The sequence below is a fragment of the Haliotis asinina genome, chromosome 1 (assembly GCF_037392515.1).
Source record: "Haliotis asinina isolate JCU_RB_2024 chromosome 1, JCU_Hal_asi_v2, whole genome shotgun sequence".
Classification (NCBI taxonomy): domain Eukaryota; kingdom Metazoa; phylum Mollusca; class Gastropoda; order Lepetellida; family Haliotidae; genus Haliotis; species Haliotis asinina.
Genome location: NC_090280.1, coordinates 63,571,893 through 63,846,655, shown reverse-complemented (window position 1 = coordinate 63,846,655; position 274,763 = coordinate 63,571,893). Strand labels below are relative to the sequence as shown.

General features: G+C 38.7%; 6 protein-coding genes and 3 pseudogenes across 7 annotated transcripts; 3 read left to right on the top strand and 6 right to left on the bottom strand.

Annotated features, from left to right (window-relative positions):
• Positions 1 to 9,278: 9,278 nt before the first annotated feature.
• On the bottom strand, positions 9,279 to 17,011 carry LOC137274456 (probable glutamate receptor). Its single transcript, XM_067807651.1, has 9 exons — positions 16,871 to 17,011; positions 16,460 to 16,594; positions 16,139 to 16,327; positions 15,718 to 15,821; positions 15,217 to 15,301; positions 14,798 to 15,122; positions 13,348 to 13,562; positions 11,674 to 11,939; positions 9,279 to 9,480 (listed from the first exon to the last, which is right to left on the bottom strand). The coding sequence occupies exons 1-9, from the start codon at positions 17,009 to 17,011 to the stop codon at positions 9,279 to 9,281; spliced, it is 1,662 nt and encodes a 553-aa protein (XP_067663752.1).
• A 9,896-nt stretch (positions 17,012 to 26,907) lies between these two features.
• Positions 26,908 to 28,293, bottom strand: LOC137281900 (uncharacterized). Its single transcript, XM_067813614.1, has one exon. The coding sequence runs from the start codon at positions 28,291 to 28,293 to the stop codon at positions 26,908 to 26,910; it is 1,386 nt and encodes a 461-aa protein (XP_067669715.1).
• An 8,825-nt stretch (positions 28,294 to 37,118) lies between these two features.
• LOC137281893 (probable glutamate receptor) lies at positions 37,119 to 43,796 on the bottom strand. Its single transcript, XM_067813601.1, has 9 exons — positions 43,594 to 43,796; positions 41,956 to 42,090; positions 41,647 to 41,835; positions 41,252 to 41,355; positions 40,692 to 40,776; positions 40,279 to 40,603; positions 39,621 to 39,838; positions 38,918 to 39,183; positions 37,119 to 38,558 (listed from the first exon to the last, which is right to left on the bottom strand). The coding sequence occupies exons 1-9, from the start codon at positions 43,744 to 43,746 to the stop codon at positions 38,351 to 38,353; spliced, it is 1,683 nt and encodes a 560-aa protein (XP_067669702.1). The 5' UTR covers positions 43,747 to 43,796; the 3' UTR covers positions 37,119 to 38,350.
• A 5,498-nt stretch (positions 43,797 to 49,294) lies between these two features.
• LOC137274451 (uncharacterized) lies at positions 49,295 to 50,083 on the top strand (annotated as a pseudogene).
• Positions 50,084 to 59,816: 9,733 nt separating this feature from the next.
• On the bottom strand, positions 59,817 to 65,916 carry LOC137274442 (probable glutamate receptor). Its single transcript, XM_067807624.1, has 9 exons — positions 65,764 to 65,916; positions 65,408 to 65,542; positions 65,091 to 65,279; positions 64,731 to 64,834; positions 64,069 to 64,153; positions 63,651 to 63,975; positions 60,748 to 60,965; positions 60,278 to 60,543; positions 59,817 to 60,021 (listed from the first exon to the last, which is right to left on the bottom strand). Exons 1-9 carry the CDS (start codon positions 65,914 to 65,916, stop codon positions 59,817 to 59,819), a joined length of 1,680 nt encoding a protein of 559 aa, XP_067663725.1.
• Positions 65,917 to 82,789: 16,873 nt separating this feature from the next.
• LOC137281881 (protein MTO1 homolog, mitochondrial-like) lies at positions 82,790 to 225,136 on the bottom strand. Its single transcript, XM_067813562.1, has 17 exons — positions 225,061 to 225,136; positions 221,951 to 222,159; positions 221,103 to 221,198; positions 220,125 to 220,180; positions 219,485 to 219,647; positions 218,311 to 218,487; positions 217,700 to 217,812; positions 215,289 to 215,401; positions 90,236 to 90,309; positions 88,634 to 88,750; positions 88,038 to 88,168; positions 87,098 to 87,302; positions 86,468 to 86,630; positions 85,274 to 85,392; positions 84,552 to 84,648; positions 83,557 to 83,611; positions 82,790 to 83,198 (listed from the first exon to the last, which is right to left on the bottom strand). The coding sequence occupies exons 2-17, from the start codon at positions 222,150 to 222,152 to the stop codon at positions 83,064 to 83,066; spliced, it is 2,016 nt and encodes a 671-aa protein (XP_067669663.1). The 5' UTR covers positions 222,153 to 222,159; positions 225,061 to 225,136; the 3' UTR covers positions 82,790 to 83,063.
• On the top strand, positions 127,748 to 180,504 carry LOC137281885 (5-hydroxytryptamine receptor 4-like). 2 transcript variants are annotated; one of them, XM_067813576.1, is made up of 2 exons: positions 127,748 to 127,837; positions 177,254 to 178,756. In XM_067813576.1, exon 2 carries the CDS (start codon positions 177,302 to 177,304, stop codon positions 178,754 to 178,756), a length of 1,455 nt encoding a protein of 484 aa, XP_067669677.1. In that variant the 5' UTR covers positions 127,748 to 127,837; positions 177,254 to 177,301. The 2 variants fall into 2 exon arrangements, with proteins under 2 accessions (XP_067669677.1, XP_067669688.1); XM_067813587.1 differs by lacking the exon at positions 127,748 to 127,837 and adding an exon at positions 162,576 to 162,638 and having other exon boundaries at positions 177,254 to 180,504.
• A 23,008-nt stretch (positions 225,137 to 248,144) lies between the features above and the next one.
• On the bottom strand, positions 248,145 to 253,976 carry LOC137274416 (mannan endo-1,4-beta-mannosidase-like; annotated as a pseudogene).
• A 2,737-nt stretch (positions 253,977 to 256,713) lies between these two features.
• On the top strand, positions 256,714 to 260,831 carry LOC137274406 (uncharacterized; annotated as a pseudogene).
• Positions 260,832 to 274,763: the final 13,932 nt, after the last annotated feature.

Sequence of the window (274,763 nt, the reverse complement as noted above, 5' to 3'; positions counted from 1 at the left end):
CTTAGACAAACAGGTAGACACGTGTTAAATCTGGATAACTACTGGCATGTCAAACTGATTACTTCTTTTAATGACTGGACACATATGGTCGTGATCATGCACTGCTTAAAGAAACATTTTCATTGAATAACACACGACTTTAACCTTTCTTAGACAAAAGCATCAGTAGAAACTGTTAAAATGCTCGTTCATGTGGCGGTATTTTTATTGCCACCTGTTATTACCAGACAACCACAGTATCAGCCTACAAGGAAAACACTCTAGGATAGTGTCAGCTTTTTGTTGTCATAAACCTAATCTCAAAATCGTATAAAGGGAGCAGAACAGAGATACTGGTTTATGCTGCTGTTGCAATGAAGTGTCCCTAATTTAATGATGATGATCACTGAAGAAAGAATCCACTGGTCGATCTTGATTGCACACATACACACACACACACACACACACACACACATACACATACACATACACACAAAGAGAGAGAGAAATAGATTATATATAGATTATATATATATATATATATATATATATATATATAGAGAGAGAGAGAGAGAGAGAGAGAGAGGGGGGGGGGGGACAATTCTATAAGAAAGTGATACTATCAGACATTCATGAACATTAGGCGTGTTTGTTCCTACACATGGCCCATGTCACAAACACATGTATGAAAATGTCCACAGTTCACCTAAAAACGTATACGGTGTTGCGTTACTCAAATCATTAATTGATAGTGCTCAAGAAGTTAGTTCTACTGAGAATCACTGAGGATAACACATGTTGACCTTTCACGCTCATGTGCCTACGTTTTGTTAAACGTAAAACTCACATTCTCTTCCAAGATCACTAATACGCTGGGATTGTGACATATATTCATTATCACAACGCTATATGTATACTGCAAAATTTGTCCTACTGCGTACTGAAATGGCAAAAACAAACAAATGGAATCGTCTACATCTCTAGAAATGCTATGTGTGTGTTAATATTTTATCAACCATCGTTTGTAGCAGATCTGTAATTTTGAATACACCACCAACACCGATGTGCTCAGAGAATAGCCGGTCATTGTTGATACGATAGTTGAGGAAACGTAATAAAAGTTGCCGCAATTCCTGACTGACACAGATGACACAGCTGGTGTTTGCTGTTTGACCCTTTTGTGTGGGTGTAACGATGGTACATGTTTCCAACACTTTAAACATTATGATGACACTCTTAGTTCTAATGTTCCTGTTGTTCGACGTGTTCTGTATATCGTGGGACCCCTTCATACTGACGCCCAGTGTATTTAATATTTGTTACATTAGTAGTTCTTGCCCGAAAATAGATCCACGTGGGTAAAATGAGAGAAAAGAGTAGACTCAATACCATCTATGTTGGTTAATCACTTTAGCTAATCGCAGTAGCCAGACTGTAGGAGCATCCTATAGCGACGATCCCCATTCAGAGAGTTTGGATGTTGCCAGATAGAGTCCTACGTACTTATTTGTTTCTATTAACTCAGTTAAACGCTGTTCAAAGACTTACATTTGAAGGAACACAACAGTCACGCCATGCCGTGTCGTCCATCCTTCAATAAAGTCATGCATGTCTCTTCCTTTTAGGAAATGGAAACGTGGTTTAATAACAGGAACACTTCTTACGTACTCTGTTAGCAAACTATTGTATTGGGCATCAGCTGATAGAAGTAGAAGTAGGGACATTGATACCATGCCGAATTATATTCGTCTCATCAAAATCTTTTTATACAATGTGTAGAAAGATTTTCTGTGAATTGTTTGGATCCTTCAAAAGACAAACGTGACCATCCATGTCCTGCCCTTTTCTGGAATAAGTCATGGGGGGCTCGTAGTAAGTGTAGACTTAAAGAATAACCTTAGAGGTACGACTGATAATGTTGAATATGTCTCGAGTGAAATTAATGTTCACTATCCCAAGATTTATCGAGGGTCTCGAACATTATATTAATTCGAGGAGGGACATATTTCCCGTAACCAGTCTTAACTCGTGGGTTATTCTATACATTACTTATTATGTAATTATACCCTGAAACCAGAGCATTATGACCTCAATGTCGCCAATTGTTTTGTAAGTGTTTGCAACTACAACAACAGATCTATATTAATGTTCGGATGAAAAAAAAAACTGCTCATGTCTATTGGAATCCCACACGAACTTCACTGCAATATTGTAGAAAATGGTATGAAAAACAAAACAATTCAAAAGTTTTCAGATTCGTTTGATGGTTAATGTTTTACCATACCCACTTGTAAATATTAATTTCAACGAGTACAAACAAACATTCACTGTTTAATCGAATCGAAAATGTGTCGATCTGGCCGTTGTTGTATACAAACAGCAAAACGCTGCCAGCACTTTTGACGCATTTTCATGCATTTTAGACATCCTCATGAGATGGTCCTTTGGTAACCACTAGAAACATCAGAAATCATTTTCTGCATTTGTGGTTTAACTCCGCAGCAATATTAAACCGTTTTGAAGGCGTTCTATATCATCTGCACCAGACAATCCAGTGACACACCATGTACTGACATTCATCGCCACTCCATACAGCTGGCAGTCTCTTAGGCTTGGCTTTTTGAAGATCTTAACGGTAAGAAACATCAAATGTGGTGTGATTAGGCGCTGTTCTGTGTCCAGTTATGCCTTGTTATTTCTACTGAAGCTTGTCGGTCTCGTTACCTGTGCTGAGACCCGAGATTAGTTGCATTGAATTTATACATATCTTGACTATTCCCATTAGGAGTTGAATTGCAAAATTAAGTAGCCAGTACAGGACCGTCCTAATGCTAGGGTCTATACTCTACATTATCTCACTAATTCACTCACTCTTCTCATGTAGATAGAAAGAGTTTTGTAGTGGGAGCATTACTATAAAGGTAACGCTATTTTTCAGGGCATTATCATTTTCAGAAGCCCGAGGTCTTTCATTAACTGCCCGACGTCGATCCCAGGCCAATCCAATTCTCTCATATTACTAGGCACCCGTGGCGAGCCACCTCCTCGTGGTGGGTGCTGGGTAATGCCAAGAGCTCGCCGACACCCCCGTAGTGGACCCGGGGGGATATTTGGTCCACCAACCCGTTTGCCGTGGGTTGCGGCCCTGTGTCGGCGGAGAAAGGGATCCTGGTGGTTGAGGGCAATAGGGGCCTGTAACCATGTTCCTGTTGCTCAATACACCACTTTGGCCCTGACTTCGCCTAGACGGGTGGTTGAATGGGCCCGGTTCAACCAATCGGCTGGTCATGCCGAGCCCTGAGCACTAAATTTCATTGCTCGATCATTGTTTGGCTTGGTGTTAATTTCAACACAATATTTAAATATACATATATACATATCCTATGATACATGTGGGTTTTTTTGTTTTGTTTTTAAATTGAGAAAATTTGCCTAGATGCCAGTGTCAGAAGGCGGTGGCTCATGGGCCAATCTGGTAGAATTATTAATTATTGATTTTTCTGCTGGAGTATATCATCCGGGTATCCTTGGTGCTGCAAGTAGGAAACCCACTTGCAATTAGCATTGTCCTTGTGATACTCCGTGGTGGGTGGGGAGCCCGGATGATGAATCAAAATAATCTTACCATGGACTACCAAACCCCTACAAAACAAAACAAACGTCAGCTCGACAATGATAATGAACAGAGGTCATCCAACTCAACAGACAATTGGCCTGTTTCCTGGTTCTCAGTACTGTAGACAAGACACCACTTAAACTAAACCCTTTTGTAATCTCTAAGGGCATATATGGCATTGCAGGTGAGGTGAAGAATATAAAACGTTTGCGTTCAGGATCTTTTCTGATTGAATGCAGCAGGAAACAACAAGCCACTAACTTGATGAATACAGAAACGTTTGCTGGAATCCAGGTTTCAGTTACTGAACACAGAACACTGAACAGCAGCAAAGGTATCATTAGAGACAGGGATCGTTTGTTGGCCGAAATGTCAGAACTGGACATCGTTTCTGAAATGAAGGATCAGGGAGCCACATATGTCAAGCGATTCACCACCCGGAAAAATAATGATGTCATTCCAACAAATACGTACCTCTTTTCCTTCTCTTCACCAAATCCTCCTACGTGTGTCAAGGTTGGTTACTGCACTATGTCAGTTGATGTTTACATTCCAAATCCTTTGCGATGTTTCAGATGCCAAAAATATGGTCATGGTGTCAACACGTGCACAAAGCCGATAACATGTGCTCACTGTAGCGAGACTTCACACGTAACTGAAGATTGTGAAAGTACGTTCCAAAAATACACAAACTGTTCCGGTAATCATTCATCCTTTTCCAAAGACTGTACAGTATGGAAGAAACAAATGGAAATCAACAAAGTTAAATTTACTCAAAATATTAGCTTCGCTGATGCTAAAAAGATTGTTGAATCAACAGTACCCAATGTTTCATATGCATCAGTCATTAAGACACCGTCTGAAAGTTTGTCAAGAGTAAATTCGGCAGTCACTAGTTTTTCCATAGAGTGTCAAACAGATTTGACTTGGGTAACAGCTGACACCCCTCACCTTCTTATACCTGAAGAACAGTCTATTCAGACTTCGGAACCATGTATAAACAGTCAGATCCAAGTTCAGGATCAATCACAGTCATTGCCTCAGTCCACTCAGAAGACTCGTCCAGAAACAAGTTCAAAGAAAACAGTTAAAAATACAGTCAAGACTAGGGCAGAAACAGTGACAAAAGGTGTCAAAGCTTCAAAGGGTTCGGAGAACCATCTTCAATTATTTAACAAATATGGTTCATTGGAGGACATGGATGTGTCAGAAAACATCCATCCCAGGGCACATAGCTTGTCGCCCTCAAAAAAGCAAGGGGTAGATCCCCTATCCATCCACCTAAAAGATAGGTCATTTAACTAATATCGTACAGTGGAATTGTAGAGGTCTAAGAACTAATTTCAATGAACTACAGCTTTTAGTCCAGGATCTCACACCATCCGCATTCTGTCTGAATGAAACACATCTGAAACAAACAGATAATTTTAACTTACGCCAGTTTAACGCCTATCATTCTCTTTCCCCTCCGGGTGATAGGGCCACTGGGGGTTCTACTATTCTTATACGGCAAGATGTTATTCATAGCCCTGTTATACTAAACACTAATCTCCAAGCTGTTGCAGTGCGACTGACTCTGGGTGTAGCATTTACACTATGTTCTCTGTATATTCCGCCTTCTTCAACACTTCAACATACTGACCTTCAATCACTCTCTGACCAACTCCCAAAACCATGTGTTATTATGGGTGACCTAAACGGTCACAACCCACTCTGGGGCAGTACTAACACTAACACTAAAGGCAAAATAATTGAAGATTTCATTTCAAATAATGACCTGTGCATAGTTAATGATGATTCAAGCACCTATCTGCATCCTGAAACTGGCACTTATTCTTCTCTGGATTTATCTCTTGCTGATTCTAACCTCATCAATGAATTTGATTGGTCAGTTCATAATGACCTTTGTGGAAGTGACCACTTCCCAACTATCCTCTCAGAAATTACTCCATCCGATTCTCCATCGTTTACAAGATGGAACTTTTCGAAGGCTAACTGGTCTTTATATCAAACTATGTGTCAATCAAAACTGCGACCTGAATGTTTCAGTGATGTAACTGATCCAATTCACACTTTTGCTGACATTCTAAATATAATAGCTGATGAGTGTATACCACAGTCCTCTACGACTCCACATGTACGAAAACCGTGGTTCAATGCAGATTGTAGACAGGCCAGAAAAGCGAGGAAAAAGGTAGAACATTATTTTCGCCGTCATCCAACTGTCCATAACCTAGACAAACTCAAAATACTGAATGCAAAGGCGCGTCGTACCTTTAAACAAAACAAACGACAATCGTGGAGAAATTATGTCTCCAAACTTAATTCACGTACGCCAGTGTCCAAAGTAAGGAACATGGTTCAAAGAATTAAAGGTAAAGGTTCAAAATCTGCCGTACGCCATCTCAAAGATGGTGATAATTTAATTACTGGCAAATGTCAAATAAAATTGGCGAAACTCTTGCCAAAAATTCTTCATCAGCAAATTATGTCCCTGAGTTTCAGAGATATCAGAAACAACAGGAGAAGACAAGCATTCATTTTGAATCGGATAACGGTGAAGACTATAATGAAATGTTTTCATTACATGAGCTATATACTGCTCTTGAACAAGCTCATGACACAGCAGCAGGTGATGACAATATTCACTATCAGCTGCTGAAACATTTGCCTGAACCATGTCTGGTCACACTTTTAGATATCTTTGACAAAATATGGACATCTGGAAACTTTCCTCCTTCTTGGCGTAATGCCATTGTAATCCCTATACCCAAACCTGGTAAGGATCATACTGATCCTTCCAGTTACAGACCGATCTCTTTAACCAGCTGTGTCTGCAAAACCATGGAACGAATGGTAAATAACAGATTAATTTGGTATCTGGAAACCAATAACCTCATTACAAATATTCAGTGTGGTTTTCGGAAGAATAGAAGTACCATTGATCATTTGGTACGTTTAGAATCCTTTGTCAAAAATGCTATAGTAAATAAACAACATGCTGTATCGATATTCTTTGATCTCGAGAAAGCGTATGATACCACCTGGAAGCATGGCATTTTAAAGGATTTACATGATTTTGGGTTGAGAGGTCGTTTACCTCATTTTATATCACAGTTTTTAAAAGACAGACAGTTTCACGTCCGAGTGGGTTCAACCCTGTCTGACCATTATAATCAGGATCAGGGTGTTCCACAAGGCAGTATTTTGTCTGTCACATTATTTAGTATTAAGATAAACAGTTTATCCAAGGTTTTAAACGATTCCATTGATGGATCACTTTTTGTGGATGATTTTAATATTTCTTGTCGCGGTAAAAATATGCATACTATTGAAAGACAATTGCAGTTGTGTTTAAACAAAATAAATAAATGGTGTCTTGAAAACGGCTTTAAATTTTCTCAGTCTAAAACTAATTGTATACACTTTTGTAGAAAATATAAGCCACATAAGGACCCTGAACTATCTCTAAATGGCACTCCCATCAAAGTTGTAAAGGAGGCCAAGTTCTTGGGACTTATTTTCGATTCTCATTTAACCTTCTTACCGCACATTAAATCCCTTAAAGCTAAATGCCTGAAGGCACTTGATTTGTTGAAAGTTGTTTCCAACTCAAAGTGGGGAGGGGATCAAACTACCCTCTTACACTTATATCGATCACTCGTCCGTTCAAAACTTGATTATGGCTCCATCGTATATGGTGGAACCTGCAAAAGCAAGCTTAAACTTCTTGATTCTGTCCACCATCAAGGTTTAAGACTTTGTCTTGGATCTTTTCGAACTTCGCCTATTGACAGTCTTTATGTTGAGGCCGATGAACCATCTCTGACACAACGTCGTATAAAATTGTCTTTACAATACATTACTAAATTATACTCTAATAAATCTAACCCTGCCTATAATTGTGTGTTCAATCCCCTTCATGAGGATTTGTACGGCAAGAAGTCTTCTCTGGTTCCACCTCTAGGGCTCAGAATTAAACCCTTTCTTTCTTCTGCCGGCATTGAGCTGGAAAACGTAGCTCCTTTCCGTCTTCTTTCTTCTCCTCCTTGGCAGTTGGTTAGGCCCCAAGTCGACCTAACATTAACTTCATTTAAAAAATCAGAAACTAATGATTTACAAAATAAACAAGAATATAATCAATTAAAAAGTACATATAGCAAGTACAAACCCTTATTTACAGATGGTTCCAAGGACGGTGCCACTATCATTGGATCCAGAACAATATCTTCTAGAATTCCAGATAACAGCTCCATTTTTACTGCCGAGGCAAATGCAATATTAACAGCTCTTAAATATATTCAAAGACACCCCAAACGTAAACAATGTATAATCTTTTCTGACTCTCTTTCTTGCCTTCAGGCTATTAAAAATATTTCTTGTAAACATCCACTTTTAATAGATATTATTATATTGTATAATGATCTTGCTATCGGCCAATGCGACATCGTCTTTTGTTGGTTACCCAGCCATGCTGGCATTTCTGGGAACACACTCGCTGACCTTGCTGCTAAAGCAGCACTCAACAAATCTGTGACACCAATTCTCATTCCACACACTGATTATAAAGCTACCATTAGGTCTTACATTCGTGATCTGATGCAGAAAAGGTGGGACACTCAAGTCGGTATCAACAAATTACATGAAATACAACCCTACATTGGTTACACCTACTTGGGTTGTCAGTCCAGATTTGAAGAGGTCATCATGCGACGATGTCGCATTGGCCACACAAGATATACGCATGAATATTTGCTTAAAGGTGAAGATCCTCCGTTCTGTATCCCTTGTGATGAAAGAATCACAGTCAAGCACGTTTTGCTTGACTGTGTTGAATATTCGATCACAAGGGATAACTATTTTAAATCGGGAACTATGAAGGATCTTTTTAGTAACGTTAGTAATCATTTAATCATTGCGTTTTTAAAAGAATTAGATTTATTACATGACTTGTAAATAGATAAATACTTTAAGATTGGAAGTCGAATCAGGGACTACGATTGTTAGTGGCTGTATCCTCGAAGGGGGTTGAAGTACCGTAAAAATATTGTCCTCCTGAGAGGGTACGTAAGTCCAAAAACTGTTGAAGTCAGATTTATTCTTCCACTTTTTTAGCCGTAGAATATGTGTCATTTTAATTTGTGGCTAATCTTGCATACAATCGCTAGCAGCTGAGGGGATGGTGTAAATCCAGCTAGGGACCATGCAGGTAGCAGAGGTATTGTAAGTCCCCATGGTCCCTAGTATGGTGATCTACCCTCTGTTGGCGATCTATGGCCTGTTTTTATATTGTATTGTCCAAATAATGATACTGTTATATTTTTATAAGTTTCCACACTAGTTTTAATATCAACTGTGATAGTCTAGTGGTTTTACTGTCCTTCGTCGACAGGTTCTACATAATATGCACACATATATATTTTTTATGTCACGTATGTTCTCGTCACGATATGGCTGCAACATTGCCGATGTGACGTTAAATCTTAACTCACTCACTCACTCTCATATTACTATACCTGGTGTGAGGGGTCATTGTTACTAAGTTCTTATACGAGAGTACAGTAATGTATACTTGTGGTATACAGCGACATATTAATTAACTTCCATTGCTTTTATATTCAAACTGGATTGTTTGGTTAGAATAACAGTGATTTGCTTTCGTTTACACAGGATATTGAATCAGCTATTTAATACAGTAGTTGAGGAAACATTCGACTCCTAATATAACAAAGGCTACTGTAATTCCTGATGCACACGTGACCCATACAGTCCGCAAGGTACTGATGTCAGCCTTCGTCCGTGCAGGAATATATTCCTTAAGTTTTGAGCTGTACCATTTTCGTGTCAAGGCTTCCAATAAACCGTTATCATACAGACGCATGAGTCTGAAAATAAAAAAAACAACACTTGCATTCGTTAGATTGTTCAGTATCTGATTTAATAAGTTTTAGCCTGTATGAGTGTATGAAACTTACTATTTTGCAATTCATTGCACGTCGGTTTTTCCGTTTACATAATTTCTTTGACCATCAACACAACACAATGAGGATCAAATGTAACCAGCCCCTCACAGCGACTGACGCGTTTACGGGGCAGGTAATTCGCAGTTTCTCACAGCGAGAGGCAATGCAAAGAATTTATAGTCAAAGGAATAGTTTGAATTTACTCTTAGATATTACGACGTTGTCAGGTTTCATATAATGAAACACAATGCATAAACACACATAATTATGCATCCAACTTCGAATAGATTAGCCATAAATGAACTCATTTAAAGTTTACTGAATTGTAACTAAAGCTAATGTTACCTAATCGAATATAACGTCGCGCCTTTGTATCGAACATATGAATATACATCTCAGTGTTATTACAACAATGAAACCTTTACTATGGTTGTTTCAAAACACAGAAAGTTGTTAATTCTTCAAATTCTTCGGCATTGACCTCGCACTATCATGTAAAACAAACAGGGGTATTTCAAGCATTTTTGTTAAAGCTTTTGATAGTTTCATGTTGATTTGAATTGTCAGTTTTCGGTGGAGTTTGCATGGGCAGTGTGTACTTGATCTCTGTAATTATCAAATCCGGTGTAATTACTCAGTCTCTGCTGATCAATCATCCGTAAAAGATGGATAGTATACCAATTACAGTCTTGATACACATGCGTGTAATCACTCAATGAGATTACAGTGACGAGATAACTCAACACCTCTTTCGACAGCCTCCGGTAGAATGCATGTGTAGGTATGTCCTTGTTGAAGGGTGTGCACCTTGACACGTGTAAAATAAACAGATGCGCGCGCGCTGTTATATCATTGGACAACTTGCTTTATGGAGTCACGCTCCTCTGTGTAATGTTTGTGCATACATGCACATCTCTAATCATATGAACCTCTTTTGCATTCAGTATAAATATAAGCAGACCCATCTTCATAAATATTTGGGGGGATTCAACTTCGAGTTAATACAATATAGAAATTCAGTATAGAGTCTCTTCGTGAATTCTGCCATGCGTACGCGTGTACTTTAGTTTGGATGTTCATTTGTATTAAGGGGAAGATTATATTTACATCTGTAGAAAACCATTATGTTTTATGTACCAGCTGTATGCGCAAAATGTACATGAAAATAAATACTATCTCTGCTCAATGATTGGATTTCAGTTGCTTCGTTTTACTCATCGAAAAACACTAAAAGTGTTTACCATTACTGAGAACAAATAAACTAAATGTCTATCAACTCCTATTTTCTACTGTGTATATTTCCTACATCGTGACCAGTGTGTATGTTGACAATAGACAACTGTAACGTGATAGCTTGGGTTGATAAAAACAAAACGCAGCATACCGACTGGTCAAAGATGTAACCAATAATCAATCTCAATCTAAACTGCTGAGTGACGAAACGTGTTCTTCAGAAATTTCGCCCACGCCGAAACACTTGTCCTTTCCTCTGTGACACTTATCTCATGATACAATTGGTCATAGATAACAAATGAGCAGTCACTACATTGAACAGCTGATATGCCGAACCTTCTATTCGGGGAATTTGACGAAGCACTATCACGTGACTCTTTGTTTTATGTCCATGCAAAGCAAATGTGGTATACATTTTCTATATATATCTTTGTATGTTCATGTATGTTTTCTGCATGAAATCTATATGAAACAAAAAAGCCAAGCCATGAATGTGCTCTATGTTAGTCACATACTGGCGTAATAATACTTTCCTTAGTAAAATTACATAAACGCCGTAACACATGATATGTATTCATCTGTTTTCTTTCAACATATATCAATACGACATATTTAAACAATCAGGACTTGTTTGTACGACTAGGCAGTTTTGTGTCATCCCCAAAACCTGACAGGGAAAAGAGGTGTGGTTAGAACTAATTAGTCTCGACCGAACGAGTCGGGCAATCAGCGTGGGGATCCAGGTGTTGAGTAGTGAAGTGGTTCTCGGGCTAAATGAGAAAAGTTACGACACAATTCACAAATCGAAGCAAATTGTACAAACGGACCGGATATACCAATGGACTGGCATAAGATATAACCATTAACGTCATCAATACTTACTTGTCTGAAAATATTTCTGCAAGAGGTGAATTGAAACCAAAGGGCAGGCTCAGATAAAAAGGACCAAGACCACATTTCATCCTTCGTAGGTTATTTACTGTAGTTTCCATGCTATCAACAGTGATAGAACCAGCTACCAATGCGTAGTAGCCAGTCTGTAGGAGCATCTTGTAGTGACGATCTGCCTTCAGAGATTGTCCGATGTTTGAAGATCGGGTGGTCAAAATCTTTTTCCAGATTCTCTTACTTACACTATCATTAGAATGCTGAAACAAGTTCAGAAAGTACAGTTAATGGATGTCAGCCAATATAAGTTGGTTGCTGTTGTGGGGCTTGAGGAGATTAGAATTTCATTCGTGACATCAAATATATTTCACTGAATGTGTTCAATAGATATATAAATTGATAAGCATTTTGTTAAGTAAATAAATGACCTTGACGAAACTTATACGAAATCCCCTTAAACCAGAAAACTATATATAAAAATATTCAATAATACACTGAGCAAACAATGAGCAACGTACAATGAATCACAATACAGAATTCTAGTTCAATGCACAAGTCTAATGTAATGGGTCACAAATATCAAATATTAACTCACTAGAATCTTGGTATCAGAGAGAGATAAAAAAATTCTAATTTAAGCTTGTTTACACAGAGCACTCAGGCATGGAATGTCAATCTTGGATGTAGGTTCTAGGTTGTTGACAAACAGTCGACGATAAGCAGAGGTACACAACTCCAGTAATTCCGAGTGTAAGTCCGAGTGTGTCCCTCAACACAAGAACCAGGCTTTTGCGTACACTGACACACTGAGTCAGGAACATTCGAGTAAAGAGTGGATGTCGCCATTTAGTCAGAACATTCGCAAACAGGAAACAATATATTGCCAAAGGCAGGTAACTGCCCCTACTATTGTAACTGTAGAGCTATCACGAAGACCTGCCCCTGAAAATACTATTGTCATTACACATACATGATACGAAATGTGACCCATAATAACTATCACCTAATCAATCATAATACACAGCTCACACGCTTGTGACAGTCTGGATTGTGTTGGCCTTCAACACACAGATGTTCTTGTTCAACATCCACAATTCATACGGCTTTCCACATAAACCTATAGTCTTTACACACAACGGCATTAGACCACTGTCATGTTAAAGTATTTTTTTCATTGACTAATAGCTGTTTTTTCTTATGGAAAAATTATAAAATAGAAAATGCTGATTGTGTTTTCATTGCCTCTAAGTATATATTCCTGGCAACAAAGTTCATTCACATAGTGAGAAAAACAGAACATAACGTACAGCTATGGATATTTGGACTGATAATCAGCAGACGAAGGTCCACTTACACTACTGACTTTCATGTGTACCTTTCCCCACAGCGTGCGATGCATATTTGGATTGTAATTGGCTTTTAGGAGAAAAACAATTCCACCTAACTGTCATGGTGTGTAAGCAGGTTTGTATTATATTCCTAGCAACAAAATTCATTCACGCACCACCACCACCCCCTTCTCCAAAGTACAACTGTTTAGGCTGGTAATTACCTTTAGCAAGACAAAAGCCTCCATTCATGACTTACCTCCACGTGGAACTTTACAAACAGAATGGCAAAGAGGATCAATGCAATTACATGTAGACAGTTTACAGTTTCACTACTTACCTTGTAAAAATCTTCAAAGAATGATGCTGTAGTGATTATTTTGAAGTCTTCATTTTCTGCAAGTTCTTTCATCGTATTAAAAGGTCTTCTTTCTTTCACCACTGATATAATTGCAACCAGGTTACCCGTGTAAACTGCAAGAATGGTGATACAAAACATCCACCAGCTGGTGTAGAGTATGCGTCCAGATCTGCTCTGTGGGAGATGCAGGGAACCTGTTAAGGTATTGTTTCGTACTGTTACATTTACTACTGAAAAAGAGTTAAAACATCTGAAACTTACTTAACGCTGTAGATTAACTGTTGTCATAAGAAAGAACCGAACGTTATTTGACTTTTATGCGTAGACGTTGGGTGATTTGAGAAATGCAACCGATATTTGACAATCTGTGGAGCATATATTACACACACACACACGCGCGCGCGCACACACACACACACACATATATATATAGATATAGATATATACACACACACGCGCGCATAGTTATATATATATATATATATATATATGCGCGCGTGTATGTGTGTGCATGTATGTATGCATGCTGCATAAATGCACATACTAGTTTCTTAATAAACCTTTCCTCTTATTTTCCTCACTACATAATGTTTGCCTTATAACTGTAGACATTCATGAATGTGTGACTATACTTTTCGTTCAGTGATTTAATATGGCACTCCCCAACTTGTGTTAAATAACGATATTTACATGAGAAAAGGATAAGCAGAGACGGTTAAATATGAAGATAATTCTGAAGCATCATTTGAAAGAATACAGGACTCATATAAATTTTTTTCATTTCGCTGTTATATTCCCCTGGATTTTACACATGCAGATAATGGCAGAAGCTGCATCCGATGCGCACATAGCCTACTGATCCTTCATAAGGTCGAAATCTGGTCTCATTGTGGTTTACAGTCCAATTTTACATTGAGAAATGAAACTCCAAAGAGCATCGTACAAATATTGCTTGTATGGTTCTTGATCAAAATTACAACATTCAAGACTTCATTAATGGTTTTGTGAGGAAATATATTTCTTTGTCAAATTTGACACATCAGCGGCTAAAAGTATAGCGGGAACAAATCATATATATTTTATGCGTTCTCGACATATTCTCTGGTGGACTAGCAATGGATTTCTTAATGCGAAGTGCCCTGTTCGAGAATGGTAGAGCACCTTTTCTGGAATACGTTTTAGATTTTAGCATTAGTGAACAAATCACTACAAAAGTGTGAATCGCTAGTACTGAGTGACTCGACGTAGCCGTTAGCAAAGATATTTGTTATGTATGTGGAATGAGTTTTCCGCCTATTATTACCAAATTTGTAAATCGAATGATTACAGTCTGCACAATTTAATTTATCAATTTCGAACACGTAACCAACGATTGCATGAATTCTTTGAAAAAACCTTGAAAGTCAACCCTGTCCCCAAATTGGAATACCTTGAAGGAGCGGTACACGAACCACCGTCATGACATGCTCCGTTATTGATGGTGGCCACGCAGGAAACTCCTCAGTGTCAACATGCTCTTCAAACCTGCATCGTTCCAACAATGTGTACAGTCCTATGCACCATGTCATTGTCAGCAGTCCGCATACAAACACTTCCCACTTAAATACAGACACCAACAACATCCAGTGGTTGTCATTAACTGACAGTTTCTTATAGACGACTTCACATTCTGAATTGTACAGTATAGAAGAAAATGCAAAGGACTTGCTTCTCTTGAGATTTATTCCGTAAGGTATACCAGAAAAGTCAATCTCCTAGAAAAGAAACAAGGTGAACATGACTGAATGTGTAGTGTTTGTAATGGATCTACAAATGCAACCAGATTGCTTCAATAGATTCAATCCTTACATTTCGTTTTATCATACCAAGAAGACCGCTCCATGTTTCTTTCAATTCACCCCAAGATCCGTCAGGTGGCTCGATGAATTCGTATCTGAAGTGAAATTGAAACACTGAAGATAACAAGTAATTGATGCAAGTGAACTGGCGTGACAGTGAAAGGGGACGAACAATGTATTAATGTGATTACATCTAATACTAATCTGGATTTTCAACTGCATACATTTGTACTTCATTAGCATACTTGTTCAGGATGTATGGTGAAATCAGCAAAAATGACAAGATACTCCGGTTTAGAATTAGCCCATGTTTCCAAAAGAAGCCATTATCTGCATTAGGTGGTTGGACTCGCCGACTTCATGTACGTGATGTTGATCACTGGATTGTCTAGATCTGATTATTTACAGCTGTAATATGTAGTGTGACGTTAAACAATGAACAGACAAAAGAATAGCAAATAAAAGACTGATACAGATACGTGCAATAGAAATGGTTTTTAATAGGACGTACGTGAAGTTGAGATAGTCACCAAGGCTGTCAAATAGATCCTTGCAGACTTGAGTGTACACAATGGACCCATTTGCTGAAGCTGTTTTCGTGCAAAATTGTTCCCACTGCAGACAAGCATACATTAAGATTAAGTGTATCTTAAAACCAGTTCGTTTCCGGTTTAGCCACATGCACGCGCGAGTTTTGAAAGCTTGCTGTTTTATTTATTTTTTTTTCACTCTCGAAGAAGTTATTTTTGATTAGAATCAGTTTCAATGAAAGTTTTCATTTGAATTCCTTAATATGTAATGATACAATACGGTGACCACGTTGCTATTTCATATTTCTGAAATGTCATATAAATATACCCTGAGGTTTGTGACAACGCTTTCACGTCATGCGAATTATCTATAGCCACTTAACTGTGCCTGCATATGTTTACCTCCAAGATGCCAATTTTCAGTTTTCTTCCATTCAACATGTATTTTGTATTGGGGAACAGGGGAGCTACAAGGGCGGCGTATATTTTCCTGTTATTCGTGAAGTTGCCTACTGGTGACCACTGTCGACCGTTGGGCTTCCACAGGAGAGTACTGACTTTCACAATGGAGCTACCAGATACACACTTTTCCTGAAAGGAAAAGGGAAACATTTGTCAGGGAATAAAATAATATTCAACACAATAATATTTATCGTCTGTCAGTGGTGTTTAGCGTGATTGGTCAGTGTCAGTTTCATGTCAGATTATATTATGATGTAATACCTTGACAGTTATCGCTATGTTGTCCAGATCAGCATGTACGTCTGATAACAATGGCGGATCCACAGTGAGAAAAAGCCATTTGGAAAAATGACGTAGCACTGTTCCTTGTCCGTGTTCCTCGTCTTTCCTGGAGGACTGAGGCAGAAAGAACAAACCATAAACGTATACTAGAGAATAACAAAATTCTGTTCATAGGAACTTAGAAGCACACGTGGACACAAGTACATATGTAAGCAAATATGCATGTGTTCAGTTGATGCATCAGTGCAACATATGTCATATTTGGGATTTCACTTTCTTACTGATGCATCAGTGGTTTCAGTATGGGCCTTTTGGTAAACTGTAAAGTCAAAAACTGGCGTTGATTTAGGAAGTCTATTTTTTAACATACGTGTAATTCGTTAGACTTACGATGTATGTTATTCGTGACAAGCAGTTGTTAATGCCGTCACAGAAGATGACAAAGTTGAACAATTTGCGATAAATGTTGATTTGGTTCTCCTGGAGAGTTTTTTCCAGTAAGCCAGTCAGACTCAGCTCAAAGGTAGGCATATGGAGGAGCATAACAGCTACCCCATACTGTGTTGTCCACTCCTCAATACTTTCATAAGTATCCGTCCCTGTTAAATAATATACGATATCATAACAGGAATAATATTAACATGTAGGAAGATTTGCCTTTGATGTAATCAGAGATCAAGATTACATGATGCTTTGTTTTGCTAAGAAATAGTTCTTCAGTTACTAGGATCAATGGTAGATTCACTTACTCATCGATGTATTGCTAACAAAAATCAAAGATGAGCCCGCATTGAGAAACATCATGTTTAATAGCTGATGCAGTTCATTTTCTCCAAATTTTAGTCCGGAAGGTACTGTAAATATATAACAAAATGAAATATCGTGTACAGTGGTACCTTGAAAAAGAAAATCGCACTTTATGTGTTCCGTTTGTAGAACCACTGTAACTGAAATAATCCTAAAATATCCTGGAGGATACAAACATTATTAAAATATTAAAATGTAAATGTGATAATGTATACATATTCATATTGATACAATTAGAGGCGACATTTGTACCATCTTATGCACATTTACAAGTCATATTAATATGAATTATAATGATATGGATACGTATCAGATATTATAGGTATGTGTGTAAGATTTCAGTTTCATGAAGCTCGACTTAATGATGTGTAAGAAGATGCACATTACATGTCTGCTCTAAACAACATTCGCACGATGGCGATGATGTATTATATTACGGAATTTACATTGCACCCAACATTTTGACAATATCTAACAGAAACAATAATAAAATAATTGAGTTTTTACGAACCTGTCAAGTTCTCGGAACGAGTGCAGGAGCATCCCACAAAAAGCAAATGACCAGTAACATACAGATACAAGGATACACCGCCCATGGCTCTGGACGTTATGACAAACATGCAACAGAAATGTCCTGACCAGCCTCTCATTGTCGATTTACTGCGGGAAATACAAAAATAGCTAGATTAATTAGACGCTGTTGTCATTTAGTGGCTACGTTTCTTCTGTATGAATTGTTGTGTAAATACGCATTCGTAAGGAAAACTACACGATCCGAGATAGAAGTCAGTAAACATTGCGTTCAATACTCTATCATGGTGTTTTGTTGGGGGATTCCTTCGTCAAAGTTGGCATGACATACTTTGTCAATTTCAAAAGCGCATGGTAAAGCAGATTAAGGGAGAACGTTTGCAACACTGGATTGAAAGTACTGACACAGTAGTTCACACGAGGACCACCGAGAAAGTAAATTTTGTATACTGAGCCACAAAAGAAGTATTTTTTTGCAAAACCAAATGCAAGATTTTGTTGTAACAAAATCGTGTTTATATTTTAATTGTACTGTTTTGTGAACATGCTTTTCATTCCAGATTGATAGTTAATACCAAGAATAGTGTGTTTTCTGTTGTAAAAGGCACCCAAAAGGCACACATGCTAAAACGTTATGTATGACATATAAAAGCGAATCCCAAACTCACCTAAATCATTTTTGTTGGGACGACTGCATGTTGGCCAGATTGCACGGAGGGTTGCCAAAAATTTTAATGTTAATGTTATGGCAATCTAGCGACTATAGGAGCAGTATCAGGCCACCATGTCAAACCATTCACAACAATCTCGTTCCTGTTATCTTGCTTCCGTCCTTCTGCGCAACATAGTACCAAAACCAGCCGAGACTTTGTAGACTAATTCATGTAACTGGATACGTAAATGTAAATGTCAAGCAGGAGTGAGTGAGTGAGTTTGGTTTTAATAGATAGTTATATATAGATAGCTCATCAACAGCAGGAGCATCGATCTGCGCTATTGGGAACCGATGGCATGTGTCAACCAAGTGAGCGACCACCCGATCACCTCTTATGACATCTCGCCATAAAATATTGAAAGAAGGTGTTCTTACGGTTTACAATTAAAGTTCATCTGTAAATACCATCTTCACAGACGTAGTCATGTCCTCACAGTTTGTCACCGCCAAAGGCGACTGCAATGGACAAGTCAGCATCGAACTTGCCCTTATCGACAATTGAGAACTGTGATATTGTGTTTCGATAGTCGATGACAGTGAGGGTATGGTGAAGGCGTAGGTATCTGTTTTCAATGGGCACTGTTGAAAGAGAATCGTGGGTCGGTCAAAGCATCATGTTGTTGAGTGCAATCGGTCTGAACCAGATAGGTGACCCAAGTCATTGTACCACATGTTGTATCACATGAAATCATATCTTCCAGCACGACACTGCCAGAGCAACATTGGACTCCCCAAGACAACAAGGCATCCAAACTCTGCTGTAGCCTGCAGTCAGTCTTGTTTTGATATAGAACACCTTTGGGACGAGATTCAAAGAAGACTGGTTAACCTTCACCCAAAGCCAGCACCTGCACTATGGACCTTAGTGCCAACCACCAACCAGCTAATTCCTTCCATGTACAAACGATGCAACGCGATCGTTGGCGTTCAATGCTTCACCGTATGTTTTGGGTGTGTATTTTTTCAAAGGAAACAAAAATGGCATTTCCTGAAGTCAAGTATTATCGGTTATCATGTAACTCTGATATGAATATCTAAATATTGTTTTTGGCTCACCATGGTAAGCGACATTGTTTTTCACATCTGGGTCATGTGTGAAATAGTGCTGTTTTAAATTACGTCTTCATTCCAAATGCATGTAATTGTAACGTATTTCATATGCTTCCATGATATCCCAGAGGATACAGGCATAATATGAATATCTTGCATAAACCATCTCCCAGAGGATACAGGCATAATATTAATATCTTGCATAAACCATCTTCCACTTGTTGACTTACTGGTGTTGTCATTTAATAGATGTGCACCATACGTGGACATAATGCACCAAACTAATTCAGCATTATATTAGTGGCAATACCAAAGAGAACCACTCATTATAAATTGAGTTTCTAGAAACCTGCCAAGCTCTCAAAACGAGTACAGGTAAAACCGACGATAATCACCACATGATCAGCTACGTATACGCACATACGTAAAATATCATGACTGTGGGTTTCAAAATGGTATTTAGCAAAAATCCATAGACCAACCACCAGTTGTTAACTGACTTTGGAAAACGAACTAATTATGTTGTCATTTAGTCGATGTGCTTGCTGTGCATGTATTGGTAAATATGCATTAGTAAGAAATACTAACAGACCTGAGGTACAAGTCACCAGATAATGTACAGCCGTGACAAGGTGCTTAGGATATTCTGTTATCTTACTTGTTGGCTGTGTTTCAGTCAAGACAAAGACAAATCACATACTGAACGTGAGCATGGCCTCCTTACTATGTTGTCTATTTCAAAAGCAAATAGAGGAATTGTTTTCAAGGGAACTGAGTGAAAGTATTGAAACCGCCAAGAAAACAAAGGCCACTCATGTGCGAATGGGTATCTTACATAGCACATAATGGAAACCATTTCGTGTTCCGTCGTTAATTGTTTTGTAATTATTGGATATGACACGACACACACGTTTTCGATTTTTTAACTGTATGTGCACACATTTATACTTAGCGCCCGAATCCACATTAGTGCAGTCTATGGTTTAATAAAAGACTATTGCAGACGCTATTTACAAATTAAAAATTGTTAAACCAGGGGATATGGTAGCTGTTGACACCACTAATATATGGAGAGGCTCATGATGCGTCATGTCATATGTCTGTCATACCTCTATGTTGTAAGTAGTTCCACGCTATTAGTTCTTTGCTTACGACTTTTCTTGCACAATTTGTCCATTAAGGAACACTTGACGGTCGACATTATAATCCATCTTTACATAGTCAACATATCTATTGTACCTGCATTAGTATAACGGTGAGTGTAGCGTTGGAATGGTATGGGGAAGTTCAAATATATTTGAAATCCTAGGATTACGTGTATATTTCAAAAGGGACCAATATTGTGCTTTCTGATAAGATCAGCATGTTAAATCCAAATGCATGCTGACTGTATTGCTTATGTCATGAACAGGGACATGTCAAGTGAAAATTGTTTTATGAAATTCCAGTGGTATGACATGGTATTCTAACTGTCTTAAAGTCTGAAAATAGTCAGTGGAGAATGTTAAAATACTTTGACTTTTGACAGGATATGTTTTTTGTGTTTTTGATGGTAACATCGTGGTGCAGGACACGCTCATATGTTTGCGCACACCCATATTTCATCATGATTGAGAATAGTATTGGTGAGAGGTTCTCACCTTGTCTTACACCTTTATGGCTAAAGAAAAAATCAGAACTTGACTTATTTACAAGAAGAGGTGATTTAAATTTTTGTACGTATTTTTAACTAAGTTTAGAAATTTACCATCTGTTGTGTACGATAACAGTTTATGCCATAGTCCAATTCTCTAGTCAACGGCTTCCGACAAAATCGTCACATGTACGATAAAATTTGTTTTTACTAGTTGTAAGCATATGGCACAGTATATGAAGTACAAAAATATTGTCTATTGTCGACAATCATTGTCGAAAACCGCGTGTGCACTTGATAAAGTGCTGTTTGATTCCAAAAATATATCCAAAATGTTTTTTAAGAATGCATGTAAATAATTTACTGAAGCAGCTACGTTTGGTAAGAGGACGGTATGACTCGGGAATAACTCCTGAAGACAGGATCATACTGAAATAAGATACATAAAATCCTTTCATAACATAAAACGTGTTCAGTAAGTAGTCATTTTCAATGAAATCTATTCCACTACTTTTATGCCGTTTAAGGCTTTTAATGGCATGGCTAGTTTCCTCAAGGGTTATTCGTATGCACGTGCACGTTTGTACTTGCGGGTGTGTCCGTGTGTATATGTGTCTCTGTTCATGTATGTATCTCGTTGTGGTGGTGATTGTATCTGTGTGACTGTGTCCGTGTTTCTATGTATAGCTGTGTTATTCACATGAAGGTATCCCTGAGCTGACCAGGTCTATTTTAATACCTTTAAATACTGACTGTACAACCAGCATCGTCGTATTGGTTCTTAGCTATTCACCAATCAAACAACTGCATAGAATATGGAAGAATGCATCTGTTTTATACAATATGTTCTCCCGGTATAGTGAGGATACAACGGTCTGTTTTGTTCTGACTGACTTCGTAGTATAAGTTCATCCTTTGGAATAACTATTCGGTTCCTGGCTTGATTATTGATACTCTTTTCCATGCAATAATGGTGCATGCTTTGAGGAACTGGTCATTAAACTGAGTGTGATAAACCCCCACCCTGCTTGGAGTCACAATGGTTTAACTTAGTTTATTGCATTATATCTCTCTCTCTCTCTCTCTCTGCGTGTGTCGCAATATCTTTCTATCTGTCCGTGTGTGACTGTCACACACGCTTTTCCCCTCTCACACACACAGTCTCTCACTCACACATTCTCTCACACACACAGTCTCTCACACACACAGTCTCTCACACACAGTCTCTCACACACACAGTCTCTCACTCACACAGTCTCTCACACACACAGTCTCTCACACACACAGTCTCTCACACACACAGTCTCTCACACACACAGTCTCTCACACACACAGTCTCTCACACACACAGTCTCTCACACACACAGTCTCTCACACACACAGTCTCTCACTCACACATTCTCAACGTTTGATGATGAATATAAAGCATCTCTAGATAACAAACTAGCAGATATAATTTCACAACCTAAAGATTCTACTCATGCTGACGCTGCACTATATGCCGATATCCAGTGCTCAGATCCCCTAGACCAGGTCATGTAAACAATGAACACCTTATCTATGGAGGTGACGCGCTAGTCGAAAAGCTTTGCGTCTTATATAACGCAATTATGAAAGCTGTCTACTTTCCCAGTACCTTTAGATTGGCTATGATTGTTCCACTTTATAAAGGAAAAGGTTCAAAATGCGATCCCAAAAACTACAGAGGTATCACCCTTACCTCCTGTATAGGAAAACTATTTGAAAAACTATTACTCTCACGTCTACAATGTTACATAAGCCATATTAATCCTTACTTTCCAGATTATCTTTCCAGATCTACAGATCTGTCTTGTAAAGACAGAGTTCTCGCTAACTCTCGAAAGGCCAGGCAGACCATAAATTCTTTACGCTCTTTGGGTCTTAACAATACTGATTTACATCCTCTTACATGTGTTAATATATGGAAAAGAATGATTTTACCTACAAGTTTCTATGGCTGTGAAACCATGCCTCCTCAATATGGGAAACCATTGATTTGTTGGAAAATACCCAACGACATTTCGCTAAATGTATTCAAGGGTTCAACAGACCTATGTCAACAGATTATGTGTGTGCCAACCTTGGTCTCTGGACAATGGTTAGATTCACCGATAAGTGTAGATTGTTATTCCTAGGAAGATTATGTAACAACGCTTGTCTCTCATCAACGAAAACGCTGTTCTCTGCATTCTTATCACTCACTGTTAACTTATATATTAACTCACGCAGTATTTGCAACACTTTGTTATGTACTGTACGGAGGTATAATTTACTGAAATATGTAGTAACATGTGCAAACTGGTATTTTCCCGTCAAAGACAGCTTGGAGAAGAACAGCTTTATCTTCTCTTATGGAAGCTCAATGGAAATTGAGACTCTCCATAAGAGAAGATATGTCCGGATATGCTGTAATACACCAAACACTGAGTCTACACAGACTTTACACTCTACTATATTTGTACCCAGACTATAAAGCCCATATACAACTTACTGTACTAGTCGACCCAAATTCTCAAAGCCAAATTCTCAAAGGAATGTATGCTTTGTAAGAAGTACTGCGATGACCACGATGCCAACCTTATTTTACATTGTGAATCTGTAATCTGTAATTTGTATATGACACTACTTGACATACTGGATATAGATGTAAATGTATTAATTGAAAGGCTGGATGTTGAAGATGAACTTGTACTCCTTTGTGGTGATAAACTTCAGATCCCTGGCCTTGACGAAGCAGCATGGCAAACCATCACATTACACTTTTCAAACTATATCTATTCCTTAAAAGACTCTTACTTTCTAAACTACCACTCATGCAAATATCCATCTGTTGTAAATATCCGTGCTTTGTTAATATCATGTGTATATATGTAACTGACTGACATCATAAATGCTTAATCTTCCAATGTATTTAGGAAGAAATAAAGACATTCATTCATTCATTCATTCATTCTCTCTCCGCGTGACCCTCTCACACACGTTCTCTCCCTCTCTCTCACATCTCTCTGTCTCTCTCTGGCTGTGGCTGTGGCTGCAGTGTGTAATATAACCTAAAATGCACATCAGGTAGCAATCAAGCAATATTTACACCGACGTTGTCATAACACAGTAAATATGAAAAACCTGTAGCTCACGTCAGCAAATCGCTCGCAGCTAAACGTCGACCCATACCGTGTGTCTCATGTGTGCATAATTAGTAGGACCTCTCACAGGTTCTTATACAGTTCAGAAGATGGCCTAGTTCAAATGCTTGTCATGGTTGCTGACATCGATAAGCATCTGCTTGGTCATGAGACGAGTATGCAGGCTATGGAGGAAATTGCACTGAATACCAAAGATTCTCTTCAAGACATGTTGCAAAATTAAGTTGTGTCTGACTTGCGGCAACTAAAACATGGTTACCATCAGCTGAAGAGGCAGCTGGAGCATGTCGTTAGATCAAACAAAGATTTCAAAGACGAGAAGACCGTATTTCAGAAATCTTTTCTGAAGAAGGTAGGAGTGCGGAATCAGTGGAAATCCACTGATTTCTGTGTCAGCGAGAAGCATAGACTGTCAATAGACCTACAGAGATTTAATGTTGAACCACTGCCAGGTTGAAAGCTGAAATCGATGGGAACGTGCCAGTCACAAATGTCAAGCTGAAAACAAATGTCACTGTGTCTCCTTCTGTCCCCTTTCCTATAAATGTTACATCAACCTCCAGGACATTTGTGTCAACAACGACACCCCGACCAGACGAGAAAAGTAGGATTTTGATAGCTCCACTCTGGTCGGGATTCCATGCCACACATTCATGATCACAGCCGTGTCACAGAGCCTTCTCATGGATTTCTCGAAGCAAACAGCTATAAAACTGCAGTCTTCACTCCATCTATTACATTTCCCACGAACCATACTAAACGACCAACTTCATGCGTTCGGTGAAGGAACTAGTTTCTGTTATCAAACAAGTATTGCAATAGGAATTGAAACATGGAGAATACATGCACAGCTGCAAATTGAGTTTATACAAGTGACACGGCTGGTGTACATTGGACATCTAATTAATGGGCTGACGTACAGAGTGACTACTTGTGGTTACAGGCTGAGTGTTTACAACAATGTACAATGAGATGGTAATTACTAAATAGGTTGAAGTACACTGTGATTACAATGCACAAAGGGAAGATCGCAAGCCAGATAGACAAGGGAGATACCGGTGGATTACAGGTGGTTGTCGTTGATCTGGTGGTGGTAGGTCAAAAGTTGAATAAGCTTATCACGATTCATGTTTGGGTTAAAGCGTTGAATTTTTGTGGCTTCAAGGAGGTTCATAATCCTGTAGTCTACTTGGTTGATTTCCAGGCTTTCGATGTTGTTCCATAGGATGGTATGGTCAGGGTTGGCTTGAATGTTGTTGGCTTTTGCGGATTTGGAGCCTTTTCCTGTACTGAAGTTTTGTGTTCTTTCATTCGTAGTGAAAGCCCTGTTACAAAATGCTCTTAGGAGATTAATCGTCAGGTATCTACGTATCAGCAGAATCATTCTGTAAAGCAGCATTTTCTAAGTGAGTTGTTAACAAAGATGATAGCGATCGAACTGTAAAGAAAACATGTATTGATGGCATCAAATCGAGTCCATATTGTACATGTATTACGTAAGACAAGATCTTGGTTAGATGACGTTTAGTATTTTAAGCACAAGCACAGAGTATACATCTTTCTCTGGAGTGATGCGATGAGTAAAGCATCGTCGATGAGTAAATCACGTTTGATACATTACACACATCCTTTCGTAAATGAATCATGCATCGAAGGGTGTACTGTGAAACAGAGGCCAAACAAACCTCAAATGATACGAGCCAGTATATTTAAGACATGATGGACAAGCATGGCAGATCAAGTATACGTGTGCGAGAAAATATTGAACAGCGTGGTTACACAAAGTACGGTGGTTAAATATAGAGGTAACCTAACATTACATTGAAAACACAGAATGCTAATATCCCCTATCATGTTTAATTAAAATTTTGAAGGGACAGACATTGGTTGAGTACAGTGTTTTGAATGAGGTTTCTATCTGAATTAAAGACACGGTACAAGCCTACAAATAGAATATGCAGGCGTGCATAATAAAGCGATGTTTGTCATCATTTTACAATTTCTGCCACACATTTCTGGCATTGAAGCTAGTGAGTTAGCATTAAGCTGGCACCTAAATATACTACTTCAGGGCATGAAAAGTAACCAGTTTTGACTATTCTCAGAAACAGATTCCATTTTGGCGAAAGGCAAAACAGCGGGAACCTTATACCAGTGGATCACTGAATCTCACTAATATCTGCTTTAGTTCGCGAGGATGGTAAGCGTGTAATGTCAGACAAAAAAACCCCGCTGTTTACAAAATGATATACAAAATATCAATTGCCTCACGTCGTATTGACTAGGAAATCGCGTAGAATAGAATTAGCCTTGCTGTTCTGCTGTATACTTTTGTTAATCAACCTTTGCACGGGATAACGTATAATTGTGCAATAACTGAACAGAAATTCCCTCTAAATATTCACCTCCGTGATAAAGGGGTCGTCAACTAAACTGCTTCTGTCAGAGATTGTTATTGTGATTTCATACCTGTGATTGAATGAGTCAGGCGTTCCTTTAATTAATGGTAACATACGGATCGTAGAGTTCAAGGAATCAAGCACATGAGCAAAGCAGACTCCTTCTTCATATTGACAGACTGGAGAGTATACGGCACAGTGTTATTTGTCACATCAACTGCACCTACAATAAGAGTAAGAAAGCCACTGTAGTAGATAGTGCCTCTATATAGTCCAACATTCATAGGAATGGTGTTCAGAGTGGTGACCTCTGTACTCTCAGAATTGGACACAGTCATCTTCATCAGTTTCTCCTCCTTACCATAATACAGCACACCTGCAGTCTGATCCAGGGTTATGGCGTACATTCGATTTCCCCTGTCTAGTGTTATCGGACCTTGACCATCATACGTCACAGTGAACACCTTTTCTACATCACTTACATATATCCTCTTCCGCCTGGTATCAAGAGTTATTTGCCTAGGATGACTTGCGTACCTTGTTAAGTCAATGATGGAAGCGAGGTCTTCCCCCTGGGTAGACATGCAGCTGATTGTGAATCGTGGTTCAGTGGTGGACATGAATATGATGTCCCGGTCTTCATCCACTGCCATGCCATATGTTTCTACACCTTCTCTTAATACCGTCACGTTACGTGTATCTAGGGTAGATGACACTATCTTATAAGGGCTGTGTGACCCTATGAGAAGTTTCCTTGTCTTTGATATATATGCAATACACGTGACATGCGTCATGGTGTGGTACTGATATATGCTCAGGGAGTTATTGTGAATGTTGAGTTGACGGAACGGATGTGGGGTATATGACCATCCTGGAGCAATCAGGATCCTTCTTTTCTCCTCTTCTGGTCTTGGTGTAGAAGCAACAACGGTTTTGTTCAGTCGCGATAACTGTATTTGACACGTCTCATTTAAATCTTCCAACTGTTCATTCCGAGTCTTGAGATCAGCTACATTAACAGCACACGTCAGTAGCTCTTTTTCTAGTCTAATATTATCTCTGACACAGATGTCATGCAAATTCTCTCGATATGTCGTCTTCAGGAGAGATTCCTGAAATACGGCCGTTTCTCCCTGGAAGTCTCTGAGCGATTTTGAGACTTGATGAAACTGCCTCCTCATCTGGTGGTAGCCTTGTTTCAGATGCCGCAATTCAGACACAACCTGACTTTTCACCATGTCTTGTAGAGACTCCCCTTGTAGAATCTCGGCCATGGCTTCTTTCACTTCATCCCGTATGTTTTCCTTCAACTCAGCTCTCAATGATGTCCCTGTGACATCTATGGTGTCAAGTACCTTCTTCTCCATACGAAGTATATTCATCTTATTATCCATCAGGTCCGCTTCAAACTGTTTCAGCTTGTTCAGTACCGACACCATACCACCCTGGCCACAACAAGAACAGATGAGGGAGGCACATGTCAACAACCATGGTAGATGCATAAAATCGACCATCTTTAAGACTGTCAGTATCTGAGGTGTCCTCGTCCGTTAGAGAGAGGTAAACGTGTCCCCCTGGGTATGGTTCGAATATTTTCCAGCGAGTGACTGGTACAGGTATATACTGACTGTGCTATCACACAGTAATTAGGGTTGAAGGTCGTTTGGCTACCCGCGTTATGTGTCTCGTAATATGAGAACGCTCACGTATCACTATATACATAACAGCTCTATGTACTGTATATAACATAACAGCTGAATACAGGTCTATCGCTTGTGGTCTATGCATGTCACGTTGCTTTGCAAAAGTACCCACGTAGGCGAAAACAACCATACAGGGTTACTCCTCAGGAACATAAGACGGGGGCGGGGGGGGGGGGGGGGAGGGGAGTAGTCCATGCCAGACCAAACGGAAACACAACCACAAACGCAGAGACTCACATACAAAAATACAGAAGAAAACAAATAGAACTGAACTTTTAGTTTCACTCAGGCTACAAAACTGCAGCATAAGAGATACACGAATAGTGTTTACATATGTGAACAACACATGTACATACGAACACACAGACACACACAAAGAAACACACGCACGCATTCAAACACACACGATCACACTCAGACACACATAAACACATGGACACAGACACACTCACATGCACGCACATTTCACGTGATATGAGCGCACCCATCTTGACAGAAAACATTCAATACAAATACATGTCATTCCTCCCTAACGTTAAACCTACTTCGGCCTTGCGAGCCTGTCAACATCGGTGTTTACGAAGAGACTAGGCGATAAACAAACATTGACATGAAGATTACAGAGTCCAGCGCAGCAGGGTCGCGTTAGACCCGGAGACTCCAGATGACATCGTGCATATTTTACAACTCATGACCAGACTGTTTGGAGGTACGTCAGATGGAGCTAATACCCAATTACCTGAACATTCATACGAGATGTTTGTTGGTTTGCACCACGATTTGAATATTTTGGACAGCTGTTGAAAGTATAGACGAGGCCAGTTGAAAGTACATCTTCATAACAAACAGTGTGAGCGGCAATCTGCCTTACTGGCAGAAAACAAACCTGGTGTCGTCTTGTCGACTCAATGACATTGTGATATCAGTTCGACTCCGGGTGCCCCACATTCTCCGGAACCTCAATGTACCATCCGAATGGTCATCACCTTCCGAAATCTTATATCACAGACACAGCAACATGTAGCACGTACGGTCTACAAGCGGAAGGACTCACCATTTTGTAGAGTTGACTACACAAGGAGTATAAGACCGTAGGTTCGAACCCCGGTTTGCATCAGTTATGTTTCTACGTTTGCCATCACCGTATCAGTGGTCCTTTTGTGTTTAACGTCTATACGTCTGAGGCCGTCTCTCCCCACATTGTCGCCGCGATTAACTGCATAAATTGCCGATGCGCCGTTAAGTAATATGTATTCACTTGAAGTTTAAGACATGCCCTTCTCAGCAGACTTTAGTGGACCTTCATCGGATATTTGCAGATATAAAAAATATTTGTGAGTTCAACCCCAAGTTCACCTTGATGATATTTGTATGTTTGTCAGTCCCAAGTTCACCTTGATAATATTTGTATGTTTGTCAGTCCCAAGTTCACCGTGATAATATTTGTATGTTTGTCAGTCCCAAGTTCACCTTGATGATATTTGTATGTTTGTCAGTCCCAAGTTCACCTTGATAATATTTGTATGTTTGTCAGTCCCAAGTTCACCTTGATAATATTTGTATGTTTGTCAGTCCCAAGTTCACCTTGATGATATTTGTATGTTTGTCAGTCCCAAGTTCACCTTGATGATATTTGTATGTTTCTCAGTCCCAAGTTCACCTTGATAATATTTGTATGTTTCTCAGTCCCAAGTTCAAAGTGGTTACTGCCAGAGCTGTATGACTGCAGATTTAATCACATCTAAAGTTGAGTCTCTGCGTTTCCAGATCCCAGTTGAACACACTTACTATAAAAGCAAATGACAGGCCATTGCGACTTTGCCACGTGAAACATCATAACTATCAGTGTTTTCCACTAAGTACAGACATAATGGATATAATGGACTATATTTCGTCTCTGGGACGCACAATAAAAATGACTAAACTAACTTCTCGGCGATCAGGATATAAACTCACGTGGAAAAGAAACGTCCCCAAAATATCTTTGATTGTCATTTTCTTTTAAAACTCTCGCCTATCGCCTGAACACTCAATGTGATGATATGTCAAAATAATGCATGGGTTGCACGTGCATTGCGAGAAAAATGACTAAAATCAGTAAAATTACCCGTATGTACAGAAAACTACCCGTGTGATCGTGGGGTATAAAATGCACCCCAAAATGTTGGGGGGATTTGTGGGGACAGGAACACTGATCTGATTACTATAGCCGGTAATCTGATGAGATTCTGCAACCCGTCGTTGTTCCTTTCCTTCGACAGAATCCGAGAACGATGTTTCAACAAGACAACGCCACCCCTAACACTGAGGTCATAACCAGGAACTTTCTACACGTCTTCGACAACGTCAACAGCCTCCATTGACGATGCAGGACTTGAGTCTTGCTTTGCAGGAAGAATGGCGCCAGATCCCTATTCATGTGATTAGGAGACTTACAACCTCTGTCCAACGTCGTGTTAGGTCCCTTGTTGCATCATGAGGTGGGCACACCCGATATTAGGTCGTTTCTTTTGCACGTGAGTTTATTTCCTGATGTAAACATAAAGATTACATGTATCGGAACACTATTACACCTGATAACTTTCTATGGCCCTTATATGTCTTGCGAGGACCATTCAACTTTGTTGTCCTTGTCCTGGACGACCCTGATACATGCTCCTTCACGTGAGTTCTCCTATAGAATTCAACATGTCACTGCGATATACACTGACAAAATGAGAAGCATGACCGTGCATGTGCTGTTCGTCCATGACCACACTTGTGACATTCGCGTACTAAATCTGATATTTGCACTGACAGAGTATCTCGTCACAATTAAGCGGACAATATAGGCAATTGCTTAAGGGTGGTACCAGGTGTGCTCAAACAAAAGAGCGTATGCTGTCCCACTATTGTCACAAACGTATGTATGTTACAGTCACATTGTGAAATCAGTCTAAATATGCCTAAATATTTCACCTCCTAGACGATATGTCCGAGCTTGATATAATTTGTAAGTTAAAAGATCACGGTGTGACAAATTGAAAGATTGTTCCATATGGAAAAGTGAAATGCCGATTAAAAAGTCAAAACTACTCAGAACATTCGTTACAATGCAGCTTGTACTTGTACGTTCCTGTATTCCTAATGGTTCCTATGTCCCTGTAACTAAAAGATCAGCAGTGTTAACATCATCTATTTCCTGTCAAACAAATTCGACATGGATAAATGTCATCAATCCTGAACCCTCCAGCAAACTACTGCTGAGCTGTCTTCAGCTAAACAGATTCCCGTGTCATTCCCTTTTTATGTACCTTGAAATGAACGAATAGGGACACGGAATGATTCAGCGCCAAATTCACAATCCATAAATGGAAAAAATGCGTTATCCACAATTATATAAAACTGACTCTTCTCAAAGCAGTTAAACGGGTAGAGTATCCAAAGGTTCTGATGATCCCATCAAGCTGTATAACAAGTTTGGATCATTTGAAGGGATAGATGTTTCAGAGAGAATCCCCGAGAGAACAGCATGTTTGTCGCCTAAACGTAATGGGCGAGCGAGATCTCCAACTAATCCTCCTAAGAGACGAATAGTTCCCAACCTCTGATTCAGTGAAACCGCAGGGGATTGAGGAATGACTTCAGTGAAATACAGGAGCTCATACAAGATCTTAACCCGTCAGCATAACGTCTCCTAGAGACATACCTAAATAAATACATATAATTTTAATTGGAGACACTATAGTGATTATCACTCTTTTTCTCCTGCTCGAGATATAGCTACCGGGGCCGGGGCACTTCTATTTTTGTTATCAGGGCGTCATACATAGCCTTGCTACTCTAAGTACATATTTGCAAAATGTTGCTGATCGTCTGACTCTGCACATGGCGCTGACATTGTGCAGCTTATATATACCCCCCCCCCCCCCCCCCCCCCCCCCCACTTCAAACATTCAACAGCGAGATCGTCAAAATCCATATGATCAACTTCCGAAGCCATGTCTCATCATGAGCGATCTTAACGGACGCAACCCACTTTGGGGAAGAGTCAACACAGGTAAAATCATCGAGGAATTCATAGCCCATAATAATTTATGTATTTTCAATGACGATTCAGCCACATATTTATATCATGCTAGAGGATCATATTCTATTGGAGACCCACTTGTTTTAAGCATTGACTTTGTGATACTGGTGGATGGAGAGCTCGGATGATGAACCATATTACACTAACCATGGCTTATGAACCAATTTGTATAAAGTAAAACTAAACCTAAGCCTGATGCTTCAAAACAACAAAGTGGGAGAGCCCCAAGAGGGTTACAAAATAGAATTCACTCGTTCAACAAATACTTGTTTGGTACTTGGAAACAAATGACCTTATAACAATGTCCAGTGTGGTCTCCGTAAAACAACAGAAGTATTGTCGACCATTTAGTGCCTTTGGAATCTTCTAATTAATAAACAACACGCTGTGTCTATCTTTTTTGATCTTGAAAAGGCATATGACACTACGTGGAAATATGGCATTTTAAGAGATTTACATGGCTTCGGACTGTGAGGCCGTTTGCCTCAATTTATTGCTAACTTTTCAACTGACAGACAATTTCAAGTCCGAGTGGGTAGTCCCTTAAAACTAAATGTCTGAAGGCACTTGTTGAAAGTGGTTTCAAATTCTAAATAGGGAGGTGATCAAGCTACCCTCCTCCGTCTATATCAATCACTGGTCCATTCTAAACTTGATTATGGCTTCGTCGTCTATGGTGGAGCCTGAAACAGCAACCTACAACTGTTAGATTTTGTCCACCACCAAGGTCTAATACATTGTCTTCGGTCCTTTAGAACCTCTCCTGGTGGCAGTCTCTACGTTTATCCCGACGAACCATCTCTTACAGAAAGCCGTATTTAATTTAGCTGTACAATACATTGCCAAATTACACTCTAATGACTCTAACCCTGCCTATAAATGTGTCTTCAGTCCTCTCTATGAAAATCTGTGCAACAAAAGTCTTTCTTGTTCCGCCTATTGGGTTCAAAATTAAGCTATTTATTGCTGTTGCTGGCAATGATCTGGAAAATGTAGCTCCTTCCCGACTTCTTTTTTCTCCTCCTTGGCAATTGGTCAGGTCATAAGTTGACCTACCATTAGCTAAGAAATCAGAAACTAATGAATAACAATATAAACAAGGATATCATAAATTAATATGTAAATATAACACATGCAAATCCTTTTAACAATAACTTCTAGAATACCGGACAACAGTTCTATTTTTAAGCAGGAACTAAGGCCATATTAACGGCTCTTAAATATATTCATAGACACCCAAAATTTACGAAACTACATATATTAATCCGACTCTCTTTCTTGCCTTCAGGCTATGTAAACATCCACTGTTAATAGAAAATTTCGAATTGTATAATGATCTTGTTACTGGCCAATGCGACCTCGCCTTTTGTTGGTTACCAAGACATGTTGATATTTCTGGGAATACAATGGCTGATACTGCTGCCCAGGCGGCACTCAACAAATCTATGACACCCCTATTCCAAAAGCCAGATTAGAAAGCTAGCATTAGAACTTACATCAGTGATCTGATTCAAAAGCAGTGGGACACTCAAGTAGGTGTCAATAAAACACATGAAATAAAACCTTATATTGGTTATATCTACCTGGGTTGTCTGCCCCGATTTGAGGAGGTCATTATGCGACGATGTCGCATTGGCCATACACCTTACACTCAAAATATCTGTTAAAAGATCCGCTTTTTTATCACTTGTGATGACAGAGTCATGGTCAAGCGTCTCCTGTTTGACTATGTTGACTTTTCCATCATACGGGATAAAATATTTCAGTGTCAAAACTGTGAATGATCTTTTTGCTACTGCTCACTTTCATTTCATTCTTGGCTTTCTAAAGGAAATTGGTTTAGTTAATGAATTTTGATCAATAGTTTCTGTAGACAGGTGGCTTTTTATGATTGGTAGTTTTTGACTAGTAACTTAGATTGTTAGTGGCTGTGCCCTCAAAGGGGGTGAAAGTATCGCAAAATTATTGTTCCCCTGCGAGTATACGCAAGACACAAAGAAGCCAGAAGAGTGTTGTTATAACAAAGTGGGTTTATGTACAGAATTATTTTAACAAGTGATATGCGTGTGGAATTTGATAGCCCTGATCTCCGTTTATCGCTGGTTTCATCTTCTTGATGTGGCCGCCGAAGACCCGGGTTCGATTCCCCACATGGGTACAATGTGTGAGGCCCATTTTCTGGTGTCCCCCGCCGTGATATCGCTGGAATATTGCTAAAAGCGGCGTAAAACCAAACTCACTGACTCGCTCACTCTTCATGTGGCGTGCCTCTTCTAGTTTGCGGATTTGTGTCTAGTTTGATTGGATCTTTTCTAAGATTTTCATTTTATCCACAAATCATAGTCCTCATTCTTCATCTACTCAACTTCTAAACTGCCTATCAAAGAAGCAAATACATACTTATTAGTTACATATAGTGGTTTTACTGTCCTTCGTTCACAGGGTTTTGTATATGACACGTATGTATTATAAATTTAGATCTAACCTTAGTAACGATATGATGTGACTTTAAATCTTAATTCACTCACTCACCAATTTACTCCTGGGTGAACAGTGGTTATTTTGAACAAAGTCACTAGTCGAAGGTGAGACCAAATGTATCTCGTGTGTTTCGTTGTGGGGCAAGACTGCTAAACTTGGTCACTCGTCCAAGGACTCTGTGTGGCGTTTTCGTGGTGTGAGCATGACCCACACAAACTTCATACCTACCTACTAAGTATATTCCAGCTTAAGCCTGAATAAGAAGGTATGTTTATATGACTTTGTAAGATATATGAGTATAGATATACCACTCGTCAACTAACTGAGAACTAGAATTTTCCTTTGACTTGCAATATAAACCTAAAGTGTGCTTCTCACAAAGTATATATTAGGTCATGTCGTGTTTTCCCCGCATAACCGCATTTGAGGATTTTGTTTTGGAGGGACAGAGTTTACTTTTCGTTAGTAAGACCGCTTCCCATGGCTTACTTTTCCTAACTTTATACGAACATCAACATTCAAATGATACACGAGTGTTTGAAATCAATTGAAAAATATCGTTCAAGATTAAATTGAATTTCACAATAGAAAGTTTTCCCGACGCGGGATTGGAACCGCAATTCTCTCATCCACTGGGAGACGCTCTAACGCACGGTCACCGGGCCGTCGAGGGTGTAGGGGTTAAATTATCTACTTATAGTTACTGTCATTAAATTGATTTTACGTGAGCACAGCCATATAATACATTAGACATATGTATCCAAGATGGAAGTGAGATGAAAGTAGGGGTGTGGCATGAATTTTAACATCGCCATTCAGATTGTTATACCTGCAGAGGAACGCATATATGTATGTCAGTATGCGTTCCTTTGTGCACACACGCACTCGTGTACAGACAAACACACGAGCACGTCACTGGGTAGATACCATGTTAAACATCGTCGGATAAGAAACATGGAGAACATACAAATATCTAAACATTCTTGCCCAGTCTAAAACAGAAGTTCTCGAATTTTTAGACATATGACTTTCTACGTGAATCAAGTCTTATTCATCATCATGTTCAGACACAGCTCTATTGCTAATGGATATTAAGTGCGAAGCAGAACTCGATCGGCGCCTAAAAGGAAAACGATGCCACAACCACATAGTTCTGTGTAAGGAAAGCTCTAAAAGATAGGATGTGAAAATACCATTATTTAATGATGGTGTAATAGGTCAAGCAGCTATGAAGATTATGTGAATTCTTGACTGATCAGAACTGATAAATGTAGCGTATGCATTACACATCAAGGCCTTGGCTGTACACTTACGTGTAACAGGAACTTCCCCATGTAAATTAATCTCTCCCAAACAACAGTGGCAAACAGAAAAAGTATGTTCAAGACTTTATAAACCCGCGAAGGTCCCAGGGTAGAATAGGCCTTCAGCAGCCCATGCTTCCATGAAAGGCGACTATGCTTGTTGTAAGAGGCGACTAGCGGGATCGGGTGGTCAGGCTCGCTGACTTGGTTGACAAATGTCATCGTTTCCCAATTGCGCAAATCGATCATCATGCTGTTAATCACTGGACTGGCTTTTTCCAGACTCACTTATTTACACGCCGCCGCCATATAGCTGAAATATTGCTGAATGCGGCGTAAAACTAAACTCACTCACTCAGTCATTCAAGGCTGTATTTCAGTAAAATATATATATTTTACAATTCGGTAGAGTATCATAGAGATCAGGCTTGATTCTACATGTTTATAGGCTAAGTTTACATACGATGGTTGGTCGCTCTCGTTTCGGGCACATTCCAACCTACACATCGCAGCATGAAAAGTTCTAAATGACAGGAAAATCTCTACTAACGCTTTTACCATCTCCTGCGTTAAGGCAATCCTCGACACGACGTTGCACACAGTTGAAAAGTCGTATGATCACGTGATGTGCTACCTTAACCATTGTCCCTGCAGGTCTGCGTACTTTCCAAGCACAGGAAGCGGAATACCAGCCCCAGTTTCGCATCAAATGTCACCTACTTGAAAATATCCTTAAACATATTAGTATACGTTATGGTGTTAAAAATGACAGCACTAAATACTTAAAGCTGAGGTCAGTTTAATTACTGAATTCAAGTGCTCTTCACATACGGGTACCTTTCTGCACGTGCGGGAAGTTTTGGCGCTCAAAGTAAATTTTACCGCAGAAGACATGTAGCAGGTGCATTTCCTTCACTACAATGTTAATGTGTGCTTGTCAGTTGTGCACCCAAATATTATTCACGTATATGGCCACTTGCACGACAATATATCAATAATATTTTATTTTAGCTCGTGAATGTATGTACTGGGACACAGAACGCTTTTCTTACAATAGGGACACAAGGTGTAACTAGATAAATGTCATAAAAATACCACATGATTACACAATGCCATTTTAGAAAGTGGTCAAATGCAACATATGTCATATTGGGATTTCACTTTCTTATTAAAGTACAAACTTCTAGTATTTATTTTGTTGAGTCCCATCCGGGATTCGAAACCGCACCCTCAGTCAGGCACCTAATCGCTAGCGCACCTTCCATGAAAAAATGGAATTTTGAGAACGAATAGTCTGGATCAAACACTTTTTAAACCTCTCTGGCTACTGTAACTTTGATCAAAAAAACCCCTGATCAACAGAGATCAAGGTTACTTCATCCCCTCTGCATACGATGAACTCAACCACTTGTTTACTTGTATAAACTCACGTACTTACGTACGTACCTACGCATGTATGTGTGCATGTATGTATGTATGTGTGTGCGTGTGCGTGCGTGTATGTATGAACGGGAAAGAAGGAGGGAGGGATGGGAGGGAGGGATGCATGCATGTGTAATTTTCTCACAATCTTTGCGCATACTTCAGAGACACTGTTGATCATTGACTTGAATCTGTGTCATCTGTACTAATAAACGCGCAATACCATGCTCATTAATAACACACCACCTGTGTCATAGAGCATGAAGGGATAAAATGTATTTCAGATTAGAAATGCTTTGAGTAGAGAGTCTTATATGGTGCAACACGTGGTATGGAGTAACTGAAATAGGCATACCTGTTTGCAAAAAATAATGAAATCCTTGTTTATAACATAGTTTAGTGGCTGATATTCTACCCAACAGAATCAAACAATACTCAATTCTTTTATAACACTCTCCGTACTGTACTTGTTGCTAAGTTCCTAAAGTTTATACATTGGTATGTGACGACACAAACGTCTATTGTGTCTAAACTGGATTTACCGCTATAGCAGTAATAGTGATGTACATATTCGTTTACAGAGGATATTCCATCAGTTTTTGTTAACACAGTAGTTGAAGAAACATTCGGCTCCTAATATTACAAAGCCTACCGTAATTCCAGAAGCACACATGACCCATACACTCCGAAGGGTACTGATATCTATCTCCGGCCTTGTTGGTACGTATTCCTCACGCTGTGTGTTGTACCACTTTCTTGACAAGGCTTCCAATACACCGTTATCATACAGACGAATGAGTCTGAAAATAGAAACAAAAACACTTAGATTTGTTTTACATAGCACAATATCGGAATGAATATATATATATATATATATATGTATATATATATATATATAGATAGATAGATAGATAGATAGATAGATAGATAGATAGATAGATAGATAGATAGATAGATAGAGTTATGGTTATAGGTATAGGAATGTAGCTAGTTTGTAAGTCAGTGCATATTCTGATTTCCTGTTTATATCTCCGTACATTACACACTTCATCGTCAACACATCTCAGTGAGGACTACAATTACAATCACAAGTGGAACCAAGGTGTGTATCAGTGGCTAATATCATTGAACTATAAATATAAACATAATTTGTACTTACTTGTCTGTGAATATCTCTGCAAGAGGTGAATTGAGAGGAAAGGGCAGGCTCATATCAATTGGACCAAGACCACATTTCATCCTTCGTAGGTTATTAATTGAAGCTTCCATACCATCAATGGTGACAGAATAGGTTATCAACGCGTAGTAGCCAGACTGTAGGAGCATCTTGTAGTGACGATCTTCATCCAGAGCGTTTCCCATGTTTGCAGATCGGGTGGCCAACACCTTTGTCCAGATTTTCTTACTCACACTATCATTGGAATTCTGGAAAGCGTCCAGAAAGTATAATTTGGATATCAGTTAATATAAGCTGGTTGTATATGTGGGGCTTGAGGAACTTCGTGTTAAATCCGTGACACCATATTACATTCACAAACTGTCATCAATAAATATTGAAAGCGATAAACATCTGGATATTAATTCGCCTTCACCAGATAAAATATCCCCTCCAATTTTCATGGTGCGTAATCAGAATAGTATAACATTCTTGGTAACAGATTTCATACACATGGTGTGAAAAGAGGGCAAAACGTACAGCTGTGAATATATGGACGAGAATCCACCTAAGAAGACAGGAGCCCCCATGTATGGTTTCCTTGCATGTGTATCTCTGCCTAAAGTATGACACGGAGGAGTCCATGCATGAGTCCATGCATGAGCCCATGCAGTTATACAGTTCACAAACAGTTGATGATACTGACCTTATACGTATCTTCAAAGGACGATCCTTTTCGAATTATTACTTTGAAGTCTTCACTTTCAGCAAGTTCTCCCATCGTATTAAACGGTGTTCTCTCTTTCACCACTGATATAATTGCAACCAGGTTACCTGTGTATACTGCAAGAATGGTGACACAAAACATCCACCAGCTGGCGTAAAGTATGCGGCCAGATCGGCTATGTGGGAGCTGCGGGGAACCTAGGAATGCAATGTTTCATGTTGTTAAAAATACTACTCAAACGGTGTTAACATATCTAATACTTTCATATGGCCTCAGATTAACCGTTGTCATAGGTGTTATTTAATATAAACCAGGGATGATGCTAGATCTCTGAAAATCAGCATTGTCCCTATGTTTGAATACCGTCATGTAGACCCGAGAAAATACGGGGTAGAACAGGCCTTCAGCAACCCATGCTTGCCATAAAAGGCGATGTTTGTCGTAAGAGGAGACTAACGGGATCGGGTGGTCAGGCTCCCTGACCTGGTTGACACATGTTATCGGTTCCCAATTGGGAAGATCACTGCTCATGTTGTTGATCAATGGATTGCATTTTCAAGACTCGATTATTTACAGACCGCCACCATATGGCTGGAATATTACTGAGTGCGGCGTAAAACTAAACTCACTCACTCACCTTCATGTAGAGTCACAAGTACCGCCGTCATGACATGGCCAGATGTTGATGGAGGACATGCAGCAGACTCCTTAGCCTCAGTATGCTCTCCAATCCTGTATCGTCCCAGCAATGTGTGCAGTCCTATGCACCATGCCATTGTCATCAGTCCGCATACATACACTTCCCATTTAAATACAGACACCAACAACATCCAGTGGTTGTCATTAGCTGACAGTTTCCTATGGACGACTTGACACTCGGATTTGTACAGAATAGAAGGAAATGCAAAGGACTTGCTTCTCTTAAGGTTTATTCCGTAAGGTATACCACAAAGGTCGACCTCCTGTAAAACAAGTAGGAAATGATTGAATGTGATATGCTCCATGGATCTACATATGCAATCCGACGGAGTCTAAATATTCCATCCTTACATTTCGTGCAACCATACCAAGGAGACCGCTCCATGTTCCATTTAATTCACCCCAAGACTGGTCAGCTGGTTCGATCAGTTGATATCTGAAGCCAAATAGGAAGATATTGGTCATTGTAAATAACACATACTTGACGGAAGACAATTCGCATGACAGTGAAAGGGGAACGGACTACATATTGACATAATTACATCTAATTCTTATGTTTATTTTTCAGTTGCACTTTTCATTACTCCAGTTGTTATGGATCTTTGGTGAAATTGACAATCAAACAATTACACGATCCTTGAAGATCCGGGTTGGAAATTGTCCATGTTTGTAGCAAGAAGCCACGATCGAGATTGAGTGGTCGGCCTCAATGACTTTGTTATCGTATCTCATTTACGTGGATCAAAACAATGACCACTGGATTGTTTTTTTTTCGGATTCAAGAATTTATAGACCAATACCAAGTAGCTGGAATATTGCGCTAAACAACAAGCAAACATACAAACAAACACAAAGGAATAACAAATAAAAGACTGATACAAATAACGGAAATTGTTATTTATAAAACGTACGTGAAATTGAGATATTCACCCAGACTGTCAAACAGATCCGTGCAGACATGAGTGTACACAATGGAATCATTTGATGATGCTGTCCTCATGCAAAACTGTTCCCACTGCAGACAAGAAGAGTATATATCAGGAAAACTGTATTCTAAACCCATTTCGTTATGGTCATCTTTGAGCCACTTACACGAGAAAAGTGTTTTTTATGTTGAAGAGGTTATAGTTTCTGTGAATCTGTTTCACAGAAAATTTTAACTTAGATTTCTTTAACATATAATGTTAAGATACAGGGATAGCGTGGTCAATCGAACATGTTGTCCCAGTAAGATGGTTCAGTTTCGTCTTTCTGAAATATCTTTTTTCATTATCAAAGCATTTAAACTGTGGTTGCATATATTTACCTCCATGATGCCAATTTTCAGTTTTCTTCCATTTAACATGTATTTTGTATTGGGAAAGAGAGGAGCTACAAAGGCGGCGTACATTCTCCTGTTATTCGTCACGTTGCCGACTTGAGACCATTGTCGACCGTTGGGCTTCCACAGGAGAGTACTGACTTTCAAAGTAGAGCTACCAGATACACACTTTTCCTGAAAAATAAGTAAAACACTTCTTACGAAACAAAATAGAGTTCAACCCAGTAATCTTTAAATTTCCTCATTCAATGGTGGTTGCCCTGACTGGTCAAAATATGTCTCATGATATAATACCTTGACTGCTATCGCTATGTTGTCCAGATCAGCATGTACTTCTGATGACAGTGGCGGGTCCACTGTGAGGAAAAGCCATTTCGAAAAATGACGCAGCAGCGTTCTTTGTCCGTGTTCCTTGTCTTTTCTGGAGGCCTGTTGAAGGTAGAAGAAATCATGAATGTATACTAGGCACAAGATGCAACTGTATTCATATGAATTAGCATGTATATTTAAAATACATGTGCACACAAATACCTTTACCATACCTGACATATAAATGATTGGCTGAGCATTCTTCTATTATTTCTGTGTACCAAACTATCAATGCAGGACTCATATGATACTTCGTGGTATTAATTCTTTATCGTGAATAACAGTGAATCTCGTTTAGTGTACGGAAAGTACCGATGTTTTCGATGGTAAATCGATGGAAGGGAGATAACTCTAAGTCTGTTTTTCTTGTCGATTGACGAGTTACACGCTCCTGCCATTTATATCATAGTAATCCATACCAAAACGTTTCAGAAATCAGTTCTAACCGGACAGATGATCGAACTACTCCCAGAATCGGGAGCTGGCTGGTAGGCCATGTTGGCAAGTATTCACATTCAGGCACAGCACAGTAGCAGTTTTTTACTACATGTGTAGACTGAGTGCTTGTGCGGTGTTTTTTCACCGTGTACTATACTGAGTCATAAAAAGAAACAAAATGTAATTTGTAAAAATAATGAATAATTTTTCTCTGATGATACATCTATGTGAAATGGGATCCCTATCTTTCGACTCTAGAAAAACGTTAGCAAAACCCCCTCGCACCCATCCATTCGTCGGGCAAATGACGCTAGTGAGAAATCAGGTTTTGCAAGTGCAGTCGATCACGTGATCCTCGCATCGAAGTGTTCTTCATTTGCACGTGTTTGCATTGGACTCAAGAATTGAAAAAAAAACACTTTTAAACCACAGTTCCAACGGTACTTTAAATGCCACGATTGTCGAATATGCAACGTGGACGTGCCGTTGGCATGTTGCAAGCGGGAAGATCAGTTATTGACGTCGCAAGAGCAATGGGATGCAGCCGTCGTACTGTGTATGACTTCCGAGGTCGTCGACAACAAGCTGGCACCACTTCTGATCGCCAAAGGTCGGATCGTCCACGTGTGTCGTCACGAGCAGAAGACCGTCAAATCGTTCTGCGTCAACTACGTGACAGATTTCTGCCGGCTACACGAACCAGGGCTGAGATGTTTAGAGGTCGATTGGCCTCACAGACCATTCGAAATCGGTCGCGGGCTGCCAGTCTCCATTCTCGACGTCCATATTGTGGGCCAATATTGACGTCGTTTCATCAACGTCAACGTCTGCTGTGGGACCAACTTCACCTCCGATGGACCCAGAGAGACTGGAATCGAGTCGTCTTTAGCGATGAATGCAGGTTTACCCTCAGATTCGCGGACGGCAAGCATAGAGTTTGGAGACGACGTCGTGAACGGTACGCCCTATGTTGTGTACAGGAAGTCGACAGATTCGTGGACGGAAGTTGCATGGTCTCGGGTGCTGTAGGTATATGGGGTTTTTTTTCAGACGTGTGATCGTTCACACAATGTGACACCTTACCTGAATAATTTTGTAAACGTTCATGTAATACGTGAAACTTACGATGTCTGTTGTCCGTGTGAAGCAGTTGTTAATGCCGTCACAGAAGACGACAAAGTTGAATAATTTGCGATAAATGTTGATTTGGTTCTTCTTGAGAGTTTCCTCCATTAAGACAGTCAGACTCTCCTCAAAGGCTTGTATTTGGAAGAACATGACAGTCACACCATGCTGTGTTGTCCACTCCTCAATACTGTCATGTGTGTCTCTTCCTGTTAAACAATGGAAATGTGTGATAATAACAGGAGTAATATTTATATATACAGTAATAGAAGTTGCCTTTAATAATGAGCGTAATACAGATCAAAGAGTTGCTTTGATTAGAGAAGCAATAGGTCTCCAGTTTTAAAGAATAGTTGAGGATTCACTTACTCATAGATATACTATTATCACCCACAAAAATCAACGATGAGCCCGGGCTGAGAGACATCTTGCGTAGTAGGTGACGCACTTCATTACGTTCACATATCAATCCAAAAGGCACTGTACAATGCACAATAAGATGAGATATCAACAAGTAACTTGAGAAATGGCATTTTGCATTATATATGTAGCCCCCTGTCTTAAAGATATTCATATTAATATTCACACAGTTAGAGGAACCAAATTTATGATCATGAAGTGGACACTTTAAAGATATATTGATAGCCAAATATTACTGTAGACACATTGCAAATACGTTTTCCACATGTCAGACAGAATGATGGCAAGAGTATAAGATTTCACTCAAGTAATTAAAATCACATCTGTGATGTCATTCCATTGCCTGCTCGCTCCATGATTTTTCAAGAGTGGACCAATGTGTGCAGTGGTCAATTGTAAGACCTTGAAAGTTAGCAGTCTTTGCGATACATTTGGCTGACAAAATTACCAATACCTTGCATGTAATTTAAGCTGGGTAATATCCTCATGACTCTTCTCATCTCCATTGCTTTTCAGGAATGGAGGACATTACCCTCTACGTAATGAAGGGCGACCAAATTGTGTATTAGTAGAGGAAAATTATGTTTCTGCTCTGAGCAAGGTTCGCTAAAGGTGGACACAATGCAGCATACAGATCCAGTATAACAGCATACAAGTTACACTAAAAGTAGCATTATAGTTTAACAATCACAAACAGTCATAACATAATTGTGTTTCTACAAACCTGTCAAGCCCTCGGAACGAGTGCAGGGACATCCCACAATTAGCAAATGACCAGTAACATACAGATACAAGAATACACCGCCCATGTCTCTAGACGTTATGACAAACATGCAACAGAAATGTCCTGACCAGCCTCTCATTGTCGACTTACTGCAGGAAATACAAAAATAGCTAGGTTAATTAGACGCTGTTGTCATTTAGTGGTTGTGTTTCCTGTGCATGAATTGCTGGGTAAGTATGCGTTCATAACTACAGCAACCTAGAAAGAAGTCAGTAAACATTGTATTCAATACTGTCACATGTTTTTGCGGGGTGTTCCTTCGCCGGCAAAATCGATACTACAAAGTTATGAAATACAAAAGCAAATTTCAAAACACACTGATGTTTTAAATACCTTGCATTTTACCAGTGTTCGAGATTAACTTTGCTTTCTGAAGAAGCACGTACTTGGTACCTGGTTTTAAAATAGGTAGCCTTACCTTGTCGCAGCACTTTGGCTATTGCGTGAAATACATTATGTGATCAGTTTAAAGCGTGTTAAGTACCTCTGCATACTGGTACCTATCAAGACTCGCTGGTGTAGAGTACTTTGTCATCTTTCTCCTGGGCTGTTTTTCAATCAAGACAAAGAAAGAAATCACTTAATAAAAAGTAATCATGATCTCTTTCCAGTGTCGCTGATTTCAAAAGCATGTAGGTGGAACTATTTGCAACGACTTGATTGAAAGTATTGAAACCGCCATGAAAACAAAGGCCACACGTTTTCGAGTGCTTTGAGAATCTTACATAAGCATATACAGGAAGCGGTTTCGTGTTCCTTCGGAACTGGTTTTGTAAATAGAAGATCAGTAAATATGACGCACCAGTTTTTTTCGATTTGTAGTTTTAACTGTAGGTGCACACATATAAACATAGCGCCCGAATCCACACTAGTGCATTCTACAGAAACCGCAGATACAGTGTACTTGCATAATTATGAAAACATATGTTAAACCAATGAGTATCGTGGCTGGCGACACCAGTAATATATCCAATGACTCATACGTTCTGTTATACATTTACGTCACAAGTAGTTCCTCGCTAATGGTTGTTTGGTTAACACTCTTCTTGTATAATTGGCTCATTAAGGCAAGGTGATATTCCATCTTTACATTCGGGACATACTAAGTGTACCTGCATTTCTACAAATATCACAAGTATGTCGTTGGAATGGGGCAGTTCCAGTATATTGTCAGTTTCGTAGAATCAAACGTAGAATGAAAGACACATTTTCTAAAATAAGCATTGTGTGTTCTAATGCATACTGAAATCTAAAGAGTAAGTATTTCCAAAGGACCAAAATCGTGCTGTCGTATAAATGGCTGGAAACAAAACGCGTTGATTTGGCACTTGTAATAGGAAAGGTAACATCACATGGCATTCTAACTGTTCTAAAATCTGAGAACAGGCAGTCGTGAATGTTAGAATGCTTGTGATTTTGACTGCATGTGCATGTGATTATGGTAGGTAACACCAGTGGAACAGGGTATGCTCATTTGTTTACGCACACTCGGTACCATGCTTATATTAGGGGAAATAATTTAAATTATCCTACAGGTTACTGATAGACAGTGTTCTACCTGGAGACAACACTCTACCGCGCGCGCATACGCGTGCGGAAAGAACACACATGCGTGCACATCTGTCTCCGGAACCGAGAAGTCAGACCCTTGTCAGACACATTCTTGGCTGAGAATTGGGTTTAGTCATTTTTTATTGTGCGTAGTTGACACGAAATGCCTCTTCCTGCGTCCACCATGTGTATGTTTAAAATATTATCGTATAACAACAATGCTGACAGATTGTCAACCCGTGTATATAATGGTACCTTTATATTTTCAAGGAAAATGAGTGTCAGTGTAATGTGTTGTAATATCAACGTCGCATGTACCGGGGGATGGGTGGTTTAGCTAGTGAAAGTGAGACTTTAACGCCGCTTTGTACAGTATACTACTTTCCGGGGTGTCAGCGTCATATCAGTTGAAATCATGGTATAGTAATACAGATCTGAGGCGTTTTATTCTTTGAAACGAACGAGGATGGATTGGGATCTGGTTACATAAAGTGATACAGATCTCAGACGTTTAACACTTTAAAACCAGTGAGGATGAACATGCCACTGACAAGCCTGGAAACATTGTCAAGGTGAACTAAGATCTGGGCCCGCAATGAAAGGCATAATATTGCATATTAAGTACTTAATTTTGGATTGTGGGGCCCTTATGCACTGCGGTTCGGGAGTATGTGTGGCACCCGGTGTCGAAATGTTATCACAGTGACGGTAGCTTGACAAGACGACTTGCTTCTACACCAAGTTTGTTTTTTGCCAGTACGAGAGATTGTCGCTCACATCGTTTGTTACAAGGATATGTGTTTGTTAATTGTGTCACATTAATAAACGTTTATGTATAATGGGTTAAGAAACATTAAAGTGCTTCATGTGGATTTAAACTAACACATTGGACTCAGCGTTCGAAATAACCGCCGGCCTGGAGGCCCAGTGCCGGTTGTTATGATCGGCAGCTTCAAATATGTCCAGGTTCCTCCAGGCCCTCAGTAAATTATCTGTCAACTGTAATGTTTCTCCTTTGTCTCTTTATCTCCACGATCCAACACGTTACAATAACCTACAATTTCACTTGCTGGTATTACTTTGGCGTACAAATGTCAACGCCAGTCTAACAAATAAAAACTCTTCTGTGTGCATAGATACAATGTAGTCTATTTTGTTTTAATTCGACTGACTTTACCCAAATGGGCCTGCAGATTAAAAGCCTGCCAATAGCAGCGGGTCACGATGGCCAACTGGTGAATTGAAGTATTGCAAACACCGACAGGACTGTGTAATTTCACCTGTTGATAAACTTAGGTTAAAACAGGTACGCATGGGATTACCATCGCAAAAGTCTTGTTAGTCCCCTTAAACCAGGGAAATAGAACACAGATCTATGATATTCAATAATATATTGAATAAACAATAAATGTGGTTAAGAAAAGAAAGTGAGGTATTCTCGGGAATGACAAATCATGGTGTTGAGCGATATTCCGAACTCTTTTTGTTAAATGATTTTAATAACATCAAACTCAAATCTTGATTCTTTCACGAAAACTTTGCGTTCGATATTAAAACAATATTTTTTTCTTCTTTCTATTAGTCCATATATATGCTCCATTTTGACAGTTTGTAGGATAAGAAATTATTAAAGTTGGCATCATCCAGTTATTGAAACAAAGGTTTTCAAAAATAATGTCACGAAGTTCTGGTTTTGGGCGACAACAGACTAGTACTTCTGTCTCAGTAGCATTTGGCGTTTAGAAGTACGTCTGTGAGTCTGTGTGTATCTGTATTTCTGTGCATGTCTCCGTGTGTGTATATGTGTATCTTTATTTCTGCATATGTGTCTGTGTGCACCTGTATCTCTGCGCATGCATCTCTGTCCGTCTGGGTATATCTGTATCTCTGTACATGTCTCCGTGTGTGTATGTGTGTATCTGTATTTCTGCGTATGTGGCCGTGTCAGTCTGTGTGTATCTGTATTTCTGTGCATGTGTCTGTGTGTGCGCAATGTTGTTCACCGGAGTCTCCGTGTATGTCGTTGTGTGTATGTCGTTGTGTATCAGTATTTCAGTGAGTGCGCCTGTGCGTCTGCGTGTGTGTCTTTCTGGGCGCGGTGGGCAAGCTAAAGCAGCAGGATATGATCCAGCGAGGTTGCGGTGTCTGGGTTGAACCCATCTGTGATCGAGTATAAAAGCCTTGGAGTGTGTGCAGACGCTTTGCGTGCTGCCACAGCCTCTAGTGTACAGTACACAATCATGTGCACTTCAAACAACCCACGAATCCGTTGCTATATGACTAGGTGGTGGCCACATAAATACGTGGATACAACTAGTTGCGGGTACAGCAACGAGCAGTAAACTTGGACAAACTACTGTGACTATGTGTCGTAGTGCACCAGGCACTGAATTGGGTATCGTGTTAGGATGGGAGAGCCACGATAAATTCGGTGCGCCGAGTGGCAGCAAGAGCTGTATACTCCCCAGCTATTGATAATACAATGAGACGCTGAGACTGACATCCAATCATCGAGGGGAAACAAAAGCCAGCGCCTTGAGCAAGCACTAGTTGGATATGTGCGCTATATAAATATCCTTTCCTATCTTTCTGTGCGCCTGTGTGTTTGTATGTACATGTATCTGTATTTTCGTGACTCGGTGAGTGTGCGCTCTCCCTCGACTAACCCGTGCTGAAACCACGACATAAACAACCAATCACATAGATATACTTAGCGGCTGCTTGTTAAATCATATGGTGATAGCCAAATGCTCTTTGTACCTCGTAGATGGTGCTCTCAGATAGCTTGTAACGCTGGTTTCGTAGTGATAACACCATGCATGTACAATTGTACATGTACCTCATGTCAGCCAGTCAGAAGCAGTAAAGATCGAACCATACTGACAGATACATGTTCACATCACTCCAACGGACAAGCACATCTCAAACGACTGTACAGCTTTAGCGATGGCTGAGTTTAAGTATCTTTCGTGGCTGGTGACATGGACTTCCCTGATCTGTTCTTGAAGTGCCCAGGGCAGTATTGCGTCTATCATACAAACACTGGACAAGTTTCAGGAGGAAATGCTTGATAACAAGGTTGATATGATCTGCATGGAGAAAAGAATAGTAAATGCCACTGATGTCGCTAAAACATCCTTGAGAACTGAGTTAAAGGAAAACATACGTGGTGAAGTAGCAAGAGTCATGGCCGACATTCTACAAGGGGAATCTCTTCAAGATATGGTGAAAAGTCAGGTTGTCTCTGAAGTGCGGCAACTGAAACAGGGTTACCACCAGATGAAGAGGCAGTGGCATCATGTCTCAAGATCGCTCACAGACTTCTAGGTCAAGACGAACGTATTCCACGAATCTATTCTGAAGAAGGCAGACATGTGGAATCGTGAGAACTCCAGTGACATGTGTGTCACAGAAAAGCATAGACTGTCAACAGACCTGCGAAAGTCTGATGCCACCACTGCCAGTCTCAAAGTTGACATCAACAGCACGACTTTGAAGGAAACATGTCAATCACAAATGTCAAAGTTGATGACAAATCTGCCAGCTTCTATCCCCGCTTCTCTAAATGTTACATCAACCTCCAGCACATCTGTATCAACAACGACAACCCAGCCGGAGGAGGCAAAAAGCAGGATTTTGATAGCTCCAGTCCGATCAAGTTCCCCACATCACTTCCTTCAACTCAATATTCACAGTAACTCTTTGAGTGTTTACCAATATCTAAACATGAAGTAGGTGAGTGAGTGAGTGAGTGAGTTCATATTTAACGTCACATCGGCAATTGTGCAGCCACATCGTGACGAGAACATACATGACAAAAATGAAAAAATATGCATATTATGAAGACCCTGTCTACGAAGGACAGTAAAACCACTAGACTATCACAGTTAGTATTAAAACTAGCGTGGAAACTTTAAAAAAATTAAAAAAATGATAGTATCACTATTTGGACAGTACAATATAAAAAAAGGCCATGTATTGCCAACAACAGAGGGTAGATCACCATACCAGGGACCATGGGAACTTACAGTACCTCTGCTACCTGCATGGTCCCTGGCTGGATTTACACCATCACCTCAGCTGTTGGCGACTGTATGCAAGATTAGCCACAAATTAAAATGACACATATTCTACGATTAAAAAAGTGGAAGATTAAATCTGACTTAAATCGTTCTGGAACTTACGTACCCTCTCAGGAGGAGAATATAATTTTACGGTACTTCAACCCCCTTCGAGGATACAGCCACTAACAATCTTAGCTGCAAATTCAACTTCCAATCATAAAATACTTATTTATTTACATGTCAGTCAATAAATTCAATTCTTTTAAAAATGCAATAATTAAATGAGAGCTTGCTTTACTAAAAAGGTCCTTCATAGTTCTTGATTTAAAATAATTGTCCCTTGTGGTGGAATATTCAACACAGTCAAGCAAGACATGCTTGACCGTGATTATTTCATCACAAGGGATGCGGAACGGAGGATCTTCACCTGTCAAAAGATATTCATGCGTATACCTAGTGTGACCAATACGAAATCGTCGTATAATGACCTCTTCAAATCTGGACCGACAACCCAAGTAGGTGTAACCAACATATGGTTTCATTGCATGTAATTTATTGATACCTACCTGGGTGTCCCACTTCTTCTGCATCAGATCATGGATGTAAGATCTAATGGTAGCTTTATAATCAGTATAGGGAATATGAATTGGTGTCACAGATTTGTTCAGCGCTGCCTTAGCAGCAAGGTCAGCCAAAGTGTTACCAGAGATTCCAACATGGCTGGGTAACCAACAGAGGCCGATGTCGTATTGGCCAGTCGCAAGATATTTATAAAGTTCAATAATTTCTATTAAAAGTGGATGTTTACATGATAGGTTTTTAATAGCCTGAAGGCACGAAGAGAGTCTGAATAGATTATGTACTGTTTATGTCTAGGGTGTTTCTGAATATATTTAAGAGCTGTTAATATGGCGCTAGCTTCTGCTGTAAAAATAGAACTATTATCTGGTAATCTAGAAGATATTGTTCTGGATCCAATGACAGTGGCACAAGCCACTGCGCCACCGTCCTTGGACTCATCTGTAAATAAGGATTTATGTTTGCTATATTTATGTTTCAATTGATTATATTCTTGTTTGTATTGTAATTCATTAGTTTCTGATTTCTTTTAAATGTAGTTAATGTTAGGTCAACTTGTGGCCTAACCAACTGCCAAGGAGGAGAAGAAAGAAGACGGGAAGGAGCTATGTTTTCCAGCTCAGTGCCGGCCGAAGAAAGAAAGAGTTTAATTCTGTGCCCGAGCGGTGGAACAAGAGAAGGGTTTTTGTTGTACAAGTCCTCGTAGAGAGGATTGAAAACACAGTTATATGCAGGTTTAGTTTCGTTAGAGTATAGCTTTGTTATATATTGTAAAGATAATTTTATACGGCGTTGTGTAAGAGATGGTTCATCGGCCTCAACGTAGAGACTGCCACCAGGAGAGGTTCTAAAGTACCCAAGACAATATCTTAGACCTTGGTGGTGGACAAAATCTAATAGTTTTAGGTTGCTGTTGCAGGCTCCACAATAGACGACGAAGCCATAATCAAGTTTATAGAAACATATAGACTGTCAACAGGAGAGGTTCTAAAGGACCCAAGACAAAGTCTTAGACCTTGATGATGAACAGAATCTAATAATTTTAAGTTGCTTTTGCAGGCTCCACCACATACGATGGAGCCATAATCAAGTTTAGAACGGACAAGTGATCGATATAGATGGAGGAAGGTAGTCTGATCACCTCCCCACTTTGAATTAGACACGACTTTCAATAAATCAAGTGCTTTCAGGCATTTAGTCTTTAGGGATTTGATATGCGGAAGAAAAGTTAAATGCGAGTCGAAAACCAGACCTAAGAACCTGGCCTCCTTGACTACTTTGATGGGAGTGCCATTTAAGAACAGTTCAGGGTCCTTATGTGGTTTGTATTTACGACAAACATGTATGCAACTAGTTTTTGATTTAGAAAATTTAAAGCCGTTTTCAAGACACCATTTATCTACTTTGTTTAAACATAACTGCTGTTGACGTTCAATGGTATGCATATTTTTCCCACGACAAGAAATATTAAAATCATCCACAAAAAGTGATCCATCAATTGAATCATTTAAAACCTTTAATAAACTGTTGATTTTAATACTAAATAATGTGACAGACCTTGTGGGACACCCTGATCCTGATTGTAATGATCAGACAGGGTTGAACCTACTCTAACTTGAAATTGCCTGTCATTTAAAAAGTTGGATATGAATTGCTGCAAACGGCCTCGTAATCCAAAGTCATGTAATTCTTTCAAAATCCCATGTTTCCATGTCGTGTCATATGCTTTTTCTAAATCAAAAAAGATTGACACTGCATGTTGCTTATTAATTATGGCATTTTACCAAAAGATTCCAAACGCACTAGATGATCGATGGTACTTCTGTTTTTACGGAAACCACATTGTATATCTGTTATGAGGTTATTGGTTTCCAAGTACCAAACACGTTGACTATTTATCATGCGTTCCATGGTCTTGCAAACGCAGCTAGTTAGTGACATGGGCCTATAATTGGAAGGATCGGTATCCACGCCCAGGCTTGAGGACGGGAACAACTATAGCATCACGCCATGACGAAGGGAAAGTTCCAGTTGTCAAAATGTCATCAAAAATATGTAAGAGTGTCTCCAAAAATGATTCCGGTAAGTGTTTCAGGAGTTGATAATGGATGTTATCAGCTCCAGAAGCAGTGTCGTGAGCCTGATCAAGAGCAGTATAGAGCTCATCAATAGAAAATACCTCATTGTAATCTTGCCCATTATCTGAATTGAAATTAATAGATTTCTTTTCTTTCTGTTTTTGGTACTTTTGGAATTCAGAGTCATAATTGGACGAAGAAGAATGTTTTGCTAAAGTTTCACCAAGTTTATTTGCAATTTCGTTTCTACCAGTTAACAACTGGTTTCCGTCTTTAAGATGATGAATGCTACATTTGGAACCCTTCCCTGTGATTTTTTGGATCATATTCCAGACCTTAGATATTGGCGTACGCGAATTAATGTTTGATACATAATTTCGCCAAGATTGGCGTTTACTTTGTTTAGCATTTAAAATTTTAAATGTATTCAAATTATGCACCATGGGGTGAAATAGTGCTCTGCCTTTTCCCGTTCTCTTCTACCTTGTTTGCATGTATCGTTAAACCATGGTTTTCGAATATGTGGAATTGAAGAGGACCCTGGTATACACTTGTCAGCAATGAGAGTTACTTCATCAGAGAAACTTTTTATGGCATCAGGAACATTATTGAAAGTTTCCAGTGCACGTTTGTCAACACACAGCGTTTCGTATAAAGACCAGTTAGCCTTTTTGAAAATCCATCTCGATAATGGAGAAACATCAGATGGGGTTACAGGTGTCAGTAGTGTTGGGAAATGGTCACTACCACAGAGGTCATCATGGACTGACCATTCAAATTCGTTTAATAAGTGTGAATCAGTAATTGACATGTCAAGGGCTGAATATGTTCCTGTGCCAGGATGTAAGTATGTATTGGAACCATCATTAAAAATTCATAAATTGTTTTTTGAAATAAAATCCTCCAGTAACTTACCCTTGCATTGGTGTTTGTGGTTGAACCACCCCAGAGTGGGCTGTGGGCATTTAGATCACCCATTATAATACAGGGTTTAGGAAGTTCATTGTAGAGGGCTTGTATATCAGCTAGTCGAAGAGTTGAAGACGGTGGGATATACAGAGAGCATATTGTAAAAGCAACATGCAACGTAAGTCGCACTGCAACAGCCTGGAGATTAGTTTTGAGCATAACATGGCTGTGAATAACATTCTGTTTAACAAGGATGGAAGATCTTCCATTTGCCCTCACTCCCGGTGGTGAAAAAGTGTGATATGCATTGAATTGACGCAAGTCACAAATATCAGTTTCTTTTAGATAAGTCTCCTGTAAACATATAGCTGACGGTGTAAACTCTTGCTTGAGAAACTGATGAAGATGGCTGTGTCCAGCAATGTGAGTACAGAGGTAACCACACTGAATGCCGTCCCCTGGAACATGAGACTGTATAAAGGCACCATCTACTACAGTAGCTACAAATCACCTATTGTAGGTGCAGTTGATGTGACGTATAACACTGTGACATATACTCTCCAGTCAATTCCTGTGGTGACGGCTGATGGTGTTTCTATGTGTCTAATTCCCTAACTTCGGTAACTGACATTCAAACATGATTGAGGAAAAGAGTGAAGATTTTATGGATATCAACTTCTTTATATGAGAACACAACGTTTCGGAGTTAATGCTTACTCCTTCATCAGGTGATTGAGAATGGGGTACAGAGCTATATTTATATCAACGAAAGCTGGAAGCCAGTATAAACAAGCGCTGATTGGAACCCGACAGTTATGATAACAATGATAGAAGCCAATGGTAATACATTACAGATGATGGGATATGTTTACATAACACAGGTAGGGGGTAAGGACGATGTACCTGATTGGGGATAAGGATGGAAGCCAATGGTGGATGATGTTTACATAACACATGATTGGGGATTAAGGATGATGTACATGACTACATGAGGGTGTACACGGGTAGATTGGCTATACATGAATTACATAGATAGAATGTACACAGATAGATGAGATTAATTTATCAATAAGTCCCAGGCACTTGGTAGGTACACTCCTTGGTCACGGTTGATTGCTGGTTTCTGTCTCCGGATCTCGATGGCTTCTTGCAGTTTCCTTTGGCGCCAGTTGTTGTTGTTGGTAGATAGTATCCTAGTGTCCTCCCATCGGATTGAATGTCCAGGGTTCTTGAGAATGTGTTCAGAGATGGCCGATTTCTGGTCGAGTTTGCTGAAAGAGGTCTGGTGTTCCTTCATTCTGGTGTTGATTGGTCTCAGCGTTTCTCCAATGTATAGGTCGCCACAGTTGCAAGGGATCTGGTAGATGCATCCTCAACGGTAAAGGACCCAGCTGTGAACACCCTAACCCGAGACCTAGCAATTCCACGGATCTCATTACTTTACTTTACACTCCAAAATGTCTAGATTTACAAATTAGACATGGGCGAGTCGGGATTATGAAAGTAGCGACCTTATGTTGCCAACGAGTAAACTGTCACCAACTGAAATGTACAGAAAGACTTTGTATTTTTTCATCCCATACTAAATACACAGGAATATTGCTGTACCTTCGAAAAATGTATTTATGGGTACGTTTGCTTGTTGTTTAAAGCCGCACTTAGCAATATTCCACCTATATAACTGCGGTCTGTAAAGAATCGAGTCTATAACTAATCCAGTGATCAGCAGAATGAGCAGCGATGTACGGAGTTAAGATACGGCTGACCACCCGATTCCGTTCGTCGCCTCTTATGACAAGCACGGGTTGGTGAAGACTACCCGGATCTTCTGGTGTTGATTGGTCTTGATGTTTGACCGATATATGATTGTCCACAGTTGCAGTCAGTTTTGTAAACCACACCCTTTGGGTTTTGTTTTCCTTTGTTGGTGTGATTGCATCCGTTGGCCTGCAGTAGGCTGTTCAGAGAACGGGAACGTGATGTGTATATCCGCTTGTTGCTGGAAGAGTCGTTTGGTTTGGTGTGAGGTCTTGACAATGTAGGGGACAGATAGTTTGGTTCTGGTTCTGGCCTTGCATGCATGGTTAATGTTTTGAGGGCTGATACGATGGTCCCGTTGACTAATTGACGTAGGGAATCATTGAGGTTTATGAACACTGCTTTAAGATGTTGTAGTTCTTCTTCGCGATTTTGCTCTCCTGGTGAGTGTAGATATATATATTCATTCATTCTTCACCTTTGGTGGATGGTTGGACTGGTAGTGCACATACTGGTTAGTGTGTGTCGGCCGGCATGCGGTAAACTGTGGTCTGGTTGGTTTTTGTTCTTTATGTTGTGGTTAAGTTTTGTTTAAGTTTGGGGGATTATTTATTGGGGGAGGCTGCAATCGTCGTGTGTCAAGCCACAATATCCCTTGGTTTCCTCACATTCAGTTCACAGGGACTGGAATGTTTTGTTCGTAAGCTTGATATTTTATGATAAAGTATCAAACCGGTGATTGACAAAGATTAACGCAAGTGGGATAGGTGACAGGTGTGATCCAAGCCGGATAGCCTGACCACGTGAAACCGTTAACATAGGTTGCTGCCAGTTCGTACCCAGGTGAGTGGAATGCCATACAAACTTCTCCTGAAAGGTATGGTTCCTAGATACTGTTTTGCACAAGAAGATCGGCTCATATGATCGATGACACTTTTGGCAATATTCTAGTATGTAAAACGTCGGGGAACATCAGTGTGTTTCAGTGTATTTAAGCGATTTAGGCAATCGTTTCAAACATAGACAGAGTCGCATTACAGTGACATCGTTTCAAACATAGACAGAGTCGCATTACAGTGACATCGTTTCAAACATAGACAGAGTCGCATTACTGTGACATCGTTTCAAACATAGACAGAGTCGCATTACAGTGACATCGTTTCAAACATAGACAGAGTCGCATTACTGTGGCATCGTTCCAAACATAGACAGAGTCGCATTACTGAGACATCGTTCCAAACATAGACAGAGTCGCATTACTGTGACATCGTTTCAAACATAGACAGAGTCGCATTACTGTGACATCGTTCCAAACATAGACAGAGTCGCATTACTGTGACATCGTTTCAAACATAGACAGAGTCGCATTACTGTGACATCGTTCCAAACATAGACAGAGTCGCATTACTGTGACATCGTTTCAAACATAGACAGAGTCGCATTACAGTGACATCGTTCCAAACATAGACAGAGTCGCATTACTGTGACATCGTTTCAAACATAGACAGAGTCGCATTACAGTATGTTCTGTTTATATGTGTGCCACGTTTACATAGAAGTAGTAACTATTTAGAGTGACATGCGCACCGGAAATGTATCACATACAGTAAATTGGTGCATCACTGGGAGAATGTCGTCTTTAGATAATTATTGTTGTATGTAATTTAAATTTTGCACAAACATCAAAACGATCCACGAAGTTATCCACCGAATGTGTGTAAATGGTAAGATCAACTACAAACAATCGTCGTCTTGTCCTTTGACTTCATCCTGGGCACAGTAGGAGCAGAATGGTGAGTGGGTGTTTATGTTGCTTTTAGCAATATTTTAATGAAATAGAAACGGTGTCAACAGCAATGGGACTGACGTATTATAACCACGTGGAGAATGGAACCTGATTTTCTGTCGTGAAGGGCAAACTCTTTAACCACTAAGCTACCTAGCAGCTCCCATAAGGCGGGAAACAATTTGGTTGAAGCAAAGGTGTATACCATAGCCTTAGATGAGACAAGTAAACATGAGCTGCGATCAAAGCCTTCATATTAAGCTTTTAACAATAACACCATACATATACTGCCAGATGGCTGTGTACCTAGTACCTATTCAAGCTACTGCCTCATGGTCGGGAAGTCAGGTATCTGGTCAGCATTTTACCTACGATCCTACCCGAAACGCCAACAGATAAATTGTAGAATAATGCACACTGTCAGTAAGAGTAATGTACTCAAGATCAGTTTCACCTTCATTAATCGATTTATTTTATGTCGGACACATAGTTAAAATATGCGTATTGAATGTATATGTACATTTACAATGCAACGTTAATGCACTGACAAAAGCTCACGTCCATGGGATTACCTCTGTGTATAGTACATGATGTGAATCCTACAATCGTCTCTTTTGAGAGTGTTGTTGACATCTTGTTTTGTTTGCAATTCAGTTGGATCATCGTGCATTTCTCAAAGCAGTAATTATTGCAGAGATTTGCACTACTGTATTACATGGATGTTTTAAATATTTTTCTTACGAACATGAGGAGTGTTGTATAACTTTTATTCCATTCGCTGACCAAGATTCTGTCCGAGACAACCAGTTGGTTTTGTACGTTTTAACAATTACCCTGACCTCATCCACCCTTTCGGAAACAGTTTTTCGTAGTGATGTAAAGCTTAAACATGAAACTTAAACCTGAACACAGAAAGGGCGTTGGTATAACTCTAATAAATAAGTATTAATATTAATATCCCACTCTTGACCAAACTGAGAACATAATTATATTTTGATGTAATCTGTAATCTGAATCAGAATGAGGATTCATTCAACAGTCTGGTTTGTTTAATCCAATTACTCACGTCGTGATAAAGGTTATAGTGCACTTGGGAGTAAATTTCCCCACTGGAATGACTGTGTTCTTAAATGAAACCATAGAAACGCGGAGTGAGTGAGTTGAAAGTCACTTCGTCAATACTTCAGCCATACCCTGACTAAAACAAGTTATAATTTGACCATAAATACATGTAAATTATAAAAACCTGTCCACGAAGGACAGTTAAGCTAGCTATATAATTCGCAGCTGAAGATAGATCACCGTTCTAGGGACCATGAGGAATTACAGTAACTTTGCTACCTGCATGGACCCTAACTGGATTTACGCCAGATGTTAACGATTGTAGACAAATCTAGTGTTAGGTTAAAATAGCATATGTCCAACTAATGTGGTAGGTTTAAATTGTCCTTGAATGTTTTGCGGAGTTTGGCAAATATGCAGCTATTTATTTTTCACTGAGAAGGCCACCCGGATCTGCTAAGAATAACGTACATTTATCAAAGAGGAAGTGGTGGTAATATGAAATTTCTCTCTGTATTAGCACGCATGGACACACAGATACGCGGGTGCACAACAAGTGCGGAAACACGTCGCTGTACAGCAACCTCAAATTCCACATTAAACATCATTGGATAAGAACCAGTAAGACCGTAAGGTATACTAAGTGCAATGAAGAATAAAATGTGCAAAGATATATGCACGATCTAAACTAGAACTTCCTACTTTGTAAGTGAATCTTGTCTCATTATGAATCGTCATCATTATGCCTAGGTTGTGCGAAGCAGGAATCGAGGAATGAGTGACTTTGATTTTAAGCCGCGTTTGGCAACATTCCACTATCATTACGGCTGGTCGCCTACAACGAAACAATATGAGACAAGCTGTAGTTCTGTAGACGGCAATTGTCTTTAGGGAGTATAAAAGGGAGATATGGTTGCCGAGGCAAAGTATCAGTTAATAAATGTATACAGATTAGAAGGTGGTTGATTGTACATCGTGTTAGAAAATGCATACAGATTAAAAGGGCGTTAATGTGCAATATGTTGCAGATTACACATGCATATCTATAGTCTCAGAATCTTTGCCTATTTAACTGAAAATAGTCAGTGGTTAGATTAACACTCTCGGATACCCTTTAGCATGTCACCGAAGACCTGGTATTGACGCAATGTCTACTTTGGTATGCTCCGACGGATAACTTCTAATATGTCTATGTTCAACAGTAACAGTAGTGACTACGGCCGATTTTACAATCAGCTTTTGATGCAGTAGTTGCGGAAACATTCCAGTCCTAATATTACACAAGCGAACGTAATTCCTGACACACACATGACCCATACACTCCGCAAGTTACTTATGTCTATCTTCGTCCTTGCTGGTACGTATTCCTCACGCTGTGTGTTGTACCACTTTTGTGTCAATGCTTCCAATACACCGTTATCATACAGACGAATGAGTCTGAAAACAGAGACACTTAAATTTGTCATAGTGTTGATTCATATCAGATTCAATATGTGTTTGCGTTTACGGGAGTATGAATCTTACTATTTTGTAATTTTGTTTATGTCAATTTGTCCGTGTTCATAATTTCATAATCATTGACAGAACACAATGAAGAACACAATTAGTATGACAAATGGAAACTATCTGCACGTGCCTATATATCGGTGGGTAATAACATTACACCAATAGAACTTATATCATTAGAACTTACTTGTCTGAAAATAGTTCTGCAAGAGGTGAATTGAGTGGAAACGGGAGACTGAGATAATTCGGACCAGTCCTACATTTCATCCTTCGTAAGTTATTAATTGAAGTTTCCATGTTATCAATAGTGACTGAACCGGTTATCAATGCGTAGTAGCCAGACTGTAGGAGCATCTTGTAGTGACGATCTTCATCCAGAGAGTTTCGGATGTTTGCAGATCGCGTGGCCAACACCTTTGTCCAGATTTTCTTACCAACACTGTCATTAGCATTCTGAAAAGACGTCGGAAAATACATTTATTGGATACCAGCTCATATAAGTTGGTTGTGGATATAGGATCTTAGTGTTCCATCCGTGACATCAAATTACATTCACATAAAACCCCACTGCGAGTCTTACGCGCGTGTGTGCCTCTCCCATCTGTTTGACAAGGAGTCAACGTGGCCACATCGTTTACAACCATTGACGGTACTAACCTTGTACATTTCTTCATAAGATGATCCTTTACGAATGATTATCTTGAAGTCTTCATTTCCAGCAAGCTGGTCCATCGTAGTAAAAGGTATTTTTTCTTTCACCACTGATATAATTGCAACCAGGTTACCTGTATATACTGCAACAATGGTGATGCAAAATATCCACCAGCTGGCGTAGAGTATGCGGCCAGATATGTTCCGTGGGAGATGCAGGGAACCTGTGAAGGCAGTGTTTCTTTTGGTTAAATTTGCTGCTCAAACGGATTCAAAAGCATTTGACACTTTCATATTACTGCATATATTTCTTTTTAAAAAATCGTAAGTTATTTAACTGATTTTGAGTGGTGTATTTGTTAGTATTTTGGGAAATTCAACAGTTACTAATATTTGGCAACATGCATATGTATTTCGGCCGAGGTGGCTACATGAAATCAGGTTACAAGGTTACTGGATATCCTATCCTTTTTCCTGTCGTCTCACAAATATAAGAGGAGGGCAGTTTAAGAATGCCCGACATAAAACAAACTATCAATGCTGAAATAACTGCATGGTTTAAAAGAATATTTTTAACGATTCCAAATTGACTGCCAGTGTTCCTACAATTTTCACAGAACAAACAAGATATCCTGCTGAAGTAAGAAACATTTAGTGCTTTCGAAAGATGCACTTTTAGCCTGGGGTTTCTATACGTCAATGAAAAGTGAAAACGTTGTTCATTGCAATGATATTCTGTCGCAATGTTTATGTCACAATAAACATATTCTATTAAATAGATTAAATGTGTACCAACATTGAGCTAAAATAGGTATAATAAAAGTAAATCACTTGCTAGATACGGATGGAACAATCGCTACATAACAAAAAAAGATGAGCAAACTAGAAATCATTTAAAAACCAACTTCTTATAGTAGGCAAGTCCAGAAAGAGCAGTCAAACAATATTATAAAACAAACAACATACCATTTGGAGAAAAAACCCTTGAATTACCATTTATTCCATATTACATAGAAGACATCGTTAAAACTAAGAAAGGCTGGAGGCTATATATAGCTATAAAAAGAAATGGGAAGATGGACTTGAAACAAATATAAGTGAAAAAGAATGGAAATCACATCAAAAGAATATATTTCGAGCTCATACAAATTTAGATTTTAGATTCCTAATGTAGGTTCCCATATTCTTTAGTGCTTTGAATCTTGTCATTAAACCTACTTTTAAGATGGGTATGTAGAGAGTAGGTCATGCTCTTTATGTAAAAATGCATCAGAAAGCGGAATTCATCTCTTTTGCGACTGTCCAAAAATCTAAATTTCCTAACTGAATAAGAACAAAACAGATATGACATTGAATACCGATAAAAAGAAAATCATATTAGGATTCTCTGAAAAAGTAAACGATGTCCTTAATCTCCTGATAACAGTTGGTAAATTTACTCTTCTTAAAAGACAAACATATACTTGTACACCAAACTTAGATATGATCAGAAATGAAACATAAAAAGTGTTACAGTACAATATCAAGAGAACACATGCCATCTCTTCATGTAATTGTACCACATTTGTTGTAATATGTGTGCCAAACTATGTAGACAGATGTGTGGTAACATTTGAATGTTGTCTAATGTTATGTTTTTGTACCTAAAATAAGAGATAAATAAAAACATAAACATCTTTTGGCCGATGTGTGGCTACATGAAATCAGGTTACAAGGTTCTTGGATATTCTATCCGTTTTCCTGTCGTCTCTGCGTGTTTCAAATATACCAGTGCTAGAATGTGGCTTCTGTTGCAGTTTTATGCCAACAAAATGCTACGATGTATACTCCATAGTCTCGGCTTAAAATTGGACATTAATACCTGTTAAACATACCCATTTTATTTATCACACTAATATGGCATGTACCTACACTTCCAATATCTAATTAAACCCCTGAACTGTTATACATGGATGACGCATTGTGTTGCGTAAAATATCGCATCTAAAATAAATATACGGTATCATATTCAAGAAAATATATTTTAAGAATCAATAACATACATTTATGTTTCATTTTCCAGCTAAAAAGGCCTCAGGATCATATATCAGTTATTCAGAGATATGGTCGTATGTGGACTTTTCCCGTCATGCGTTGTATAGATGTCCTCTTAATAAGTAGATACTTTCTGGTAAACGACTTTGCGCTAATATTACATCAAAATAAACATCCCACGATACTACACTGGAAAAATTCAATCTTGTGGCTTACCGTAGTTATAAGAGATTGTTGCATGGTGTTCTCATGTTATATTTACATGTGCAAGTTTTCACTTCTGCGGCAGATACCCGGAGATAGTTAATGTTAAGACCATTCCAGGAAAAAGAAGCCTGTAACGTCATTTGAAGCAAACAAGACTCGTCTAAATGCATTTTGCTCTAGTATGCCAATCCATTTTACACATACAGGTAATAGAAGAAGCGATTCGAACACTTGTGATGATACTCTCTGAGACTGAATCCCAATCCAAAAGTCAATTACTTTCGAGGTGTGAGAGACGTTCCTTTGGTGCGTGGTAGGCTCGCTGACCTTTTCTCAAAGACTGTATGATTCAGTCACTAAAGGTAACGATACTATAAGAGAATGCATCAGTATTTGTGAGTTTATCATAAGCATATGCTAATGATGTGTATTTTTATCGATCTGTTTTAAAATCAGATTTTTGTCAGATGTGGACAGGGTTTTGCCGCATTTAAACGTATTAAGTAATTCTAAGGGCAGCAGTTTGCACAAATTTAGAAAAATCACCCAATTATTTAACCATACTACCCAGTACTTCAGAGTTATTAAAACTTTATATGTTTCCGAACATTAAACCAACGATAATTCCTCAAAGCTTGACTGCAAACACTGTCCCCAAATCTGATTACCTTGAAAAAGCGGAACACGAACAGCCGCCATGACATGGTTCGATGTTGATGGAGGACATGCAGGAAACTTGGCAGTCTCAGTGTGCTCTCCAATCCTGTATCGTTCCAGCAATATGTACAGTCCTATGCACCATGCCATTGTCAGCAGTCCGCATACATACACTTCCCACTTAAAGACAGACACCAACAACGTCCAGTGGTTGTCATTAGCTGACAGTTTCCTATGGACGACTTCACATTCGGATTTGTAGAGAACAGAAGAAAATGCGAAGGACTTGCTTCTCTTGAGATTTATTCCGAAAGGTATGCCAGAGAGGTCCACCTCCTGGAAAACAAACAAGGTGAAAATGACTGACTGGGTAACGTTCCAGTGGATCTACACATGCAATCTGATCGAGTCAGTACATTCCCTCCTTACATTTCGTTCTACCATACCAAGTAGACCGCTCCATGTTTCTTTCAATTCACCCCAAGACTGGTCAGGTGGTTCGATCAGTTCATATCTGAAGTTAAATAGAAAGATATCAGTTATCGAAAATAGCAGAAACTTGATGAAAGTGACTTGACGTGACAGTGAAAGGGGACTGGACAGTATTTAAGAAAATTGCTACTAATTCAAATGTTTATTTTTCGATGCACACGTCATTAGCCCAGTTGTTTTGAATCTATGGTGATATTGGCAATAAAACATTAACAAGATCCTTGGAGATTCAGGTTGGATTTGGCCCATGTTTGTCGTCAGAAGCTATGCTACTGAGACTGGGTGGTCGGATTCGATGACTTGGTTGATACATCGTATCTCAGTTACATGGATCGACGCTCACAATGTTGGTCACTGGATTGTCTGGTCCCGATTCGATTATTTACAGATCAATGCCATGTAGTTGCAATATTGTCGAGTGTAGCGTTAAACAACACATTGACATACGAATAGGAAATAAACGTTACGTGCATCATATTATTGACCACCGGATTCAGTTATTTACAGACCAATGTTATGTAACTGGAATATTGGGTTAAACAACAAACAAACACACAGACAAAAGAATAACAAATAAAATTGTTATTTATAAGACGTACGTAAAATTGAGATAGTCACCAAGGCTGTCAAATAGATCTTTGCAGACATGAGTGTACACAATGGACCCATTTGCTGAAGCTGTTTTCATGCAAAATTGTTCCCACTGCAGACAAGAAGAGTACATAACATGATAATTCAATTTGTATTCTAAAACCAGTTCGTTATGTTCATCTTTTAACCAAACACACGAGAAAATTTGCGGCTGCAGATTTGGATAGGTTTCTTCTTGGAGACATTGTTTCATGTGAATCCATTTGATTGAATTGTTCAGTATAATTATACAGGGTGTAACAACCCTGTAATGCTATACAAAATATCAGAAAGCATTTAAACACGTAGCTATGGTTGCAGTTATTCACCTCCAAGATACCAATTTTCAGTTTTCTTCCATTCAACATGTATGCAGTATTGGGAAAGAGTGGACCTTCAAATTCAGGCCATATGTCCCTGTTATTTGTTATGTGGCCAAGTGGTGACCATATTCGACCTTTTGGCTTCCATAAGAGGGTACTGATTTTCACAATGGAACTCCTGGGTATACACTTTTCCTGAAAACACAAGTAAAACACTTCTTATAGAAAACAAATAATGTTCAATGTTGTCATATCTGTCAATGGTGGTTGCTAAGATCGTTCAATGTCCGGTTCATATCAGATTACCTCTTATAGTATAATACCTTGACTGCTATCGCTATATTGTCCAGATCAGTATGTACTTCTGATAACAATGGCGGGTCCACTGTGAAGAAAAGCCATTTCGAAAAATGACGCAGCAGCATTCTTTGTCCGTGTTCCTTGTCTTTTCTGGAGGCCTGTGACAGATAGAAGAGATCATGAATGTATAATAACCACAAAACGAAACTGTATTCTGTGAATTAACATTAGAAGCACATGTGTACATATCTAAGCAATTGTATACAATTCTATACTTCAGTGGTTTGGGGGATATAGACGTGGAAGACGCTAGTGATGTCCATCTTATGAACCAGGTATTATAAAATATCTCAATAATATTGTAAGTCGTTAAACTTACGATGTCTGTTATGCTTGACAAGCAGTTGTCAATGCCGTCACAGAAGACGACAAAGTTGAACAATTTGCGAAGAATGTTGATTCGGTTCTTCTTGAGAGTTTCCTCCATTAAGGCAGTCAGACTCTGTTCAAAGGTGTGCCTTTGGAAGAACATGACAGTTACACCATGCTGTGCTGTCCACTCCTCAATAATGTCATACGTATCTCTTCCTCCTAGAAAATGGCAATGAGAGAAAAAAGAGGAAAATTATCTGCACATAGAGTGAACGAAATTGCCCCTGATAATGAACACAATGATATGCAATCAAAGATAACATAATGTTTTGTTTAGTCAAGAAATAAGTCTTCAGCTTTTTAAGGACCAAGAAACATTAACTTACTCATCAATGTATCTCCAACAAAACTTAAGGATGAGCCCGGATGGAGAGACATCATGTTTAATAGGTGATGCAATTCATTTTTTCCAAATACTAGTCCCGAAGACACTGTAAAGAAATAATTGATGAAATATCTTTTTCACTTGCAGCTGGAAAAAGGAAGTCTTTCATTATGTTTCAGTTTGTTTCAGTTATGTTCAGTTTGTATAACCACTGTACCTCCTTCAACAGTTCTTGAATATCATCGCGGATGTATTAAATGTGAGTATCTTAATATTCATACAATTTGAGGTGCTAAGGTTAGAAATTGTCATATGAACAATCAAAAATCATATTAGCATGTCTTTTAATAATGTAGATACATACCAAATAGTTTATACCCATAACTTAAAGTATAGTGGCAAGAGTATAAAATTTCAATCAAACGGAGCAATGTTATGAAACATTATCTAATTATGCACACTATATATCTTCGCTAGACAAGGGGCGAACAATAGACACATATAAGCGAATTATTCCAACATTACATCATGCAATATTATACTTTAACAATATCAAACAGGAAAGCGATTATTGAACCATTGTGTTTCTACAAACCTGTCAAGTTTTCGAAACGAGTCCACGAGCAGCCAACAAAAAGGACATGACCAGATACGTACAAGTAAACGTGAACAACGTCCATAGATCTGGGTGTCATTACAATATTCAGAAAAATGTCCAGATAAACAGGCGTACTGCAGGAAATAAACGAATAGTTCGGTTAATTAGACGCTTTTGTCATCTCGTGCGCCGTTTCTTGTTCTCAATTGCTGGGTAAATATGTATTCGAGTAAAACTACAGGAACAGAGATACAAGTCAGTAAACATTGTCCGTTCCTGCCAGGCCTGCAGCTGCGTTCAATACTTTATCATGGTGTTTTGTGAGGTATTCCTTATTCAGCAAAATCCATTATTCAAGGTTAGCATGATATACCATATCGGTTTTCGAAGGCAAAGTTCAAAACACACTAACCGATGTTTTCAACAACCCATTGGAATTGTTGGCACGACCAAACACACAAAGGACACCGGCAAAGAAGTAAGCATTGTACATTCTGCACGAGCTGTCGTGTGCCTTCATTGCCCATCATTCTGGGCATATTTTTCAAACAAAGTTCCAAAAGTCAAGCATAATTGTTTGAATATGGACCTCGATCTAACTATATCTTAATACTCTATTCTGCTTCAGACTGGTTCACTCAGCTTGCACCAGGACTATTAGAGACGACCGTCGTCATCACAAACGCATGCAATTGCAACTTTATGTCTGTACATGTCAGGGCTTGCAAAAATAATTCGAATGTTTTCAATATCAATGTATTATCAAGCTTCCAATTGTTGACTTTCTAGTCTTGCCGCCATTATTGAGTGAATATGTATTCGCAGGGAACGGAGTCTTCAAACAAGTGCAATCCTGGCGAGCTTCCGCATGTATAGAGTACCTTGTGTTTCTTTTGGGCTGTGTTCCACTCAGGACACAGAAGAATCAGTTATTAAACATAAGCATGATGTCCTTACTATTGTTCAGAAGCACAAAGAGCAGTTGTTTTCAAAGGCATCAACTGGAAGTATTGAAACCGCCATATAAACGTATTCGAAACGTATTCGAGTGTTTTGAAATTGAACATCTTCCGTAGCATATAGTGAAAAACATTTCGTGTCCCGTCGTAACTGATTTGGTAATTATTGATAAGAAGTCACGACACACCAGTTTTTCGAGTATTAATTTTAACAGTATGTGTACACATTTATATATTTACACAGCGCCCAAATCCACATTAGTGCATTCTACAGATAAATCGATAGACAGAGACTATATTGGCTGGCTACATCAGTAATATATCCAGGGGCTCAGGCGTTATGTTATTTGCCTGTTATAGATTTATGGCGTAAGTACTTCTACGCTAATGGTTCTTTGCTTAACACTCTTCTTGCATAATTAGTCCATCAAGGAACACTTGATAACTGAGATTATAATCCACCCATATTTAAATACGGAACATACCTATTGTACCTGCATATCACAGCGATGGAATGGTATTGAGACAGTTCCAATATCTGGCCAGCTGTGTACAATCGAAAGGAAGGCATGCACGTCTTCTTAAACAAGTATTCAGCGTTAAAATAACTATTGAAATCGTGATAGTAAGCGCAATGTATTTCAAAGGGGACAAAACGTGTGCTTTCTCATAAGAACAGGATGCAAGTGTAGATACATGCTTACTTGTCATCGATTCCATGTTTATGTGATGTACACTGACATGTTGAGTGAAACGTTGCGTCATGAAATGACTCGAAACAGATCACTGTTATCAGGCATTTTTGAAAGAAACAATGGCAGGAGGTGGCATTATAACTGTTCTAAAATCTGAAAACATCCAGTCAAAAATGTTAAAGTGTTCATGATAAGTAACACCAGTGGCACAGGATATGCGTATATGTTTCATTCACTTAGTACACCCTGTATTAAATTTTGACTGAAGTTATAACACATGCTTATAGTGTCCTCGGAATTATACGGTGGGTACTCTTTTTGTACAGATGTCGTCTTATCATAAGAATGGTGCTTCTATCTTCTGTTTTCGTCACTACATAGACACAATAGCACATCTCACAAACATAACGAGTGAGTGTGTTCAGTTTAACGCCGTTGTGTAAAGTATTCCACTCTCCAGGGTGTCAGCTTTATGTTGAGATGAAATCCCGTAGCGACACCCGCTGTTTGCAACCAACGAGGATGGACTGGGATCTGGTCCCCTCAGCTGATACAGATTTCAGATGTTTAACACTTTGATTCCAACGATGATGTATTGGGATCTGGTCCCATAAAGAGAGATACAGATCTTTGTCTTCATCACGAAATGGCTGAAACCTTGCCAATGTAAATATAAATATTAACTCATTCACTGAATAGAATATGAAATATTGTACCTATACGGCACAAAACGCACTCCTGTTGACACATAAATGAGGAATTCACAAACACCTTTAACACTATTGGACCCGTGCTGAGTTTGCACATCACATTAATATTCACTCCGGTTCTATAGCCAAAGGTGGATAACTCTAACCTGAGTCCCAAGATTTAAAATATAAAGTAGCTTCATTCTAGAAAACAATAAAGACACTAGAGTAATGCGATCTCATTCCAAAAACAAGGTAAAGAGGCTATTGACTGGTACCATGAATGGCGCTCGGGTTTAAGGGGATGGAACAGGAACTGGCCGGCTCGGGGTCAGTATACTGTGACTGTCTGAGGCTGTCTGAACTTGGGTCAAGACCTCACCAGTTACTTTAGAGTAATGAAAGTTTTGAGTAGCTATGGTTAGCTTATTTCACAACTCTGAACCCTGCATGGTCCGACAGTGAGTCGGGGAACCATTGACAGATGCATACCAGCATATCATTTATGTGGCCTTGACCAATATCAACACCAGTATCAACACAAGAAAAGGTTTGATGTTGATCACTGGATTGTCTGGTCCAGATTTATTTATTCACAGAAAATGGTCTTATGTCAGTGTGTTATTCTCTAAATCCCTCGTTATGTACACCGACACCTTTCAATCATGGGTCTGTATCATGAACCTGCAATGAGCGATTCTGTATAGCTGATATCTTGTATCTGATATTTGTATCATACAATCGTTGTTGTTTTTTCAATTTGCTGAAAAAGGACAGCGAACTTATCACAAACACATGCAAAGTCTAGTCAACAGTTCACCTAAAAACTGAACTTGGGTCAAAATATGTTATTGCTTCAGGCATCATTCGGGAACTTGTACATTTTGAAAACACTGAGCAAGAAACTTTCAGCAAGAGTCATGTGACATGAGTGAATGAGTGAGTGAAGTGAATGACTGGGTTTAGTTTTATGCTTACAGCAATATTCCAGCAATATCACGGCGTGGTGCCCCAGACTTATGTGACATAACTTGAAAGGAACCGAACCCGGAAGGCCGGTGTGACGGGTGGACACTTAGGACACATGGCCTCCATACGTCACTATTTTAGGACGGATGCATGAATAATAGAGACTTAGTGAGTGACTTTAGTTCAACGACACCTTTAGCAGTATCATGGTGTGAGACACCACAAAAGGGCTTTACACATTGTGCCCATGTGGGGAATCGAACCCGGATCTTTCGTGTGAGGAGCAAACGCCATAGCCACAGGTAACCCCACTGCCCCACATGAACTATACAATGATGTATCCTAACTACTGTATCATAAAGAGGACTAATAATCATTTCATTCGCTTTAAGAAAATGTTTCAGTGAGGGTGAGACTCAGTTTGACCATCACAGACGCATGAAATTATCTCCCTTAGACATTCTTCACCAACACTAATAAGTTTATGGTTGGTTGGTTCTCCACTTCTTTAATGTCGCAATATTCAGGCTTTATGGCGGCAGTCTATAAGTAATCGGTAAGGGTTTCTCCCATTCCACCATCTCAAATAATATTTATTAAGTGATACATAATAGAATTATTACAAAAACCTAAATCAACAATTACTAGAGAACTCACAATAATAACTGAAAGCCCCCAAAGTAAGTACAATAGATAGGGTTGAACTACTTCTGAGATTACATCTCAGGAAGGAAGAATATGGAGGGAGTGAAAGCAACTCTTAGCAAATAATCCCCTTGATCAGACAATCCAGTGAACAATAGCATGGAGATAGATATATGCAACTGGGATACGATGACATGTCAACTCTGTCAGCGCGTCTGCCCATAGATCCCGTTAGTCGCGATCACTTCCTATGATAAGCACGGCTTGCAGAAGACTAATTCTATCTTGGGTAGGAAACGTATGACTTCAAAGAGAACTGAAGAGCAAATTAATTCATTAAAAGTTTTCATAACATTTCATTTCATATTCGGGTTTCATTGCATGTTTGTATAGTTTGTTCAATGCTAAAAAGTAAGCGTTATCAAATGTGAAAATATATTATAATAGACACATAAAGAAACTGTGCATGCAAAAATTTAAAATCTAAATTTATCAAACCGGTGTAGACACACGAGCATTTAGTGACATGTATCCAATATGCATGCACGTGCCACGTTCCGTGACGTCATGCAATATGTTGTTGCACGTGCTTTCAGGAGAAAAGAAACAGAGCAAATGAATGCCACACAATACTGTTACTTAGGAAAGTTCAATCCCTGCTTTTGTGATCGTTGAAAAAATTAAACGACTTTAGAAACGCATAGCATCCCAAGGCTACCGTATGCACAACATCATGAGGATATTGGGATAGTCCGTGGGGGAATGTCTCAACGACAAGTGGCTGCACATTTCCACTGCTACCGGAACAACCATTTCTGCACTTGTGAAACACAAATGACGTCGCACTCTGAACGTCCACGTGTAACAACGTCAAGACAGCACAGCTGGATAAAGGTGACCCATCTTCGCCACAGGTTTCAGACTGCAGTGATGACTGCCCGGACCATTCCAGGACTTCGTCGTATTCACCCCAACACACCACGACGTCCCTCCATACGACCTATCCTGACACAACGTCATCGGCAAGTTCGCCGAATGTGGTGTCGAAATCATGTCTGTAAACATTTGGTGGCGAAGTGTTGTTTTTAGAAATCAGTCCAGGTTTAACATTTCCCATAGTGATGGACGTCAACGTGTCTATAGACACGTGGAAGAACATTGTGCACAGGCCTGTGCCTTGGAGAGAAATCGCTTTGGTGGTGATCCCGTGATGATTTGGGGGGTGCACGCCAAAGAACTCCTTTGGTGATTGTTTTGGGCAACTTAACTGGTTTGGGCTACAGGGATTAGATTCTTCGACATGTGGCAATCCCTGGGCTAATATTCCAACAGGAAAATGCCTGCCCTCATACGGCAAGGGTTACTATGGATTTCTTGCAACACCGCAACGTTGACTTACTGCCTTGACCTGCAGATCCACCGGATCTCTCCACTATACAGCATGTATGGGACGAGATGGATCAATGTCTACGCCGTCTTCGTCATCCGCCATATAACGTCCTTGACCTTGCAACAGAACTTGAGAGAATCTGGTTTGACATCCCACACGAAGGCCCAGGTTCGATTCCCCACATGGGTACAATGTGTGAATTCCATTTTCTGGTGTCCCTCGCCGTAATATTGCTGGAATATTGCTAAAAAAGCGGCGTGAAACCAAACCCACTTACTCACTCACTCACTTATATTTTCAAACAATACCTTTGAAAATCAATCAAATCCTCTGAAAGAATCGCAGGTAAAAGAACGTTTGTTTGCGGATTATCATCTCACTCAGCAATGTTCACGCTATATGGAAGGGGTTTGTAAATAATCAAGTCTGGACCAGACAATCCAGTGTTCCTGCAGTTACGCATTAGTTTCCCTATATAATCTTATGAAGAGTATCAAGTGACTTCTGTGACTTTATGAAAAAATTGAAAAGCTACACTGCCTCATTAACGTACTGAAACGAACCAACAATAAATGCACCTCGAATCCAGCACAGTCATGGCGAAAAGACCTGCTTTCTTCATGCTGAAACCTAATAACCTGTCTTGTTAACAATACAAACGGTACAATGACTAGAAAGTGAGTTTTACACTTCACTCATCAATATTCCAGCTATATCTGCGCAAATAGGAACCAATGACATGTGTCAACCAAGTCTACCAGCCTGACCAGACGATCCTGTATGTGGCCTCTTACGACAAGTAAAGTCGTCTTTATATGGCAAACACGGGTTGCTGAAGACCTTATTCTACCCGAATGTTCGGACGTGTGAAGTGCAACCTTATACCCCATTTCACCTCACCTCACATCTTGCCATTACAGGGAATAGGTCAATAATGAACGGAAGGTATGTAAGGTATAGCCAGAATGACATCATGAGCACCGATCTATACTAACATACTACCTATGGTGAGTGAGTGAGTTTAGTTTTACACCGCACTCAGCAATATTCCAGCTATATAGTAGTGGTCTGTAAATAGTCGAGTATGGACTAGACAATCCAGTGATAAACAGCATGAGCATCTACCTGCGGAATTGGAAACCGATGATGTGTGTCAACCCAGTCAGCGAGTCTGACTAGTTGCCTCTTACAACAAGCATAGTCACCTTTCGTGGCTAGCATGGGTTGCTGAAGACCTATTCTACCCCAGATCTTCACAGGTCAGCACAATCAATAAACAATAAATAGACAATATACTTCTGTGGACAATTCTTTTTTCCAGGTTGACGAACATTCAAAAGGGGAATATAACTCTCTGATGCAGTGCACAATTAAAACCTTGAACAAATTATTTATTTTGACATAGGAATCTCGAGGAAGTGAATCAAGTGGGTACAGATTGAATTTTGAGTTGTATGTGTAGGCTATATTGACTGTATATTTCATATGATGCCACATTCCACAGTATCCCAGCTATACATATTCAGTGACATTGGTCAAGACAAGCTACTGATAAATACTGTGAGTTTGGTTTTACACCAGTTTAAGCAATATTCCAGCAAGCTCGTGGTGGGGGACACCAGAAATAAGCTTCACACATTGTACCCATGTGATTAAAGTCACATGCATCAAAGTCACCTCCTTTGTTGCTATTACATAAACCTACTACAATCTGAACTCCCAAGACAAGGATATGTTGCTGGGAACTGCTTACCATCAGAATAGACCAGAATCTGTATATGTAGCTTCAGACCTATTCTAATCCAGAATGCCCAACATCAGGATGTGTCATAGGATGTGTCATTCTCCTACTCCTAGAATCAACACTTGGTTCAACATGGACAATTCGTAAGTGAATGTGTATCGTCTAAATAGGTTTTATTTACAAATTAATACAAAACACTGAATATATTCACACATTTATAGACAAGAATAAATCTGTACTTTTACAGTAGGCCAGACCAATGTTATTTCTTGTTTCACAGATTTTGGTCCTCAGAAAACATAAAGGCAGGGGAGAAAAAAAATAAAAATAAAATCACCAGACAAAGTAATATTCCTTCTAAATGCTAAATTTATGAAGTACAAAAAAAACTAAAAGAAGTTTTCTTGTAAGTTTACACTTTTGGCCAATGAAAATATTAGGATTTTATTTTTTGAGCAGGGAATATTTTTTTTACATAGTCTTGAAAAAATATGACCGGTGGATCCGTAAAACATGAAATAGAACTGGTCTGGCCTTATGCGTTAAAACATATCAACCTGATCAGGCACAAATACTTCTTTTGAGATCTCTATGGACGGTGTAGCTAAAGACTGTTGTTACTTCACATTGCAGTCAGGAATAATTTATAAAAGCAACAACAAAACCTTTTCCACATTCACAAAAAATCTATCCTATAACCATAGTTGACTGTTTTACAGGGGTTTGCAGAGTGGTGGGCATTTACTGCTCTCCAGTGGCACCTGTCATAAACCTGCATGGCAACTACATAATGTAATCTGTGCCAGACACACCAATGATTGACATCGTGAGGGCCATGCATTACAAACAGCTTCAATGGTCCAGTGGATAGACCATCTCCATCCAAAGAAGTCAGTTGTGGAAGCACTCGTAGTGGTGAGCATTAAGAAGAAGAAGCAATGACTGGTTGGCCAGGACTGAAAACTAGCAGTGGTTCTGACAAACAGCCACATACACACATACAGTCTTCAGGTACAATGACATGAGGGGCAGTGTGGTAGCCCAGATGTTAAAGCATTCACTTGATGTGCCAAAGACCTGGGTTCAATTCCCTGCAATGGATCCAATGTATGAACCCAATACTGGTGTCCTCCATAGTGACATTGCTGGTATATTGCTAAATGTGGCATAAACTTTTAACTCACTCACTCATTCACATGATCCAAATCAAGTATATTACGAGTATTTGAGACATGTTTGGAGACAGAATTCATTTTCATAAGTCATCATCCAGGACACTGAATAGGATTGGTGACACACAGACATGGACATGCTAGAGGAACCAGCCAAGGTTATAACTCTAGACACCACAATTCTTTGCTTAGTCTTTGTTGTTTGCATAAAGAAGGGTCATTCCTTTATAGATGGGCATATATACCATTTCCTAAAAGTGAGTGAGTTTTGTTTTATGCCGCATCTAGCAATATTCCACCAAGGCACTAGAGATAGACTTCACACACTGTACCCATGTGGGGAATCAAACTTTAGTCTTCCACGTGATGAACAAATGCCAAAGTAGACAAAATCCCAGTGATAAGTGGTGCAACCTGTTCTAAATTTGGAATTGTAAAATATGTTTAGATCCTGAAAGAGTGCATGCAGACAGATCAACTCATCAAAGAATAGAATCATGTATTTGAAGATCTTAGATTGTTACAATGAACTCACACAATCAAGTTGAAAGAAGATCATGAATTTGTCATCCATCCTCCAAGAAAGCCAGCGGTCGTTGTCAGTTGTCATCAAGTCCAACAAGACCAGGATATGCATGGATCCTACTGACCTTATCCAAGCTATCAAGAAATAAAATTTCCCAATGAAGACAACTACGGATGTCACAGCAAACATGCTGCAACCCTGAGTCATTTCAAAGCTTGATGCAGTCTCTGAATTTTAGTAAATCATACTCAATGACCAATCATCAAAGTTCCAAGCCCTGCACTTTCCAAGCTCCAGACACTAATGATTCATACCAGAAGTATTTCATCGAGTCATCTCTTACAGGGTGGAAGACCTAGAGGGAGTAGAAGCCATACTGGATGATATCCACCTGTGGGGAGATGAGACATCTCATGACAGGCTTCTGACAAAAATGCTACAAAGAGCCAAGGAATACAATCTCAAGCATAACAGAGGCAAATGCAAGTTCAAAGTGGACAAAATTTATGTGGGACATGAAATAACAAGTCAAAGAGTCAGACCTGATCCGGACACGATAGCTGCAGTGCTGGACACAGAGAGACCCAAAGAAACAGCTCGAGACATTCATTGCATATATTCAGTATCTAGGAAAATTATTGTGTGAACTCTCGGACATCAGCCTGCCACTAAGAATTCTCACCAACAAAGATGTTGAAAGGCACTGGAAAGAACATCCAGAAAGAAGTTTCCCGATGGTCACAGCAGCACCAGAGTGGGCATACTATGATCCTGGGCTGCCACAAACCTTATCAGTAGATGTGAGTGCAACCAGACTGGGTGCCACCATAATGTAGCAAGGAAAGCCAATTGTCTACGCTTCAAGAACTCTGACTGATGTGCAATCCTGCTATGAGAAGATAGAGAAGGATATGGTGGCCATGCATTTTGGATGTCCGAAGTTTCACCAGTATGTTTACATGAGACAGGTCACAAGCCTTTTCAAACCATCTTCAACAAAAACACTTCATGATGCACCACATCGACTACAGCAAGATGTTGATGAACCTACAGAGATATGTTCTCAAAGTACAGATCAGGAAAAAAACAGTTGATTGCAGATCACTTAAAGCAGAGACTGTCTAGAAGAGAGAGAAACAGATGGAAAGTTAAAGGATCTACAAAAGACAAAAAGCTACCTCAGAAGACTCAATATTAAAAAGTCAGAGAGTGCATGGTTGGCAAGAAGAGTTAACAAAGTAGACAATCAAGCGAGACAATAATGGACCAATTGAGAAGAGATCTTAAGTCAAGATGGATTGTTGTTCAAAAACTGATTGTGCCAAGAAGACTAAGGAAAGATATGATTTCAAGAATGCATGAATCCTATCTTCGGATTGTGAAGTGCAAAAGTAGAGCACAAGAGACATTGCCTTAGCCAGGGATGGTTACTGTTTGGAATCATTAGATGTCACCTATGGGCTAGGTTGCACCTGAATTATTCTGCTGTCACTATCTTTTGTGCAACAGTATAGCTTGTTTATTATTTACATAGGTATTATTATGTATTTGGTTAAGAGAAGAATATTTCATAACAGTATAACCATGATTACAGTTAGTTTAAGGGTTTGTGTTTATTTTCCTAATATAATCATAACATTGACAGAATTGGTTTTGGTCAGGAAATGTATAGCGTTATTTTCCATCATGTTTATTAGTTTGGAATAACATCTTTATTTGACCAGTAGTTTGAGTTCTCAGACTGTAGGTACATAGCAGTAGTGGTTTAAGTGCTTGACATTTTGATACAACAGTTGCTCCCTGGCTGTTGAGTTGAGTTGGGTGAGCGCTGCAAGCCAAGTGCATGAGTGACCCAAGATGGTCAAAGTTATCCGAGAGGGAATGTTGAGAAATACATGTATATTTCACACAATCAAGACGCACTCATCAGGTACAAATATCATTCTTACAATATATCCATGTGTGTGAGGGTGTGATATGCTATTTTCAGAGTATTTTAGTAAGTTTCAGGAATGTTCAGTTACTTGGTCACATGCAACAGTGTATCCTATTTTCGTGGTAATGATCTTCCTTTTAATGCACAGCAAGTTTGCATGTAGCAGTTTTAAGTCATGATAACAGAATTTTAGAGTGAGTTTATATTTTTGGAATCCAAATACAGTCAACATGCTCAGCGTAGATACATGGAATTTGATATGTGTAGTTTCCGTATACTTTTCAAAGTTGCCTGTACCAAGGGAGTAGTCATTATATAATCGTGTTAGGCATTGTGAACTGATTGCTTTGCAGTTGCATTATAACAAGGTATTCATGAATGTTTCATGACAGTAAGTGCAAGGTACAAGTATTTTCATTGCATATGTCCTGGAAGTAAACATCCTTGTTAGAAGAACCTCGACCAGAGTTTTATGGTTCTCTCTATAATAATTCCTACCAGTTAGGGATATTGAGAACATGATCTTCTGATGTGAAGTTTGTGCAAAACATCAGAATGCTAACCCACCTGAGCAGCTGATATCCATATCCTTGGTTCCAGACAGATCATGGGCTAAGTAGGGGCAGATTTGTTTGAATTTATCTTCATCCATATCTACTTACAGTGGACTAGTTTACAAAATGGCCAGAGATGTCTTTGTTAGAAGACAAAGCAAGCAAGAGAGTGATAAACCCCCTAAGAAGTCTGTCCTCAAAGTATGGAATTCTGCAAATGGTCATGAGTGACAAGGAAATGACTTCAACTTCAAGCATGTTATCTCAAGCCCAAAGTATCCACAATCTTACAGACAAGCAGAAAGAATGGTACATACAGTGAAATGCATACTAGAAAAAGCAAGAGACCCTTACAAAGGCTTACTGGAAAAATATACCCACCTCAACCATTTTCAGGATGAAGACTCTACACTGCCAGATGCAGTACCTGTACTCTATTTACAACTGAAACATCATTTGCAGATAGAAAGTCACTTCTCATCAGAAAAACAATCCAGCTGAAGTATCATGGTGGACAGAATGACTAACAACCACTAGAATCTGGAAATGAAATCATGGTGAGAGAAGAGAATACCTTGAAGAGGTCACATCCAAACATGAGCTCTCTGATCATGCAACATGAATACTGAGACAGGCCATATCTACAGAAGAAATCAACAAGACCAGGAGTGAAAGCAGGGAAGGTTAATTATGAAGAAGCCACAAAGAAACAATGCAGAGATGAACAAACCATGTATCCCAGGTGGATCTGTCCTACTCATTCTACAGGTACAGACTCAGCAAAGTACCTGTAACAGTTATGTCACATAATCCGTATTCCACATTCCGCTTTAACATGGTGTCAGAAGTGCGTCTGACCCACACAAATCATCCGATCAGAACATCTGACAAACCTGTGAATGTTTTGTGACAACTTCACCGTATTTCACGGCATATTTCCTGTGTAACGAAATCTGACAGTGAGTGACTGTTACTTCCCACGTTTCGTGGCTGACTGGAAATCAGACATTCTCACTGTAACAGACCATTCGCTATGGCATTCACGCAATTTGAACAACCAAACTTTGACTGGGAATCCAAGGATTTATTCCAAGAATTCCAGAGATTTAAGCAACATGCTGAATTTATCTTCAAGGGACCACTCGACATATCAACTGACAAGCATAAATCTGGATGGCTCGGTATGTGGATCTGTCGTCAAGGCCGAAAAGTCTACAAATCATTTGACTGGGATGGAGATGAAGAAGACAACCCTGAAAAGATATTAGAGAAATTTGAGAATTATGTTAGACCTAGGAATAACAAAAGAATTGCCAGGTTCAAACTAAAACAACGTAAACAGTTGCAAGGTGAGACATTTGACAATTTTGTGAAAGATCTGAAGCTTATCCTCATGGATTGTGAATTATGTGACCCAGATGACATTTTGCTCTGAAGACCCAAATAATCGACAAGTTGAAAGAAATGGAAGCAAGCGGCTACATCACACCTGTTGAAGAGCTGACAGCATGGGTGAGTTCTATGGTAATTGCCACCAAAAAGGACAAGATACGAATTTGTATCGACCCATCTGACCTGAATAAGGCAATCCTGAGGGAACATCACCCCATGAAGACGGTAGAAGAAGTTGTCTCCAACATCCCCGAAGCGAAAGTCTTCTGAACACTTGACGTAAAATCTGGTTTTCTACAGGCTTAGGCTCCCATTTGGCATAAAGTCGGCACCAAAAATCTACCAGAGGATAATGGACCAAATGCTTGAAGGTATCAACAGAGCTGCCGCAATCATGGGTGATGTCCTTATAGCAGGGAAGGGTACAGCTCATCATGATCAGATCCTCAGACAAGTCGTTGAACATGCCACAAAGTACAATCTGAAGCTGAACTTTGAAAAATGCTCTGTTCGACAGTCCAAAGTCAAGTATGTAGGACATGTTCTCACAGCTGATGGACTGCAGTCTGACCAGACCAAAGTATCTGCCATTGTGAACATGTCAGCCCCCTCCGACAAAGACGGAGTTCGGCGCCTGCTTGGTCTAGTACAGTACCTAGCCAAATTCATACCAGATCTGAGTCAAGTGGATGCACCAATTTGTTCACTTCTGAAATCTGACGTGGAATTTGTGTGGACTCATGAACACGAGGAAAGCTTCACTAAACTCAAGAAGTTGTGTAGCTCACCCCCAGTACTTGCAAATTGCTTACTACAATGTGAACAAGCCAGTAGAGATCCAGAGCGACGCATCAAAAGACAGTATTGGTGCTGTCCTCATTCAAGTAGGAAAACCCATTGCTTTCTCTTCAAGATCCCTGACGGAGACCGAACAACACTACGCGCAAATAGAGAAGGAGATGTTGTCAATCGTCCACGCCACCACCAACTTCCACTGCTATATCTTCGGCAAGGAAACCACAGTCTACAATGATCACAAACCCCTCGAAGATATGTGTAAGAAGCCTCTGATGAAACTACAGAGGTATGATCTGATTATCAAGTACCAGAAAGGGAAGGATATGACAGTTGCCGACGCACTATCCCGCTCATATATTCAAACATCAGAATCTGAAATTGATGGACTTGAACAGATCAACATGATCGATATGACCTCCGTATCTCCAGATCGGTATGCAGAAATACAGAAGTGCACTGCGGAAGAGCTGCTAACACTCCGAGACACTTCAAACCTTACTGAAACTGCCGAGACCAACTTGCCGTGTGCGACAGCGTAATCTACAAGGGACTGCGCCTGGTCGTACCACCCTCTCTCTGCAAACATATGCTGACCTTGATTCACAAGTCACACCTGGGAATGGTAAAATGTAAGCAAAGAGCACATGAAGTTATGTTCTGGCCCGGTATGAACACTGACATCGAAAATACCATTAGAGACTGTCACAAGTGCGCTCAGTATCAGAACAAACAACAAAGTGAACCTTTGCTGCCTACACCACCTCCTGATCGACCATACAGTGAAGTTGGGTGCGATCTGTTCGACTTTGAGAACAAGCAATATCTCATCATAGTCGACTACTACTCAAGATACTTCGACGTGGCAGAACTGAGATCTATGACCATCTCAGCGATAATCAGAGCCTTGAAATCAGTCTTCAGTTGCGATGGAAAACCACAGAAATTAAGCTCTGACAACAGACCACAGTTTACGTCAGAAGAGTTCAAACACTTCTGCAAGGCATGTGACATAAAGCACTCTTCGTCCAGCCCTCACTTCCAGAGTTCGAACGGTGAAGCTGAGAGAGCAATACAGACGATCAAGAGACTGTGGTGCAAAGCTGAAGATAAACACCTAGCTCTGCTCGATTATCGAACTACACCATGTGAAGATGTCAATCTCTTGCCTGCTCAACTCCTTAAGGGACGTCGACCTTGCAACACACTGCCAGCCTCTAGAGAACTGCTTGAACCTCAAGCTTACAACAACCAGGTAATTCAACATCTACTCGTCCAAGAAGGTACCTGGTATAGTCGAAGAACGTCACAAAAGCCCTCGACCTTACATCGTCAAAACTGATGACGGTGTGTACCGCCGAAATAGAAAACACTTGAGGAAAGCCACAGCTGCAGCGAACAACCAACCCCAGCAGGATAACCAGCCTCCTGATGTCCTGCCACCAACCAATCACCAGCTGGGTCCTACAGCTCCAGTTGTGACGAAATCAGGCTGCAGGGTAGAGCTGCCAAAGAGATTGAACTTGTAACTTTAATGTAAAGGTGTTGTGCCAAATTTCAAGTTGTGCCAAATCTTATAAAAGTTGTGATTTCTTCCCATTTAACAGTTAAATACACCCAGTTACCCTGAGAGACTTTAAAAAGTGACTGGATTTGTTTACAATACTTCAGTGAGTATCCAGTCATTTTCATGGACTCTAAATACATGACTGGATCGGTGTTAAGTGTTACCATTTACTAGTTATATATCCAGTTATTTTGATAATAGGACTCTAAATACATAACTGGATTAGGGCTATCAGTTCTTTAAATCAATCCAGTTGTTTCATGGGCAAACACAAACTGGATAATCTTTATTCACTAGTTTATAATCATACATTCTAGTCATATCTTGTTGAGCTATGCCAGTGTGTCAGTATTCACATTTATAGCGATAGGTTTCCAGAGTTAGTTTTACACTTAAGAGGGGAGATGTCACATAATCCGTATTCCACATTCCACTTTAGCAGCATTCCATATTTGTATCCGACCGGAAGTAAACAGTCGTCTGCTCCCTCAATGGCGTTTTTGTTTTCTGTTTATACTTGAAGACCGGAACATTAGACCTTAACACGTTACTCAGTAAAGACAGCACACTAAGCACAGACCGCACACTCTGACTCAGCAAAGACAACATCCTTGGCACAGACAACACCAGTTAAAGAGACTACTCCAGCCACCGGGACTGACCACTTTGCCGAAATCAGTGTTCCAACCATAAGCAGACCACCACCGAGCAGCATAACCAGAAGGGTCAGAGTTACTGTGAGACCAGAGAGACTATGTATAAGTGATAGGAAGAAATATCATTACTGACACTGCCATCAGTGTAATAGTGCACAGAAAATATAAAGTATTTATTTTTCAGCATTATAATTTCTAAGTCAGTGAAATCTAATATGCTTTTTGTTGAAGAATTCATCATGCACTTCACAGTCATCCAATAGTAGTATCAAGTGCAGATAGGTAAACTTTAGTAGAGAGCTACAGTTCAATGTTCTGTTATGTCTTATCTGAACCCTTCAACTCTAATAATAAAATGGTTGAGTTCATTAACACTTTATTATGTTTTTTTCAATTACATCATCTAATAATTTCAGTTTATTAAAAATGTTCCATAATTTGTTTTAATTAGAATGGAAAAGGGATGTCATGTATGGCCTGAATCGTTATATTATACGAGCGCTTCCACAACCATGAAAACCTGTAACCTGCATATATGTCATCAAAGAGTCTTTGTGAACCATCCTCTAGTCTTCTTGTCTGCTGAAATCAACCAATGGGCTATCATATGTCCACAAAGAACTGCTGACAGGTGTTTATGAAAGACTGTCTGTAGGTTGAGAGGCTACATTGCTGTCCTTGACCTTGCTCCTGGTTCTTCTTTTAACGTGTCGCAGGAGAATCAAGATGGCCGCAGGGGTCATTCCTGGTATTCGACTAGCAGCTGCAATCTGGAATAATTGTGATGGGCTGTTTAAAGGCCATTATGATTCCAAACAGACATTTTGTAGCAACTGATGGGTATGAATATTTAGGAATATTCCTGTTTATTGTCAGTCACCAAATGTTTGGTGAAATGATCAACTGGTCCCATGGTATAGTGAATAGGGCATCGGTTAAGAGGGTGGAAGGTAGTTTGAGCTACGGGTAAAACCTGGTACTTGTCAATACCCTGCCTGGAACTTACAGTAATGGGATAAAATAACTCTAGTCAGCTCCTCATTACATGATTAAAGGGTTCCTTTACAATTTAAATGGAAAGTGTTCCTGTCAAAATTAGGTATTTTCAAGGATTTGATATTGACTTACAGTAGCTGGTCGTGCTTCTGCTAGTTTGCTCTTGGCATCTGTTGACATGCACAAACTGAAACAAAAGGGGGAAACCATGTGATCACAGTTTCAATCAATCTTCTAAGGCCCATGTACAAAGTTAACATATGAAAAATACTTAACAGCTGCTACCAGTCAAACAAATGACATAGTTTTGCATCTTTTGAACAGACACACCATTGTTACATTGGATGAATTCTGATCACAAGAAATGTTTATCATTATTAAAATGCTAGCAATGTGACACACCCATCAAATTCAAAGTCAAACTTGTTGCCATGGGAACACAAAAAATACTTTATTCAGAATTCCAAAACTACCAAAAGTCAGCAGTACACCACCAAATCAATCTATGTGCCAAGATTGAGGAAGAAATATTGAAAGGTTTTACAGTTCTGTTCCGGAAAAGAGCACTACTACCAAATTCAGTCAAAATCAAACTTGTTGCCATGGAAAATACTTCATTCAGAATACTTTATCCAGCCATTCATTTCTGTCCCACTGTTGCAGCAGCCCATGCTTGTCAGGTGACTAATGGGATCAGTGGTTAGATTCGCTAACTCATATGCCACATGCCATCATATCTTAATTGCGTAGGTCGATGCTCGTGCTGTTGATCACTGGACTGTCTGATATAGGTTCTATTACCTACAGACCACACCAAATAACTGAGTCAACTTAGTCAGCGAGCCTGGCCACAGATCCCTTTGGTTGTCTCTTATGACAAGCATGGGTTTCTGAAGACCAGCTCTAACCCAGATCTGAATCACGGGTCTCTCATTATAGGTATTAGCATCAATTAGTGATTGAACTGAAATTAACCTTGACTCAAGACATTCCAATGACTTGGTTACAATGCAATCTCACATTTTACAAGATATTGGACAACAGTTGCCTTGACTTTGATATATTGATTATACAGTTAGGTTTTAGAAATAATTAGTCCAGCTGATATCCAAACAAAGGCAACTGACCTATCATAGTCGAGATCTTCTGGTAGCAGGAGTTCTTCATCCTGCCTCACCTCCTCCATCTCCTCCAGCTGGTCCTTCAGCTCATTCACATACATAGCTGGCAAATAAAGCATTAGGGATTAAAGGGTTAGATAGTGCCTTAGTGGTATTCATGGACAAATAACACACAAGGATAAAAAGGAATAATGACGATTACAGAGGCAGAGAGTGTACTGATGGTCCCTTGGCAAATACTGTCTCATAAATCACGATGGAAAATCTTGTGTCAGGGATCAGAGAACCAATAATTTTACACCAAGGATCAGAGAGCCAAGCATTATACCAGAGACTAGTGGGACATATAATGCACTGGGTATCAGAAGGGCAGATTTAGTATTGGGTATCAGAAGGATGAATTCAGCTTAGTTCATCAGAAGGGTACATTTAGCACAGGCAGAAAGGCAGATTCAGCATTTGGGATCAAAAGGATAGACTCAGCATTGGGGAGCAGAAAGGCAGATTCATCCTTAGTTATCAAAAGGCCAGTTTCAGCTTGGGGATCAGATGGGCAGATTCAGAATTGGGGATCAGAAGGACAGATTCAGCAATGGGGATCAGAAGGACAGATTTAGAATTGGGAATCAGGACAGATGCAGCATTGGGGATCAGAGAGGCAGATTTAGAATTGGGGATACAAAAGATATCATTGCTAGGAACCTTGCTAGTGTTCTGCTGTATACTACCTTCAGTCTTTAGCCTCTCTTTCAGCAGAGTGTCATCTTGCAGGAAGCCGAGGACCTCTGGGAACCCCTGGATTAGCTGCTCAATCGTGATGTATGGCAGACTCAAGACCTCCATACCACTGCACAGATATATAAATTGCTGGTTGGTTATGAGGTCAAATCAAATAGGGTTTGATATTGAAATTGTAATACTGCTTGCTGCTACGAGATCAGTTTTAATAGAGTTTAACTATGACATTATTGCACTTATGGTTTATGTGAACAGTTTGAGAGGTATGTCTCAAGGCTAAGGCCAAGCTGGGTGTTTCAGGCAATATTAAACTGTGGACATCAAATATACATATTTAATAATCCTTTGAAGTTTGTAATAAATGTATATCACTTTCACACATCCTTTAGGATCCCCCAAATATATAATGATACAACATTTATCTTCAGGCTCCTGAGCTTCCTGGACTTTGCGCTGTCACTGGCATGCAGGTGATGTAGTGTCTCTTTAACCAAGTTAGTTTGTTCCAAATTGACCTCATTTCACCTCACAGCTAATGGGTACCTGGTAACATCTAGAGCTCATCATACAGCTTTGGATGTATACTCCCCATGGTGATATGAAAGCAGCATGAACTGACAGTGTTTTCTTGACCGAAGTAACAGTTACCACCAACTATGAAGGAGTGTTTAAAAAAATTAGTGTGAATGTAGAATGGGTTTCATGACACTTCAAACAATATTTCAGTTATATCAGCTTGATGTTGGATGAATTACTGAGTAATATCACAAAACTTGGTTCCACACACTGTACCCATTCTGGGTAACTGATCCCAGGTCTTTGGTACAACATGTACTTTAATCACTGGGGTACCACACCACTCCTCATCTCATGGTGTCTGAAGACTCTGTAAGTGTGTATGTGACTGCTTGGCCTTGTCAAACCTGCTGCTGGTTTTAAGCCCAAACACAGAGTCCCAACCGACCAGTCATTGTACCTGATGGCTGATGAAACCCTGAACTGATGCAGATCTTAGATGCTTACAACTTGCAGACTGTGAGCACAGATATGATGCTAACCAACCCAGAAACATCATTAGGGCAAACTGGGATTTGAGCCCACGCTCAAAATAATCAATAACCTTTTCTTGAGACCAGGTTAAAACATTCCAATTGAATAAATATCATACTTTATATGTTACTTACTTTCTGTCATTCCTGTTGTTGGTTGCCGGCAGGTTGAGGAGCTTGAACCAGTGTGTCAAGGGCATTGTCAGGGACGACAAAGCTGATACTGCTTCCTCTAACTTGAGACGTGATGATTCTGATCTCCTGAACCTGATCTCTCTGACACAGCCAACCTTGTATCCTGTAGACACAAGACCAGGTCATGACAAACACAAGTGTTAATATATGTGCATTCATTCAGTCATTCATTCAGTCATTCATTCAGTCAGTCAGTCAGTCAGTCAGTCAATCAGTCATGAGTGAGTGAGTGAGTGAGGTTTTATGCCACTTTCAGCAATTTCCAGCAACATCACAACACCGACATGGCAGGAACAGAAACTGCTCATCATGCCAATGATCCATGTTCATTTCCCCGTATGGCTGTGTGAGAAGCCCATTTCTGGTGTTCCCTGCTATGATGTTGCTGGGATAATGGTTAAATGAAGCAAAACTATACTCACTCACTCAACAATCATCAACTAATGCAACAATACAGCCATCAAACAACTTACTCACCCATGGCTCTATCACTCCTCATAGAAACACAATTCTGTCACTCACCAATCCAATGACACTCATACATTCATTTAACAGAATTCAAAAGATCACCTTTTCTTGTGAGCCTGGTGTCAGCATTATCTGGTCTGAGAGCAAGGCGAAACTCAGCTCTGCTTGTGAACATTCGGTATGGTTCATTGGTTCCTAGTGTTGTCAAGTCATCGATCAGAACACCAATGTATGCTTCAGTCCTGTCCAGAGTGAAGGCAGACTTTTCTTGTGCCTTCAGTGCAGCGTTGATCCCTGCCATGATGCCCTTTAGAGAGACAGAGCATGGGATTGAATAATTGACAGAACAGTGTTGTAGAAATGACTGTTGTACAGTCAGGTATACGGGTATCATGGGTATTATGTACCCACTTAACACAAGGAAGCTAAATTCTCATTCTACGTTTGGGTTCACCTGTTGATATGACCCCACTTGATTGCAAACAGAACTCTAACTGGTGTTAAAACATTTTTACATTGAGACAGAACACTCACCTATGATACAGCCTCTAATTATCAGGACAGAACACTCACCTATGTTGCAGCCTCTCCTTATCAGGACAGAACACTCACCTATGTTGCAGCCTCTCCTTATCAGGACAGAACACTCACCTATGTTGCAGCCTCTCCTTATCAGGACAGAACACTCACCTATGTTGCAGCCTCTCCTTATCAGGACAGAACACTCACCTATGTTGCAGCCTCCCCTTATCAGGACAGAACACTCACCTATGTTGCAGCCTCTCCTTATCAGGACATAACACTCACCTGTGTTGCAGCCTCCCCTTATCAGGACAGAACACTCACCTATGTTGCAGCCTCTCCTTATCAGGACAGAACACTCACCTGTGTCCCAGCTTCTTCTTACCAAGACATAACACTCACCTGTGTTGCAGCATCTCCTTATCAGGACACAACACTCATCTGTATTGCAGCCTCTCCTCAACACGACACCACATTAACCTGTGCTGAAGCGTGATCTCATCAGGGACCAAACACTCACCTGAGCCGCAGCCTCTTCATATCCAGTTGTTCCATTGATCTGGCCGGCCAGGAAGAGGTTCTGGATGAGGAGGGTCTCAAGAGAGGGATTCAGCTGACGTGGGTCAATGTAATCATACTCCACACCATAGCCTGAAACATGGTAACAGGCTTGAATGAAACAGCATAACAAGCTGGACTGAAACATGGTAACAGGCTTGAATGAAACAGCGTAACAAGCTGGACTGAAACATGGTAACAGGCTTGAATGAAACAGCGTAACAAGCTGGATTGAAACATGGTAACAGGCTTGAATGAAACAGAGTAGCAAGCTGGACTGAAACATGGTAACAGGCTTGAAAGAAACAGTGTAACAACCTGGACTGAAAAGAATAAAAAGTTGGACAGAAACAGGGTAGCAAGCCGGACTGAGACAGGTTAGCAAAACACGGAGACATACAGAACTGTGAAACATGAAAACATATCATCATAGTGATTAGGTGACCTCAACCCCAATAATTTAACATACACCTGTGTTTATTGTAGCACTACTATTGCTTACTGGAATGGTGGCCTGAACTGTAACATAAAAACACACTGAAATGAATAACTACATACCTGGCTGAACTATGTCACATTTCTCCAATCCTGGGATAGATCGAACAAGTCGTAGTTGGTGTTCCTCGGGCATTGTGCAGGATATACCATTGGGGTACACCACGCTGCTGGAGAACCCTGAAACAACAGTAACAAAGTCAGGATATACCAGGTGATATATCCTAATTATCTAATGACATATTTCATGTCATATATTTTCCAATTCTTGAAAAGCATTTGTTGGTCATGTATGATGTTGGGTGGTGAAGAGATTGGTATAAGGGAGGTAACTCTAGTATGCTTCTACTCAGTGCTGAAGCTACATAAAATTCCTTCTGGGAGCAGTTCTACAAGGACAGTCATGATCTGCTTGACAGTGAGGAAATTGGTTCTTTACGGAACCAACTGGTTTTGTATTTGAGAAGTATGAATGCGATTAGTGAAAAAGAATGCTTTAACAAGGCAATTGTCTACTGCAAATACTGTTTCTTTGTTTATAAACTGTTGCATAGTTCATGGTGGATGTCAGTATGTTTTACACATGAACCAGCAATGTTCAACTTCACATGGCAAATACACTGTGTTAGAAGATGTTTAATGGAGTTTGGTGGGTTGGCTGGTTGGCTGGTTGAGTGAGTGGTTGGTTAGTTGGTTGGTTGGATGGTTGTCTGGCTGATTGAGTGGTTGGTTAGTTAGTTGGTTAGTTGGTTGGTTGGGTGAGTAGGGAGGTTGTGTTTTCCACACTCGGCAATAGTCCAGCTATATATACATGTGAAAAATTACATTGGACTAAACAAGCCAGTGATTGATATTATGAGTAACTCAACATGTTCCATTAACAGTCTGACATTTCATTCAATTTCACTACCTTGTAACAAGCATACATTGCTGGGAACACACCACAAGTGATTCTCAAACTATGTAAACTTATCATACAGTAATAACATGACAGCTGAATTCAAATACAAATAAGCATTCAATGTAGGGAAAATATTTGGATTGACGGTGTTTGTATGTTTACTTCATTAAATGGCATGAAGGAGAATCTTACATGTTGTATTTTAAACAAATCACTGAAGTTTAATTCACAAAATTTCACTGGGAACAGGCTACGTCAGTTTATACATAGAAGAAAATAATGAATGGGCAGTTCAAGAAGGTGACAAAACTGACTGGACTGAAGACCCAAGTTCAATACCTCACATGAGTGTAATGTGTGAAGCCCATTTCTGGTATCTCCTGCCATGATTTTACTGGAATATAGCTAGAAGCAGCGTAAAATCCAACTCACTTCATTCATTATCATACGTCTCTTCCTATCTGAGAAAATATGTCAATGCATAAAGCAATAACCTAATGTGTTCAATGCAAATTCAATCTGTCTTTCTAAGAATAAAATTAACTAAACACGTGACATTTAAACATTAATCAACAATAGGCAATAGAAATCAGGGGCAGTTCATTTGATACCTGACAATAGTTATTTGTTTCATCTATCTATCCTTTCACTCACTCACCTGTTGATCCACTCACTCACTCACTCACTCACTTTTGCTCTTGATACTTGTAACTCAATATTGGTGAGTGACTTTCCAATGATTCCACTATAAGTAACCATCATACCTTCAGGTTCTAGCCATACTTGGTGCTGTTTCCTTTTAAATCTCAAAATTTTGGACTCGATGGAAGGACAGTACCTGGAACAGAATATATATATGTCAATTTTTGTAGAATTTTAAAGTCCATATCTATCAAAGTAAGCACAACTGGTTGCCCCTCTGGTGAAAATAGATCTGAAAGTGAAAATATAGTTGAAATTCTAGAGAAAACAATTGTGAAAGTGAACATATTATCAATCGAATGACATCTTCCAACAGCATATATCAGCAAAATTCATCTCTTTGGTTTTAACAATCTCAAATGAACTACCCTTCATTTCAGTTTGCTAATTTCACTGGCTACCTCAGTAGGTCTAGTGTACCAAGCAGAAAGCTAGTTACAAACCAAGATGGGTTGGCAATGTCAGCACTACGATCATGATCAAGTTTGTGAGAAATTCAGCATTTGACAACCAAAGATAGCCCAGTTGAGGATACCATTGATGTCTTAGGGCCCATTAAAGCTGGCAGCAAATTTAGGTTTGTAGGTAATATGATCCCATAGTCTCTTTCCCATATGCTGTATTTTGATTGGTCACTGAAATATTGACAAAAATCAAGGGCAGATAATTTGTGACAGAGTGTGTGAGTGAGTTTAGTTTCAGCAATGTACCAATACTTTAGGCTATATCACTGAAACCAGAAATGGGCGTCACATGATGTATAAACATGGGGAATCGAATTCAGACATTCGGCCTGATGAGGGAAAGCTTTAACAGTGGACAACGACAGCACCACAGTTTGTGAGAGAAGTATCCACAGGAAGCAGTTGAAAGTAAGGCCCGGCAATAATACCAGTTAACCCATAAATTTCACAATACCATATACTGCGGTACATTTGTCTGTGTGAAAATGCTTTTTACTATCTTTGAACAGATATTTGTTGAATCAGATGTACTTTCAAATACATAGAATGTCATTATGAAAATGCATCCATAAGGTCTTCATTGGCAATGTTTCAAACTTTCCAAAAGAGGTCTAGTGCTTTATCAGTTCTACCTATGCCATATTTGGGTAATGCTGATGTATGGCAATCATATGGAAAATGATGTTTGTTAGGAAGATGTTTAGTATTGTGGGAAACTGTTTGGCATTATATTATATTATGGAAAAACTGGGTCCTGTCAGGGGAAACCGTGTGGCATTATTGGAAACTAAAATTATGCAAAACTGTGTGGCAATGTGGGAAACTAACATTATGGGAAACTGTGTGGCATTGTGGGAAACTGTGTGGCAATGTGGGAAACTAATATTTTGGGAAACTGTTTGGCATCATGGGAAAGTGTGGTATTAGGTGTAACTGGCTCAGACTCAAACTCTTTATTTCATAGATGATAGCCTGTGAGCTCTATAGTACAATTTACACCAATAAATAAAAACATAATAGGTTGTTATGCAAGCGCAAGGTTTCCATTGCGAATATGGAACATTTTAGTCACATACATTGCTAGATTGTTTGAAATAGTAGTATCCTGGCTGGAGAGTGGTTGAATGATTTTTTGTTTCGATGGATATTTATGGTATTACAGCAGTATATACTTATATTTCGGCTGTGTGCATAAAGGGCATGTTATACATACATAATAATTATTAAGGTATGGTTTTTGTCTTTAAGGCCATTCCCACAAACCAGGCACATTGCATCAATTTTCAACTTCAAACTGAACCATCTACATGATAGATTTTTTATTTCTGAAGCGGAACAATGAAGCTTTGTGAGAAAGCGATGCAGTTTAGATGAATTGATGTGATTGAAATATGGCTCCATTTGGAAGGTAGTCTTGAAGGTTCAATAGGATATTAACATTGAAGATTCGTGCACACGAGCAGACCAGTCCTGCAACCATACAATTCCTTGGATCTTAGAGTAAGTATGCCAATGAATTGATTCAACTTGCCAATCGTATGCAAAGCCATACGAAAATAATATGAATCGGATGCATGATGCCCTATTATTGTAGCCTTCACAATTGAACCTTTTTAACTTATTTAACACAGTACTGTGACATTGGGAGATTGAACTTATTTTCAACACATATTTACAAAACTTGTAAACATAGAGGTTTGTTAGTAAAACCACCACACAACTCTGAACCATGAAGGAGAATAGGCAGAATTTTACTGGACATTTTAAGGGAAACTGTTAGGTGGTTTGGAAAACTGTTGTTATGGAAACTGTGGCATTATGGGAACTGGTTGTTCTGAATAATGTGGCTTAATGGGAAACAGTGCCGCATTATAGTAAACTGTATGGCATGATTTGAAACTGTTTGGCATTATCGGAAACTGTTGTTATGGAAACCATTTGGTAAGGGTAATAATATGGCACCCAAAACTATGTGAGGCATTATGGTAAATCAATATTGACAGTGTATTTCATTCAACTAATTGAAATACTGGTAAGCCAATCTTACAACATTAAACCATTCCTTCCCAAAATTACCTTTAATATGCATTGTTAAATTCTGTTGTAGATGTGCAAGTAAAGTTTTCTTTCCATTTTGCATGAAAACATTTTGATACAATCATGTCTCATGCGTATCCGTGGGTGTGTTAATCATCTGAAAGGAACTTCACCTGATGCTAGTAACTTAGCTTCGTCTATACACTAACTGGCTAACTTCTCTTCCAAGGATGTTTCTGCGTCCTTTGCAAAACACACTACCACAGGTGTTTCCAGCTAGCTGTGTTTTGTTACTTAATGGCATGAAAACTCCACACACGAACTGTTCATAAGCTCTGGTGGCATGCCATGGCAAATATCAAGCTGGAGCATTTACTAATGCGAAGCATTTACTGAAATAGGATATTCCTGCACACTTCTTACAGCTCATCATGGGTTATGCTGCTTTCCTTCCACCCACTCTTCACTTCCGTGTAATCATTGTTATCTATGGCAAAATACAGTGAGAAGTCATGGGTTGGGAGCCACCTGATGTCTGAGACACCATGTCCACTAGAGGTAGGTTATAGGAAAATACTACCTGTGCATACATATTGTAATACTGTCTGACTATTTAAAGGTGACTGGATCCTAGGTTGGAGGATTTAAAAACCTATGGTAATAGTTACAGAATATTTCATCAGTTACAGATTAGAGCAAAATAAATTAATTACACTTTCAATGCATTGGGTGAAAACTAAGACTAAGGTTCTGTGTGGTGTTTGTCTTATATTACCTTTTTCATAAATTGTGAGAAACAGTTGTGTACATTTATCATAAATGCATCTACAGATTTATACTAATGTTTGTAAATGTATTTTGTGTTTTTGCCAAGTATTCAAAGAATACAACAATGATTTCAGTCATATTTAGGTATGTACTAATATAATGATCAACTGATAGGAAATTAATTTACTGCGCCCAAGCAATTATGATTTATGACTTAATGCTCTTTTACACTGATCTGAAAATTGATTAACTGTTTGTTTTGATCTTGAATACCTGTGAAGAATGCATCTTCAGAAACCTGTGCTTATCATAAGAGGTCACTAATGGGATCAGGTGGTCAGACTAGATGATGTGGTTGACACATGTCATCGTATTCAGAGTGCATTGATCGATTTTCATGCTGTTGATCACTGGGTTGCCTGGTTCATACTCAAGCATTTGCAGGCCACTGCACAAGCCAAACCACGGCATTGAACACTAAGTGCCAAACGCAACTTTCTTGTTTGAAAAATTAATTTGATGGCACATAAAATTTCACAAAATGTTCTTCTGATGTGAGATAAAGACTGATAACCCCACACCTTCAGTGTTCCAAATTAGGAACTCGGTTAACAGGTGAACTGATCAAATCTTTATATAAATAGGTCTGCTATGGGATCCCTTTGTCTCGATGGTTACTCTATCAAACTACGGATGTTCAAAACTGAAAATAACCACAGCACACTAACCCATTGACTATCCTCCGTGGACATTCCTGTGAGAACACACTCTTAGTATTATTTCTAGGAAACTGCTGGCTTTTTGTTAAACAAATCAAATAATCTACTACATTTCTTGAAACAGTACTTTATCAAAACATATTTTTATCTCTTGGAAGTCATTTGTCAAGGAAGTAGTTTTGCTAAAAGCAAATTATATAATTAACTACAGTGCTTAAAACATAAATATTATTATATCAAAACATATTTTTATCTCCATGAAGTAACTTCTAATGACATACAGAACAAGATCTAAAATGGTCAAATTAGATATGTTGTTCTTATCTATGTAAATATATACAGTCAAGTATCCAACATTGCCTGTTACATAGCAAATTGTCAGATTAACAAGGATGTTGGACTAAATAATTGAGATTGTATTATGTTTGTTCAATTTAGTACCAACAAAAGTGTCAGATAAAGCCAATTGTCATAAATGGAGGTCAGATTAATGAGACTTAACTGTACATTTGAATTATTAGACAGCTCTGTGTCTGAATTGTCAGGTCCAGATTCTGTCTACTGACTATTACCGTATAGCTTCAGTGCTGTTAGTGCAGTGTTAAACAACATAGTTCTGTGTATCATTTTATATCTACCAAGTTTTGTTGAAAGATATTGAACAGTTTTTGAGTTGAGCTCTGGAAATGAAACCAATCCCTCCCTTTTGAGTCCAAAATGTTTCCATGGAGACCAAGAACAATAAAAATGCCAAAATCTGCAAATAGCAAAAGGGCACCACTTACGGTTCTGTTTGGTATATCTACCAAGTCTAGTTGAAACATATTGAATGGTTTCTCAGTTGTGCTCCGTAAATGGTCCTCCCTTTTGAGACTTAGTTCAAATCATTTCCATGGAAACATAGAAAAATAACAATGACAACATTCTGTAAATAGCAAAAAGGTACTTCAGGTTCTCTTTGATATTTATACCAATTTTGGGACAGATGAGGTGTCGACTATACATTATGCGCCGAGGGGCTAGAAAACCAAGCGGTAAATTGTTCCATGTATTGGCAAGCACTTTCAGCCCCACTGCGCTTTTACCAAACTCAATGCAACCACAAATAGTAATTCATTATAGCCACAGTTAATCATACATATTCTGACTATAATACACAGCATGTTGCTGACACTAAAACAGTTTGTAACATATGATATTTTTTACAAGCATGTTGGTACAAGTATAACTGACCTTATATATATTTTTAAAACATCTGAGTGAGTGAGTGAGTTCAGTTTTAAGCTGCACTTAATTATTCCTGCTTTATGGCAGTGGCCTGATAATAAACAAGTCTGGACCAGGGAATCTTGTGATCAACAGCATGAGCATCGATCTATGGTAACAGATGACATACATCAACCATGTCAGCGAGTCTGACCACCCAGCCTCGATAGTTGCATCTTACGACAATCACAGCCCCTTTTGTGGCAAGCATGGGATGTTGAAGGCCTATTCCTCCCTGGATCTTCATGGGTCTTGAAGAATTTTATTACTATTACTATTTACTACTATATTACTATTTATAGTTATTAGCATATATCTTCAAGTTGACCATGATTTGAGAAGAATTTTGCATAGTTAGCTGACAAGGCCATCAACACAATCAATTAGTTTGTGATGAGTGTGACTTAGCCATGTGTTGTACATACTCCCACACAGTAATGGGTGACTCAGCACCAACACATTCTTGTTTACATCACATAGACTTAGCTATCATATATCACATTTCTTCAATGAGTTTCTTTATTGTAACTCTGGTTGTTTTACTTAAAGAGGACTTTGAGATGAAATCATCATTATTTAAAGTAAACAATGTCTTTTTGAAAGGGAACAAGTGATTATGCTCTAGCTATAGGGATGCCTGTAAGAGATGATTTGTGAAGATCTGGGTTTATAATAAGAGGCAACTACATGATCAGGTGGTCAGGCACACTGTCATGGTTGACACATGTTGTTGTATCCCAATTGTGTGTATTGATGTTCACACTCTTGATCATCATATTGTCTGGTCCAGACTTTATTATTAGCATACTGCCGCCATAAAGCTGGTATATTGCTGAGTGGGTGCTGAAAACTAAACTTACTCATGTCACTTACGTAAGTCTTACAGTGAGGGGACAAGCATGAAAGTTTTTAAGAGGACAGAAGTTAGGTTGCTTATTGGTATCTTGATTAAGAAAATGGCAATGTACTTAAAGGTCTCTGAGTGGGTAGATGTAATTATTCAAAGAAGATCTATGAGATGACAAACGAAAACCAAATTTGTTGGATGGGGATGAGGAGGATTTTAACAGATTTGCCTGAATAAACTGATGCAATCTATTCTTTTGACCTGTGCCAGGGTACCAGTATTTTTCAGGGGAACAGTGAATGTGAGTGAGTGAGTGAGTGAGTGAGTGAGAATGTGCTGCATTTACGCTGTAACAGCAACATTTCAGCAAAACAGGCTTCACAAATGACATCCATATGACAAATATGTGCTCTATGATATCCTCAGCATACTGTTCAACAAGTTTACAAAGGATTATCTTTGCATGAGTTGTTACTGTAACTGCCTCTACTGTACATCCCCACGAACATGGTAAGGCTAAGCCACATCAAGTAAAAGACAGGGCAAAGGTAAAACACAGCTAGGACAGGGCAAGCACAGGACAGGGCTAGGGTAAGCTACGGCAAGGCTAAAACACAGAAAAGGTAAAGCAGGTGAAGGGTAATGGTGACAGGGCAAGGGAAAGTCAGGGCAAGGATAAGACAAAACAATGCAAGCAGACTCACGGGACAGGGCAAAGGTTAGATGGGGCAAGGGTAAAACACAGAAAAGGTAGGACAGGTCAAGGATGAAGGTATGACAGTACAGGGGTAAGACATGGTAACAGTAAGTCAGGACAAGGGTAAGACATGGCAGGAGTAAGCCAGGGCAAGGGTAAGGCAGTCAAGGGTGAGGAAAGATGGTGCAAGGTTAAGATAGGCAAAAAAATTGCAAGGGCAAGATAGGGAAAGGGTAGAATGTGCAAGGGTGAGACAGAGTAAGTGTAAGACAAGGCAAGGGGTATGACAGTCAAGGGTTAGACAGGATAAAGGGAAAACAAGGCAAGCATATCAAGGGTTAGACAGGGCAAGGATAAGACAAGGCAAGAGTAAGAAAGTCAAGGGCTAGACATGGCAAGGGAAAGACAAGGCAAGAGCAAAGTCGAAGGTTAGACCAGGGTCACAGGGACAGTAGGCATCCAAGCCGTATCTGACAACTACCTCCAACAAGGCTGGGTTCACAGTGTCATTACTCATGCACTTCTGCACTGCAACAGCTGTGTGCAAGCTGGTGAAACACTTGTGCATGGCATGGTCCTTCATACATTCATTCACAAAACATTCCCCAAATTATTCACCCGGTATGTGGGTGCGATGCTGTGACCCCGATGACGAAACCAGATGGTGCAAGTGAGCACCCTTGGAAACACTCAGGCATTCAAAGTTAAATCTTGCATATATCTCACACCATGGGATGCTCACAACTGAAAATAGATAGGACCAATTTTTATGCCATGTTAAATGTAAATATCTGTACAGGAGTGTAATTATGTATAACCTTTAAGCCAGATTATGTTAGTTCACCTGAACTAAACTTTCAAGAGAGATAATGCTTTCATGTATCTGTCTGTCACAGTTCATCCATCACCAATTTACTGTAATTTTTCTCTAAATGTTTAAATTTTTCACATGAAAACTGAACTCATGTCTCTATGCATCCTCCCACTGATTTATTGGAGAGGTGGGGCAGCTAAAGCGTCCGTTCATCATGCTGAAGACTCTGGTTCGATTCCCCACATGTTTACAATGTGTGAGACCCATTTCTGGTGTCCCCTGCCATGATATTGCTGGAATATTGCTAAAAAGGAATAAAACCATAACCACATACTCACACCAATATATCTTACCATGACCGCCACCTTGGAATTTTCACACTGGCATGTTTCAACAAAACATTTCATACCACATGTGAATTCTGTATAGAATAACATATTTTTGCCTTTGAATTTCAGAATTTCACCTTTCCCAGTTTCTCTAGATTTACTACCTTCTTTTTATGACTGAAACTGATGGAATGATGAAGCTGAAATTTCATTTAATTGTCCCAGCGATGGTACATCTTGAGTACTGTCTGCAGAATTCTGACGATACAAACTTGTGAATAACTTCTTAACATTTCTGTTCAGATTCTTATACTTTATTGTAGCAGGAATCACAATAATAAAAGAAGTTGCTATAGATAATTTTGTCACCATAGTACTTCCCAACTTCTAAAATACCATTCAAAGAAGAATTCAAAGTCTGAAAGACTAATTCTGATGGCACTCCTAAGTGGATTTCTACATATATCATAACAAATTATTAAGGTTTTAGTCAACTTAAACCTTTGTTACATGTTTTGAATATAATTCTTTATGCTTTTATGACAACCTTTATAATCAGATATCATTAACTGATTATGGTTCATTACTAACTGATAATCAGGAGGAAACTTCAGAATCACATTTGGGATGTACAGTTTTGGGTGCTGGCACAAATGGACAGCTGATGTTGCCTTAAGCAAAATATCAATCAAACCAAACAAAAACTTTGAGGAAATAAATGAACACAGTTTCTAAAATAAATGATATATATACTGTTTTATGTGTTACCCTAATCGTGAGGTTATATAGAACCTCCTACAAAACAAATTTGGCCTGAATTACCGAAATTACTAACAGTGAAAAATGAAATCAAAACAAGTTGACAGGGGATAGGGTTGGATCAGAATACTTAATTAAAAACCAAGATTTTTGTTACTAAATAATCATCCATCCATAAAGGGCGGAAATGCAAATATAAAATTAATCGCATCAAAAGTGCACAGCACTGAGTTACTATTACAGTTTTGGGTAATATAAAAGCAAATCAGAAGAGAAAAAACAGCTCTAAACAGGTGGGATTGAATATAGCTTTCACAAACACAACAATCATATCAGTAAAAACATCAGTGCTATCTTTGACAAAAAAGTTCTAGCACTGATAGTGTCATGCTATCAAGCCAAATCAAGCTCAGAAGAAAAGTCATGACAACATTTTTTCTCCAGCACTCAGCAATACGGAGAAATATATGGCGTGAAAGATGATTTCTGTCTGCAAGAATTCCATAGACATTCCCTGCCAAGATTTACTGTGCATTTAGAGTGATCTCCCTTGCATATTACTTAGTTCCTGCAGAAAGTACATGTAGTCTGAGACTCTACAGGAGAGTGGCACCATGCCAAATCTCTGAGACTGGCATCGTTGTCATTTAGCTAACTCTGTAGGGGGGAATCCTGCTGTGCCAGGGGCATTTTGGAACTTATTCAACTTCCCATCTACCATCAGTGCAGAATCAGTAAATACAGATGACAAAGGACCGGAGGTTCAGATGGAAGGAAGCTGCTGGTTTCAGAAGCAGCTGGGGTTTCCTCGTCTTGGGAACATCTAAACCATTCAGGATTTGTACTCATTAAGTCCCTTCACCTCAAGTAACCTTGAATTTGAATGTGATTACACTGTCTGTGATGAGTTTAATGGGTAATTTAACACTCACAGAAGATTTAGCACGGAAGAAATGTACAGTTTTATCACTGAAAATCTTAGAACGTTAGTGTTAGAGGCAGAACTTTCATGACACCAAATGAGCTATTGACAGGGAGCACCTAGCATTAACTTTTTTGTTTAAGGAGTGTCTGCGATAAAAGTTGCTGAAGGCACAACAACGTGATATACAGTGAGATTCTACTTGTTAACCTTTTTCAGACTGAATGACTTTATTCAAAGATTCCATAAAATAGCCATAGCTTGAGGTGGCTTCTATAGAAGGAACAAGGCTCTGAGTGAGTGAGTGAGTGAGTGGATTGACAGGTGATTGAGTGGAAAGATAGAAAGATGAAACAAATATCAGTAGTGTGGTAAAACACCCTGGCTATTTCACTGCAACCTATTGTATATAGTTCGATCATGTTTAAGCATCATATATTTGGATTACTGTATTCATAGAAGAGCTATCAAAGAATTAGCATTGAACTAAAACAAAAGTCATAGCTCACTGCTTCAAGCCACATATTTTCTCAGATGGGACAAGAGGAACAGAAATGCTTGTCAAGATATCAAGCATGTCCATTAAGCAATTAACTTGTATTAGTAGTGGTATCATGTTTTCTCTGCAATGGAAAACAAGGTGGATATTCTATGCAATGTTGAAGCATTTCCACTACTTATTAGATACCAGGGGAAATAGCTTTTGGTAAATATGTTTATCTCCACAACCAATTAGATAACAGGGAAATAGATGTTTTTAAACACCCTTATCTCCACAACTAATTAAATAACTTGGGAAATACCTGTTTGTAAATATCCTAACCTCCACAAATGACTGGATAACAGCAGGAAAATATCTACTTGTAAATATGATTATCTCCACATCCCACTGGATAAATGGGGAAATATATGTTGGTAAATATCCTTATGTTCATAACTGATTAGATAACTGGGGAAATACCTGTTTGTAATATACTTATCACCACATCCCGTTGGATAACAGGAGAAATACCTGGCAGACGAAAAGGTATCACAATTTCCTATTGTATAACAGAGGGGAAATAGTTAAACCTGATGACATGCTTGGCAGACAAAGAGATATCACAATGTCTTATTGATAACAGAGGATATACATACATCATACAATTAAAAAAGACACAGGACAACACCCTGATTGGTTAGCAGTCAGGGAATACCTGATTGTTAAACTTGCGATTATAACATCCCGTTTAACAAGTGAGAGGATTCAGCTGGGATGAAACAGCGTGAATCACGTAGACCAGGGGATATGCATGCTTTGAAAAACATCCCCACAGACTATAGGGGGCAGAGTGGATAGGCACATCACTAAACAATAGCACGATTATCAGTCTATATTTCCTTAAGTCTGCTGTAAAAATCCTTGTCAATTCTGAGCTGCTGTGAGCTCAGCATGGTAATTCTATCAAATTAGCTGGATATTTGGAAATAAGGTTGTACGGGGAGGAACATTATATGGAGAGTGTCGTGGGAGGGAAAATATGAGAAATGGATTGCCCCCTTCCGTAGCATGTTGACCAGATTTCTCACATTCCAGTCTTACTTCTTTCTGAGCATCATGTCTACCTGGAATGTATATTCAAACAGGATGGACCCCATGGTGCTGAAGTACTGAGAGAAGTGAGGAATTTTCTGAAACTGTTTACAGTAAATAATGTTCTGAATGTGTTATTGAGGATGTTGGCGCCATATCTGTATGCTTCAGTGTTACTGTTGTTCAGTAGACAAGCTAGGTTAGTTCATTTCTTAATGCTGCACTCACCAGCATTATTCCAGTTATATGGTAGCAATCTCAAATTCACTGAGTCTACACCACTCAGACAATCCAGTGATCATCATCATTATTAGAGCATCGATCTACACAGGATCTTCATGGGTCTGTTGTAATGTTTTTACATTTTATTTGACTTGTAGGCAAGTCTGCATCAGGTGTGACTGAAGCATCTGGAGTGTGATTCTGATGTGTTGATGAAGTTGAAATATACACATCTAGATTAAGTTCACAACATGATGAACACCAACTGATGTTTTTCATCACTTAATATGATGAATGATCTGAAAATGCGAGTGCTGTTTTGTATGTATCAGCAATTTCACAGCTATTCACAGTGCCATAAATAATAAGTGTTATTGCTATATTAACACTGGCAGGTTGCAAGTGCATATCTACTGGGTTTTCTTTGGGGGATGGGGATGGGGGGAATAAGTTGGGACTCTAAAAAGCATATTGGCACTTACTAAGGACTTTTTGGTGGAAATGCAGATGTCATATGACAGCATGCTCAAGATAACAGTCCAACTTGTGACATTTTTGCATCCTTTTGGATGTAATGAAAGTGATGATGCCTCTTTTGCCATGGAGTGAGTGAGTGAGTGAGTGAGTGAGTGAGTGAGTGAGTGAGTGAGTGAGTGAGTGAGTGAGTGAGTGAGTGAGTGAGTGAGTGAGTGAGTGAGTGAGTGAGTGAGTGAGTGGTCGGTGTTCGGTCGGTCAGTGATATTACAGAGATTTGGCCAGGCACAGCCAAAATAATCATTTGTGGGAATGAAACCCAGACCTTAACTGTAATGAGGAAATGTTGTAGCCACTGGACTACCACCAACCTTAATCACTTTACTAATAACATCAGATGGAATATTTCTATAAAAACTATCTCAGCTTTATGATTGGTTTTGTGTGCCAAAGACCATAGTACATAAGGATCCTCACAGAAAATACCATACCACAAATTGGCGGATTTGACTGCAGGCCTTCATAAGCCATGTTGGTTGCAATTGTACTCTGAAGGAAAGGGATTTTTTTAACACAAAACAATTCTGGGATAACAGTTGGAGACCTACATAATGAAAAGAGTGTATGAATGTTTATAAAATCACTAAAAGCATTGTATGAGCACCATGTATCATCGTTGAAAGGAATCTGTTTCTGCAAGATCAATTCGTTCAATTACCTTTAATGAAAAATATTCATAGGATACAGTAATTGTTATTTTTATAACCATACCATTCATAAGAGATAAAATCAAAGCACTAACTGAAAGCATTATGCTGCAAAGGGGAATGGGGAACTTGAGGATGGGAATGCATGAAATTCTCATGTCACAAACTGTCTGGGTCAATGGTGCAGTTAACATTTGACGTGTCTGAAAAATAATGACTGCCTCCCCCTGGATTTGCTGGTGGTGCCGTAGCCTAGTGGTTAATGTGTTCGCTCATCACAATGAAGACCCAGGTTCAATTCTCAACATGGGTACCATGTGAGAAGCCCATTTCTGGTGTCCCCTACTTTGATACTGCTAAAATATTGCTAAATGTGGCATGAAACCATACTGACTCATTATAAATGAACAGAAGAAAAACAAAATGAAGCACAAAAAGATAAATTCCCCTACAGTCTGAAAATTTAAACATAAAAAAGCCAAATTGTTAAAAAAAATTAGAAATCGATTCAAACGAAACTCTAAAACACCAATCTGGACGTTTCTCTGAAACATATTGCATTGAAAGATTCAGACACTGGAGTATCACTTTTGATATGCCTCCAATAGCATCAATGACACTGCCCGATATCAATTTCTTGTTACAAAATGACTTAAACATGACAAAAAGAAGCACATAAACAACGCTTCCACTGAGACGTCAATTACAACTGCAACATATCACATCCTTCATCTACCAGCTGTCTCCTGATACAAGCGCTCGTCAATATCCTGGATTGACTTCCAGTAACGGCAGGACTGCATGGCCAGTGGTTTCACCATCAGCTGACACTGAGCTGCACTATGCTTTGTTATAAGCACAATAGTCGCCAAACAGTCGAGCCAATCTATTGCAAGCTTGCTGCCAAACAGTGGGATAACATTCGTAACATATCAGTAGCACATATCCACAATGCCTATATCACATGTGGTACAATCAGTTAGCTGCTGCAGCTATAAGCAGTCGCGTCATGTTTGTTGTTGATTTCGGATTCCTTTGAAATTGACGCTGTAAAATTGACATAAAACTTTGTGAGGTTGTACGTTTCACTTGGGATAATTTGTCATTGGATTTTACACACAGTTTAACTAAGGTAAGTGATTAACTTCCAAGTATGTTTGAGTATATTTTATAACTCTGTATTAACCTTATTACTTTGACATGTTCAAGGTTTTTAACAGATTAAAAAGTGCATTGGATTTGATTACACAAGACTCTGAGACAGTATTTGGATATGCAAGGTTTCTTACAGAATTTCTTGGAAAGACGCAGATGTGTACAGTAAACAATATTTTTTTAACAAACAGATAAAGACATTTTTACAGTTTTTTTTCTTCAGATGAAAGAGGGTTAGAATTTTTCAAAATTGTCTGTGGTAGAGTAGGGGGTGGGACTGGGGGGATGTATGTAAGCATGGGGAGGAAAGCTTGTGTTGTATGTTCCATTGTTATGTTGTACTGGTTGATTTAGGACGTCATTTGCACATCCTCTGTCATCCATCTTTCATGCTTAATGTTCACTGTTCTACATTGCATGAAAGAGAGCAGAGCAGTAGTACTTGAACAAATAAACAAGTGATAGCATATAAGACCATCAAATGATTAATCCAGCTACAACTGTGTGTCAGCTGATGTGGTATTTGTCCAAGTACACCTGCAATTTTTATCAGTCTCATTCGTTAATAACGATATCCACTTTACAAAACTAACTGCTATGCCTTTCAAATTTGATATTGTGATGAAAAAAAACTGTTCTAATCTAAAAGCGAACCGTCTACATTATTCCCATGCTTCAACTCTACCTTAATCAGCAAAGTCACCCCTCTTTTAAAGGGGTAACCCTCATCTATCTGTGGAGGAAATAAAACTAGAAAACACCATATGAAGATAACAATCAGGCCCACCAAGAGGCTAGATCCCAGGACTCTGTCAAGACTGGGATATGAAATCACTATCAGTAACCCACAATTTAGGTAAGAACAGGTGATGGGAACAAAAGCAGAGCATTTAGTTATATTCCAACTATACAGAATGATGTTCACGATGTCAATCATTGGACTGTCTGCTCAAGACTTTTCACAGACCACCATTACATACCTCAAATACTGATGAGAGCAGTGTTTAAAAAAATCATGAAAGACCTTGGGTATGTTTAGCAAAATGGGAGTGCTAGAGTAACACCAGTGCCAAGCTTAATTCTCACTGATAAAGCAATGTGATGAAAGCTTGTAAGTGAGGCTCTCCCTAGTGAGGCAATAACATGTTATCCATGTAGTTTCAGGACTAGGTTTGAACACAGTGACTTATTTCAGGTGTGTGTCTTTGGTGATACATTCTGAAATCAATATCTGTATATTACTGTTTGCCTTCTTTAGCAGAAGCCCAAAAATGCTGAACAAAGATACAGATGGTTGCACCACAATAACTACAAATTGTCATGATTTAGAATCACCACAAGAATCAGAGGGGTTAGAATAACAACTGTGTTAACTACACTTTTTGCATTTCTTCATAAATGGAAGGTTTCAAAATATTTTTGAATTATTAGTTTTCATTATGCACATAAGATCATTTTATTTTAAAATCTGTTGGTGAAACATTTACATACATTTCCTTCCCTTAATTAAAATACTAAAACAAAAAAACAATATTCAAAAAAAAATTGGGCTTAACATCCTTTTTATTCTAAACCCTTCAACTACCACTTGGCACCTAGCTAGGACCTTGAACTTTATTTCACTAATGAGAACCAAGTGGACAGTCATGGTCTGTCATGCCTACCAATGGACAGAAAATATTTCCTGTCGTTGGTATTATAAAAGTAATTACAATCAAATTTAAAACATATTAATTTGTTTATGAGGATTAAATTGCATGGTCATACTTAGACCTCACTCAATTGTCACTTGTATCTCCTCTATTCTGCAGGATCTTCTATTGAATGCAGATGTTTTAACAGAAAATTTGTTAATGCTGTTATGAACAGTTTCAAGAATCAGTATTTTTTCTACTCTTGAACTGACACTGGGCTAAAGAGTTTACTTCTTGTTGAACTAGCACTTTAAGAGAAGAGTAGAAACGTCATTTGTCACTACTATCATCCTGGTGTGCTTTTGTGCCAATATGTTTCTTTTGTCATCATGGAACTGGGATAATTTTAAGTGAAAGGAAATTTACTGTGGGCACATGCCTGTTGTAAATGGTGACTAATGGAATCGGGTGGTAAAGCTTGATTACTAGGTTGACGCATGTCACTGTATCCCAACAGCATTATAAGATAGGTGCTCCTGATGTTGATCACTGGATTGTCTGGTTGAGATTCAGTTATTTGTAGACCCCTGCCCTACAGCTGAAATATTTCTAAGTGTGATGTTTAACAAAGAGGCATAAACCACTATCTGCCCCACCCACCCGGCACTTATTGACTAAAATGGAGATTAGTAAGTCAGTTTTACACTGCCTTTAGCAATATTCCTGCAATATTATGGTGAGGGACACCAGAAATGGGCTTTACACACTGTGTCCATATGGGGAATCGAACCCAGGTCTTCAGTGTGACAAGCAAACACCTTGCTACCGGCTACCCTGGTGGATAATTAAGCCTGAGTACTATGGTATGCAAGAAACAGTCCTCTCCCACTGCTCTGGTACAGAATCCCCACGTTCCTTCATCTCTAGCAGTATCCGATGACACGGAGAGAAGCTACCTGTCACATCAATGCAGTCTTCCATCTTGTTTTCCTAGAAAGATTGGCAAGATAACATTAAATCTGTCAATCCTATATGCCACTCAAGACTCAAAACTCACAAAAAAAGACAAATATATATTCTAATTAGCACTTTCTATGTTCATTTGATCAATTCTTCAAGTATTTCCAAACCCCAAAAAGGCATTTGTACAATTTCTGCACATCTTAATTTTGATGGCTTTTTTAAACAACCCTTGGTGCTAAATATTCAGTAAGTAAGCAATGAGGCAGATGAAGACATGAGGTGTACCAAGATCAGACACTGCAGAATTAACCAGCAACCCTAACAAGAATTGCAACAACACTTTTGGAATTTTTTGTTTACATTTTTTAACCAAAATACTTGAAAGCAAAAGGATGCTTATGGAGGTGAAAAAGGTTCCAATGACACGTTCATGATTATTCCACCTACAGAGCAATCGGCATGCACAGCTGAGTGGGATGGTTGACTAATGCAGGCTGCATAGTGCTAGTCACCTTGAACACCTTGTGATGCCACAGCTTAACATGGATGCCCCATTATGGCAAAGTGCGCTGACTCCTAGCCTTGCTTCAAGGCTGTACAGAAGGCGTATTGGAATGAGGAGTGAAACAGTCAACCACAGAATTAGTTGAACCACAGCATTTTTCTTCGATTTGGCATACTGTACTGCAATAAAAACCTTTGGTGTTTTTGGTTTTTGTCATTTCGATCTAGTCATAAAAGTTTTGTTCCATCAAAATAACAAAGATAATTGTTATTTTTTTTCATTTTTTCAATGTAATTAAAAAATTAATGTTTGGCTGTTGTAATTTTCTGCAATTTGATCCCATCTCACATATCGAACCAAAGCGGACTAACTGGAAGGCCTTGTGCTGCAATACTGTACTACGGTAAGAGCATACCATTTCACCCCTAACAGGAATTCTATCCTTGTAACAGGGAAGTGATAAGATGGGCAGTGTGTGTCCAGTGTTGACAGTGTGGTGCTTGGTGGAAGTCTTTAAAACCTACCACAGAAAATTGAGGAAATTAATTAAGGAAATAGAAACATATACATAATACCTCACTACTGACAGCATAAACACAGCAACTTTGAAACGCTGCAAATGGATATAAATTTGAAAAGCCTTCAACTTTCAAGTTTCCACCCATGTTGCCATTAACACCCAAGTTAACAAAAGTTGCATTACCTTTTTAAAGTATTTCTGTTGCGGTAAGTCAGACTTTATCATCACCATACTTGTGTGCACTCTTGTTAAGTTTACTTTCCATTTATATGAAATGATAGATAGTAATTATTTGACATATACAACATTTTCTCTACAAGAGGTGATTCACGGTTGCTCAGAAATTTGAAAGAAGCGCAGTAGAGGTCAAAGTTCGCTGCTATAAAAATGTTGCCGTTTCATAGTCTATCATTGTTGTTTTTATTGTTTCTGTAGCAAGGTAAATGTCTATGTTGCTATTTCCAGGATTAATTTTGACTTTTCTTTATTGTTTCTGTGCAGTGGGACAGCTTCCTTTGGTAAGCCTTTATAAGGAACACCATATTTTTTATGCAATCTAGAAAACATGTTTTAAGCTAAGAATTATTGCGACATACATATGTGCAAGCATAATTGGCTCAAACCTAACCAATGGTTGTTTTGTTTCTGGAAGATTGCTAAAAGTGGTGTAAATCTCAATTCTTTCACTCTCTTATTCATTCAATGAAAAATATGGAAAAAATATTTTTAAGTCACACATTAGACGCTGCTTCCACCTTACCTCATTAAATCACTCATTCTTTCCTCCCATCCTGTTCTCTAAATCTCACAATTCAAATCCATGATTTGGTGTGAGGTCTAAATGTACATTAAGTGTGAACTTAAGTAATCAAAATCACCTGAAAAATATGTGTATTTCTTGTGAAGATCTTTTTGTTCTTCTCATCAACAACAGACTGACAATATAGATTTGGTTTCTCTAAACAGGCCTCTAGTTATTGATTTTAGACCTTGATGAACTCCTTCCAGTCAGTGCAGCAAGCACACATCCTGCTGACATCACCAACTGTCAAACTGCTTATTTGATGCCTCACATTAACTACAGAAGCTTTGTTGACAGGTCAATACATTTGCTGATAAGGCTGAAAACTGAACTTGGCTGAAACCATTCATTTTTCTTATTTAGAAAACATCACTATCAGACTGTTTGTATGATACCTCTCATTGACTACGGAAGCGTTGAAAACAGGTCAATAAAATTGTTCGGTTAGACCTAAAACTGAACTTGGGTGTAACGATACACTTTTTACAGTCCATGAACCATTCATGTTTCTCTTCTTGCCATGCAATTTCAGTAGTGAGTGAGTTGAGGTTTAGGCCATCTTCAGCAATAATCAAGCAATATCACAGTGGGGAAAACTAGAAAGGGTTCACACATTTTACCCATGTCAGGAATAAATCTGAGTCTTCAGTGTCCCTTTCTCAGAATATACCTGTGAAGATCATTAAAATTATTTGTCAAAAGAAGCAAATAACAAGAGTTGCTGACTTGGCTGACACAGGTAATCACATCCCAGTGCCATAGATCCATGCTCATTATGTCAATCACTGGACTGTCTTGTCCAGACTCGTTTAATTACAGACTGCCATCACATAGTTGGAAAATGTAGTGCTGTGCCACAAACACACTAACTGTAACATGAAAGACCTAAGTGAGGCAAGTCTAGATTACCACTGGTTTGGAATCTCCCTTCACACTGGCCCTACTGACAGAAAGCTATAAAGATCTCATTCATGAAAAGATACTGTGCCTTGTGGCTCTGAAGACACATTTGCCTCACAAGACAACATTTAAAGACCAGTAACTAAATGCTCCCATTTTGCAAACAACCAATAAATAGGAGACTTCATTGCCCATGCATGAAACCTGCAGTAGCGTGAAGCATTCAATAAAACAGAACATGATACCAGTTGTAGGTGATACCTACTTACCTATAGAGGGGAAACTTAATTGGCCATGATTAAAACCTGCAGTGTCGTGAAGTTTACAATAAAATAGAACATGATGCTAGTTGTAGGGATACCTAGTGCCCTTCCAGTACTGGTTCTTGCATGCCTGAACAGATATTATCTGTTACTTTGGTCATAAAATATTATCTCCTAAGTTTGCAAGTGCACAGGCTCAACTGTTGGAGGGATACCTATTGGTTTCATCAATAAGCTTTAGATGCTGATGTGAGAGGTCATTGAACTCTGATTAATTCAATAAGTGAACTGCCCTGTGAAGATGTGAGTTAGAATTGATCTTGATCATGTTTGTGGTAACCGGTGATCTGATCACTTGGGCAATGTACAGATTGAGACTGAGACTATTTTTACACAGCTGTCAGCCATATTCCAGCAAAATCATGGCAAGGGACACCAGAATTGTGCTTCACACATTGTACCCATGTAGGGTGTAAATAGAAGCTAATAATGTGAAAAGTATGGTCCAGTTTTGATAATTTGCAGACCACCAACAATTGTACAGGTATGAAATTAGGGACCTTTCATTATTTATGACTAGGGGAATAATGATGAGTTTTAAGGAGAAGCATGTACAATGAGCGTGACCCCCTAATGTTTATGTACAAAGTAAGTGAACATCCCTCAACCCCCCATCCCCGAATGTCAGATACAAAATCAGTTACCCATTACCATATTTTTAAGCACAATTTTTTAATATTTCAATGTACAAAATTGCTGACCCTCCCTTCCATAATGATTAAAACCAAATGAAAATAAAAGTAAAATTCATAAAACATTTGAGCTTTAAATGGTTGGTAAACCATACATCAGAGTTCAGGAAGAGCAAGAACTACGTTCTGTCAGCTACAGAATTACAGGAACTGATTGAAACAAATCTCATTGAATAAAACAACTGTAGGATGATTTACAGAAAAGGAGGCATGCTTGTTCATGCTTCTTTCTTAATGAGAGACAAACAGCAATCAGACGCAAAATGTTACAGACCAAAACATTTGGCTTCTGTTCTAATCTAAAACAAATGTTCCTTTCTTTTATTTCACATGTGAGTTTAACAAACAATGTGCATAAACAGTGAAAAATCTCTCAAATTATGTAGCATGCGATAAAAGCACAAAACATTTTGACAATTTATTGCAGAAAGGATGAGATTTATTGAGCAGATTCAGAGATAGAAATAAACAAATACTTTTGTGGTAAACATGGCATGGAAAAGAAAACAAGCATTTTGACACATTTTATTCCAGGGTCTACCAAACAAATGGGGAACTAGCAGAGTCACCTCCCTTTGGCATGCCAGGACCCAAAGAATGCTGTTTAAATCCTTGACTTGTTCTGTTGTGGTTTTAGGTTTGTCAGCATATTCCCTTTGGTTTTCACTTACACATCGGTGCAACAACTCCCTGAATTGCCTCTCTTAGATGCAGCAAGAATAAATGACTGGTTTGTAGAGTCACTCTTAGAGGTCAAAATAACACTAGTCATGGGCTACACTTGCATATCTCATGTGTCTAATTATCATGCAGGTGCACATAGCGCAACTAGTACATGCTCAAGGCACTGGTATTTTTCCCCTCGATCATTTGATGTCAGTCTTAACAGCACAACATATGATCAACCTAAAGTCCCTTGGTATCATACAATTCTTGCAGCCACTAGCAGCACTTGCTTTCTCATCCATAGAGAGTACCCACTCACAGCTGGGTGGACTAGTACATATAGTCACAGCACTTTGTCCAGGTTTAATGAACGTTGCTGCACCCACAACTAGGTGTATACACGTATTTCTGTGGCCACCATAGGGTCATATACCAATGGACTTGTGGGTTCTTTAGATGTACAAGGCTCTGTACTGTACACTTGAAGTTGTGACAACACTGAAAGAGTCTGCACACAAAGCTGATTCCAAGGTTTTTACACAGGTGGGTTTGATCCTCACATCTCAAGCTCACTGGTTTATTAGCCTGGCACCTTAGACAACTTGCCCAGCTGTCTCACAGTGTTAATTTGTAACAATTTCATGAGTAAAATTGCCTCCCTTTGTGCATCAGGAACCAGTGATTGTGGCTTGCAGAGTCACTCTGCTCTGATTTTATGTTTCATGGTTAACTAGCATAGCCTTAGTCATGAGTTTCATAAATTTGTCCCCACCATATAATATTTCCCTACAAACTGACCGTCATGGTATTACACAGGGTCAGATTCTGAGTCCATCTTCCAGAAAACATGTTGTTTGCTTTTCTCACAATTAAATGATTCAAGAGATTAAGTACCAGTCTACGTTTCACCCAAATGGTGAATGTTTAAGACATCCATCCTTTCTGACTATCCCCCCATCTAAAGCTATAAGAGGTACAGTGGAGTCACTGACTCCCTCACTCACAAACCAAATAATCCACACTTCTGAAACTGTTCCCAGATCTGTGGTGTGACAGTTGTACATGCAGCAGGTGTTTCACTGACAAAGCTGATACTAATCTGTCGGCATCATTATAGAGACACACCTAAACCTCGGTGGATTACTTAGTGTTGGGAAATTCAATAAAATCCTTGGTGTAACCAGACTTCACCACCACTGTCATGTTATCTGTTTCATTAAATGCAAACAAATGGATGAACCAACAAACAAATGTTGAAAAAATGCCTCTAAAGAGCCATTTCCAAAACGATGGTGAAACATCATACTGCCATATTCCTGTACATGCCCAAAATATTGCTTAAAACTTTGAACTTAATGAAGACATTAAAGAAGTAATGAAAGTGAAGGTCGTAATTTAAGATGAAGTTAAATGGCAACAAAAACATGACCAGTCAGCCTTTCCTGATATCTTGCTCTGTAGTTGTTCAAGCGCACAAATATTTTCTAGACTCACTTTGACCTTGACAAGAATGTCTCATGTGAAATGTGCAAAAATAGTAATAAAGAAACTGCTAATTGAAAACATTAATGGGAAGTCTTGAAAGTCTATGAAGAAAGTTCTGTGAATGGTTCTTGAGATATCTCGCTGACAATCCTGACATGCAGGTTAACAGACTGAAGTCTTCAAAGTATTGCCATGATCTTAAAAATTATGTGAAGGTCACCTAAATCGGCTGGGCCCTGCACCTATCAGTGATTGGTTCTTGAGGTACCTTGATGACAAACTTAACATGCAGCTTAACATGCTGAAATCTTCAAAGTGTTGCCATGACTTGAAAATTAAATGAAGGTAACCAAAATCAACTGGTCCATGTGCCTTCCCTAGATAAAGCACAGTGCTGAATATGAAGAAAAGCTAGTCAATGGTTCTTGAGATAGCTCGCTGACCCATAAAGACCCTTGTGACCTTGAAATGAAGATCAAGGTCACCAAACCCTCATAGGACCTTTCCTATACTGTGATGGAGCTTACTGAGGTACAAAATATGAAAAGAATCTAGATCAATCTTAAGAATCAACAGTTCTTAAGATATTCCAATTCGTACGGATGGACATATGGATGGACAGAGCCAAATACTATAAGTCCCCACTTCCTGCTAAATGCACGGCGGAAGATAGTCAAGATTAATAATAAAGATACCTTTGAACTGTGATAGACATAACACCGCTATTTCATGGAAGAATTGGTGAAGATACATACAGTTATACTGTGTCATGACCCCAAACCTGGACATGAAAAAGCTTGAATGTTGACCACGACCTTTACAAAGCTGGGCACCATTTTCTGGAAGGTATACCAAGATTGATGCATGATTCATATCATGTGAACAATATTATGCCAAGTCCATGTGATGTAAGTTGATTGTAGGATATCCCTTACTGTCAATAAAAGATTGAAACACATTCAGGAGAACGTATGATACCACTGCATTGAGCACATGACATTTGACAGAAATGCAGATGTGGTATGGCTTCTTAAAAAAGGTGTGAATATGAAGTTCCATGCTTGCAAAGGTCACCTTGCTAGAGAAACTGACGATCTGCCAAGCCAAAAACTTTACCTTTAACCTGAAAGTCTGAACACAGACAGAATGTACTCTGTCCTGTGACCTTGACCTGTAAAACAAGGTACTCAACAGAGCAATAATACCTAATGTCAATTTTTTGTATCAAAGGTCTCAGGCACATCATGGAAGCAGAGGTTAAATTAAAATAAAGCCTTCAAAGCTTCTGAATTAAAAGGACTGCTCATAACTGAATGAATGTGTATGTATAGCTATCAGTTTTCAATTTCATTTCATTATCAAAAAGAAGCACCCACAGTGGTACAAGGGAAAGGTTTCCTTAATATGAAAATGATTAGTACTTTACAAGATGTTGGTTGTAGAGCACACAAAATTGGTGAGAATAAGACATTTTACAGAAAGTCTCACATCTTCACACTCAAGATCTCCAATAAACTATTCCCTTAATTAATCAGCTCCCACCACCTACTGAGTGAGTTCAACACAAAAGTAGCACATCCGACACAAACAGAGTGATACCATCTCCTGAGTGTGTACACACATGTTGATACTTACAGGCACATGGTTGATGAACATCTTCAGATTTTTTGGCTTACTGCTTGACACACTGCACAGACAATATGCTGTTTTTCTGTAAATGATTTTCCCTCACATCTCTACCTTCTTACAAGGTATCATCTGTGACATCATTCACTTTTGAGATGTTTGTTTTTTTACTCTCACAAATTTGGTGGACTTGGTGCCTCACAGAATCACAGTTTGGTTATTTGTTTTATTTGTGCAACTGTTGGCATGGTTACGTTACTGATACATTGTTAACTTAAGTGTGTCTTAGTTAAAAAAAAATCATGAATGAAAGTCTCAAAGACAAACTCCTACACGACTTGATGGTTTAATTGCTGCTTCATGATAGGTTTGGTTTGGTTGTTGTTTAAAGCCACGCTCAGAAATATTGTAGCTATGTGGCATGGTCTGGACCAAACAATCCAGTGATCAACAGCATGAGTATTGATTTATGCATTTGGGTCATAATGACATTGTCAACCAATCAGAAAGCCTGACCACCAGTGTGTCCAAAGGCCTCTTCTGAGGGGTGAAAGCCTGACCAAAACATCTGTCCAAAGGCCTCTTTCCAGGCGTGAATGACTGGCTCAAAGGTATGGATGTCTGACACACAGATTTGTCCATAACCATCTTCCTAAGGATGAATGCCTCACCCAAAGGCCTCTTACAGGAAATCTGACCCACAAATCTGTTCGAAGGCCTCTTCCTCATGGTGAATACCTGACCCACAGACCTGTACTAAGACCTCTTCTCAGGGGTGAATGTCTTATCCACTGATCGGTCCAAAGGCCTCAGACCCACAGATCTCATCTATCAGCTGTGATGGCTGTCGTCACTACAGAGATAACACATGCCCCACTGTTCAAGTTGTGTGAGTGACTGATGCTGAGACCTTGGAACACTTTTTCCACTACATCATCAGAGAAATTCCACACCCCAAGACACATGCTCAAGACATTAGCAGCCAATGACACTGATCATAGTAGATGGTTTCAGTCACATATGTGAACAATCATTGTCAGCTCATATAACTGCCAGACATATTTAAGCTTTATCTTACTGGAGACTCTTTGTCTTAAGTTATGATTTTTCTCTGGGTGTGCATGTTGGATGTCAAGTGTGAATGGTGTGTGGTATAGCAGAAATGGTGGGTGGTAATGTGTGAATGGTGGGTGGTATGGTGGAAATGGTAGGTGGTAGGGTGTGAATGGTAGGTAATGGGGTTTGAATGATGGGTTATAGGGTGTGATTGGCAGTTGGTTGGATGTGGGTGGGTGGATGTGAATAATGGGTTGTTGGGCATGAAAGGTGGGTGGTGAAGAGTGAATGGTGAATGGTTGTGTGAATGGTTGTTGGGTGTAGATGTGAAAGTGTGAATGGGTGTGACTGGTGTGTGGTAAGGTGTGAATGACGGATTAATAGATAGGAATGGTGGGTGGTGAGGCATGGGTGATGGGTATTAGGGTGTGAATGGTAGTTGGTTGGATGTGAATAATAGGTTGTTGGTATGAATTGTGGGTGGTATGGTGTATGGTGGGTGGTATGGTGTGAATTGTGGGTGGTATGGTGTAATGTTGGACGGAGAGGTGTGAATGGTGGGTGATATGGTGTGAATAATGGATGGAGAGTAGTGAATAGTGGGTGGAGAGATGTAAACAGTGGGTGGTATGGTGTGAATAGTGGGTGATTTGGTGTGAATGGTGGGTGGTGAGGCATGGATGGTAGGGGCATGGTGTGAACGGCACAAGTGGTGGGGTGTGAACTGTAGCTGGTTAGGTGTGAATGGTGGATGGTGAGGTGTGAATGGAGGATGGTTAGGTGTGAATGGTGGATCGTGAGATATGGATGGTAGGGGCATTATAGGTGTGAATGGTGAGTGGTGGGTGTGAATGGTGGGTGGGGTGGTGTGAACTGTAGCTGGTTAGATGTGAATGGTGGATGGTGAGGTGTGAATGGTGGATGGTAAGGTGTTAGGATTCATCAGTTATCATGCATTCAACATTGCATAAGATGAAATAAACACAAAGACAGATTCTTTAACACAATTACTAAAAACAGCATGTTCTTCAAAGAAGTCATCTTCTCTCAGTCATCATGACAGCATCACAAAGTTTCATGAGCAATGCTTTTCAGTTTGATATCAACAGGCTAAAGTTCAGAAAACATTCTAAGACAAAAGGGGCAACTGGCACAGCCGTAGAGCATGGTGGCATTGATATGGTTATCAACATGGCTGTCTCACTGGGCATAGCACCAACGGACTCCAAGACCTGATGATCTCTGGAGAGATAGTGCCAATGCAACAGACAGTAGTACATCCATCAATAGGGAACACTGTCTCCTCTGTAAACAGCACAGGATCAGATGAGGTTTTGAATAATTTGCTTCAAGGATGTACAATTCACAAATGATAATGGATTGTACTCAAGGCTAAGTTTTAAAAAAATACTTTTTGTCGTCTTAGTAATGTGCATGGCCTTGTCAAATATAGAAATTCTTTAAAGGGTGTATAATTCACAAACGTTTTATGGAGAACATTTTTCAGACCACGTTTTTACAATCACAATAATGAGTAAGTGAGTGAGTTGGTAATATCAGGACAGGGGAATGCCAGAAATGGACTACACACATAATACCTATGTGGATATAATTGAAACTGGGCATTTGGTCTTACAAGCAAACACTTTAAGCACTAGGCTAACCCACTGCCCCTCTCACTAACGACAATATGTTTAATGCATGAATGTTAAGGGAATATAAAAAAACATGACAATTTTAGCAATGAGCATATCTTGATGATGTGTAAATACTCATTCTTGGATACATAGTGTATGTCATCAGTGTTAAAAGAAAATATGAATTTTTGGCAATCTTAGCAATGAGTGGATGAGTGAGTTTACACTTATGTCACATTCAGCAATATTCCGTCTGTATGGAAGTGGTCTGTAAATAATCAAGCCTGGACCAGACGATCAAAAGCAAGAGCATGAATGTGCACAATTGGGAACTGATGACATCTGTGTCAACCAAGTCAGCGAGCCAGGCCACCCGATCCTGTTAGTCACCTCTTACAACTAGCATGAGTTACAAAAAATCAATTCCAACCCCGATGATCATAGGGTACCTTAGCTATGAGAATAGCCTGATCAAGAGTAGAAACTCATTCAAGGTTGTATAGTGTGTGTGAAGAGTTCCCCAGAATAAAACAGTGATTGATAATCCCTCCCTACTGACAAGTCAGTGAACTTTCTGAGTAGTATTCTAAGAACCCAGTGGTCCTAACCTTAATGGTCAGTATATCTATCGAAATAAGATCAGCTTTTAATGTAGCTCTTAAACTACAGTCATGCCCTGTTATTGAAATTGTCCAGATAAGCGAATTTTCGGATGTCTGAACCATGGACCATACGTACAAAGAAATGATCACAGTAGGCATCAGACATTATCTTTATAGATTACACATTAACGAATATCGGTGCATACATAAAAAGTCTCATACCTGTTCATGCAGTTATGCTCATTTGAAGAAATCAGTCATAGCTTTTTGCAGTGGCTGTGTAGAAAAGCGAGAGGACTTTTGCCGGTCAGTTCGTCACTGTCGACATTCACAAGATCATCGGCAGTAACAGTCACAGTTGCAATAAGGATTATAAGGATCGTAGTGCATCACGAAGTTCCGACAAGGTCATGTCTTCTTGTGGGTATTCATTTGATTGGATAGTATCCACATGACGAAAGCAGTTAGCAATTGTCGTTTAGCTCATAGCTGTCCAGCCTTGCTTGATATTGCGCATTAATTAATTATAGTGACCCACAAATTGACACGCCTCAAAATTAACTCAATGTCACCTTGGTACTCAGAGGTAGTTAATCTTCTCACTCTTCAAAGACTGCTGAATTCTTTCATGTTACAACACGCGAGGCCCTCTGTAATAGGATGTGTAAACATACAGGTGCTCTGCCATCCGGGTATATATGAGACATAAACTGCACATAATCTAGTGTTTTGTATGCGAAAATGATCGTACGGTTACGGAAACTGGATTTCCGGATAGGTGAGTAATTTTGCAACGTTGTGAATTCGTTTCAAGGAATTTTTGTTCGGAGGGCAAGTTTTCTGGATATCTGAGGTTCGGATAAACAGGGGTGAGAGTGTGAGTGAGTGAGTTTAGTTTTACACTACACTCAGCAATATTCCAGTTATATGGCGGTGGTCTGTAAATAATCGAGTCTGGACTAGACAATACAGTGATCAATAACATGAGCAGCGATCTGTGCAATTGGGAACCGATTTCATGTGTCAACGAGTCAGCGAACCTGACCACCCGATCCTGTTAGTCGCCTCTTACAAGCATTATAAGTAGCCTTTTATGGCAAGCATGGGTTGCTGATGGCCTATTCTACCCCAGACCTTCACGGCTCCGGATAAACAGGACACAAATTTACTCTCTTAGCACTCTTATATGTTTGTAGTAAACATGCATCAACTAAGTTGCTGTTTACAACATTTCAATTGTAAATTACTGTATTTGAACGAAACATTAATATATGTTGCTTAATAGCCGGGATGACGAACACACTATAACAGACCAGATGAAACAACACTGACAAAATCATGTGATTCACTGTGAACGTGAAATGCAATTTTCTCAGGTGCACTCCAAATGGACATTGTTTTCTTTGCTCTGTTTTTTAGTTCTTTGTTGTTTTCCTGCCCATCCATACTCATGCTTTAGGTTTTCTTTAGCCAGTGTTACAGTCTGAATCTAAATTGTAAACAGATGCTATTGTGAAGTTAAAATGTATATATGAAAACTTGCTTTTCAGAACAAATTTGTGTAGTAATAGCTTTTAGTATGTGTAAACTTGCCCTCATCACTAAATGACTGAAAAAATGTGATGATAAATTTTACCTCACTTTTTTAGTCTTTTGCTGAGGCTGAATTCCCGAAAAGGAATTAAGTCAAATGCACAGGAAAACTGGCATCTGATAGGCTGAAAACCAACACATCCTTCATTTAGACTAGTCAGATAAAGTTCGATCAGGCTTCACCTGATGCAGACTTCTACTGGGGATTCCTGAGTGATCTACAAGCACAGAAGTATCGAACTGGAATAAACAATCTGATTTTAATGACATTGCATTAACACAAGCTTGAGTCAACTGATGACTGAAGGCTACAAGGAAAGAAATATTTCTTCAGAAGCTAGCCTCTCACTTTTCTAATTTCTCCCTGGAGACACGAAACCCATCTGCATCATTAGAGTGCATGTGAAACAAGGAAAGATAACCCTTTGTGAAAAGTCCACACAAATCTTGACTCTGATAAAAAAAGGTTAACCTATTTTGAGTGGTCACATTCACAGAGTAAACTAGGCTCAAGAATCTCCACAAGGGTACTGAGTAGCTTCAAGTCTTAATTGCAGTATTATCATGACTGACAAGGTGGTTTAGCAGACACAGCTTCTGCCAGGAAAGTCAAATGTTTGAGGCTTAATGCCAATACTGAGTGGGAGAGGATGTCTTTAGCTGCTTCTAGTACTATTCCAGAAAAATGGTGGGTTCATGAGAAATGGGCTTCACACACTGTACCCCTATGGGGAAAAAATTCCAGTGTTCCGGATGACAAGCAACCACCTTAACCAGTTGCCTAATCCATGATGGGATATACAAAAAGTGTTACCAGATGACTTAGGTGCTCATCTAAAACAAGGATCAGCTTGGAATCAGTACAGAGTTTTGGAGTGGGGTATCCATGCTATCATGGTATCTTGGTGGACCGGCATTCAAGAGGAGGGGGATGGGGAGGATGAGCAGAGGCAAACTAACATGGGGGATGGGAAATAGAGAGCTAGAGAAGAAGTTAGGGGAGGGAGAAATGGCCCAGGAGAGATCCCTATAAAACAGACACCATAACACGCACACACATGTAAGCATGTTGTATTAATCTTATACACAATGTTTAACTCCATTTAACTTCCATCTCACAGGAAATCACCTGACCACCTAGATGAACAGTTCCTCTATCTCTCACCCACCTCCCAGCTGCCTCTCCAGGCACACTGTTACACGCTTTGTTTCCTCAACAGTTGTCTTCAATTTCGACTTTAGGTTTAACACACGACATCCGTATCAGCTCTTCTGCCACTCCCCATCACTTCTACCAGATAGCTTCTTCTGGCTCGTTACCTTCATATAAACACACCATGCACACCTGCGGACAGTGAGACCTCATGAAGCTACACACCAAAACCTAACTCTCAAGACAGAAATCTGATGCCCATGGGATGGATCTCAACACTTAACACCTTTTATTTTTCACGTTTGAAAACAAATATATATGAGTGCTTTCTCTGTACAGATGGAAACTTTAGAGACAGATGAATTTATTTTTTGAATTGGATCAAAGGAAGGTATTGGTTCTGAATTCATTTCGTTTCAAAGTTGGCATTATTAATTTCGTGGGTAAATACTGAGATGAAAACAGTTTTAATTTCTTCTTAAGTAGAAAAAGTAAACAAAAGTTCAAAATGGCAATGCTGCATCTAATACTTATAAACTAAGATGTGCACAACTCTAGCATGTTTTACTTCTTGTGAGAGTGTTTCAACTATATTTGTAAATGAGTTTATTTAGTCTGGCATAGTGGAAGTCAGACATCATCCTGGTTCTTTACCAGTGTGGTACAGAAGGTCAATTAATCATCCATGAGCACAAACTGATTAATCAAACTCATGTACCCAAGTGTAACTCTGATTCATAATTGTCTTTAGTTTCCTGATACATGTCTGCCCCATCATACAAACTGTTCCCAAGGACTTCTGGGATGCAGGAAATGCCAGATTCTCTATATCATGCACAAGATCCTAAATCTCATCTGTGCTCCTTCTGATCTGTTGCCCCTTCTGTCTGTATCATCTGTGCTCCTTCTGATCTGTTGCCCCATCTGTCTGTATCATCTGTGCTCCTTCTGATCTGTTGCCCCTTCTGTCTGTATCATCTGTGCTCCTTCTGATCTGTTGCCCCTTGTGATCTGTGCTCCTTGTGATCTGGTGCCTCCTGTGATCTGGTGCCCCTTGTGATCTGGTGCCCCTTGTGATTCGTGTCCCTTCTGATCTGTGCTTCCTCTGATCTCTGCCCCTTCTGATATGTACCCCTTCTGATCTGTGCTCCTTGTGATCTGGTGCCCCTTGTGATCCATGGCCCTTCTGATCTGTGCTTCCTCTGATCTGTGCTTCCTCTGATATGTACCCCTTCTGATCTGTGCTCCTTGTGATCTGGTGGCCCTTGTGATCCGTGGCCTTTCTGATCTGTGCCTTCTCTGATCTGTGCCCCTTCTGGTCTGTGCCCCTTCTGATCTGTGCCTCCTCTTGTCTGGTACTTCTTCTGATCTGGTGCCCCCTGAACTGTGCCCTAATGATCTGATTCCGTCCATGTGTGGTCCTCTGATATGTGCCTCTTCTGACCTATGCCCTTTTCATATGTGCCCCTCCTGGCCTAACTGTTGCAATCTAATGGTATAAATTGTTACTGACCGTATCCAAAATTGGGTAAAGTAGTTGGGATTGTTTGAACCAGATGCTAAATCAGGATAGAAGATACAGCTTGAATAACCCCAAATTAACTTCTTAGTCTCAAGACTAAATAATCGGAAAAGACAAGCTGCGAGCTGTCTGATAATATAATTTGAACCAAGTGCCTATTAACTTTACTTTAATTACCTCAGTTGCCAGTTAAACATCCCCAGGCAGTGGTGGGATAAACATTTTTTTTACCATTTAAGTTGATGATAGAGCACCGCAATTCAAAGCTTGTGTCGACAGACTGATTTGAACACGCAAGAACCATTCTAATTTCAGGATAATGAATGAAGCTTCTGTCACCACAAAGCATTTTGTGTAATTAATAATTATATATCACTTAACATCAAGAAAAATGCTTAATTTGTTTAATATTGGTTAATATGTTCTCTATAACTTAGCAGACAACATCTAGGTGTCTGTGTTGGTAGGTATTTCATAGTTTCTTAAATAAATGAACAAAAAAATATTTGCTTATAATATGCCTAAGGAACTTGTACTTCACCCAGGATCTGCATTATATTACTATGTGCCCAGAGCAAAAGTGCTATAGAAAATTTATGAAATACTTTTCACAAGCAACACAAAAGTGTTAGTAAGAATTTACTTTCATAATTCTTGCATTTATGAAAATAAATGAATAGAAATGGTGTCCTATGTATGAAGCAATTTACAATAGGCACCTTAACAATGATGTGAACACAAGCAAACTCACAATTCTAGAGGAATCACTAAGAGTCACTGAGCAGAGATTTATTTTAAGACCAGCCCACTTGATTATCAGCCAATCAGAAAACAGTAAAATCCACGAGTGGGTGTGACCTGTTGATTTATGATGTTTTACATGCATGTAAATTGCATGGTTGTTATTCAAAAGGCATGAAAAAAATGACAGTATATTTATTCACTGTTTAAATGATTTCCTTAATGTTTTAGACTTCAATGCAGTATTTTTTGTGTCATTCTTGATTGATACTATCTATTACATCATTTATATGAAAATATACTCATTACCTTCAAATTGGAAAAATTCAAATATATGCATTTCAGACATTTTGTTTAAAAGATACAATAAGTATCATAACAATTATGTGGTCCCTTCATCTCTGTTCAAGTTAACCTAATGAGAAAAAGAAAAACATTTCCTAAGTCACTACTAATATATCTTTGTGCAATATTAAACATGAAATAAATTCGTATTTTGGAATGTGTATTGCCCGTTCAAAACCCAGTAAGAATTGTAACAAAATTCATCTTTCAGAATGACTGTATTTTGCCAGTGCAAGAAGACCTAGGAATATGTGTGTAAATATTCATGTTACAAACGTGTATTGTATCACAGTGTAAGACCTAGTAATATTTGTATGAATATTCATGTTACAAACGTGTATTGTATCACAGTGTAAGACCTAGTAATATTTGTATGAATATTCATGTTACAAAAGTGTATTGTATCACAGTGTAAGACCTAGTAATATCTGTATGAATATCCATCTTTCAAAAGTGTATTGTATCACAGTGTAAGACCTAGTAATGTTTGTATGAATATTCATCTTTCAAAAGTGTATTGTATCACAGTGTAAGACCTAGTAATATCTGTATGAATATTCATCTTTCAAAAGTGTATTGTATCACAGTGTAAGACCTAGTAATATTTGTATGAATATTCATCTTTCAAAAGTGTATTGTATCACAGTGTAAGACCTAGTAATGTTTGTATGAATATTCATCTTTCAAAAGTGTATTGTATCACAGTGTAAGACCTAGTAATATTTGTATGAATATTCATCTTTCAAAAGTGTATTGTATCACAGTGTAAGACCTAGTAATATTTGTATGAATATTCATCTTTCAAAAGTGTATTGTATCACAGTGTAAGACCTAGTAATATTTGTATGAATATTCATCTTTCAAAAGTGTATTGTATCACAGTGTAAGACCTGGTAACGTTTGTGTAAATAGTTCATCTTTCAGATTGTGCGTTGCCTGTGCCAACCTAGTAAGAATTTAAAATATGTCATGTCTTATCATTACAAATACTCTCGGTGTGAAACACAAGGAAGTTATTATGTGAGCACATTGCTCCAGGTCGGCTGGTAAACACGATCACATAGCTTTCCTGGCAATCACTTCCTTCATACTGTCCATATGAATCACCCTCTTGTTGGGTGCGTGTGTACTCCATCTTCATGTTCTTCCCGCTTCCAGTGTTTAATGTTGACCAATTCCAGTTGCCAAAGGCAACATGCTCCTGGTTCCCTCCATTATTCCTGTTAATTTAGACCCAGATACCCCATCCCAAACCCCAAATATAGCCCCCTCCCATGCCTTGTACTCTGTATCATCAAGCCCGCCCAATATGACTCGATATTTTTGTAATGACTACATATAAGTAAATAAATAAAATGTCTGCTCTCAGTAACCAATACACATGCACGTGATGGCACATACTCCTGTGCACAGCACACAGGTCATAAAGAAGATGAACTTCAGCCACATTGGTAACAGAGTCTGTCGATGCTGACTGTTTGCCAGCTTGACTCCTGAGGGTTTCTACCACTTTGGTACATGAAGAACACTAAAGTTACTTTGTTTTAAATATGCCACCATCAGTGAATGGGTACCTGGTAGGAAAGGCAACTTTTTAACAGGATCAGGTGGCCGGGTTTGCTGATTTGGTTGACACAAATTGTTATCGTATTACAGTTGTGTATATTGTTGCTCATGCTGTTGGTCACTGGATTGTCCAGTTCAGACTCCACCACCATATAGCTCGAATATTGCCGACATCATAAAACTAAACTAATTCCTCCTCCTCCTCCTCACCATCATCATCATCATTGTCATCATCGTCATCATCATTATCGTTGTAGTACATAACAAATTATAGAATATTTGGAGCATTTTTTCTCTTTAAGAGCCATGCTTAATGCTTAAAGTAAGTTGAAAGGAAAGCATAACCTTTGTAGATTCAAGATGTATTCTGTCTGTTTGGTATAATCATAGTTCTAATTTTTTTAACAATGTTTACAAAACAGTATTTGACAACAGATAACTATTGTTTCTATTCTAGTTGTACATATTGATATCAATATTAACTGTAAATTAATAAACAAACCAGTTATATATAATCCACTGGACAACATGTTGACAGAGATGTGTCAGTGCCCCCTACCTAACAAGTCACAGTTACATCATTGGCAAACACAAAATAGATTTGTCTAAAAAGAGATGTTGCAGCAACAACATCTCTACCAACACAATATTAAGTCATTTTCTTAGAAACAGCATTCTATAACTTCAAATGAGAATCAGTACTCATTTATAATCAATTACCAACATGGAACTTGTGAACTTTGCATTATGACAACCCTTATCAGTACATGCACACAGCAAAGGATATGACTTAGACCAATAAGGTTCACTCTCCATAAAACTTAATAAATATGGTGCATTAAAAGAATAAAAATATTTTCTCAAATTTGACAAGTATTTTCTTCAGTGTTTTATCAGTGTACCATAGAATTACCAAATGCAATTCAAATTCAGTGAGTAAGTGAGTGAATGCTTTGAGCAATATTCCAGCAATATCACATCAGGTAGCACTAGAAATGGGCTTCACACATTATATCCATGTGGGGAAATGAACCCAGGTGTTCAGCAACATGATGGGTAAACACTTTAACCACAAGGCTATCCCACCACCTGAAATTCAAACATATGCTTGCTACTTCATTTCACATTACTATTATCATTTAATGAAAACTCTCTTGACAATCAACTAGAGTTCACCCCTCTCAACAGGCAGTTCTAATACTGGGGATTTTTATGAACTGATCTAGTCACCATTCTGCTTAACAGTGAACAGATCTACCACTTCAGTTCTCATTTTTGGTAACCCCCCAGGAAGGTAAAGAAAAGCTGTGGCAAGATTTCCCCTCTCCCCTACTGTACATTCAGCACCCAAAGAATGTCAGCATCTGTAAGTTAGATGCTAGAATAATGGCTTTCCCACAAGAAGCACAAAAACTCTCTGGCTGCTAAAAATAAAGCCAGGAAAACTGCCTGCAGGGGGGATTCCTTCAAATGGGTTCAAGCAGCAAGGTCTTGATGCCACTGGAGCCAGTGTTTACCGTTATCACACTCCCAGAAACAGCCAACAAAGCCGGTACTGTTGACCAAAACCTTTGATCTGAATTCCTGCTTTCCTGGACAGAAACCTGTTTGTGTAGTAAACTTCTGTTGGATGAAAAAGTTGTGTCATTGGAGCTGAGGATTGTCGGTTAGTAACATGGATGTTTCACTGTAAGCTTTCACTTTTCACAATGAAATCGGGATTAATGCACTGATGGGAATGGAGTATTCATCCTGTGCGAGCCTTCTGTAGGTGGACATTTTTATGACACATGCCATTTTGGAATTACCTGGGTGAAAGGTCAATGAATTTCCTGCAGAAGGGAACGGTTTAAACTGCATATTGACAGGTGTATTTAAAGCTCTAGAGATTTTTTGCCTGAATAGCAGACGCATTGGAAGCTGGCATTTCAATGATATGCCTCGCGTGTTTACCGCGAGTTTGATTATGTATCAATCAACTCATGTGTGCTTCAGTATGTCTTGAAGTTGTGTTGAAAGCTAATTGTTTCAACATGCCAGAGCTACCATTGATTAAATACCTGCTTCTTACTTTGAAATACCTGGTCTGCAGTTGGCATATTGACAGTTGAGATACCTGGATTGGTGCTGTCATATTGATTCAGGATCTGAACCGTCAACGGTTAGAAACACTGACTATATAAAGTATCAGTGCTTAGAGATACCACAGCCAGCTGCGGTGTCTTGGTAGCAGTTCATTGATTGAGGTCTTAAGGTGCTCCTGTTGAAGATATTCGAAAGGATTCAACCAGATAGGAGGTGAAGACGCATATTCCCAACGACAAAGGATTATTGCTTATGAGTAAAAATGTTCAGATGCAAAATGTACACAATAAAGTAATTTTCTTGTGACAAGTTTGGAGGTTAGTCTAGGTTACAGTTTCACATCAGACACATCTGACCCTTTGTGTGCAGTGCCTGTTAAAACAATTCTGTGTCAACTTTGGCATGCAGTTAACCCTTTTGAGGCAGTGGTGAGACTGTGGGAAATTTGGGATGCTATTGACTATTTTTTGGCACATCTAGAAATTAAGTTACTCTGATGACATTGCAGTATATGTAATCAGTTACAGTGGCTAAGTTGGGATGCAATTAACTATTGCATGGAAACTCTAGGATTCAAGTAGCTCAACTGTGACAATAGTTCTTTGTGTGTCAACAGTCAATAGAAGTAACTCTGGGTTTGAATTACTTCTTTGTGGCAACTCTGACATGTAAGTGACTCTCTTGTGGCAACCTGGTGGAAAATACTGAATGCATGCGACATGTTAGTGGCAATAGTTGGACTCTTGTCAACAATTTTGGTGACATCTGTTGAATATCAGTAAAACGTTCCACCCACAGCCTAGTGACTTGACCCTTTGGTGCCAAGTATGGCATGCAAAAGAACATTTTTGAAAGTATTGACCATATATTGAATGGTGCAAGTGTTTTTTTTTCTTGGCACAGAAAGGAAACCCTGGGACTATTTTTACCGGAGCTACACCAAGTTATATCTTTGACATACCACTCTAGATACTTGGATCATTAAGGCGTGTTGAACAGTCAGTGTGCGAACAGGATACAACCATGGTAAATTACAGGTGTATTGCGAAAGACCACATGCACATTGTGGACTAATACACTGTTGCTAGGCCAGTACGTGAATACCATCCTATTCAACACAAGGCATGGGTTTGAATCCCACACATCATATATTCTACATTGAGGACTTGACAAACTCCAGCCAAACCACTGTCACCGTGCAGTTTAAGGACAAGAATTTTCAGATCTCCAACAAGGTTCTATGGAAAGATTTATACTTCTAGAAAGATCTTAACCTAACTAGATTATTTTCCCACCCACAACCATTCTGAAAAGGAATATTCTAGAAGGGAGGTTGGGATTCCAGCAAGTTCCCAGCCACTAGAGTTTGATATCAGGTTTGATGGTGACTTCCATGCATGTTAAGCAAGGAGATGGGAGGCTGGAGGAATGCTAGGAGGCCATGGATGTAAACAATACCCTGGTGATGAAGCTACGGAGATATGCGCCTGTAGAGGTAGGTATGTCTCCTCTTGGTTTAGGACTGCCTGTGACTCAGTCCTGCAGGTATTCCTGTCTCAGTGTATCACTTCCTCAATTATACTCATATATTGGTGTGCTTGTACATATCTTGGTCTGATTGTACTTATACTCTGGTCTGATTGTACTAATATCCTGGTCTGATTATACATATATCTTGGTCTGATTGTACTTATATCCTGGTCTGATGGTACCTATATCCTGGTACTCTGGTCTTCTCGTACTTATATCCTGGTCTGATGGTACCTATATCCTGGTTTGGTACTTGTATCCTGGTCTGACTGAACTTATACTGTGATTGTACTTGTACTGTGGTCTGATTGTACTAATATCCTGGTCTGATTAAATATAAATAGATATAACCTGGTTCCATTACACTATTTATCGATGTTTACAACAAGCCACCTAGGACTCTATTGATGCTCTTTCCATTTGGGGATAAATATAATACATGTAATACCATGAGCCTTCATGAATGAGTGCAATAACTTTCTGATCCTTTACCATTTCTCTCCACAACCCCATTGTGGCACCAGTGAATGATGACCGTCAATATTGAAACATGACAATGATGATTTTAATATCAGAAGTGATTAATGATTATCATTCTTTTATCAATCAACAGAGAGACAGAGGAATTTTTACACTAGTATTAACTCAGCTAGATCATCATGTCTTTGATCAGGACATAGGAAGGTCATACAAAGTGTTTGGGTTTTTCTCTTTTCCTAATGGCAAAGATAGCCTGTATTTCATCAGATGTGTGCATTTCAGGTGAGCGTCTAGACACCATCTCACCTTGGAATCATTCAATTACATGCAAAAACTATTCAACTAACAAGTGGCTCGAACCACACACTGTGTATACTGAAGATGGAAAGCTTGTATTGTAACTGCAACAATTTACGACCTGATACCAATAATTTGTATTAATGATTCAAGAGTCTTATCCGCTGTTGACGAATAGGCAAATGGGGACTATATCTGCAGTAATTCACAACCTGATAGTGAGTGAGTATAGTTTTATGCCAAACTCAGCAATATTTCAGCTATTTGGTGGCAGTCTGTAAATAATCAAGTCTGGACCAGACAATCTAATGATCAACAGCATGAGCTTTGACGTACACAACTGGGATACAATGACATGTGTCAATCAAGTCAGCAAGCCTGACCACCTGATCCCGTCAGCTATCTCGTACGACAAGCATGGGTTACTGAAGATCAGTTCTAACCCGGACCTTCACAGGTTTACAATGAAAAGAACTACTCATAATTAAGGCTCAGGTCACAATTCACTTCGGCACATGAAGATCCATGGTAGAATAGGTCTTCAGCAAACCATGCTCAGGGAAAGATAATGCTTTTTGAGAAAAGGGGGGATGCACACTTCATTTTCATCCGATTTGCAATGGTCATTTAACAAAATTTCAGGACAAAAGTGGGGGTGCCCACCACTGCACTTCCCCTCTGAATCTGCCAATGTATGCTTTTCCATGAAAGGCAACAATACTTGTGGTAAGAGACGACTAACAGGATCATGTGGTCAGACTGACTCAGCTGATATGTCATTGGTTCCAATTGTGCATGCTGTTGATCACCAGATTGTCTGGTCCAGATTTGAATATTTACAGACCGCTGCTATATAGCTAGAATATTGCTGACTGCAGCATTAAACAACAAATGAAGGTAACACAACTCTACCTTCATCACTTAATATGACTAATCTCACTGACTCACAATTCACTGCACAGAGTTGTGTCCCTGGGGCCCATTTCACAAAGTTCTCATAAGCTTAAGATCTCGTAAGGTTCCTCGTAGCATCACTACCTCCTATACTCTAACATAGGAGGTACCAATGTTACAAGAAAAGTTACGAGATCTTAGGCTTACGAGAGCTTTGTGAAACAGGTCCAAGGAACTTATGACTTCAACTTATCAAGTCTTTTTGGTTGCATCTTTTTACCAGAACAGTTAGTTGTAGGAATAATTTTATCCATCAATTCCCATTGGTAAACTGTTATTTGAAGCCTCTCATAACTCTAAAGGAAATAGAATGGAGAAGAAAATATTCAAAAAAATAGATTGCGGTTCCATTTAGACCTAAGTGTTGATTCTTGCACTCCTCACTACGATGGTGTTATTGGACATTATTACATTTCTTAAAGATTATAGGGGCATGTGGGGTAGCCTAGTTGGTAAAGTGTTCACTAATTATGCTGAAAACCCTGGTTCAGTTGCCCACATGGGTACAACGTGTGAAGCCTTTCTCTGCTTTGTCCTCAATGACATTCCTGGAATATTGAAAAAAGCAGCATAAAACTAAACTCACTCTAGATTATGGCTGAAAACACCATGATCTTCCAGGTCATTGTGACCTGGCCATATATGATTACAGGTGCATCAATGTCAGCATCCATCCTCATCTGAAAGATCACAAGGAAGACAGGTGGTGCTTGCAACCATGAAGCCCAGAAAAATACCAGGTGAAAGCCAAGGGATTCTGTGATGTGCAGAATCTTGCAGAATCATATTTTGACTGCAGAATTAGGCATGTTAGAAAGAAGTCACAAAAAGAGTCCATCTTCTACTCTTGTGAAGTTGGAACATGTAGGCAGCTAAATATTGGTCAAATTTACATCAAAGAAATAAAAACTAGAGTTATCACTACTGATTCAGATACTGCATATATACAATACTACTTTTCCTTGGATAATTTTAATCTTTTAATGACAAATATAACTTATTCTAATGATAACTCAAGTGTATCTTCATTCAACAGAAATGGTTATCCTTAGAAACCATTGAATAATACAGACAAATTGTCGGTGTTTAGTTTCTGAATAAAGTGCATTTCAGAATTTTATACTTATTGGGAATTGTATGACAAAATATCAAGGCCAACTTCTGCTATTCAACTTTTGGTAGGGATAATTTTATGTTTCCATGATAAACAAAACTGATTACATTATCAATATTCATGATGTCAATCACTGGATTATCTGGTCCAGACATACAAAAAGACTTATCTAATTATCCCATTAATAACTGAGTTCTTACCACAGGGTGATGATAACTGAGACTTTTCGAGAAGAAGGTATTACTCTAAAAAAAATCAGATTATCAATGACACTCTTATCACATGCACTCCCAATAAACTAAATATTTTCTGGAAAAACAGCATAACCCAAATATTGACCAGATCTGATATCTTAACCACACAAGATAACAAATACCTGCCATTATGGTCGTCTATTGCAGTAGTAATTGGTCTTTATTTGATGCAAACATATGGTCTGATGACATAGTAGACAGGTGATTGACAGGCTTAGTATTGTTATATACAACAACATCACTACATGTTGTAATTAGCAGTGGACCACAGGTGTTTGCATTCAATTATCAGGTGAAAAAGTCGACTGCAGCTAATATTTGCTGTTACTAATATCTTGTGAAGAGAAAATTAATTTTTTTTCTGTCAAAATGATATAGCATTACTGACTGTGCATAAGGTTCATAAAAAGATCTAATTCATCTTAATTTTAAGAAAATTGTTATATGTTCAACTTGTATATCAAGGGGAGCTGTTACGAAGAGATTATGTTGTGGCATTAACCTATTGTAAAAGTTAAAATTGTGTTTTTATCCATCAGTACTCTCCCACTAGTAGGTGGTATGATGGGGTAGCCTTGTAGATAAAGTGTTTACTCATCATGCTGAGGTCCAGTTTGATTCCCCTCATGGGTACGACATGTGAAGCCCATTTCTGGAGTCCCCGGCTGGCATATTGCTGGAATATTGCCATAAGGGACATAAAACAAAACTCGCTTGTTCACTCATTTTCAGGTAGAAGAGTGCCTTTCAAGGAACCAATCAAAATTTGCTGTAATTAATATTGTGACGAAATACTACTTGGATGAGAACTGTCTCAGACTCACCAAAGACAAACTATCATTGCTGTGACTTGGTCAGTTTGCCAAGATAGTTCTTGAATAGCATGTGGGTGAAAATACATGCATGGGGCAGACACACAACAAGAAATGAAAGTGACTTTCACTGATCAGAAAAACAGCATCGTCTGACGAAGAAAACACAAAACGATCATCATCCATTTCCATTCCTCTATGAATAACATTTATTGTAATATCTCCACTCAGATCACCATTCATTCATGGCATATTTATTTCTGGCCTAATGTATTTTGATTATGTGAGGCTCCCATTGAACGTGACATAGCCAATGATTTACAATGCTCCCATGCATAATATGCAGGCAACATTACAATCTCCCTGCTTTCTCTTCTGAACACCGGAATAATCTTCTTCACCCAGCCAGGCCAGGCTGTCGCCTACCAATATCCAAGACCGTAATTCCTAAAAAAAACCATCCCAAATCATTTTCCTCAAAAGCCCATACACCATGCATTTCTTCATGCAGGAGCTGTTTTGTTGGAAAGCATTTTGTCATCAATTTGAAGACCTGGGTTCAAATCCCATCATGGTTTTCCACTTGTGTAGTCAGATACAGAATGTGTACAGAAAAAACTTCCATACGCTGCTAATAAAAATGGGGTGTAGGGGAGGGTAGGACAGTGGTATAAGTATTTGCTCTTGAGGCTGAAGACCTGGGTTTGATTCCCTACATGGGTAGCAATGTGTGAGGCCCATTTCTAGTGTCACCTGCTGTGAACTTGGTGGAGTATGGCTAACAGCTGTCTAAAAACACTCACTCACTGAAGTAGGAGTTCATTTTAAGGAATTTGCACAAAAGTTGATCTTTTTTCAAATGTGTCTTCACAAATTTTAGGGAACCAGGACCCTGAGTTACCATGGTGTTACATCTGTTGTAGGTCTGTGTTAAACTGTGGGACCAACTACATCGTAGTGTCAGAAGTGATTTGCGAAAGAAGGACCTTGAGATTATTCCATTTAAGTACCTTTACATTCAAATACTTGCCTTTTTATCACCAACCCCGCTGACCATAACTAGTATATTCATATTGGTTATCAAGTTTGATTTTGTCACTTTTATCAGCAACTGTCACTGGTACGTTCATATTGTTTAGCAAGTTTGACTTTTTTATCAGCGACTGTCACTGGTACGTTCATATTGTTTAGCAAGTTTGACGTTTTTATCAGCGACTGTCACTGGTACGTTCATATTGTTTAGCAAGTTTGACTTTTTTATCAGCGACTGTCACTGGTACGTTCATATTGTTTAGCAAGTTTGACGTTTTTATCAGCGACTGTCACTGGTACGTTCATATTGTTTAGCAAGTTTGACTTTTTTATCAGCGACTGTCACTGGTACGTTCATATTGTTTAGCAAGTTTGACTTTTTTATCAGCGACGGTCACTGGTACGTTCATATTGTTTAGCAAGTTTGACGTTTTTATCAGCGACTGTCACTGGTACGTTCATATTGTTTAGCAAGTTTGACTTTTTTATCAGCGACTGTCACTGGTACGTTCATATTGTTTAGCAAGTTTGACTTTTTTATCAGCGACTGTCACTGGTACGTTCATATTGTTTAGCAAGTTTGACTTTTTTATCAGCGACTGTCACTGGTACGTTCATATTGTTTAGCAAGTTTGACTTTTTTATCAGCGACCGTCACTGGTACGCTCATATTGTTTAGCAAGTTTGACTTTTTCATAAGTATCCATTACCAGTGCTTTCATATTGGTTATGAAGTTTGACTCTAATGGCTGCTAGTGCAATGTTTTCAGCAGATGATCAAGATCGGTTCTTCTGTACTGACATATTATTTCAAGTCTTCAAATAGCATTTAGAAGTGATACACATGAAAGGGGAAATTTAGAGATGTTCAGTTCCATAAAATGAGAAACAATGTTAAAACAGCAACCATACAATAAATTATTAGGTTGTTTTATAATATGGCTTCTGGTTTAAGTGTACATTTAAAGTAGTTCTCTACCTGATGAATGAGTAAGAATATATTGTGAAATGTCATAATATACTCATGGAAATAAATAAGGGAACACATGAAAGTACAAGTGTTCATTCGTTATTTTCAAGTTTTTTTCACCAGTTTTTAAACAAGGAATTGCACTGTGGGTGAAACTTTGGAAATAAATAATGAAACACTTGCACTTTCCTGTGTTCCCTTATTTCTTTCCACAAGCATATAATCACGTTCCTTGTATTTAAGAAGTTTCCATGCATAAATGTCCCCGCTGTATTATATCAATTCTTTATTCATTCAAGATCAGCATTATCTAAGGCAACCCTGATTCAAGGATTTACGGTAGTGATTGAGTTCAGCTACCTTCTGTAGTGTCCTGGTCTGACTGTAGAGAATAAAAGCTATACAAGAAGACTGCAGGTTTTCCCATCAATAAACTTATAGGCTTAATGCCCAATATTACGATAGATCTTTGAGTGTATATACTAGCTGTTAAGCACAAACAGAATATGTCTTGCATCAAAATGGTTATGATTATTCATGACGCTGATAAACATGTTCCTGATGTGATAAATTTGGGTAAATTGAATGCATTCAGGTAAACATCTAGGAAAATAACTGTCATATTTCATGTCAAAAACATAAATGTGTTCCATGCATTTCACAATCATCTCTGATAAACTGCAGAAAAATCAAATGGCAACAAACATGAAATAATTTATTTTAGGATAATTGCTTTGATAGGTAATGTGGGAGCACAGATTAGGTGTGAATTTGTCCATGATTTCATGAAAATGGTTCGGAATTTGGAGGATTTGGGTTTGTTTACACAGAGATAATATTATATAAACATTACCCTCTTTTTCAGCTTGATATTTGAAATGAAATATTTTCATTGGCAATGTATGAGTACAGGATATGGGATGATTTTGCTTGACAAAAAGCATTATTGTTGATGTATGTCACTCATTGTTTATATGCTTTATGCGCTATAGCCTATGTGCTGCAGGCGAGATATGAAATGCATGCATGGATGATATCAGTAAGAAATACTGCAGAAACATGCTGACAAGTAATATTAAACATGCATTTGGTTTATAGTGGTTGTTTTTAACATCAAAAAGCATTGTCACTAGGGTGACATAATCCCTTGCCGCTAATTATAAAATCAAACTTTAAAAGTAATCAAAGTGAAGCTCATAATTCAAGATGAAGTTAAATGTCAACAAAATCATGACCAGTCAACCTCTCCTGATATCTTGCTCTGTAGTATTTTAAATGCATAAATAGTTTTAAAGACTCACTTTGACCTTCACATGAATGTCATAGCGTATGAAATATGCAAACATAGTAATAAAGAAATTGCTTGAAAGTCCATGAAGAAAATCCAGTGAACTGTTCATGCGATATCTCACCAGAGACCATATAATATCTATTATATGATCTCTGATCTCACTGACAATCTTAACATGCTGTTTAACATGCTGTTTTACATGCTGTTTAACATGCTGAAATATTCAAAGTGAAAATTATGAGTAGGTCACCAAACTGATTGGGCTATGCACCTTCCCTGGATGAAACTTGAATTTGAATATGAAGAAAATCCAGTGAACAATTCTTGAGGCATCTTGCTGACAAGCTTAACATGCTGATATCTTCAAACTGCCAACATGACTTTGAAAATTAAGTGAATGGACTGGGTCCTGGCCTTCCCTAAATAAAGCTTGATTTTCAATATGAAGAAAATCCAATGGATGGCTCTTGAGATAATACATTACTACCCAGGATAACTCAAGGACATATGATTACATGAGTAAAGTAAACAGGAACTAATTGTCAAGTTGTCTTAAAGCCTAAATTCCATCTTATCTTAAGAGGCAGCTAGGCCTAGGTAGCCTTGATTCTACAAAGGGATTTTAGCACATGGGTGATTGTTATCTCCTAACTCAGGCTCATGATCATCAAACTGTTTAGAGTGACTTGTGGAAAAGGGTACTCTCCAGAGGTCAGAACGCATGAAGCCACGGGTTAGAAGGGATCTTTAGTCGTAATTGGCGACCGACAGTATCGGGTGGTGAGACTCGCTGACTTGCTTGAAACATGTCATCAGTTCCGAATCATGCATCAATGCTGATGACTGGATTGTCTGGTCCAGACTCGATTACTTACAGACCACTGGCACATAGCTGGAATATTGCTAAGTGCAGCGTAAAACAAAACTCACTCGCTTACTCCTGGAGCGAGAAAACATTGACTCCGTCCAAACCAGTCTTTATGCCTTCACTGTAACCTTGGCAGGGTAACAACAAGTCCCATATCTTACATTATGAAATGGCATGGCATCAAACCAAAACCTTCCTCTACCTTTTGTAAATTGATCCCAAGTGTTTTTGAGCATGTAAGAATGACATGTGCAAATTCCATTAGAAAGTTTTCCCTATTGGTTAAATATCAAAATATTATCAATAACTAGAGGCTATCAAATCCCGCTTTGTTCCCAGCATGTTGTACTGGTGACTGTTTACTGCAACTAGTTCACTGGTGTATTCAATTGCCATTAATAAATTAATGAAATTAAATTAATACGGCTGTCCCAACAAGAATGGCACTGAATGCAATGGAAGCAATCACTACAAGTAACCATTGCAGTGACCTCCAGTTTGTGTCCATGTCAAACTACTGACCTTTCTTAAAAATGGATTTTACAAATAGGGTCGTCCAGTCCCTGGAACTGATATAAAAGGAAGTGATGGACATAAGCCTTGAATGGAAATGTAACATCAATAAAACATAGAATGAGATTTGCTTTATCGCTAAGAATATCCATTAAGCGTAACAATGAGAGTTAGGTCAGCAGGAGATGCCTGGTACACAAACATGAAGAGTCAGTAGTTCTTTTTAGGGTCAGTGACCATGATGCTTTTCTAAAACAGAATGTCTGTTCATGACCTACATTTTTTTTTGTCTAAAAGAAGGAAGTAAACATTGTTTTAAACTAAAACAATATTTTCAGTTACAAGCACTGAATAAAATATGTATTTTGTTTCATCAAGCCTAAGAACATATCATTTTTCCAAATATTAAGGGTTACAAATTATTTGTAGTAATACATATTTTAAAAGAGACTCACTCACTGACTTGCTTAACAAACTCACTCTTGATCAAATGCTGCTAAGGAAATGTCTCCAAGAACAACATTCTATTTTGTTGGTTTTAAGAAACCGATCACATCTACAACATTAAAGGCACATAACCACTGGGTATATACCGAAACACATTGATCACAAATATTAAATCTATGGCAATATCTGGCAAAAATGGCAATATCTGGCAAAATGGACAATATTCGGCATATAAAGGCATTGTGTATTCAAACCATATTGTTTGGAATCAAATCTCATCCACAAATTTCAAGATGCCTTATGTTTTTACATATGATAAAGCATGTTCTATATGTTCCATTATCTGGACAAACAAACCAGTGGTTGATATCATGAAAACAACCTCTTGTTGTCAGGGACACTGGTGATTTGTGATGAGGCAGTTAAGAAGCTGACCACATGATCCAGTTAACCCATTAGACAAGTTTTCACCAATCCTGATGGCATCAGACTGATCAAACATGTCTTCTTGATTCTGGCAAGGTCATTGTTCCAGTGTTAACTAGAAGTACATCACTCCCTTCTGATCTATATAAGAAACTGACTCATTAACCTTTGGCATTAAGTATTGAAAATAATGCCTTCAAATAGAAAAAGTCAATGGCACAAATAGCTGTGATACTCAAATTACTGTACATGTTCTCGTGTAATCTAATGATTCATTGAGAAAATGTCACTGAAGATTATGAAGTGGATGTTGTCTGCTAAAGTTTTATTAACTGAGAAAATGTGGCTGTCCATTGTAATAAGAACGTTACACACCTAATATAAGGAATCCCAGGCCACTCAACTTTAATATCAGTTTTTTAAAATATATCACTACCAGGGCTGTGGCTTGCCAAATATGTGATGATGTGATGGTGATGATTATTATCAAATACCAATCTTAAGATTACACACCAAACTGGTATCTATAAATCCAGCAGATAGTAGGCCTTACATACATGCAGCTGGTGCTGTTTCCATGGCTCAAGGCAATATGGAATCATCCATGTGTAAAAATAATCTTCTTGGATTACTGCAAGCTTGACTGGTTCTGATTGATAATAAATTCACATATGTGGCATCAAAGCACGATTTGAGGCGTGAAGTCATGACCTCTCAGTGTCATACGGTTCATGGTATAGATGCTGGATGGTTGAAGGAATTATCCGTCATTTCCCCATTTGGGATAGTTGGCGTTATTGGATGGTATTATGATTGGTGAATTATGTATTTGTCCTAGTTGAAGTATTGGATATTCGTTTGAGAGGATTTTTAGATGTTTGGAGATGAATATCATTCTTCCTTGAGTTTTCATATTCAGTCCCACTGATGCAATCAGAGAATTGCTTTTTAACTGGACAGACTCAGAGGACAGACATGGGCAGTTCCACATACATTTCTTAATACTGAAAATAATTTAATCTGACTGTTTTCTTTTACAAATAAGTATTGATGATCCCCGATTGGTACTGTTTTATGCACTGGCTTGGTTGATACATATCATATCCCAACCATGCAGTCAGATGGTCATGATGTTGATCAATGGATTGTCTAGTGCTGGTCTTAAAGACTCGAATATTTCCAGATGGCTGTCATATATCTTGAATAGTGCTGTCTAGATCTGGACTCATACACATTCTGAACATGCTACTTTGCTGGGGCTCTTTTTGAATGGAGTTGGTTGTTTCTGTCAAAATTACACATTGTCAGAGAGGAAGTTTTAGTCTAGTCTGACATAGGCTAACACAGGTGTTGGAAAAGGGGGGGCTGCTCTTGCTGCTGATACTGTTATGATGATGATGATGATGATGATGATGATGACGACGATGACGAAGATGATGACAACAACAGTGATGACAATGACGATGACAACGATGATGATGATGATGATGATGATGATGATGATGGAATGATGATGCTTTCAAAACATACAGACATCTGCATCACTGTTCTGAGCAGTCTTATCCAAAAATGACTGTTCACATTGGATACAGAGGTATCTCTCAGACAAGCAGAGACAGGATTTAGCTCCCAGCAAATAACAAAGGATTTCATCTGAAAGACCACCTCTCAAGATAACCCTGTGAATACCCAGCTTCAATAGCAACTCCTGTATCTGGTGTTTTCCCTTTATCAAAATCTCTGACAGAATTGGCAAAGTGCCAAGACACCATGGTTCAGGTCAATTTGGGTTCAATCTCCATGGAAGACATAATGAAAACAAAAGAATAACATTTGGTTATCACAGTTTTCCCTCATCCATAGAAATAATTCAATTATTTAGCAGTCAGTATCTGATCCCAGGCCAAGAGAAGACTAAGCTTTGTTTGTGAGAACAGACTGGCCATTATAGGATTACTGTTTCCTTGTTTGTTGTTTAATGCTACTGAGTATCAATCTACCCATTTGTGATACAATGACGTGTCAACCAAGTCAGAGAGTCTGGCCATGTGGTCCCATTGGTCACTTCTTATAACAAGCAAGAGTTGGCAAAGATTAATTCTAAACCAGATCCTCACAGATAAAGGCTTAATCCATAAAAATATATTTGTTACTATGAAGAGCCATAACTCTGTTAAAACAATAATCTAAGATGCCAAGTTTATATCTCATTTAGATCCTGGGCAGTTAAGGTGGTTACAATTTTAGTTTTCCAACTGAAATAGAGATCTAGGGATGGACAAACTGTTCTATATCCTATGCATCCTATGGTGGCATGTTGCCCTGTGCTTAGAGTGAGTGAGTGAGTTTAGTTTTACGCTGCTTTTAGCAATATCCCAGCAATATCATGGCGGGGGACACCAGAAAATGGGCATCACACATTATACCCATGTGGGGAGTCAAACCTGTCGTCTTCGGTGTGACGAGCGAATGCTTTAACCACTAGGCTACCCCACCGCCGCCCTGTACTTAGAGCTACAGTCACAATCTGCTGAACTTAAGCAGCATTGGGCACCGACACTCATGGTGCTCGCATGGAATTGACCTGATGATGTTTAAATTGACAGTTTCTCCTGAGAGTGTCTAAGACTTCAGTCCTGCCCACAATGAAGCACATGAGACATGTGGTCTCACCTTTGGCAAGTGAGTTCAAAATTGCTTTATTCATAATTATCCAAAGGGAAATATGTTTTGCTTCATTTGCAGTTCTCCAATATTTTTCTTTCATGAAGCAGTCATACATGACTTTGCAAGAGGTAATCATAAAACTTTTGTTTAAAATAACCACAATTTAGTACACAATCATTGATACTGACTTGACTTTGGACAACTGGAAGACAGGTTACTTTAAGTCATGTGACGATTAACCTTCTAGCATCTCACAGGCAGTTTGGGTTATCTGGGGTAATAATTAGATTTCAGTGCTGTGAGCATGTCCCTCCATGGTGTGGAATTCACTGCATTACAAATGTCCTTATTATTATTATCCTGATGGGGAAAAGTAAACTTATTTTCAATAATCTTCTTGTTTTCGGCAGACTGATATCATTTTAGCTGAATATGTAGAAACCCATAAACTCTTCAGGTAATGACTTTCTTGCGGCAGCATACTTACATGAAAATATATACCCCCACTAAACTAAAATACTGTCCTACCAGCCTGCCATATAGCCTGTGGTAGCAGAAAACAGTCATGGTGTTGCCAAAACAGAACACTTTGTCTACATTGCAGAGACATATGTAGAAGATCTAGGCAGATACAGCAATAATTTGGCACAAGTGTCTCTGAAATGTATGAGATAAAAGTGGATATCAGCATGATACTGGTGCTCCCTGTAACTCATTTCTAGCCGTAACAGAATGGGAGCAGTACATCATGGCAGAAAAACATTTACCTGATTACAGTGATTTCTTACTGTGTACGATATTGCCCTACATGAGGTACACACTTGTAACGAGAGATCTGTGAAGCTGAAGATGTGCAGAAAGAAAATCCTTCAGATAAAAAGTACTGAAAGAAAAGTCCTAAATTTGCCTTGGGAAAAAGTCCTATTTTGAATTTTGGACAAAAGGTACTTTTTTAGTTTTTCATAGCAGTTATTGACTGAAAGGGTTGTTGTACCTTTGTTACACAGAAATGTACGCTAGCCAAAATTTGAATACAGAAACATACCCAAGGTGGGATCATTCTGCATTGTGCTGTTTTCTTGATTGAAACTGTCATACTGTTGTATTAGATACATTTGTTTGTGTTATATGAGAAATCAGCATACACAGGAACAAATATTTTGCATCGCTGAATACAGCAGTCATAAAATTTCCGAGTCCAGTGCTGGGATTCGAACCACAGACATTCTGATGTCAAGTCGGATGCCTTGTCCACATGACCAAAGACGCTAACCCTTCCAGCAAGCTGACAACAAGGTAATGATGTCATCTCTGGGATGACCACACTTTGCTACACTGAATACATACCCACAATCAGCTGGATGGGAATTACTACACACTGTTTCAGTTTTGGGTTGCGGGATATGAACCAGTCCATCGTTTAGGGTACTGATATGTTTCAGTATTTTGACAGGAATAATTACATACAGTTTTGGTTTTGGGTTGCGAATATAATGAACTTGTCTGTTATTTAGGATACTCTGATTACGTTTGAGTATTTTGACTTTCTTTAGAGTGCATTTCTGTATACAGAAACATACAGTCAAGTCTCCTTTATCCGACATTGTCCATTGCACAGCAAATTGTTGGATTAACGAGGATGTCTGACTAAATAGTTGAGACTAAATTAGGTTTATTGAATTTATTACAAACAAAAGCATCAGATAAATCTGATTGTCAGGTCTGATTAATGAGACTTGACTGTACCTGGTTCAGACATATGTTGTACCGTTGTCTCTGTATGTTTGTGCATTCATGTGTGTGTGAGTGTGTTCATGTGTGTGTTTTAATCTTGAAAGGAAAAATCATTTGTGAATGACTTTCTGTGTGGATACTAAGTAAAGCAAAACAAACAATATTGAGATATTGAGTTATTCACTTAATATGTTCTGGAACACAGAAAAATATGGAGGAATAATTTTGAAAAACATATACCAGTATATTGATATCACAATGCAGTCCCAACTGGCAGAATGGCAGACTAGCAAGACCTGATGGGGGAGGGAGCTGTCAGTGTGCCAGATACACAATGGCATCTCATGTAATTACTTCTAAGGGTATGATAATCATCATCTTCTGTTTCCACTAATGTATAGCAATTTGCAATGGTATTTTCTCCCAATATGAAACACATTTGCACATCTACAAATGTTTTGTCCAATCTGTGTATGACCCACTTGCCTCTCAGTACAAAAAGATCGTCTCGACCTGAAAGGTATGAGATACCAACATGTGATCGCTGACTCTCAGAATGTGAGCATGGTTGTGTGGGTGTCTGAGTAGACACTGACGGAGTCGAGGCAGACAGTGTCAAGCTTTGAGTGGGAGGTACGCAAACAGTGTCTGGATGGGGTAAGAGATGGAGCAAACAGTTTCTGGATTTTTAGGACATGGAGCAAACAGTGTCTGGATGGGGTAAGAGATGGAGCAAACAGTGTCTGGATGGGGTAAGAAATGGAGCAAACAGTGTCTGGATTGGGTAGGACATGGAGCAAACAGTGTCTGGATGGGGTAAGAGATGGAGCAAACAGTGTCTGGATGGGGTAAGAGATGGAGCAAACAGTGTCTGGATGGGGTAAGAGATGGAGCAAACAGTGTCTGGATGGGGTAAGAAATGGAGCAAACACTTTCTGGATTGGGTAGGACATGGAGCAAACAGTGTCTGGATGGGGTAAGAGATGGAGCAAACAGTGTCTGGATGGGGTAAGAGATGGAGCAAACAGTGTCTGGATTGGGTAGGACATGGAGCAAACAGTGTCTGGATGGGGTAAAAGATGGAGCAAACAGTTTCTGGATTGGGTAGGACATGGAGTAAACAGTGTCTAGATGGGGTAAGAAATGGAGTAAACAGTGTCTGGATGGTGTAGGAGATGGAGCAAACAGTGTCTGGATGGGGTAAGAATTGGTGCAAACAGTGTCTGGATGGGGATAGGAAAAGGGGCAGTGTCTGGCTGTGAATGCACGTTGGGTTGAGATTACCTGTAGTTAGGTTAGCAGTAAGGGCATGCATCACATGCATTGGGGTAGAGCTGGGACAGACAGTGTCTGGATGGGTTGCAGTTGGGGCAAACAGTGTCTGGATGGGTTGCAGTTGGGGCAAACAGTGTCTGGATGGGGTTAGGAGTTAGTTCAGAGAGTGTCTCTATGGCAGTAGGTGTTGGGATAGACAGACGCTCTCTGAGTTGTCATGTAGCATCTGACTGTAAGTTGATGTTTATAGTATTATGCTATAACAGAAACATACCCTTGCCAAAACTGGTATACAGAGATGTACCCTTGGACAATTCCATTCTGCAGTGTGCTGTTTTCTTGACTGGGACTGTCCGATGATACAGTAATGTAGTAGATGCATTTCATTGTGTTCTATAAGAAACGACCAATATTGCATAGAGCACAACACCATTTGCAATCAGCTGAACAGGAACAACTACATATGGTTTCAGTATTTTCGGTCTCTATTTTTTACCTTGTTTAGGGTACATTACTCTATAGAGAAATGTACCTGGGGTACATCTGCAGTACCTGTGCCAAGCATAAGAAAGCACAGCAGACAGTGTCTGTCTGGGAGAAATCAGCACAGCAGACAGTGTCTGTGTGGGAGAAGTCAACACAGCAGACAGTGTCTGTGTGGGAGATGTCAACACAGCAGACAGTGTCTGGCTGGAAGAAGTCAGCACAGCAGACAGTGTCTGTCTGTGAGTGGGAGTCCTGTAGGATATCACATGCTCAGATGTGAAACATACTTATCATAAGTCAATATCATGCCTCGTCAGCCATCTCAGTTACAGATACACCAGCTGTCTGTGCATGCCTGCCTGTACTTTCTAGATTAGTAACAAGATGCAATTCCTTCACAAGGCATAACACCAGTTTAGGGGCAGACAGAGGATGACTTCAACATAGAATATTACACTCTAAAAATATAGAGCTTCAATGATAGAAACTATTTCTTTTGTAACTTCCTTGAGTTGTTTCATTTTAATCTTTTGAATTACATAAGGGCAGGGATGAAGGTAAGACTTACACAGAAACCGATAGACGTAAATGGATGCTATTTGATTGTTTGAACTGTCAATAAACTCAACATAAATTGCATTACCTTGATTTGTTGTTTAATACCAGACTCAGTAATATTCCAGCTGTATTTGGCGGCAGTAAATAATTGAGTCTCAACCAAACAATCCAGTGATCAACAACATGAGCATCAATCGACACCATGAGGAAATGACAACATGTGTCATCAAAGTCTATTTAGGACCTTTGTTGACAGACCTCTGCCAATGAGGGTTAGAATTAGTTTTCATAAACTCATGCTTGTTGTAAAAGGTGACTAATGGGGTCAGGTGGTGAGCCTGAATGACTTAGTTCAGTCAAATCAAATCAAAACTGCCTAGACCAATGTTCATGTTGATCACTAGTTCCAGTTCAGACCTGATTTTTTGACAGACGAATGTCTTACAGACTGAACATTGCTGAGTGTGGCATTAAACAAGAAACAGAACACACATAATATTGCAATGGCTTAGATCAATAGTGTCAACCACTAGGTCATCTGGTACAGTCACCATAGCCACATATCTGGAATATTGCTGTGTGGGGCATTAAACAACAAACAAACATTTGCATTACCAGCATAGGTCCCTGGAAACCAATTCTACCCCTATGATATCTCGGGAATACTGACAAAATCACCCAAAAGCTATATTTACCAACACAACATACCCATGAGATGTTGATTTAGTCCCAAACACACAGGAATTTCAGAAGTGATAGCCCCTCTCTAATTAACTGTGGTCAGCAGGGAGGAGAGAGGTTCTTCATCAGACACTTGCTAATGATGGGAGAACAGAAGGTGGGTGAACCGACTGAACCGACTGACCGCTTCCAAGGTGAAGCACTAGATCAAAGACTGGGTCAGATTGACAGATACAGTTGCTGACCATAACACAACTGGTCATCTGCTGGCCATCATTCACCTTTGTGTACAGTCTGTGGTCAGTCCGGCTTTTGGGGGTTTGTTTGGTTGATACTAACTGGTTCTGCCAGACGACTATCCATCATTCTTTCCAGATGTTGTACACTTATCTTTGTGAGATAGTGTTGGCCTAGACTGACACTTCATCTCAGAATCAGTTCTCTCATTTAAAACTATACAGATATCACATTCCAAAAGACTAGGAAATATTCCATTGTGCAAGGATACCACTAGCCAGTGCCAATACATATGAGAAAAGGTAACATACATCCATACAGATGAAAGATTTCCAAAGGAATGGAATAAATTGTCACATTGTCACATTTTCCTTTAATTTCTTTTCATCATCTCCTTCCTCCTTGGCTTCATCATTTGCATTTTATCGATCTTGTAAATCCAATATCACCTATGGGTGATAGCTAAGTTCTCATTTATATATACACAACATTGTACAAATTCTAAACTTCTATTTCTTACATTGTTCAGAACCTGTGAGCTGAAAATGGGCCAAAAGTGGCACCTATCATATATCCCTTGTTCTTGTTGTATATTTCTAGACCGTGATATACATATTCAAAGTCTGCTGTCTATATATTATATATCCCATGCTCTATCCAATTTATTATTTAAGTATTTAGAACATGTGCCCAAAGAATGGCAGCTGAGTCACACATTCCTTTTTCTTAGGGTTCATATTTCTCAGTCCCCCCCCCCCCCCCCCCCCCCCCCCCCCCGGGGTCAAGTCCTTTTGACTGTTTCCAGTCACATGTCAGTTCAAACGCCTGGCAACATGTGTGCTGGTAGGATGCCCCAAGCCTCTGCCTAGGCACTCTTGACCATTTCAGTTTCAGTTCTATCTTGGACTTCTTTAGAAGTACAGAGTGGGTCATCATCCAGGTGAGTGAGGGATATGATGTCACTTTTTCTCATAAACATATTACTGCGGACTACAGATGTGAAAACACATATCCATGAAATAGGATGTCTGCCATCTGGGCACTGTTGTGTTCAGGCAGCAGCTAGATTAATTTGTACATAGAGGTGTCAAATGACCCATTGTTAAACGGAATGGGAGACTGTGCTTTGATATCATGGTATTTGGTGGCATGGGGCATGCATGCCCAGTCATGGTTACACAACAACAAAAACAATTTCCCATAGACTTCCAAATAAGTAATGTTAGAGTGTCTTGAAAAAATAATGGGACCTGTACAGATATGAACAGCATGGCCTTAAAGTCACAATAGAAACACAAATTTTGGCAAGGTTAACACTGACCACCCTCAGTCCGAAGCAAATGTCACCTACATGACAATATATCTATACAATGTCAGCAGAAGTTATTGTGTCAAAAATGCAGTTAATAATGAAAAATATGGTCAGTTGTAATTACTGGATGGATGTATATTAAAAATAATCTTACACAATATCATCCAATCACAGCTGTCGAATGATTCAATCTCCAATGAAGGCTTCAAACAAAAAGTGCTTGTTAAATAACTATAGAATTGGTGTAGTGTAATCTCATCCAATAGTCTGAGCAGAGATGTGTCCTTATGGCACCCCAGAGACCTGAAGTCATAGGATCAATCAGTTAACACTGAAATATGTTTCTGGGTTTGTCAGAACCATAGCCATGCTTCATGGTTTCACTGAAGTGAGCAAGTACCTGAGTAAGTGCCTTTAGTTTACAGCACACTGAAAGCAATATTCCAGCTATATGGTGGCACTTCGTAAACAACTGAGTCTGAACCACATGAGTCAGTGATCAACAGCATGAGCATCGATGTACGAAAATGGGTTATGAAGATAATCCATCAACTAAGTCCGCAAGCTCCAAAATATTGGCTTTATATACTGTAAATCATTAAATTTTTGCGAGCATGATATATTTCGAAAATTGCGAATGACTTGAGCTCGGAAAAATATCATGATGCAGTTTGCTGGTAGAATGCAATGAATCATCAGGAAACAACCTGTCCTATCTCCACTTTATTATTCACCAGTAAATATATTTAACAATAGATCTAGACAATACATATATTAAGCAATGACAACAATGTGAAGAATGACTAATTACTAGCATTACTCGTACTCATGTGTCACATGTCAAACAATGGATACCTGAACAAAAGTTACTCAGTCATTACTTCCGATAGTCCAGACATGCGCCAACCACACAACACACATTTCTTAGAGACTGTTTGAAAGGCTGAGACCATCCAGCGAGATCATCCAGCGGGTGTGGATTATAAGTTTCATGACACTTATCTGGAGATCAGCAGCTTCGCCAACACTGACTTAACTGGTCCTTCATCAGTGCCAATTTATTAGAGTCATTCCATTTGATTTATTCCGTTTGAACTGTTTTAAGCTTGTTTGGCCTATGCAGCAAGTGTTGATTTTAGGAAAACATCACTGATTGCATACATGCGGAATTACTTAACTGAATGGTGCTCAAGATTAGCAGCAAACTTTAATATGCGATTGGATTTACTTCAGATAAAACTTTCAGATGCATGTAAGCTTTGAAACTGTCAAACTAAACTATATTTTGAGAATTAGGCAAATCTCAAAAATATCGTGACGCAAATACGTCTGTTGGTTGCCACTTGCAAAAATATCATGATGCAAAAATTTCATGATTTACAGTATCTTAACTGAATTTATTAAAACCATTCTGAAGGCCTCAGACTTGTCGAAATTTAGTTTATATTAAATTTTTTACATTTTTTTCAACAGCATGAACAAGCTGTCCCTACTAAATGGGGTGATGGGTTAGCTTGATAGTTAAAGCAGTTTCTCTTGGGCTCAATGCCTGACATGGGTGCTCTCTGTGAAGTTAATGTCTATCCATTTCTGGTTTCCCCTGCCATGATATTCCTGGAATGTTGCTAAAAACGTCACTCACTCATTCACTTCAGCATTCTTGGATTTTATGAGTTCAATATTCATAGTTTCACATGCAGATTATCAAGGCAAAATTATTGAATATCTATAGACGAACCATTCAGTGCTGCCTTGGAGCAAGGCTAGGCATTAATCAATGACAATATGCACAGATATTCCTCTGTCAGAGTAACACGAACACACAGGGGCACCAGTGTTATTGACTAAAAGATCTCATGACCATGGCTTGATTCATACAATTACAGCATTGTCATGCCATGAGGACCCAGTGGCCACACTTTTATTACTTTATGGCTTAAGGATTACCATGGTGGCATGTAGTCCTGTGCATAGAGCTGAGTCAGATCACAAGTCAGTTGAAGTTAAGCAACGCTGGGCAAAGAGAGTGTCCTTGGATGGATGACTTTGTTTGGCCGCTTGACTCCTGACAGTTTCTAGAACTTCTTTCCTCCCCACATGCACAACAATGATACATCTGGTCTCACCTTAGGCAAGTGGGCACCTTATCTCACCTTTAGGGCTTAACCAGCTTACTTTATGAATGTATATATAATTTCAGGAAAATCTAAAAAAAATCATACCAGGGGATAATTTGTGTCAATGAACAGTTTCTGACCAGTTTTCATGCTGTGTGCCTATTTGTTATTCTCAGTCCTTGGGTAAAGAGCATCATAAGATCTTTGTGTTAACGGTGCATTTCTAAAGTTAGGCTCATACTTTTTTACCTAAAAGCATTTAATTCTGAAAAAAATATATGCCAAGAAAATATCTGTCAGCCAGAAGTAAATAAAATGATAAATACCCTTCTACCTACTTTATTTAAAATGATATAATCATGAAACTAATTCAAATGCTGTGATGAACTGTGAACTTTTTGAAACTCTTTTTTAAAAACTCCCTCCAAATCTGAAAAATATAATTATAAATTTCGTAACTTTGAAGAGAACAGTATAAAGTAAAATGGAATTTGAATTATTATTTTTTTGTAATTGTTTAGGCCAAGATTTGGTAAACAAAAGACAAAAACATCTGGCCCCAGTATGTTTTACTGACATGTGACCACACACATGACCTGTAGGTAGAAACAGAACAAGTGTTTACAAACAGGTATCTTACAATCCCAAAACAGTAGGTTAGGATTCTCTACAAGTAGTCTTGGCTGATAACAAACACAGAGGCTGTGAGATGCCCATGAGGGAAGCTGGAAGACAGGCCACAGCCTTGCTCTTAGCCAATACATCTTGGTATGAACAACTTGGTAGATAAATCAAACAGAAAGTAAAGTGGTGCTTTTTGGTACTTACAGACTTGTGGCATTCTTATGCTCCTGAATTTCCTTTGAGTGACTGAGTGAGTTTAGGTTCACGCCACTTTTAGCAATATTCAAAATTAATGTGTACATTATACATACTAAATTTACATTTTAAAGCATGATATTCTATTACCTATGGTCAATGAATATGTTTGCACTAGATTTTCATATTCAGCTTCATGGGAAGTATGCAAAAAAGGTTAGCAGTGACATTTATATTTCATCCTACCTGGTACCCATTTCCTGCTTGTAGAACTTGGGCATATTTCGTATGGACACTCACCTTCCTAAAAAATCTTCATGTGGGATATGTTCGCCACTGTGGGTTAAATCAAAGTTTGTAGTCTCTAGACTGAAACTCCAGTCTTGCCCCAATTTCTCTTCTCATCATGACCAGCACATTCTCAACTTCATATTATTTGTGATCTGTACATCTTACATAGGACCATGTGCTCTAATATAATATAGTGATGACGGTAGTGTCATGTCTAAAATAATGACAAAACCAAATTCCATTATAAGCCATGAGAAACCTCATATGATAAGACAATCCAGGCAGCGGTGGAAGCTGTGAAAACTGACAGCTGTCTAATCCGGTGTGTTGTCCACACCGGCATAAAATCTCAGTCCTGTCTGTGGCTGGTACATTTACCATTTATCAATTATGACACTCTGCAATCCAGCAGCTGTCAATCCATACATTCATGATATTACAGTCACATGCATGCTGTACTCTCAAAAATTTCACACACTACATAAAATACCTGCAAATCTGAAAGTTGAAAGAATGTCAACATTTCTGAGATGTTTCAAGCCATGTGAGAATTCAGTTTTCTTCGGAGAATGTCAATGATGTTGGCCTTCTTCCAGCAAGGCATTCTGGGTATTTTAAATCAAACATGAATATAGGATGAAGATCAGGATGACCTGAATGAAGGGAACATAAGGAATTCCTTTCAGAAACAAACTGTGCCACTTGCTTGAAACAATGACCATCTACTGATTGAGGCATTATACAAATGTCTAGTTACATGCAGGTTTTATATTGAGGGGTGGTGGAATAGCCTAGTGGTTAAGGTTTTCGCTCATCCCATCAATGACCCGAGTTTGGTTCCCAACATTTCCACAATGTGTAAAGTCCATTTCTGGTGTGGCCGGCCATGATATTTCTGGAATATTGCTAAAAGTGGCATATAACTCAGTTCTTAAATTGACCAGAGCATGCTCTTATTAGAGTTGATCTAGCTCTGACTCCTTGGATTGCCGATAATCAATGAACGTTATTCACAGTCTGTTGTCATGTGTGATCGTATAGTGAGTTAGGATGACACCTGTTGAGGGAAGGATGTAGAACAGCTTCTGCAGCTTCAACACTGAGACAGGAATGTCGGTGTTCTTTATAGCAGCTCTGGGACGAGCCTGTCACAACATGGATTGTCAACACAAAGAATACACTACGTTCATAACAAACACACTTATTACTAATTGAAAACTATGGTCATAATAACCATACTTAAAACAAACTAGGGTTTTTGTTTTGGCCAATCAATGAATACATTATTTAAAATGCACATAATGATCCACGGTTAGAGTTAACTAAATACAATGGTCCCTCTGATTTTGTTAAAAACAAAGTTTACTGAATCTGTCAGGAACAGAATACACCTCCAAGATGTTTTGTGACATAGTATGATGTTATACCAAGCTTCAGCTCTCTAAGTGGTCTCTCCCAATCCACTACAGCTTCACACTTGCTGTACACATTAGTGGAATAACTAAGCTTAAAATGAACTAAATTAATGGTAACTTCAACTTTATCAAACCATACTTTAATGTATCTTTAAATGATAAAACACAACTCAAAAGTACATTTTAGATGAGCACCTAGTCCATGATTACATATTATTTTGATAGTAACAAATAAACATTTTTTGATGCAGTATGATTTTCTACCAGCTTCAGCTGTCTAAACAAACATTCTATCTATTACATGATGACATGATGGTGATCCTTTTTTTGCCACAGAGATATCATGTTCGCCTAACAACGTCTGTTTAGAAAGTTGACTGTGTAGAAAGAGAGTGACATTGAAAATTACTTTCTAATATCAACAAACACCATATGTTGTCAAATTTGTGTCCGTGGAAACCATGCCAACATTAACTTCTCAGAAGAGTATGCAAAGTCCATGTTCTATTAACTACCAGTTGTTGACTTCCAGTTTGTGGAAGTTGATGAGGTAGAGTGTTGGCTGAGAGTGTTAGACAACTCACTTTTTGTGCTGGTGATTAAGGTACCTGACTTTGGTGGTTGAATGACGGATGAGACTCAACCCAATAAAGCACTAGAGTCTGTACTTTACTGAGGAATTAAAAATTTGTTACACGATGGCTGACCATATGGCATTGTGTATCCATTGCAAACTGACTGTACGAACATTGTACAAAAGCACACATCACTCTGGATTTATCAGAAGGTACGAGTGACCACTGAGGATAGATTAGCAATAGTCTATCCTTGCCATGAATTGTATCGTTTGAAATCATTTCCCAAATGGATGCATGGTTCATATATAAAATAAATACAAACTGAAGTACTAGTTTCAGTCTCTTTTAAATACGGACAAGAAACTTGAAATCCAGATCAAGCTTGTTTAGGAAGTAACAGGGGTAGAGAACTCTAAATCAAAGTGACCGAATCTGGTACTCCCTGTCTTTTGTGCTGTACATTTACATATATCAATGCATATTAATTACTTAACTATAGCTGTTGATAGTTACACATACTATCGATACATCAATAGTTTTTCGTTTGATATATCACTACAGCCCTACCAACTGTAGTGTATAGTCAGGAAAGGAAGACATCATTGGTGATTTCAACACTGAAAGAGTACATACCTTGTGTACCACTTTAGAAAAAAATTGTTCTGACATTTTTGATGAAAGGGATCCACAATTAGGGTTTACTTCACTTGTAACAAAATTTCTGCAATATTACGGCAAAATATTCCAAAAGGCTTCAAATATTGTAATCATTTTGGGAACTGAACCCAGGTCTTTGGTATGACAAGTAACCACCTTAACCACTAGGCTATCGTAGAGCTCTCCATGTTTTATCCACTCATATCATTTTCATGGACCCGTAAAGATCCAGATTAGAATTGGTCTTTGGTAACCAATGCTCGTTTTAAGTGGCAACTAAAGACATTGGGGTGAGTGAGTGAGTGAGTTTAGTTTTACGCCGCACTCAGCAGTATTCCAGCTATATGGCGGCGGTCAGTAAATAATCGAGTCTGGACCAGACAATCCAGTGATCAACAACATGAGCATCGATCTGCACAACTGGGAACCGATGACATATGTCAACCAAGTCAGCAAGTCTGACCACTCGATCCCGTTAGTCGCCTCTTACGACAAGCTTAGTTGCAGACACTGGGTGGTCCGACTCACTAATTTGGTTGACTCTTTGTATCCCATTGCATACATGCTGTTTTTGGATTATTAAACTTGATCATTTACAGACTGCTGCAACAATGCTGGACTATCACTGACTGCAAACAACCATCTATAATGTTCTTGATAAATGTAAATATCATCATGTCAAGTGAACATTGAAAATCCAGCTTAGGGTAAAAGCTATGTAGTTTTAACAGTGCTCAACATTGACAGACTGTGGCATCACTGCTAGTTTTATGTTCATGAAGAGATATCTCGTTTACATAATGATGAGCATAAACATGACACATAAAGAAGCAAAATAGTAATAAGTTGGACTCAATGAGATGCTGTTTCTAAAGTAGACAAAACAAAAGGTATAACTCTATATTTCACAGCCATGTTTGATGGTAAGCCTGATCTCCCGGGACCAATATCCTGAGCACATACGCCATGTTTTCTTGATGGTAGTTACATCTGTGCCAACATGGGAACAGGTGTCGGGTTTCTGGTGGGATGTGTATTTTCTCTTTTACATAAGATTGGATGTTCAACTTGATATTGCTAGATGTGATGGGAGGTTTGACTTGATATTTCTACATATGATTGAATGTTGGGAGATATTTTTACATAGGATGGGATGTTGGAAGATATTTCTACACAGGATGGGATGTTGGGAGATATTTCTACACAGGATGGGATGTTGGGAGATATTTCTACACAGGATGGGATGTTGGGAGATATTTCTACACAGGATGGGATGTTGGGAGATATGTCTACACAGTACGGGATGTTGGGAGATATTTCTATACCGGATGGGATGTTGGGAGATATTTCTACACAGGATGGGATGTTGGGAGATATTTCTACACAGGAAGGGAAGTTGGGAGGTATTTCTACACAGGATGGGATGTTGAGAGATATTTCTATACAGGATGGGATATTGGGAGATATTTCTACACAGGATGGGATATTGGGAGATATTTCTACACAGGATGGGATATTGGGAGATATTTCTACACAGGGTGGGATGTTGGGAGATATTTCTACACAGGATGGGATGTTGGGAGATATTTCTACACAGTACGGGAAGTTGGGAGGTATTTCTACACAGGATGGGATGTTGAGAGATATTTCTATACAGGATGGGATATTGGGAGATATTTCTACACAGGGTGGGATGTTGGGAGATATTTCTACACAGGATGGGATGTTGGGAGATATATCTACACAGGATGGGATGTTGGGAGATATTTCTACACAGGATGGGATGTTGGGAGATATTTCTACACAGGAAGGGAAGTTGGGAGGTATTTCTACACAGGATGGGATATTGAGAGATATTTCTATACAGGATGGGATGTTGGGAGATATTTCTACACAGGGTGGGATGTTGGGAGATATTTCTACACAGGATGGGATGTTGGGAGATATTTCTACACAGGATGGGATGTTGGAAGATATTTCTACACAGGATGGGATGTTGGGAGATATTTCTACACAGGATGGGATGTTGGGAGATATTTCTACACAGGGTGGGATGTTGGGAGATATTTCTACACAGGATGGGAAGTTGGGAGGTATTTCTACACAGGATCGGATGTTGAGAGATATTTCTACACAGGAAGGGAAGTTGGGAGGTATTTCTACACAGGATGGGATGTTGAGAGATATTTCTATACAGGATGGGATATTGGGAGATACTTCTACACAGGATGGGATGTTGGGAGATATTTCTTCACAGGATGGGATGTTGGGGGATATTTCTACACAGGATGGGATGTTAGGAGATATTTCTACACAGGATGGGATATTGGGAGATATTTCTACACAGGGTGGGATGTTGGGAGATATTTCTACACAGGATGGGATGTTGGGAGATATTTCTACACAGGATGGGATGTTGGAAGATATTTCTACACAGGATGGGATGTTGGGAGATATTTCTTCACAGGATGGGATGTTGGGAGATATTTCTACACAGGGTGGGATGTTGGGAGATATTTCTACACAGTACGGGAAGTTGGGAGGTATTTCTACACAGGATCGGATGTTGAGAGATATTTCTACACAGGAAGGGAAGTTGGGAGGTATTTCTACACAGGATGGGATGTTGAGAGATATTTCTATACAGGATGGGATATTGGGAGATATTTCTACACAGGATGGGATGTTGGGAGATATTTCTTCACAGGATGGGATGTTGGGGGATATTTCTACACAGGATGGGATGTTAGGAGATATTTCTACACAGGATGGGATATTGGGAGATATTTCTACACAGGGTGGGATGTTGGGAGATATTTCTACACAGGATGGGATGTTGGGAGATATTTCTACACAGTACAGGAAGTTGGGAGGTATTTCTACACAGGATGGGATGTTGAGAAATATTTCTATACAGGATGGGATATTGGGAGATATTTCTATACAGGGTGGGATGTTGGGAGATATTTCTACATAGGATGGGACACTGCTGTTGATATTTACATAAAGGATCAGTCATATATTTCTACATAGACAAAAAGTGTGATATGACAGTTCTAACCCAGAAGGGATGAGTGGAAAATGCATTAAGGAAAGTATTAATATGTGGAGGAAGTGTTATGTCTGAATATTTCTGTCTGTTTCAGTTATCTTGCAATCTCAAAAGCATTAAATGGAAAAGGTACATTCATGTTTTGTTTTCCCTGGAGGGCTATAATTTTGTTTCACATACATGAATTCTGTTTATCCCTGCTTATGTTACTGAGATTGTCAGCACCCAGCTCAATAGACTAACTAGTAGTGTCTGAAATAAATGTTTTTCTTTTAGCAAAAAAAATGATAAACTAATAATCATTAAATATGATGAAAGATAGCTCAGACACATTCTGAACTGTTGTAATCTTGCAACGTATTCTAGACTTGCATGGACTTTTTTGGATATACTTGTCTCAGAGTCTGTATGACAGGCTATGGATCCCCCTTGTGAAAGGTTTACCAAAACAGTAAATACTAGTATCTGAGACCAGCATGCTCTCCTTCATCAACAGTAAATACTAGTATCTGAGACCAGCATGCTCTCCTTCATCAACAGTAAATACTAGTATCTGAGACCAGCATGCTCTCCTTCATCAACAGTAAATACTAGTATCTGAGACCAGCATGCTCTCCTTCATCAACAGTAAATACTAGTATCTGAGACCAGCATGCTCTCCTTCATCAACAGTAAATACTAGTATCTGAGACCAGCATGCTCTCCATCATCATCAGTAAATACTAGTATCTGAGACCAGCATGCTCTCCTTCATCAACAGTAAATACTAGTATCTGAGACCAGCATGCTCTCCTTCATCAACAGTAAATACTAGTATCTGAGACCAGCATGCCCTCCTTCATCATCTGGTTCTCACATCATGGCATAACGGAAAAATTGTTCAAAGTGGTGTATAAAACCCGTCACTCATGCATGTTGGACAAACATGAACCAGACAAAATCCTGACTTGTGTGAAATGTCCTATCAGCTGGGAAGATTTTTCTGACATGAACTATCCACTGTCTGTTATGTATACACAATCAGTGGTATGTGGCCCATGGCCCAGTGCACAGCCCAGCACATAGATCATCAAACCAGATTTTTTATGTTTAAACGTTGCACTCAGCAATGTTGCAGCTATATGGTCTGTAAATAATTGAGTTTGGACAAGACAATCCAGTGATCAACAATGTGAGCATCTTTCTATTCAATTTGGATATAATGATATGTGTCAAACAAGTCAGCAAGTCTGACTACCTGATTCTTAGGATTCAGGGCCAGTCCAACACTGAAACAGATATTGTACATCTACCGACTTTGTTGCCTCTGTTCACCAAGCAGTGAATGGGTACCTAGTAGGATGTGATAGTGGTCTGATTGTTAACCTTCCTGTATACTCCTCATGGAGCTGAGAATACAAATCAGGTACAGAGAGATCCATTAATGACAGGCAATATTACGTAACACTATGAGCAAGCTTCAGGATGTGGATTTTGCTAATTGGACTACGTGCTGCACATGCATCATCATCATCATCAGCAGCAGCAGCAGCAGCAGCAGCAGCAGCAGCATCACCACCATCAGCATCAACAAAACCACCAGCAGCAGCAGAAGCATCATTATCATTATTAACCTTGCTTCCCGTATATCAGATAGGCCTATCTTTCCTATAATCATCTCCAAGAGTAGCAGACATTTCCTGCAGTGAGACCCTCCAAGAAATGGTTGCTCGGCAGGGGGGAAGTGATTACATCTCGGTACACCAGCTGGTGTACAGACCCCAGGAATATTGCCCCTTCCTCCCATCCCAACCTGCAGACAGTGCAATCAACGACACCCAACATGTTAAAAGTAATAATTCAATTACAACTCACCTCATTACAAGTTGGTCTTAGTTTTTGGCACCTCCGGGATATAATGGATAGTATCTGTTGAAGACTGGGAGGAAATAATGATCATACTTTCCAGTAAACAGTTCATGATATTCAAGGAGAATGAAACAGTAGTCTGCTGAGTTCAGGTTAGTTTTGTTATATTCATTTTAGTTCAGGTTTATTAGCTTAGCTTAGTTATAGTTCAGTTTTATTCAGAGTGATCCTTTTTCTCCAGTTACTTTAGTTTATCTTCGGGTTTATTCAGTTTAGGTCAACCCTGTGTTGAATTTCATGATCATTTGCATCAACTGTGCAGAGTATTTAAAGTTTGAAAGAATCAGTTGAATGAAGATATTATTTCAGTTCAGTCTATCTTATGCCATTGTAATTGGATCAGTCTTGAGTTAGTGCATACAGTTCACAATAATGTCATATGTGCTTCAAAGTGGTTTGAAAAGCAGTGTTTCCAAAGAGCTATAGCAAGTGAGTAGTGAGTAGTCAGAAGACATTCCAGAGCTGGTCAAATTATGCCTAGCTCAACACGAGTTGTATAACTATAATTAGAGCAACATGTGCCTAGCCAGTTTCAGAAAAACAAAGTTTACCTAAGAAACATATTGTATTTATTTGTCAATCTGATCAAAATTGACCTGCTGCCCAATGGACTATGACAGACACCTGCAACCCAATGCACTGTGAGAGGCACCTGCTGTCCAGTGGACTGTGACAGGCACCTGCTGTCCAGTGGACTGTGACAGGCACCTGTAGTCTAGTGGACTGTGACAGGCAACCCGCTGTATAGTGGACTGTGACAAGCACTTGTTGTCTAATGGACTGTGACAGGCACTGGCTATTTTAACAGGACAGAACTACGCAGTGAAGGCAACAGGACAATGATCCTACTTTACTTAATTACTGTCAGGGGACAACTGAATATCTGAATATCTGGAATTCTGTCATCCAGGCTTTGGTGTTGAAACGGCAGGTCCGAGCATACCCTTGGTTAAAATCACTTCCAAAACAGCATGGTCATTTTCATTTGCCAATTACTCTTACTCATTTAAGTCTACCTAGGAAGATATTTTTATATCAAATATTTTAAATACAAACACACATTTTAATAACTGAATGATTTGCTGATGACATAAGCTGGTGTAAGTTATAATAATACACCCATGAAGATACAGGTTTGAACTGATCCTTCAGCAACCTTCATGCTAGTCATGTTAGGCCATTAACGGGTGGTCAAGATTGCTAAAGTGCTTGACATATCATATCCCATTTGCGCAGATTGATGCTCATGCTGTTGATCACTGGATTGTCTGATCAAGTGCAATGTTAAAGAACAAAAAAACAACAACAATTACTATAAAAACAAGATGGCAAAATTATTTCTCTGTTGGACTGGAAACAGGACACATGAGACTAGGGTAACTGTGGAAACAGTGTCTGTCCTCACAGGCCAAGGCCACCACTGTCACCATCACAACCTAACCCCTCTTTAGTCTGACTGATCCCCAACCCCACACCTACACCAACATGCCCTGTGGTCAGTCAAGAGTGTACAATCAAGGCAAATAACAGCATTGTGTCCAAGGCTGATTTCCCAATGCCTAAAAATAGCAGGTTAAATTGTAAGTACAGCATTTGATCCCAGCGTCAATAGTGGCTGGAACTGGGATACTGTACAGGTTGTGCAAGTAAGTTGAAATTTCACTTGAATTCTTTAAGAGATCTGAAAGCGCAGGATAAAATGAACCAATTAGTTTAATTTGGGTTCATTGGAGGTTAAGATATATATTGATGATGGAAATGCAAGGAAATCAATTGTAATGAGAAATTTAAGAGGCTAACCATTTTTTAAAAATAATCATTAAGTAATGCTGAGTCACTTTTAAAAGTCTTTCAAGTATCTTTTTTTCTTTAATGCTCTTTGTTGAAGCATTACGCATGAGCAAAGTTGATTTACAGTAATTGTTTTCTTTAAAAAAACATACTGCTCAAAAGAAGTGAAGAAAATGTTATTGCTTTAATTCTTTACTACAGTATATCTGTCATTAGTGTTCTGGCAGATGCACAAGAGTACTCCTTACTTCCTTTGAATACTATATATATATTTTTTGTCATTGTTAATGCATGTCTTCAGTCTACAAGCTAAGAGGATGACGTCCTCCTCCTTGTTCACCTTCTAAGACACACCATCAGGTTTTCATCTGAAAAATATTGGAGCTTTCAAATAAACCTGAATATTACCTCAAGAAATCAAAACATACATCCTCTCAATAGTGTTACTTTAAAGTACATCTACCCAAGTAACTGTAACTAACAGTTTCTTATCCTGTGTAATATCATGTCTTCATTCCTAAGCGCAAGAGACAAAATGAAAGGTTAATCAGTGAGTGAGTGAGTGAGTGAGTGAGCGAGTGAGTGCTAGATTGAAGTTCTGGAGATGTTCTTAGACCATATTTAAACCCATTAGTTCTTCCTCTTGAAACCCATAAGATCCACTTTGTGAAACCCGTAAGTACCACTTTGTGAAACCTATATGCACCTCTTTAGTAAAACCCATGTGTATCTATTTCTATGCAGCTCAGACATTGGTCATCGATAGCAGATCCTGGTATGGAAAAACCAAATAACTCTGGATAGTAAGTTTTATCTTCAACCAATGCTCTAACTATTTATCCATCAACAACAGATTATATTAAACAAATATGTTCTTCCAAAATATGCTCCAATTCTCATCTATGGCTATAAAGTAAACCTAAGCCAAAGACTTATTTCTTCAGGTTATTCTCAGCATTGTGATAACATGAATGAACAGTTGATCTTGTACAAGAAATAGGGTCTCTGTTGGAAGGGAAACTGGAGGAGCCTTTGGCAAATATTGCATTCTTCTGGCAGATACATATCATGCTTTAGCCAAACCCTTTTTGAATATTTCTGATAGGAATAACAGTGATCGTTTGGATCTTCTTGCAATCTTCAGGAAATCATCTGTTTACTGAAGATTCGAGCATTTGCAGTTGGGTGGGGGCAGTCTCAGACCTGACCCCGTCTGCTCCTGAGGTATGGATCTGTGATTCTGAAGTTCATCACAAATGGCATTGACAGGCTGTTGTCCAGTAGTGGTGTCATGGATGTCAGACAAGATATCAAATATGAGTCGGCCTGTCTTTTGGGGAAAACAGAGTCATGTCTTGTAGAGAAGGCTTAACATATCATCTTGTCATTTTGAAGGTTGTGTGAACCTGAGGTCATGTTAGTGAGGGATTGCATGAAGCTTTACAATGCTTTCAGAAATATTTCAGCAACATGAATTTCACCTATGGTGGGAATTGAACCCAGGCCTTTGGCCCAAGAAACTGTGTTAAGTGGGCATAGCATATTACTATGTAAGGTAGATGGTAGAGCTTGGGATCTTTATCAGTTTGCTAGCCTACGTGGTGGGGTAGTCTAGTGGTTATAGCATTTGCCTGTCACGCTGAAGGTCCGGGTTCAATTCTCCACATGCACTATGTGTGAAACACATTTCCAGTGTCCTCTGCTATGATATTGCTGGAATATTGCTGAAAGTGGCATAAAACATTACTTACTAACTCACTCATAAGTAGGCCTCACAGATTACAACATAATGTCACTGATGATCAAGCTTGAGGTTTTCATAAAAGATCACATATTTTCACAATATGTTGAGTGTATGTTTTAGAATATCTGCAATGATTCATCAACATGAACATTTCAGATTAATTTCTCAACAACTTTAACTGTATGAAGACTTTCAAGGCTTAACAGACTTTTGCTTTCACGACAATTTCTAACTTTAAGCCAAGTAAGCTAAGGCCTGATTGTAATTCTCATCGTCTCTAACAAAACGTCCCCCTCACCGCATACAGATGTTTTGTGGTGAAAAATTTACTGGTTCTGTGATGATTTTTTTCAGAATGTGACTCAATATTCAATCAATTGATTTCATGTCCCATGTGTTCCCATGGCAATGAAAACATCAGCATTTCAATATTAACTTAAGAGCTACTGGCATATCGTCACTGCTAAGATGTTTTCTGTGCTATGTTCACTAAGTCAGATTGAATGCTGAACTCTGCAATACGGACAAGCCCTAGCATCAGTTGAGATCTGATTCTAAAGCAAATTGATCATGGATGGAAGAACAAATGAACAAATACTCTGAAATAAGATCTAAAAAAGCAACATTTCTTGTCGTGAACAAAATTTTGAATTTAGCAAATATCTATGTAATTCTAGCATTGGAAGACATGCCTCTTAATATAATATACTGACAATGGTAATCAAATTTTTAAAACTTCCCTGAAATTCAAGACAAACTTTGGTGCTATTTAATATGAGTAGCGGCTAAACTAATGACAAATCAATAAGTAATTTAACTCTATTATTAAAATTAAAACTCATCTCTATAATTAAGGCTATGAGAATGAATTACTGCCTCAGCTCACAAGCTTATTATGGAGAACAGAATACAGTGGACAGGTTTTCTCAAGGGGGTTTGGGGGATAAGTCAGGGGTTAAGAAGATTACAAAGGAAATGGGCCACAAGAAAGAGGAATTGTATTCTATTGATAGGCATAGACTTGTCAGGAGGACAATATTGGGCTGACCTTTTCCTGATAGCTTGTGCCATGAGACCTCCAAACAACAACTGGCGATACAGCAACTGACGCAAAGATCTTCACTACAGCTTGACAATACAGGTGATATTAGGCCATGTGAAACTGACAACTTTATTGTGTTATACAAGGTTGTGACTTGTGAGATGCTTGTGTCCTGTAGCCACTGGGGCTATGCACTTCGCAGTAGTAACACCACACATTCCACACATAGCAACATTCCAGCTATGTGACAGCAGCCTGTAAATAATCAAACCTGGACCAGACAATCCAGTGATCAACAACATGAGCATTGATGTATGTAACTGGGATACATTGACATGTGTGAGTCTGTGAGCCTGACCACCCAATCCTGTTAGGTGCCATTTATGACAAGCATGGGTTAATGAAGTATGATTCTAATCTGGATCTTCACAGGTAGTGTGTTTGAGTATCAATATACACATGAAATGTGTGCCAGGTTAAACTGATGACTGTGTTACATTTCATCAAGGTTTACATGCCAGATATAAACATGCGTCATTGCTGCTATACACAACTGATCATTGGTTAAACGCCTGATATTAAATGTAATATTTGCGACATCATGAGCTGAGAGGTTCCATCTGTGTGCACCAGTGATTATGCAATAAACTACGAACATTGCTTTCTGTGCAATTATTCCACAAGGTTTGATGTTCATTTGTTTATAGGCTATATCTTTTAACATCTGGAGTCGTAACGTATGACTAATTGATGGAAATGTCACATTACGCTGTGTCAGCAATATATGAGAAATGTACAAAGGAGGAATATTCCTGGTGATTACTGATACTGACGTGCTGATAGTGATGTTCTGGTGACAATATGTCTGACTCAGGAAGTGCATGGGTGTTGAGTGTCAGTGATGGCTGTCATAACGTATCTGCATTTGACAAACTTGAATCTGGGTGAGTTAACTGTTACTATTAACAGATATCTGCATTTGTGAAAATTGTGAGTTTGGCTGGCTAGTTTCACTGCTACTTGTGTCAGCAATATATGAGAAATGTACAAAGGAGGAATATTCCTGGTGATTACTGATACTGACATGCTGATAGTGATGTTCTGGTGACAATATGTCTGACTCAGGAAGTGCATGGGTGTTGAGTGTCAGTGATGGCTGTCATAACGTATCTGCAATTGACAAACTTGAATCTGGGTGAGTTAACTGTTACTATTAACAGATATCTGCATTTGCGAAAACTGTGAGTTTGGCTGGCTAGTTTCACTGCTACTGTCACACATATCTACAGTATCGAAACAAGTAACTCTGGTGAAAATCTTCATTAGTGAAATTTGCTGTGATAGTTAACACATATCTGCACTTGTGAAACAAGTGAGTTCAGTAAATTTCCAGTTAGTGAAATTTCCCTTTGCAGTTAATGCATAATTATATGTATATTTGTGAAACTTTTGAATGTAATCTTTGAAATTTCCTATAACAGATAATGAGTATCTGCATTTCAGAAAATCTTGGGTATTATTTGTGAGTTTCTTTGGAATAATTATTCCAAGTCTTGATCATGAAAGTGGTGGGTTGGAGTTTTAGTGGTTTCGCGAATAGTTATCTAGTGGTAAAACTTTCAGCAACATGTAACTGTGAAACTCTACATTGTGATCTTTTGGGTCTTGCCTTATCACAGATTACAGCATGTGAGTGGGTATAGTTTTATGCCACTTTTAGCAACATTCTAGCGATATCACAGTGGGGGCAACCCAAATGGGCTTCACACATTGTACCCATTTGAAAATAGAACATGGGTTTTCAACGTGAGGGGTGAATGCTCTAGGCTACCACCACTGGGGTGTATCTATTGGTAAAATAACAATCTACATTAAAGGATTATTGGAAAACTGAAAGATTGCTGTTTTTATCCTCATGTCCATTAAAGCATCATGCTGCTCCATTGTTCTTTCACAATCTTTATATCACTGATAATGGTTTTGGTTTCGAATTCCTCTTCCATTAGATATTTTTCATGTCCTTATAAGCTAGTCAATATAAAATCACATTTGTTTTGTTTAATAAAACAAAGTAAATCAATTACAGCATTATTTCAAACCATATCTGCATAAAAATATTATTCAGTAGTCTTTAACAACAACCTAATGAAACAAAAAAGAAATCAATAAAAAAATTATTTCAAAACTACATCTAAGCACTCTTTGACAACACAAGAAATTTCTGCGACAGAAAAAGGCAGCATGTGTTATGAACAGATGGAGGTGTCTTTCACAGTGCAATTGACAACAGGCGTACAGTACGAATGCTATGTACTAGCGTGCTATTGACGACTGCTGGTATGATATGGATTAAACCTGTGGAGGAGAACAAATATCCTGTCTGTGGGTATATAGACTATGGCAAGTCCTGATTGTGCATAGACGTAAGGGGAAGGGATTACTACTACTTGGAAATACAGCCGTGCATGTGAGTGTTGTTCTTGGTTAAATGAAACAGGACATTTATATTGATTGTGTATGTAATTGATATCTGCCTATATCGGAAGTTGTCGTCAAGCTTTATCAGTCAGATGATCATAGTTGTCTATGTGTACACATAATGTACACGTACTGATGTATTAAGACCTGTGCAAGGCGAGCAATTTTTGTAGGGTCATTTTGTGACTGTGGAAAAGAATGCCTCGACACTGTTTTGTGGCTTAAACTATCATGTGGTTTTGTGCACTTCGTGCCTCTGTAATAGTCTGTGCATTACCTAGTTTGAAACTTCCTGTCTCATGTTTTAGTTCAACTGTGAGTCAGGAGTAGTCTGTATGTCAGTTTAATTTTCTGTCAGCTGATGACATTTCTTTGAGGGACATTTTAAAAGTTGAGAAGTACAATATACAACAACTTCTTTTATTTGTGAGAGCATAAAGTGTATCGGCACTGAAAAAAATCACATATTTCAGTTAAATCATGACCCTTGAATAGCTGGCGCATCACATATTTTTAGTTTATCTATAAAATATTCCAATTCAATCATAATCCTGAAATAATGTTTGCATAAACTGTTTAGTTTCATAGTTTAGTTTCATGCATCACCAATTTTGTGTCTACAAATTCACATATTTCAGTTTGTGCCCATATTTTATGTCTAACTATAACATTCCACAGATCACTTCACGAGTCGAGTAATATTATCAGTTTGTGCCCACCTATTCTATATTTTACCTGGCTAAGTGCATTTGCTCATCTCGCCAAAAACCCCGGTTCAGTTCCCCACATGGGCACAATGTGTGAAGCCCATTTCTGGTATCTCTGATCATGAAATTACTTTAACACTGATAAAAATGGTGTAAAACTAGACTCACTCACTCTGTAAGTGTGCCTTCCTTTTCAAAAACATGGCCCTGTCATGATATCCAGGATTATAGTGCTATGTTTTGACAGAAGTCCTCATCCAAGGATCTGAGATACCTATACTTAATGTAAGCTTGGCACATATATATATCATAGAGCATTCAGACTTTTACAACACTAGTTTCAGGCTGGGTAATATGGGGCTTTTACCAAGCTGTTGCTGGCTCTGTAATGGAAAACAGACAGGTATTGTGCCATGAGGCTTATTTCATCTCCATCTTCTTCTATCTTACTGTGCTGTAGTGGTGCAGTTAACAGAGCAGGGGGCCTTTTACATTTATCAAAGGTCTGTGCACAAGCTATTTAAGGGTGGTATAATGCCAGAATCATGTCTTTATGGATGAGGAAGTATGGTATTTCATACATGTGAGACAGGCAAGGCAATTGGAGAGATGAGTGGATGAGGGGATGAATGAGAGTGCAAAACTCAGTGTGTTTGGATGAGTGAGCGTGTGGATGAGGGGATGTATGAGAGTGGAAAACTCAGTGTGTTTGGATGAGTGAGTGTGTGGATGCGGGGATGTATGAGAGTGGAAAACTCAGTGTGTTTGGATGAGTGAGTGTGGGAGTGTTGGGATGGATGCATGTTTTCAAGAATGAGTGAGTGAGTGGATGAATGAGTGTGGATAAGTGATTGTTTGTTGTTTAATGCTACATTCAGCAATATTTCTACTCTGTGTCGGTAGTCTCCACAATCAGGATACAATGTGTGTCAACCCAGTTATGGTCATATCTATGAGTGAGTGAGTGGATGAATGAGTGTGGATAAGTGATTGTTTGTTGTTTAATGCTACATTCAGCAATATTTCTACTCTGTGTCGGTAGTCTCCACAATCAGGATACAATGTGTGTCAACCCAGTTATGGTCATATCTATGAGTGAGTGAGTGGATGAATGAGTGTGGATAAGTGATTGTTTGTTGTTTAATGCTACATTCAGCAATATTTCTACTCTGTGTCGGTAGTCTCCACAATCAGGATACAATGTGTGTCAACCCAGTTATGGTCATATCTATGAGTGAGTGAGTGAGAATGAAAGTGGCTGACATGAGTGAGTGAGTGAGTAGGTTGTCTATAGGCAGGTAAGTTTGCATGAATGAGTGAGTTTGAATGAATGAGTAGGTGAATGAATAAATAAGCATGTGAATCAGTGAGTGTTTGGATGATATAGTGAGCTGGGATTAAGTTGTTTTTTACATTTAAAAGAGTCAGCACACTTTTCAGTGACCTGTGAGTGAAAGAGGTAGATATTCACAATTTGTTCATGTTAAGGAGAGTCTGCAAAGTTGCAATAAATCAAACTGCACTTGATCTCCTTCAGCAGAATATCAATGTCAGCTTGTGCAAAAGTAAGAAAGGCTGCTGCCATATGCTTCTTGGGCAACACAACAATCAATTTGCTATCAAGCATTGATGTCTGAAATTGTCTTTAGCATTCCATGCTTGTTGCAAGAAGTGACCTATTGGGTCAGGGGGTCGGTCTGCTCCCACACCATTGTATCCCAGTTGCATAGATCAATGCTCATGATGTTGATCACTGGATTGTCTGGTTCAGACTGGATTATTTACAGACTGCTGCCGCAGGAACAATGCTGAGTGTGGAGTTAAATAACAAAAAAAAAAATACTTCTGTACAAACCAAATACTTTTGAGATAAATTTTAACTTTATACCCACAGAACATATTCTGTGTATGCTTAATCAAATAACCATCTTTTGTTTCCTTTTGAAACAGGTAAGAAACAACTTGGCTGGATCATTGTAATATGTTTTCATGATGTTGACTTTGCATCAAATATACACTCTTTCACTGCTAAGTGTGACAAAATGAAGCAAAACCTTTAAAAACATTAAAATGTTATCTCCTCACCAGTTAATTTTTGAAATTATTTTTTTTTATCCTTGAAACCTTGAAAAACTTGGAAATACATATGTAGTTACATAATAAACAGTTTGGTGGTAGATGAAATTTACCCAGAAAGACTGCTTTCTGTACAACTACTAACAGTCATGGTAGAATTATATCTTCAAATTCACATATTTACTTAATTTTATGCAGTTTTTGCAATATGTCTTAAAATCTTTACAACTAATAGTAGCATTCATTCCTCTTAAAAGTTTTACAGTAAAAACAAAAGCAAAATATGCACAGATTGTTTACTAAAAAATTTATATATCAAAACCACATAAATCCATACTGTTATAAATTCATACACTTCAATACTTTCATGTTAATGCTTAGTTCCTATCACTGCATGATGAAAATCAGATTATATTATCTGTTCAGACTTCATATCAAGCAGTTTGTTTTATTTGTTTGTTATTCTAATGGATAGAGTGTGTTTATTTTTATGCCACATTCAGCAATATTTTATCTATTGAGGCTGGATCAGACAATCCACAATCAACAACATGATCATCAATCTACCCAACTGTGATATAAAGACGTGTCAACCAAGTCAGTGAGTCTGACCTTCCGATCCAGTTAGTCGCCTCTTATGAAAAGCGTTTGTAGCTTAAGTTCAGTTCTAACCTGGATCTTCATGGGTGCTTTTGACACTAGTATGATGATTAAAATATTCTCTTCTCAAGTTACAACATGCAGTTAAAGGGTTAACTTATGTTTCTAACTGCCAGATACATTATGCTTGATCAATCACCTTGTATATATTGTGCTGAGTCTTTTCCAAGTTGTAGCCTGTTACCTGTTCCACCGTTTGTTTTTGTTCAGGTGTAGAGTACTACAGCTAAGCTATGAGTATTGTTATATATATAATACACCTCATTATCTTAATCTACTTACCTTGAACTATTGTTATTCAGGGTTAAGGTGAGAGAGAGAAGAGAAACTTGTTCCTGTAATCCTCAGACAAGTTTCATTCTCAAATTCATCGGTTACTTTAAGCCTAATGTTTTCCTTTTCTAAGGATTGAGTGAGTATGATTTTATTCAGCTTTTAGCAATATTTCAGCAACATCGCGAAACACCAGAAATCGGTTCGATATATTTGTGCCCAGTTGTGGAATCAAACCCTGGTGTTTGGTGTTACAAGTACCCAGTTGTTTGAGGACATTCCTCAGCAATATAATACCACTGTAGTTCATCGTCCCATATGATACCAGTGTAGTTCATCGTCCCATATAATACCAGTGTAGTTCATCGTCCCATATAATACCACTGTAGTTCATCGTCCCATATGATACCACTGTAGCTCATCGTCCCATATAATACCACTGTCGTTCATCGTCCCATATAATACCACTGTAGTTCATCGTCCCATATAATACCACTGTAGTTCATCATCCCATATAATGCAATGGTAAATGTTGAGACAATGTTTCCTAAAGGTCTACAATGTGTTGTCTTGTTCTGGTCTGTCAACACACGCATTGTTTATCCAGTGCAACAAGGACTAAGGTAATCTAAGGAATAACAAGCTAGTAACCAAGAAGTACTCATCATATGTTATAGTTAAATTTTGGAATGAGTCAGGACTCTTCGGTGCTTTTGTTTGTTCATATTTGAGAAGATGATAATGAGGGTATTGACAAAATGATGCGATCATCATGACACACAATGTGGCGATGAAAACGTTGACAATGATGATGATGATGACGATGACGACAATGATGACGGTGATGACGATGACGATGATGATGATGATGATGATGATGATGATGATGATGACATTAACATCAGCAAGAATGAATCAAGACATAAACAATCATCTCACTTGACACAAGAGACATGGCTCGCATCAGTGAATATGCTCCACGAGTTGTGCACAATATTTATTGTTTCTTATCATTCCCTGCAGACCTGGGAATCATTTACATGACTCATTAACAAGCCTAGACAAGTACATTTATGTCACTAATATGAGTGATAAGCTAGGAGAAAATGGAGATGATACAAAATTAACTTGTTGATACTTGTTGAGTTACGAGCCGTTTCAGTTGAAACTGTTTACAATATGTTTTTCTACCAATTCGTTAAAAATGCTTAGGAGAGGTTCTTTTTGTTATGTTTATTTGGGAAGGATAAACATGCAGTCAAACGGCTCCCAGCCAACAAGTGTAATGTTTTTGATATGTGTTTTTTTCATAATTTGGATGTCAGTAAGCGATGATAATACTGATAGATGGCAAATGGCAAAATGCATTCAAAATGTTACCGAAAAGGCAAATAATATTAAACAACTTATGTACTAGATAGGCATTTCCTCTCATCAGAGGAAACTTTTGCAAACAAGTATAGAGTATCAGAGCATGTTTTTGATCTGAGTTAAAAGCAGCCATGCTACAGTCAGTGCTAAAAGCACACACAACTGAGAGCACAAAAAACAAACTTGATACAGGCAGAGAACTACAAGCAGACATGACACAGACAGGGCTAAAAGCAAACTTGATTCAGACAGTGCTAAAAACCAGACATGATAGAGACTTTGAGCTGAAAGCAGATGTGATACAGATAGATAAAAGCAGATGTGATACAGACAGATAAAAGCAGATGTGATACAGGCAGATAAAAGCAGATGTGATACAGAGAGAGATGATGATGATGATTCATGTAACATATGTTAGATTTGGTTCAGACAGAGCTAAAAACAGACATGATACAGACAGAGAAAAGCAGACATGACACAGAAAGAGAACTAAAAGCAGGAATGATACAGACAGAAAGATAAAAGCAGACATGATACAGACACAGAGCTAAAAGCAGACATGATACAGACAGCTAAGAGCAGACATGATACAGACAGAGAACATAACCAGACATGATACAGACGGAGAGCTAAAAACAGACATGATACAGACAGCTAAGAGCAGACATACAAACAGAACTAAAAGCAAACATGATACAGCAGGCATGATGTAGATAGTTTTAACACATGTGATACAGGCAGACCTGAAAGCAGATATGACCCTGTTAGATCTTAAACACAAGATAGGACATTCTTCATTAAATTTCCTCTGCATGGATAGGCACAAAAACATGTTGCTATTCAGATGAGTAAATAAACACTTTGGTGAGTGCTGATTGGTTTATCATTGGAGAGATAGTACACAGAGAGAAGAACATGGTTTAAAGTTTATGTCAGTTGTGAGGTACCGGGTGAAATGCACCTGAGCACTCTGTAGTTCAACAAAGAAATTAAAGAACACCCAAATTTTATCTAACCACAGTCTGGACTGACTTTTGGGTACAGCAACATGGCAGGATTTTACCTCAAGTCTCATGTATAGAGGTCCCCTAATTATTAGTTTTAAGGATCCTTGCAGGCAATATGAGGGCCCTGTGAAGTAACAGTGTAGAAAACTGTATGTTTGGATAATTTCTTTGGAGCCTGGAATGAATGATTGATCATGTGGACTGGTGGTTGAAATGATGCAAGTAACTGCTCTGAAAGAAACAACCAAATACTTAGCAAAGCTGCGGATCTAGTGGGTACACATTTTCTTCCCACAGTGGTTACTTATCACATCTTCCTACGTAACCTCTGTTCTAATACGACCCTTTCATGGTGCGAGTGTTGAAGGCTCGTGATTGGAGGCAATCAGATTTAGTAGTGCAATCAGCGACCTTGTTTCAAAAGTGATCCTTCGAAAGATGTTGGTAATTTCTGGATGCATCGTGAAAACTATGACCTCTTCCCGAGCGCGATACTGAAATGTTTCTTCTAGACAGAACTCAGTCATGTCATTTTTGTTTCTCCACAGTGCCTGCATTTGTCAAGTAGAATCTAAAACACGTGTTCTGATAGGACAGAAAAAAAGGGAGATAAATCTGCTGCTATTTTTTGCCACTAGGGGATTTTATGAGAAGCGCGAAATATGCCCATATTAGAACAGAGGTTCGTAGGAAGATCTGACAAGTAACCTCTGTGGGCAGAGAATGGTGGGAACAGTGATGAATAATATTGTGTATCCCTGGAAGCACTGAATTGTTTTCCTGGACCATTCTCTACATTTGTATGTACTGGATGCACATCTGCATGTCACATAAAACCTTGACAACACATCCGTTCACTTGTGGGCTCTCTTTAAAGTTTTAGGGGCAGTATGGTCAATACAATTTTGTCATCGTGGATAACACCTTCTTGTTTACTGCATGGAGTGACATAATAATATAGATTCTTACATCATAATAAAGCCAAAAGTGACCATTGTCCATGATATGGTCACCTTCCTTCAGTTGCCCTGAGCTATCTTTATACTGTATTGCCATAAAGATGAGACACACTCAGGATTTCATGCTAGTCTTAAATCTAGAGGTATGATATTCTAGCTATTTCTCTGGTCTTTGTCAAGTTTTATGATCTTGTGTTAAATGTTTCATAAGTTTAGCTGACATGGAATATATTGGCAGTAGAACTAAAACTCATTTATTCACACATGCATAGATGAAAAACATTCGAAAAAATCTTCACTCACTCAGTCACAACTTAAATACTGCAAATGGAACCAAATTACTCTCACTCAAGGCTGAAATACACCTGGTTGATTACACTCCCTGAGTCACCCTGAGTCACCCTGAGTCACTCTCGCTGGAAATACAGTTGATGCCGGTAAATTACACTCCCTGACTCACTCACGGTTGAAATTCAGTTGATGTGGGTACATTACACTCCCTCCCTCACGGCTGAAATACAGTTGATGCAGGTAAATTACACTCCCTGACTCACTCACAGTGGAAATACAGTTGATGTGGGTTAATTACACTCCCTCACTCATGGTTGAAATAGAGTTGATGTGGGTAAATTACACTCACTCACTCACTCAACCTGGCATTAAAGCAAACCAAACTTACTCTCCTCAGTATATTGATCACAAGAACACCTAAAGCAGGTAAAGAATTCCCGCTTCCTCAGTGTCAACAAACACTGAGAATTATTAACAAATATAATAACTATTAGGAAACAAACCACTAATCAAGTACTACTAGTAATACAACTACGAATGTTGAGGAAATATACATCTTTACACCAATGAAATAAAACTGAGCAATTTGTTAAAAAAGTAACCAGACACTTGCAAAAAAACAACATCATTTTAAGAGAAACAACATATAAAATTATGGCTATTTAGATGTTTAGATGTTATGGCTGAACTGAGTTCAATTTTGAAGGAATATGCCATTTCAAAAGAGCATCACTGGTTATTACCATCAACATTAGTAGTGGTACGGAAAGCAGTCTTTCATGTGTAAAACCACCTGCCACAAAACTGTATATTAATTTTATGTCATGAGAAGATGAAAGAATATGCACTTCAACACGTGGACATGTTTGTTTTCTACTGGTATGAGATGTGGTTTTCAATTTCTTCCTAATTACAAAATTTGGGATTTAGGGGTCAAATCAGTATCCATAAGGTGTTTATTTTCTACATGTTTACAGGTTATGTTTCACAAAGCCATTGTTGCACTTCTCCATGTGTCATGGGGTAGCCTAGTGGTTAAAGCGTTCATTTATCACACCGAAAACCCAGGTTCAATTCCCCACATGATTACAATGTGTGAAAGTCATTTCTGGTGTCCCAGCCAAGATATTGGTGGAATATTGCTAAAAGTGGCATAAAACCCAAGTAACTCACTCACTACACTACTACAATCATAACTAGACTCATGATCATAAATATGCTTCAACACTCATGTCCCACAATTGTGATCATGCTGTTGATCACTGGATTGTACTCTTGACCTATAATCAAACTGTATGTGCCCTTGCCTGTTTTAGAAATGCCCATCCACTGATCGGACATGAGTGAGAATGGTTTTATGCGGCTTTCATACAGGATGTCCCTTTAATTGGGTTTCACCTGTATACATACAGGGATTTGAACCATGGTCCTTGGTGATGACTGTATATTTTCACCATTAGGCTTTCACCATTTTCATTTCGAAATTGTACATTGAATGTATTTATAACTGTTGACAATTTGTTTGCATTGTTTAAAAACAATGGTAAAGGAATAATGTTAAAATATGGCTTTTAACCACTAAGCTGTCCCACTCCACTTAAAGAGATTCTTGATATTGGTACAGTGAAAATATATTACAACTGTAGACAATTCCTTTATATCAATTTTTAAATAAAATCAAAGAGCACTTTAGCACTAGGCTATCTTACTCATCTTAAAAACATTCTTAAAAATGCCCATTGGAAATATATGAACAGTTGTAGAAAATGTCTTCAATTTAAACAAATTGCAAACAGAAGCTACATTGATTTTTTTTATGAACATAAAGATATTGCTGGATTTCTTCTAGTATTCTACAAATATTAAACGCAAACAAAGTCAAAGGAATCATGTTAACAGCACTTTTACAGCAGTCCTCCCACCATGGCCAAAAAAGGCATACCCACAAGCACATAATCTAAAGAAGTCATTTCTATGCTGACTGACCTCTCTCAGAGAACAGTCATCCATTCCTCTCCCTGCCTTTGATCTTGACAGCTTTTGCTGATCAGCAAGATGTCTATGACATGAAGGATGAATAACAAGTACATTTCCAGATATGTCTTCAATCTGTGTCATCTGTACGAAACTGACAAGCTTTTGCAGGAAATATTATCTAATAATGGTAATATTGAATTCCATAGTCTTTTGAGAATTCATTCCCTGTCTTTTTTATGTTTAAAAAAATATGTCATCAATCTGTGTCATCTGTACAAAGCTGACATGCTCATGCAGAAAACTAACTAAAATTGATCATACAGGTTTTTGAGTACTTATTCTTGAGTTTGACTCTTTTTAAATCATTTGAGAAAGGTGATGCTTTTTTGATGATCAGTTCCCAAAAAAGAGTAGGCTTGGGTGGCCCAGAGGTCAAGGGTGCAGCTAATTACTGTGCATCCACTGTCTGTGTCAGAAATATGGGGTTCAAATCCAGTTTTAACTGGATTTTGGTTTATTTGCACTTGTGATTTCACCTTAGCGGCAGGCATATCTTTTGAACTGAAAGTAGACAGCAGTGGGGGATGACAGTAGAAGGCTTGTATCTTACTTTAGTTAAATGTAGTTAGACGTACCTGAGCACAGTTCAACTTACAACATCGATCACCCAAATTATGACCCTTATACTTAGAACCTTAGCAAAGACATGATTTGGCCATGATTAGACAAAATTGTTTTCAACATGTTCAAAATGTAATGCCAAGACCCCAGTGTTACCAGAGTTAGAACATGGTTGACCCTAGTTCTTCCTAGTAGACTGTCACTGACCCGACTACACCATTGTGTTGACTGTACTACACTGTGGTAACATGGCACTATCATCAAACTACACTTTACCTAGGTTTAAATCACTATGGTACAGTAGAACAACATTCATGATGGTAAGATGTGACTGCACCTTAAAGTTGAGTAAATAAGTCTGGATAAATGCAGCTAACTTACTCACAACCTCACAACCTCACAACCTCACAACCTCAAAAAAATAAACCAGGTAAGATCTTCAGTAACCTAGGCTTGTCACAAGAGGTGAGTAACAGGATTGGGTGGTCAGGCTTGCTGACTTGGTTGACACATGTCATCGTATAATAATTGCATAGATTGATGCTCATACTTTTGATTACTGGATTGTCTTGATTGTACAAACTCGATTCTTTACAGATCATCGCCATATAGTTGGAACTTACTCACTCATGGCATAAGATCATGTCAATGCTTTAAGTGGTCAGTCAGTGAATTCTAGTAAGAAATATATTCAGTCACTCAATAGCGAAATTGTACAATATGGATCCATATTCATTTTGTATTCAATTCATAGAAATGATCTCTTTAGGATGGGTGACTGGGTGGGTGAGCTGTTTTTACAACACTTGCAGCATTGTTCCTGCAATATCACAGCAAAAACTGGCATCACACTTTGTACCTGTGTGGTTATTGAACGAGCTGACACTTTAACCATTAGGCTACCCCTCTTTAAGGTGAAAAGTCAAGTTCAAAATATGTTTCAAGTTTAAATCAAGTATAAAATGAAACTGCCGATTGTTTTACATTACAATCGAGTGTCATATTTTATATTATTGTATTTAAAGCAATATTGCAAAACAGTGAAGGCATTGGAAGATTAGACTCAGCAATATTGCAAATACATTCTGCTAATATATGAAACTTCAGTCAAGTGGTATGGAATTCTGATAATTTATTAAAAATCTGCTATTCAAAATTAATATTTTTCACAGTGTTAATTCATGTATGAAATGTTTTCGAAATAATACTCACAGGATTAAGTGAAGATGGTAAAAAAGATCTGTCCTGCTTGACATTTGTCGATCAATACATTTGGCAACGAGCAGCATGGCTTCAACTTTACAAGGCTCGTTAACTACAATGTTGCTGGTTTAACTATGTCGGTGTAACAGAGAACAATTTTCTTATCGGTTCTCTCAATAACCTCAGTATGGAAATTTGAAACGATGAAAATTTAAATGCATCACTTTGACAATCATTGGATTGTATGGTCCTGACTCGATTTGTCTACAAACAACATCAGAAATACAGCTCAAACAAATATATGCTCATTATTCAGTGACAATTATACAATCAACTCGGCTTTTAGCAGATATTTCTCATGAATGTGGAAAGAGTTTTGTCGCTTTTATTTACTGACATGGTTTTAACAACGTATACTAACAAGGCTTCGTGCAATGCAAGCATTTCAAACTCAGTGCTTCTGTTAATGTAAATTGAGTGACAATATTTCTTTAGTTTATTGTTGTCAAAAGCCTGTACAATTCTTCACTAAAATGAGAAATTCATGTTTGATGATAATCCAGATACATCTTTTTGTCAGAATAAATGACACAATCAAGTTTTCAAATGACGTTTTCATAAACTTGAACTGCATTAATGGGTTGGTCAGGTAAAATAATAATCTAACGGTCTTGTAACAAAGTCTTGCCGATATTCTAAATGGTCTAACTGAACCATACGAGGTTAAACTGCACTGGAATATATAGGGTAACAAGTAGCACCCGCCTTGTCCTAAACCTTCCTGTCATATTTGAAGGGGATGAAATTGACATTTTTTCATTCTTACGTAAACTTTCTTCAAAACCATTGCCTGAGTGTGCAGATCACCCATGCTAAGGAGGCTATATTTCCAACAGACAAACTGGCATTGATAAAGAGCTGTGAGCATTTCTTTCAGAATGTTGTTGTAATCCCGCTTCTATTCAGAAATACCAGTAGTCCTGTGAGGGTTGGAAATAGATTTCTTACACATAAAAATCATTTAGTAAATGGGAAAAGATGGGTAGGGTGAGGTTGCCATCTTTGATTGTATCGACAGTGTCAGCTGTGATTAAGGTAACTTGCTTGAGATCAATAAACTTGAATTACCAACATGAAGGCAGCAAGAGGTCACCAACATTTGATACACTGATGATCTGAGGTCTGGTTTTGAGGTTTGAAATAAGTAATGTTGACATTTTAATTTATCAATATCAGAGAGTTAGAGAATCGAAGCAGGCCTATAAGAATTTATGATTGTTGTAAATGGCAATGGTACTGCTCTATCTTCATAACTGCATCAACAAGTACTATGGGATTGTTAATCTGATAGTACTGTAATGATAGTACTGTAATGATAGTACTGAAAGGTCATTCTGCAACCTCATGGTATCAAGCAGCGATTCATAAGCACATACTGTAAAAGAAGTCAGTATGGAACAACACACAGTGCTTTTAGAACATTTCTTCATGAATATGCCAAGTGCGTCTTCAACTTTCATAACTGAACATCATATTTACAAAATTTAAAGGGAAACCTCTGCATAACATTGTTCATTAGAAACTAAATGAACTTCTGAAGATTCGGGTTAAATAGGTCTTCAGCAACCCATGCTTGTCATAAAAACTGACTAAAAGAATTGGGTGGTAAGGCTTGGTGACTTGGTTAACAAGTCCCAATTATGCTCATGACATTGATCACTGGAATGACTGGCCAAGACTCAATTATTTACAGACTGCTGCCTTACAGCTGGAATATTGCTGAGTAGAGCACTAAACAAGAAGTAAAGAAACTAAAAAACATTTTAAAATCATTAATTTCAAACATTTATTCACTTGTTGTTCCCCAAATAAAAAAGAACACGCCTTCGCACACTAAATACTTGAATTATGTTGATGCAGTTGATTTCTGTTTCAGGTGTATGAGTCAGGATGACCCTCCAGGTGTTGCACGTCGTGACCTTCCATGATGATGATCGTCAACGTATCAGTTCACTCTCTCCCAGACTCCATCGTTGCTCGTAACAGTGGGGAGTATGTTGTCCCCACCCTCTCAGAAGCCAATCTCAAGTCGTCCACGGAAGCCATCATGCCAGGCGGTCCTAACAAGCACCAGGAAGCCTACTATCTTTATTTTGTAGGCATCCTCGGGATGCTGCTGAACATCACCGTCATCATCTGTATAGTTGTCAGGAGGACATTACGCAAAATGACTAGTGCGTTCCTGATCCATTGCTGTTTCTTGAACTTTGTAAAGGCCATGTTTTGCATTCCATTTGGAAGTAATTTACTATCAGTGGAGGAGCCGACATCATGTGCATTACAAGGGTCTGCATACATTGTTGTCAACACAGCATCAGCTTTCAATCTTGTCGCGATGATTTGTACTGAGGCATACACATTTGGCGAAACAAACATTGGAGGGACAGCCCAGGGTACTCTCTGTTGTGTGCTGTTCGGGATTCTTACTGTGTATATCACAAGTACTATTCTTCACCTTGGGCCAACTCTGATTGGTGGAAACATAGAGTTCAACGATAGAATTGGTATTTGTACTTTCAAGATAGGAAAGGCTTCGGGATATATTGCCTATGTGATGATGATTCTGATCATTTCATTAGCTCTTGTTTGTGCTACTCATTTTCTGTGCAAATTCTATAAAGAAATTCAACTCAATCAACCAAACCGAGTCTCAATGCTAGTGAGGACTTCAATCACAATCATGGATCAGCCGAAACAGACAGCTAGCAGTGTTCGCGAACTGATAGAAGAGTCTTCTCACAGAGCTAAGATATTTGTCATGACAGCCATTATGTTTGTGGTGTGTTGGTATCCGTTCTTCTGCCTCATTCTTATAGACTTTACATACAAAGTTTCACCAAAAGTTTACCAAACATTCAGCTTTATCGCCTGGTCCCAAGGGACTCTTGAACCAATCCTGTATATTCTCTTTGACCGCAAATTGAACCTTCTGTCGCGATTTGTCTACTGTGACCATTATCAGCGGTATAACAGAGAGCACATAGCCAGTCTCATGGCTCAACACCGACAGCGATCGCGTCCCAATTCCTCCTCCATGGAACCAGCAATGGATCACTTTGCTGGAGATCAAAATCTGTCCATGGACCATCAACTAGCCATAGATCACAGAGCACCCATGGATCGAAATTCATCGATGGACCGATCTTCTACCATGGAGAGAAGAATTCAGTGTAGGCATTGTAGGTATGAACAGGAAAGATATGACAGTAAGTTTGGACAAAACCGATATGACAGATATGAACAGGACAGGTATGAACAGGACAGGTATGACCAAGAGCAAGATGAATTGGATCGCCAGAGCAGAAGTCAGTCTTCCTCCATGACAAGGAATGAGAAAGGTCTGCCAGACACGGGTCATTCCATGGAGGTTCAATGTTAGACTTCTGTGAGCTCTCTCAACTCTGAATATTCCGGTTGACCAGTCCTCCCAAATTGGTTACCATGGGTAAGCCTCAAGTAGGCCTTTTGTTCACTCACAGTGTCTCGGTTTACCCAAAAGAAGGACATCATGGTTGAATTCAAGTGATATCATGGTTAACCCATAGATGGGTTTTGTATTCAGTTGGGGCACCATGGTTTAACCGTAATTGGGTTTTGCATTCAATTAGAGTACCATGTTAGCTCATCAGTGGGTTTTGTATTCAGTTGGAACCATGGCTAGCCAATGGGTGGAATAGGATGTTTAACCTACATGTGGGCTTTGTGTTTAAAAGGGCTATCAGTTTAACCAATGTTTGGAATTGGACTGTTTACACTTGCTCGGGTTGTTCTTACTCTATCAGAATACCACAGTTAACCCACAAGAAGAATTGTGTCCACCAAAGATTCCACTGCAAGAAATGTGTCTCTGAGGACAAAAGATGAAATAATGTTCAAGAAAGGATTTGGACAACTTAAGTTAACTCAAGATTGCTTGTTTAATTGGGATTAGCTTTGGTGTATTCCACAAAGGAATAGTAAACAGCTATCACTGCTGATTTGGGTGTACTAAAATGGGATACATAGTGCATTCCACAATGGCATACTCAACATCTACCATTGTCGGTTTTGATGTATCAAGATGGGATAAATGGTGCATTCTGCAATGGAATAGTAAACAGCTATTGCTGTTGCTGCTGGTTTGGTGGTATGAAGATCAAAAAACAATGGTGTAACCTATCATGGACTACTAAACATCTATCATCGCTGGTTTAGTGGTACGAAGATTGAAGAACAATGGTGTATTCTACCTTGGAATACTAAACATCTATCATCGCTGGTTTGGTGGTATGAAGATCGAGAAACAATGGTGTATTCTTCTGTGGAATACTTAACTTTTAACACTGCTGGTATCGTGGTACGAAGATCGAAAAACAATGGTGTATTCTTCCATGGAATACTAAACATTTATCATTGCTGGTATCGTGGTACGAAGATTGAAAAAGAATGGTATATTCTATCTTGGAATACTAAAAACATCCATCATCGCTGGTTTGGAGGTATGAAGATCGAAAAACAATCATGTATTCTTCCATGGAATAATAAACATTTATCATTGCTTGTTTGGTGGTATGAAGATCGAAAAACAATGGAGTACTCTACCATGGAATACTAAACATCTATCATTGCCAATTTACTGGAATATGAAACATCCTACACTGGTTCTTTGGTAATGTGAATAATAAAGGTGTATTCTGCCAAGTATTACCAGACATCATTATTTGGTTCACAAGAAAACAAAACATCTACCATTACTTGTTTAGTGGAATCACAGTGGTGTAATCTATTTCATCACTGATTAAGCATGACTGGATGAAGGCTTTCCTGTGGATTAAAGATGTCACAAAAACAGAATTGATGCAGTTTACTGATCCTGCGCCAAGGACCATGTGAAAACGTACTGTTGTCAGTTATAGCTGACCAAAATATAGCAGGTTTTGAAAGTCATTACTGAAGAGCATCAATACATCAGTGATTCTGATGTGAGGTTCAGACAGTCTGGTTCAATAACAGTGTGCAAATGATTGTAAATCTTGTGTTCAAGATAGTGTCAGATTGGTTCATGGAGTGCCAGTGATTGTAAATCTTGTATTCAGACAGTATCAGGATGGTTTACAGTGTGCCAGTGATTGTAAATCCTGAAAAAAATCAGTGTTCAGTGTCATTCATTGTTCAAAGGATAACAGACATCGTTTGTGAAGGATGAGCTCAAGGATGTCCTTGAAAGTTCTTGCTAAGGAATACAATTATCAAAGTATACTGGTGTCTGTGGACTAAGCTAAATGTTTCACAGTCCATATCAAGTAGGATCTGTCATATAAACAAAATTTTAATGGACTCTCTAAATAAAATTTGGAATGTTAAATACCAGTAGCATATTTATCAGATATCATTCCACTGTTTATAATCAGTTTTCAAATATGTCGACAGAAATTAAGGGGTTCATCACCCAAAATTAGGAATTAGGATTTACAGTCAATAATGTTTGGATGGCATGTTTTCTGATCAGATAGTCCCTAGCCCTCCTTGTGATGCTAAAATCCTAAATGAAACAGGACTTGCTGGGTAGCCTAGTGGTTAAACCATTCATTCATCCAGCCAAAGACAAGGATTACAATGTGTGAAGCCCATTTCTGATGTCACTTGTTGCTCCTTGAAACTAGTAAGTTTTCCCCATCACACTGGGGCTCCTTTTCAAATTAAATGGGTATATGTGCTACTATCAAAATTACATGTATATTAAATACATCCATTAGTCTAAGATGGGCAAGCCCCAGACTTCATATTTACAGATTCATATGAATACATGTTTCTGGGGTTTAATTTTTTGGGTGTGTCAGTATATTGCCCATGCTCATGCAATTCAACAATGTGGTAAATATATAGTACCTCCCTAACTATGGGCTTCCCTTCAAAATCTGTCTGTGGCACTATGATACACGTGAAATAAGGATTGCCCTCTAAGGATTAGACCAGACAATATTGAGATGACATCCTTTAATGAAAGCTGTTAAAAAAGGGCAAATTGTCAACACCTATAGACACTACCACCAAAGATAACAACTTTATGACTTACTGTTTCCATCATATTAACTATCTGCACTGAACATGATTGATAGTACCCAAGTTTTCTTTTGAACACTTTTATTTCCAAAAACTCGCACGCAAATAATGTGTATTGACTTTTCCAAATGACACTCACAGTTCAGAGACCTTTCACAGCTTAAATAGGTTTAAATGACATGTCTCTCTAGACGTCTTGATATTTTCTGGTTTATGGCAAAAAGGGCACTTGCTGAATGCACCTTATTTGTTTCCAGGAGACGTGGACATTAAGCTTGCATTTTACTTACGAAAATGATTCCATCTGATGCAAATTTGAGCTTCACAAAACATTCCCTGATAACATAGAGAAACTGTTTCAAAACTCAATCTCCAAAAGATAAAATCCTTTAGCCAAACATATATTATGTATTTACACTAATTGCACAGCTACTGTAAGAGCACCTGTTGACCTCTATCTGGATACATGCGACTTCCATAAGATTGCCTTCACCTTCTGCTGAACTTATGACCTTAACCTTCAACTGAACTGATGACCTTTATCTTCAGCTAAATGAATGACAATCACCTTCAGCTGAACAAATGACCTTCACCTTCAGCTGATGACCTTTACTTTTACCAAAACAGAGGACCTTTACCTTCAGACCTTGTCACCAGAAATGTGTATTTGGGCAAAACGTACAGGTATTATAATGATTATGGTAAACTATGCAAGATTCTTGATGTCCCCAATGTATATATTACCTATCATTGACATCTTTCGGTGAAACTGGAACAACTTACAAACACACACACAGGGGTCAAGGTTACGACCATCTATGGACAAGTGGATTGCAGGAATGTGCTGACACACACACTTCGGTTTTTCATCATATTTGTTGTACACTGATAATGTTCTTGGTGAATCTTTCAGGATATGTGATGCTGTTTGTGTTGATGAAATGGTCGATGAAGATACTGATGAAGCCTTTTGATGACAACACTGATGAGGTGTATGTATAACACAAATACTTTCTCATCTGCTGAATAATTTTATGTAATAAGATGTATGTGTGACTGCTTTTTACCAATTTTGATTGACGAAATGATTTTATGTCCTTGTTCTATTTGCATATTATCACCATGTCATGAGGAGTGCAGTGCCGAAGCAAAACCAATCACAGATTTTGCTTATGAAGATAAAACAGAACTGATCTCAAAATGTGATTGACATGGACTAGATATGTCATCTTTTGCGCAATGAAACTGTTTGGACAGACTTTCTTCTCCTGGATATCTGAGTTGTCCCCCCTTTGGTTATTTCTGTGTTTGATAATGATCTCTGGCAAGGAACTGCTGACTTCAATCAGGATTCAAGTGAATGAATGATGAGTTCAGGTGACATTTCCTGTGCTAATAGGAAATTTAACAAAACATTTACATCCACAACTGACTGTCATGCAAATATTTGTCTCCACTGTTTACAGAAATTCACATGGTGATGGAATAATGACTTCCTTTAGGAAATTTAAACTCAGAAGGTGCAGGCATGAGAAGGGAGATCCTCTCTAAACATATTTAAATGTTGCTTATGTTTTGCTCTCTGACATCACAAAAAATATAATTTCCTGTTTCATTGACTATTGAGGGTGCCAACCATGGTTTCCCTGAGTCCTGAATAAATTTTTAGAGTCTCACTGCAAATCCTTCACTCTAAATAACAAAAAGCTCAAAATGGAATATAAAAGGGTGCAATTTGAAAAAATCATATAATCCAAACATGAAATATTTCTTGAAATTGTGAATCTGGAATCAAATACACTTTTCTTGGCACTTACATTAGTCCAGAATATCACTTAAACCTATCATAATCATGTGTACATGGAGAGGGTTGGTAGCCTCTTTACTTGGCCAAGACACAGGAGGATAAAATAAAAATAAAGAAAATGTTGTCAAGGATGACATAAAGTTAATTTCCTGAAGAAACAAATCCAGATAATATTTTTCTTTATCAAACTCCCTTAGTTTTGCACACCTTTCTGAAAAAAATATGCGATTGTCTTTCATTAGACTGTTTACAACAATCTACCCTGGAAATCTTGAAAATGAACATAGGCACTCATGTACCAAATAATTAAGTTAATTTGACCTTTACACAATGTTACTGAATATGGCTTTTGAGAAATGTAAACTGTACTCAGCTGTTGCTTGTACATGTACAAGCATGGGACTGAAGGACACTTTATCGCTAAGATCTTAGCACTAAGTCTTTCATAAGTACATGTTTAAGCATGGAAGTCAGGGATACACTATCACTAAGATCTTAGCACTAAATTTTCATCAGTATATGTTTAAGAACGGGAGTTAAGGACACCTTAGTGCAAAGATCTTATCACTAAGGCTTCCATAAGTACATGTTGAAGCATGGGAAATGGAGTCACCTTATTGCTAAGATCTTAGTTCTAAGGCCTTCATAAGTCCATGTTGAAACATGGGAGTTAGGTATACCTTATCGCTAAGATCTTAGGCGTTCCCTAAGGCTTTTATTAGTATGAGTTGAAGCATAACTGTAAGGGACACCTTATTGCTAAGATCACTTTGTGGAATGCCACTGTGGCTTTCAAAATATAGGGAATGAAAGCAAGAGAGGACTTAAGGCCTTAATCAATTAATAGATTTTCCTTAACACATTTCATTAATGAATTGACACATTTTCTGGTAATTTTTGGACAACAAAACCCTATTCAGTGTATCTGTTGACATTAACTGTTGTGGGATATTATTCAGATAAAACATTATTCATTGGCTGGACTGTGTGTATAATGGTGAGTTTCATTTAAGTAACACAAGAAATGATTTTTGTTGTACATATTGGGAGACAGTAAAATGAGTGAGTTTTACACTGCTCTTAGCAATATATAGCATGAAAACTGATGATTTCAATCAAAATTTCTTTCGCATGATATGAAAAAGAAACTAAACATGGTTTTACACATGTTTAGAATTCCTCAGGCTATGCCACTTTCAAGAACACCAGAGAAGCCTATTGGAAAAGTGTTCATTCATCACGCTTAAGGCAAGGCCAAGGTTTAATTCCGCCACTTAGGCAAGGGTTCAAAAATATGTTGAAAAGCCACTTGCCACACGCAAAGTGACTTCAAGAAAGTAACTTGTCCTGACTAATTTTCCACTTGCCCTGATTTTAGGACACATTGCTTGATGTTAATGTTTACTGGACTATTTATAAGAAAAAGTGATAATTTCAATCACTACTAGCTCTTCTCTATTATTATTATTGCAAAATTTAATAGCTTCATTATGAGCAGATATGAAATGAAATCCAAGATTATTTGCAGTTTGAAACCATAAGTGGATATTATCTAGTCACCCACGGACTAGTAAGATTCCATTATCTGATTGCCCGAAATGGAAACTTATTTGTCCCCGGTGTCGGGCAATGGAATTTTTAAACCCCTGTTAGGTACAACCTGTGAAGCCCATTTCTGCTGTCCCCCGCCATGGCATTGCCAGAATATGAGTAAAAACAGTATAAAACTAAACCCAGTCACTCCGATACAGTAGGAATGGTTCAAGCACATAAAACCACCCAATATAGACAAAGAACGCAAACAAACAACCTTATATGAAAACCCTCATGCTTGTAGCAAACCTCAAATCTCTAATTTGTATGAGTTATAACATGTTAAGTGTTGTTTGATAGGACTGAGAAAGAGAAGAGGACTAAAATAGATAGATATGACTGTTTTGTTAAATTTTCTCTAACATCTGTATGGGAGACAACCAGCAATGCCCAATGAGCATAAATGTTTTGGGACAAACACAGACTTTCGAATCTTTACTTTTTGACTCTTGGATATGCTAAGAACGGGAGATGAAAGAGACTGTGTTCATCACAAGAATACGCACAATTTGTATGAAGATCGGACATTCTGCATCACCCATGGTTTGCTATGACTAGAAAATTACAATTATTCAGTCTTTTGCCACTTTTTTGACATTTTCATATTTGTATTATGGATTATTGTTTCACATTTATTCAATTTACTAAAAATATATCCAATAAAAGTTGATGGACTTGAAATTAAGTTTCCAAAGTATATTCTTTTTATTTGAATTTGTGGCTTGATTTTAGAGGAATTCTACTCGGAGTTTAACAACCAATACATATTACTAAATTGTAATTTGAATTTCTTCATTTGATTTTCATAAAATTAAAAGGAATTAGATAAGCTTTCAATCAAATTTTGAAGAACTTCAGACTGTAAATGAATGGAAGTGAAAGCCCTTATTTTCAGAACCTTGTTCATAAGAATATACCTTTATTAACTTTTGAATATGTCTTCATTACTTATTATTATATCTTCATTAATTTATGAATATATCTTCATTAAGCTGTCATGTGATCCTGTAAATAAATCTTTGACAAACTTCATCAAGTGCTCTCAAGAGAGATTTATCTATAGTATAACTAATAGCAAGAAATATCAGTCATCTTTGAGGTCTTGCCCAGTTCCTGGTGCCAAGCCAAGGCTGGTCCTTGGTGCTACCGGAACTGGTGCAGACATTGGTGGTATCATGGTTTCTTTAGTTTGGTGTGCATGAGTGTGACTTCCTCTGTGTTATTACATACAAGCCTTGTCATGTATAGAAATGTGGATTATTTATTTTATGTTGTTCTGAACATACCTTGACCATTGGACTGAAACTGTCTGATTATTATTATTATTATTAGATTAAAGTTGAATAGCTGAACAGTATTCTGTATTTGATTAAGTTTCTGGTTCAAAGAAACTTTATTTTATCTGAGGCTGACCCTTGTGTCAAGAACAAAAAATGTGAGTACAGTCAGAAGAATTCAAGATTATATTCGAATTACAGGAGTAACAACAGAAGCAATATGTATCCTGATAAAATATGTCTGATATGATTTGTTTCCAGATGAAGTACGTGTATTTCACAAGTTGATGATTATTTTCATTTTGCAGTTAAATCACAACCAAGAATCCTTTGTTTTTATTTTCCTGAGATCAAAGACTTTGTTGTAACTACAGGTCTAACGACAGAGATCACGATGCAATATGTGTCCTGATACTATAGGTCAGATATGATTGAGAGATCACGATGCAATATGCATCCTGATACTACAGGTCAGATATGTTGGAGAGATCACGATGCAATATGCATCCTGATACTACAGGTCAGATATGTTGGAGAGATCACGATGCAATATGTATCCTGATACTACAGGTCAGACATGATTTGTATCCAGATACATTATGTTTATTTCAAAAGCTGATGTATTTTTCGTTTTTTTCCAGTTAACTCACGACCATGAATCATTTGTTTTTATTTTCTGAAATAATATCATGGCGCAGATAAGCAAAGGCTAGAGGGGACTGTGAAATTTATCCTATTAATAGCAAACAAAGTGACAAAGAGTACATAATCTGTGTAGGCTGGTTCTTGAAAGTTTCGTGCAGCATTATAAACATGTTATTATCTATGTTTTACACCAAAATAATTCAAAATGTACAGTATTCTATTTATCAGGTCAGTTCCTCCTGGATCCAACCGAATGCTTCCATAATTGCAGAATAAATCACAGATATTAACCTTTAATGCAGAAAAAATGTCTGATCCACAGAGAACCTGCAGAATGTAATCTGAAAGTTTGAATCAAGACTGACGAACAAATGATAAAATATTTTGTAGAGGTTGTAAAGTCATTCCTGATCACTTGTAGCAGTACTGTTTCAGGTCATCTTTCTAAATCTAAAAAACATGTTGCAAAAACCCCCAAACTGCCAGTTGTACCTTGAATGTAATGAAGTTCTAAAACAGTTAAATCTTTGTGTTTAAGAATTAAAGTTTGAAATTGTTCATCATTTGTTTTGTTTTTTCACGTAATTAACTGCATTCTGATAAATGGGATGCATACTTTACTTAAATTCACTGCCGAATCCAGGAAGGACTGTCATGTGTACAGGTGTTGTAAATCAATGTACATGTATCAGTGAATCTGGAAACATTTGGTTACAGCTAAGTTTAAATGTGAACATTACAGTTTATCTCTGATCTTCGAAATGATATGTTCGTTTAACCAATATCTTTATGTCCCTGCTGACAGCATGTCAGTTTTATTGAATTAACAATCTGTAAATTGAACTGCTTTTTTGGATTGCCAGGAAGGTAATACCCTTCAGTACCCTAATCAGCATATTTCATTTTTCATTCTTGCAACCTAAAAATTGTATAAGCAACCATATTTTGTCTAGGAAATGCTCTGTAGTCAGATAAACTATTCAAAAGAAGTTAAGATGCACACTTAAATAATTACCAATCTGCAACTGAACTGCTGTTTTGGGTAAGCAGGAAAATAGAATCCTTCAGTACCCTGATCCACATACCAGTATATCATTTTTTCAAATTGAAACTTGTATCAAGTTTTTACAACAATATTTTGTTAAAGCCATATAAACAATTCAAAAGAATTCAAGATACACACTTGATATACTATAGTAATCTGAAGGAATCAGGTGGTGGAAGCAGAGGAACAGTTTGAGATGCATCCTCCCTGAGTGTTTTATCAGTGACCCCTGCAAGCAAGTATACTGACAGAAACAAATAAGGGAACATCACTCTATTGCCTTATTCCTTATGTATTCTCAGATTTCCTCCCATGGTGCTATTCAAAGCTGGTAATGAAAAATAATGAAAAATAATGAAAAATATTAATGGAATTAATTTCCCTGTGTTCCGTTATTGGTTTCTTTCAATATATTTTAATGATTTATTTTCCCTCACTGTTTTACAATGATTTAAACTGTGAGATATTTTTTTGCAATTTTCAAAGATCTATTTGTTTAATGTTATGCATAAACTATTTTAGTATGAGCTAGGTATTGTGAGCAGGAGAAATCATAACACTGTTATCCATATTTTGATTATCTGTTTTTAAGTGAAAGGACCCTTATATTAGTGAAGTTTAATATATAATTTGAAAATCCACCTTTTTCCCTCAGACGAAAACTAAATCAGCAAACATAGCAGTATTGTATTCAAGGCATACAATAAGAAATGTATAATTTGTTCAGTTAATACACAAACTATTTGCCAACCACTAAAAAAAAGTTTTAAAAATTTACCTAGATTAGGTGTGGAGTCTACAAGTATTACACAAATACAGAGATAGTAGAAACAAAAAAACCCATTAATTTAGAACTGATTTCGTATAAAACATAACTACCAAATAAACCAAACAGTTCCGATTGTGATCAAATAATCTGAAATAATCACATTTTCTTTCACAAAACAGAATAAATTAATCTGAATAAAATTTCTGGTACAATAAGTCACATAAGGAACTTTCATTTGGCATACATGTTAACGCTGTCGAGCCGTGATGAACTCACTGTCAAAAAATGATCATCTTTAAACATGACAAAGATACAATAAAACTGACTGTTGTCAGATAATATAAATAATGTTTACAAAATTTTGAAGCCTTCAAATCACTTAACATTATTGCTCTTCAGTCAGACATTTCAAATACAAGAAATCTATCTGTATTACTATACACAATGTTCACAATGTACATACAATGTATTTCATCACACAATATCTTGAACCTGTCTTGATCATGTTGATGGTCCCTTGAGGTTCAAGATCCAGGGTGTACTATATTTGACTATTCATCTTTGTTTGCGATCCTTGTCCTTTATGCAAGCATACTTCATACTTACATATTTGAATTCCCTCTAAAAATATATTTCTAGGATGCTCATTTACAACAAAACAAATTCTCTCATATTTATTTCTTTGTATGTTACAGCGTTTCTTTAAGCACAACACACACCCTTTATGACATTATTTGATTTTTTTAACAAAATAGATCTGTTTTTTCTTGTGGAATTAACTGGTAAGTTCGATGGAAATAAGGGAGACAATTAAGTGGCAGATTAGCAAAGCAAACAATTAAATTTGTCCCTCCTAAGTAGTTTCTCAAACAAAATGGACATTATACTATTGATGTTATAAGCCACAGCAGTTTGTGTGTCAGTAGACTTTAGCAACAGCTACTATTCCTGATACAAATGCGAATTAACTTTCATTATATATCAAAATATTTCCAATTTTCTTTAGGTTTATTTTAGATTTTACACAACTTTTGAACCATGAAAGGTCAAGAACTGGGTGTTTCCAACCCATACCTGCTAAAATTTGAATTCAGAAAAAAAGTTGAAAACAGTGTCCTCAAAATGATCTGAAGACTTCACAAGAAAGATGGGCTGCATTTTGGTCCGATAATGGTTTAAGTTTAAGCTATGAAAAAAGATCAAATATTCTTGTAAGTTACAAGTGAAGAAAAAAGGTTGGAGACCTCTTTGACAGAGTATTCCACTTGATTTTTCTGCTCCATGACTCCAGCTGATATTTTAAGACATGGATAAAACCATTAGGTATATGAAATGTTCATTGTAGATTACAGATTTATAGCAAGTTGGTCTCCAGATATCTGACTTCTTGAGCATTTTAGCAATAACCCTCCATTTGGTGTTGGTGGATATCAAAATTCATAAAGATTATTTGAATATCTTTGAACCATCTTTTTCAAGCTGTTTGGTCAGAACTTTGAAAGAGATAGCACTAGAAGCAATCAAGGCATATAAAAGAAAGATTGAGAGTTTTTTTTATATTTGTTATAAATTTCACCTAAAATATTAAAGGTTATATGTCCACAACTTCAAAATCTAAAATTTGAATTGGGCTATACAACAGAAATAGAATTATATTATTTTAAAAACTATATACTGAGGGGAAAATAAGGGATCACGTGAAAGGACAAGAGTTCCTTTATGATTTTCTTAAGCTTTGAATCTCAAAACTTGTGAAGAAACCTGGAAAATAATACGGGAAGATAGATAAGCAGAAGGCCAAAGACGGCAACTATCATTTGTGATCCTCTTTTGCCACAAAAGGGATCTGGACTAATTTTTTTGAATGACTAAAAAAGTCTGGTTAACTGAGGGTCATGATTTTCTTCTGTGTTTTGTTCATTTTTCAATACTTTGTTTGCTGCAACTTTAAGAGATATTCTGTGTTGTGACTTTTTTCATTAATTAGCAAATATTGATTTCTGCTGCACTGATATACTGAACAGCAAAAGAAATGCATTTCTGGCTTTTTGGGTTTTTTTTTTCTATTTGCTTTTTTTTAATATTTAAAATGAAAACATAAACATGAAGGCTTACTTTTATGAGATTTCATTTTGTCGAAACTTGTGTTTCTTTTGCTGTTTAGTATATATTTATCTTTGGACTGATGATCCTGTTTTAATCAACAGAATACTGGAAGGTTTTACTGTATATTTGGATTTGTGAATTTGTGTCTTATGTTTATATGATATCTGAACCATGTGGTTGAAAATATTTGTGGAAATGTGGAAACATGTCCTTTCAACATTCACCATGGCTACTGAATTTGAAATTGTGCTTACATCACCGGCATAGAACATGACAAACAGCAAGTTCTGGAAAATAAATTCATTTCATTATTTGTCAGATGCAATGGATTTTGATTGTTTGAAAAAAAATTATGAAGCACTGAATACATATACTGAAAAACAAAAGAAATGCAATTTCAAAAATTGAAATCTCATAAAAAATAAGCATTCATGCTTATGTCCTCTATCTAAAAACATGACAAAAAGCCAGAGTTGCGAGGTTTTTTCACTGATCAGTACACCACTAAAAATAGTTGAGAACCACCATATTACTTCCTATTGTGTTGTGCCATAGCAGTTTAATTATCATGATATGAAGGAATTATGTGGTCCTTTACTTTGAGTAGTATAAGTAAAAACACTCCAAGCACTTTTATTTGTTTTTCAAGATGTATTCAAGAACTTTATTGTTGTTTTGGCCCCATAAACAATATTTGAGATTTTATTTGAGGACTCTTCTGTAAATTGTCATGTACACTATAACTTGCTGGGAAAGATATATTTTTGCAGTTTTTCTAATTCAGCGCCATCTCTTTAACCATTTATCATTCTGAGGTATTTTCCATACAAATATATAAATATATATTGGTTACAACCAGTACAAGTGTATGATACGAGTGCACAATGTGAAGATGTATTGTTTGTACAAAATATATCATGCTATTCTGCATCTTGTATAGTTTGAAAGTATCAATTTATTGTTTGTTTATTTGTATTTCCCTTAAGTTTTAAATCACTGCTTTTGATTTCAATTGGATACATTGACATCGAAATACTGGAAAATGTAGCATTTCTCCAAATTGACATAAAATATTGATAAGCATTTACGCAATTCTGAGTTTTGTTCCACAGCCAATCGCAAATGATGAGGTGAGTTTGCTTGTCGTAAGAGGCGACTAACGGTATCGGGTGGTCAGACACACTGACTTTCTTGACACGTTCCCAATTGCGCAGACCAATGCTCATGCTGTTGACCACTAGATTGTCTGGTCCAGACTCGATTATTTACAGACTGCCACCATATAGTTAGAGTATTGCTGAGTGTGGTGTAAAACTAAACTCCAGCTATATGGCGGTGGTCTGTAAGTGATCGAGTCTGGACCAGACAATCCAGTGATTAACAACATGAGCATCGATCTGTGCAATTGGGAACCAATGACATGTGTCAACCAAGTCAGCAAGACTGACGACCTGATCCTGTTAGTCGTGGACCCAAGCTGGATTTACACAATCCACAAAACATATCTACCAAAACTTTTCAAACAAACCAATTTCTGTGGTGATTACATACATGAGCTCATGTCAGCGAACACTTATTATAATTTGAGGACCCATTCTATATGACACATTTGTGGGTTCTTGAACCATTTGACATTACCTCTGTATGCATAACAATTTTTTAATTCCATTTTTAAAAAAATAATTTTGACTTGGTTGACTAATTTACAACTCATTAACATATGCTTAATTTCCCAAGCTCTATTTCTGAGAGAAAAATATCAAAGTGTGTTCCTCCTGCATCACATTTTTTCAAACAAACACTTTTGGAAAACGATGTGCCCAAGAAACATTTAATATTTTTATGCAGGCTTAAATGTACAAGGATGAGTGCACAATGCCATTTATAAAGTGGTCAGGTGTAACAAATGTCAATTTGTAATTACACTTTCCCTCTCAGTAGTAGTACTTTAGTTAGGTTGAGTTCCATTTGGTTTAGCCCATTTGGTTTAGCCCATTTGGTTTAGCCCATTTGGTTTACTGTATGGTCATTTACTAATGGGTATCCAGTTTCTGTATTGGTGAAGATTTGTACAGGCAGATTGCAACAATACAGTGGTTGCAAACACTACCTCTCAAAACAAATTCCGGTATTTCACTGATTATTACAATTAAAGTGTGGGAGTATTAAAAAGTGAACATAAACTTGAAACAACCAAACTAACCTATTTCACAAAATCTTCCATGGTAAATTGATCTCATTTTTTTATAAATCCACAGCTGACTTAACATCTGTTGCAAGTTAAATCTTCAATAAGCTTTCACTATGAATAAATGATCTAGAACATACATCTGTTGCTTTGCCCACATATTTCTTATATATTGGTGACATAAATCTTGAAACATTAACAATATACGTCAATGCAATGCTGACATTTAATACAACATTATACCATGACTGTGTGAAATAGTCACATTTGATTGGACAATCAATAAAATTAGACACTATCAATATGGATTGAAAATGCATCTGATTTCATGACAGGCACATTGTGCACGTTCATAACACTGCCAACCTCTTTCAGTTTGCCCACCAACATTGTTGATATCAACACAGCACACATGATGGAAATGTTTATAATAAAACATTAAAGCGAAAAAGATACAATAAAATCATTTTGTCCGAAATATTTATTAAGAAACCTTTTATCATCAAAATTAAATTTCAGTGTACATGTATATGCCCAACCATAAACAAACAATATTCAACTACATGGCTGATTTCAAATGAAACTGACAGGCTATCAATTCTAATATTCATCTAAGTTTCAAACACAGTATGTTTTTCTACTAAACAGCAAATTCTTTTTCTGAAATTCACACAGACAGACAGACAGACAGACAGACAGACAGACAGGTGGGTAGGTAGGTTTATTTTATAAATGTGGCCATGAGGCCAATAGTACAAAATGGCAACTTGGATTAGAATTTTTTCAGAGCGCATGGACTTAATTTTAGCCAGAGTATGATATTATGGTTCTTTAAGTAATTAGACGATGTACAAATGTTTGTGTACTTGGGTTCATGATACAGATACTTGGTATGTAGTGGCTTCTTTCTGCTGCATATAAAGGACATTTCATGTGCACATGATACTCAACTTCTGGTACACTAATGTCTTCAGATCTTCTATATGAAACTTTTTTCAGATTGGTGGAGCCACATCTGAATTTTGTAAAACTCAGCCCAAATGTAAGAAAGAGAGAGAGCAATCAAATACAATTCTGGAACAATATCAGGCCTGAAGGCAGAATATACATGCAATGATTTTGAGTTTGTTATATTTTGTGTCCTTTCTTGGTTATACATGTCTTCACAGCATTGTTTAAAAAGATTAAAAAACAATTCTTAAATTCTTACAGTTAATAACATAAAACATCACCAGTGGAAAAAACACTATCTAAACAAGCGAATTGTAAAGGTGATGTAATTCTCCATTCTGCCATGACTTTGAAGGGTGCTTGAATCTAGTTGGTTGAAATGGGGTACACTTAAATTAGGTCTCTTGTTATGAAAAATGCGTGGGTTAAAGCATTGATCTATCAACAGCTTACGCATACTGAAAACCCATTTCAGTATTGAATATGTTCAATATCAGAACAGCAGCTAGTGATGAAACATATTTCAGTACACACACAGCTCTTTGAAACACTGAGCTTCAAATTAACGTAAGAGGTGTACTCTCTCCATTGAGGATACATCAGAGTGACAAAACACAATACAGTTATCTGCCACAACACAGGCCTTTAGGTCCATGGGTCACCCCAACATTATTCATAACAGGGAATGTAGGCCAATATCATATTAAACTTGTGCACAGCATAAGTACAATGATGTGTTTTGTGCACAGTCAAATGTGAGTCAGTTTAGTTTTACACCATATTTAGCAATATTCAAGTGATATCATGGTGAAGGACACCATAAATGGGCTTCGCACATTGTGCCCATGTGGCGAGTTGAACCTGGGTGTCCGGCATGATGAGCACACACCTTAACTACAGTGCTACCAAACTGCCTGTTAAAACCAAGCTGAATCTTTGTCCCCAGCAAATAAACTTTGTAAGTAAGTGAGTGAGTGAGTTTAGTTTTATGCTGTTATAAGCAATATTCAAGAAAATTTCACAGTGGGGACACCAGAAATGGGCTTCACACATTGTACCCAACACAGCTTTTCTGCTTGACAAGTGAAAACTTTAACCACTGGGTTACCCTACCACCACCCGTGTAAATGAAAATAAGAAATTTGCAAAGAACATCACAAAAGGATAACTTTTATATCATAGATTATTTATAGGTAGAGATAATGATTACAAAAGATTTGTGTTATGTCAACTAAGCAGAAAACAGCAATCTGCTGTACAAGTTAAAAACAATCTAATATCGTAACTTCAAAGAACTTTTATTTCATGACTGAAAGAATTTATATCTTGAACAAATATTTTAACAGGATTATATATCCCCCTATCGGGTTGTTGGAATTCAGTTTTATTCTATGTACATGTTCATCTCTAATATTTTCAAAGCTGTGCTGGACTTTCAGGCAAAAGCTATGAAACAAGCTTGAAGACAAAGTAGAATAAATATTATTTAGGAGTTCAGATGGACTTATTCGGAGTATTACATTTTTTATGACATAGATCAGATTTTACTGATTGGGAAGAAAAAATTCATTGCATGATTGAAACAAAGAAGATATCTAGTGTTGCTTAATGTCAGGTGCCTCTAACAACTTGCCTGATCTCTCAATTTGCAATACATGAGATGTTGTAAAACTGGGAGTGATATTGGTGATATTACACTATATCATCGTAAAACTGACATTAAGTGAATGATTTTGGGTTGAACTGCTTTATACTGGCGACTGGTTTGTCATTAAAAGGAAATAATGACTGAACAGAAAAATGTACTGAAATAAACTCATGTGGGGAATTTGAAGCACAAATGTTCTGTTCAGACTCAAGACCACAGAGGCTCTGTCATCCGTTACGGCTGTAACCATGACAACTGTGGGATGACAACATCCAGCTTCAGTGGATTTACAGACCTGAAAAGATCGGTCTTCAGTAACCACTGTTTGTCGGAAAAGCTGGGATCATAAAAGGGATCGGGTGGTCACTCACTTGCTTGACACGTCATCAAATCCCAAATGCTTAGGTCAATGTTCATAATGTTCATTATAAGATTGTTTGGCTCAGACTTGACAGACAGCTGCCATGTAACTGGAACATTGCCAAACGTGACATTAAACAACAACAAAATCAATGGTTTTATTACAGTGTTGAACACAGTCTAATTTTGAGCGACATTTTGTAGACATTGTGAGTGATCCTTTTACTGCCTAGACTGTGTAGTCCTAATAATTCTGTATGGTTTGACAATGGTAGAAACATCAAACTGAAAAGTCACCCACATCAGAATAAAGAAGTTGCCATTATTAAGGCTTGATTCCCCACATGGGTAAATTGTGTGAAGCTCGTTTGTAGTGTCCCCTGTGCTGGATTATTGCTGAAAGTGGCATAAATCCACTCACTTTTCAGTGTGACAAGCTTACGTTTTCAACAATAAGCTACCCAACACCCCTTCCAAGAAAATGAACGAACAAGCAAAACACATATTCCTTCACCTGACAGGTTGTTCTGTTATAAAAAAAATATTTTATAGGAGTATTTGCAAATCACCCAAAGCATGGTGATGGTCATGTCACAACTGTTCTGAACACTGAGTGTTTTTGCATGACTATTTTTTTGGCCTGACATGTGGCGTTATATGTAAAAAGAACGTTTGAGTAATGATCATTAGCTGAAAACATTCTCTTTGTGGGGTGTAGCACCAGGACTTCAGACGGAGAAAGTGTTAAAATGTAAACAACACACATACAGAAAAAAACATAGAGTATGTTAGCTCACCTTCATGTTTCAATATAAAATACTCACACAAGGAGGTGAGGTGAGGTGAGCTAACGTAAGGTAAGGTGAGGTGAGGTGAGGCATAGTGGGGTGGTGGTGAGGTGATGTGATGCATGGCGAGCCAAGATGTGGTGTAGCAGGGCAAGCTGTAGGTGATGTGATGCATGGTGAGCCGAGATGTGGTGTAGCAGGGCAAGCTGGAGGTGAGGTGAGGTGAGGCGAGGCAAGCGAGGCGAGGCATAGTGGGGTGGTGGTGAGGTGATGTGGGGCATGGCAAGCCGAGGTGAGGTGAGGTGAGGTGAGGTGAGGTGAGGTGAGGTGAGGTGAGGTGAGGTGAGGTGAGGTGAGGTGAGGTGAGGTGAGGTGAGGTGAGGTGAGGTGAGGTGAGGTGAGGTGCTTTCAAAGTCACTGCTCTTGCAACTTCAATTACTTGATATTTCTGTTGCACTGAGTTAATTTTGTGTTGTCATGAAACATTTACAGTGTGTTAATCACAAAGTATTACTGTTAGGTAAGGTGAGGGAGGTGAGGTGAGGTGAGGTGAAATCTTTGTCTCAAGTCCAATGTGTGAGAGTGTGCATGTGTGTGAAGGTATGTAAGTGTTTGTTGTTTAATGCCAAAATCAGTAATATTCTGGAAATATGAACCATAACAAACAACCATACTGCCAGGATAGTGACATTCACATCCTCTGTCACTCTCTCTGTCTGTCTCTCTCTTTGTCTTCCCTTGCTCAGTCTCTTTCTGCGTGCATGTGTATATCTGTCTGTCTGTGTCTGTGTGTGCATGCATGCATATGTGAATGCATGAGTGTCTGTCTGTTAGCATGAGTATGTGTGAGACAGATATACAATAAGAAAATGCACACACTCTTCCCACTTCAACACAGAACACATGGTGGATATGAGAGCCAAAGTATGACACTTCCAGTCTACAAAACAAACCAACAGCATCAGATATTCTTACATTTCTCATGCCAACACTAGGAGGTTGCAGTTCCCTAAATATAGTGAGGAATTTCTCCTGTCGCTTGGCAACACATCAAAATCCCAAAGAACAAGAGTGTGTTCCTCAGTTCAGGAAGGTTGGATGGAACACCACAAAAAGTCACTACCAATTGCCAACTACTGTGTGAAGGAGCAATAGCATTTTGGTTGTGTACAACACGTGCTAATGCATTTGTAAGACATAAAATAGGCAGATATGTGCCTGTTAGGAGCTTAGTTTTGCCTCTAATATGGTTTATCTGAGTGGGAGAAAACGTGACACTGCATGGAGCTTACACAATCACCTCTCCCACTACGAAGTTATTTTAATCATTGCTAGAGGAAGCATGGTTAATATTAAAGCTGTTTCTGAAAATGTGTGGCCATAAGTGAGTGGAAATTGTGAAAGGATGCCTATAAAGTGGGAAGGAGAATGATGTATTGTTTTCAAAAATATCTTCTTTACACTTACCTGTACTTACATAAGCTTTAAGAAATTCTTTTTCAGGTTATCATCTTCACCTGACTCAGACACAAACATTTCCACCAGGTTCATCTTATTGTACACCAAAGAACTATTTGTCTTGATGATGATGATTTGAAGATTTCATGTCCACTTTCTGGCATAACATTAATTTACACACAGGTCATTTTGTGTTTAATCAAAAGAGTAAGTGTGTGAGTTTAAAGCCGCTTTTAGCAATATTCCAACAATATCATGGCGGTGGTGTGGGTGGGTGGTGGGTGGGGTAAGGGGGTGAGGGTTGGGGGGTGGGGGGTTGAGAGACTCCAGAAATGACCTTCACACATTGTGCCCATGTGGGGAAGCAAACCTGGGTTTTCAATGTGAAAACCTTTCATCCAAAAAGCGGTGTTTGACTGCAAGATATGGCAACCTGAACAGGCAATTTACCTGCATAATTAGATTTCTATGAATTTTGAAATTTGTGCCCTTTTTGTTTTCTTTTTGTGGCATACAACTCCACATGTCTCGGTAAAAAGATTTTCAGGTACTGATCTAATTTCAGATAACTTGTCTTCATAACCAAAGGTGTTAACTCTATTTCTGTGCAGTCAAGGACGAGGTTGTCATTTTGAGATGGTTTCACTGCTGGAAGCACAGACTTCATCACATGGCCTAAGAGGTCAACTCTGTCAGCAAGCCAACAAATTGAAGATGTCATTTTACAGATGATTCCAATGCATCCCTTCAAATTTGTGAAAAGTTTGGATGACAGTCTAATAATAAGCATTATTGCTGACATATGCCTCCGACATCAATCAGTATTGACCAGTTTCTTTACAACTACATTCATTCATGAATCCTTCAACAGACATTTGAATGGCATGGAAACCAATGAATGTGTTGCAGCATGTGCTCAGGTTTATTGACCATCATAAATATTACATCACTGTCACAGTTATACTACAAAGGTCTGTAAATAAGATCATACACACCAGTTTTTTGATATTATGAGCAAAGACACATCACACATTATACACGATACCATTATACAGAAATTAACTTGGCCTACATTCTAACATGTATTTTTGGTTTGCTTGTTTGTTGTTTAATGCCACACCCAGCAATATACCAGCTACATGATGGTAGTGTGTAAATAATCCAATCTGGACCAGACAATCCAGTGATCAACAGCATGGGCATCAGTCTATGCAACTGGGATACAATGAAAAGTCAGTGAGCCTCTTATGAAAAACATGAATCATTCATAACACTTATCTTCATGAATGCATGCTAACTTGAAATCATCATAAAGTGCTTGGGTTATGTTGGTCAGTCACAGATCCTAAAGCGAATATATCAAAGAAAGCCCACGCAAGTCTAGAAAAATGTGGTGAGTCTAGATTCAATCTCAGGTCTCCTTTTCATTATATCTTATTTCTTTTTAACAATGAGCATTTTTTCAGTAAAATATGACTTCATTTCAGAGAACAGTTGTTAGTTAAGGGTGAGTGAGTGAGTGAGTGAGTGAGTGAGTGAGTGAGTGAGTGAGTGAGTGAGTGAGTGAGTGAGTGAGTGAGTGAGTGAGTGAGTGAGTGAGTGAGTGAGTGAGTGAGCAACACCGTGGACAACACTAGATATGTGGGGAATCAAACCCAGGTTTTTACAGACGCTTTCACCATTAGCTAACCCTCCATCCCAGATAATGAAAACAGTCTGCAAACAAACATCTAGTCTCTGAAATGAACATATTTCACAGAGAAAATGGTTCCTAACTAGTCTTCAAAAAACATAACAAAAGAGAGCCCTAAGACTCTCTTCATTTTCAGAACTGTGGAAATCTAGATTTGTCAAAATTTCTAGACATACATGGATTATACTGAGGATACTTGCTCCAGGTCTGTATGACAGACAACAGAATGTGATGATCCATGAAAATATTCCACCTAACTTATGTAACAAATTCCAAGAGTGTTTCATTACAATAGACTGGGGTAGGATAGGCTCTTAGCAACCCATGCTTGCCATAAAAGGCGACTATGCTTGTCGTAAAAGGCGACTAACGGGATCATCAGTTCCAAATGGTGCAAATGAATGCTTATGCTGTTCATCACTGGATTACCTTGTCCAGAATCGATTATTTACAGACCACTGCCATATTTCTGGAACATTGCTGAGTGTGGCGTAAAACTAGACTCACTCGCTCACTCATTCATTACAATAATTTACATGATCTGATTTCATAATTACTTCCTGTGCCAAATCCTGGATTTATCTTTTAGTGTAGATATCACTGCAAACACTTCTGAATAACATACAATAACATACAAATACAATACAATGAATAATACTGGAACAGAAGCAGAAAAAAAGCATTATTTAGACTATTCTCCATCCATATGTCTGACTGTAATTAACATGAAATTGTGTCTTTCATTACAATGCATTATTATAATTATTTGACTTCAAAGTTTCTCTGTATGTACCAAATAATGAGTCAAACCTGCATGTTAATTTGGAAATTACCCCACAAAATCATGAAATAATAGACTTGTAAGACTAGGTCAGAGACAAAAAAAGAATATTTTATACACCTTCTCCAATTTCCATTAATTAAGATGAATGTATTTATGCATGTTCCAATTTCTGGGTTAATCTGTGCCTTTCAGTTCAGAAATAACCTCATCTACAAAATAACATATGTCTAAACATCAAACAGAAATGCGAAAAAGATATCAGTCATCATGGTTCACAGTTCATGTGATTATTTTCTGAGTCAGTCCAGCAAGACTTATGATGTCTAGTCCTGTGTTGTGTGCTCCCAAGGGAGCTGAGAAATCTCAGTCCACAGCGATCGACTGACTGGGGTAATGAAAAGGTTTGCCCTGGTAAGGAACTATCTAAGACGGATGTCAAGAGATTTACTGATGCATTATGTTATATATTATTAGACACGCTTTCAACACACACAGCTGAATCTCCAAACACTACTTCCCCATATCTCAAAGATTGATACTTATGACATCCACAGACAGATCTAATTTCAGACATATGTTTTTTATCTCAAAACAATTTACAACATACTCTGAACAATGTATTGAGAGACTTCTGACAATTTTTCTATTTTTTTCAGTACTTGTTGATTGAAAAAATATGCCAGGAATTCAAGAAAGAAATGCTTTGGGTTTTTTAAAAATGGCTGTTCGAGATCTCTGAGTTTGGCTCTGTTACCACACAGAAAAATATGACAGGATAAATGTTGCTGATAAGACTGCCATCTTGTAATCACAGATATTTCACATAGGACTATTATTTTTTTATTTACATTTTTTCACAGATCCCCAAATCCTATTTAAATGAAAAACATGAATGAAAATCAATATTTACATACACATTTTGAACTGAAGCGTCACTCATTTTGTGTTCTAAAAATATCCCCAACAATACTTACACAAATTTGGCTTTAACATTTTGATATTTTGATCAGTCATTATTTGTCAATTTCATGAGTAATCTTCAGTCTTGTCCTCAAAAAATCATGGCCATTGCAAAAATAACTCTTTGACAAAAGTGGACATCATGTATTCATTTGGCAAATTAAATATACATGAGAAGCAGAACAGACAATTGTTCACCATGTAAGAGCAGTGGAGACTGGAGAAACTTTAGAGTACTGAATGGAATTCAGTGGAGTGTGACTTCAACAAGACGAATGAGTAATACTGGTATTACTTCACTCATTAGTACTGCAGTTTGATTACGTCACTGTTTAAAAATCGTCAAGGCACGGTCTTGTTTCTGAAGGAAACGTGTAATTTGTTTCTGTAACGCCATGTTTACATACGCATGTGCAATTTTAACCAATCAAATTCAACCGAGATGATTCGCCGCAGATTATAAAAAAAAACAGAAGTTAATCCCCAATGTCTCACATTCACATAAATTAAAAGATGGACACTGATTGAAATCGGATTGGCATGTTATAGATATATATATATGTCAATGATTCTAAGACCGTACACCACTGATGTGATAAGACCGTACACCACTGATGTGATACGTATCTCGTACTTTTTCTAAATTTGTTCCTAGTGAATCATGTAAATGTCCGTCCATGCATACACCAATACAGCCCATATCTGTAGCCTTGCGGGAAGGCTTACACAGTTTGAGAAAGTAAGGGAATTAATGCTTGCTTTCTGCAATATTCCGGCAATATCAGGGTTTACCAGAAACATGCTTCACACATTACACCTGTAAGGTAAATTTAACCTTGGTCTTCAACCTGACAAGAACAACTATGGGATGGATGATGGCAATTTTTGACATATCACTCATGTTCAAATTCTGGAGTCAAAAGTTTAGAAAACCCGTCAAGAAACTTTTGTCAAACAAGTCCATTTGTCAGAACGTTCTCATCTGTCTCATGAGACTTATTTACTGTATGTTATGTGACATTTCTCCCCCATTAAGGTCATAAGGGAGATAACTCTAAAAACAAATTACATATTATTTTCATGACTACCTATGGTTCTTCAATCAACATGAATTCTGGCTCAACCTAATGATTTGTTTATTTGTTGTTTAGAGATAAGCAGTCTACAAAAGGATACAATGCAAATCTGATGAAGAAAATAATTGATATTACTGTATATTTATAAGACAAATCATTCCTTCTTAAGTTCAAAAATATACAATATTGGACAAAGAAGCCGATAGTCGAGATTTATAGTTTGATCAGTCTTATCTCCCCTATAGTCTGCCTTTCAAACAGTTATCATGTGCAGTTCCGGTCAATTACCATTCAGATATTTTTCCCAAATTGACAACAATAAAGTGTACAAAAAAAATTAGATAAAGTTATGACTCTTCTCAAAAATATTTAACTTAGTCTGGGGGGATGTCATACAATGTACATAATAGCAAGTTGTTCAAGTTCACAATATTACATTACATCGGTCTACTGTGAAAAACACTCAGTTAGTCACACAATCAATCGAGGTTACTTTATGATGTAAGTATATATTATTTCATGAATTACATGATGAATTCTGAAATGGTGACAACTGCTACAGTTACTTGTGAGAAAAAATCTATTTGTACAGTGCCATGATTCCTTTCCGGTGGGTTATATAAAAACATGACTGGTGGCAGTGAACGAGCTGGACAAATCAGTGAATAGCCAATTAAGTACATGCATAATATTAATTTTGTTTCATTTATTTGATGAAATGGGAGAGTAATATTGTAAATACCACTAATATATGGTGATAACTGTTCGGCAGTCATTACACATCAGATTGATGATTAACATTTGAAAGATATCCGTTATCCAGCGATACCCTCAATCTGGACCTACAAGCTGCGTAAATCAATTCTTCACAATCAGTTACCAGTCAGAAAACCCCTTGCTTCATATCAGAGAAACTCACAGAACTGTCAAATGCCATTTCTCAGTGGAATACCCAAAATGGGGGTCTGTCATTTTAGATTAATGATAAGTTGACAAATTAATTGAAATCCAAACAGATATTCTGAAATAGCACTGTATTCAGACAGGTGTCCAAAATTTGGGGGATAAAGTGCCCCTACAGGAATGTTCCCAATGTGATATCATGATAACGTCTTGGGTTGTTATCTTGGACAAGCTGTGAATAGCTCAACAGGAGATGTACAAGCCCTCCTGTATTTGTAAGGTTATCTATAATTTGATTTTACCACATATTTAAGTAATCGAAATCAAACATTATGACTGTGAGTAAGAACTTGGGAGATTGTTATCATGTATCTTCACGTTATGGATGCCAGCCAAAGACTTGCTTATCTTCTTTTGATGTGTGAGTCTTTTGATTATAAATGTGCTGCAGTGTCTTGTAGATTTTCTAATTAAATATGTCAGTGTGTTTGAATGCCCATATGCTTATTTCCAGAGTTTTAGTACATCAGAATGAAAGGGAGAAAATGATTCCATATTTGTCTGTTTGTTGCACACTGCACCAGTATGTGGAATTAAGTTTCTAAATACTGCTTGCCAGTCAGGTTTGCTATGCCTGAAAGTTGCAAGTCCATAAAATAATTAACTAGCCTGAAATTTGAAGGTGGAAACTACAAATATGGATGAGAGTAACATAGGCAGATCCAGAGGGGGTGCAGGGGTGCGCACCCCCATTTTGTCCTGAAAGTTTACTAAATGACCACTGAAAATGGGTGAAAATGAAGTGTGCAGTCCCTCTTTGACAGAAGGGGCTTGTACGAAGGGTGAATATATCTTACCTCACCAGTATCACAAATCACAAATACATGCAAAGTCAAACACTACCCTAAAAAGAAAATCTACACTTCTCTATCCATTTACAAATTTAAGATATAAACATAAATGTCTCAAGTCACCTTTTGTATTTGTATGCACATGGCCTTGTAAAGTCTTGTGGGTGTAAAAATCTCATTTTTGAAGTAAAATTAGAACACAGTATGCTTGACCACATACATTCTATACATCAAATCATCATAAGACTTTCTGTAACAGTGCTTGTTGAGATGGTGTCAGTTTACGATATAATGGTGTTATACAGTAGGTTTGATTGTACTCAAAATACCCTTTGTCAGTTTGCCAACATTGTTTGTTCACAACTATTTCTTTAGTTTCCATGGTAATAATTTTGCATTTTGATCATGACAAGAACATAACCATTATTTCAGTTAGTTACATCACGGTTTCTTATAATTGCAGTGTGTCATCTACATCTGATATACACATTGGTGACAGAAGAGTGATTGGCACACATCTGTTACACAGAAGTGACACATCTGTTGAAAGAGAAATACATCTATGGTGCACGAGCAATACACATGTGATACAAAAGGAAAAGATCTGTGATAGAAAAGTGACACATATCTGTGATACAATCTGAAGGAACTACAGGAATTACCCACACATCTGTGATACAAAAGGGACACATCTAGGACATATGAACAATTCACCCATCTGCATTGGTGAACCCACAGGGAGACGCATGGTGCATACCTAACCCTTATGTATTGAAAGTTTGTCAAATGACCGTTGAAACTGTAGTGAAAATGGGTGGAAATGATCTGTGCATCTCCATCCCACTTTCTCAAAAGGCTGTATCCATCTCTGACATCTGTGATGCAAAAGGGAAATATATCTGTGATACTAGATCAACACACATATCTGTGACCACCTTAGAAACACAGTCATGTACAATTAAAACGTGACCTTAAAGTGACAGAAACAACTGCAGTACAAAAAAGACACATATCAGAGACACAGGATTGCTACACACACCTCTGCTATGATGACCTGTTCATCGGTCTAGTAACATTCCTGTACCCTGTTTTCTCCACACTTAAGCGGCAGTAGGGTAGCCTAGTGGTTAAAGTGTTCACCTGTCGCAGCCCATTTCTGGTGACTCCAAGTGATATTGCTGGATTATTGCTAAAAGGCAGCAATACAACCCAACTCACTCACTCAATCTCCACATGTACAATAGATTCACTTGTTCCAGGATCTCCAGGTACACCCATTGACACACTAAAGAGGTCTACGATCGATGCCTTAATTTCTTGGTGTTGAGTATCATATCTACTACTGGTAAACCCATTCTGTGCTGACTGTCATGTTTGTCTGCTTTATACAATGTGTGAATGTAGGTAAAAGTGGCAAACAAATGTTTGTGGAGTGGCCAGACTTGGCTGAAAACTATTCCTTCTGTCAACAGAAAATCTGGAAAATGTTGAGAGAACCTGTGCATTGTGCAAGGAATTGTGAGCTCTGTAATACATGTTTATACATTTGTGCTTCTTTGTGGAATGAGTGAGTGAGTGAGTGAGTGAGTGAGTGAGTGGGTGGGTGGGTGGGGCTTTTCAGAATAAGTGACTGGGTTTGGAGTGAGTGAGACAGTGTGTTCTGAGTGAGTGAGTGAGTGAGGAAGTGAATTAGTGATGGTACTTTACCATTTGGAAATGACAAATCTGAATAAAGCTACATTTCCACATGCAACAACTTACAAAAAGCAACCTTCATATTATAAAGAAACAAAGTATAATAATGAGAAACTATAATCCTTACAACAGATGTCCAGACAAAAAAAAGAACGAACTGATAGTTACATATGAAATAATAACTATTTCTGACTTGAGATACTATGTCCCTGACAACTTATAACAATTGTACACAAAACTAAAAACATATATATTTAATTACAGGAATGAAATTGAAATTGACCCTTCATATTATGCCCCTACCAAATATGATTATTATTCTGCAAAAACATTACCAGAAAAAACACAATATTACTAAACAAGAATTCTAGTTCTCAACAACTACAATAATAATCCTACAAAAAAATCATAAGCATTGATTATATACAAATATTTCACTAGCTCATGATTCTGTGTTTCTCTCAGAGTGTATGATCAAATTCTAAAAATGTTCTAAATAAATTATTTCATAATCAACATGATCATTAATTGGAAAACACTACATTGGATACTCTAACAACTAGCATCATAACACAACACGGAAAACAGTGATGTGAAACAAATCCCTCTCTGACTGTGAATGCTATGATCTAAAACAGTGATGTGAAACAAATCCCTCTCTGACTGTGAATGCTATGATCTTAAAGACTACACTACTCAAATGTAAAACCAATATTCTCATAAATGAATATTGCTTTATGCCGCATCAGCAACTTTCTGTCTATACAAATAAACTGTAGTTTAAGAAAATAACAAGTGATTCTTTAACTTCTTGTAAGTAGTATATTGTAACATTTCCATCCAACATCATGGGCATCAACGAAAGAAACCCAACCTTATTTACCCAAGGACAATAAGATCTTTTTCTCATAAAACCATACACACAAAAGAACATAGCATGTATCACCCAGTCTGCCGCTGTTAAAACATGGTAAGTGCCTCCTGGTGTTGCCAACTCCCTACATCCTGCTAAAGGAGAGCTCCAATGTCTTCTGATGTGCCTGTCAAAACATTTCTCATCCAACAAACCCATTTGTTTTGACCAACTAAAGATTGTGCCTCGTCTTGGGAGCACCTTTGGGATGCTATCGTCGTCAGAGGGACATTAACCTTCGCCATTACCTGAAGATATATCTTTCCACCTTTGACTAGTTCCTTGAACTCTCATTAGCCAGGAATCAATATGGGTACCAAAACAAATTTTGTTTAACCTTGCATAATTTATGACTAATGGATTTCATTAACAGCCAGAATTACTCATTAACCATGGCACCATCATGGCTGTGCCATGGGTTTGGGTAACAAAAATGGGAAGTTTCTGTTTAAAAGTGCTGATCTGGGAATTGTAGAACTTGGCTAAGGTGACTAGATGAGAGTCTAGTCTAGCTGCTTGTATCTTCTCTCCATCATGTGTGAAGACAGATTTAAGTAAAACTGCAGCAATACACACCCAACTGGTTGTAAAGTTTTGGTAAGTCTGTCTTGCCGTTACGGTCTGTCTCATAGTCCCTGGGCCATACTATTTTACCCTCTGCTCTGTCTCACAGTTGCTGGACCATAATGTTTATCATGTATGATATTTTTAACTTCAACCCTGCCCAAATCACCATGAGAGACTGCTTGAATGGTCTCATATAGTAGCTGGACCATAATATTTCACATTCCCAACAAATCACAGAGACTTCCTGGTCTCTCAGTCCCTGAAATATAATATTTTCACCTTCTGCCCTATTTCACAATCCCAGTCTGTTTTACAGCCCCTGATTTAGCATATTCATCAATATTTGATCAGCATGTTAAATTCAGAAATATTTCAGCTGGACAACAATATTTGAGTGAAAGGGTAAATTCAGCAGTACCCCATAGCAATAGTTCCTGAGGCCTGGAATAGCAATAGGCCTGAGGTAACCTTTAACAGTGGACATATTGTTACCCAGAATCATCACTGAAACAAGAAATACTCTGTAACTAGGGATATAACGATGCATCAAACTATCGATTGATTGCAGTTGGTGAGTTTCCGATAGCAATTAATCAATGGTAGAAACAAAAAAACTATGGATGTATCAACAGTATCATGTGTGACTATCAGTAGTTTAGTAATTGAGTTCTGTTGATAAATACACAGCACAAAATACAGGATCTGTTCACTTTGATTTAGAGTTATCTGTCCTTGTTACCTGTTAACTGTTTATTTGATCCGACTTTCATGTTTCTTGTCAGTTATACAAAGAGAATAAAAATACATCAGTTTTTTTATTCCATATAAACTATACATTTATTTGGGAAATGACTTCAAGTGAGACAATTCAAGGAGAAAAACACTATTGCAAAAGAAACGCAATAGTTGGTTGCAATAGACTATTTCAATAGTATGTTGCAACAGACAATCATTATCGCTACAGTTGTTTTCACCTCAATGGTCAGTCCTACCTGTGTCATTAAATCTGTTTAAAGTCTTTATGCCAATGGACAGATATTGTTTACTTGCATTACAGATCCTGGGGATCAAGAAGAGAAACTGGATAGAGTTAAAAAGACCAGAGAAAAAAACAGACCTATTATTGAGCTCCATAATACAAGTAAGCAAACAGATCTTGCATCAACATATTAAATGACAACTTACATTTACACAGTTATACTATTAAAACATAATAAAGAAACAATTATAGCCTTTTCTTAATGTTTCTCTTCTTAATGTTCCACTTAAGAATAGTTAAAATCTGAACCAGAACATCCACTTGATTGATATTAAAAGCAGCGGCAACAAACTTATGATACACTGTCATTCATCAACCAAGAGAGACCTGCTAAATCTGGTGGTTCGACCAATCAAACCCAGTTATTTATAGGGACATACAGTCTCTGGAAGTAGAGTTTTATTCAATTAATTTTATTTTGCATAATTATGACCCAGCCGGAGCTCCTCGACCCCAAAACACTCCTCTTAGCAGTCCCCGAGATCCACTAAGCTTCATTTGGCAAGCGGTCATTCCAACATGCATCTCCATGTCTTTGGTGCATGAGTGAGTTGGGTTTTACACCACTTTGTAACAATATTCTAGCAATGTCACCCCAGGGGCACCACAGATGGGCTTCACACATTGTACCCATGCTGGGAATCAAATCAGGATCTTCAGCATGACGAGCCAAACCCCACAACCAAAAAACTTCCTCTACCCTACCATACCTGTGGAATTTAATACCTATCAACACTGAACTTTCAGATTTTCTGACAACTGTCTAATCTCAACTGAAAACTCATCTTTTCAAGAGCTCTTATTACTAACTCTTCTAAACCTACAATCTATATTTTGTATATTATTTTTTGTAGTTCCTTGAGCATGCATAAGTGCATGGATAACAGTGCATTGTTTATGTCTGTCATGATTAATACTTATTGGCTGTATTTAATAACTAGAATAATAAACAAATCTTTTTCTGAAACCAATACCAACACTAAACAAGAGTCATCAGAAGATGACATATCCCCCCAGCCCCCACGTTTGAAAGGACAAATAATCTCAGAGTTACTCATTCTTTCTTAAGACTAAGTCTGAATTGTTTCCATGGAATTCATGAAAATTATAAATGCCACATATCTGTAACCAGCAAAGTCACAATTTCATATATCTGCCAAGATCTGTTCAAAGATATGAAATGGTTTTTGAGTTGTGCTCTGGGAACGAAGCCCACCCCTCCATTTTGAGACAAAGTCTGAAAAGTTTCCATGGAAACCAAGAAAATAATAAATCACAAAAGCCTTTAAAAACTAAAAGGCACCACTTTGGGGTCTGCCACACATATCTACCAAGTTTTACTAACAGATATTAGGTCAATGAAGCCCATCCCTCCATTTTGAGACTATGTCCGAAACGTTTCCATGGAAACCGAGAAAACAATAAATCACAAGATCCTGTACATAGCAAAAGGCACCACTTCAGCTTCTGACTGATATATCTACCAAGTTTTGCAGAAAAATTTTGAACGGTTTTTGAGTTCTGCTCCAGAAACAAAACACACCTCTCACTTTTGAGACTATGTCTGAAACATTTCCATGGAAACCAAGAAAATAAGAAATCACAAAATCCTGTAAATACCAAAAGGCACCACTATAGGTTCAGACTGATATATCTACCAAGTTTTGCAGAAAAATATTGAACGGTTTTTGAGTTCTGCTCTGGAAACGAAGCCCACCCCTCCATTTTGAGACTATGTCTGAAACATTTCAATGGAAACCAAGAAAATAAGAAATCACAAAATCCTGTAAATACCAAAAGGCACCACTATAGGTTCAGACTGATATATCTACCAAGTTTTGCAGAAAATAATAAATCACAAAAACCTGTACATAGCAAAAGGCATCACTTAAGGTGCTGATTGATATATGTACCAAGTTTTGCAGAAAAATATTGAACGGTTTTTGAGTTCTGCTCCAGAAACAAAGCCCACCCTACCATAAGACTAACACCAAAATGTTCCATGGAAAAACAAAAAAATATAAATGCCAAAAATCTGTAAATAGCAAAAGACACAACCATAGGCTGAGATTAGTATATCTATCAAGTTTGGTCTAAAAATATTGAACGGTTTCTGAGTTATGCTCCGGAAACAAAATGATTATGGACAGACGGACAGGGGACAGACGGACGGACGGACAGACGAGGCGTCGACTATATCCCCCCGCAGATTCTTGTACCATTGTCAAGAAAGAATCTGTATCAAAACATCAAACTCACAACACATATTAAGTTGTTATACATAATGTTTGCTCAACAGGGATTTAGAAGTTGGACGAACATAAATGCTTGACAATGGTACAAGAAAATGAATTGAAACGTCACAGTCATGAAATAAGGATGTTGTTATCCATAAGGTTTGTCCGTATTTAACTTCCCAGCATCTAAAATGCCACTGACAGAAGATATCCAAATATAACATGTGTTATATTTAATGGAACACTTTGATGAATAGGTGTTCACTTATTTGTTTCTCCAATATTTTTTCAAAGTTTGGATTTGTAACCAGTCTAACTGGCTTCTCATTGGTCAAACCCAACTTCCAAACTTTTGTTCATCGACTTAACATCTTGTGCAACTCTACCTAACAGCTAACAACACCAAAAAGAAGCAGAACAACGATCTGACACTTGTTGTTAGCTTTTCTGATCATATTCTGACATCTCTCCTCACTGTGTTTGCAAACCTGTTGTAATTCTTCATTGGTGGGATATAAAAGAAACAGAGAAAAATGTTTGTGTCAGTAGTTATCAAGATTCCTCTTGTATACAGTGATACCCAAGTGGAAACTTTCTTGTCCATGCTTTAAGTGATACGCACCCAAACAAACAGTGCATAATGATAAAAGCTTTTTTCAAGGTTCTTTTGATGCCAGTTGTATGAGCTTGTTGATGGCTTCAGATTACCACTACTGTTAATTCAATACTCTGTTGTTGATCATGAATAGTACTTGCAGGAGACTTTGGATTTTATGCTACTTTCTTAGGAACTGTTGCCATGGTGGTTAATTTAAGGGAATGTGTGGGTGAGTGTTGGTGGTGGTAGATGGGAGAAGGAGTGTATGCATGCATTTATGCAAGTCAGTGATAAGCAGACGAGTGGCTGTCATTCTTGGTGATAATAACTAGTTTAATGGTTAACACTCTGGGATACACTGGAAAGCAGAGGCTGAGAAGTAGAGAGTGTTTAACAGCAATGTTTATTTTATGTTTTATGGTGGAAGTCTGTAAACAACCAAGTGTTGACCAGACAGTCCAGTGACCAACACTATGAGCATCAATCTTTGCATTTTGGATACGATGTCATGTATCAGGCTAGTCAGCGAGTCTGACCACCTGATCCCTTCAGTCGCCATCGATAAGATTAACAGAGCATTCCATCAGTTGTGTGGATAATGACAACCAGGTCTCAGAGCATATCGCAATCACATCACAATTGATTACATTGATGTACATTGTACATTGAGTTACCTCACCAAAGATGCAGCTCTAACTTAGTAAAGGGAATTGCCAGCAGTTTCATCAAATTATATGTCCTGGCTGGTGTGTTATTCGTCAATATCCGTGCAAAGTAAGGCTGGTTGTTGGTATAGATAACAAAGATCCATAATAATTAACTAAATATTATTAATTGATTATCCACAAATGGGGTGGCGTACTGTGAACAAGCTCAGGAATCAGTTGAAGTTAAGCACCATCGAGCTTGGACAGGCCTTGAATGGGTGCCTGTGTCTGGCAGCTTCACTGCTGAGAGTTTCTAGGACTTCAGTCCTGCCCCACAATGAAGCAACATTAGACATGATCTCACCTCAGGCAAATGAGTTTGTTCAAAGTTGCCTCTGTTCACCCAGCAGAAGATGGGCACCCGATGGAATAAGTCATGTAACCACTAACCTGCTAGCACATAACATGCAGCTAGGGTAAAATCTGGGTAGTAAGAATCAGATTGTTTGGGTCCTTCGAGCATGCATTGTGCATGGAGTAATGCACATGGTAAATTTACTATTATTTTTATTAAATGTCAGGGAGGTAACTTTGAGCAAAAAAGTCAGGAAGAAAAGTATATATTTCACATCACAACTAACAACTCAACATCTTGAATGCCCAAATATTCATCTTTTAGCCAGTCATGTCGAAAAGAATTTTGTACTGGCAAACATACTTAGACTTTGGGACTGACTTGAATCAAGTACCACAGTAGGTACAAATATTGCCCTGATTTTCATATTGCGATAAACCTATTGTAATAAATTAAGGGATACTAGAATATAAATTCATAATAGCTCTCTCTCTGTGACATCAGTGTTGTTTGCTTCAACAGAATGCACTTCAATGCAACATGTAATTGTTGCTACTACTGTATGTAAGTGATTCATTCAGATTCAACTCTTATATAAACACGTGTTAAAATGAACTATTACAAAATGAAACAGAAACATGACTTAGGGAAACTACTTCAGCCTAACATCTCATGTGAGCTCCTATAACTAAGATCCTTGGGTACAATGTCATTGTACAGTCCTGCAAGACTTAGGCCTTTCTAATAACTGATAAGATATTCCCATACAAATAAAAATATCAAAATACTGTTACTTGTGAAATGGTCCATTTGAGGCCACTTGTATATAATTAATTCTTTTATATAATGTTAAATAGGATATCATTTAAACCCACAAAATTTAAATATTTTGGTAAAATATCTGGCACTTTTGGAGCCACTTGTAGAGATAGTTCACTTGTTAAATGTTATCTGAAACCAACAGAAATAAAAGTATAACTGGAACTAGGGCTCTGACGGGTACTTGAGTACCCGTCAACAGGTCAGGTATGGTAGGACACGCATCTAAATTCCAGGACTTGAACATGTATTCCCTTTGCTGTATAACGCAGGGAGTTCGACCATCTCATTGAGACCACATTTCTACATGAAACACAAATTTGTCAGTGTGGATAATTCTTCCTCAAATCAAGTCAAAAAGCAAGCCAGGCTGATGCAGGGATATTTGGGGTGTTTGGGGTGTTAAACATACAAGACACCTCACACGCATTATACTCAGAGTTGTAGTTGCTTTGATTACTATTTTAATTATTTGTTGTTACTTAAAGGATATGAGTTTCCCATTTGAACTGTTTCAGCGTTGATCTTTTGAAAATTTAATAAGATTGATATCGATTGTTAAAAGAACTTGATTATGGCACTTGGTTATTTCATGTTCAATACAGTGTTTTCTCTTATAATTGTCACCACTTAATTGAATTTCTAGTTTTCAAATCACATGCATTAATCAACACATACAGCTGTGTTAAAGTCGCTAACTGCTGATGTGGAAAGTTCACCTTTTTACAAAGTACAGTTTTTTTTAAAGAAATTAACATTTGATATTGGTTAAACAAAATTTGCATCAACCGATGTTCATTTTGACAACAGCTTGCATTTTCTCTGCTTTGTTCATTGGACTTCATTGGTACCCCAGTCTCAAAGCTTTTAAAACAATGGGTTTTGTGTATTCATATCCATGTGTTGTGACATGTGGTGCTATACAACACCTGAACTGGTTTCTGTGTTGAACTGTTTGCCAGTGATCAGTTCAGTAACATGGCCCTGCATAGACTGAAGCTACTCAAATACTGTAAACTGTTTTGTTTCTACGCTTTTAAATTTTCGCGAGTGATGGTCTCTAAACCTTTTCGAGCCTTCTTATTTTCGCGAGGTGATCTTGTTACAGAGGGCATCTCTGAAAGTTCTTACACCACACACATATGCGTGACCACTGGGTTGTTATAAAATAAACCAATTTGTGTAGTGATCTAAAAGCAAATGTAATTGATTGCAAAATTAATCCTTTTTATTTGGGTGTTAAAGCAATGAAAGAAAAATGTGATTGAGCCGTGTTAATACAGATTAGCCCAGCGGTGACACCTGATTGAGCAGTGACACCTGTATTGTTTTTGTGTTGTTGACTTATCCGAATAGAGTGAATGATATATCTATATTATCGCATGTTTTTATACACATATCATGAAGACTGACACAATCTTCGCGAAAATTAAACAGTGACGAAGATTTGGTTGTTTCCAGTATGTCAATGATGTTAGGTTTGTGTTTCGTCAAAACCACACCACAAGTTTTATGGAAAGATTTCGAGTGAGTTTTCAATTCAATGCAGATGTTATAACTTATAAGTGCAGTGTTCTTGCATGAAATCCTACTGAAAACTACATAAAACAAAAATGCAGCTCTCACTTTAATTTATACTATAATTTTCGGGTACTTGAGTCAGGGGCAGGTTTTATCCCTTGGTACTCGAGTCAGAACCCTAACTGGAACTTTTAGAGCATATTTTGTTGCTAGGAAAATGAAGAGGCGATAATTCAAAAGGGGTTAACTCTGGATAACCCAATATTTTGCCGGATGTGAACCATATGCCATACTCATACACCAAAGTATAACATCACAGTGACTGATGCCCTGAGCTGGTACTCCATGTGTGCTCACAAAGTTTTCACACCCGTTAATTGGTTGTTAATCAGGCCATCCGTGAATGGCCATTGGCCTGATTCAGTTATTTCTGAGCAACCAACAATAAAATCTAATCTACTGTCAACACCACACAACATGATCCCTTATATCCCCTGCAAAGGTTGTTGACACAAGCTAAATCAGCATGAAACAATTCTGGTTTTTTACATGTTTTAGGGGTTTGTAATTTCCTACCTTGGCCCAGTTATCTCCTCTTGAACGTGCTTATTGAGATGTAATGTTTCCATGACAATCTTCTCAACAGCTTCAGTTGTACGAGTCATGTGACATTTTAGCTGATCTTTGGCCTAAAAGGAAAGACATCCACAATGCATTAAAAATTTAACTATATACTAGGGTGTAACAGAAGCTTCAGCCATACATACATGAAACAAATAACATTAGGAAATATTCAGTCCAAATGACCACTGGATTCTCTGGTCAAGACTGATTTATTTACAGGTTGACGCCATGTAGCTGGAATCTTACTGACAGAAACGTTACAGAAGAACCAGTTAGGTCTAAGGGAGATAACTACATGCAGCTGTGAAGTCTTAACCAACTTGGAACTTCCAGTGAAGTGTTCACGTTTCTGAGCTACAATACATAACTGATTACATAAAAACTGAACTATTTTCATGAAGTGAATGAAAATTAAATCAATAAAGGATTATTTGTCCACTTTTGTGACACAGTAGTTAGGAGTTAGAGGTAACTCTGTATCGTTCATGAGGGGCTTTTGCTTGTCGCACTGCAGGTCTGGGTTCGATTCCCCACAAGAGCACAAAGTGTGAAGCCCACTTCCCATATGTTTGTTACATCTGTACGTTTGTTGTATCTGCATGTTGTATCAGTATGTTTGTTACATCTGTACATTTGTTGTATCTGCATGTTGTATCAGTATGTTTGTTACATCTGTAGTTTGTTGCATCTGTATGTTGTTTCTGTATGTTTGTTCTAGCTGTACATTAGTTCTATCTGTAAGTTTGTTATATAGTCTGGTTCATAATTATTGAGAATTTTTCTTCTTACTTTGAGCTATCCTAACACCTCAACTGATTCACTGATACTTAAAACTAAGTAATGGTATAAGGGAGGTAACTCATCTTCGCCTACTGAGTATAGTACAATTAGAGTTACCTCCCCTGAATTTGTAGCAGACGTCATTTTCCTCAGCACTGTCAACAATGTCTGCTGAAGATAAAAGAAGGTTGATTTTTGAGTTGTGTAATCAAGGAATTGATGATGTAAATACATTGGCAGAGAGAACAGGAACTCCTCTTTCTACTGTGTATAGGATTAGGAAGAATTTTAAAGAGGGAAAGGTTTTTGGGCACCAGAAAGGAGCAGGGAGACCCAGAAAATTGGACTTCTCAGATCGCATCCGGCTGGGAATTTTAGCGTCTAAAAAGCAAAGGGCAAGCATCTCCACCATCAGGTATGAAATGATAGAAAGGGGATCAACAGTTGTATCAAAATCTACAGTTAGAAGAAATTTGATTGATCTTGGATGGGAGAAAAAGACTGGAATTCCTTCTCCTCTCATGAAACAAGAACATAAAGACAGGCGTGTTGAGTGGTGTTTGGCACATGAAAACTTTGACTGGGAAAATGTGATTTTTACTGATGAAAGCTCAATATGGGTATATCCCAATAATGTGAAAATATGGACAAAGTCTGCGTCAGCACCGTTGTATCGACGACCTAAATACAGCCCAAAGTTTCATGTACGGGGAGGGATATCCTTATTAGGAACGACCCCGCTGTGTGTGTTTGAGGGAAATCTGACAAGTCAACGCTACACTAACATATTAGATAATTTTCTCCTTCCAAGTGCACATGTGTTTTATGGAAATGACTGGATTTTGCAGCAAGATAATGTTCCTAAACACACCGCAAAACATGCCAAGCAGTGGTTTCAGGAGAAAAATGTGACTGCATTACCATTTCCTGCATATAGTCCTGACTTAAATCCCATTGAGAACATTTGGGGGATGATGAAGGAATGTGTGAATCAAAAGGGGTTGACAAAAATTGAAGACATGAAGAGAGAAGTGGTCCGATACTTGGACAGCATAACTCACGAAACACTAACCTCTCTGATAGGAAGTATGCCTACCCGTCTTAGACTGTGCCGTGAAGCTCAAGGAGACTTGATAAAATATTAAATTGTTACCTACACGACATGAAAAGGTCAGTTCACTTTCACAATACATTCAATTTTATCTGATTTGTTCTCGTTTAATAATATGAAATGCTTTAGCTATTCTCAATAATTTTGAACCATACTGTATATGTTTGTTGTATCTGTATATTTGTTATATTTGTTCTATCTGTATGTTTGCTCTACATCCGCATGCTTGTTAGATGCACATTTTGACTATAAACCTAGTTTACTGCTGCGTAGTAAAGTTTAGATGAAACCATGCCTCAGCCATGCCATCTGACTAATCGATCCTGTTAGTTACTACTCACAACTGCTGTTGTGGAAGTGACTGGAGTTTCAAGCATTATAAATGCACTTGTCAGTATTTCTGTTCTGCATGATTGTCTTGAACTCTCAGAACTGAGGTTTTGGAGTCACTAGTTCCCCAGGTTTCGCCTACCTGTATCCAGACTTGATCATTCATGAATGAGAAGGGAGTTGGAGGGTCATCTCCAAACATGACTGTAGTTTTACTGTAGTCAATATTCCGACCATCCAGTCTCGGAGGCGTTCCTAGGAAAATACATACATGTATTATACATTATATAAGTAACAAGAGCACAAATCCACCTGAACTCAGCTTCAGTTGGATCAAGTGTATGATGACAATTAATATGAATATTATCATTGACTACAAAGAAGTCATCCATGATCAACCAATATCAGAATGAATGAATGAATGAATGAATGAATGAATGAATGAATGAATGAATAGTTGGACAGGTGGATGGGTAGATGATAAATGTCTGAATGAACAAATAAATGAACAAATGAACAAGAGGACAGATGGACGAATGGAGGGATGGATGGGTGATTGGGTGGTTAGATGGATGGATGGAAGGATGGAGGGAGGGATGGAAGGAGGGAGGGATTTAATTTAAAGCAAATGCTAATGATTTGAGAGGTTAAACCAGACTGGTCAACAGAAAGGACATATCAGGTACATAACTGACAATAGCCACTGGTTGAACTGAAATCCTAGGCTAATGCTCAGGCCTCCTCTAAACCTACCTGTTTTCAGTCTCCCAAGTTTGAAGCCAGCTTCCTCCAGGCTTCTGGCAAGGCCTACTGCTGGCTCATCCCCCAGTCTTCCAGCAGGACGGACAGTCAAACCGATGTTGATGCAGCCTCTAAGAAATGTCCCTGTTGTCATGACAACTGTTTTCCCAAGGACTCTCTCACCATTGTCTATAAGCAGAATATTGTCAATTAAACTTCGAAGTCATCCCCTCCTTGGATCACAGTTTCAAACAGGGGTGGGTCTGGGGGGCCTTCAACTAGGTATATATCGAAAGTTTTTATGCATGAAATGTACCACTGAGTTTGTTTGTTTGTTTGTTTGTTTGTTTGTTTGTTTGAAACTGGATTCTGATACTGTTCAACTTTGTGAAAGTAGCCAGTATACACCTGAGTCTGGACCAGACAAAACAGTGACTAAAATCATGAGCACCAACATTGTTTGGATATGATGTCACACAACCAAGTCATGAAGTCTTACTCATCCTACAATGAGTGAGTGAGTGAGTTTAGATTTACGCTGCTTTTTAGCAATATTCCAGCAATATCACGGCGGGGACCAAGAGAAAATGGTCTTCACACATTGTACCCATGTGGGGAATCGAACCCGGGTCTTTGGCGTGACGAGTGAACGCTTTAACCATTAGGCTACCCCACCGCCCCTCATCCTACAATGAGTGAGTTTAGTTTTATGACACACTTTGCAATTTGCAAGCCATATGGCGGCGTTCTCTAAATAATCGGGTCTGGACCAGACAATCCAGTGATCAACAACACGAACATCGATCTATGCAATTGGAACATGCCATCCAGGTCAACGAGTCTGACCACCTGATCCCATTTGTTACCTCTGTAGCATAGGTAAATGAAGACCAATTCTAACTGAAGTGAACGCTGGTGTGAACCTAACCAGTGGGAGTGGAACAGGTTACTGAGCTTACAGATCAACGACTGAGGCAACCCATTATAGGCTCAGTTAGAACATTTTGTGAACTTGACAAACTTCATCTCCCTAATCAGGACAGCGGGTTGCCTAGTGTTTAGAACATTCACTAAACATGCGAAAGACACAGGAGACGACAGAAATGAGCTTCAAACCAAGGACTTTGCTGTAATGAACCACCACCTTAACCGCTAGACTTCACCAATCTGTTTAATATGATCATACCTAGTATAATTCCTCCGCACTGCTGTTTTACCACATCACTTCCCGTATTTGTGAGTATGAGATCTTCAACAGGTGCAGCCAATACAGTCAGATTCTCTGTATTGTTGACCTCAGTCTGTAGATGTTGCTTGTACAGCTCTCTGTCTATCTGTGCTCTGGGGCCCTGTCAGATAAAACCTTTTGTAATTACTGTTCCAATAATTTAACACAAATCTATCAAGCTATCAGACAGCTGTAAAAACATGACACTGATATACAGAGCTTGCATTTTAAGCACACTATACCTAGGGAACACTAACTGTCAATTATTGTAATCATAGTTCTTCACATGCATCTTGTAAGAAATATACATATGTTTGGTTACAGTGAACCAAGGTTTATTCGTTAGGGTCCATGCATAATTTGGCAAAGGGGCTGATGATGATTCTAGGGGCTGGGGCCTGTCACCTGTTTTATTCTGGGGAAGTAGTGTGGTCATCAATTTTGTACTGGGGGACAAGAAATTTGGATTCAATGTTCCAATTTAATTTCTGGGCTTAACGTTTAGATTTCATTTTAAATTTAATGGTAAGATTTAATATTTAAATTTAATTTTAAAATGTATTTTAGATGCGTGTCATTAGTCATTAAAATTCCTTACCCACACTGCCGGACCTTTACGCTTGTTAAGAACTTTGTATTGTACACCTGATTTATCTGAAACAAAGACAAGCTACAATTGTGAAATCATTATCAGTATTCATGGTAGTATTACAATTCCAGTATTTGTAGTAAATGTCATGTACTACAGTTGGTATATTAGTCAAATAATGAACACGAGATGATCCAGGTAAGAATTTTTCTTCATCAAAGCATTAATGTCATGAGACACAACTAACGGGATCGGGTGGTCAGGCTCGCTGACTTGGTTGACTTGTGTCATCCTATCCCCATAGTGTTGATCAATACAGTAGATGATGTATCATGTACCAGCTGTATAGATTGATGCTCATGAGGTTGATTGTCTGGTTCAGAACTGATTTTTTACAGGCTGAAACCAGTGTGATGTTACGCAACAAACAAATCAAAAGTTATAACACGAAATCAAATCATGATATTTGTGTTCAAGGTTTCTCTTTTCCAGTAAACTTAAGGTAAAGGGGAGATTCCTTTAAAATACACCTTTTCATCTGAAGTTAAAGAGCTCAGGACAAGTACCAATCTGAGGACAGCACTGATGTAGTAGTGTAGATATACTGATAGAGAGATGAAAAGAGGGTGAGAGGGAAAGACAGTGTGTGTACATGTGAGATCCGTGAAAGACAGCAACTAGATTCGGTGACCCCTTGATGTTTTACACCATGATAAAAGTTACAAAACGCAATGGCTGACTGAGTGAATATGGTTTTACGCCACTTTTAGCAATACTCCAGCAATATCACGGCAGGGGCACCAGAAATGGGCTTCAGAAATTGCACCCTGGTGGGGAATCAACCCCGGGCGTGATGAGTAGCTTGCACACAGGATTAACCTCTCTGGTCATGCAGAGAAGATGTCTGGCATCCCAGCATGAGACTCGAACCCTGTATGGCCGTGACACTACACACATAAAATAAAATATATAGGATATGTAACATACCACATATTCTGGCACAGACTCCGTCCAAAGCATCAATCTCTCTCATCAGATGGCCTTTACCGATTCCACCAAAAGAGGGGTTGCATGACATAGCTCCTGAAAATCACAAAGTTAAGGAACAGATGAAGTGTGTGACTGTGTTTGCCAATGTTTGCCAACATTTCAAATACACCCTGGCACTGATTTGGGAGAAAACCTAAAGCAGAAAATAGATGTTTACCTCTTTGAAGAAATGTACAGGAACTTAAATTTGAGATTACTCTTCCACAGATTCAAGTATTTTTTAGGCCGACTCCTATCTGAGATTTGAACCACTAATCTCAGAGACAGGCACCTAATCGCCAGCATGCAAAGTCAGTTCTAACCCACTCAGCCTCCATGGCTTCATCGTGGTATCCAGAAGTATTCAGTGTACCAACAGTGGTATGAGGCTGACAAGCCATGGAACATAATCTGGGCACAACCAGGATTCAAACCCATGCAGGTGAGGTGAGGTGAAGTAGAGTGAGGTGAGGTAGGGTAGGGTGAGGTAGGGTCTTCAGCATGACACAAATCACAACCAAAAACTTGCTACTATACCTGCCCTTCACCATTCATGTACCATGAAAAATATATCAGATACAAAATAATGTTGAACATGTCTGATACGGAATCGACTAACATCTTGTCTCTGAAATGAACATGTTTTACAAAAAAATGTAAGAAAAAGGAGCTGAGATCCTTCCATATTTCCAGAAACTGTGAAATCTGGGCTTGCAACAAAATCTAGACTTGCATGGACTGTGCTGGGTAGTATTGTTCCAGGGGGTGTAGGATAAACCAGATACTCAATTCGATATTTAGTTTACCTATAGTTTCCAGTTTGTGTGTGACAAGCAGCGTGTCAGCACCCATCCTTGCCGCAGCACATGCTGCTTCTGTCCCAGCATGCCCTGCTCCAACAACTATGACATCATATCCTGGTCGATCCTGTTGAGACAGTGCCCTACATGACTGTCTTGAAATGAGCTTCCTTAGTTGTTGAAAACCTCTAGAACTTGTGAGATTCATTTTAAACCTGAAAACAGTAGTGATGGCATTAGAACAAGATTTTTCTCTTACATCAGCCAAACTTCTAGAAGAAAGAAAACATGGATTCATATAACCCTTTGCAGGGTTTGTTATTCAACACTATCCCTTCTGTAATTGTCAGTATATCCCTGTTAGAATTATACATTATAAGTTGTTCAATGATCACGAGGGGTCCATGGGCTCATGTACCCTCGAGGTTTGTTTATGTTCCCTGAGCCGCACAAACAAACCTTGAGGGTACATCAGCCCATGGACCCCAAGGGACCAGTGAACAAGGTATTTATCTTACCGAGCACCCGAGTTTTAATTTTGAACTGTTTGAAGCACTTCTGTTGAATGCGAGGCGAATCGCCATTTTGCAGACACAAGGTAAACAGATTTAGACTTATCTCCTTTCCATTGATTTTCAATCGCAAAACATTGGTAATTTCCATGCTTGATGCGTGATTCAATGTTATTCGAGACAAAAAAGTACTACCACGAGGCACCGGGTGAGTTCGGAATTCCCAGCAGTGTACATTGAAAATAATATATCGCCTATAAGCAGGGTACAAGGGTTGGCTGAAAAGTTCTAAGCCTCACTGTGAAAAAAGTTACAAAGTCCACATTTGTAATTTATTTTTCTACATAGTCCCCTTCCAAGTTCACACACTTTTGCCAGCGATGTTGCAAGGCCCGAATCCCGGTCAGGAAGAAATCTTCTTCAGCTACCCTAAAAAAATCAGTCACAGCGGAAATGACGTCATCATTACTTGCAAAATGGCGACCGGCGAGTTCCTTTTTCATTTTGGGGAACAGGTGGAAGTCAGAAGGAGCCAAATCAGGTGAATAAGGAGGATGGTCAATGAGTTCAAAGCCACAATCGCGGATTGTTGACATGGCCACCACCGATTTGTGAACAGGCGCATTGTCTTGATGGAAGAAGACACCTTTAGCGATCATCCCCCGTCGTTTGGCTTTGATTGCTTCTCGCAACTGGTTCAGTAGATCAGCATAGTATCTGCCGTTGATAGTTTGACCTTTTTCAAGATAATCAATGAGCAGAATACCCCTGGAATCCCAAAAGACTGATGCCATCACCTTTCCAGCTGAAGGAACAGACTTGGCTTTCTTCGGAGATGGTGAATCAGGATGCTTCCACTGTTTTGACTGTAGTTTTGTTTCTGGTTGAAAGTGATGTATCCAGGTCTCATCCATGGTTACAAATCGTGCCACAAAATCATCGGGATCTGCTTCAAAACGACGCAAATTGTCAAGGGATGTCTGGAACCTGACACATTTCTGTTCTTCTGTCAAGAGCTTTGGCACCCATCTTGCAGAAACTTTCGTCATTCCTAATTCGTTGGTGATAATATGCTCAACCCTCTCGTGAGAGATGCCCACTACACTAGCAATATGTCGAGTAGGCAATCGTCGATCATCCATCAACATATCGAGCACTCGCGTGATGTTTTCTGGAGTGGTTGCTGTTGAAGGCCTTCCTGAGCGTGGGTCATCATCAAGGCTTTGTCTGCCACGTTTAAATTCTACAGCCCACTTCTTTACTGTGGAAAATGAAGGAGCATAATCCCCTAGAGTGGAGACCATGTCAGCATGTATCTGTGTTGGGGACATCCCTTTCTTTTGCAAGTACTTGATGACTGCCCTGTATTCAGTTTTGTCTATTTCTGATGATTTCAGAGGGTAGGTTTACCAAAAGAGCTGTAGTTGAGATAAAACTATTAGTATGTTTGTAGTTCTTGTGTGTATGATTCACTAAATGATTGTCCTCATTGGTGGCAAACACCTGTCTCTACCTGGTGGGGAAAAAACACTCAGGCTGAGAACTTTTCAGCCAGCCCTCATACATTGAAAATAATAGAATGGTGCTTAGCCAATCAGAAAGCAACATTCATGTGTGAGGTAAGATAAATGGTCATATACCTGATAACAGGACACATGCAGATGTGATACACAATGTTTATCTTCACATTACTGAATAGAATTTAATGTACAAAATTAGTGTATGTTAAACATGTTAAAGAAACAAAATAGTTTTAAAAACATTAACAGAATGTCAACATATTTCCTACATTGACAGGCAAGGGCATTTAGCTTGGAGTACTTGATTAATGCCTGTCTGGATTATTATAGATGCTATGTAGATCTAGGGTGCTAGGATGCTGACAAACGCCAAATCAAATAGAAATACATTATCTTGGATTGTGATCAAAGCCCTACAGCCATTCTTCACTATGGCTTCCTTTCAGAGTGAGTGAATGAGTTTAGTTGAAGGCTGCTCTTAACAATGTCCAAGTAATATCATAGTGGGGGGCAGAAATGAGCTTCACACACTACACCAATGTAGAGTATGTAGATCTATGAGAGAAATCATAGTGAAGGATTTGGTTGGGGTTTTTTTTCACCACAAATGTGGGAATGTGCACAGCTTTTGATGGCAAAGGCAGTGGACTTGTAACCCATGTTGTCAGAGTAAGAAGAGGAGAATTTTGGGAAAATGCAGTGTCTTTCAATATATACTGGTGTGTCGAGAAACCTGGGAAATGTATTTTCAAACATCTATTTCTAAATGGTGTGAACTTTCTACCATGACTCACGTTGAGAGTTTGCCCCTTCAGTCGTATTCTTAGAAATTTTAAACTACTATTTTCATGAAGACAAATCTGATTCCCAAACACACCTACATCGATCTGACATTCCGTATGCAAATCTACACATTGAGCCTGTGTTATCCGTATTTACATGAACGAAAACCGGACAGTTCACACTTAGAATATTATCCACAATCGCCTTTGCATCCGACATGCAAGTGATCTCAAAATCTCTAAATACTGCAATGGCATTCAACTTATTACGTGTAACCAATGTGTCTTTGTGGGATTTTCACCTCAATATCTAGTCGCTGCCTAACTGTTTTCAGGTACCCATGCTGTCAAAACACCAACGCAGCGTTGAGAAAACAAGGTTTTGATTGGGCAGGCATTTCGGGGATTTCCGTTTTTAAACCAATCATATTTGATGAGACAAAGGGGAATTGTTGCAAGTTTATGAACAAATTACAAGATGTTCGATACCACTCGTCCCTTTCTGCAACCCCTTCTCGATGCTTGTTATGTGCGAAAATACTACAAAGAAATCAGAACAATTGAATGGATGCGGGGCTTTGAAAAAATAATCGCGACTACTTCATTCCTTTACAGCATTATGGCATTATTTAAATAATCTTGAAAATATTTATCACCAAACGCTGTGTTCCACAGTAGATATCGCTTGTTTGTGATCTCCTGGGACATATCGGTCTGACAGCAGATTTTGCACAATGCCCTGACAATGCTTTGACGTCATGCACTTGATGACGTCACAATGCTATGACATCGTTGCACTGCAAATCTAATGCAAGTGCAGTGTTCCAGAGATGTACATTTTCATTGAAAACTAATAAAGAATGATTTTGGATGATAAATAGAATCTCACCATCGTGTCTACTGATATCAGTTACATAAACACTCTTTGATATAAAGTTAAAAATATCCTCGGCAAGCCTCGGATACTAGTATTTGTTAGTTTATCAACTCGGTTTGATATATTTGATATCAGCACACACTTGGCTGAGATGCTCTGTATATCGTCAGTTTGAACGTACTGAGAACTTAGCTAACAGAATTGTGCTGGCTAACGTGAAGTTTTGATAAAAATCATGTGACTGGCGGTGAGAGATAAAGAATCTCATCCAAGTGACTACTGATATCAAACATATCAACACGAGTTGATAAAGTAACCTTTACCTTCATCAAGACAACGGCACCCACTGAGTGCTTTTCTGACGACCTTGCGGGCTTGATTCCAACAGATTTAAGAAATATAATTACGAATTTCAAAACAATGATATTATATCTATATGTAACTAATCAACTATAATCTTTAGCATTAGGCAAATATTTCACATCTCTGGAAATATTTTAGTCTGAACATGTTTTGGGCATTCATATATTTTTCTGCGAATTCATAAACAATTCCACCTGGGGTATGACAGAAAGGTTACACAGATGTTCAGTTAGAGAAATTTTTGTAATGTTTTAGTTTCTGCTTTAATGTAGCTAGTTTTGGGGGTTTTTTTTCAGAAACTGTATTTGCATGTTCAATAAAACAAACCCCATTTGTGATTAAGAAACCCTTTTCAGAAATGTAATTAGAAACATAAGGTGAACATTTGGTAATAATTACGTCAGAATATGTCTTTAACACATATACCCTGTACCCCTTTTTTGCGTGGTATCAAGGAGGTATTACTCTTTAAAATAGATAAGTAAAAACCAAAACAGTAATACATTGTAGGGGTACTTCAATGACGTTCGTTACATTGTAATAAAATATGGAGTGGAGTTATCGTTCCTGTTTGAAGTAGTTCTGATGTTCCTACTCCAGAGAGCATTCTGACGTTGGCCCAACGTTGGCCAAAAGTCACCAGCTACGTTAGCCCAACGTTGGATCTTCGTCTGTTTAATTCCTCAGTACCTCTTGCCTACCCTGAAATGTTCGTACAAATCTCGCAATACTATAACATAGCAAGTAAGATATTCATTCGGTTGAATTCACTCTCTCTGTCCATGCTGGACGGTCCTCTGGACAGCATGATGTAGGCTGAATACATTTAAAGTGTTTCTGAATAGAATGAACAATTTTAAAGTCTGTATATATCACAAAAGATTCAGAAAAATATTAAACAATTGGTGACATTCAAATTGCTAACCATTAGAGAACAGGTCCTGAAAAAGTATTTAAAACATTTAAATTTGTCTGGGCCTTACACCTGAAATTTTAACACTATGTGCAAGAGTGGGAGCAGCAATTTGATTTCCCACAGTCCATTTTTTTATCAGTTACAAGTTTGGTTATGACAACAAAATGAACAACAAATAATTCTGGTTAAGACGACCTTAATTTATTTCTTAAATTACAAGTCCGAACTGTCAGGGCATCATTCTTTTTCAGTCATCAAACGAAGAGGAGAAAGAAATAATCACAGGAGATCTTCATCTGTATCCAAGGTCTGTCCTTGCATGGGCCTTAGCCTCTGAATAAAAAAAGACCAAAACATCTAATGACTTCACAAGACATCTATTTTGGATATATACTAGCATTGATTACTTTGAAACATCAACGGATATCTAGTGTCACTTAGTCTGTCTGACCCTAAAGAAAATATATCCAAAAATGCCATGCAAGTCAAGAAAATGTGGCAAGTCTAGATTCCCGTAGCTTCTGAAAATGAAGAAAATCACAGGGCTTCATTTCATTTTATTATTTTGTTTTTACTATGAACATTTTACAGTAAGTTATGCTCATTTCAGAGACTAGTTGTTAGTCTAGGTGTCACTGAATCGAAGGATATGGATATATCAAGTTTTACAGTTAAGTTATTATTTAGAGTTCGTCGTTCTGGAAGATTACCTTATCTACGATCACTGTTTAATATGTAGCAGTTTTAACTGTGTCATGGACAAAGTTGACAACACGGCTACGGGTGTGATTCGGTTTATTCTATGATTATCCTCAACATTTACACCCTGAAATACACAATAACATTTATAAGAATAATATATATAACCAGAGCATGATAAATCATTTAGCTTACAAACAAAAGTATGGATAACACATACATGAAACAGTCAAGCATCTGGCTACACAATCCTGACATTAGTAATAATGACAACCTGAATATATGTGTGTGTGTGCGTGTGTGCGTGTGTGTGTGCGTGTGTGTGTGTGTGTGTGTGTGTGTGTGCGTGTGTGTGTGTGTGTGTGTTCGTGCGTGCAATGCATATTATAATATGCAATACATAACTCACTTCATGAAAAATATTTATGCTGCACTGATATTAACATGTTAGACTATAGAAATTACGTTAAGGCACCATTTTGTACTTTAATGAATTCACTCTAAAGCGTAATGTTATTCACAACTGTGGTGTTAAATTGCAATAAAACCCAAACAAACACACACGGTCTTTTTTTTTAATAGATAAGCAAAAATAAAACCATGAATACAACGTGTGAGTACTTTCCTTGATGTTAAGTACCACTTGGAGTGAGTGAGTTTAGTTATACTAAACTCAACAATATATATTTCAGTTATATATGACGGCAGACCAGACAGTCCAGTAATCAACAGCATGAGCATTGATCGGGGCAACTGGGAACTGATGACATGTGTCAACAAAGTCAGCGAGCCTGACCACCCGATCCCGTTAGTCGCCACTCACGACAAGCTTAGTCACCTTTTGTGACAAGCATGGGTTGCTGAAAATCTATTCTATCCCGGACCATTAAGGGAGGAAGTATCCAGTAACTGGGTAGTGTACTGGGAATGAGATACACAAAATGTTTTTCCCTCAAGACCATGTCGAAAGTTTAGCAAAGTGAAGCTGTTCGGAATCATTATTTCAGTTGCGTTTCCGAAATGACTGCCTTTTCTGTTCGTATCCGTTAATGTGGAAACATAACAGTAAGAAATCGCTTTATAATAATAGTGTAAGCGATGTGATCTGATAATGCTGATAGTTGTTTTTGTTTTGTAACGTTTGGTTTGTTGATATTTACTTGCTTTTGCTGTTGTATTTTTGTTTGAGTGTTGGTCTTGTGTTATTTCCCAGTTCGTTGGGTAAATTGCTGGAAGGAACTGTCCACTTGAACATTTTAAAATTAGCATAGGTATACAAGTATTCCCCCTATATGAAAACTCATTATTAAATGTCACAATACTACAACAAAAGTGGGATGTTTTCATGTGTTGGCTATGTATGGCAAAAAAAACAACTTGACTACACCACGGAAGATAAAGTCCACCACATCTTATTTCCCTTGACATGCACAGTTCTCCTCCAGTGCACAACTTTCCCATAATCTACAATAACAAAACAAACTCGAGCTGCCAGGGTTGGGGAGTGCATACACCTGCCTCCCAGGACATTCCATGCCTTAATGGTCCTTTACAAGGAGAACCCAGCATTCGTTTGGCGAGATGGTCACGGAGGAAGGATGGGCGCTGCTCGCTCGTTCCTAATAGTTAAGGTTAAGAATATTTTCATGGTTTGTGTCATTGATACTTACTACGTAGACAATGACTGTCAAAAGGAGATGTACATGCTGAATTGTCAAAAACACTGTAATGTGAAACAAAAGTTGTAATTTACACACGTCACGCCGAAGACCCGCGTTCGATTCCCCACATGGGCACATTGTGTGAAGCCCATTTTCTGATGTCCCCCGCCGTGATATTGCTGGAATATTGTTAAAAGTGGCGTAAAACTAGACTCACTCACTCACTCATCTAGATGCAAAGCGAATACTTCGGGTCGTGAAAAAGAAGATTTAACCTGAATATGAAACTGAAATATTGTAACACTTTTCCAGCAGGTGGTCGCAGGCGGCAAGTACACTTCCCCCAAAAGTGACCATATGGGACTTGCGCTATCTTGGAACAGCTGCCTATTGAAGGAATGGTGGGTAAGCACAGGGTTATGCCATCTCTATGACAGCATCATGCAGAGCATGCATCAGGGGTCCCTATCTACCTAACCACCTAAATTTACCAGTCAAGTGCAGTCAGCATTGGGCCTACTGGGCAATGCTGAACAAGACTTGGGACAGAGTGTACCAACCCTTACTAGCTGGTCTGCAACAACCATCCTGACGGGACAGCCAGGCCCTAGCTCCGAACCTACTCCATAGCACCATCGGTGGGGAGCTACGCGAAAAGCGGAGACACTTTGGAGCCACCACTAGACAAAAATTCACCCCATCGGTCTCACGGAAAATCATTGTACTGAAGTCTGTGTAGAGGTAGGTGTGGGGAGACACAACGCCAAATACAAAATGTGTCAGGCTTCCTGTCTGAATGAAATGAGTCAAGGAATCAGACTTCTCACGTATGTAGATTTGTTTAACAACGGTGAGTAAGTGTGGTTTCTGCCGCTTTTAGCAATATTCCAGTGGGAGACATCAGAAGTGGCCGTCACCCACAGTATCTAAGTAGGGAATCAAACCCTGGCACTCACCATGACGAGCCAACACTTTAACCACTAAGCTACATCGTCTCTCCGTTCACATAGAACAAATTGTATCCACCATTCCCATCTGTTTCTACGTGGCTGTATACTTTAAAGGAATCAGTTTGCACTATACATTCATGAGACATCCCCGTGAAGAAGTATGGTTTCTTGAAGGTAGGGCTGAACAAACTTGCCTACATAGATCTCTGTCGGCTTCTTGACTTCCCTGCCTCTAGGGGACTTCAAGGTCCATTTATGCCCCCATTACGATGGCGCCCTAGGTCCCCAGATAATGAGGTATTGAATATTTCACATCACTGACACTCACTCACTCACCATTGACGCAGTTACTACACAGTTTATGAATGCAGCCGCAGTACTCATGTTCTCTCAAAAACAAGAGAGTACTTGCAGAGTTCGAGGGATGTATTGGGTGAAATTGTAGTCCAGATCTGCCCCAAAACATTCAGTCATAATCATCATGGCAGTACCCAGACACAATATAGCGATATTATGTGTAATACATTCAAGATTTACAATTCGTTTCTATATGCTTTACAAATTCCTTTAAATTAAACACATTACCCTTTATTTAAAGGTCACATGCAACCAATAACTCAAACATAATTAAAATACAATTATCACTTATTCATGACGTATAATATGCATTGCTGCTTGTAAAAAACAAATAAACAAAATTATAAGCGTACAATCGCGATTCAAAAGAGCAATAGTTTGTACTTGGGCTTACTTCCTTCGAAACAAAGCCCTCGGGAGACCGAACCCAGTCATAGCGGATGGGTGTGCACTCAAGTGTAACGACGGCTTCCGATTGGCTGGTTCATTTGCTGATACGCTGAGGACTCATTGTATGTACAGAAAGATGATCTGTTTGATGGGCATTTTAGAAGTATGGTGAGTCACAATAAAGTAAGATTCTTTAACAACTTCTTTTATTGCACTTGATGGATTCATACACCGTTGTCAAACAAAACTAGAAGAAGCTGTTATCCATAAAGAATGTATATAGAGATGTTGGGTTTTGTTAATAAATATTCAATAAATTTGCGTCCGATCCAATCAAAAATCATCTCCGTAGAGATGGTGAACTACTGCGTGGCTGTACAAAGCACGACCTAAAACTGACAAGAGTTTGCACCAGTTTCCGTCGGATCCAGTCATTCGAGAAAAATGGATGTAGTTTGTTTGTAACTCACAGACATAAAAACATGTGATGTGTACATGTATCACACCTGCCTAATTACATAAAAGCGGCAGAGACAAGTCATAAATCAATTGTTCAAACTGCATGTGGTCAATGGATGAAGCTGTGTAATGCATATTGTTACTAGCAGACAGGCAAGCAGACATATAGCTGTCAATAAACCAGATATTGAGCTTTCTCTGTGACAGGCTGCTTACAACAGTCAATGAGTTTTGTTTAGTTTTTTTTGTTGTTTTTTTTTCAAGTAACGAGTAGAATATTTACTTGTTCGTGTACTCAACCAAGATAAGAATACTGCTCACGACCTCATACTCCGGGCATGCATTCCGTTTCAAGCTCCGCGAGCATACTCAATGCGCATGCGTTACGAGCGCAGCGCATCACAGCTGTTGAAACCACCACGCTGGGGGAAATTTAGTGAATCGTTTGAACTTTGATTTCGCGGGCTTTTTTTAACGTTATAGGTTGAATTGGCATTTTTGATGATTTGTTTCCGTAAGTGCATACAGAAAGGTATCAGAATCTGCAAAGTTGTATTTTACGTTGCATGTGACCTTTAAAGATCATGCACATAAATATATTACTTCGTCTCAGGGACACAGGCTTGCTTATCTCAGCTGAGTGATGTAAGCCCTGCACAAATAAGTATACTACATAAATATAAGATAAAAATAATGGAACACTTACGCTAGTATGTGCAGATCATACATTTCCAGAAATAAAATACATACATACATTATACATAAGATACTTCTGACCCTGTTGGTACATACAAAATGTACATATCTATGTCCTATGAAATACACCTGGCCTTTACCTCTGTCAAGTACACAACTAAGTTGAATAAACACTACCCTACAACATAACTAGCACTAACGTGGATCGATGTATCGCTGATTCAACTACTAATGAATTAAACCAGGGATGATCTCTATATAGCCTCCCTGATTAAACCAATGTGGCACAATTTACTTTAGCTGTAAAATTCTTGATGTGCCTATCACTGCTCATCGCATTTATGCCCCCCTCGTGTTATTCTGGAACAAGCTGAGTATTGACGTATGAACAGTAGAGCCACATAAAATATGTACAATAATAAACATTACGAAAACACTCAAAAACATGAACCCGCTTTAAACAATAAAAACATATTCTAACCAGCTGTTCACTATTTACTGTCAAGCATATATATTCTAAAACCGGTTAAATAATTTGAAATTGATTTTCACCTAAACAGGCAACTATAATAACATTTTATTTCAGCTGCAATAACTGTGAATAGATGAACAATAATGACTGTAACACATATTTCAAACTGGAAGTTCATCGAAAGTCTTCTTGGAGGTGGCAGAAAGGGGCGAAAGGCGACGAATGCTCCCAGAAGTCCCCCTCGTTCGTTCAGTTTGGTGCTTTTGAGGTCGCCTTCGCCGGCTGGCATGTCGGCAGACCTACCCTCCTTGGGATACATGGGGTGTCCCCCTCTCGATGCTTCGTATATAAATATGCGAAAATACAAGCCAATCAGAACGTTCGGAATGACTGCTGTGCTTTTGAAAACAACATCATGAAAAATCATCGTATTGAATGTACTAAGAAGGCAGCTAACAGAATTGTGCTGTCTAATATGAAGTTAATGTTATAAGAATCATACTACTGACGACGAGACATTCAAATGCACGAATGTGCGTTTGTTGACATAACGGTTCTCTCGGGTGTATTTCTGACGATCTTGCAGGCTTGTTGAGGTGATTGTATGTGTGTGTGGCCAGTTGTTTCATATAAGTCCGAGAGATTGCAAAGCTTTATATTTAGATAGTTTTGAGGGTTGACCCAGCTGTCATAGTAAATATCATACATACATTTTGGTAGCTATGGCAGCTATCCTGGATTATTATCTACGATAATAAAAACACATAGTTGATTTATTTGAATTCGTAAACTAAAAACAACGACTTTGCCATTGGCAGAGAAATCTGAAATTTTCTTACGTAAAATAATTGATTACACCTATTTACCCAACTACACAGCAATCAGTAAGTATTTCTTATGTAACAACGTTCCGTTGGTATCCTCAGTTTCGGTCCATAAGTGTTTTCAGGCTGCATGCGACACAGAGATTACATCCTCCTTGCGGTATCTCGCATTTGATGGTATAAATCTACACGTGTTATTTGTCATCATTCACTTGATGATCAGTTAATGAATTTATAACAGGAATAATTAGTGGTAACACCACTCAGATTACTCAATAAAGGTTCCCATTTGACATTTCTCCTGTCTGGATTAAATGCTCAACATTATAAATTGAGGTCTGTAATGGCAAATGTACTGAATGTTATGTAATATGTGCATGTAAGTGATGCAAGAGGGTTTATCAGCTGAGTTACAAAAACAAACATCGATCAAAGGATTAACCGATAACACACTGATTGATTAATTACTTCCACAGCGTATTTGTCAAAAGGCAGTGTTTGTAGATGTACTAATCTATACTGACTACACCCTGTCATAAAGTCCGGGTGTAAAAACAACATCCTCCCTTAAAAGAATTAACCATCATTGCGTTGATTGATTGCTAATTGTCGGTTAACTAAATTACTTAGAAAGGCGGACATCATACAATTAGTTGCCAGTGTGCTATCTTGGGTGACCAATGAGAGGTCTATCAGCTTTTCACCAATGTGAAAGACCTGAAACAAAGTGTCACTTTGTCGCAAATTAGACTGTTGTATGACACACGAGATAGAGCAGAGTTATTTACCAGTTGCAGATGAATGGACTATCGTTCTTTTATGTGGATATCGATTGATACATTCCCGAGCAAGGCAATAGCCTGGCATTGTTGCTATAACATTAACCTGTCTTAAAGTCATTATTTGCCTTTCGTTTTAATTTATTTGTTGTAGCATTCAGCAGAATCTGTATGACAGAAAACACTCACTAGATCGCGCATAGGGCGTGCGTGAAACAGGATGCACACTGGCAGTCTATACAATGTTTAAATCTTACAGTCATGTTAGAAATTTACTATACGTATTAGCAGACTGCGTGTTCTTTTATTGACTTTCAAATTCATACAAATATGACAATAAACTAATCAGGGTTATGACACAAAATATAAAGAAGTACATTGGCTTCGTTATTTTTCAATTTTTTTTTACCACTTCTACCACCGGCAGATGATTAACGTTCAAAGTGCTTCATTTCTTTTCATAATATACTACCGACAGAAAATAAGGGAACCAAGAAATTGAATGTAGATGACTTTGACTGTGACAGGGTCCGTTATCGTGGCGTATCTCGCAAACGCAACATCCAATGACAATGGAATTTCGCATAATGCATGCCCGGCACGTGCTACACGTGCATACAGAAGTTAACTCCTGGATATGTACTGGAGAAGTCGCAATCACTAATGCAATAGAGATTGACACTTACTGACAGAAATGCCTCCGAGGCAGTATCTCGGTGAAGCAACAAAATGGAGAATTGTGGGGATGATAGAGGGGGGAACATCATTATGTGAAGTTGCCCGGCAGATGGGTAAATCAAAAAGTGTAATTTCACGCCTGTGGGATAAGTACCGTCAAACGGGTGGGGTTGCAACGAGACCTGGGCGTGGTAGACCAAAATCAACGACACCACGACAGGATCGTCTCATTACGTTAATTGCTCTACGCGATAGGTTTAAATCGGCCCCTGCCATCAACAGAAAATTCCGCACACTCACTGGAAGACGCATTTCAACCTCAACCGTTAAAAACCGAGTCTATCAAGCTCGTCTGAAAGCAAGACGGCCTTTTAAGGGTGTCACCCTTTCAGCTCACCATAAGCGACAAAGATTGGCATGGACTAGGCAGCATCAGGGACGGGCTATGCGCCACTGGCGTTACACCATGTTCTCTGATAAGTCAAGGTTTTGCCTACGATTCACAGATGGCAGAAAACGTTGTTGGCGTCGGAGCGGGGAGCGATATGCCAGAGCAGCAATTCTTGACCATGATCGATATGGAGGTGGTCGTGTCATGGTGTGGGGTGGGATTACACATGACAGACGATCAGATTTGGTCATCATTAAAGGAGCCATGACAGGTCAGCGATACGTTGACCAAATATTGCGTCCTGTTGTGGCTCCATTGGATAGAGTTATCGGCCGAAATTTTGTATTCCAAGATGATAATGCCAGACCACATCGGGCCCGAATTGTCTCCGCTTATCTCCGACAAGAAGGTATCCAGACATTGGACTGGCCCTCTAAGTCCCCACACCTGTCCCCAATTGAACATCTCTGGGACGTTCTTGGTCGAAGGGTGTACACCCAGGACCCGCCAACCTGGCCCAGCTTGGTGCAGCTCTCCAAGAGGAATGGCGGGCAACACCACGGGCAACCATCCGGAAATTGATTAACAGCATGCCATCAAGGTGCCGTGAATGTGTTGCCCAACATGGTGGACACACCAGATATTGAACTTGACGCCTAAAATTGATTTAGTGGATATTTAAAGCAGTTTCAAATTCGCTATTATTTCATTAGTTCCCTTATTTCTTGTCGGTAGTGTACATTTGTAGAAGTGAAAATGACTTCACCATAGTTGATCTGCCTATAATTAAATTCTCAACTGCGCGTACGGGCTGCGTAGGTGAGGTCACGAACCAGTCACGAATTCTGGGATATCATCCGGGTACTCAAGGAAGAAAAACAATAACAAAAGGAACAACCAGGCCATGGAAATTGCTCCGCATCAGTGTCTGATATGTCCTGAATAGGTCAATTTTGCGTTCCTGTTATTATAGTGTCCACTTCAGGACAGTCGTGTCCAACTATTTCTAAAGACCAAAAACAATGTAGCCAGGCCATATGATAATTAGTTCTTCAATCAGTCGACGCACACCCGTTGACACTGTCTAAAATTTCAGGTTTTTGTTTTTGAGAGTGAAAAAAATTCTTCAAACCAGAAACTACGCTGTTGGTGTTTTTTCCTTGTATTAATTGTACCAAATATCATTTACATTTATTCCAATATATTGCAGTACATACGGCGATATATGCTTTCGCATCGCAACAATTTTCTACAACGCCCACCCCTACACAACAGTGACGTATCGGTAGAGTTACTTATAAACCGTTTTCAGTTGTGAGGCGGTGACTGGATATACCACTCTCATGTATATGTCGACCTGTCCAAAACGGTATTAAACATCATTGCACAATGGCTAGGTGAGAGATCCGAGCAAGCTAATTGGCATTAGCCACCGAAGTGCGAGCCTTTGTTCAAGGGCTATAGTCTATATCTACAATGTGACACTATTTAAGATATATGTAAGTGTGTGTGCGTTTGTTATAGCTGTAACATTAAAATTCGGTTTAAACATATATAATTATGTCACTCCAGAAAAGCCGGATTCAAGCGACTTGCATTTCATAACATTATTACAAAAGTACATGATATCATAAATAACATTAATCATACAATATACATACAAGATGGGTTATCTGATATAAATCTACTTACTTTATGGGCATTTAAATCGCTGCATTCTAATCGACGCCTGCAGTGGATTATTTGACAGAACTTGCTGCCAATGTTGATATCAAATTCAAATGACAAAGTATTACAATTTGATGTAAACGTATTTTTAAATTTACTTGGGGATTGTGTAAGCCTCAGTTCTTCAAAGAAAGAGTTCCAAAATTCCTCGAGTACTGAGTAAAAATGATTTTGTCTTGATACTCGGTACTTCAAACATTGATCTTTCGTGAAACAGTATCAAGTATAGAAGTTTAGTGAGCAGTCCAGTTTGCGTCATTTTGAAACAAGAAGCCTTAATGTTTGTGCTCGGAACAACAATTATTTTGGCAAAAATAATCTTGGACAAGTTTAAATCATTTCACTAATATAACTAATAATATAATGTATCCCGCATTAATACAAAGGCCACTAATGGCACCAACTGAGCATGTCATCAAATCCTCAATAATATTCAAATAATACCATATTAATGTGCACGTATGTCACTTTAATAAACATTTCACATATCTCACTAACTGGGAATTCCGTTGACACAGACTATTATATGGTCTCTGGGCTCATCAGGACTAAGTGTTATCTAAACACTAACACCCCAGTCAGCCAAATCCCACTCTCACTATGTGACAGACCGGTTTTGACAGAACCTGTCTAAGTGAGAGGACACCATATGTCGTGAGCAATTTACAGACATGCCGAATTCTGGAATTACGCAAGATATTTGTGCAGTTACTGGGAATGGGCGACGTTCTGCCCAAACCCTGTCATTACGCAGATATGGACAGACTGTTTGGATGAACATCTTATTTTTCAGGCGAAGCCACGTTTCGATACAATGATTCTTGTATCGTTGTCAAACATGTACATATTTGACAAAAACAACAAGAACTTCACTACTTAATGAGGGAGTACAGTGACAATGTGATGACAAGGGATTACATGTAGAAGCCAGTGACAATAGTCTGTCTCACAGTCCCCGAACTACATTATTTTGCCTAATGCCATGCATTCTATGCAGTGCAAAGGCCTTACGTGAAACAAGTCTAGATTTCCTCAGGTTCAGACCGAATCTGTGGCCTCAATGAGACTCATTTTCAATTAAAATGGGTTTGTTACTATCAAAATTCTATATGTTCAAAGACAGGCGAGTTGGGACATGTTTATACAAGTTACACAAGCACTAACGGTTAGTTGATAAGTAGTGTGAAAGTACAGGAACAATGTGATGACAGGAGACTTCATGTAGAAGACAGTGACAATAGATATCATATAGAGGCAAATGGGGTGTACAGAGCCGGAGAGTTTGGACATGTTTTACAAACGCTTAGGGTTGGTTCATGAGTTCATTACGCAGTTAGAGGTCTCATTCCTGTGAATCCCTGCGTAATCCAAGCCATCAAGCTGGGTTGGTTTCCTCACATAGGAACTATATCTCATTTGAACTGCATCACAAGTGAACTACAGGGATTAATTAAGGATTAATTACCCGAGTAGAGACACCCCCATGGTATGTAATGAGCATGGCCCATCAGGTCGCCCAGTAGAACTATGTGCTTAAAATTACACCTGTAGAGTATCTTGATAAGTCTCATTGAAAAGTATCTGGTGTTGTTGTAAAGGTAATCTCATATCCAGAAAGTGAAGGACTTGTGAGAGAAATGTATATTGTAATTGTAAGTAAATATTCTTGCACTCATATGTTATACAAAAAAAAGATTGGTATATTACAGTAGAGGTAAAGATATTACTGGAGTAAGGGCAGACCAGTTTTATTTCTTCTTTTTCTGATCCTGTAAGCCGTATTTTTTCAGGATGAAGAAAAACACAAAAATTGATTTTCATCACTAAAAAGTAAAATCCTTATGTTTTTATTGACCAAAATTTCAGCCTACCCAAAACAGAAGTTTTTTCATTGTTTATGGGTTTTTTAACCTACACACACTTTTTACCTATACAAATTGCCAAAAGTAAAATGCATTTTCTGGTGATGTCTTACATTTTTTTCATTTTTCACTCCAGTTTTCTGAGTACACAAATCCATAAAACCCACTGCTAAATTGTCTTCGAAGTTTTAAATACAGATCAAGTAAATCATCAGAGCAAATGTCAATTCATACATATTACCAATGTTCATTGCTTCTTTACTAGTAATAATTATTCCAACATCAGATATCACATGCGTGTTTATGGATATAATTTAAATTCTGTCATAAATGGAAATGCAAACAAAACTAAACATATAAATTCTTTTATGCTAAAATCAGTCCATACTTTAATAATAAATTCGCACATACATCTATATTTTATCTATATGCGTATATGCTGTCCATATAGTTTTGTATAAGATGTAATGTGAGCAAAAATAAATAAATGATATGTATTTCTTTGTTTTTTGTCGAGCAAATCCATTAAGCAGACGCAGGTGTCAGAATGTAGATAGTGTGTGCACTGGACCACAACATGTATTGTTTTAGCGGTATTTCTTGTGGGATGTAGTTGTTATGCGAGGACACGACAGAGTTTGTGTATTTGGAAACCTCGTTAAGTTTATGTTTTTAGTCTATGATAAGTGGTTCACAGTTTGTCTTCCAGTAGTCGACTGACAACTGCTCTGAGATGGAGGACAAACTTAAATTTGGAAGTTTAACCAACAGTACTACATTCTCTGTATTTGCTAGAAGTGAATATGAAAAGGTTATAAAGAATTTTTCCTCCGCCAAAGAGACTTAAGACTGTAATAAAGGAAAAGCGCAAATACAGACATATCAAAGGTTTGCTTTAACTGAAGTTGACGGAATTAAGCGTTCGATACAGAAGAGAAGAGAAAAATCTGCCAAATAATTAGTTAAGTTTAAAGATCTGTCATAAAAGATGCTCATGAGACATCTGGACATGGAGGCGAAAAGAGGACATTACATAAGTAAGCGAGTTTATGATTACACAATGCCAGTGGAATCCCAAATATATTCTAAATGGCATTGTGTAATCATAGCTTTCGGTCGTGGGAGCCGTGCCAATTAACACTTATCAGAGAGGTACACAGAGCCCGCAGTCTAGTCTACCAGTTGTCCGACATTCATTTGTGGAAGTCGTGGTGGCTGAGCGGGATAGGCGGCTGACTTTGTGTCCTGGCTTTGGGTTCGAATCCCGGATGAGACTCAACTCAAGATAGTACTAGAATTTGTACTTTACCACGAAAGTGTAACACCCAAATATAACATATGTTACATTAAGTGAGTTTAGTTTTATGCAGCTCATCAACATTCCTGTCTGTAAATAACAGATCTAGGACAGACAATCCAGTGATCAACAACATGAGCAGCAATATGCTTAATTAGGAACTGATGACATGTGTCAAAATAGTCAGCGAGTCTGACCACTTTTTCCTCTTAGTCGGCTCCTAGGACATGAGCAGTCGCCTTTCCTGGCAAGCATGCGTTGCTGGAGACCTATTCTACCACGGATCATCACGGTTACCATGACGTTTCACGGATCAGACATTATATGAACTTAGTAAGACGTGTTTAGATGTGACTCTTGACCAGGTGTGATATCTTACATCTTTTTGTGAAAACTATGAGTTGAAAAGATCAAAAGAATCAAACGCTGTCACAGTGAAACCAGTTCTGTCTGTAACGTTTCAGTCTTGCTGTCAGATTGACATGCAAACAAGTCAGCGACGATTGTTACGTTCTACTATTTCACGATCACATGACGAAGGTTTGATGTTAAGACTGCTCAACTTCACGCGTGCAGCCAATGTAGCTTATCAGCTAGTTGATATCAATAACGTATTTTAAATCTTACAATGAAATAAATAACATCCTGTTTTAATATGTCTCTCTTACTGCAATAAAAAAAAACGTATCACAGGAATTCTGGCTGATTCCAAGGGATGATGCTGTGAGGCGTGCCCAGTCCGTAGATTAAGCAAACGACGCTTTCAACTGCTTGCTACAATAACAGTAAAATGAATTATTTCCGGACCAAAATATCATTAAGAATGATTGGCTAAAATTGAAACGAGTGCTACAGAAAGCTAGGAAAGTCATTACTAATGCCGATGAACTTAATGACGAACTTAATACCATAGAGTAAAAGATTCGCTTAAATAATTTTTTTTCAGTTCAGAAGGCACGAAATAAATATTTTGCATCTTGTTGATCTTTGTCCGTCATAATAGCGAATTAACACTACACCTGTATGTGATATTTTATGGAACTTCGGCAATTTATTGTATAATCTTTCGTACAGTGGCACAGGGGCCCCTTTATCGAAATAAACGCTGTATCATATCGACACTGATTCTGTAAAACTGGAAAGTGTAACTGTAACATTTCATTGTTATTCTACACTGTGCAGTATAAAGCAAAATCTACGTCATATTCATTGTTTCCCCAGTCATACCTAAATTTACGTCATATGAGTCATTTAGCTGAGAGTGCTTAATGGATTTCTTCATGTGTTCTCTGTTTGCATCGGTTTGAATTTCTCCTCCGTTTTATTTGCGTATGGCTGTCAGTGATTACACTCTTATCTCTTACAAACATCTTTCATGCACGTCATCACGCGTTGCCGTTAGTACAGACAAACAGACACTCCGATATTATGTTCAGTCTCACCCCACACATAGCGTTCACACCAATTACTGTGTAGCAATCTAACACGTATTAATAAAACATGAAAGGGCATGAGCCACCCTAAAATTAAAGTTATGAAAAAATAATCTTACATGTTAAAATAACAATGTATTTTAAAGGAAATATGTCTATAAATAAAGTACTTAAGACATAGATATACTGTACACAAAAATACATAAATATTCAAACAAAATGTTATATACCATATTTCAAAAGAGGAAACGTCAAGTTTAAAATATAACTTTCCGACATTACACTCTATACCACAAAGAGGATACTTCCAGATAGCGAAGACGTTGAGCGCGATGATGACGGCGTAGCACGACTCCGACGTCAGGTTTTCTGGCTCTCAAATTAATCTCAATCAATCAACCTGTTCCGGATATCGCCTGAAGCCCAGGTACCCTGACTGTTGTGCTCTCACCCTTGGAAGTACGATCAGGCAACTGCAGTACCCGGAGTGCAGTGCACGGGGGCGGCGGTTTGTTGTACCTTTTTGGTTGCAACGAGCTACAAGTCATCATATCATAGAAGATTTGTACTTTCCCGCATGCATTCTTTCAATGGCGAGGTTCCGTGCCTAGTCAAGAGGTGACGTAATGATCTGACCTTGAAACTCCTTCAAAACGAATGCCAATTTCTGCAAGTAATGTGGATTGTTATTGCCAGACAGTGAATGTTTTCATTGATAGTAAAGTGTGTAAAATCATGTCATCAACACTTTTGTGAAATAATTTGACGATTGTGTTAACACAACTGGTAATCACTAGATTTAAATAAATACAAATCGCCTGTGCGTTTTTGAAAACCAAATTAGAAACTATGGAATAGCTTGGGGGATTGCGCATCCTTGAAGTGCCAGAAACCAAGTCTACCTCCCTCCTCTCACTTCACTCTGCAACGCTCCACGCCGCTCCCCTCATGTCCCCTTCACTCCTCCGGCGCTCCGTTCCACTCTGCTCTACCCTTGCCCACCCCGCTCCGCTCCTCTCCACACATCCTTCATTCCTCCACCGCTCTGCTCCACTCCATTCTCTCAAGGTTTAAGGAAACTGGTAAATGAGCAAGGTATTTCATTACAAAAAAGTGTTGCAATGTCTGTTTTAGTTCTATTTGAATCCCATATTATTAACCCTGCACATGCCATGATACACAATGTATGGATAAGTTTCCCATACGGATACTATATCCAGCGACGCTTATGTATTTGTATCGTTTCAAACATGCACCTACTCAATCATAATAATTTTCAGCAAAATGGACATTTTGAATACGTTCATTCCATTATCCAACCACTCATAACCTACAGAGTTCGATCCCTGGGTATGTCAGCTTTTAGAAAGCCTAATGTGTAAGTGCTGGTTTGTAGATATTATAATACCCCCGTGTACTGATGTATTTTTATTTTAATGTTGGACTGTTGTTTTTGGTGGGTAGCTTAGTTGAAAGGAATCGTCAAGTTGAACATTTTACAGTTGGCAGTAGTATACATGTGCGTTATTTCCCCTGACGACTTTAATTCGCATTCTAGAAGGAGGGTAGAATAAGGATGAAGACTGTTTTCTGTGGATGCACAATTTCTGTGTTCTGCAAAGACAATATACCACCCTGTATAAAAAACCAGATTATTAAATGGTTACAATATTGCAACAAAAGTGGGATGTGTTGCTGTGTTGACAGTGTCGGGAACATCTGATTTCCATGGGCTAAAACAGTTCTCCTCGAGTTCACAACTTTCAAAAACAAAACAACAAAACAAACATGTACAATTGGACCAGCTGTGCGGATTACATTTTTAATGTCATCATTTCTAACATGGAACAGTATCAAATCCTCGAACACCAACATTGTTGCTGCATAATGTGTGTCTATATTTTTCACCTTGTTCAAATTTGAGATTTGAAAAAGGTCAAAGGTAACTGAAGCCCGACACGTAAAACCAGAGAGAAAAAACGTTTTTGAGAAAAAAACAACTCTGGAACCGTGTTCCCTCAACGTATGCAACGCTACCTATTCTACTGGAGGGTTTACAGTAGAAGACACCCATAGTACATTGTCACAAAATGTCTGAACAGTGAAACATCCACATCCTGCTCCAGAAGAATCCTTCATCCACTTCTGTCCATCGAATGTGTTCTCGGCAGTCGTCCTGCCTCTGGGGGACTTCAGGGCCCAGTTCCGCCCCCAGGTCGATGGCATCAATGCTCCTGATAAAAAGGTAAACATATTTTACATCATTGGTACTGTGTGTATTAATGCACATTATATGCCTCCACGAGAAAAAAGCTCAAACATGAAACTCAAGTTGTGACTTGGCAGTAAACAAGCATTTTATAAACAGGCATTTTATGCTTTCTTTAAAAGATCGTTTGAAAAAACACAGTTTCTTCCGTGGGTCACGTTTCTACTGATAAAGGTACATACTATTCTACAGTATTTATACTCCCCATCCATATTAAGACTCCATGAGTGTTGTTTTTATATCGCTTTTAGAAATGATCCAGCTATATCACGGTGAGAAACAACACTTTACATAATTTATGCTTCCCACACAGATTATGACTGCATGCGTGTACTGTTTACACCTCTTGTAGCAATATTCCAGCTTTATCATGGTGAGAAACAACAAATATATGTTTCACACATCATTTCCATGTGGGAAATAGAATTAGGGTTGTTTGGAGCGTCATGAGCGAACGCCGTAACTTTTGGGATATTCGACGATCCTTACAGATTTAAATGCAAAACAAATATGTTGGGTCGTGAAAAACAAAACGTAAACTAAATTTTAAACTTAAATATTAAGATACTTTACCAGCAGATGGCCAGTACACTGACCCTCAAAGTGACCATCCGGGACTCGCTTTGTCTCGAGCTACCTATTAAAGGACGGAATGGTGGGTTAACACTAAGTTATGCCATCTATAGATAGCATCGTACAGGGCATGCACGAATGGGGGCCCTATCTACACTACCACCTAAATCTACCAGTCAAGTGCAGTCAGCATTGGGACTACTGGGGGTGCTGAAAAGACTGGGGCCACAGAGTGTGCCAACCCTAAACTAGCTTGGTTGCTGTAACAACCATCCTGACTGTACAATCAGGCCCTAGCACCGAACCTACTCCATGTACAGTCGGCGGGGGGCTACGCGGAGAGCGGATGTACTATGGAGCCACCATGAGACAAAAGCTCATCCCATCGGCCACTCGGAAAGCCAGTGTACTAAAGTCCGGGTGGAAGGGTTTAGAGGGACACAACACCAAATCCAGAAAGTGCCAGGGTTCCTGCGTCTGAAAGAAAAAGAGTCATGTATAAGCATTATCAATCACATTTCTCGCGTATGTAGGTTGGTTTAACAACAGCAAGAAAGTGTGGTTTTATACCGCTTTGGATAATGTTCCAACGACGGGTATCAGAAGTGGGCGCGAGACATAGCATTCAAGTGGGGACTCGAACACTGGAACTGAACATGCCGTGCCAGTACTTGAACTACTAGGCTATACTATCACTCTGTTTACATACAGAAACCAGTATCAACCTTCCCATCTATACCTAAATGGCTGTATACTATAAGAGAATGATTGTACACTATACTGTGTACACTGTACAGATGTACAGTGTACATCTATTAAACAGACATTCATTGAGACGCATATTTTCTTGCTAAACGTTCAAACCTGAAACTCAAGTTGTAACTTTGGAGTAGACGTCATGGTAATCAAGGATGCATTGCATTAACATTGTTTGAACCCCCTACTTCCCCACCCCACCTCCGTTTACATACAGAAACTAGTATCAACCTTTCCCATCTATACCTAAATGGCTGTATACTATGAGAGAATGAGTGTGCACTGTATATCAAGCAGACATTCATTGAGACGCATATTTTCTTCCAAATACAGTTGGAAACACCTGCTTGCATGGTCCTCTGTCGACCTTCCGAAGAATCCGTGGTCCTCTTCTGTCCATGGGATGTCTTCTCGGCAGTCGTCCTGCCTCTGGAGGACTTCAGGGTCTATTTCCGTCCCCAGGTCGATGGTATCCCTCTTCCTAATAGCAAAGTTTGTACATGTTACATCAATGGTACTTACTGTGTATATAAATGCAAGTTATATGCCAACACATGCTAAACGTTCAAACCTGAAACTCAAGTTGTAACTTTGGAGTAGATGTCATGGTAATCAAGGATGCATTGCATTAATATTGTTTGAACCCTTTCTTCCCCACCCCACCTCTGTTTACATACAGAAAGCAGTATCAACCTTTCCCATCTATACCTAAATGGCTGTATGCTATGAGAGAATGGGTGTGCACTGTATATTAAACAAACATTCATCAAGACGCATATTTTCTTCCAAATACAGTTGGAAACACCTGCCTGCATGGTCCTCTGTCGACCTTCCGAAGAATCCGAGGTCATCTTCTGTCCATGGAATGTCTTCTCGGCAGTCGTCCTGCCTCTGGGGGACTTCAGGGTCTATTTCCGCCCCCAGGTCGATGGTATCCCTCTTCCTAATATTAAAGTGAATATATGTTACATCAATGGTATTTACTGTGTATATAAATGCAAGTTATATGCCAACACATGCTAAACGTTCAAACCTGAAACTCAAGTTGTAACTTTGGAGTAGACGTCATGGTAAATAAGGACGTATTGCATCAAACATTCTTAAACCCATTACTTCCCCACCCCACCTCCGTTTACATACAGAAACCAGTATCAACCTTTCCCATCTATACTTAAATGGCTGTATACTATGAGAGAATGAGTGTGTATTGTATATTAAACAGACACTCATCAAGACGCATATTTTCTTCCAAATACACTTGGAAACACCTGCCTGTATGGCCCTCTGTCGCCCTACCGAAGAATCGGAGGTCCTCTTCTGTCCATGGAATGCCTTCTCGGCAGTCGTCCTGCCTCTGGGGGACTTCAGGGTCTATTTCCGCCCCCAGGTCGATGGTATCCCTCTTCCTAATAGTAAAGTGAATATATGTTACATCAATGGTACTTACTGTGTATATAAATGCAAGTTATATGCCAACACATGCTAAACGTTCAAACCTGAAACTCAAGTTATAGCGTTGGAGTAGACGTCATGATAAACAAGGATGCTTTGGAGAAAAGATTGTTTGAATACCCCTACTTCCCCACCCCACCTACGTTTACATACAGAAAACAGTATCAACCTTTCCCATCTATACCTAAATGGCTGTATACTATGAGAGAATGAGTGTGCACTGTATATTAAACAGACATTCATCAAGACGCATATTTTCTTCCAAATACAGTTGGAAACACCTGCCTGTCTGGTCCTCTATCGCCCTTCCGAAGAATCCGTGGTCCTCTTCTGTCCATGGAATGCCTTCTCGGCAGTCGTCCTGCCTCTGGGGGACTTCAGGGTCTATTTCCGCCCCCAGGGCGATGGTATCCCTCTTCCTAATAGTAAAGTGAATATATGTTACATCAATGGTACTTACTGTGTATATAAATGCAAGTTATATGCCAACACATGCTAAACGTTCAAACCTTAAACTCAAGTTGTAGCTTTGGAGTAGACGTCATGGTAATCAAGGATGCATTGCATTAACATTGTTTGAACCCTTTCTTCCCCACCCCACCTCTGTTTACATACAGAAAACAGTATCAACCTTTCCCATCTATACCTAAATGGCTGTATACTATGAGAGAATGAGTGTGCACTGTATATTGAACAAACATTCATCAAGACGCATATTTCCTTCCAAATACAGTTGGAAACACCTGCCTGCATGGTCCTCTGTCGCCCTTCCGAAGAATCCGTGGTCATCTTCTGTCCGTAATCTTCTGAGATATTTTGTCTATCAGAACCTAGTGACTTCTCCAACTCTTCCTAGTTAGGCAGCATAACTTTGGGTGCTAGCTATCCCTAGCTCAATTGTATAGTGTGTTGTTAATTGATATGTTAATACTTTGAATTGTCTTCAGACTGCTCTTTAATCAAACACATGTGTTAGTTATTTGTGATGTTGTTTCGTCCTGATATGACTGAAACATTCGCCATGTGACGTTTAGATTTAACTAACTCGCCCCAATCTTGTTAGTTTCAGAACTTGAGTTGTTTAACTTTGGCATGTAACTTTTACACCGATTTCTCGCAGGTAAGTCTTTTATCCTTGAGGAGTAACACAACAGCTTCAAGTAGTTCAGACCTTATCACCCCTAGCCTTTCCAGCATTCAGTCCACATTAAACTGACACGCAGTGATATAGCTGGACTAATGCTTTTGCTGACGTCAACTCACATTCATACTATTTCTTGAAAAGTCGCCGCTATTTTCTGTACAACTCAGGTGCATATTTCTGCTTAAGAACAATGCAATAACCTACATTGTAATACTCATCATGTGTTCATTCAATAACCGGAAGTTGTCATTCATAACATTATTTTCTGAATTCTTACCTTTTTCAAATAATTCACAGTGAGAAATAAAGATAAAGTACGAATGATTGCATAGATGCATAACTTTATTTTGATGACATCTCTCAGTTGTACATACCACCAATTCTATCTGCAAAATAAGTCATTGGATCATTGAAGAAGTTGTTTCTGAAGTCCGCCTCTGCAGGGTGGCCTTTGTAAGGCATCCAGAGCTCGCATTTGTGGTTACCGAAACAATGGTTAGTCCAGGTAAGAATATAAGCAATTCTTGCTGCTTTAGAGTCGGTCTTCAGAATGTCTAGTACATGGTCGTTCCAGAAGTTATGTAGACGATCGATACCATTGTTGAAGATACCCGTCTCTGTCAATGCAGGGATTTTATCCCTGGCTTCAGCAATCTCCACCAGTTCGTCTAAGGTTCTCTTCAGGTCTGTTACAGGAGGTTGGTTTTCGTTGGCGAAGTAGTAATCAGTGCCGAGTACATCAACAAAGTCATCTCCTGGATACACTTTCAGGTAGTCATTTTTTGTCTTGAATTTATCTGGGCTGACGCAGTAAAGAATGTTATGGGCGCCTCTTACGTCTCTCAGGTAGGTCATAATGTATCTGTACAGATTAATTAATCATTCGCAGTATTCTGGGTCTCTTTCGAAAGTCCCCACCAAAACCATCCTCCATTTAGCTCATGAAGGATGCGGAAAACGAAAGGGATTGGTTTGCCGCTTGAGTCAGTGAAGTTTGAGTGCCCAGTCGGCTATCTTGTCCAGATTCTCTTTATAGATGTGGTTCTTGTCCCCACCTGGAAGGATCCGTCTGACAGTGTGAAGAACGTCTCCATTATCCTTGCTGACCCAAGGGGAACCCCCTGTCACGGGGTTGTTGAGATGCTGTGATATCGTGACTATTTGCCCCCGAGCATACGCAAGCTTTGCCAAATAGGTAAGGGTGATGATGTGGTCGTCAGTGAACTGAGCAAAGTCAAAGCCAGATACTGCAGGATATTGTCCAGTAACACCTTTTGTATCGGAGAGTTCATCCGTATCCCCATTTTTTACTTGTTGCGCCTAAAATGAAATGATTAATCTTTCAAAAGTGGCCAAGGGTTAAAGTCATTTCTGTGAATAAGTTTGTCGTCCTCGGAGGGTATCTAAGTTCCTGTTTCTCCAAGTAATTTTGTATTTATAATATTTTAATTGTACTATCTCTGTTATTTTAATTGTTTTTGACTACATTGGTCGACAATTGATGACGACTGAAAGTATGATGTAAATCCAGCTAGGAGCCTTGGAGGAAGCAACTGTACTGTAAGTTACCATGGGGGTCAACTTTCAGTTGTTGGCAATCTATAGCCTGTTTCACATTGTATTGTCCTCTGTAGTTCAAATTTCTAAATTTAATTACTGGTTTCAAATTTCAATCTGTGATAATCTAGTTGTTTCACTGTCCTTTGCTGACAGGAATTTAATATTTACTATGAATTTTAGAAGACTGAAAATATTAACTCTCTCTCTCTCAGTCTCTCTCTCTCTCCCTTACACACCTCAACGAGTAAGAAGCTTCTGTTCATCAAGATTATGGTTTACATTGGACGATTCGATTCAGTCAAAGCTTGTATAATATCCAAGTCAGGATCGACTTTCATGACTACGTGAATGGCAACAAAATACACATGCATGACTATTTTGTGAGAATGTATCACTCAGCAGAGTCAAATGTGAAGTCATAATGTTTAACTTGCCCAGAATATGTAGGCCTGTATGTTTCCGTCATGGGTGAGAGTCTGCACCAAATACGGCGGATGACCTCCTTGGGCTCCAAGCCACGTATCTTCTTGATGGCCGAACATCACTTCAGAGGAGTTTTGAGCAAGGTCTTTCATGTTGTTGAATAGGTTCCTCGTCTCTTGGGTAGCTTTCTGATCTACTGGGCCACAGATGGCAGACCCCAGGAGAAGAATTACTGCGGGTAAGTGTCTGGGAAGCAAAGATACTCAAACACCGATGTGCCGAAGTCTGTGTGACCTATGTAAATACTTGGAGCTATCCGGGGTTTGACAACACCATAAAATGGTGGTTTAAATGGTGCTCAGGTTATGTGTTACACCGAGAGACCGTAAGGTCTTCTCATAAAACATCTACACAGTAGTGTTACTTACTTAATTGTTTCAATCAGCCATCAAGTTTGGCATTTAATGAAACCTAAACCTGGGAAAGATTATTGTATATTCCGCTTCATTGAGGGTAATCACGATGGTGTAGTGTAGTGGTAAAACAATCCCGTCTTAATCTCGGCGTTTCAGGTTTAATTCTAAACACTCGTGGAATGTACAGATACCGTAAAATAGATCTCTGTTGTGGTCTGAAATATTGCTGAAAGGGAAGTAAAACCATACGTATTTACACACTCAGTTATCTAAGACACATCATACTTTGATTCGAATTGTTAGCATTTGGACGATCATGACTATCATTTGAAGAGTATATGAATCACGAATAAATGAGTTTATTTAGTTTAGTGCACAAAAAGCTGATAATGTCAAATATTCCATATTTTTCGTGGCAATAAGCATTTTTCTGTTTGTTCAAGGCATAGTTGGTGAATTGAACCTACACCGAAGCGATGTTAAGGCAGATACTGTAATCCTTCCTTAAGGTTCAAGGTAAAACATCTGCCAAGAGAAGACACGATGGGGAGTTGAAAATAGTTTATTGTTCATGGTCCTTGTGACCTTGTGGCTAATCTGCCGGGCAGATGCCTCAGCCAATCCATGTGTTCTATATATTCTATGTAACTGCAATGTACTACTGAAGTATGATTTCAGTGTCTACTGGTTAAACTTAAAAAAAAAACTGCTACATCTTCAAATTACAAAAAAGCAGATTTCAAATTAGTCTCACCTCATTATGTCTTCAACAACACTGGTTGCCGCCAGACTAACTGAGATAACGACAGTCAAGCCTAAAAAATACAAATGCTAAGTCACACATATAAGGTACCTGCGTGGCCTAGCTGTCTGCAGTGCAGAAATGTCAAGGTCAGATTGTGTGACCTTGACAGACATTGTTCACGCGTGCTTAGCGTCAGAGACGCAATTGCACTTCTGATAGCCATTTAGCTTGACAACTTCAATGCATGACAATTAATTTGGACAGAGACCCCACTAATGTTCTGCACCGCCGTTTGTGATACACTGTGTCCATAAAAGAGAGAGTGATGCCGTATATTCATATATATAACACGCCGTTCAATGCATTTTAAGCAATGATATCGTATATCGTATATCGTATATTAAGCGTATATCAAATCAAAATGCGAATATCCTTGAAGATCCTTGAGTTAGACTTGGTTTTCAGCAAGCCATGCATGTCGCAAGAGGCGACTGACGGGATCGAATAGTCATAATCGATGACTTATTTGACAAAATTCATGCTATCCTTGTTCCGTAGACAGATGCTCATGTTTAAGAAATACAGTTCGTTCTACCACCATGTATAGTGTAATAAAGCACACTTTCGCCCTGAAGTATTATCGTTAAAGCACGAGGATGCTTGCAAACATTACCGTGTCTCTGTAAAATTTTGAGTCGAACTATGAGACATTTTACATAAGCGTAATATTTCCACCAGTGATGTTAGCTGTGTGATGCAAATGCAAGAAACGGGATGCGTCGCAGCAGTTTACTGTGAGAGGCCTTAGGAGGCGATGGCAACTGACATCCATCGTGACGTCGGTTACATTGTGACGTAATGCAAAAAGGTTCGATTACGAGGGGGCAGACTGGAATGGCGCAGTGACGTCAACACATTGTGATGTAATGTAAAAAGTGCACATTATCGTCACTAGGGTGTGTTATGTCCATTGTTCTGGCAGGTCGATTTTCTGTGTATCAACCTTCTATCTGCACGTGCAGAGGTTGACATGATGTTAACAACCGGGTATGTAATTTGACAGCTGGACTGGCTAACCTGGGGTAGGTAACTCACACCTCGGCTTCGCCTCGGTCATTGACTTATCTCCCCACGGAATTTTGGACATCGGTAATTTTCAAATATTGTTTTTCGGCTTCGCCTGGAAACAATATTTGAAAATTACCTCTATAAAAGTATCAAAAGGGTGTGAATACAGCGATTCCGTTCAGGTGCCAATCTAAAATAATAACATGAACAAGGATGTTTGGATTTATTTCATTGTGAAATTTACAACGCAGTTGTCCATGTGAATCTGGTGCCTGGTTTGTGCTGCCGACAGCGTGATGGTGGAGCTAGAGGTTGCAGAGGTGGCCTTGCCATGTTCCTGGTGATGCAGTCTCCGTTGACGCGCCAGTATCTCCCAGCTGTTCGTCATTCAGTATGGCGTTTACTATGGCTTTCTGGTCCTCACTGGTTCTGGTGTAACTGCGCACACCTGTTTCAAAAGAAAATTGCATCAAATTAGCAATGTAGCATATGTAGTTAAACTCAACAATGCGACCTCAGTTTGAAAGAAACGAACTTTCTCCACTTTAATGATTGCTTTAGTGAAAAATAATACACACCTGTAACGCTCCTGTGTCCAGTTCGTTCCATCAATGGTTCGCTATCCCCAGGCTGCTACAGACGGGTTGCCGTGGTAACCCTAAGCGAGTGGTTCGTCTTGTAGCCCTGCACACCAGCCTTCCGACACATTTCAGGGACAATCTTCTGTAGCGTGTTGTGACCCAGTGGCTGTCGGCTGTACCTGGAACATGGGAGAAATGGTGATTATAGACTGACCAATCCAATACTGAACGCTTGGTGTACTGCATATATTCAATAATTATCATCTTTAATTTTATTTTCATTCATTTCTAACAATAAATCTGCTATTCATTGACTATTCTGTATAGGATAAAGTGTATACAAGATGTACACTTGTTTGAACGAGTGGTCTGGTTTGAATGTGAAACAGGTTTCATTTCGTTGATATAATATTTAGTAACTGTTTTAATATCCTTATGACTATTGGCATCCCTTACACTGTCACATTAAAACCGGAAGTTGTAAACTCACGAAACACTTACCAACACTTAGCTGTCGGAGATTGAAGAGCTTGAAGGTAGAAAGCGTCATCATGGCCGTCTGGAGGACACAGTAATGAGTACTTCTTAAACAGACGAACATGGCATCGGGCAGGATTACTAATGGTGTGATGTTCGATCTCTTTAGGGGTAACTCTTCTGTGCTTCAGCCCCCCTTGCACAGTTCTGGATTAATCTTCCCGGTAACACAAGTACTCGTGTCCTTCAGGACCCATCTTAAGGGATATTTGTGAGTTTTTGTGTTTTAGCTTTCTGTGTTCGTAGCCACTACGAAGTCCAAAATGTTTGCCATTAAGGTAAAGCAAGGTGTTCACCAGTACTCGCGGGTTCTGGTCTCCAAGTTGACCACTCCTCCGTAGCAGCTCCTCCTCATCAACACTGATAGCTTCAGCTTTCTTAACGCATTGTCCCAATCCCTTCCGTGTCAGTCTTTTCATCTCTCCGTCAAGAACCTGGCGGAATTCTTCGAACACATCAGACTGGAGAAATTCAACATTTACTTTAGAAACAGTCTTTATGTATGATTGTATACTCATAACTATCTGAAAGAGTGAATTCGGGGGGTATTCCAAGCCATCTTTTTTTCTGACTTCCAGAACAAACTTTGACATGAAATACGCCAACTCGTCAAGTCCCATATTTTCCAAAAGAGTAACCGGTTTTCGTCCCGCCGCTGGGTGTTAGTAGGCACAGCATCCAACGCACGCTTCCCAATTTCACCATCATTAACCTCATAAAAACGTTCAGCAGTTTTACCTTTTTCTTGTAATTCTTTTTCAATAATTTGAGATGCTTCCAACAATTCTGAGTCGCTATCGCTATTGATATGGCATGAGTCCGCTTCTTGCGAGGCCCGACAAAGCTCATCATCAGAATTCATCTTGCACATTGACCTATTTCCCCAAACCACGTGTACACATAACCTTGGCGGTGCAGGAAAGGCACGTGCGACAAGCAATGGACGAGTCCATTCAGCGCCCACGTGGTGTAAGTAGGTTAGCACCCCCACCCCCACCCCCCACCCCCCACCCCCTCTGCGGGTGATATGGATTCAACGCTCTCGCCTTACGGCTCGAGCGTTGATATCCATATCACCCTTGAGGAGGGTGCTAACATATACATAAAGCATTGTCGGCGCCTTTGACCTTTCACCGAAGCATCTTAGAATGTTGAATACGGGGTTGTCGAAAGTCCTTTATTTGCAGACCGCCAGGATATAGCTGAAATATGTCTGAGTGCGGCGTTAAATGACAAACAATCACGTCATAACCTCAGTAGCCCACTTCTGGTATTCCCGTCGTGATAATGTTGGGATATTGCTGAAAATGTCAGAAACCATGCCCGGTCACTCAATCTCGCTAAACCATAGCTGAACACCACCATGCCATGACGCGCAGGCAAAGAGCATAGATATAATAGAAACATTTAGCGACACTATCGAATCCATCAAGTGTAAAATTATTGCCCTCCAAATATCTGGTTTCGATTCCCCACAAGGGTACGCTGTGTGAACCGTTTCTGGGTCAACTAGGCTACCCCTACCGCCCCCATCATATAGATAACTGTCATTAGCTGTGATAAAAATATCTGCTTTTGATTATATTAACTTCACCCTAATGGGACGCTTCAACCACTTGACTACCACATCGGCCTAAAACAAAACTCAACACTCAGGGTTCAGGGAGATTACGTACAAACTGCCATGATCTATCTGTGATATTTCGGACTGCTGCACAGACCTAACATACCTCGTGTCACCATTGCAGGTATTTTAACGATAAACCTAGCCTTGTTTGACCTTGTCTGGACTAACGGTAAAGAAAGACCAGGTTCCCTCCTATTGTCGTGCCCGCTACTGAAACGAGTGACAGTGAGTGAGGACGGTTTTACGACATCTTTTGCAGCATTCCTGCAATATCATGACAGGGAGACACCAGAAATGGGCTTCACACATTTACCCATATGGGGACTCGAAGCCCGGTCTTCGGTCTGACGAGAAGACGTTTTAAAATTTCAAAAGAGTTTAAAGGACTTCCAATTCTTAATCAGTGTAGTGTAGGCGTTAGATCAGCAGTCTCAAAATATGTTGCGGACCACTCTATGGCACGATAGATTAGTTAATCTGACGAAAAAGGCTTAAACTTTGCTGTCACCCGTGAAGATAAGAAGTGGCCTTCCACAACCTATACTTGTACCTATTTACGTAAAATTGACTGACATGAAGGAGCAAAGTATCCCTTTAGCCGAACATAAACAAACATTTGTGTAGCTGACATATGGTAAAAGTCCACCTATGGTTGCTGGTATCGGTCGTGACGTCATAAGGGGCGTGTCCTCCAGTCGCCCCAAACCACGTGGAACTACTTTGGCCAAACATGAAGGTGTTTGGGTTGATGCCATTTGTTTAAGACGTTTGTACAGAGCAACAGTCCCTAGAGTGGTGTTCAGATCTTTCGATTCACGCCGAACTGTTGGAAGCAGAAGATATACAACGAAGCAACACCTATCAATGAAAAACAATTCATTTAGGTTTGAGATGAATTAAAGCGCAAGAATACCTTTCCGTGTCATGCAAAATACTCGATGATCACGGAAACAATACAATAATTACTTACAAATACTCGAGAAATAATTCTTCATTTATATATATGTATGAAGCTGGCATTTACATGGGTCTGTTCTTACTGACACCTGTGGACTAATGACAAACCAGAGGATAAAAGATTAAGCGAAATGCGAAACAGTGATTTCACAATTTGATCAGTATTATTAACGTTACGCACGTCATTAATGCTGTTTGTGACGTAATATCGATGGCGTCACAATTGATGATGACATCACATCATATAATGTTTGAAAGCGTGTTCAGTCTGTCTACCACCCATTGTTTGTATGCAGAAAACAGTGTCCATTGCTACTTTTGCTGAAGGGTAGATAATTTCAGGAATTATTATCTTTGATTTGATTGGTAATTTCCTGATTTGAAAATATATTGTTTAAATTGTTTGATATATCAATACGTTTCTTGTTGGCCTCAAGTTGAACACTGTAAATAATCCAGTCTGGTAACACAGTGGTTGATATCTAGAGCACCATCCAACGCAGATTAGATACGGTGTCATGTATCTCAGTCAGATTCCTGGTCTGGTCGCGGTATAAGTGAACAATGGAGTCTGGACCAGATATCCCGGTGATTCAACAACATGAATAGCATAAACATCCGTCTGCACATAGGTGATATGTTTCAACAGTCATTGAGCATGGCCGTCCAATCCCGTTAGTCGCCTCTGAGCATGGGTTACTGAAGGCATAAATGACACGGGACTTCGTGGGCGATACATATAATAAAACAGCTTGATTTTGCGTCAGACCTCTCTACATGGGAGTGACGATGTTGAGCTATACTGCACACTTTGATCAAAAAGGGTAAAATTGTAATCTACATCAGGTAAAATAATGACAAGTGAGTGTTATGAGAAGGTTATCACAGGTGACCTGCAACACTGAATACATAGTCATGAGACAGCTGATGTGTATTTATAACCACACCACTGGTACACGTTCACAGCATCCATAACGGACAAGAACAACTCTAAGGAGTCTGAACATTTGTCAAGATGACCAAGTTCAAGTGCCTCTTCTGGTTTCTGACATGGACCTCCCTCATCTATTTCTGTACAAGCCAGGACAGTGTTGGGTCTATCATACAAAGACTGGACCAGTTTCAGGAGGAAATGCTTGCTAACAAGGTTGATATGATCCGTTGAAAAAACGGTTGTAAATGGTATTGATGTATCCAAAGCATCCCTGAGAGCTGAGCTGAAGGAAAACATACAGCAGGAAGTGAGAAAGGCGATGACGGATTTTCTACAAGGAGATTCTATTCAAGACATGATTAAAAGACGGATTGTCTCTGAAGTGCAGCATCTGAAACAAAACTACCATCAGATGGAGAGGCAGTTGCATCATGTCGCAAGATCCTTCAGAGACTTCCAGAACAAGACCACCATGTTTCAGGAATCTTTTCTGAAGGAGGAAGGTGTGTTGAATCAAGGGAACTCCAGTATTGTTTGTGTCAGAGAGAAGCATAGTCTGGAAATAGAACTAGAGAAGACAGATTTTACCATTGCCAATCTCCAAGCTGATATCAAGCGAATCACGGCATTGAAAGAGACATGTAAGTCACAAATGTCAAAGATGACAACAAATGTCATTCCGTCTTCTTCTACGCCCGCTCCTCTAAATGTTACATCAACCTCCAAGACATCTGTGTCAACAACGACACCCAGGTCACAGGAGGAAAAAGGTAGGATTTTGTTATCTCTACTCGGGTCATATACCCAACATCAGTTCCGTCAACTCAATCTTCACAGTAACTCTCTTACTGTCTATCCTTATCACACCATGACGGATGTGACATCCCTTGCCTACATAGCAAAGACAAACAAACTTTTGATAGGATTAGGCAACCCTGGTAAGATAGTCTCATCTACCCTTGATACAAGTCACGTGACGGTATTAAAACAACCTGTACGGGCACTTGGCATGGCAGTGGATGAACATCGGGATACCGTATTCATAACCAACCTACAGTCCACGTAGGATCAATCAGCCGCATGTCTACGCAGGGACACACAATTTCACTGCTATCTCTTACATCATCTACGGTAGTAATCCAAAGCAACTAACTCTTGACACAACGAGAAGGAGGATATATTGGTGTGATGGCGAGAAACTATACACTGTGACATATGATGGTCAAGGCATGACAACAGTAGCCTCAGGAAGCCACGTGTAGGGTGTAACTCTTGATCAAACAGCAGGTGTATTGTACTACAGTGTACGGAGGAAACTGATGAAGATGACTGTGTCCAATAATATGGCTACAGAGTTGACCACACTGAACGCCGTTCCATATAACCTGGTACTGTATAGAGGCCCCGTCTTCTGCAGTGGCTATTCTCCTACTATTGTTGGTGCCGTTGAGGTGACAAATAACACTGTGGCATATACTCTCCAGTCAGTCGGTTTGAAAGTATATGATCTTTACTGTATGTGTTTGATTCCCTACACTTACACAAACCAGTGCTTCGTTAACCGTTATCTCTGTTAACCTTTGTGTTTATTATGAAGAAGGGTAGGAAAATGAAATATTTCGGGTTTTATTAACTTTTTTGTGTGCTTGTTTCTAGTAGCCCCTATTTTTCAATGGCCATAGAATTCGGTGTTTCCAGTATATCGTTATTCACCTGGATATCTACCTAGGTCACATTAAAAGCGTTGTACATGCAGATCCTTCAGCAGTTTATTGTTTGTAATGCTTTATACAACAACATTCAACTGAGATTGAAATGCTGTAGAGTAGCCGTGTCTGTAACGACCCAGGTGAGAACTGGTCTTCAGCAACCCATGCTTGTTTGTAAGGCGATAGGCAGGATCCGGTGGTAAGGTTCACAGACTTGTTTGACACAGGCCCTGTTGCGAAGATCAATGCTCATGATGTTAATCACTGGATTGTCCGGTCCAGATTTGATTATATACAGAAAATGGTTATGTGGTTTATGTCTGTGAGCAAGTCGGAAATATTCGGATATACCGATATATATTTCGACAGAAGAAAGGTTAGGTAAGCACGGTCAGATATTACATTCTGAGATTCGAGAAGTGACATAGAATGTTGCTTCCTAAGTATACGAAGAAAGCATGAACACCTAAAAAACAATTGCTGTATATGCTAGCAATGCCGCCGCTTGACCTAACGCACTATACTTGATCGTCAACGACCTGGAGCCCTTCGTTCACTTTTCCTTGTTTGCCAGTAGACCTAGATTATGGCTGATATCTTCGACATCATATTATTGTTGTTTTATGTTCAAACTCATGAAGAGGACTTTCATTAGTTTCCAAAGCACAGTATCACTTTGATCTGCTTTGTTCTCATTAATTAGCTTTGTCATGTAGACTGTAGTAGACCATCTATGGCGTCAAAACTCTAAACATGATGAAGGAGGAAAATGAACACGGTACATGAAAAATTAATAAACGTTCCCTTTAAATTACTGTGCGACTACACATGAAAGTGAATGATTGTTAAATACTGAAAACAGTGAACATATCACCCATCAGAGACACATGTACAGCCTCGTCAACAGTCCACCAGAAAACTGAACTCAGGTCAAAATGTGTAATTGCTTCAGGCAGCATTCGGGATCTTGTAACTTTTTGGAACAGTTTTCCAAAGTAAGTGGTGTCCCTGAGCAGGAAACTTTGAACAAGAGTCATATTACATACTGTGAGTGAGTGAGTTTAGTTTGCTTTTATTCTAGTATTATGCAGCTTTTAGAAATATTCCAGCAATATCATGGCGTGAGACACCAGAAATAGGCTGCATACACTGTCCCCATGAAGGGATCCGGACCCCGATGAGATGTAATTGTAATAGTCTGCTTATACAACGCTACGTACATCACTATCCCAAGTCATAGGATACTATCGTACTTTCCGATATATATTCAACCACCTGGACATCATACAGCCATGCTGCCTGTTAGACGCAATGAACTAAACACTAACATTGCGAGCACATCCTCACGGGTACCCATTTTACAGCTGGGTAAACTGGGACAATATGGATCTAAGTATCTTGTCCCTAAACACTACCCAAATGTGCCCACCTCGGGACCCGAGCCTCCGGGGATCGAACCCAGGCCTTCAGTGTGATAGGCAGACGCCTCACAACTGCACTATAAAATCATTTATTTTTCGTTTTATTGTGAAACAATTGGACAGAATATGTTCTAATTTCATTTGTTTCATTTATTGGTTGTAAGCCGCCTGAACATATGTGATTACAGCCTTAATTGTGTATGTTCATAGTTTAACTAAAATCTATATTTCATAAAAGTACTGCAATGCCACCCTTTTCTGTACATATCTTTCTTTGCAGACCAAAGATCAGCTAGAGTAATTCTGAGACACAATGATACCGATGATTTGCAGTCTGACACACAAAAAATAGACATAAAAGAATCAAACCAAGTGCAAAAAACACCCAACAGACCACCTACAAAAGTACGTAATTTTCGTCACATAATAAAAAATGTTCTTAAAGAAACTGTCATCACTCATTTTTTGTGCATTACTTTACCAGGTTGTTTCAAGTGCGCAGTGGCAACTTAAGGGACAGTGCGAAATCGAGGTATAAGGTAAAATCTATGTGACCAATGTTATTTCCTATGTGGTCTTCATTTACAATCTTTAAATACGTCCTTCATTAACATTAAAATGGAATTATCACCATCATGTCAGAAGACAGATGTGTGGAGTCTAGAGACTTCGAGTGGCATTAACTGGAAGTAGAATGTCAGAAGGCCGATGCTACCATTGTCAATCTCAGAGCCGACATCCAGCGAATCACAGCATTGAAGGAGACAGTCATGTCAGTCACAAATACCACAGCTGATAACAAAGTGTGACTGTATTTCCTTCTAACCCAGCTCCTCTAAATGTTACATCAACCTCCAAGACATCGGTGTTTACAACGGCACTCCGACCAGAGGAGGAAAAATGTAGGATTATGATAGCTTCAGAGTGGTCAAATGTCTCGCATCAGACCCGTCAGCTCATCATTCACTCCCTGAGTATCTATCCCCATTACCCCATGAAGTGTGTCACGTGTATTGCATATGCAGCAAAGACAAAGAAACTTCTCACACGATTTTACACCCCTACTTAGATAGTTTCATCTACCCTGGATACACGTAACGTGACGGTATTAAGGGAAGGTATAGAGACATATGACATGGCAGTGAATGAAGATTGGGACAGCAGACAGCAGGTGTGATGTATAATTATTATAAAGAAATGAGGATGGCTGTGTCCAGCTATGTGAGTAGAGAGGTGACCAAACTGAATGCCGTCTCTCGGAACATGAGACTGTATAGGGGCACCATCTACTAAGTGTACGATCCCGTGCCAATGTTCGGTAAGATAAATACGCTGGTCACTGGTCCCTCGAGGCCGATGGGTTGGTGGGCTCAAGGAACATAAACAAATATCAAGTATACATCAACCCTCAATGTCGAGACGTCGTCAGCAATGTCTTAACATTTTAAGGAAGGCACATGTCATTTAATGTTTCCGATGACGTTAACTCGAGCTGCTGTTTGTGTCATTTGACCTCCCAGGTCATGCATATGTAGAATAGCTCTTCCTAAAATCTGAGATGATGGGGTAATCCCACTTTGGGTTCAAGCAGGAAGCAAATGTACAGTAAGTCACAGTATGATTCTCTACCTTCAGTTGGCATTCTATGTTTTCAGAATGTATTGTCCTTGATAGTTAAAATATTTTTTATTTAATTATTAGTTTTCAGTTTATATCTGCAATAATCTAGTTGTGTTAGTGTCCTTCGTTGACAGGTTTTTAAAATTCACCTTTCACTACTTTAGATCTGTTATTTGATTCCCTTGCAATGCTGTTCATTAAGAGAGAGTCAAGGTTTCAAAATTATAAATTACGCAATTCAGAGTTTACTCAAAAAGCATAATGAGAGAGGAGTCAAGGGACATATCATCAATAACGAAAATGACCGTCCTGGGCATCCATACACAAGACACATCTATTCATTACGTCGTCAGTCCATAAGTCTAAGAAAGTCCCTTCAAGTTCCTGTTGGATCGCTGGGGGTGGTGCACGCTGCTTCAGCTGATGAAGATGATTCCATCGATGTTCAGTGGGGTTCATGCCTGGGACATGCGCTGGCCTAGGCAATACTTTGACGTTAACGTTGGGCACGTATCCTCGTTGTCAAGCTACAAAATCACTCCTCTAGGCTACTAATGACTCTTTTTTAACGCAGATGGGTGCGTTGCTCTGCTCTTCGAAACACTCGAACTCTGACATCGTTTCTAAACCGATTGTACCGACTTTCGTGTGTAAAGACCACTCTCTCCTAGTCACATCTCTGACACGTTTACGTACAGTTCGTACCTACTGTAGTCCTCGCGCAGATGGTTCAAGTGATTGTCTCCCGGCGTTTGCAGCGCTTGTTTCCGTGGTGAACCTGAGTTAGACATCTAGTCACCATTTGTGAAAGACGAACAGTAGTATTTAAAGGAAGAGTCAAGGGACATTATCATCAATAACGAGAATGACCGTCCTGGGCATCCATACACAAGACACATCTATTCATTACGTCGTCAGTCCATAAGTCTAAGAAAGTCCCTTCAAGTTCCTGTTGGATCGCTGGGGGTGGTGCACGCTGCTTCAGCTGATGAAGATGATTCCATCGATGTTCATGCCTGGGACATGCGCTGCCCTAGGCAATACTTTGAGGTTAACGTTGGGCACGTATCCTCGTTGTCAAGCTACAAAATCACTCCTCTAGGCTACTAATGACTCCTAGTCACATCTCTGCCACGTTTACGTACAGTTCGTACCCACTGTAGTCCTCGCTGATGGCGTAGATGGTTCAAGTGACTGTTCCCCGGCGTTTGCAGTGCTTGTTTTGGTGGTGAACCTAAGTTCGGTGTCAGACATCTAGTCACCATTTGTGGAAGACGAACAATAGTATTTCAATATTGCCATTACACGATGTAAAGATTCTGATGGGCATTTAAGTTTTAAGTTGCTAGGTTAAACGTGATGAAAGCAATAAGCAGAAAAATTCTTACGTAACTTCATTTTCATACAATGATTTTATAACATTCTTGTCAAAAACCAAGCATGTTCATCCCTCCTAACAATCAAAAGACCAGCTCCCTTAAAATGAGTGTGACATGTGCATAATTTCCCGTTGTTTTATAATCAGTTATCCGAAATACTGGTCACCTTACCTTGACATCTTGCATTCACACTGTCTCCGGCCTCTACATGTACTTAGTTCTTGGTTCTTGGTGTTTCTCATTCATGACCATTCTTATCGGTCAGGACCAAAACTGTCAGCTGTTTATCAGTAGTCTCTTTAAAGGATACGTTCTTTATTTGTTGTTCAAAACTCTATCGAGAAACCCTGACTTCATAACTAGATTATCTGCGAGACGAAGAGGAACGTCTTAGGTCTGCAGCACTTGGAGTGAGTGAGTTTAGTTTTATGCCGCTTTTAGCAATATTAAAGCAATATAACGGCAGGGGATACCCGAAATGGGCTTCACACAAGTATATAAGTGGGGAATCGAACCAAAATACTGGTCACCTTACCTTGACATCTTGCATTCACACTGTCTCCGGCGTCTACATGTACTTAGTTCTTGGTTCCAACGGGTGTTTCTCATTCATGACCATTCTTATCGGTCAGGACCAAAACTGTCAGCTGTTTATCAGTAGTCTCTTTAAAGGACACGTTCTTTATTTGTTGTTCAAAACTCTATCGAGAAACCCTGACTTCATAACTAGATTATCTGCGAGACGAAGAGGAACGTCTTAGGTCTGCAGCACTTGGAGTGAGTGAGTTTAGTTTTATGCCGCTTTTAGCAATATTAAAGCAATATAACGGCAGGGGATACCAGAGATGGGCTTCACACAAGTATATAAGCGGGGAATCGATCTTCGGCGTGACGGGCGAACGCTTCAACCACTAGTCTACCCCACATGGCACTTCGTGTGGAAAGCCTCGCGGCCAGCTGTTTGACTAAGTGGGTGGGTCTTTTATAAACATCTTCGTTACTTTGATTTACTGATCTGGAGGCTGGAGATCATTATCATTTATATATAGTCTCTGTCGGTCAGTGTAAAATGCTATAAAATGCTACTATAAAATGCTTTCAGTCATACTCAGAAGCAGTTTGTCTTACTTGTATGCAACTGGACAGATGTTACAGTCAGACAAGGAATACCATGGGTATTTTTAAATAATGGTCTATGATGGGCATTCAGCCTAGTGACTGTGTAGGGTGAAGTAATTCTGCTAGTGTGGACAAGGAGCCCAGTCCCTTTGTCCGTCACGGTCGAGGGAGCGGGGTGCTGAGCAATTTGCAGCTTGGTTTCGTAGTTAGACCGTTGGCGAGAAACATTCGCTCCGCATCAGTGCCCCTTTAAATAATCTCCTAGGAGATATCTGTCTGACAGCAGATTTGGCACAATGCCCTGACAATGCTATGACGTCATGAACTTGATCACGTTACATTGCTATGACATCGTTGCACTGCAAATCTAATGCCAGAGCTGTGTTCAGAGATGTACATTTGGCACTGAAAGCTAAGGGCATGCATGAGGGGTCCCTATCTATCTAATGGTCTAAGTTTACCAGTCAAGTGCAGACACCATATGGTTTATGGCCTACTGGGGAATGCTGAGAAAGACTGCGGGCACAGAGTATACTAACCCTAAATAGCTGGTCTGTTGCTGCAACAACCATCCTGACTGGACAGCCAGGCCCTAGCACCGAACCCACACAGCAGGGAGCTACGCGAAACGCGGAGACACTTTGGAGCCACCATTAGACAAAAACTCATCCCATCGGTCTCTCGGAGAAGCAGTGTACATGTACTGAAGTCCATGTAGAAACGGATGTGTAGGGACGCAACACCAAATCCAATATGTGCCAGGGTTCCTGAGTCTGAGAGAAATATGAGTCAAGGAATCACACTTCTCACGTGTGCAGATCTTGCTACGGTTAAGAATTTACCGTGACAAACAATGTAAGAAAAACCCCTGTGAACCACCAAAAGAGAACAAAGTCATACACATTCAAATTCTGTATTATTAATAAGCAAAGAGAACAAGGTATACAAAGCCACAAGTCAGTTTCACAATACTGATCTCAAATACAATGCAAGTGGGATAAAATCTAAGGCAGTGGGTCACAAGAATACAATATAGAAAACTCAACAAAGTCTTAGTACGAGAGAGAAACAGTTATGTAGAATGAAACACAGCAATCGGTCTGACAGCGGTTAATGTAGATTCCTAAAAGTGTTGACCATCTATTAAAAGAAATGTGACCCATCATAATTATTAATTAATAACAAATATATACAGAACATATACATTCGTAACAATCTGTTTAATAACAGTGAATAAGTGAGGTTTCTGCCCGTTTTAGCAATATTTCATTGGAAGACATCAGAAGTTGGCGTCACCCACAGTATCTAAGTAGGGAATCAAACCCTGGCACTCACCATGACGAGCCAACACTTTAACCACTAAGCTACGCCGTCTCTCCGTTCACATGGAACAAATTGTATCCATCATTCCCATCTGTTTCTGTATACTTTAAAGGAATAGCTTTGCACTATACATTGCCCCCATCGTGTTATTCTGGAACAAGCTGAATATTGACGTAGCTACATCAAACATGTACAGTAATAAACATTACGCAAACACTCGAGAATATGAACCCGCTTTAAACAATAAATATGATGATGATGCTATGTTGAAAACATGTTCTAACCAGCTTTTCACTATTTGCTGTCAAGCATATATATTTCTAAAGCCGGTCAAATAATTATAAATTGATTTTCACCTAAATAGGCAACTAAAATAACATTGCATTCCAGCTCTAATAACTGTGAATAGAAGCACAACAATGACCTTAAAACATAATTATTTCAAACTGGAAATTCATCGAAAGTCTTCTTGGAGGTCACAGAAAGGGGTGAGTGGTGACGAATGCTCCCAGAGGACTCGTCCCCCTCTCGATGCTTTTTATGTGCGAAGATACAAGCCAATCAGAATGCGCGTAGTGACTGCTGTGCTTTGATAAAAAAAATACTCCCGACTACTTAAATCGTTTATGGTATTATGCTTTTGGGGGTTTTTTTAAAAAAAAGATCATGAAAAATCGTCGTATTGAAAGTACTATGAACGTAGCTAACAGAGTTATGCTGTCTAATATGAAGGTTGTTTTTATAAGAATCATGCAATTGACGAGGAGACATTCAAATAAACGAACGTGCGTGTGTTGACATAACCTCTCTCTCTCTGATGTATTTATGACGATCTTCTTTCCCTATTTCAGTGTTAATATCACCTAAGTACTCATACATGGTATTGCTGTTTTGTGTTTGCTTAATTATTTTAAAGAATTAAACGTCCTTGATACAACTATTTAAATTGTACCAGAATAACACAAGTTGGTCACTAATGGCCATCAACGCCGTCAGAAAAACACTTAGTGAGCGGCGTGATGTCCATAAATCAGAACCAAGCAGAACGCACGTAACGGTTGAGGTACTTTGAAAAAAATAATACTGACTTCTTAAATCGCATAAGGCATTATTAAAAATAGTCCCGACTATTTAATTCCTTTGCAACATTATGTTATTGTTTTAAAAAATCTTGAAAAATATATATCGTCATATTGAAAGCACTAAAAACGTAGCTAACAGCGTTTTAATCTCTCTTGTTAAGTTTTCGTACGATTTACGGTGAGAGATTCAAATACACGAACGAGCCTTTGTTAACATAAGGGCTCTCACTGGTCCAACTGAGAGTTTTTCTGACAATCTTCCGGGCTTGTTGTGGTGATTGTGTGTGTTTCCAACAGTTAAGTGTTAGGAAATGCAATTATGAATCGCTACGAGTTTCAAAACAGTAATATTACATCTGTATATAACTAACCAAATTTAATCTTTTCCATTGGGCATATGTTTCGCATCTCAGGGAATATTTTAGTCTGACTTTCTTTGGTTATTCATATATTTTCCAGTGAATTCAATTAAATCCCCCTTGAGTTGTTTCATTCCAGTGGTGTGGGGTAGAAAAGGCCTTCAGCAACCCATGCTGGTCATAAAAGGTGACTAAGCTTGCTGTAAAAGGCGACAAACGGTATCAGGTGGTCAGGTTCGCTGACTTGGTTGACACATGCCATCGGCTCCCAGTTCCACAGATCGATGCTCATGCTGTTGATCACTGGACTGTGTGGTCCACCACCACATAGCTGAAATATTGTTGAGCGTGACGTAAATCTAAACTCCCAGTGATATTTAGTATCAAGGAAAGCACTCAAACATTGAATCGATGGTTTTATTTTTGCTGATCTGGGTTAAAAAATTAAACCTCCTTGATAAAACTAAAAGAAAACTTACTTGTTAAAGATTTATTCTGATGTAAGTATTACCAGATGTTCACTTTATATTTACAATTATATTTCTGAATAGTCACAAATGAGCTTTGTTTTATTGAATATTCAAATAAAATTTACATTAAAAAACCCAGCTACATTTAATCCCAAAGGTGAAACTTAGAAATGACCTTAAAATATTGTAACTGAACATTCGTGTAACCTGTTTTAAACATAATGCAGTAAAGGAATTAAATAGTCGGGGCTATTTTAATCAAGAACAGCTGCCGTTACATTCGTTCTGATCGGTTTGTCGTATTTTCGCACATAACAAGCATAGAGATGCATGGGAGGAGTCTAGTCTTGGCGTCTAGGGAAAGGGAAAAGTGGTAACGTGAGTGAGTGAGTGAGTGAGTGAGTGAGTGAGTGAGTGAGTGAGTGAGTGAGTGAGTGAGTGAGTGAGTGAGTGAGTGAGTGAGTGAGTGAGTGAGTGAGTGAGTGAGTGAGTGAGTGAGTGAGTGAGTGAGTGAGTGAGTGAGTGAGTGAGTGAGTGAGTGAGTGAGTGAGTGAGTGAGTGAGTGAGTGAGTGAGTGAGTGAGTGAGTGAGTGAGTGAGTGAGTGAACATTTAACATCACATCGGCAATATTGCAGCCATATCGTGACGAGAACCATTAATGTCATACATAATAGAGAATGGTAAAAAATCTGTCAACGAAGGACAGTAAAGCAACTAGACTATCACAGGCTAATATTTAAAACTAGTAACGAAATCTAAAACAATTCAACTATAGGGGACGAAACAATATAAAAACAGGCTATAGACCGCCAACAACTGAAGGTAGATCACCATACCAGGTTCCATGGGGTGTTACAGTACCTTTGCTACCTGCACGGACCCTAGTTGGATTTACACCATCCCTTCAGCCGCTGGCGATTGTGCGAATGTTTTGCCAAATTTTAAAAGAACAATTATACTACGTTTAGAATCGGGTAAGCAAAAATTAAACTGTGAAAGTTTTGGGACTTATGTGCCCTCTCAGGAGGACAATAATTTTATGATACTTTAACCGCCTTTGAAGATACAGCCACGAACAATACCAGTTGCTAATTTACACTACCAATCATTAAAATATATCTATCTACAACATTTATTAATCAAAATTCAATCATGAAATCAATTTCTTTTTAAAAAAATAAGTAAATGAGAACACTGGTACAAAGATCCTTAACAGTTTGACATTGAAATATTTATCCCTTGTGATGGAGAATTCAACACAGTCAAGCAGAATATACTCTCTCATAATAAGGGATACAAAACGGAGGATCCTCACCTATTAAAAGGTATGCATGAGTATATCTTGTATGGCCAATACGACATCGTCGCAAGAGGACCTCTTCAAATCTGGACTGACAGCCCAAGTAGGTGTAACCAAAATAGGGTTTTATTGCCTGTAATTTATTTATGTCTACTTAGGTGTCCCACTTCTTTTGCATAAGGTCACGGATGTAAGATCTAATACGAGCTTAGTAGTCAGAATAAGGAATAAGAAGTGGTGTTACAGATTTGTTGAGTGATGCCTTGGCAGCAAGATCGGCCTTTGTGTTCCCAGAAATTCCTACATGGCTGGGTAACCAACAAAAGACGATGGCGTATTGGCCATTAGCAAGATCATTATACAATTCAGTCATTTCTATTAAAAGTGGATGTTTGCAAGAAATGTTTTTAATCGCCCGAAGACAAAAAAGGGAGTCTGAATAGATTATATATTGTTTATGTCTGGGTGTCTTTCAATATATTTAAGAACGGTTAATATAGCGTTTGTTTTTGCTGTGAAAATAGAGCTGTCAGTCGCTAATCTGGAAGAGATTGTCTTGGACCCAATGACTGTGGCACAAGCCAAAGCCCCACCATCCTTGGATCCATCTGTGAATAAGGATTTATATGTATTGCATTTACTTTTTAATTGATGGTATTCCTGTTTATATTGTAACTCATTAGTTTCTGATTTTTTAAAAGATGTCAGTGTAAAGTCAACTTGTGGCCTAACCAATTGCCAAGGAGGAGAATAAAGCAAACGGGAAGGAGCTATATTTTCTAGCTCAATGCCAGCAGCAGAATGGAAAGGTGTCACTCTGATACCAAGAGGCTTAACAAGAGAAGACTTCGTGCTGTACAAATCCTCATACAAGGGATTCAATACACAGTTATATGCAGGGTTTGATTCGTTGGAATAAAATTTTGTTATATACTGTAAAGGCAATTTTGCACGGCGTTGTGTAAGAGATGGCACATCAGCCTCGATATAGAGGCTGTCGACAGGTGATGTTCGAAAGGAGCCAAGGCAAAGTCTGAGACCTTGGTGGTGAGCAGAATCTAAAAGTTTTAGGGTGCTTTTGCAGGCTCCACCACATACAATGGCACCGTAATCAAGTTTCGAACGGGTCAATGATCGATAAAGTTGCAGGAGGGTAGCTTGATCACCTCCCCACTTACAATTTGAAACGACTTTCAACCAGTCAAGTGCCTTTGGGCATTTAGTATTGAGGGATTTGATATGTGGTAGAAACGTTAAATGTCAAAAATTTATCCCAAGAATTTGGCCTCCTTGACAACTTTAATGGGAGTTCCATTTAAAAACAGTTCAGGATCTTTATGCGGTTTATATTTCCTACAAAAATGTATACAATTGGTCTTGGATTTAGAAAACCGTTTTCAACACACCATTTTTCAATTTTATTTAAACACAATTGCAGTTGCCGTTCAATAGTATGCATATGTTTTCCACGACAAGAAATATTAAAATCATTCGCAAAAAGAGATCCATCAATTGAATCGTTTAAAACCTTTGACAAACTATTGATCTTAACACTAAACAATGACAGACAAAATACTGCCATGTGGGACACCCTGATCCTGACTGTAATGATCAGACAGGGACGAGTGGTAATGAATGCGTGCGGTGATTGTATGCGGGCATCCAACTGTTTTAGGAAATGCAATTATACATCGCTAGTGGTTTTGGCTTTGAAACAACAATATTATTTCTGTATGACAACTCAACGTTGATCTTTAATACTTGGCATATATTTCACATTTCGTATAGTCTGATTTGGGGTGGGTGGTGGAGGTTGGGGATCTGTCTTATTTCATACAGATAAGACAACCTGCTTGCGACTATGACTGAAAGCATTTAATAATATTTACTCTGACCGATAGAGACTATGTATGAATGATAATGATCTCCAACCTCCAGATCTGTAAATCAAAGTAACGATGATGTTTTTAGAAGCCCCATCCACTTAGACAAACAGCTGGCCTCGAGTTTTCCACTTGAAGTATAGTACCCACAACTGAATCATAATTTCAGTATTTAAATATAAATGTTTTAAATGAGTGATCCCATAATCAGTCATTTTGTGAACCCAAGTAGGCGACACCTGAGTGCAGAATCACTAGAAATCTCTTTTCACAGCATCACAGTTTACTGTCATAGGTGACTGCATGTGATGTTAGGTGCATGGCGGGATAGTCTAGCGGTCGGAACGTTCGCCCGTCACTCCGGAGACCAGGGTTCCATTTCCCACTTGTATACAATGTGTGAAGCCCATGTCAGGTATCCCCTGTCGTGACATTTCAGGAATATCGCTCAAAGCGGCATAAAACTAAACTCACTCACTGCAAGTGCTGCAGACCTAAGACGATCCACCTCCGTCTCGCATATAATCTAGTTATAAAGATGAACATTAAGAAAGGTCATGGTTTCTCGATAGAGTTTTAAACAACAAATAAAGAACGTGTCCGTTAATGAGACTACTGATAAACAGCTGACAGTTTTGGTCCTGACCGATAAGAATGGCCATGAATGAAAAACACCCGCTTGAACCAAGAACTAAGTATATGTAGAGGCACGAGACAGTGTGAATGCAAGATGTCAGGGTAAGTTGGCCAGTGTTTCGGATAATTGATTATGAAACAATGTGAAGTTATGCACATGTCACACTCATTTTGAGGAAGCTGGTCTTTTTAATTGTTAAGAGTGAGTGAGTGAGTTAATATTTAACGTCACATCGGCAATATTGCAGCCATATCGTGACGATAACGATTAATTATAAAAATTCAAATGAATTAATAGCACATACATTGTAAAACCCTGTCAACGAAAGACAGTAAAACTAACTAGAATATCACAGAGTAGAATGTAAAACTAGTGAATAGACCTAAAACAATGTATCTATAGAGGACTGTACAATACAAAAATGAGGTATAGGTTGCCAACAACGGAAGGTAGATCACCATACTAAGGACCATGGGGACTTACAGTAGCTTTGCTTCCTGCATGGACCCTAGTTTGATCTACATCATCCCTTCAGCTGTTAGCAATTTAGACACATCTGGCCATAAAGTAAAAACACACTTATTCTACGATTAAAAAGCTGGAAAACTGACATTTACTTGAAATGTTTTAGGATTTAAGCACCCTCACCGGAGGACGATTATTTTACAATACTTCAACCCCCTTTGAGGGTACAGCCACTAACGATTTGAGTTGCTAATTTAATCTTCCAATTTTAAAATATTTATCTATTTACAGTTCAGTTAACGAATCTAATTCCTGTAAAAATGCAATAATTATATGATAGCTAATATTGCTAAAAAGATCCTTCATAGTTTGTGAATTAAAATATTGATCCCTTGTGATGGAATACTCAACACAGTCAAGCAAGATATGCTTCAAGGTGATCTTTTCATCACAAGGGATACAAAATGGAGGATCCTCACCTTTTGAAAGGTTTGCATGAGTATATCTAGTATGGCCAATACGACATCGTCGTAAAATGACGTCTGCAAATCTGGACTGACAACCCAAGAAGGTGTAACCTACGGTTTTATTTCATGTAATTTATTTAAATTTTATACCTACTTGAGTGTCCCACTTCTTTTGCATCAGATCACGTATATAAGTTCTAATCCTCGCTTTGTAAAATGAGTATGGAATAAGAAGTGGTGTCACAGATTTGTTGAGTGCTGCCTTGGCAGCAAGATCGGCCATTGTGTTGCCTGAAATGCCTACATGGTTGGGTAACCAACAAAAGAAGTCGTATTGGCCAGTAGCAAGATTATTATACAATTCAATAATGTCAATTAAAAGTGGATGTTTACATGATAAACTTTTAATAGCCTGAAGATAAGAAAGAGCGTCAGAATAGATTATATATTGTTTAAGTTTAGGGTGTCTTTCAATATATTTAAGAGCTGTTAATATGGCGTTAGCTTCTGCTGTGAAAATAGAACTATTATCTGGTAATCTAGAAGATATTGTTCTGGATCCAATGACAGTGGCACAAGCCACTGCACCACCGTCCTTGGACCCATCTGTAAATAAGGATTCATAATTGCTATATCAATGTTTCAATTGATTATATTCTTGTTTATACTGTAATTCTTTCGTTTCTGACTTTTTAAATATAGTTAATGTTAGGTCAACTTGTATCCTAACCAACTGCCAACGAGGAGAAGAAAGAAGACGGAAGGGAGATATGTTTTCCAGCTCAGTGCCAGCTGAAGAAAGAAAGGGTTTAATTCTGTGCTCTAGAGGTGGAACAAAAGAAGACTTCTTGTCGTACAAATCCCCATAAAGTGGATTGAACACACAGTTATATGCAGGGTAAGATTCATTAGAGAGTAATTTAGTAATGTATTGTAAGGATAATTTAAGATAAGTTCATAAGAGATGGTTCATCGGTCTCATCGTAGAGATAGTCAATGGGTGAAGTTGTGAAGGAACCAAGACAAAGTCTTAGACCTTGGTGATGGACAGAATCTAATAGTTTCAGGTTGCTTTTGCAAGCTCCACCATATACGATGGAGCCATAATAAAGTTTTAAGCGGACGAGTGATCTATGTAAGTGAAGGAGGGTAGTTTGATCCCCTGGTAAGTGCTTGGGAAGTTGATAATGTATGTTATCAGCTTCAGTAGCAGTGTCATGAGCTTGATCAAGAGCAGTATGGAGTTCATGAATAGAAAACTTTTCATCATAATCTTCCCCATTATCAGAATTGAAATTAATAGTTTTCTTTACTTGTTGTTTTTGATATTGCTGAAATCTAGGTGTATAGTTAGAAGAGGAAGAATGTTTAGCGAGAGTTTCGCCCAGTTTATTCGCAATATCTGATTTATCAGTAAGTAATTGATCTCCATGTTTAAGATGATGGACAGTAGATTTAGTACATTTGCCTTTAAGTTTCTGGACCATGTTCCATTCTTTGAACATGGGTGTCCGAGAATATATTTTGGATACATAATTTTGCCAAGATTGGCGTTTGTTCTGTTTAAAAGTACGCCGTGCTTTAGCATTTAAAATTTTACATTTATTCATATTAGGCGCCATAGGATGGCGACGGAAATAATGTTCCGCTTTCTTCCTTGCCGTCCTAGCTTGTTTCCATTCATCGCTGAACCATGGCTTTCGAATATGTGGAAGATATTGTTCTGGATCCAATGACAGTGGCACAAGCCACTGCACCACCGTCCTTGGACCCATCTGTAAATAAGGATTCATAATTGCTATATCAATGTTTCAATTGATTATATTCTTGTTTATACTGTAATTCTTTCGTTTCTGACTTTTTAAATATAGTTAATGTTAGGTCAACTTGTATCCTAACCAACTGCCAACGAGGAGAAGAAAGAAGACGGAAGGGAGATATGTTTTCCAGCTCAGTGCCAGCTGAAGAAAGAAAGGGTTTAATTCTGTGCTCTAGAGGTGGAACAAAAGAAGACTTCTTGTCGTACAAATCCCCATAAAGTGGATTGAACACACAGTTATATGCAGGGTAAGATTCATTAGAGAGTAATTTAGTAATGTATTGTAAGGATAATTTAAGATAAGTTCATAAGAGATGGTTCATCGGTCTCATCGTAGAGATAGTCAATGGGTGAAGTTGTGAAGGAACCAAGACAAAGTCTTAGACCTTGGTGATGGACAGAATCTAATAGTTTCAGGTTGCTTTTGCAAGCTCCACCATATACGATGGAGCCATAATAAAGTTTTAAGCGGACGAGTGATCTATGTAAGTGAAGGAGGGTAGTTTGATCCCCTGGTAAGTGCTTGGGAAGTTGATAATGTATGTTATCAGCTTCAGTAGCAGTGTCATGAGCTTGATCAAGAGCAGTATGGAGTTCATGAATAGAAAACTTTTCATCATAATCTTCCCCATTATCAGAATTGAAATTAATAGTTTTCTTTACTTGTTGTTTTTGATATTGCTGAAATCTAGGTGTATAGTTAGAAGAGGAAGAATGTTTAGCGAGAGTTTCGCCCAGTTTATTCGCAATATCTGATTTATCAGTAAGTAATTGATCTCCATGTTTAAGATGATGGACAGTAGATTTAGTACATTTGCCTTTAATTTTCTGGACCATGTTCCATTCTTTGAACATAGGTGTCCGAGAATATATTTTGGATACATAATTTTGCCAAGATTGGCGTTTGTTCTGTTTAAAAGTACGCCGTGCTTTAGCATTTAAAATTTTACATTTATTCATATTAGGCACCATAGGATGGCGACGGAAATAATGTTCCGCTTTCTTCCTTGCCGTCCTAGCTTGTTTCCATTCATCGCTGAACCATGGCTTTCGAATATGTGGAACTGCAGAGGACTT

Coding starts and splice junctions, on each gene's coding strand:
- LOC137274456 (XM_067807651.1), bottom strand. CDS start 17,011: ATGCCTACCTTTGAGCTGAGTCTGACTGGCTTACTGGAAAAAACTCTC. Junction 16,595..16,870: donor TGTCACGAATAACATACATC/GTAAGTCTAACG, acceptor TTTCTGCCTCAG/TCCTCCAGGAAAGACGAGGA. Junction 15,123..15,216: donor TTGGTATGATAAAACGAAAT/GTAAGGATTGAA, acceptor TTTCTTTTCTAG/GAGATTGACTTTTCTGGTAT.
- LOC137281900 (XM_067813614.1), bottom strand. CDS start 28,293: ATGGTCGATTTTATGCATCTACCATGGTTGTTGACATGTGCCTCCCTC.
- LOC137281893 (XM_067813601.1), bottom strand. CDS start 43,746: ATGTTCTTCCAAATACAAGCCTTTGAGGAGAGTCTGACTGTCTTAATG. Junction 41,356..41,646: donor TGAAAATTGGCATCATGGAG/GTAAATATATGC, acceptor TCTTGTCTGCAG/TGGGAACAGTTTTGCATGAG. Junction 39,839..40,278: donor ACTTGTGACTCTACATGAAG/GTGAGTGAGTGA, acceptor TTGCATTCCTAG/GTTCCCCGCAGCTCCCACAT.
- LOC137274442 (XM_067807624.1), bottom strand. CDS start 65,916: ATGTTCTTCCAAAGGCACACCTTTGAACAGAGTCTGACTGCCTTAATG. Junction 60,544..60,747: donor CTTATGAAGAAATGTACAAG/GTTAGTACCGTC, acceptor ACGTCTTTTCAG/AATGCTAATGACAGTGTTGG. Junction 60,022..60,277: donor GCAGAACTATTTTCAGACAA/GTAAGTTCTAAT, acceptor CTCTGTTTTCAG/ACTCATTCGTCTGTATGATA.
- LOC137281885 (XM_067813587.1), top strand. CDS start 177,302: ATGATGATGATCGTCAACGTATCAGTTCACTCTCTCCCAGACTCCATC.
- LOC137281881 (XM_067813562.1), bottom strand. CDS start 222,152: ATGAATCTCACAAGTTCTAGAGGTTTTCAACAACTAAGGAAGCTCATT. Junction 215,402..217,699: donor ATGATCAAGTCTGGATACAG/GTAGGCGAAACC, acceptor CTTTCCTTTTAG/GCCAAAGATCAGCTAAAATG. Junction 84,649..85,273: donor AGAGAGGCTAAAGACTGAAG/GTAGTATACAGC, acceptor TTTATTTGCCAG/CTATGTATGTGAATGAGCTG.